At 46.1% G+C, this 282,115-nt stretch overlaps 18 protein-coding genes, 4 long non-coding RNA genes and 3 pseudogenes across 34 annotated transcripts; 11 read left to right on the top strand and 14 right to left on the bottom strand.

Annotated features, from left to right (window-relative positions):
* Nucleotides 1-11,957: 11,957 nt before the first annotated feature.
* Nucleotides 11,958-64,657, bottom strand: LOC117189609 (tyrosine-protein kinase-like otk). The gene is made up of 5 exons (XM_033394731.1): nt 63,462-64,657; nt 59,697-59,831; nt 59,463-59,624; nt 28,868-29,751; nt 11,958-11,992 (listed from the first exon to the last, which is right to left on the bottom strand). The coding sequence occupies exons 1-5, from the start codon at nt 63,514-63,516 to the stop codon at nt 11,969-11,971; spliced, it is 1,260 nt and encodes a 419-aa protein (XP_033250622.1). The 5' UTR covers nt 63,517-64,657; the 3' UTR covers nt 11,958-11,968.
* An 8,825-nt stretch (nt 64,658-73,482) lies between these two features.
* LOC108159262 (tyrosine-protein kinase-like otk) lies at nt 73,483-76,549 on the bottom strand. 2 transcript variants are annotated; one of them, XM_017292406.2, is made up of 4 exons: nt 76,382-76,549; nt 74,993-75,314; nt 74,425-74,918; nt 73,483-74,355 (listed from the first exon to the last, which is right to left on the bottom strand). In XM_017292406.2, the coding sequence occupies exons 2-4, from the start codon at nt 75,135-75,137 to the stop codon at nt 73,624-73,626; spliced, it is 1,371 nt and encodes a 456-aa protein (XP_017147895.2). In that variant the 5' UTR covers nt 75,138-75,314; nt 76,382-76,549; the 3' UTR covers nt 73,483-73,623. The 2 variants fall into 2 exon arrangements, with proteins under 2 accessions (XP_017147895.2, XP_017147896.2); XM_017292407.2 differs by having other exon boundaries at nt 76,406-76,549.
* A 238-nt stretch (nt 76,550-76,787) lies between these two features.
* Nucleotides 76,788-77,485, bottom strand: LOC117191437 (annotated as a pseudogene).
* A 1,626-nt stretch (nt 77,486-79,111) lies between these two features.
* On the bottom strand, nt 79,112-80,078 carry LOC117190730. Its single transcript, XR_004473807.1, has 2 exons — nt 79,757-80,078; nt 79,112-79,226 (listed from the first exon to the last, which is right to left on the bottom strand). It is a non-coding gene; the product is annotated as an uncharacterized LOC117190730 (long non-coding RNA).
* Nucleotides 80,079-80,349: 271 nt separating this feature from the next.
* On the bottom strand, nt 80,350-81,395 carry LOC117190729. Its single transcript, XM_033395794.1, has 3 exons — nt 81,110-81,395; nt 80,717-81,043; nt 80,350-80,606 (listed from the first exon to the last, which is right to left on the bottom strand). The coding sequence occupies exons 1-3, from the start codon at nt 81,361-81,363 to the stop codon at nt 80,594-80,596; spliced, it is 594 nt and encodes a 197-aa protein (XP_033251685.1). The 5' UTR covers nt 81,364-81,395; the 3' UTR covers nt 80,350-80,593.
* A 4,441-nt stretch (nt 81,396-85,836) lies between these two features.
* Nucleotides 85,837-87,643, bottom strand: LOC117191436 (annotated as a pseudogene).
* A 1,385-nt stretch (nt 87,644-89,028) lies between these two features.
* Nucleotides 89,029-89,770, bottom strand: LOC117192048. Its single transcript, XM_033396764.1, has 3 exons — nt 89,679-89,770; nt 89,286-89,612; nt 89,029-89,175 (listed from the first exon to the last, which is right to left on the bottom strand). The coding sequence occupies exons 1-3, from the start codon at nt 89,705-89,707 to the stop codon at nt 89,163-89,165; spliced, it is 369 nt and encodes a 122-aa protein (XP_033252655.1). The 5' UTR covers nt 89,708-89,770; the 3' UTR covers nt 89,029-89,162.
* Nucleotides 89,771-103,601: 13,831 nt separating this feature from the next.
* On the top strand, nt 103,602-173,524 carry LOC117190603 (sister chromatid cohesion protein PDS5 homolog A-like). 6 transcript variants are annotated; one of them, XM_033395654.1, is made up of 13 exons: nt 103,607-103,792; nt 104,107-104,233; nt 104,293-104,325; nt 107,385-107,737; nt 107,798-108,005; nt 108,075-108,243; nt 108,316-109,016; nt 167,375-167,415; nt 170,253-170,379; nt 170,439-170,824; nt 170,885-171,092; nt 171,162-171,330; nt 171,390-171,659. In XM_033395654.1, the coding sequence occupies exons 2-13, from the start codon at nt 104,153-104,155 to the stop codon at nt 171,575-171,577; spliced, it is 2,664 nt and encodes an 887-aa protein (XP_033251545.1). In that variant the 5' UTR covers nt 103,607-103,792; nt 104,107-104,152; the 3' UTR covers nt 171,578-171,659. The 6 variants fall into 6 exon arrangements, 5 of the variants coding, with proteins under 5 accessions (XP_033251548.1, XP_033251549.1, XP_033251547.1 ...); XM_033395655.1 differs by lacking the exon at nt 171,390-171,659 and having other exon boundaries at nt 103,606-103,792; nt 171,138-171,217; XM_033395656.1 differs by lacking the exons at nt 170,885-171,092; nt 171,162-171,330; nt 171,390-171,659 and adding an exon at nt 173,407-173,524 and having other exon boundaries at nt 103,605-103,792; nt 170,439-170,718.
* On the top strand, nt 130,397-131,137 carry LOC117190610. Its single transcript, XR_004473767.1, has 2 exons — nt 130,397-130,696; nt 130,763-131,137. It is a non-coding gene; the product is annotated as an uncharacterized LOC117190610 (long non-coding RNA).
* On the bottom strand, nt 145,974-148,492 carry LOC117190607. The gene is made up of 3 exons (XM_033395663.1): nt 147,508-148,492; nt 147,115-147,441; nt 145,974-147,004 (listed from the first exon to the last, which is right to left on the bottom strand). The coding sequence occupies exons 1-3, from the start codon at nt 147,657-147,659 to the stop codon at nt 146,992-146,994; spliced, it is 492 nt and encodes a 163-aa protein (XP_033251554.1). The 5' UTR covers nt 147,660-148,492; the 3' UTR covers nt 145,974-146,991.
* LOC117190605 (sister chromatid cohesion protein PDS5 homolog A-like) lies at nt 165,074-167,164 on the top strand. 2 transcript variants are annotated; one of them, XM_033395660.1, is made up of 6 exons: nt 165,080-165,433; nt 165,745-165,871; nt 165,931-166,316; nt 166,377-166,584; nt 166,654-166,822; nt 166,895-167,164. In XM_033395660.1, exons 2-6 carry the CDS (start codon nt 165,791-165,793, stop codon nt 167,080-167,082), a joined length of 1,032 nt encoding a protein of 343 aa, XP_033251551.1. In that variant the 5' UTR covers nt 165,080-165,433; nt 165,745-165,790; the 3' UTR covers nt 167,083-167,164. The 2 variants fall into 2 exon arrangements, with proteins under 2 accessions (XP_033251552.1, XP_033251551.1); XM_033395661.1 differs by lacking the exon at nt 166,895-167,164 and having other exon boundaries at nt 165,074-165,433; nt 166,630-166,720.
* Nucleotides 165,108-165,769, bottom strand: LOC117190609. Its single transcript, XR_004473766.1, has 2 exons — nt 165,722-165,769; nt 165,108-165,669 (listed from the first exon to the last, which is right to left on the bottom strand). It is a non-coding gene; the product is annotated as an uncharacterized LOC117190609 (long non-coding RNA).
* Nucleotides 173,525-174,207: 683 nt separating the features above from the next.
* On the top strand, nt 174,208-184,444 carry LOC117190604 (sister chromatid cohesion protein PDS5 homolog A-like). Its single transcript, XM_033395659.1, has 11 exons — nt 174,208-174,444; nt 174,754-174,880; nt 174,940-175,325; nt 175,386-175,593; nt 175,663-175,831; nt 179,924-180,245; nt 183,211-183,337; nt 183,397-183,782; nt 183,843-184,050; nt 184,120-184,292; nt 184,352-184,444. The coding sequence occupies exons 2-10, from the start codon at nt 174,800-174,802 to the stop codon at nt 184,273-184,275; spliced, it is 2,043 nt and encodes a 680-aa protein (XP_033251550.1). The 5' UTR covers nt 174,208-174,444; nt 174,754-174,799; the 3' UTR covers nt 184,276-184,292; nt 184,352-184,444.
* Nucleotides 178,118-179,714, top strand: LOC117190606 (sister chromatid cohesion protein PDS5 homolog A-like). Its single transcript, XM_033395662.1, has 5 exons — nt 178,118-178,475; nt 178,791-178,917; nt 178,977-179,362; nt 179,423-179,630; nt 179,676-179,714. The coding sequence occupies exons 2-5, from the start codon at nt 178,837-178,839 to the stop codon at nt 179,697-179,699; spliced, it is 699 nt and encodes a 232-aa protein (XP_033251553.1). The 5' UTR covers nt 178,118-178,475; nt 178,791-178,836; the 3' UTR covers nt 179,700-179,714.
* On the bottom strand, nt 182,575-183,280 carry LOC117190608. Its single transcript, XR_004473765.1, has 2 exons — nt 183,188-183,280; nt 182,575-183,135 (listed from the first exon to the last, which is right to left on the bottom strand). It is a non-coding gene; the product is annotated as an uncharacterized LOC117190608 (long non-coding RNA).
* LOC117191435 (sister chromatid cohesion protein PDS5 homolog A-like) lies at nt 184,300-189,038 on the top strand. Its single transcript, XM_033396304.1, has 6 exons — nt 184,300-184,673; nt 187,640-187,766; nt 187,826-188,211; nt 188,272-188,479; nt 188,549-188,717; nt 188,777-189,038. The coding sequence occupies exons 1-6, from the start codon at nt 184,300-184,302 to the stop codon at nt 188,962-188,964; spliced, it is 1,452 nt and encodes a 483-aa protein (XP_033252195.1). The 3' UTR covers nt 188,965-189,038.
* A 59-nt stretch (nt 189,039-189,097) lies between these two features.
* LOC117185950 (sister chromatid cohesion protein PDS5 homolog A-like) lies at nt 189,098-206,377 on the top strand. Of its 5 annotated transcripts, XM_033395652.1 has the most exons (15): nt 189,201-189,297; nt 200,937-201,026; nt 201,342-201,468; nt 201,528-201,913; nt 201,974-202,181; nt 202,251-202,419; nt 202,492-203,233; nt 203,299-203,562; nt 203,625-203,718; nt 203,779-204,618; nt 204,675-204,811; nt 204,877-204,956; nt 205,017-205,282; nt 205,358-205,648; nt 205,712-206,377. In XM_033395652.1, the coding sequence occupies exons 3-15, from the start codon at nt 201,388-201,390 to the stop codon at nt 205,802-205,804; spliced, it is 3,651 nt and encodes a 1,216-aa protein (XP_033251543.1). In that variant the 5' UTR covers nt 189,201-189,297; nt 200,937-201,026; nt 201,342-201,387; the 3' UTR covers nt 205,805-206,377. The 5 variants fall into 5 exon arrangements, with proteins under 5 accessions (XP_033251541.1, XP_033251540.1, XP_033251543.1 ...); XM_033395650.1 differs by lacking the exon at nt 200,937-201,026 and having other exon boundaries at nt 189,098-189,297; nt 201,549-201,913; XM_033395649.1 differs by lacking the exon at nt 200,937-201,026 and having other exon boundaries at nt 189,098-189,297.
* A 975-nt stretch (nt 206,378-207,352) lies between these two features.
* Nucleotides 207,353-208,846, top strand: LOC117191932. 2 transcript variants are annotated; one of them, XM_033396679.1, is made up of 3 exons: nt 207,353-207,790; nt 208,402-208,621; nt 208,688-208,845. In XM_033396679.1, the coding sequence occupies exons 1-3, from the start codon at nt 207,514-207,516 to the stop codon at nt 208,794-208,796; spliced, it is 606 nt and encodes a 201-aa protein (XP_033252570.1). In that variant the 5' UTR covers nt 207,353-207,513; the 3' UTR covers nt 208,797-208,845. The 2 variants fall into 2 exon arrangements, with proteins under 2 accessions (XP_033252570.1, XP_033252571.1); XM_033396680.1 differs by lacking the exon at nt 207,353-207,790 and adding an exon at nt 207,858-208,336 and having other exon boundaries at nt 208,688-208,846.
* Nucleotides 208,847-223,270: 14,424 nt separating this feature from the next.
* On the top strand, nt 223,271-225,657 carry LOC108159337 (serine/threonine-protein kinase hippo). The gene is made up of 2 exons (XM_017292534.2): nt 223,271-224,685; nt 224,750-225,657. The coding sequence occupies exons 1-2, from the start codon at nt 223,407-223,409 to the stop codon at nt 225,445-225,447; spliced, it is 1,977 nt and encodes a 658-aa protein (XP_017148023.2). The 5' UTR covers nt 223,271-223,406; the 3' UTR covers nt 225,448-225,657.
* Nucleotides 225,658-226,996: 1,339 nt separating this feature from the next.
* LOC117191190 lies at nt 226,997-228,941 on the bottom strand (annotated as a pseudogene).
* Nucleotides 228,942-240,728: 11,787 nt separating this feature from the next.
* Nucleotides 240,729-245,301, top strand: LOC117191036 (WD repeat-containing protein 19-like). The gene is given in 11 exon segments (XM_033396006.1): nt 240,729-241,006; nt 241,071-241,523; nt 241,593-241,927; nt 241,930-242,153; nt 242,218-242,593; nt 242,596-242,781; nt 242,849-243,113; nt 243,187-243,367; nt 243,429-244,512; nt 244,569-244,938; nt 244,994-245,301. Coding segments are annotated over 11 exon segments (3,741 nt in total). The 5' UTR covers nt 240,729-240,845; the 3' UTR covers nt 245,100-245,301.
* A 1,548-nt stretch (nt 245,302-246,849) lies between these two features.
* Nucleotides 246,850-247,605, bottom strand: LOC117191399. The gene is made up of 2 exons (XM_033396279.1): nt 247,479-247,605; nt 246,850-247,403 (listed from the first exon to the last, which is right to left on the bottom strand). Exons 1-2 carry the CDS (start codon nt 247,488-247,490, stop codon nt 247,023-247,025), a joined length of 393 nt encoding a protein of 130 aa, XP_033252170.1. The 5' UTR covers nt 247,491-247,605; the 3' UTR covers nt 246,850-247,022.
* Nucleotides 247,606-250,227: 2,622 nt separating this feature from the next.
* LOC117192010 (39S ribosomal protein L52, mitochondrial-like) lies at nt 250,228-250,903 on the bottom strand. The gene is made up of 3 exons (XM_033396733.1): nt 250,764-250,903; nt 250,552-250,700; nt 250,228-250,495 (listed from the first exon to the last, which is right to left on the bottom strand). Exons 1-3 carry the CDS (start codon nt 250,855-250,857, stop codon nt 250,307-250,309), a joined length of 432 nt encoding a protein of 143 aa, XP_033252624.1. The 5' UTR covers nt 250,858-250,903; the 3' UTR covers nt 250,228-250,306.
* Nucleotides 250,904-251,972: 1,069 nt separating this feature from the next.
* On the top strand, nt 251,973-252,652 carry LOC117191386 (uncharacterized protein RAB5IF homolog). Its single transcript, XM_033396269.1, has 3 exons — nt 251,973-252,098; nt 252,181-252,284; nt 252,349-252,652. The coding sequence occupies exons 1-3, from the start codon at nt 251,988-251,990 to the stop codon at nt 252,542-252,544; spliced, it is 411 nt and encodes a 136-aa protein (XP_033252160.1). The 5' UTR covers nt 251,973-251,987; the 3' UTR covers nt 252,545-252,652.
* On the bottom strand, nt 252,648-264,173 carry LOC117191434 (probable U2 small nuclear ribonucleoprotein A'). The gene is made up of 2 exons (XM_033396303.1): nt 263,979-264,173; nt 252,648-253,028 (listed from the first exon to the last, which is right to left on the bottom strand). Exons 1-2 carry the CDS (start codon nt 264,171-264,173, stop codon nt 252,648-252,650), a joined length of 576 nt encoding a protein of 191 aa, XP_033252194.1.
* Between the last annotated feature and the right edge of the window lie 17,942 nt (nt 264,174-282,115).

The following is a 282,115-nucleotide window of genomic DNA, read 5'->3' as shown; positions in this document are numbered from 1 at the left end:
GAGACAGAAAATCAGTCTGTGCTTGACTTCGGGTGCTGCGTAGCCAGTGCAAATTGATTTGTTCCTTTTGGCTATAAAAATGATCTGATCTGATCCAGATTCGGCAATCTGATAGATATGGTCATTATCTATGATTCTGCGTTTTTAGTTTTCTCAAATGTGCAATATTGTGGATGCAACAGATTTTCGTCCTTTGTGGGGGCGGAAAAGGGTGGGGCGAAATTCTGAGATAAACGTTTTATAGTGAGATCTAACAGAAGTGCGGATACCAAATTTGGTTACTCTAGCCTTAATAGTCTCTGAGATTTGTGGATGCCCCAGATTTTCGTCCTTTGCGGGGGCGGAAGGGGGTGTGGCGAAATTTGGACACGAAACGGTCAAGGTCTGATATCACAGGAGTGTGGATACCAAATTTGGATGCTCTGGCTCTTATAGGTTCTGAGATCCTTGAACTCATATTTTGCAATTGGCAAAGCCGACCATGAAACCTGTGTGTGAGAGAGAGACAGAGCGAGAAAGAATGAAATTGTTTTCTTGATTCTGGCTATAATAATTATACGATCTGGTTGAGATTTTACACTCTAGAAGATATAGTCATCCTCTACGAGTCTGCGTTTTTGGTTTTATCGTATCTTTAAAAATGTGGATGCCACAGATTTTCGTCCTTTGTGGGGGCGGAAGTGGGCGGGGCGAAGTTTTGAAATATTTTTGTAGCAGTGACATATCACAGAAGTCTGGATCCAAAACATCGTTGCTCTAGATCTTATAGTCTTTAAGCACTAGGCGCTGAAGGGGACGGACGGACGGACGGACAGACGGAGAGACAGACAGGGCTCAATCGACTCGGCTATTGATGCTGATCAAGAATATATATACTTTATGGGGTCGGAAACGACCCCAATACTCATTTTGAGTATCGGGTATAAAAACGAGGGGAACGTTGTGAGTTGCTGCGGACACCGCAACTCTACGGTTATACCCGATACTAAGTCAGTATGGCTCTCCTCCGGCAGACGTCGCTAATATTAAACGACACGACAAAGAGTGCGTGCGAGAGAGACAGAAAATCAGTCTGAGCGTGACGTCGGGCGCTGCGTAGCCACTGCAAATTGATTTGTTCCTATTGGCTATAAAAATGATCTGACCTGATCCAGATTCAGCAATCTGATAGATATGCTCATTATCTATGATTCTGCGTTTTTTGTTTTCTCGTATCTGCCATATTGTGGATGCAACAGATTTTCGTCCTTTTTGAGGACGGAAGGGGGTGAGTCGAAAATCTGGGAATATTCAGAAATCTCAGAGACAATTAACGCTAGAGTAACCAAATTTGGTATCCGCACTCTTGTTAGATCTTACTATAAAACGTGTCTCTCAAAATTTCGCACCACCCCCTTCCGCCTACACAAAGGACGAAAATCTGTTGCATCCACAATATTGCACATTCGAGAAAACTAAAAACGCAGAATCATAGATAATGACCATATCTATCAGATTGCTGAATCTGGATCAGATCGGATCATTTTTATAGCCAATAGGAACAAATCAATTTGCAGTGGCTACGCAGCGCCCGACGTCACGCTCAGACTGATTTTCTGTCTCTCTCGCACGCACTCTTTGTCGTGTCGTTTAATATTAGCGGCGTCTGCCGGAGGAGAGCCATACTGACTTAGTATCGGGTATAACTGTAGAGTTGCGGTCTCCGCAGCAACTCACAACGTTCCCCCTCGTTTTTATTATACCCGATACTCAAAATGAGTATTGGGGTATATTAGATTTGTGGTAAAAGTGGATGTGTGTAACGACCAGAAGGAATCGTTTCCGACCCCATAAAGTATATATATTCTTGATCAGCATCAATAGCCGAGTCGATTGAGCCATGTCTGTCTGTCCGTCCGTCCGTCTGTCCGTCTGTCCGTCCGATATTTTGATACAAACTCGTCTCGGTCCGATATATTAGGAGTGTGGATACCAAATTTAGTTGCTCTAGCTCTTGTAGTCTCTAAGATCTAGGCGCTAATGTTTTACTCTAAGCAAAGCCGCCTATGCTACGTGTGTTAGACAGAGACAGGGCTGTGTGTTGCAGCTCCACGCCTGCGCTTCGCATGAATGTTCTGAACGATCGGCTGGTGAACTGGGTCCCGTTGTCGCAGACGAATAGTTTCGGCACGCCGAAGCTGCTCAGCATTCGTTCTCTGAAGGCTCGTTCGAGGTTCGCTGTTGTCGCTTTTTTGAGGGGTACCAGTTCGACCCACTTGGAGAAAGTGTCGAAGAATACCAGTAAGATGGTGTTCCCGTGCTTGGACCGTGGTAATGGTCCGGCGAAGTCGGCACACAGGGTGGCGAAGGGTTCTTCGGCTTTACGTGTGAGCATCCTGCCCACGGTCTTGCGCTGCGTGGCTTTGAACTTCTGACAGCTTACGCAGCCCTGCACGTACCGTCGCACGTCTCGGTGTAGTCCTGGCCAGTAGTATTGTTGTGTTGTCCTCAGGATTGTTTTCCGGACGCCATGGTGTCCTGCCGTTGGTTCGTCGTGGCATTCGCGGAGTACTCTCGTCCGGCCGTTTTTGGGCACGCATAGTTTCCACGGTATGTGGTCGTCGTCGTCGGCTCCGTGTCCTAGATAGCGGTATAGCTGCCCATTTTCGTACGTGTAGTCTGGGTACTTCTGGGATTCGTCTTGGACTTGTTGGATCCTTTGTTTACGCCAGGTGTGTCGTCTTCCTCAATGCGGGAGAGGGTCTCCAGTGGTTGTCTTGACAGTGCGTCTGCGACTACGTTCTGGTTCCCGGCCCGATAGTGCACGTCGTATTGGTACTGCTGTAGTTCGAGCGCCCATCTTGCTACTTTACCGTAAGGGCTCTCGAGGGTATTCAGCCACTTTAGTGCGAGATGATCGGTTATGACGTCGAATCGGTAGCCTTCGAGATAGCATCGCAGTTTTCGGATCGCCCAGATGACGGCGAGGCTTTGCTTGTTGGTGGCCGAGTAGTTTTCTTCTGCCTTGTTGAGGCGTCGACTGACGTATGCAATGACCCGCTCTTTCCCTTCGATCTCTTGGGTGAGGACCGCGCCTACTCCAAGGTTGCTTGCGTCCGTCTGCAGGGAAAATTTGATGTTAAAGTCTGGGCAGGCGAGTACCGGTGCGGTGGTGAGCAGTGTTTTCAGCTCGTCGAAGGCGTCTTGTTGTTCTTGACCCCATGTCCATGCTTTCCCTTGTATCTCAAAATTTCGCACCACCCCCTTCCGCCTACACAAAGGACGAAAATCTGTTGCATCCACAATATTGCACATTCGAGAAAACTAAAAACGCAGAATCATAGATAATGACCATATCTATCAGATTGCTGAATCTGGATCAGATCGGATCATTTTTATAGCCAATAGGAACAAATCAATTTGCAGTGGCTACGCAGCGCCCGACGTCACGCTCAGACTGATTTTCTGTCTCTCTCGCACGCACTCTTTGTCGTGTCGTTTAATATTAGCGGCGTCTGCCGGAGGAGAGCCATACTGACTTAGTATCGGGTATAACTGTAGAGTTGCGGTCTCCGCAGCAACTCACAACGTTCCCCCTCGTTTTTATTATACCCGATACTCAAAATGAGTATTGGGGTATATTAGATTTGTGGTAAAAGTGGATGTGTGTAACGTCCAGAAGGAATCGTTTCCGACCCCATAAAGTATATATATTCTTGATCAGCATCAATAGCCGAGTCGATTGAGCCATGTCTGTCTGTCCGTCCGTCTGTCCGTCTGTCCGTCCGATATTTTGATACAAACTCGTCTCGGTCCGATATATTAGGAGTGTGGATACCAAATTTAGTTGCTCTAGCTCTTGTAGTCTCTGAGATCTAGGCGCTAATGTTTTACTCTAAGCAAAGCCGCCTATGCTACGTGTGTTAGACAGAGACAGGGCGAAAAAAAATGAAATTGTTTTCTTGATGCTGGCTCTTATAATAATACGATCCAAATCAGATTCTGTAGTCTAAAAGATATAGTCATTCTCTACGATTCTGCGTTTTTGGTTTTATCGTATTTTTAAAAACGTAGATGCCACAGATTTTCGTCCTTTGTGGGGGCGGAAGTGGGCGGGGCGAAGTTTTGAAATATACTTGTAGCAGTGACATATCACAGAAGTCTGGATCCAAAACATCGTTGCTCTAGATCTTATAGTCTTTGAGCACTAGGCGCTGAAGGGGACGGACAGACGGACGGACGGACGGACGGACAGACGGACAGACAGACAGACGGACAGACAGGGCTCAATCGACTCGGCTATTGATGCTGATCCAGAATATATATACTTTATGGGGTCGGAAACGATTCCTTCTGGACGTTACACACATCCACTTTTACCACAAATCTAATATACCCCAATACTCATTTTGAGTATCGGGTATAAAAATATCATGATGAAAGATCTTATTAGACTAGGGTCAACTAATTATAAAGAGTATATTCAGGAATAAAGGTAATTACGTTACACAAATAGAAATATATTCGAATGGTTTTCAGTTTAAATGCAAAAACAAGGGACGGATGGATGCATCTTTAAAGTGCACAGCAAACCAATCATAAGTTCGGTTGTCGATAGCTTCGGAATTGCAGAAAGTTACATGGCTTGCGAAAGAGCAGAACAAAACAAACACGTGAACACTTGGATTGGTCAGCGTTACAGTACGGCTGGGAAGTTTACGGTCGAGGCATGGAATCTTTAATGCAGCTTCGACTTGCGTAAAATTTTGAATTCACATATAGCAGACGTTCACAGGTTATCACTCACATTACGATCAAATCCAACGATGAAAGCGCTTCCATGTGGTCGATGAGGGTGGCTGAAAACTTGTAAATATCAGTGTGTCAGACTAGATAGGCGATACGCGCGAGTATTAGTTTTAGTTCCTTTCCTTCTAGCTGCACATTTCTTTATGATAAACCAAACAAACCGAATCACACGAAATTAACTTTTAATGTTAATCCTAGGGTCAGTACAATAGTGGGGTTCCAAAGTATTATTCTAATATGAAGAAATGCATGGGCATAGCCATCATGATCGAGACACCGAATGACTTCATCAGCAACGCAAACAGTATTTCGGCACCGGTAAATGTCTTCTCCTTTAGCGTTACTGTTCGTATGCGGGCGGCGTAAGCGACGTAGCAATGAAGAAAGTCACTGAAGCTGGAATAGTCAATTTCACACATATGTACATATGTATGTCACTGCACGCGTAGATAAAAGCCCATCGACCGTTTTTCACTGGGGTAGGCCGAGCAAGGCTTGTATGTGTGTGGACCCACGCCGGTACACGCTGCGGTAAATACAGTGATGCTCACATGTATGCAGACGCCACGCCGAAAGAAGATTTGGGGTCGAAGACGGCTAACCCATACTGTAGTCGATCGGGACGCTGGGTATTTATATGTGTGGTAAAGTGACGAGACTGTAGTGAGTACGGCTTACGGCACTACGACCGGCGTTTCGTACGGTATTACGTACGGCCAAACGTATGGTTAGGTTTTTAAGAAAAAAAACGAACTTTAATTTTCTGTTGGCCGGCGGCTGGGGTACAATTTTCACTCACCCGATGGGTTCGGCCTTCGCTTAATAAACGTAGGAATGGTCGGCTGATCTTTTGACTAGATCTTAGCCACGATGGACACGCGGTATTTACGGTCGAGGTTAGAATTTTTCCTTTCACTGCACTACTTGAGTATTTTCCTCAGACGTCCGTCTGTGATCGCGAGTAAAATTGGAAAGAACATGCCCAAGCCACTCTCCTTCCGCTTGAGCCCTTGGTTCTCTCATTCCCCTTTTCTCACCACACCTTGACAGTAGCCGCTGTTAGCTTATGTCATTTTTTCTTGCGCGTAATTGCCCAAAAGGTGCAAGGTGCATGTCTAAGGGAAGGGGAAACCGTGGGACGGTTATCAGATATTTTTGGTTGGACAGGCGCCACTACAGAGTCGGGGCTCTCTTCCCTGCAGGAGGAAGGCGGGGCTGAATCCGGTCGTCTCGGAGACGCTGGAGTTGATCGCCAATGTCATCTCGGGTAGGAGCTCGTCCCATGTATTCTGGTAGTCGTCGACGAACTGGGCGATCATAGTTTTCACAGTCCGATTGGCTCTCTCCGTCGGGTTTTCTTGGGGGCAATACGGGGCTGTGTGTTGCAGCTCCACGCCTGCGCTTCGCATGAATGTTCTGAACGATCGGCTGGTGAACTGGGTCCCGTTGTCGCAGACGAATAGTTTCGGCACGCCGAAGCTGCTCAGCATTCGTTCTCTGAAGGCTCGTTCGAGGTTCGCTGTTGTCGCTTTTTTGAGGGGTACCAGTTCGACCCACTTGGAGAAAGTGTCGAAGAATACCAGTAAGATGGTGTTCCCGTGCTTGGACCGTGGTAATGGTCCGGCGAAGTCGGCACACAGGGTGGCGAAGGGTTCTTCGGCTTTACGTGTGAGCATCCTGCCCACGGTCTTGCGCTGCGTGGCTTTGAACTTCTGACAGCTTACGCAGCCCTGCACGTACCGTCGCACGTCTCGGTGTAGTCCTGGCCAGTAGTATCGTTGTGTTGTCCTCAGGATTGTTTTCCGGACGCCAAGGTGTCCTGCCGTTGGTTCGTCGTGGCATTCGCTGATTTCTCTCGTCCGGCCGTTTTTGGGCACGCATAGTTTCCACGGTATGTGGTCGTCGTCGTCGGCTCCGTGTCCTAGATAGCGGTATAGCTGCCCATTTTCGTACGTGTAGTCTGGGTACTTCTGGGATTCGTCTTGGACTTGTTGGATCCTTTGTTTACGCCAGGTGTGTCGTCTTCCTCAATGCGGGAGAGGGTCTCCAGTGGTTGTCTTGACAGTGCGTCTGCGACTACGTTCTGGTTCCCGGCCCGATAGTGCACGTCGTATTGGTACTGCTGTAGTTCGAGCGCCCATCTTGCTACTTTACCGTAAGGGCTCTCGAGGGTATTCAGCCACTTTAGTGCGAGATGATCGGTTATGACGTCGAATCGGTAGCCTTCGAGATAGCATCGCAGTTTTCGGATCGCCCAGATGACGGCGAGGCATTCCTGGTTGGGGGCCGAGTAGTTTTCTTCTGCCTTGTTGAGGCGTCGACTGACGTATGCAATGACCCGCTCTTTCCCTTCGATCTCTTGGGTGAGGACCGCGCCTACTCCAAGGTTGCTTGCGTCCGTCTGCAGGGAAAATTTAACGTTAAAGTCTGGGCAGGCGAGTACCGGTGCGGTGGTGAGCAGTGTTTTCAGCTCGTCGAAGGCGTCTTGTTGTTCTTGACCCCATGTCCATGCTTTCCCTTTCTTCAGCAGCAGTGACATTGGTTGGACTACGGTGGCAAAGCTTGGGACAAATCTGCGGTACCACCCGGCCATGCCTACGCACTGTCGTAGCTCCTTCAGGTTGGTCGGCGGCCTCAGATCCTTTACGGCTGCGATTTTGTCGGGGTCCGTGTGAATACCTTCTTCGCTAATCATGTGGCCCAGGTGTTTTATCCGGCGTTAGAAGGCACACTTGTCCGTGTTGACCCGTAGGTTTGCCTTCCGCAGTCGTGCGAAAACTTCTTTCACGTTGTTCAGGTGTTCCTGGAAGCTTTTCCCGACGATGACGATGTCGTCGAGATATGCGAACGCGAATGGTTCCATGTCTGCGCCGACAAACGTGGCTCCCGCGGAGTGTAAACCGAAAGGCATTACTTTCCATTGGTATAATCCTCGGCTGGGTATCGTGAATGCCGTGGCTTCCCGGCTGTCGCAGGTCATTGGTATCTGCCAATACCCGTTTTTCAGGTGATGAAGTGGGCATTTCGGAGTCGCTCTAGTATGTAGTTGATCCTGGGTAGCGGGTACGCTTCCGGGATGGAACGCTCGTTTAGCTGCCGATAATCTACACACATGCGCCATCTCCCGTCCTTTTTGCGGACCAGGACGATTGGCGCGCTGTGGGGGCTCCGGGATGGTTCGATTAGGTCCTCGGCTATCAGTTGGTCGACCTGTTCATCGATGATCCGCCGCATGGCTGGATTTTTCGGGTAGTACCGTTGTTTTATGGGTCGGTTGTCCCTCATGACGATGGTGTGTTCCGTTAGGCCCGTCGTCCCTCGGATGCCTACGAGTGTTGGCAGTTCCTCGTCTCGGAACTTCCGTATTTTCGGCGCGATGTGGGGAGGCCATGGGTCGGAGATTCGTTCCGAATCGTCCTCGGGTGGGTCGTCGATTCCTGGTTCGCAAGTGTGGTCGGGGTTCTCGGAGAGGATTGTTGTGTCGCACGCGCTTGGTGGTTCGACTGCGCGAGTGTATTCGCTTATGCTGGCGACGATGGCGGGTGCCTCGATCATGAGTAGGGGGCTCGTGTGTGTCCTGGGGGTGCTTGCGCGACGTTGTACTCAGCGTGATGTACGAACGTGCGGGTCTCAGTGGCGATCGTAGCGTTTGACCGACGGCTAGTTTGGGCGGTGAGGTTCACCGACATGGCTCCAGGCGTGGTGCTGGGCCGCATGTCGGCGCCGTACGAGGTGTTGCCCGGGAGACGTTTCATGATGTCGGGGACGATCAATGGTGCGTCGGCTCCAGGTGCGTCGGGGTTCCGATGGGTGCCTCGCGTGGCAGTGATCGCCTTTCCCGGTTTCTGCCTGAGAGGACGCGGGAGTAGCGGGTCGGTCGGGGTCGTAGGGGGCGTTTTCGCGTCGAGGGCGGTGTCGACGCGTTCGTGGGCCAGGGTGGCGGTCGGAGGTGGTACCTCGAGCGCCTGGCTGCTGCGTGGCGGCTGTCGATGCTGGGGCCGGGTTGTCTTCTGGAGGGGCGTCCTGGGTTCTTTTCCCTTCGTTGGTGGAACCGCGTCGGTGCCCTCGGGAGACCGGCTCGCTTTCTTCGTGGCTTTGCTTAGTTTTGGTTTTCTCGGAGTGGGCCTGGGGCTAGTGTGCTTCGTCGTGGCCGTGGGTTCTGTGTTCCTTGTTCCTTGTGCTCTTGTCTCGTGTCGTGGCGGGGAATTCGTTGGCGGCGGAGGTCTCGAGTTCGTGGGTCCGGGGGCGTGTACTTGGCTGGCGGTGATAATCGGCGTGTTTGGGATGGGGCGTTTGGAGCCTTGGAGATGGAGGCGTGTGCCGCCACATTGTATTGTGGTTTCAATGGCGCACAGGAAATCCATCCCTATGATGGCTTGCTGTACCATATTGGGTAGTACCAGGAGTGGCATCTGTACCTCTTGTTCGTCTAGTTTGACGTGCGCTAGCAAGATCTGAGTTATCTCGCGAGTTGAGCCGTCGGCTAGGCGTATCGGGACGCGTGCGGCTCGCAGGTCGTTGTCGCGGCCGAGTTTGCGGGCGCGATCGGCGTTGATGAAGCTTCGGGACGCCCCGGTGTCGACCGTGGCTTCCGCGCGCCGTCCTCCGATGGTCACTCTCGCCATTATCCGGCCGTCGTGTACTTGTAGCGGGTTTCTTAGTTGGTTGTCTGAGGAAGCGTCGTGCCCGGCTGTTCCCGTGTCAGCTGGGGACGCGAGTCGTTTCCCGACTGGTGCCGGTGGCAACAGCCCACGGTGCGCGTTCCGCGCCTGCCACATTCCCAACAGAAGAGGATCGATGGGTTGAAGCAGTCGCGAGAAACATGTCCAGCTTCTCAGCAGCGTCTACAGGCTGCGCGTGGGTTGGCGATGGGGGTGGTGATCATTCTATGTGCCGTTTCCTGTGCTGGAGCGCCGGCCTGGTGCGGCTTCCTTGCGGGTTCCGAGGTGTTCCAGTGAGGTTTTCGCTGGTCGCAGGTCGCTGGTACGTTTCGTTCCTGGATACTCTCGAACTCTGTGGCCAACATTGTTAATTGCGTCAGACTTCTCAGTTCTTGCCTTCGCACGTACAGCTGGTACGCCGGGAGGGTGTTGTCATAGATCCGGCTAAGTTCCTTGGCTTCGTCGTACCCGGCGTGGTGCATGAGCAACCGGAGCTCGATGACGAAGTCCTTGAACGGTTCGCCCACCGCTTGTTTGCGGTCCCTGATCTGGTCTTCCAATTGCTCGAAGTACCGGGGAGGCAGGAAAAAGGTTATGAACTCCTGGCGGAAATCGGCCCAAGAGGCGCTCTGGAGTCGGCTGGTGCGGAACCAACGGTTGGCTCGGTCGGTGAGGAGCTCTGCCATGGCTCGCGGCACGTAGTTCATGTCTACCCCGTACGAGAGGGCACGCTCTTCCATTAGTTCGACGAACGACAGTGGGTCGTCCTGCCCGTCGAACTGGATTCCCCACTTTCGGATCCGTTCCGCCATCTGTGCGGCGTGACTGTAGTAATGACCGTCTGTGGGGCCATTTCCTCCTGCTGTTGGCAAGATTCTTCTCCGGGGGCGGGGCTTCGGTAGATCTTCGACGGTTATCGATGTCGGTGAGGTGCTGGCTTTGCCCTCCATGACTCCTGGAACTTGTAGGCTGAGTTTGGGGTCCGTCTTTCGCTTCTCTGTTAGTGCTGAGATGTCGGGCTGGGGCGATCTGGCTCGTCCTGGCGATCTGGCGTACTGCCGCTCGAGCTCTGCCAACCTGACCCAGGCATCGTGTTCGAGGGGCCCGGCGACTAGTTCGGCGAAATTTCTCCGCAAATCTTCCACGTTACCCTCGCGGCTGAATCCGAATTCCTCCGCGAAGGACTCCAGCTCCTCTCGGCGGCGTTTGTGTATCCAGCCGGGACTCACCCCTAAGTTGGCGACGAATTCTCCAGGGTAATACCCACTGGGCTGTTCCGCTGTATGGGATTCCATCGCTTCGATTGTTACTCGAGTTGGCTGTTTCCCTGGGCTAGCGCTTTTCCTTCACTAGGGAACTGTGTCGAGCTTCGCGGCTGACGCTTCGAATTTCTTCTCGGGGTGACGGCACTGTTCCCGTTTCTCTGTCGCTGTGTCGCGCTTTCGTCTGCTCGTTGCGCAACTCTTGCCGTTGGTATTGTGCGAGGTCGGGGTTTTCTTCGGGTCGTTTTCTTGTGTTCTTTTCTAGTGGCCGTGGGGTTTTATTCCACAAACCCTCGCTGACGTTCCCTTGGGTCCCTGCTCGGGCGCCACTTGTGATGGACCTATTTCAGGCTGAGGTAAGCTCACTCCCGTCCAGGGGTCAATCCACAAGAAATTTGTAGAAATGTGATGGAACCTTAAGGGCGGCGTCAGGGGGCGGCCTGTCGTAGAGAGGTGGATCGGGCTAGGATGGGCGTCGCTCGTCGTGTATACGAAACGGCTGCGTAGACTCGGGGTGGGGTGGCGTCGGTGCCTCGGCTAATTGGGGTGAACTTACGCAATCGGGGGGTTTTTACTTTGATAATTCGACACTTTATTGTAATTCTTAGCGGTTTAAATGAACTTATTTTAATTGGTCGCCGATGTCTTCTTGTGAGTTCCGGGTACCGCGTCTGTACTCCGGACCGGGTCTCTGCGTAAGTTGCTCTTTGGTTCTCGTCGCCGTCTTTTTATAGGCCCGTATTGCTGGGTCGGCGGGTTTGACAAATGCACTTCCGCGTCGGGGCGCACTTTGCCGTTCTTGGTGATCGTCGCAGATTTTGGCGGCGCCGACTTTCCTCCGTCGATGAACCCGGAAGGCCGCACTCGGCCGATGGCTTGGCTGGGCAGCCATAAAAACCAGAGCAGACCTATAAAACTCCGCACCGTACACCATACACCGGGCATGTATATGTACATATGTATGATGGCCGGAGAGATGGCTAAGCTGAGTAACAAACGAGTCTGCGATGTGCTTCAATTATGTGCCAGCTAAGCTGCCAAAGACGACCTTAGAGCTTTGGGAGCAATCCGTGACGCACAAGTCCGAAATTCCCACCTGGCACGCCATGGACAAGTTCCTGGCGGAGCGGTACCTGTCTCTCGAAGTGACCGAGGACGACCATCCAGGCATGGAGACTCAGGCCCACTCCAGGGCGAGCATACGCACTGCAGACAATTCGAGAAGCAATCCGTTTCGGTCTCAAGGAAGTCCTTATCCTAGGAGTGCCCACTCGTTCGAGACTGCATTTGGAAAGGTTCAGAAAAAGAAGATTAGTTGAACACCACAATAGTAGTTTACTTAGATCAAGTTGAAGGCGTGTGTGCAAATACCAATCAGAGTAAGAAAGACAGATTTTGACATCATCAGCATACATTAGTGTAGTAGAGTATGTTATAACTTGAGGAAGGTCATTCACAAATAAAATAAACAGAAGCGGGCCCAGATGACTTCCCTGTGGCACACCTGAAGTAACATTAACAGTATTTGACAACACGTTAGAAAACAAAACACGTTGAGTACGGTTAGAGAGATAGGACAAAATCCAATCTAGAAGATTCGTTGGGAACCCTAATAAAGAGAGCTTGTGAATAAGCAGAGCATGGTTCACAGAATCGAATGCCTTGCTGAAGTCCGTAAAAACTACTTCCGTCTGCAAACCAATTTGAAAACCACGGTGGATTAGGTTAGAAAACTCAAGAAGGGAGGTTGATGTTGAGGTTGAATTGAATTCCTCAACCTCGATGTTGAACGATGTCTGAAAAAACCGTGTTGCGACGGAGATATCAAGCTGCAACAAAGATGTTATATTTGCCGGGTGACCAGGAACTCAAGAAGCTTCGGGATGGCGGAAAGCTTTGCGATACCACGATAGTTTTCAATGTTTGATCTTGAACCTTTTTTGTGAAGCGGAATGATGTAGGACTCATTCAAAATTACTGGGAGACAAGACTGTTCCAAGTAGAGGTTGAAGAGAAAGGTCAAGGGTTTGCAAAGGGACTGGGAACAGTGTTTTAAGATGCAACTTGGTACCTTATCTGGACCCGCAGAAAACGATATGTCCATAGATGACAAACCTTCCAGAACAACGCTTTCCTCGAAAAAGGGCAGAAAAATGCTGTTAGCTTGAGGTAGCTGGTACGGATACGGATGCGTTGTAAATATGAGACGAGTACGTTGTTTGGAAAAAGTTAGCAAATAAATTTGCAATACCAACAGCAGAAGCTTCTGTTTTGTTCTGGTAATGAAGGGGCGGAGGAAAAACGTTTGACTTGCGCTTAGAGTTAACGAACGAATAGAATATTTTAGGATCACTACGAAAGTTACTACTACATTGTGTAAGGTAATGATTATAACACTGACTATTGACGGCAAGGAACAGAGAGCGAGCGGAGGAGTATAGAGCTAAGGCCAACGTGGAGCCCGACTTCTGGTACTTTTTATAGAGCAGGGATTTATAATTTTTTAAGTATGACAAATAATTGGAGAACCAGGGAGGCTTACAGGTACAGTGATATCTGGAACAAACGTATTAAGGGCGGAGTAAATAGAACTATAAAACGAGTTAACAGTTGCATCTATGTTCGGTAATGAATAAAGAAACGACCAATCAACACGCGAGAGATGTAGATCTAAATCGATAAAGTTTGTTTTGCGAAAACACTTTATGTGACAAGGAGCCATGGAACTATCAGCACCTCCAGATTGTGAACACTCCAGTGATATCAACAAAGTTGGATGGTAAGGATCTTCAGGGAGAGATATTGGGCTTGCTCTAGATACCGTAGCAAGAGAACCATCGTTAACAAAAACGAGGTCAAGAAGTCTGTCCCTAATGTTTTTAACGGCATTAATTTGGACAAGGGAAATATCCGTTAGCGCATTGATAAAGTCATTATGGCAATTGGGAAACAACAGGGTAGCGTCATCACAAGGCAGCCAAGAAAGAAATGGGAGGTTAAAGTCCCCCATGACGATAATTCGATCATTGCACCCTTATGCTGAAACAACAGTATTAATTGCTGAGAGGTGGTGTAAGTAAAGCTCAGCATCAGACCTGGGAGGAATGTAAGAGCAGGTTAAATAGAAAAATGCGGAGCCAACACGAACTTTGACTGCAACAAATTCAATTTCATGAATTTTATTGAATGGGAATAACTCAGATGAGAAAACAGATTTGACTGCAATCAGAACCCAATCTGCAAAAGATGGGCGGTCCATTCTATAAATAGTGTAACTATCAATGAAAATTTCATGATCATTGACAGAGGAGTTAAGCCAGGTTTCGGTAAACGCGATGGCATCGAAATCAAAGGGCGCGCTATTAGTATGAATTTGACGCAATTTTCCCAGCAAACTGCGAACGTTCTGATAGTGCATGGAAAACTTAAAGCCCCAATAAGCAAAGGCAACTTTACGGTTTATTGCCGTGTTTGTTTGTCAATCGTTTTTGGGGCTGGGGGGGAGCGAAAAAAAAGCCAAGTCAGAGCCGGCTCTCAATCCGGGCATTCAATAGGCGCTCATTTTTCAAATCAAGTGAAGCGAGAATGAGCCAAGGACCCCTACTCGCAGGCCCAAAGGACCCTTAACAAATTTGCCCAGTCCAAAATGAAATGCCTATGAAAGGACGCCCTGGACCCCACCCGAAGTAGATTTTTCTTTAAATAATTCAGAGAGGCTTTGCTTTTATTTCGGTTAAATTTATTTATTCGTGTTTATTTAAATGTTTTTTAAACATGCATCTAAGCTTAAAATACTAGCTGTAAGTGTGTGTGGTTGTGTGTGTTCCTTTTATAGCTATAAATACATACATATACTATATTTAAACGAGGGGGAACGTTGTGAGTTGCTGCGGACACCGCAACTCTACGGTTATACCCGATACTAAGTCAGTATGGCTCTCCTCCGGCAGACGCCGCTAATATTAAACGACACGACAAAAAGTGCGTGCGAGAGAGACAGAAAATCAGTCTGAGCGTGACGTCGGGCGCTGCGTAGCCACTGCAAATTGATTTGTTCCTATTGGCTATAAAAATGATCTGATCTGATCCAGATTCAGCAATCTGATAGATATGGTCATTATCTATGATTCTGTGTTTTTAGTTTTCTCGAATGTGCAATATTGTGGATGCAACAGATTTTCGTTCTTTGTGTGGGCGGAAAAGGGTGGGGCGAAATTTTGAGATACACGTTTTATAGTAAGATCTAACAGGAGTGCGGATACCAAATTTGGTTACTCTAGCCTTAATAGTCTCTGAGATTTTTGAATATCCCCAGATTTTCGTCCTTTGCGGGGGCGGAAGGGGGTGTGGCAAAATTTTAAAACAAACTCCTCTCGCTCCGAAAGATTAGGAGTGTGGAGACCAAATTTGGTTGCTCTAGCTTTTGTAGTCTTTGAGATCTAGGCGCTAATGTTTTACTCTAAGCAAGGCCGCCTATGCTACGTGTGTGTTAGAGAGAGACAGGGCGAGAAAAAATGAAATTGTTTTCTTGATGCTGGCTATAATAATAATACGATCCAATTCAGATTCCGCAGTCTTAAAGATATAGTCATTCTCTACTGTTCTACGTTTTTGGTTTTCTCATATCTTTAAAATTGTGGATGCCACAGATTTTCGTCCTTTGTGGGGGCGGAAGTTGGCGGGGCGAAGTTTTGAAATATTTTTGTAGCAGGGACATATCACAGAAGTCTGGGTCCAAAACATCGTTGCTCTAGCTCTTATAGTCCTTGAGCACTAGGCGCTGAAGGGGACGGACAGACGGACGGACGGACAGACGGACAGACGGGCAGACAGACATGGCTCAATCGACTTGGCTATTGATGCTGATCAAGAATATATATACTTTATGGGGTCGGAAACGATTCCTTCTGGACGTTACACACATCCACTTTTACCACAAATCTAATATACCCCAATACTCATTTGTATACCCGATACTCAAAATGAGTATTGGGGTATTGGCGCGGGGACGTGGGGCCATATCTGGGTGCGGAGAACTAAATTGAAATAAAGGCGTCGAAGACACATTAGTAACGATCTTGGAACGGGTAAGAGGCACATTTAAGACATTGGAAATTGCCGCCCGGTTACATAGTCTGGTGAGGCTATGTTGATCTAAGGACGGATTCACCTTCGAGTTCAGGCTTGAATTCGGACCGGAGCGTAGAGCTTTCATACAGTGCATATTTTGGAAATATTTCCGTCGGTCAGGAGACCGTTCGAGAACTTCTGCGGAGGGAGCTGGAAGGAAATTGCTGTCGTAAAAAGACCCCGAGTCTTCTACCAGTGTGATAGGTCGTCTGGAAATTTGACTCGAGAACGATGAGATTTGATTCATCATTCATCACTTGAGGCACTGGACCTGTGAGTACCCAGCCGAAAATGGTCTCCTGCCCGAGGAGAGAGCCACAGATGTTGGTCAGTGAGCCACTTAACTGAATGGAGGGAAGGATATCCGCTCCAATCAGGATATCTATTTGAGAACTCTCATAGAAGGTCGGATCCGCCCATGAGAGGTTCGGCAGGTCTCTCAAGAACCCTTGCGAGATCGGATGCGATGGAATATTCGCGGCCAATTCCGGAATAACGTAGGCTGTGGCATTTAGTTGTAAGCCCGGCTTAGTCGGAGAACGGATGGAAAAACTGCAGAGCTTCTTTGACTGAGCGGATACGGCATTATATTTGCCGGAGACCTGTGCCTGGATACGTTGGAATGGCAATTTGATCATGTCCACAAGTCGTTCTGTAATGAACGTTGCCTCTGAGCCAGAGTCGATCAGAGCGCGGGCGTGGAAAGTTTTTACCAGGTGGCAAATATTAACGATGGCCGTGCCTAGGAGGACAGCACTCGTACCGGAGGCGAAATATGACTGAACGTTTGGCTGGGCTTCGGACGAACTTGGATTTTGTACGCTTGGTACTCGTAGATGTAGCTCGGGCCACGCTGAGGAATTTTGTGCCGTTGTGGAAATCGCCTCGCTGGAGTTTGCTGGATTGCTACGGTGCAGAAGCGTATGGTGCCGGTCTCCACAAATTATGCAATTGTGGGCGCTTTGGCATGCTCGTATCTGGTGGCCCCTTGCAAAGCAGTTCAAACAAAGCTGCTTTTGCTTAATGTAGTCGGAGCGAGCGCCAGCGGGCATTTGAAGGAAGTAAGGGTGTTCGGAGCAGAACCCAGCCGATTAGCTGCTTGCCAAATAGCACCTAATTCTTGGCCCTCAGCCGCTTATTTTGTTTGTTACTTATGTCTATGTCACTCATTTGTTTGTTAAAGCTTTGCGCTTGCTTGCCCTGCTAAACGCTCTCTGCCAGCTCGCTCTTCGCTATCTCCGCTTTGCGTCTGCCTACCGACGTCGGCCGAGCGAAGCTGCGCTTAGCGATCGGAGCGGCAATGTAAAGGGCAGGCAAGCCACACTTGCAATTTGGATGTCACGCATTAAAGAACATATCGTAATTTTATTTCTGCGCCGAGTTTTATTTAATTCGAAATAATTAGTCGGCCGATTGGGGATAAAAAACATGATCTCCACATAAAATTTGGTGACCCCGACGTGATCTCTGAGTTGCAGTGTCAATTAATAATCATTCGCGATCGACAATCGTTAGCCCTAGCAAATTTTCGGCGGTTAAGCACAATTCGGTGCTAAAACACACTTACATACACCTACATACACGCATTGCTGGCTATTAATTTCTCTGTCGCGACAATTCGGTCAGTGCAGTGCGGTAGGCAGTGCAGCGAACTCACTAATACACACAAGCGGAGTACAAAGCGGAATCGGACAGCTCGCACAGCCGCACAGCTAAAGGCATTAGCTGTAATCCCTTTGCTTTCGGTCCCACGTTTATACGTATACAGGGTGTCTTTTTCGGTCGTGCTGAGTGACTCTTTTAAAACCTCAACATGGCGGCACCTGAGCCTACCAATGTCGCGAACGCAGCAATGCCGAGTGATGTGGATTTCTACAAGCACAAGGCCGAGTCCATCGCGCGCCAACTAAAGGCCATGGATCGCTTTCTCACCAAGGAAGAGCTTGCCGAGTTAGATGAGGCAGAACTTCAAGCTCGCTTAGAGCAGATCGAGCGAATGAATGCGGATTTCGATGCCGCTCAAACGAGCCTTGAAAGGCTGGATTTCCTGCAGTTAGCCCATGATGCCCGGCTGGACTTTTCGAATGTTTATGTCAAGGTTAGGTCCAGGCTGTCGCGGGAGTTGATGGCTGCTCGCACGGTAAATGTTGCCAATTCAACGGCTCGGCATACTCTCGAGGGGAATTCGTCGTTGTTCGCCTATAATAGTATAGGCCGTTCTCGAATGCCCGAGTTGCAGCTTCCGCGATTCGGGGGGAACTACATGGATTGGCCGGAATTCCACTCAATGTTCTCGACAATGGTGCACAAAGACCATCGTATACCAATCATCGAAAAATTCCAATATCTTCGTGGATGTCTAGATGGTGCTGCGCTGGATACGATTCATTCCTTGGAACTTTCTGAGGAGAATTACGACAAGGCGTTGACTTTGCTAATGTTGCGATTCGATAATAAACTGTTACATTTTCAGGCACACGTCAAGGCTATTTTCGGGCTGCAAGGGGTGGAGAAGGGCTCAGCTATCGGCTTGCGCGCGCTCAGCGACAAAATCAATTCGCACTTGCGTGCACTTCAGACCTTGGCGACCCCGCAGGAGATTTCGGATGGGTTGCTGATCTTCATCATAGGCACGAAACTGGACCACAAAACAAAGGAGAAATGGGAAGAGAACTTGCCGACGTCAGGATTGCCTCGGTGGTCAAGCATGGCCTCATTTTTGGAAGCGAGATGTCGGATGCTGGAGAATTTGGGATCAGCCATGGCAACAAGTCCTAGTCAACAGGTGGGAGAAGACAATCCTGTCACCCTTATCACCTCCAGTAACGACCATCCTAACCCCATATGTAACCATTGCAATTCCTCCGAGCATTACATATCTAGATGTCAGGCATTCCTGAATCTCTCTGCGTTTGAACGATACAAAGAAGCAAAGAAGAGCCGCTTGTGTTTGAACTGCCTCAACAAAGGCCATGAATTGCAGAGGTGCAGGTCAGGACTTTGCAGGCATTGCCAGGCCAAACATCACACGCTACTCCACATTCCATCGGGAACGGGTGCTTCATCTTCCTCTTCACCGGCCGAGGAATCGATCCAGCAAGAGGCCGCGACTGTGCTTCTAGCAAGCGGGTGTTCTAGCCCTCCCCCCTCGATCCAGAAATCTCAGCCTAGCCAGAACGTGTTGCTACCTACTGCCCTCGTCCATGTAACAGATCGTTATGGAGCACTTATCCCATGTCGTGCCATTTTGGATTCTGCATCACAGGCAAACTTTGTAACATCTAGACTTGCTGATCAGTTGCAGTTGGATCATTGCTCGTCTTATGTTCACATCTCTGGAATCGGAGATTCCATTCTACCTTCGAGCAAGTCTGTACATATAGTTGTACAATCCAGGACGCAAGCTATCGAGCTTCCTTCGCTGCAATTGTCACCAACTCAATTACGGAAATGCAGCCTAACTTCGGCGTAGACGCAAAGGATTGGCCAATGCCGAATAATCTAAAACTAGCTGATCCTAATTTCTCCAAGCCCCAACGTATCGATCTGTTGATAGGTTCTGGTTTGTTCTTCGATTTAATGTGCGTCGGACAGATTCGACTATCAGCCCAATTGCCAACATTGCAGGAGACTAAACTTGGTTGGATAGTATCAGGAAGCATTGATAGCTCGGAGAATAAGCGTGCAGCTTTTGAAAATTCCTCGTGCATCTCTATTGACGATTTTCGACCCACAACGCTGGAGTACCAAAACTTAGAGCAGCAATGCAGGAAGCAGCTGCTCGAGTGCCAGGTGCAAGTGGAAAAACTGCGATCGGAGAATCAGGAACTGCAGCGCGAACTTTTCCATATATTAAAAACCTACATATCCACGCCAAATGAAATTCAACTTTCAACAGTTTCTACATTGCCAAATTTCCTGCCATTCTATGCAATTACAGAGGTTCCCGATGATCAAGACGTAGTCACGACAAGCCGCCTTCGTAAAGAAGCGCCGATTGCTGCGTTCGACGATCAGCGTAGCCGCCAGCTGCGCCCAAGCAAGCATCTTCAAGAGGGCCGTTGGAAAAATAGCGGTTCTGCCCCTTCAGGATGGATCTGTTGAAAGCCTTTGCCTTCCAACGGGGGGTGAATGTTCGGAGCAGAACCCAGCCGATTAGCTGCTTGCCAAATAGCACCTAATTCTTGGCCCTCAGCCGCTTATTTTGTTTGTTACTTATGTCTATGTCACTCATGTGGTTGTTAAAGCTTTGCGCTTGCTTGCCCTGCTAAACGCTCTCTGCCAGCTCGCTCTTCGCTATCTCCGCTTTGCGTCTGCCTACCGACGTCGGCCGAGCGAAGCTGCGCTTAGCGATCGGAGCGGCAATGTAAAGGGCAGGCAAGCCACACTTGCAATTTGGATGTCACGCATTAAAGAACATATCGTTATTTTATTTCTGCGCCGAGTTTTATTTAATTCGAAATAATTAGTCGGCCGATTGGGGATAAAAAACATTATCTCCACAAAGGGCATAACCGGATTGGATGATACTCTTTGGAGCAGAGATCACACGTGCTCCTCGTTTGATTCTCTGTGGTCTCGAACGAGTGGGCACTCCTAGGATAAGGACTTCCTTGAGACCGAAACGGATTGCTTCTCGAATTGTCTGCAGTGCGTATGCTCGCCCTGGAGTGGGCCTGAGTCTCCATGCCTGGATGGTCGTCCTCGGTCACTTCGAGAGACAGGTACCGCTCCGCCAGGAACTTGTCCATGGCGTGCCAGGTGGGAATTTCGGACTTGTGCGTCACGGATTGCTCCCAAAGCTCTAAGGTCGTCTTTGGCAGCTTAGCGGAAATGAGGTACACTAAAACTCCGTCAACGAAAACGCTGTCTGTGGAGACCTCGGAATGGGTGAGTGTCGTGAGGCACTTGTGGACGGCCCTCTGGAGCTCTTTTAGCGCTGCTGCTGACTCGGTACGGATTTGGGGCAGACTGAAAAGGATCTTCAGCTGGGCCTTGAGTATCAGCCTCTTGTTTTGGAAACGCTCACGGAGGGCGTTCCATGCGGACGCGAAACCCTCGTTCGTAAGTGGAGCCTGTGCCACTATGTCGTGGGCTTCACCGCTGGTCTTTTTGTTGAGGTGGAACAGTTTTTCCACTGGAGCCAACCTTGGGTTTTCTATGTAGATGGCGGTGAACAGGTCTCGGAACGTGGGCCACTGCTGGTAGTCCCCACTGAAAACTTCAGTGTCACATGGAGGGAGGCGGCAACCGCCGGAAGTCGGCACTTGAACGGCCAGTTGCGGCGTGTGAGGGACAGTCGGGGGCTCGAGCTGATCGTTCAGTTTGGCCAGGCATTGCGCGTAGACCGCGTAGCAGTCATCGTACATCTCTTGGACATAAGCTACACCCTCTGGATCCTCTTCCGCCATCGTCACCGAACAGGCCGCGAACTCCGCGTCCACCTTTGCCCACAGGCTTCGGAGTTGTTCTCGATGGACTTGGGAGAGCGAGCGGGTTGGTGTGCTAGCATCTGGAGCGCTGAGCTTCTGGTCGAAGCGGGTCAGTCTGCTTGCAGCCAAGGCAAACTTAGACTGTGCGGAACTGGCGGCCATAGTGCTAGGAGCCGTGCGAGGGACTCCCGAGGGGAGCAACAAATCCTCGAAGGCATGTGGTGCGTGAACCCCAGACGTGGTCGGACCTCGCTCAGCTGGGGCCGGACGGGAAGATGTGGGCGTAGTGGCTGAGCCGTTGGAGCTGGGTGGATGGGGCAAACTCAGCGAACTCACCCGCTTAAACTTCTTGCGAGATTTCTTCTCAACAGTGGGCATGTTTGCTGATGGATCTGCGATAACGCGTAGTAGAGTCGCAAAGGTAGGTGAGCGGAAATGGCGACGTGGAAGTTCAGAACTACGAACCGTGGATATGTGGTTTTGGTGGAATTTATTGCGAGTATTTAAATTATGGAAATAGTACACCGTGGCCGGAATATATAGATATAAATACTACGATTTAACTACGGTTGAAGACAATATACTCTCGAAATGCAGGGTAGCGAGTCACTTGGCGTTCCGTTACGGTCAAGCGCGGCACCGAAAAATATTCTCCCAACAACTACAACGCAGGCAAACGGTGGAGAAGCGAAAGCGAAAAGAAAAACGAAAAGAATGCACCGCTGCTGCTGCTTGTATGTGTGTATGTATGGCTGTAAGTGCTATGTACCGCGGCTTGGGTTGAAGAGATGTCAAACAACGGGTAAAACGGTGGATAACCGTTTTATATACAATATGTATATTATATAGATGTGCAAGAATATGCTAATTTAAAATGCGTACGTATAGATATGTAAGATAAATACATATGTATGTAACATATTATTTAGAGTGTTGTTTATTCGTATTATTATCGCGGTGGCCTGGTATGTGTGCTTACAAAAGTTCTTAATGTTACGGCTTATTTCTGCTGATTTTCTGCTGCTGCTTGAGTCGCGTCCGTATGCTGCTGTTCTCTCCTTTTCACTGCTTCGCTCGGTTCCTCTTCTTCTCTGTCCGCTGTTGATCTGCTTCTGTTACTACTGCTGTTGCTGCTGCTGTTACTACTGCTGTTGCTGCTAATCAGCTGTTCTTCTGCTGCTGTTATTACTGCTGTTGCTTATCTCCGCTGCCCCCTCAATAGGCCAGCTGGCCCACTCCTTCTTACACTCGGTCATCCTGATTAGTCATCAGTCCCTGATGACCATGCGTCCTCGTTTTCTACAGAAAAGCTCCATAGTTTCATGTTATCATTGCTTGTGGTCGTATTGCTTGGTCCTTCGACGTCTGCTGCCTTCCGAACATTATAGCGTCCGCCTCGTTTCACGTTGGTTATTTCGTATGGTCCTAAGAATTCGCTGGCCATCTTTTTTCCGGTTACAAATTGTGTTCTACGTATGGCTATGAGATCTCCGACCTTGTATCCGTATTCGCATTTCCGCTTTTTATCGAATTGTTCCTTGTATCTGTCCTGGGCCTGCTGAATATTTTCTTTTGCCTCTTGTCGCATCATTTGCCTCTCGTCTTCAAAATTATCAACCATCTCTTTTTCTATTAGCTGAAGTATGTCGCTATCCGGTCCACAACGCATTTTTACCCCGATCATCAGCTCAAATGGACAACGCATTGTAGACACATGAACAGTGCTGTTAATAGCCCTCTGAACTCGCGGTACGAACTTATACCATCTTCCAGGTTCCTCCGACGACAATTTGGAAATGATGCTCAGAATAGATCGGTTTACGCGTTCAATTTGTCCGTTTCCTCTTGGTACCCCTGTGGTGCTCCATATGTGTTCGATGTTCTTTTCCTTGACAAACTCCTCAAAGCTTGAAGATGTAAATGCTGCTCCACGATCGCTTACTATGCGTGCCGGATTACCAAATACATCAGACCACTCCCTTAACTTCTTGAGAACTTCGTCTGCTCCTGTTGTTTTTGTGGGATACATCCATACGAACTTACTGAAGCTATCAACCATTGCGAAGATGTACTTGTACTGCTTTGAAGTAGCATCCATAGGCCCAAGGTGATCCACGTGTATAGTATACAGCGGCTGTGATCCTTTGTCAATTTGATGCAGAAATCCCTCTCTTTTGCCAAGCTTTTTGTTGTAGATTATACATTTCATACAGTTTCCTATGATCTGCATTACTTTTCCTTCCAGATGTGGAATCCAATAGCTCTGCTTTACGGTATGCATTGTTTTTTGAGCGGCAAAGTGTCCTGCGTTGTGAGCGTCGGTTCTTATTTCTTTTTCTAATGACTTCGGTATTGCCAGCAAGTCCGTGCCTTGCACCAACCTCCTCCTGCTACTGCTGTACTACTGGTACCTACTCAGGCAATCCACATGCTTCAGCCGTTCTCCTGGTCTGTGTTCCACTTCAAAGTCGTAGTCCTGCAAGTACAGGACCCATTGGGCTACCTCCCGCGGAACGTCCTTCTTGCTTAACGTTTGCTTGAAAGCAGCGCAATCCGTTACGAGCTTAAAGTTGGTTCCAAGTATGTACTGACGAAATTTTTTGCACGCTAGGAAAATTGCTTTGGCTTCCTGTATATAGCTATGCTGTCGTGCTTCAGACTCCGAGGTTTTCTTACTCCAGAATAAGATCGGATGCAATTGTCCTTCGTGCCATTGTAACAACGCCGCTGCAAACCCGTCCTTTGACGCATCAGTGTGTATCTCGGTTTTTGCATTCCTGCGATAAAGTTTCAAGACCGGCTCTTTCACCAATGCTTCCTTTAATGTAGCGAACGCCTGCTGCTCCTCCAGACTCATTTTAAATGGGACATCTTTTCGCAGCAGATTGGTCAGTGGTTTGTCGATTAGCGAATAGTTTCTTATGAATTTACGGAAAAACCCAGTTAATCCTAAAAACGACTGCACAGCCTTTATGTTTTTCGGCATCGGGAACTTGCTGACGGCTTTGGTTTTCTCCAATCCTGGCTTGATTTCCCCTCCTCCAACTTTATGACCCAAAAATGTAATGGTCGACTGCAGAAATCGGCACTTCTTCCACTTCATCTTCAGCCCGTATTCAGCTGCAGCATCAAAAACCTTCTTCAGCTTTCCCAGGCATTCGTCGGCGGTTTCAGCTTGTATAACGATATCGTCCATGTACAGGTCAAGAATGTTTTCATTTATAAGGTTTTGAAATACAAAACTTATAAAACGGATGAAAACTGCTGGCGAATTGCAAAAACCGAAAGGCGCACGGTTGAACTCAAAGAGGCCTTCCTTCGTTATGAACGCCGTATATTTTTTGCTGCTTTCTTCCACAGGAACGTGGAAAAACCCATTTTCTAAGTCCATGATGGTGAACACTTTAGCATTTTCCAGTTTTTCCAGCACCTCTTCAACGATTGGAACGGGAAAGCAATCTTTCAAGACCATCTTGTTCAACTGACGATAGTCCACGCAGACCCGGCTGCTCCCATCCTTTTTCTTGACAATTACAGTCCGACTGGCGAAATTTGATGATGAGCGTCGTATTATCCCAGCGTTGGCCCATTCATCGATCTGCTGCTTGACAACGTCGGCTTCGCTGATGGCCACTCGACTTGGCGAATGTCGAAACGGCGCTATTTTCTCGTCCGGTACGATCTTCAGCATGATCGGGCACACTGCAGTCTGCTTCTTTTCGGTAAAGTCCTGAATCATTGATTGGACGGCATCTCTGAACTGCGATGGAATGTTTATGTCAGTATTTGCTTCGACCACGTTGTAAATACTTATCTGTTTGGTGTCCTCAGTTTCCTCCCCCGGCAGGGGAGAAAACTTATATCCTCCTGGCGTTGATGTCATTGTGAACTTGGATATAAAGTCGTGTCCAAGCAACAATTCGCATCCGACGGCATGATCGGCCACCACAAGGAATTTGTGTGCCAGTCGCATTCCGTCGATCTCCACTTCTGCCGTAAACTGCCCAGCGGAGCGTGTGATGTTGTTTCCAAGTCCCCTCAAAGTTGACGAACTGGCTTGCAGATGGATACCACTCATTTTGCCGAACACTGACATCTTTAATAGGGAAACATCTGCACCGGTGTCTATGAGCCCCTTGACTTGCACGTCGTTAATTTTAAGAGACTTCAGGCGTTTTTCCTCGTATGCAACGTTTACGGCAGCAGCACTCGGGCAATACTTAGACATGTGTCCAGTCTGATTGCAGCGGAAACACTTTAATGCAGCTCGGCAATCCTTGCGTAGATGCTCCTGGGATCCACAATTGTAGCAGTGTTGATTCCTTTCATATTTGGTGAAATTGGACTTCTTTCCGAACGGCTGTGAGTCTTTTTGTTTCGGGGCCAAGCCCCCATCAACCGCGAGCGTTCTTTCGTAGATTTCGTACTTCTCTCGCAGCTGCTTGTATGAGCTGCATCCATACAAGGTTTACTTATAATCGGTTTTTAAATTCAGTCCGTCGACAATGTATCGAATCACCGACTCAGTGTCTGTTGTCCCACGTGCAGCAATGCGTTTCATATGTAGTATATATTCGTGAAAACTTTCGCCGGCAATCTTCACTCGCATAGACAATTGATTGTGAATTTGCGCACTGCATAAACGCTCACACTCAAACTCCTGTAAAAGTTGGTGACGCAATTGGCCGTACTCATACACTGCTGTGGACTCGAGAAAAAGAGCGGCTGTACCTGTCATTTTTGCTCGGGCTTGCACGTATTTTTGTTTGTCATTTATGCTTCAGCGTTTAGCTCGAAGTTAATAAACCACTGCTGTACCGACATATTTTCTCCGTTGAATTCTGGAATAATTTTGATGCTTTGCATCATTTTTCTTGTCTATTTCATCAGCATTTATTTTCATCGAGAGCAGTTGAACCAGCTGTTGGAGCGTCTGTGTGTTTTCTTCTAGGAGTGTTGACCTCATCGCTTCCTCGTTCGCGTTTTGCTGCATATTCCCGGCTGGTGGTCCACTTGTATTTTCCATTATAATTCTACTGCGCAATACTCTTGTGGGCAGCCGGCTTGAAACAACCCTTTTTTCTCGGTTCTTCTTTTCACCCACTCGCTGTCTCGCTTCCTCTGCTTGCGGCTTCTGAGAGTCTAATGCGCAGTTTTTTTTTGCACCGAATTTTTGCTTTTCCGTCTCGCTTCGTCTGCTGCCTGCTTCTGAGACATGAGACACACAATTTTTGATTTTTTCCACTTTACACAGGCAGTACGCGACTGGTTGAGCCCCCAAATGTAAGATATTATTTAGAGTGTTGTTTATTCGTATTATTATCGCGGTGGCCTGGTATGTGTGCTTACAAAAGTTCTTAATGTTACGGCTTATTTCTGCTGATTTTCTGCTGCTGCTTGAGTCGCGTCCGTATGCTGCTGTTCTCTCCTTTTCACTGCTTCGCTCGGTTCCTCTTCTTCTCTGTCCGCTGTTGATCTGCTTCTGTTACTACTGCTGTTGCTGCTGCTGTTATTACTGCTGTTGCTTATCTCCGCTGCCCCCTCAATAGGCCAGCTGGCCCACTCCTTCTTACATGTATGTGCAGTATGTATGGATCGTTATCTTGTTGGTAGTATAATTAGTTAAATAAGGAGGCGCCGTGATTTGTTATTTTATTTCCTTATAAAACCGACAAACTATGGAACGTTTAGCATGCACGGAATAAACCACAAAAATAATTGCAAGAATATGCCTTTATGTTTGTTGCCAGCCGCTTGGATTGCGCTGCGATGTGTACATACATGTATGTACGAAAGCTCAGCTGGTAGCTGGAGAGGTAAGAATATTATTTACACTGGATCGGAAGCTGAACGCAGGAGTTAGCTCGGATTAAATTAAACCTTTGGAGAAGTAGGAAGCCACAACCGTTGGCAGAACGAAGTATGGTTTAATTTGGAGCTAGAGCGAGAAATAAATACATATGTACATATGTATGTACATATGCCACGGGAACTCGGACTGGGATGGAAAACTCGCACAAAATCACTGCACTGTTGTTAGGCACAATCGAAGAGTACTTATCTTGAACTTGGAGCGATCCGCCGATGCTGGCTGGGGTGAGCTTCTCCTTATGGGGAAGGCGAAGATCCGGCTCGAAGGACCAATGTTTGTAGTGGGGCGGATCGAAGCTCAACTCTCCCACAACGCAATTGATGTAGCCGTGAAATGAAAACCGTTATGTTTCGTGGTTTATATATAATTATGTGTGTGTATTTGGTTGGACGGTCGCGCTGTAGATCGGCCGTCTGAAGCGGGGGTGAAATCGTAACTGCTTAACTCTATGCCTTATGGTGCTTTTTCTGCCGTGAGCGTGGATTGTGGATCCGAGCGCCCCTCCGAGCGCGCGGGAGCGAGTTGGGACCGGGGCGCACGGAGTTGGCACAGTGCGCGGAAATTGTTTACGGCTGGCCTGAACACACGTTTTATAGTAAGATCTAACAGGAGTGCGGATACCAAATTTGGTTACTCTAGCCTTAATAGTCTCTGAGATTTTTGAATATCCCCAGATTTTCGTCCTTTGTGGGGGCGGAAGGGGGTGTGGCGAAATTTTGAAACAAACTCTTCTCGGTCCGATATATTAGGAGTGTGGATACCAAATTTGGTTGCTCTAGCTTTTGTAGTCTCTGAGATCTAGGCGCTAATGTTTTACTCTAAGCAAAGCCGGCTATGCTACGTGTGTGTTAGAGAGAGACAGGGCGAGAAAAAATGAAATTGTTTTCTTGATGCTGGCTATAATAATAATACGATCTTATTCAAATTCTGCAGTCTAAAAGATATGGTCATTCTCTACGATTCTGCGTTTTTGGTTTTCTCGTATTTTTAAAATTATGGATGCCACAGATTTTCGTCCTTTGTGGGGGCGGAAGTGGGCGGGGCGAAGTTTTGAAATATTTTTGTAGCAGTGACATATCACAGAAGTCTGGATCCAAAACATCGTTGCTCTAGCTTTTATAGTCTTTGAGCATTAGGCGCTAATAGGGACGGACAGACGGACAGACGGACGGACGGACAGACAGACATGGCTCAATCGACTCGGCTATTGATGCTTATCAAGAATATATATACTTTATGGGGTCGGAAACGATTCCTTCTGGACGTTACACACATCCACTTTTACCACAAATCTAATATACCCCTATACTCATTTTGAGTATCGGGTATAAAAAACACACGATGGAACTCAACGCAAAGCAACGTTGGTTTAGACCAAATGAAAAAATCTCCTTTTGAAAGGGGTATCTTTCTCTCGGTCTCCCATTTCACTTTTCGCCCCACAAATAGACAAACAGTTGCCGAAATTGGTTGGCCATTGGCGACAGCTGAGAGCTGAAAGTCGACGGCAGGAGGAGGAGATAGGTGTTTAGGCCAGATGGACCCGTCGACTGGATAGAGTTTTACATATCAAATGGTTTATTCGGAGGGGAAATGTTTGCTCAGCGACGCGTTGCGCGAGTTTTTCCAATTTGTCGGATACATGACATGGACAGGGGGATAGATGTAGTGAGGATACACGTCCTGTTTGAGTGCTCTCGAAATGAAAAGCACTCTACTCACCCTCAGCCATTGCACCTGCGGCGACGGTGTGCCCTGGGCCTTGCAGTGCACCTTGGCCACGGCTGCGTCTAGCTCCAGATACTTCGATGTGGGCTGCGGCACGAACTTCAGCTGCTCGATGACCTCCAGGAGGCCGGGGGAGGAGTTGAGGGGCGCATGGCCCTCGAGCTGCAGCTGGCACTGGTACTGGCCGGCGTCGCTGGCAATGATGCTGGCAAAGCTCAGGGTGCCGTTCTGCTTGTGCAGCACCAGGCGGGCGTCTTCGCGCAGCAGCGCATCCTTGCCAGAGTCGTGAGCGTGTCCTGGTATGGGGCGCCCCCCCAGCTCCACGTGTCGCAGCAGCTTGCCATCCTTTCGCCAGCGGAGTTGAATGCGCTGGTTCTGCAGCTCGGCGGGCAGCTCGTAGAGGCAGCTGAGAGCGGCTGAGTCGCCCTCCTTGATGAGCAGCTGGCCAGCGGGTCCCTGGACAATGCGCAGATCCTCGGGGGCCGGGGAGAGGGCCTGATCCAGGCCACCAGATCCGCCCCGCTTGCCGCGGCACAGGAAGATCTGCTTGCCCCACGACTCGGGCAGCTTCTGGTTCTTCTTCAGCAGCCGGGGCAGACACTTGATGTTCGCCTGGTAGACGTAGCCCTGCTTGCTCATCACCCGCCCTGCAGCGTTCGAGGCAGTGCAGCGGTAGAGGCCATCGTCGGAGGGACTCGGCTGACGCACCAGCAGGCGATGCTGCTCCAAATGGACGTTGCCCCAGCTGGCCAGCCTGGCGCTGTTCCGGTACCACTCGATCTGCAGCGGCTCGTCCCCGGAGGCGCCCTCCACGTGGCACTTGAGCAGCAGCTCGTTCCGATTGCTGCCCAGCAGCCTCACGCTGGCCGACTCCAGATCTGGAAGAAACAGAAACAAAAACACAAACAGACGATCAATAATTGAATTTATGGTATGCGATTCGGGTTTCCCTTAGGCCTTGAATAGGCTGGCATTCCATAAATATGCATAGTACGTGTATATCCGGAAGATACATTTCGCCTTAATGAGTTTTCTGGGCTGCGAAAATTTCAGTTTCTCTTCTTTTTTTGCCTTCAGATTTTTCCCTTTTGAATTTCTCGCTGCATTAAGTGCATTTTATCGTCAGTTCTGGGCGGAACACGACGCTCCGCTCAGCCCCAGCAATCTTTGTGTTTGTTGCTGCCGCTTAAAGGGGCAGAGGAAGCATAAATTGAACTGTCAGTCAGTCAGAGGCAGGGGCAGGTGCTGGGGGGGGGACCTGGCTAGGTTCGCGTCTACCCTTGCACCTTTATGCATGTAAATGCTCATACGTGGCAGCATATTCTCCTCCTCCACTGCTTCAGCCATCCACTCAGACAGAGGAGTCAGAGCAGACGGGGCAGACTGAGGAGCGGAATGGAGCGAAACGGTACTTGCAACAATTGCTGCATGAGAAAAGAGTTTTGTGGCAAGAGCACAAAAAGCAGAAAAGAAAAGCTAAAGGCTCCATTGTGGCAATGAGAGAGCGAGATACTTTTGTATCTCAGCGTGATAATTGTCAATCGCCGCGAGATTGTTCGCCTTAAAGTTCTCATTTGAGCTCTTGGATAATTTATTCAAATGGTATTTTTTGGTTCTTCCTCGGTTTCTGCCATAATTTTCTTTTATCTACGGATGGGCAGGAGGAAGAAGAAGGAAGCCATGCCTCCGCTGTGTGTGATGTATGTTTTATGGATATTTCTCTTTTGGCCTATCTGAATGTTTGCCAGGTCTGTCGACTGCTGACTGCGGACACTGCGGTTAGAAAACACCAATTTACATATGCACATAAATCTTGTTTGGGCTCCGACTCTCTGCCTCTGTTTGCCCTGCGACGGTGGGAGTCGGTGGTCGGGGGCACACAGCAAGAAAGAATCCCTCTAAATATTTGTAGATACTTATTTGGATGGAAAGAAAAAACAACAACCTCGGCAATGGCAACACCAAAACCAACACCCCAGCCAAATACAGAGCGACAGCAACAACTCAATAAACAGGCCTGGGCCCATTTTCCTCTCCATCTCCATCTCCGTCTCCGTCGCCGTCGAGGAAGTGTCAAAAGTTTGAGATGTATGCATGTATGTGTATCTGTGTTTGTGTTTGCTCTGTATTCTATGTGTGCATGAGGTGGGGCACCACCGGCACGTCCCATCAACGACATACTGACGGAAACATTCCATTCAGTCGGCCTGTGGCATAAACTTTTGGAATACGTTACGACTAGAATGACAGTAGAGTGAACTAATTGGCACTTAGACAGGCCAACCAGAGCCCGAACCCGAACCTGAACCAGCGAAAGTATCTAATGGATGACTGAATGAATGGATGGCATGGATGAGCGGCAAAGTGGCAGGTGAAGTGTCTCACTGATAAATACAAAAGTATCTAATGGCTACGTAAGCTAGAAATCTGTGACAGATGCTCGTACGAACTTTGATGAATTATTGATACAAAACTATCGCACGGATACGAGTCGGGAAATGTCACGAAATTTTTTATTGCGGGGGAAGCACATCATCCATTACTGATAGATGAATCGGCTTAAATAGTTATGAGTATGTTTTTATCTACAAGATAATGTATCTGATGAATGTTTCTATATGAATAAAGGGGCTTTGAAGTTGTTTTTCAGTTAAAACCATTCTGAATCTGGATATCCTTGGGTTCCATTCCTATCTGTATCTTAACTACCGTCTGGGCTGGGATGGAATGGTATGGCATGCCATGGGATGGGGGTCGTAGACCCTGGCTAACTGTAACTCAAATTAGATGGCCCGTTGCACGCCGCTCGCTAATTAACGAGCGTCGTCTCATTAGACTGATGTACTGTGCAGCGTCGGTGACTCCAGCGAGCATGAGCATTGAGTTGGGGGGCAATCTTTTGACACCTACACTCATCACAGAATCGAGGGCAGGCGGAGGGAGAATCTGTCTGTCTGTCTGTCGTGAAAGCGGCCATCATTCACACGATGATCGTGCAACTCGAGGTAAACATAGAAAAACAACACTGAGAACAGAACGAAGAAAAAACGAAGAAAAGCAACGCCTTCGGGTGGTGGCTCCAAAAAAAAAATAAATTCGTTAAACTTTTTCCGCTGGCTGAGGCATAAACCACAAAAGGCTGTAAACAAATGACAGGCCACGGCTCTGGAATGTCCGGAGAAGTGGCAGAGGGACAGAGACGAGAGCGGAGACCCGAGACCCGAGACCCATAATAAACGAGGGGGAACGTTGTGAGTTGCTGCGGAGACCGCAACTCTACAGTTATACCCGATACTAAGTCAGTATGGCTCTCCTCCGGCAGACGCCGCTAATATTAAACGACACGACAAGGAGTGCGTGCGAGAGAGACAGAAAATCAGTCTGGTCGTGACGTCGGGGGCTGCGTAGCCAGTGCAAATTGATTTGTTCCTTTTGGCTATAAAAATGATCTGATCTGATCCAGATTCAGCAATCTGATAGATATGGTCATTATCTATGATTCTGCGAATGTTTTCTCGAATGTGCAATATTGTGGATGCAACAGATTTTCGTCCTTTGTGGGGGCGGAAAAAGGGGGGGCGAAAATTCTGAGAAATACGTTTTATAGTGAGATCTAACAGAAGTGCGGATACCAAATTTGGTTACTCTAGCCTTAATAGTCTCTGAGATTTGTGGATGCCCCAGATTTTCGTCCTTTGCGGGGGCGGAAGGGGGTGTGGCGAAATTTGGACATGAAACGGTCAAGGTCCGATATCACAGGAGTGTGGATACCAAATTTGGTTGCTCTGGCTCTTATAGGTTCTGAGATCCTTGAACTCATATTTTGCAATTGGCAAAGCCGACCATGAAACCTGTGTGTTAGAGAGAGACAAAGCGAGAAAGAATGAAATTGTTTTCTTGATTCTGGCTATAATAATTATACGATCTGGTTGAGATTTTACACTCTAGAACATATAGTCATCCTCTACGATTCTGCGTTTTTGGTTTTATCGTATCTTTAAAAATGTGGATGCCACAGATTTTCGTCCTTTGTGGGGGCGGAAGTGGGCGGGGCGAAGTTTTGAAATATTTTTGTATCAGTGACATATCACAGAAGTCTGGATCCAAAACATCGTTGCTCTAGATCTTATAGTCTTTGAGCACTAGGCGCTGAAGGGGACGGACGGACGGACGGACGGACAGACGGACAGACAGACAGGGCTCAATCGACTCGGCTATTGATGCTGATCAAGAATATATATACTTTATGGGGTCGGAAACGATTCCTTCTGGACGTTACACACATCCACTTTTACCACAAATCTAATATACCCCAATACTCATTTTTAGTATCGGGTATAAAAAAGAGACGCGAAATAAACGCGCGCCCGAGTAAACAGAGTGGAAGTAAATGTCGAAAGGCATGGGGCATGGTGTGTGGAGCAGGGACAGGGGCAGGGGAACTATAGATATCGAAATTGACAGTCGCCGGAGTTGGTTTTTGGGGACCAGATCGACTGTTATCGATGCCGCCTCCACGCCCCTGTACCCAACCCACCGAAGACCGTATAAGTGTGCCGACTGGGTCTTATTCCATCAAAATGTAAGCGGCGATAAGATAGGAGCTGAGAACTCTGTTCCTCCACGGAAAAGGGTTCGGTTCGCCCTGCATTCGCTGCACTTCTTTTTATCGTTGACTTTTTTATGAAAATATAATTAATTGATAATCAACGAGGTGGCACGTTGTGAGTTGCTGCGGACACCGCAACTCTACAGTTATACCCGATACTAAGTCAGTATGGCTCTCCTGCGGCAGACGCCGCTAATATTGAACCACACGACAAAGAGTGCGTGCGAGAGAGACAGAAAATCAGTCTGAGCGTGACGTCGGGCGCTGCGTAGCCACTGAAAATTGATTTCTTGCTTTTGGCTACAAAAATAATCCGATCTGATCCAGATTCAGCAATCTGATAGATATGGTCATTATCTATGATTCTGCGTTTTTAGTTTTCTCGAATGTGCAATATTGTGGATGCAACAGATTTTCGTCTTTTGCGGGAGCGGAAGGGGGTGGGGCGGAATTCTGAGATAAACGTTTTATAGTGAGATCTAACAGAAGTGCGGATACCAAATTTGGTTACTCTAGCCTTAATAGTCTCTGAGATTTGTGGATGCCCCAGATTTTCGTCCTTTGCGGGGGCGGAAGGGGGTGTGGCGAAATTTGGACACGAAACGGTCAAGGTCCGATATCACAGGAGTTTGGATACCAAATTTGGTTGCTCTGGCTCTTATAGGTTCTGAGATCCTTGAACTCATATTTTGCAATTGACAAAACCGACCATGAAACCTGTGTGTTAGAGAGAGACAGAGCGAGAAAGAATGAAATTGTTTTCTTGATTCTGGCTATAATCATTATACGATCTGGTTCATATCTTGCACTGTAGAAGATATGGTCATCCTCACCGATTCTGCGTTTTTGTTTTATCGTATCTTTAAAAATGTGGATGCCACAGATTTTCGTCCTTTGTGGGGCGGAAGTGGGCGGTGCGAAGTTTTGAAATATTTTTGTAGCAGTGACATATCACAGAAGTCTGGATCCAAAACATCGTTGCTCTAGCTCTTATAGTCTTTGAGCACTAGGCGCTGAAGGGGACGGACGGACGGACGGACGGACGGACGGACAGACGGACAGACAGACAGGGCTCAATCGACTCGGCTATTGATGCTGATCAAGAATATATATACTTTATGGGGTCGGAAACGATTCCTTCTGGACGTTACACACATCCACTTTTACCACAAATCTAATATACCCCAATACTCATTTTGAGTATCGGGTATAAAAATAGATTATTTCCCTGGGGGCAAGGGCTGGGGCTGGGGGCTGGCTAAAGCTGTTGCTCCAGCTCGAGTGGAAATGTTTTCAGCGCTGTCATAAACCAAGAGCCCATAGAAGTGGACGAGGGACTGTGAAGTGGTCGGCAGTAATTGTGGATCGTTAATGGACTTATGCACCACCACCACAAGCACCAGCAGGCAGCACTCCACTCGAATGCACTTCAATTGGTTTCGAACAAAGCGGCTTACAAGTTATTGACCCATTTCACAAATTGGCGCAGCAGTTCAATCTGAAAATTCATCCAGAAATCAACTATTTGCCATCCATTTGTGGAACTATTAGCCAGAGATACACTCGATTATTGACGAGAGCTACTGATTCATCAAATGATTCCATTTCAATATCAATGAAGTTTCATGTTTACCCGATTCCTTGTCATGGACTGTGCTTTTCCTTCGACCATTTGCTGGGGAAATTTATGGCACCATCTATACCGTCTGTGAGTGCGACTCTGAGAGCTTTGCGGGGCTTTCCTCTGGGCGTTATCATCAGATCTTTAATTAAAGTTCGCCAGTCGCTGACACAGCTTACCGCCCTGCCCGCACTCGCCCCTGCGTGGCCACCCCTAACAGTTTTCAAATTAAAACGTTAAACATTCGATTATCGCACGTTGCCTGCGTGGGGGATACATATATCCCCCTGCAGAGGCATGGCCCAAGGGGGTGCCGAATATATATCTAGAATCATAATTAATTCCATCAGCGAGATAGGAAATCCTAGATAAAGTCGAGTTAAAGATACATCTATGTCCTACCGATCCACCAAAATTCTGTGGATTGGAATGACAGGAACCGACTGTTATTGGCATTCCAAGATTGTGGTATGCATTGAGGTCCCCTAACCCTATTTCCCTCTTTAATATCTAGACTACGCTCCTGTTCCCAGCTAACCCTCTCATGCCTTTCCTCTCCTTCCTTCCCCATGAAATGGCCAAAAGTTGCTAATGATCAACTCGTGTAACAACAGAAAACAGAAAAAAAACTGAAAAACCAGAAAATTAGACAGAGATAGAGAGGGAGAGAACAGGAGAGCGCGCCAAAAAGTTGACTACAGTTTCTGCTTATATTCCAGCCCTACATCCAGTGTCTGCCAGGCCGTCATCGTCCTCGTCCATGTCCTCATCGTCCCCTTTAATGTTCTCTCCGAGCTCGGGCTCGTAAAATTTTATGCGTTTTTCCGGCATTCACAAAATGAAAACGAGGGGGAACGTTGTGAGTTGCTGCGTACGCCGCAACTCTACAGTTATACCCGATACTAAGTCAGCATGGCTCTCCTGCGGCAGACGCCGCTAATATTAAACGACACGACAAAGAGTGCGTGCGAGAGAGACAGAAAATCAGTCTGAGCGTGACGTCGGGCGCTGCGTAGCCACTGCAAATTGATTTGTTCCTTTTGGCTATAAAAATTATCTGATCTGATCCAGATTCAGCAATCTGATAGATATGGTCGTTATCTATGATTCTGCGTTTTTAGTTTTCTCGAATCTGCAATATTGTGGATGCAACAGATTTTCGTTCTTTGTGTGGGCGGAAGGGGGTGGGGCGAAATTTTGAGATACACGTTTTATAGTAATTTCTAACAGGAGTGCGGATACCAAATTTGGTTACTCTAGCCTTAACAGTCTCTGAGATTTTTGAATATCCCCAGATTTTCGTCCTTTGCGGGGGCGGAAGGGGGTGTGGCGAAATTTTGAAACAAACTCGTCTCGGTCCGATATATTAGGAGTGTGGATACCAAATTTGGTTGCTCTAGCTCTTATGGGTTCTGAGATCCTTGAACTCATATTTTGCAGTTGGAAAAAAAGACCATGAAACCTGTGTGTTAGAAAGAGACAGAGCGAGAAAGAATGAAATTGTTTTCTTGATTCTGGCTATAATAATCAAACGATCTAGTTCAGATTTTGCACTCTGGAAGATATGGTCATCCTCTAAGATTCTGCGTTTTTGGTTTTATCGTATCTTTAAAAATGTGGATGCCACAGATTTTCGTCCTTTGTGGGGGCGGAAGTGGGCGGGGCGAAGTTTTGAAATATTTTTGTAGCAGTGACATATCACAGAAGTCTGGATCCAAAACATCGTTGCTCTAGCTCTTATAGTCTTTGAGCACAAGGCGTTGATAGGGACGGACAGACGGACGGACGGACAGACGGACAGACAGACAGGGCTCAATCGACTCGGCTATTGATGCTGATCAAGAATATATATACTTTATGGGGTCGGAAACGACTCCTTCTGGACGTTACACACATTCATTTTCACCACAAATCTAATATACCCCAATACTCATTTTGAGTATCGGGTATAATTATCCGGTTCTAGCCCTCCCCCCCAGTCGCCACCCAAACTGCAGTCAACTTGAACTTGGGTCTGGCGCACAGATACTCGTGCTGTGTGCTCTATGGCCCGGCGGAGGAGGAGCAGGAGAATATCAGCCATATCCATACAAAACCTAGCGACTCTGCCTCTCGTGATAGGGGTGTTGTTCTGCTGATTCGAGGGTTGCTTTTGTCCTGTTCCACCCACCGAACACCCAGCCACAGCCACTCGCTGTGGCCCTCCTCCTGATGGTGTGTCTTTGCATTTTGTTTGGTTTTTATACCCGAAACTCAAAATCAGTATTGGGGTATATTAGATTTGTGGTAAAAGTGGATGTGTATAACGTCCAAAAGGAATCGTTTCCGACCCCATAAAGTATATATATTCTTGATCAGCATCAATAGCCGAGTCGATTGAGCCATGTCTGTCTGTCCGTCTGTCCGTCTGTCCGTCCGTCCGTCTGTCCGTCTGTCCGTCCCCTTCAGCGCCTAGTGCTCAAAGACTATAAGAGCTAGAGCAACGATGTTTTGGATCCAGACTTCTGTGATATGTCACTGCTACAAAAATATATCAAAACTTCGCCCCGCCCACTTCCGCCCCCACAAAGGACGAAAATCTGTGGCATCCACAATTTTAAAGATATGAGAAAACCAAAAACGTAGAACTGTAGAGAATGACTCTATCTTTAAGACTGCGGAATCTGAATTGGATCGTATTATTATTATAGCCAGCATCAAGAAAACAATTTCATTTTTTCTCGCCCTGTCTCTCTCTAACACACACGTAGCATAGGCGGCTTTGCTTAGAGTAAAACATTAGCGCCTAGATCTCAGAGACTACAAAAGCTAGAGCAACCAAATTTGGTATCCACACTCCTAATATATCGGACCGAGACGAGTTTGTTTCAAAATTTCGCCACACCCCCTTTCGCCCCCGCAAAGGATGAAAATCTGGGGATATTCACAAATCTCAGAGACTATTAAGGCTAGAGTAACCAAATTTGGTATCCGCACTCCTGTTAGATCTCACTATAAAACGTATATCTCAAAATTTCGCCCCACCCCCTTCCGCCCCCACAAAGAACGAAAATCTGTTGCATCCACAATATTGAGGATACAAGAAAACTAAAAACGCAGAATCATAGATAATGATCATATATATCAGATTGCTTAATCTGGATCAGATCAGATCATTTTTATAGCCAAAAGGAACAAATCAATTTGCACTGGCTACGCAGCACCCGACGTCACGCTCAGACTGATTTTCTGTCTCTCTCGCACGCACTCCTTGTCGTGTCGTTTAATATTAGCGGCGTCTGCCGGAGGAGAGCCATACTGACTTAGTATCGGGTATAACTGTAGAGTTGCGGTCTCCGCAGCAACTCACAACGTTCCCCCTCGTTATGACTTTGCTGTTGGCTGTTGGCGGTTGGTTGCCATTGTTGCTGCTGCTGGCATTTCTCATTTTTTATACCCGATACTCAAAATGAGTATTGGGGTATATTAGATTTGTGGTAAAAGTGGTTATGTGTAACGTCCAGAAGGAATCGTTTCCGACCCCATAAAGTATATATATTCTTGATCAGCATCAATAGCCGAGTCGATTGAGCCCTGTCTGTCTGTCCGTCCGTCCGTCTGTCCGTCTGTCCGTCCCCTTCAGCGCCTAGTGCTCAAAGACTATAAGAGCTAGAGCAACGATGTTTTGGATCCAGACTTCTGTGATATGTCACTGCTACAAAAATATTTCAAAGCTTCGCCCCGCCCACTTCCGCCCCCACAAAGGACGAAAATCTGTGGCATCCACAATTTTAAAGATATGAGAAAACCAAAAACGTAGAATTGTAGAAGATGACTATATCTTCCAGAGTGCAAAATATCGTACAATTATGAACAATATCGTATAATTATTAAAGCCAGAATCAAGAAAACAATTTCATTCTTTCTCGCTCTGTCTCTTTCTAACACACAGGTTTCATGGTCTTTTTTCCAACTGCAAAATATGAGTTCAAGGATCTAAGAACCCATAAGAGCTAGAGCAACCAAATTTGGTATCCGCACTCCTAATATATCGGACCGAGACGAGTTTGTTTCAAAATTTCGCCACACCCCCTTCCGCCCCCGCAAAGGACGAAAATCTGGGGATATTCAAAAATCTCAGAGACTATTAAGGCTAGAGTAACCAAATTTGGTATCCGCACTCCTGTTGGATCTCACTATAAAACGTGTATCTCAAAATTTCGCCCCACCCCCTTCCGCCCACACAAAGAACGAAAATCTGTTGCATCCACAATATTGCACATTCGAGAAAACTAAAAACGCAGAATCATAGATAATGACCATATCTATCAGATTGCTGAATCTGGATCAGATCAGATCATTTTTATAGCCAATAGGAACAAATCAATTTGCAGTGGCTACGCAGCGCCCGACGTCACGCTCAGACTGATTTTCTGTCTCTTTGTCGTGCCGTTTAATATTAGCGGCGTCGGGTATAACCGTAGAGTTGCTGTGTCCGCAGCAACTCACAACGTTCCCCCTCGTTATACTCTATGATTGTGCGTTTTTAGTTTTCTCGTATCTGCAATATTGTGGATGCAACAGATTTTCGTCCTTTTTGGGGGCGGAAGGAGGTGGGGCGAAATTTTGAGATAACCGTTTTATAGTGAGATCTAACAAGAGTGCGGATACCAAATTTGGTTACTCTAGCGTTAATAGGCTCTGAGATTTGTGGATGCCTCAGATTTTCGTCCTTTGCGGGGGCGGAAGGGGGTGTGTCGAAATTTTGACACAAAACGGTCAAGGTCCGATATCACAGGAGTGTGGATACCAAATTTGGTTGCTTTGGCTCTTATAGGTTCTGAGATCCTTGAACTCATATTTTGCAGTTGGAAAAAAAGACCATGAAACCTGTGTGTTAGAAAGAGACAGAGCGAGAAAGAATGAAATTGTTTTCTTGATTCTGGCTATAATAATCAAACGATCTAGTTCAGATTTTGCACTCTGGAAGATATGGTCATCCTCTAAGATTCTGCGTTTTCGGTTTTATCGTATCTTTAAAAATGTGGATGCCACAGATTTTCGTCCTTTGTGGGGGCGGAAGTGGGCGGGGCGAAGTTTTGAAATATTTTTGTAGCAGTGACATATCACAGAAGTCTGGATCCAAAACATCGTTGCTCTAGCTCTTATAGTCTTTGAGCACAAGGCGTTGATAGGGACGGACAGACGGACGGACGGACAGACGGACAGACAGACAGGGCTCAATCGACTCGGCTATTGATGCTGATCAAGAATATATATACTTTATGGGGTCGGAAACGACTCCTTCTGGACGTTACACACATTCATTTTCACCACAAATCTAATATACCCCAATACTCATTTTGAGTATCGGGTATAATTATCCGGTTCTAGCACGGCTCGTCCCTCCCCTCCCCCCCAGTCGCCACCCAAACTGCAGTCAACTTGAACTTGGGTCTGGCGCACAGATACTCGTGCTGTGTGCTCTATGGCCCGGCGGAGGAGGAGCAGGAGAATATCAGCCATATCCATACAAAACCTGTTCTGCTAATTCGAGGGTTGCTTTTGTCCTGTTCCACCCACCGAACACCCAGCCACAGCCACTCGCTGTGGCCCTCCTCCTGATGGTGTGTCTTTGCATTTTGTTTGGTTTTTATACCCGAAACTCAAAATCAGTATTGGGGTATATTAGATTTGTGGTAAAAGTGGATGTGTATAACGTCCAAAAAGAATCGTTTCCGACCCCTTAAAGTATATATATTCTTGATCAGCATCAATAGCCGAGTCGATTGAGCCATGTCTGTCTGTCCGTCTGTCCGTCCGTCCGTCTGTCCGTCTGTCCGTCCCTTCAGCGCCTAGTGCTCAAAGACTATAAGAGCGAGAGCAACGATGTTTTGGATCCAGACTTCTGTGATATGTCCTGCTACAAAAATATTTCAAAACTTTGCCCCGCCCACTTCCGCCCCCACAAAGGGCGAAAATCTGTGGCATCCACAATTTCGACGATACGAGAAAACTAAAAACGCAGAATCGTAGAAGATGATTATATCTTTAAGACTGCGGAATCTGAATTGGATCGTATTATTATTATAGCCAGCATCAAGAAAACAATTTCATTTTTTCTCGCCCTGTCTCTCTCTAACACACACGTAGCATAGGCGGCTTTGCTTAGAGTAAAACATTAGCGCCTAGATCTCAGAGACTACAAAAGCTAGAGCAACCAAATTTGGTATCCACACTCCTAATATATCGGACCGAGACGAGTTTGTTTCAAAATTTCGCCACACCCCCTTTCGCCCCCGCAAAGGATGAAAATCTGGGGATATTCACAAATCTCAGAGACTATTAAGGCTAGAGTAACCAAATTTGGTATCCGCACTCCTGTTAGATCTCACTATAAAACGTATATCTCAAAATTTCGCCCCACCCCCTTCCGCCCCCACAAAGGACGAAAATCTGTTGCATCCACAATATTGAGGATACAAGAAAACTAAAAACTAAAACGCAGAATCATAGATAATGATCATATATATCAGATTGCTTAATCTGGATCAGATCAGATCATTTTTATAGCCAAAAGGAACAAATCAATTTGCACTGGCTACGCAGCACCCGACGTCACGCTCAGACTGATTTTCTGTCTCTCTCGCACGCACTCCTTGTCGTGTCGTTTAATATTAGCGGCGTCTGCCGGAGGAGAGCCATACTGACTTAGTATCGGGTATAACTGTAGAGTTGCGGTCTCCGCAGCAACTCACAACGTTCCCCCTCGTTATGACTTTGCTGTTGGCTGTTGGCGGTTGGTTGCCATTGTTGCTGCTGCTTTTACTCCGTGCTGCTGCTGCTGCTGCCATTTCTCATTTTTTATACCCGATACTCAAAATGAGTATTGGGGTATATTAGATTTGTGGTAAAAGTGGATGTGTGTAACGTCCAGAAGGAATCGTTTCCGACCCCATAAAGTATATATATTCTTGATCAGCATCAATAGCCGAGTCGATTGAGCCCTGTCTGTCTTTCCGTCTGTCCGTCCGTCCGTCTGTACGTCTGTCCGTCTGTCCGTCCCCTTCAGCGCCTAGTGCTCAAAGACTATAAGAGCTAGAGCACCGATGTTTTGGATCCAGACTTCTGTGATATGTCACTGCTACAAAAATATTTCAAAACTTCGCCCCGCCCACTTCCGCCCCCACAAAGAACGAAAATCTGTGGCATTTACAATTTTAAAGATATGAGAAAACCAAAAACGTAGAACTGTAGAGAATGACCATATCTTTAAGACTGCGGAATCTGAATTGGATCGTATTATTATTATAGCCAGCATCAAGAAAACAATTTCATTTTTTCTCGCCCTGTCTCTCTCTAACACACTCGTAGCATAGGCGGCTTTGCTTAGAGTACAACATTAGCGCCTAGATCTCAGAGACTACAAAAGCTAGAGCAACCAAATTTGGTATCCACACTCCTAATATATCGGACCGAGACGAGTTTGTTTCAAAATTTCGCCACACCCCCTTCCGCCCCCGCAAAGGACGAAAATCTGGGTATATTTAAAAATCTCAGAGACTATTAAGGCTAGAGTAACCAAATTTGGTATCCGCACTCCTGTTAAGTCTTACTATAAAACGTGTATCTCAAAATTTCGCCCCACCCGCTTCCGCCCCCACAAAGGACGAAAATCTGTTGCATCCGCAATATTGAGGATACGAGAAAACTAAAAACGCAGAATCATAGATAATGATCATATATATCAGATTGCTGAATCTGGATCAGATCAGATCATTTTTATAGCCAAAAGGAACAAATCAATTTGCACTGGCTACGCAGCACCCGACGTCACGCTCAGACTGATTTTCTGTCTCTCTCGCACGCATTCTTTGTCGTGTCGTTTAATATTAGCGGCGTCTGCCGGAGGAGAGCCATACTGACTTAGTATCGGGTATAACCGTAGAGTTGCGGTGTCCGCAGCAACTCACAACGTTCCCCCTCGTTTTATGTTTATGTTTCGTGTTAATGTTGCATTTCATTTCCATGTACATTACAGCCTTTCTCCGCTCAGCTGTTCAATGGCCAGCCCGTGCTGACTACACTTTATCCTGGCTGTATCCTGGCTGCAGAGTCCAACAACCCCTTTTGGCTGTGCAAATGTTTGGAATGTCTCCCCACCCGCCCCCCTTGGCAGTTGTCTGGCTGGGGTCTGGCCGAGCTCTGTCTCTGGCTCTGGCTCTTGGTCTGGCTACTGTTTCTGACTTGATTCTGGCTCTGACTTGTTTTTCGGGTTCGCTGCTGCCGCTGCTTTGCTGTCTGTTTAATTCCTTTCAGTCATCAGTTAGTTCCGTGGCTCTGTCAGGCATTGGTCTTGGACTTTTTACGACCCCTGCATTGAGGGAGACTTTACTTCCATTAAGACCAAATCTATATCTTAATAATACCCTTCTAGAGTATCAGTTATTCGTTCGATTTCGATTTTCCCCCGGAATTATCATCTCCGTTTCTCTGTTTGTTCTCGAATCTGTTAAATGTTGCCAGCGAAAATGTCACTTTTCTTGCGCTTAATTGAACATTTATTTCCAGCGGATAGATGGCACCAACGGATGGCTAAGACAGCCAGACAAAAGCAGCCGGGGGCAGCCTCCCTGACAGGAAGAGGAGAAGCATAGCCAGGACCAGGACCAGGAGCAAAGGCAGAGGCAGAGGCACCAACATCATTCAATGCATATTTTAGTAGTTTTTGTCTGCTCCTTGAAAATGATGAGATTGATAGAGGAAGAGGGAGGGGATAATCACCTTACCCACTTAGTTTCAGCTGGCGCCAGCTACCAGCCACCATCCACCGGCAAGACATCCTCTACAGCCCTCGCCCAAGATAAGCATCCCCAGACCCCGCTGCAGCCAACAGCCAACAGCAGATAGAGCCAGAGGCTGCAGCAGCAGCAGCAGCCGGCATACAGCAGCAGCAATTAAAATCAACTCCCAAAACTACAAATTAATTAGTTAATTAATTAGCTAAAAGCACTTGAGATGAGGGCTATAAATAGATGGATGAGTGGATGGAGATGCAGATCCACTTCGGCATCTGCTGGGTGGTTGGTGGCTTTGATCACCGCTCGAATGCCGTGCCAGTGCTGACAGGAGAACTCTCCCAGATACGATCTACCATTCACCATCCACCAGCCACCATCTATACGATCTCACAGATCTCCTCAGTGCCAGAACACATGCAGTCCAGATTGTGCATAAAAACTTTCGTTTTGTTTACACGGACGGTGCAGCGAGGCTATAGATACTCCTCGTACAGGGTCGGAGCGCGGAGTTGTTTGTTAAATTTATACATTTTTCTGCTTAAAGGCAAATGCAACTAAATGAACATCAATTACATGAGGCCGCCACGCCACCAGTACTGCGGCTGCCTGCTTCTCCGCCAGTTCTTCTTCTCTGGGAGCGGTGCCAGTAGCATGCTCCACTGCCTCGCACTGCATTCTGCTCACTGCAGTGCACTTCCTGTGGCCGCGAGGGCCCCCTGACGCCTGACGCATATACATCAAAACTTTCGCTGTTCGGTTTTTATCTTTCATCAGCAGCCCGAGAACGGGTTTCTTCGGTTGCGTTTCTTTGCCTCTTTACCTTTGTCTGTCTTGTGGTTAGCTCAGATCTAAAGAGTGGATGGAATGGGATGGGATGGGACGGAATGGGTTGTCAGTGGAGTGGTGGACGGACTATAAGAGACTATAAGAGCGAGAGCAACGATGTTTTGGATACAGACTTCTGTGATATGTCACTGTTACAAAAATATTTCAAAACTTTGCCCCGCCCACTTCCGCCCCCACAAAGGGCGAAAATCTGTGGCATCCACAATTTCGACGATACGAGAAAACTAAAAACGCAGAATCGTAGAAGATGACTATATCTTTAAGACTGCGGAATCTGAATTGGATCGTATTATTATTATAGCCAGCATCAAGAAAACAATTTCATTTTTTCTCGCCCTGTCTCTCTCTAACACACACGTAGCATAGGCGGCTTTGCTTAGAGTAAAACATTAGCGACTAGATCTCAGAGACTACAAAAGCTAGAGCAACCAAATTTGGTATCCACACTCCTAATATATCGGACCGAGACGAGTTTGTTTCAAAATTTCGCCACACCCCCTTTCGCCCCCGCAAAGGATGAAAATCTGGGGATATTCACAAATCTCAGAGACTATTAAGGCTAGAGTAACCAAATTTGGTATCCGCACTCCTGTTAGATCTCACTATAAAACGTATATCTCAAAATTTCGCACCACCCCCTTCCGCCCCCACAAAGGACGAAAATCTGTTGCATCCACAATATTGAGGATACAAGAAAACTAAAAACTAAAACGCAGAATCATAGATAATGATCATATATATCAGATTGCTTAATCTGGATCAGATCAGATCATTTTTATAGCCAAAAGGAACAAATCAATTTGCACTGGCTACGCAGCACCCGACGTCACGCTCAGACTGATTTTCTGTCTCTCTCGCACGCACTCCTTGTCGTGTCGTTTAATATTAGCGGCGTCTGCCGGAGGAGAGCCATACTGACTTAGTATCGGGTATAACTGTAGAGTTGCGGTCTCCGCAGCAACTCACAACGTTCCCCCTCGTTATGACTTTGCTGTTGGCTGTTGGCGGTTGGTTGCCATTGTTGCTGCTGCTTTTACTCCGTGCTGCTGCTGCTGCTGCCATTTCTCATTTTTTATACCCGATACTCAAAATGAGTATTGGGGTATATTAGATTTGTGGTAAAAGTGGATGTGTGTAACGTCCAGAAGGAATCGTTTCCGACCCCATAAAGTATATATATTCTTGATCAGCATCAATAGCCGAGTCGATTGAGCCCTGTCTGTCTGTCCGTCTGTCCGTCCGTCCGTCTGTACGTCTGTCCGTCTGTCCGTCCCCTTCAGCGCCTAGTGCTCAAAGACTATAAGAGCTAGAGCACCGATGTTTTGGATCCAGACTTCTGTGATATGTCACTGCTACAAAAATATTTCAAAACTTCGCCCCGCCCACTTCCGCCCCCACAAAGAACGAAAATCTGTGGCATCCACAATTTTAAAGATATGAGAAAACCAAAAACGTAGAATTGTAGAGAATGACCATATCTTTAAGACTGCGGAATCTGAATTGGATCGTATTATTATTATAGCCAGCATCAAGAAAACAATTTCATTTTTTCTCGCCCTGTCTCTCTCTAACACACTCGTAGCATAGGCGGCTTTGCTTAGAGTACAACATTAGCGCCTAGATCTCAGAGACTACAAAAGCTAGAGCAACCAAATTTGGTATCCACACTCCTAATATATCGGACCGAGACGAGTTTGTTTCAAAATTTCGCCACACCCCCTTCCGCCCCCGCAAAGGACGAAAATCTGGGGATATTCAAAAATCTCAGAGACTATTAAGGCTAGAGTAACCAAATTTGGTATCCGCACTCCTGTTAGATCTTACTATAAAACGTGTATCTCAAAATTTCGCCCCACCCCCTTCCGCCCACACAAAGGACGAAAATCTGTTGCATCCACATAATTGCACATTCGAGAAAACTAAAAACGCAGAATCATAGATAATGACCATATCTATCAGATTGCTGAATCTGGATCAGATCAGATCATTTTTATAGCCAAAAGGAACAAATCAATTTGCACTGGCTACGCAGCACCCGACGTCACGCTCAGACTGATTTTCTGTCTCTTTGTCGTGCCGTTTAATATTAGCGGCGTCTGCCGGAGGAGAGCCATACTGACTTAGTATCGGGTATAACCGTAGAGTTGCTGTGTCCGCAGCAACTCACAACGTTCCCCCTCGTTATACTCTATGATTGTGCGTTTTTAGTTTTCTCGTATCTGCAATATTGTGGATGCAAAAGATTTTCGTCCTTTTTGGGGGCGGAAGGAGGTGGGGCGAAATTTTGAGATAACCGTTTGATAGTGAGAACTAACAAGAGTGCGGATACCAAATTTGGTTACTCTAGCGTTAATAGGCTCTGAGATTTGTGGATGCCTCAGATTTTCGTCCTTTGCGGGGGCGGAAGGGGGTGTGTCGAAATTTTGACACAAAACGGTCAAGGTCCGATATCACAGGAGTGTGGATACCAAATTTGGTTGCTTTGGCTCTTATAGGTTCTGAGATCCTTGAACTCATATTTTGCAGTTGGAAAAAAAGACCATGAAACCTGTGTGTTAGAAAGAGACAGAGCGAGAAAGAATGAAATTGTTTTCTTGATTCTGGCTATAATAATCAAACGATCTAGTTCAGATTTTGCACTCTGGAAGATATGGTCATCCTCTAAGATTCTGCGTTTTTGGTTTTATCGTATCTTTAAAAATGTGGATGCCACAGATTTTCGTCCTTTGTGGGGGCGGAAGTGGGCGGGGCGAAGTTTTGAAATATTTTTGTAGCAGTGACATATCACAGAAGTCTGGATCCAAAACATCGTTGCTCTAGCTCTTATAGTCTTTGAGCAAAAGGCGTTGATAGGGACGGACAGACGGACGGACGGACAGACGGACAGACAGACAGGGCTCAATCGACTCGGCTATTGATGCTGATCAAGAATATATATACTTTATGGGGTCGGAAACGACTCCTTCTGGACGTTACACACATTCATTTTCACCACAAATCTAATATACCCCAATACTCATTTTGAGTATCGGGTATAATTATCCGGTTCTAGCCCTCCCCCCCAGTCGCCACCCAAACTGCAGTCAACTTGAACTTGGGTCTGGCGCACAGATACTCGTGCTGTGTGCTCTATGGCCCGGCGGAGGAGGAGCAGGAGAATATCAGCCATATCCATACAAAACCTAGCGACTCTGCCTCTCGTGATAGGGGTGTTGTTCTGCTGATTCGAGGGTTGCTTTTGTCCTGTTCCACCCACCGAACACCCAGCCACAGCCACTCGCTGTGGCCCTCCTCCTGATGGTGTGTCTTTGCATTTTGTTTGGTTTTTATACCCGAAACTCAAAATCAGTATTGGGGTATATTAGATTTGTGGTAAAAGTGGATGTGTATAACGTCCAAAAGGAATCGTTTCCGACCCCATAAAGTATATATATTCTTGATCAGCATCAATAGCCGAGTCGATTGAGCCATGTCTGTCTGTCCGTCTGTCCGTCTGTCCGTCCGTCCGTCTGTCCGTCTGTCCGTCCCCTTCAGCGCCTAGTGCTCAAAGACTATAAGAGCTAGAGCAACGATGTTTTGGATCCAGACTTCTGTGATATGTCACTGCTACAAAAATATATCAAAACTTCGCCCCGCCCACTTCCGCCCCCACAAAGGACGAAAATCTGTGGCATCCACAATTTTAAAGATATGAGAAAACCAAAAACGTAGAACTGTAGAGAATGACTATATCTTTAAGACTGCGGAATCTGAATTGGATCGTATTATTATTATAGCCAGCATCAAGAAAACAATTTCATTTTTTCTCGCCCTGTCTCTCTCTAACACACACGTAGCATAGGCGGCTTTGCTTAGAGTAAAACATTAGCGCCTAGATCTCAGAGACTACAAAAGCTAGAGCAACCAAATTTGGTATCCACACTCCTAATATATCGGACCGAGACGAGTTTGTTTCAAAATTTCGCCACACCCCCTTTCGCCCCCGCAAAGGATGAAAATCTGGGGATATTCACAAATCTCAGAGACTATTAAGGCTAGAGTAACCAAATTTGGTATCCGCACTCCTGTTAGATCTCACTATAAAACGTATATCTCAAAATTTCGCCCCACCCCCTTCCGCCCCCACAAAGAACGAAAATCTGTTGCATCCACAATATTGAGGATACAAGAAAACTAAAAACGCAGAATCATAGATAATGATCATATATATCAGATTGCTTAATCTGGATCAGATCAGATCATTTTTATAGCCAAAAGGAACAAATCAATTTGCACTGGCTACGCAGCACCCGACGTCACGCTCAGACTGATTTTCTGTCTCTCTCGCACGCACTCCTTGTCGTGTCGTTTAATATTAGCGGCGTCTGCCGGAGGAGAGCCATACTGACTTAGTATCGGGTATAACTGTAGAGTTGCGGTCTCCGCAGCAACTCACAACGTTCCCCCTCGTTATGACTTTGCTGTTGGCTGTTGGCGGTTGGTTGCCATTGTTGCTGCTGCTGGCATTTCTCATTTTTTATACCCGATACTCAAAATGAGTATTGGGGTATATTAGATTTGTGGTAAAAGTGGTTATGTGTAACGTCCAGAAGGAATCGTTTCCGACCCCATAAAGTATATATATTCTTGATCAGCATCAATAGCCGAGTCGATTGAGCCCTGTCTGTCTGTCCGTCCGTCCGTCTGTCCGTCTGTCCGTCCCCTTCAGCGCCTAGTGCTCAAAGACTATAAGAGCTAGAGCAACGATGTTTTGGATCCAGACTTCTGTGATATGTCACTGCTACAAAAATATTTCAAAGCTTCGCCCCGCCCACTTCCGCCCCCACAAAGGACGAAAATCTGTGGCATCCACAATTTTAAAGATATGAGAAAACCAAAAACGTAGAATTGTAGAAGATGACTATATCTTCCAGAGTGCAAAATATCGTACAATTATGAACAATATCGTATAATTATTAAAGCCAGAATCAAGAAAACAATTTCATTCTTTCTCGCTCTGTCTCTTTCTAACACACAGGTTTCATGGTCTTTTTTCCAACTGCAAAATATGAGTTCAAGGATCTAAGAACCCATAAGAGCTAGAGCAACCAAATTTGGTATCCGCACTCCTAATATATCGGACCGAGACGAGTTTGTTTCAAAATTTCGCCACACCCCCTTCCGCCCCCGCAAAGGACGAAAATCTGGGGATATTCAAAAATCTCAGAGACTATTAAGGCTAGAGTAACCAAATTTGGTATCCGCACTCCTGTTGGATCTCACTATAAAACGTGTATCTCAAAATTTCGCCCCACCCCCTTCCGCCCACACAAAGAACGAAAATCTGTTGCATCCACAATATTGCACATTCGAGAAAACTAAAAACTCAGAACCATAGATAATGACCATATCTATCAGATTGCTGAATCTGGATCAGATCAGATCATTTTTATAGCCAATAGGAACAAATCAATTTGCAGTGGCTACGCAGCGCCCGACGTCACGCTCAGACTGATTTTCTGTCTCTTTGTCGTGCCGTTTAATATTAGCGGCGTCGGGTATAACCGTAGAGTTGCTGTGTCCGCAGCAACTCACAACGTTCCCCCTCGTTATACTCTATGATTGTGCGTTTTTAGTTTTCTCGTATCTGCAATATTGTGGATGCAACAGATTTTCGTCCTTTTTGGGGGCGGAAGGAGGTGGGGCGAAATTTTGAGATAACCGTTTTATAGTGAGATCTAACAAGAGTGCGGATACCAAATTTGGTTACTCTAGCGTTAATAGGCTCTGAGATTTGTGGATGCCTCAGATTTTCGTCCTTTGCGGGGGCGGAAGGGGGTGTGTCGAAATTTTGACACAAAACGGTCAAGGTCCGATATCACAGGAGTGTGGATACCAAATTTGGTTGCTTTGGCTCTTATAGGTTCTGAGATCCTTGAACTCATATTTTGCAGTTGGAAAAAAAGACCATGAAACCTGTGTGTTAGAAAGAGACAGAGCGAGAAAGAATGAAATTGTTTTCTTGATTCTGGCTATAATAATCAAACGATCTAGTTCAGATTTTGCAATCTGGAAGATATGGTCATCCTCTAAGATTCTGCGTTTTCGGTTTTATCGTATCTTTAAAAATGTGGATGCCACAGATTTTCGTCCTTTGTGGGGGCGGAAGTGGGCGGGGCGAAGTTTTGAAATATTTTTGTAGCAGTGACATATCACAGAAGTCTGGATCCAAAACATCGTTGCTCTAGCTCTTATAGTCTTTGAGCACAAGGCGTTGATAGGGACGGACAGACGGACGGACGGACAGACGGACAGACGGACAGACAGACAGGGCTCAATCGACTCGGCTATTGATGCTGATCAAGAATATATATACTTTATGGGGTCGGAAACGACTCCTTCTGGACGTTACACACATTCATTTTCACCACAAATCTAATATACCCCAATACTCATTTTGAGTATCGGGTATAATTATCCGGTTCTAGCACGGCTCGTCCCTCCCCTCCCCCCAGTCGCCACCCAAACTGCAGTCAACTTGAACTTGGGTCTGGCGCACAGATACTCGTGCTGTGTGCTCTATGGCCCGGCGGAGGAGGAGCAGGAGAATATCAGCCATATCCATACAAAACCTGTTCTGCTAATTCGAGGGTTGCTTTTGTCCTGTTCCACCCACCGAACACCCAGCCACAGCCACTCGCTGTGGTCCTCCTCCTGATGGTGTGTCTTTGCATTTTGTTTGGTTTTTATACCCGAAACTCAAAATCAGTATTGGGGTATATTAGATTTGTGGTAAAAGTGGATGTGTCTAACCTCCAAAAAGAATCGTTTCCGACCCCATAAAGTATATATATTCTTGATCAGCATCAATAGCCGAGTCGATTGAGCCATGTCTGTCTGTCCGTCTGTCCGTCCGTCCGTCTGTCCGTCTGTCCGTCCCCTTCAGCGCCTAGTGCTCAAAGACTATAAGAGCGAGAGCAACGATGTTTTGGATCCAGACTTCTGTGATATGTCCTGCTACAAAAATATTTCAAAACTTTGCCCCGCCCACTTCCGCCCCCACAAAGGGCGAAAATCTGTGGCATCCACAATTTCGACGATACGAGAAAACTAAAAACGCAGAATCGTAGAAGATGACTATATCTTTAAGACTGCGGAATCTGAATTGGATCGTATTATTATTATAGCCAGCATCAAGAAAACAATTTCATTTTTTCTCGCCCTGTCTCTCTCTAACACACACGTAGCATAGGCGGCTTTGCTTAGAGTAAAACATTAGCGCCTAGATCTCAGAGACTACAAAAGCTAGAGCAACCAAATTTGGTATCCACACTCCTAATATATCGGACCGAGACGAGTTTGTTTCAAAATTTCGCCACACCCCCTTTCGCCCCCGCAAAGGATGAAAATCTGGGGATATTCACAAATCTCAGAGACTATTAAGGCTAGAGTAACCAAATTTGGTATCCGCACTCCTGTTAGATCTCACTATAAAACGTATATCTCAAAATTTCGCCCCACCCCCTTCCGCCCCCACAAAGGACGAAAATCTGTTGCATCCACAATATTGAGGATACAAGAAAACTAAAAACGCAGAATCATAGATAATGATCATATATATCAGATTGCTTAATCTGGATCAGATCAGATCATTTTTATAGCCAAAAGGAACAAATCAATTTGCACTGGCTACGCAGCACCCGACGTCACGCTCAGACTGATTTTCTGTCTCTCTCGCACGCACTCCTTGTCGTGTCGTTTAATATTAGCGGCGTCTGCCGGAGGAGAGCCATACTGACTTAGTATCGGGTATAACTGTAGAGTTGCGGTCTCCGCAGCAACTCACAACGTTCCCCCTCGTTATGACTTTGCTGTTGGCTGTTGGCGGTTGGTTGCCATTGTTGCTGCTGCTTTTACTCCGTGCTGCTGCTGCTGCTGCCATTTCTCATTTTTTATACCCGATACTCAAAATGAGTATTGGGGTATATTAGATTTGTGGTAAAAGTGGATGTGTGTAACGTCCAGAAGGAATCGTTTCCGACCCCATAAAGTATATATATTCTTGATCAGCATCAATAGCCGAGTCGATTGAGCCCTGTCTGTCTTTCCGTCTGTCCGTCCGTCCGTCTGTACGTCTGTCCGTCTGTCCGTCCCCTTCAGCGCCTAGTGCTCAAAGACTATAAGAGCTAGAGCACCGATGTTTTGGATCCAGACTTCTGTGATATGTCACTGCTACAAAAATATTTCAAAACTTCGCCCCGCCCACTTCCGCCCCCACAAAGAACGAAAATCTGTGGCATCCACAATTTTAAAGATATGAGAAAACCAAAAACGTAGAACTGTAGAGAATGACCATATCTTTAAGACTGCGGAATCTGAATTGGATCGTATTATTATTATAGCCAGCATCAAGAAAACAATTTCATTTTTTCTCGCCCTGTCTCTCTCTAACACACTCGTAGCATAGGCGGCTTTGCTTAGAGTACAACATTAGCGCCTAGATCTCAGAGACTACAAAAGCTAGAGCAACCAAATTTGGTATCCACACTCCTAATATATCGGACCGAGACGAGTTTGTTTCAAAATTTCGCCACACCCCCTTCCGCCCCCGCAAAGGACGAAAATCTGGGTATATTTAAAAATCTCAGAGACTATTAAGGCTAGAGTAACCAAATTTGGTATCCGCACTCCTGTTAAGTCTTACTATAAAACGTGTATCTCAAAATTTCGCCCCACCCGCTTCCGCCCCCACAAAGGACGAAAATCTGTTGCATCCGCAATATTGAGGATACGAGAAAACTAAAAACGCAGAATCATAGATAATGATCATATATATCAGATTGCTGAATCTGGATCAGATCAGATCATTTTTATAGCCAAAAGGAACAAATCAATTTGCACTGGCTACGCAGCACCCGACGTCACGCTCAGACTGATTTTCTGTCTCTCTCGCACGCATTCTTTGTCGTGTCGTTTAATATTAGCGGCGTCTGCCGGAGGAGAGCCATACTGACTTAGTATCGGGTATAACCGTAGAGTTGCGGTGTCCGCAGCAACTCACAACGTTCCCCCTCGTTTTATGTTTATGTTTCGTGTTAATGTTGCATTTCATTTCCATGTACATTACAGCCTTTCTCCGCTCAGCTGTTCAATGGCCAGCCCGTGCTGACTACACTTTATCCTGGCTGTATCCTGGCTGCAGAGTCCAACAACCCCTTTTGGCTGTGCAAATGTTTGGAATGTCTCCCCACCCGCCCCCTTGGCAGTTGTCTGGCTGGGGTCTGGCCGAGCTCTGTCTCTGGCTCTGGCTCTTGGTCTGGCTACTGTTTCTGACTTGATTCTGGCTCTGACTTGTTTTTCGGGTTCGCTGCTGCCGCTGCTTTGCTGTCTGTTTAATTCCTTTCAGTCATCAGTTAGTTCCGTGGCTCTGTCAGGCATTGGTCTTGGACTTTTTACGACCCCTGCATTGAGGGAGACTTTACTTCCATTAAGACCAAATCTATATCTTAATAATACCCTTCTAGAGTATCAGTTATTCGTTCGATTTCGATTTTCCCCCGGAATTATCATCTCCGTTTCTCTGTTTGTTCTCGAATCTGTTAAATGTTGCCAGCGAAAATGTCACTTTTCTTGCGCTTAATTGAACATTTATTTCCAGCGGATAGATGGCACCAACGGATGGCTAAGACAGCCAGACAAAAGCAGCCGGGGGCAGCCTCCCTGACAGGAAGAGGAGAAGCATAGCCAGGACCAGGACCAGGAGCAAAGGCAGAGGCAGAGGCACCAACATCATTCAATGCATATTTTAGTAGTTTTTGTCTGCTCCTTGAAAATGATGAGATTGATAGAGGAAGAGGGAGGGGATAATCACCTTACCCACTTAGTTTCAGCTGGCGCCAGCTACCAGCCACCATCCACCGGCAAGACATCCTCTACAGCCCTCGCCCAAGATAAGCATCCCCAGACCCCGCTGCAGCCAACAGCCAACAGCAGATAGAGCCAGAGGCTGCAGCAGCAGCAGCAGCCGGCAGACAGCAGCAGCAATTAAAATCAACTCCCAAAACTACAAATTAATTAGTTAATTAATTAGCTAAAAGCACTTGAGCTGAGGGCTATAAATAGATGGATGAATGGATGGAGATGCAGATCCACTTCTGCATCTGCTGGGTGGTTGGTGGCTTTGATCACCGCTCGAATGCCGTGCCAGTGCTGACAGGAGGACTCTCCCAGATACGATCTACCATTCACCATCCACCAGCCACCATCTATACGATCTCACAGATCTCCTCAGTGCCAGAACACATGCAGTCCAGATTGTGCATAAAAACTTTCGTTTTGTTTACACGGACGGTGCAGCGAGGCTATAGATACTCCTCGTACAGGGTCGGAGCGCGGAGTTGTTTGTTAAATTTATACATTTTTCTGCTTAAAGGCAAATGCAACTAAATGAACATCAATTACATGAGGCCGCCACGCCACCAGTACTGCGGCTGCCTGCTTCTCCGCCAGTTCTTCTTCTCTGGGAGCGGTGCCAGTAGCATGCTCCACTGCCTCGCACTGCATTCTGCTCACTGCAGTGCACTTCCTGTGGCCGCGAGGGCCCCCTGACGCCTGACGCATATACATCAAAACTTTCGCTGTTCGGTTTTTATCTTTCATCAGCAGCCCGAGAACGGGTTGCTTCGGTTGCGTTTCTATGCCTCTTTACCTTTGTCTGTCTTGTGGTTAGCTCAGATCTAAAGAGTGGATGGAATGGGATGGGATGGGACGGAATGGGTTGTCAGTGGAGTGGTGGACGGACTATAAGAGACTATAAGAGCGAGAGCAACGATGTTTTGGATCCAGACTTCTGTGATATGTCACTGTTACAAAAATATTTCAAAACTTTGCCCCGCCCACTTCCGCCCCCACAAAGGGCGAAAATCTGTGGCATCCACAATTTCGACGATACGAGAAAACTAAAAACGCAGAATCGTAGAAGATGACTATATCTTTAAGACTGCGGAATCTGAATTGGATCGTATTATTATTATAGCCAGCATCAAGAAAACAATTTCATTTTTTCTCGCCCTGTCTCTCTCTAACACACACGTAGCATAGGCGGCTTTGCTTAGAGTAAAACATTAGCGACTAGATCTCAGAGACTACAAAAGCTAGAGCAACCAAATTTGGTATCCACACTCCTAATATATCGGACCGAGACGAGTTTGTTTCAAAATTTCGCCACACCCCCTTTCGCCCCCGCAAAGGATGAAAATCTGGGGATATTCACAAATCTCAGAGACTATTAAGGCTAGAGTAACCAAATTTGGTATCCGCACTCCTGTTAGATCTCACTATAAAACGTATATCTCAAAATTTCGCACCACCCCCTTCCGCCCCCACAAAGGACGAAAATCTGTTGCATCCACAATATTGAGGATACAAGAAAACTAAAAACTAAAACGCAGAATCATAGATAATGATCATATATATCAGATTGCTTAATCTGGATCAGATCAGATCATTTTTATAGCCAAAAGGAACAAATCAATTTGCACTGGCTACGCAGCACCCGACGTCACGCTCAGACTGATTTTCTGTCTCTCTCGCACGCACTCCTTGTCGTGTCGTTTAATATTAGCGGCGTCTGCCGGAGGAGAGCCATACTGACTTAGTATCGGGTATAACTGTAGAGTTGCGGTCTCCGCAGCAACTCACAACGTTCCCCCTCGTTATGACTTTGCTGTTGGCTGTTGGCGGTTGGTTGCCATTGTTGCTGCTGCTTTTACTCCGTGCTGCTGCTGCTGCTGCCATTTTTCATTTTTTATACCCGATACTCAAAATGAGTATTGGGGTATATTAGATTTGTGGTAAAAGTGGATGTGTGTAACGTCCAGAAGGAATCGTTTCCGACCCCATAAAGTATATATATTCTTGATCAGCATCAATAGCCGAGTCGATTGAGCCCTGTCTGTCTGTCCGTCTGTCCGTCCGTCCGTCTGTACGTCTGTCCGTCTGTCCGTCCCCTTCAGCGCCTAGTGCTCAAAGACTATAAGAGCTAGAGCACCGATGTTTTGGATCCAGACTTCTGTGATATGTCACTGCTACAAAAATATTTCAAAACTTCGCCCCGCCCACTTCCGCCCCCACAAAGAACGAAAATCTGTGGCATCCACAATTTTAAAGATATGAGAAAACCAAAAACGTAGAATTGTAGAGAATGACCATATCTTTAAGACTGCGGAATCTGAATTGGATCGTATTATTATTATAGCCAGCATCAAGAAAACAATTTCATTTTTTCTCGCCCTGTCTCTCTCTAACACACACGAAGCATAGGCGGCTTTGCTTAGAGTCAACCATTAGCGACTAGATCTCAGAGACTACAAAAGCTAGAGCAACCAAATTTGGTATCCACACTCCTGTGATATCGGACCTTGACCGTTTTGTGTCAAAATTTCGACACACCACCTTCCGCCCCGCAAAGGACGAAAATCTGGGTATATTTAAAAATCTCAGAGACTATTAAGGCTAGAGTAACCAAATTTGCTATCCGCACTCCTGTTAGATCTTACTATAAAACGTGTATCTCAAAATTTCGCCCCACCCGCTTCCGCCCCCACAAAGGACGAAAATCTGTTGCATCCGCAATATTGAGGATACGAGAAAACTAAAAACGCAGAATCATAGATAATGATCATATATATCAGATTGCTTAATCTGGATCAGATCAGATCATTTTTATAGCCAAAAGGAACAAATCAATTTGCACTGGCTACGCAGCACCCGACGTCACGCTCAGACTGATTTTCTGTCTCTCTCGCACGCACTCCTTGTCGTGTCGTTGAATATTAGCGGCGTCTGCCGGAGGAGAGCCATACTGACTTAGTATCGGGTATAACCGTAGAGTTGCGGTGTCCGCAGCAACTCACAACGTTCCCCCTCGTTTTATGTTTATGTTTCGTGTTAATGTTGCATTTCATTTCCATGTACATTACAGCCTTTCTCCGCTCAGCTGTTCAATGGCCAGCCCGTGCTGACTACACTTTATCCTGGCTGTATCCTGGCTGCAGAGTCCAACAACCCCTTTTGGCTGTGCAAATGTTTGGAATGTCTCCCCACCCGCCCCCCTTGGCAGTTGTCTGGCTGGGGTCTGGCCGAGCACTGTCTCTGGCTCTGGCTCTTGGTCTGGCTACTGTTTCTGACTTGATTCTGGCTCTGACTTGTTTTTCGGGTTCGCTGCTGCCGCTGCTTTGCTGTCTGTTTAATTCCTTTCAGTCATCAGTTAGTTCCGTGGCTCTGTCAGGCATTGGTCTTGGACTTTTTACGACCCCTGCATTGAGGGAGACTTTACTTCCACTAAGACCAAATCTATATCTTAATAATACCCTTCTAGAGTATCAGTTATTCGTTCGATTTCGATTTTCCCCCGGAATTATCATCTCCGTTTCTCTGTTTGTTCTCGAATCTGTTAAATGTTGCCAGCGAAAATGTCACTTTTCTTGCGCTTAATTGAACATTTATTTCCAGCGGATAGATGGCACCAACGGATGGCTAAGACAGCCAGACAAAAGCAGCCGGGGGCAGCCTCCCTGACAGGAAGAGGAGAAGCATAGCCAGGACCAGGACCAGGAGCAAAGGCAGAGGCAGAGGCACCAACATCATTCAATGCATATTTTAGTAGTTTTTGTCTGCTCCTTGAAAATGATGAGATTGATAGAGGAAGAGGGAGGGGATAATCACATTACCCACTTAGTTTCAGCTGGCGCCAGCTACCAGCCACCATCCACCGGCAAGACATCCTCTACAGCCCTCGCCCAAGATAAGCATCCCCAGACCCCGCTGCAGCCAACAGCCAACAGCAGATAGAGCCAGAGGCTGCAGCAGCAGCAGCAGCCGGCAGACAGCAGCAGCAATTAAAATCAACTCCCAAAACTACAAATTAATTAGTTAATTAATTAGCTAAAAGCACTTGAGATGAGGGCTATAAATAGATGGATGAATGGATGGAGATGCAGATCCACTTCTTCATCTGCTGGGTGGTTGGTGGCTTTGATCACCGCTCGAATGCCGTGCCAGTGCTGACAGGAGAACTCTCCCAGATACGATCTACCATTCACCATCCACCAGCCACCATCTATACGATCTCACAGATCTCCTCAGTGCCAGAACACATGCAGTCCAGATTGTGCATAAAAACTTTCGTTTTGTTTACACGGACGGTGCAGCGAGGCTATAGATACTCCTCGTACAGGGTCGGAGCGCGGAGTTGTTTGTTAAATTTATACATTTTTCTGCTTAAAGGCAAATGCAACTAAATGAACATCAATTACATGAGGCCGCCACGCCACCAGTACTGCGGCTGCCTGCTTCTCCGCCAGTTCTTCTTCTCTGGGAGCGGTGCCAGTAGCATGCTCCACTGCCTCGCACTGCATTCTGCTCACTGCAGTGCACTTCCTGTGGCCGCGAGGGCCCCCTGACGCCTGACGCATATACATCAAAACTTTCGCTGTTCGGTTTTTATCTTTCATCAGCAGCCCGAGAACGGGTTGCTTCGGTTGCGTTTTTATGCCTCTTTACCTTTGTCTGTCTTGTGGTTAGCCCAGATCTAAAGAGTGGATGGAATGGGATGGGATGGGATGGGACGGAATGGGTTGTCAGTGGAGTGGTGGACGGAATGCCATTAAAGACCCAGCATTAATCAAATTAATTTGATAGTTTCTTTGATAGGATGTTCTTGTTCTTGCAATCAGGACAATGAGGACTACTCACATATCACGCTCAATTTGGCCGGAGGCGAGGCCTCTCTGGCGCCGCTGGCCAAACTGGTGGCAATGCACACATAATCGCCCACATCCTCCTCCCGCTGCACGGCCTCGATATGCAAATGGGAACCGACTCGATAGATTCGCTTGTCATACGCAATCTCGCGACCTGAAACGGGCATAGGAATCAAATTAGTACAGCCGAATGGATGGGTTTGGACTGCTTGTGGTATGGCCTCACCATTGTGCAGCCATTCGTAGTGCAAATAGCTGGCGGGATCCGTGGCCTCGCAGCCAAAGTCGTCGGCCTCGTTCTCCACAATCGACTGGCTCTGGGGCACGCGCAGGAAGCGCGATGTGCTGGCCCAGCCGGGAGCTGCAATTGGATTACAAAGTGGATTAGAATTAGTTAAAAGTTAAGCCCATTTACATAATATTTATGATTAAAGAGTGTTGCCAAAAAAATGCACTAAGCATAATTGCATTTAATTGCTACATTTAATTGGTTTAACAAATTAAATGCGCTTAAGCTGCACAAATTACGGTGTTTAGGTTAAATGTAATTATGTTGAGCAAAAAAAAAACACTGAAAGGGGAAAAGAAATTTCACATCAAACCTCCGAAGGATACAATACAATACTACCAATTTATTTATCATCTATCAGACTATCATTCGACAAGAAGGTAGGATAATCACGAGCTCTCGAGGCTTGTAAGCCACCATATTTAAATAGCTTTGGAAAGTCCTCAAAAAGTATACCAAAGGGTACCTAAAAGTCTTCCAACAACTGACAAGAAGCCAGCCATTCCTTTGAAATCCTTGATCCTATACTCTTTAGAGCAAGAGCTAGATTGTATCATGCGTCTGGTGCTAGCCAGGATACCCCTTTGGAAACAGGGCATTTCATATCCTACACCATATAGCAAAAGTCCCTGCATCGTTGCGTGCTCTCTACTAAAATTACAATGTATAAATGGGGGAAAATAAAATAAGCAAAAACGTTTTCAGAGCCAACATAATTAAAAACCGGGCGAGAGGCTCTTTTCAACAAAAAATCGTGCTATGAATGCACAAAGGGAAAATATGTTTTTATTCATTTTATTATTTGTATTTTTTTATATTTTAATTTGTTTTTGTATAGAATATTCTTTCTCTCTGGGTGAATGCAATTTACTCGTTGTTTATTCGTATATTGAATCAACATCTGCGACTGCAGTTTATGGGAATTATCCTGCGGTGCTACGGGGCCAGAAAACACGTTTAAATGTTAATGGGATTACTTAATGAGCCAGAAATGAAATGCAGCAAAGTATTATATATATTCATACGAGTATGTGCATAAAAGTTGGGCTTATGCGGCCACAACTTTTGGGGAGGCACCACCACATCGCCTGAAGCCGGAGGGGAGTTTCAGTTTATTTTGAACCGCATCGCATCCATCGAGTAAAAGCCATGCAATTCGAAAGTAATTATTCTTGATTACACCACGAGGAGAACTACAAAACGGAAACCATTATATTTGGCCACTAATTGGAGCAATTTGAGGCAACACCTCAGATTGTGGGGGCCACGAACCAGACCCAGACCGAGAGCGAGGCCCAGAACGAGACTGAGGACCACGACCACGACAAGGAATCAATAAGCAGACACAGAACCACACCAGCAACAACATCATTAAAGGCAAGGCAAGGCAGTCGAGTCGAGTTTCTGTTGCTGTTTGGGGCACAGTCGCAGCGCAGTGGTATTCAGATGCCAGTCACATAGCCGGGCGACGTGCTATGATACAAGCGAGCGAGAGCCCCACCGTAAAGGCAGTTGGACAGGCAGGAGCTTGGATGGGAGTCTGGCCCTGCCCCTGGTCTGCTGGTCTCCTGGTCTTCTGGTCCTTCTGTGCGTGCGAGTCGCATCGATTTAATTTGCTGTGCAGAAAACAAGTTGGCAAGCTTCCCCACTCCTGCCCCCCAGTCGCAGGCTGCCCCATCTCGGGCCAGTTACTGGGCGTCGATTAAAGAAATATGCGCCCCGTTTGGCTCCGGCGTTGATTGCGCTGACGTGGGCCCGATGCGTGAGGGGGAAAGGGAGCTGGAAGCTGCCAGAAAAAAGTGTTGATGCTGCAAACAGAGACCAAGAGGCTACACTGAGAGGAAAAGTGAGGCTAGAAGTAAGAGATAAATCTTAAAAACTAGTGGTTTTTGAAGATAATGGCAACCAATCCCCTGTTTTATGGCATAGAAGGGCTTTTACCTGCCAGTAAACTCCCAAAAGGCTTAGGCTCAATCCTTTTTTCTCCCAGTGCACAAGGACAGGCAATGCCAGAGCAGCGGGCAGTCCATCTGCCCAGCGACTGCCCATCTTGATCTGTCTATATAGTAGCAGCCTTTCTCCGTCTCCGTCGCCGTCTCCTCGCCCTTCCGTCCCCCTCTGTGTGTGTGATAATTAGTTCGTTTGTTTGGCTCAAATGACCGAAATCAGCAAGTCAGCAGCATTCCCAGACCCACTGCTGAGGCCTGCTGCTCGTCAGTATCAACATCTTCTGCCTCGAATTCGTATTCAGATTCAGATTCAGTTTCCGAATCAGTTCGAGATACACACATTCAACTGCCACAAATTGTGCGGCAACATTTGTCGATTAAGCACAATGAATGCGAAATATTGTTGTAATAATCTGGAGTCCCACTGTGGCATCCACTTGAACTTGCCCCAGCATCAGACATCAGCCAACAGGCACTCCGCACTCCCCATGGGCGGCGTTTTGATTTGATTTCATTGGGGGAATCGATTAAGGCTAGAGATAGATGGAGAAAAGAGACTGAACTGTCACTCTGTTGTCTGGAATCTGTGGCATTTTGTCTGGAAAAACCTTTATCCAGGGAAGGAACTGCAAGTCAACATGGGATTGAAAACGGGCAGGAGGAAATGACTGCGACTGACAATTACCCGTCAAAAGTTTGTGATCTGGGGCTCTGGCTTTGAGGGTGAAAGAATGTTCGTTTTGATGGGGTCTTGTCTCTGGTAAAAAGTCAGGTCTCGGAGGTTCCACAAATGATAATCATTCTCGGGCTTGCCGCGGGATTCCTCCCTGAAATCCGTCAACATTCGTCTGAATCTGAATGAAAGTCTAATTTCTTGCAATTCTGAGAGCGCTTTCGAGTGAACTTTCAACTTGAAGGCTTTAAGGTTGCTCAGGATGAAGCAGACAGGCCGCAGTGGGAGTGGGGTGGAGTGTCATAGAGAGGCAGGAAAGCTGAGTTGTAGTGGCTCACAGCTGCTCTGTCCTGCCCTGCCGTGGTGCGGCCCGTCTGGGCATGTTGCATGCAGCATTTTGCATGCTTGAATAACAAATTATGACTGCCACACAAAAGGAACTCACACACACACACACACACACAGGCGCACGGAGCAGACGGAGAGACAGGACAGCCATGGCATATTATTTGCCATGAAATTAGCTGAAATTTCGGCATCGCCTGTCCCACTTCAAGTGGCCATGCACAGATCCTTGTCCGACTGCCTGTACCTGCCTGTAATGACATGTCCTTTGCTTCAAATGAGCTGCTGTTCGGGTTTCTCACCCGGGGCTGCCGTCCTGCTTGCCTAAGGACTTCATTTTGGGTCTCATAATCATTCCATCATTCCTACCTCTCCCGCTGCCTTGAACATGAAAGACTCCTGCTCCTGTCCGGCTTCTAATTGAGTCATTTTGCACGCTACTTCTACTATTCAGAACTCAATTGTATGCAGATACAAAGGACCGACAGGGACCATGGTTACCCAGGCACCCAGGCGGCCACCCACCCAGACGACGGCAGATGAGGATGTGCCCAACTACGTAGCAAGATTTGAATGGATATGAATCCTCTGAAGTTCTTTGAAGTCAGTTAAAGCAATTTCCCAAGTTCCGAACATCGAAACAACATTGATAAGAACTTCAATTTCAATTAAATATTGATTAGGTTTCTCACGGATCACCCATGAATCTATCCCATTCAATGATTGATTCCTTACCCATCAAGGTGCTCGCCAGGATGCACATCGAGATCATCATCACATCCATATCCATAGTTTGTACTCCTTTATCGCTCTCTCTCTCTCTTTCTCTGTCTATCCTTTGGTCTTTCTCTGGCCAATTAGCGGGGATAAAGCCTCGCAATCACACACACACGCGCACGCACACACTCGAATCACGCGGGAGGACACTCACGAATAGGATTGAAGGGTATTATGTGCTGACAATCCGTTGATATATTCAGGCGACTATCCATCGGCTCAGAGCCGGGTCGGGGAGAGCTGCTGCCAAGTAAGTGCCAGGCACTCGAAAACCACTCAACGCATCTGTAAATATTCAATATTTGGCTGCCAGACGACTGCAGACGACGAGTCCAATTGCTGAATGGCCTTTTCGACGGGCTCCTTGGTCCCTGGGTCCCGGAATCGGAGGAGCTGTGTATGTGTCGGGTCGGTTTTTCGATATTTACTGTGGACACTCAAATTAAATTGCTATTTACATAGCTGGAACGCATGAAATGCATTTATCAACGAGCACACGGAGACAACTCGGGGGCCTCAAAGAGATACGGGACACTTGCTGTCTGTAGTCTGTAGCGTAGCGTTGTTGGTTTATGTTTCGTGGTTACTGCTTTTTTATCAGTGCCTAGATTGACAAGCTACAAGGGACAAGCGACCGGGGCAAAGCGACAGTAAGAGGTGCAGTAACAGTTTACGGATACGCCGATACGCCGACAAAGGTATCTAGCTACACAAAATGCACTGCAAGACGACCAAGAGTAGTAGATACGGACCGGGGCCGGGACTGGGCGCTGAGGTGACCCAAAGAACCGATGATGATGCGAACCGATCCGAACAGAGCGCAACGAATCAACTTAATTTGTATCCCAAAGATACTACTGGAGGAATACTGTCCATCTGCTGCATCCTTGGCATTGGGCTCGAAACTCGAAATGAACAGGCTTTTGGTGGGTGATTTTGCCTGCTTCCCGCTCCCCGAAATAGGGGGAGTTTTCGAGATATCTGGACGCAAGGGAACACGGAACAACCGAACGAACTGCTTGCGTCGACTGTCGTGGAAATGGAAAAACTGGTTGCCGTGTGAGATACATTCGGGCAGCAAGGCCATTCTTTCAAATCCGCCCGCTTTCAAATGTTGCTGGTGGTTACAAATGTTGCTCGGCAACAAAAAACGCGTGCTGCGGAGAAGAAAAAAGGTGTGGACAACACGCAAAACGGCCCACAAAATTCAACGCATGCAAGTAAAATTCACCCCCTTTGCTTAACATACCCTGGAGACCAAGACCCGAGAGAAGAGAGAGAAAGTTCCTGTGGAATACTGGGTGCAGTCTGCATGTATGCGTGCGAGCCAGTATTTTTGGCTTGTACTGGGCAGTATTGCCGTGCAGCAGACGCTGCGCGCCAAAATAAATGAATTTGAACGGATATCCTGCAGTTTTATATTCGGTTATTATTACTTAAGAAGTAAGAGAGTGTAAGAGCAGAAAATCACACAAATTAATTGAGATCTGTTCGCTATGCGATTTGAATAGCGGTATTACAACTCGGCTAGCATTGATTTAAAGCTCTGTAATACAATTTTTACTCTTCATTTAAATTCTATATCCATGACAGGTTGATTTATTGCACAAGCTAGTAGATAAATGTCTCCTTTCATGTTTCTTCAAAGTAGAAAATGCTAATCCGATGCAATGCATTCATACATTTCAAAGCCATCAGCTGCCAGGAATCAGCCAAGAGTCGCTAGGCAATCATTGCTGGCTTTTCCACCTCCCCCTGCTGTGGTTTTTCCCTCATTTTAAATCCAAACAATAATGCGTCTTAATGACCCAAACCAGAGGCAGCAAAAAGGGGGAGGAAGGAGGGTTGGGGTGTTTGGGAATATCCATTGGCGGCTTGCTGTTTTTACGAGCAGACGCACACGCTTGGGGAAACTGCAAGAGGCTTCCGCCCGAGACACCCAGGAGCTACTGTGCGTGGCCCGATTATGAGCCTGGGTGCCTGTCTCTGTCTCTCTGTCTGTGTGTTTTCTATTTTATAGTTTTCCGCTTGTTTTTTTACAAACAACCCCCCTCTTCTTTCTCTCCCCCCGAAAATGGAAAACAAAACCCAAAAACCCACACAAAAACAATTGCAGCAGATCCTTTTGGACGAGCAGCGGCGCTGACTGACATCCAACACATTCGTAAAATGCCGCTGCCATTTGTATAAACTATACATCCAGTCCCCGTCCGAGGGTGGTGGTGCTGGTGCCCGCCTCTTGCCCCTTTCCCACCCCTGATTAACAGCCCTTTGTGATTATATCTGGGTACAATGTTCGTGCGTGTGTGTGTGTGTGTGTGCGGTTATCGAGTGAAAGCAGAGAGAGAGAGAGAGAGCACTGCGCTTTTCTATTTTCCATTTCCCCGGACGCACGACAGTTATTGATGTCATAAAGTTGGAGATTTATGCCATGCTCTGCTCTGCCAGAATGTTGTGCTTATGTTTTATTATTTTTGCCTCCCCTATATCCCATATCGTGGGGTGGAGAAGATCTGATCAGTCGACTCAAAGCGGGCCAAATGTTGTGTTAATAATTAGATATTAAAGTAAATTTCTTAAATGGTTAACAATGGGTAGAAAGCAAGTTGCCGCTTAGATGATCCTTAGATGTTCCCTGAGATGTATTTTGTATTTCCACACAAGTACTTTCTCTTTAATCAACGCCTCGTGCTCGTATAATTTTATGGAGCGAGCAAAACCCCCAGGTAATACGGAATCGAGTGCATATCGAATCCTCTACGCTGGCAAACATCAAACATTTGGAGGCATTTCAATAAATTTTAGTAACGCAACGCGGCCTTTGCGTAGACTAAGCAAAATAAACATTTAAACAGCTTCCTCTCCCACCCGCCCACCACCGCTCTCCCATATACAACTTCTGAAGGTGTTTCGCGGGAGGATGGGGCATCCACTATAAACAAATGAGGCGAAAAAGTACCAAAAACGAAAAGAAGGCACACATCACATCGGCGGAAGGGCCCGCAACAGCAAGTTTTTAATGCATGTCGATTTCGATGTCGTCGTCGTCGTCGTCGTCGCCGCCGCCGCAGATCAAAGGCGAATGGCATCAGGCACGGAGGATCGGCGGAGGAGGCAGTGGATGGGATAGCACTGGAACGGAATGGGCTGTACAGGGTAGGGGCAGGGGCAAGGGTAGGGTAGGGGTGGTCGTTTAATTGCACTTGCCGCTTACTTTTTTATATCTGCCCCATGCCTCATGCCTGCGCATGTGTAGTTGCTTTTGATGTGCGGTGGGCGCATAATGTTTATGCTAGCGCTATAAAAAACCATAAAATATGCATAAAACGCATAGCATTTTCCTAGGGAAGGTATTGGGGCGGGCCGATTGGGGCCGTACAGAAATGGAAATGGAAATGGAAATGTAAATGAAGCGATTAAGTGCAGACGCTGGCAATTGGAATGGAATTGTCGCTGGCAATGCAGAGGAATTCATATTGACAACCGATGACATTAGGGGGAATCACATATCCAGATGGGAGGGAACCCTTTCCTTCCATATTAATTGGAAAGAAACTGTTTCTCTGGAACTGTTTCTGGAAGGGTACAAAAAATATGAATATTTCCAAGGAATATCTCATATTTTCTGATCTCTCTCAGACGACGGCAGATGAGGATGTGCCCAACTAAGTAGCAAGATTTGAATGGATATGAATCCTCTGAAGTTCTTTGAAGTCAGTTAAAGCAATTTCCCAAGCTCCGAACATCGAAACAACATTGATAAGAACTTCAATTTCAATTAAATATTGATTAGATTTCTCACGGATCACCCATGAATCTATCCCATTCAATGATTGATTCCTTACCCATCAAGGTGCTCGCCAGGATGCACATCGAGATCATCATCACATCCATATCCATAGTTTGTACTCCTTTATCGCTCTCTCTCTCTCTTTCTCTGTCTATCTTTTGGTCTTTCTCTGGCCAATTAGCGGGGATAAAGCCTCGCAATCACACACACACGCGCACGCACACACTCGAATCACGCGGGAGGACACTCACGAATCGGATTGAAGGGTATTATGTGCTGACAATCCGTTGATATATTCAGGCGACTATCCATCGGCTCAGAGCCGGGTCGGGGAGAGCTGCTGCCAAGTAAGTGCCAGGCACTCGAAAACCACTCAACGCATCTGTAAATATTCAATATTTGGCTGCCAGACGACTGCAGACGACGAGTACAATTGCTGAATGGCCTTTTCGACGGGCTCCTTGGTCCCTGGGTCCCGGAATCGGAGGAGCTGTGTATGTGTCGGGTCGGTTTTTCGATATTTACTGTGGACACTCAAATTAAATTGCTATTTACATAGCTGGAACGCATGAAATGCATTTATCAACGAGCACACGGAGACAACTCGGGGGCCTCAAAGAGATACGGGACACTTGCTGTCTGTAGTCTGTAGCGTAGCGTTGTTGGTTTATGTTTCGTGGTTACTGCTTTTTTATCAGTGCCTAGATTGACAAGCTACAAGGGACAAGCGACCGGGGCAAAGCGACAGTAAGAGGTGCAGTAACAGTTTACGGATACGCCGATACGCCGACAAAGGTATCTAGCTACACAAAATGCACTGCAAGACGACCAAGAGTAGTAGATACGGACCGGGGCCGGGACTGGGCGCTGAGGTGACCCAAAGAACCGATGATGATGCGAACCGATCCGAACAGAGCGCAACGAATCAACTTAATTTGTATCCCAAAGATACTACTGGAGGAATACTGTCCATCTGCTGCATCCTTGGCATTGGGCTCGAAACTCGAAATGAACAGGCTTTTGGTGGGTGATTTTGCCTGCTTCCCGCTCCCCGAAATAGGGGGAGTTTTCGAGATATCTGGACGCAAGGGAACACGGAACAACCGAACGAACTGCTTGCGTCGACTGTCGTGGAAATGGAAAAACTGGTTGCCGTGTGAGATACATTCGGGCAGCAAGGCCATTCTTTCAAATCCGCCCGCTTTCAAATGTTGCTGGTGGTTACAAATGTTGCTCGGCAACAAAAAACGCGTGTTGCGGAGAAGAAAAAAGGTGTGGACAACACGCAAAACGGCCCACAAAATTCAACGCATGCAAGTAAAATTCACCCCCTTTGCTTAACATACCCTGGAGACCAAGACCCGAGAGAAGAGAGAGAAAGTTCCTGTGGAATACTGGGTGCAGTCTGCATGTATGCGTGCGAGCCAGTATTTTTGGCTTGTACTGGGCAGTATTGCCGTGCAGCAGACGATGCGCGCCAAAATAATTTGAATTTGAACGGATTTCCTGCAGTTTTATATTCGGTTATTATTACTTAAGAAGTAAGAGAGTGTAAGAGCAGAAAATCACACAAATTAATTGAGATCTGTTCGCTATGCGATTTGAATAGCGGTATTACAACTCGGCTAGCATTGATTTAAAGCTCTGTAATACAATTTTTACTCTTCATTTAAATTCTATATCCATGACAGGTTGATTTATTGCACAAGCTAGTAGATAAATGTCTCCTTTCATGTTTCTTCAAAGTAGAAAATGCTAATCCGATGCAATGCATTCATACATTTCAAAGCCATCAGCTGCCAGTAATCAGCCAAGAGTCGCTAGGCAATCATTGCTGGCTTTTCCACCTCCCCCTGCGGTGGTTTTTCCCTCATTTTAAATCCAAACAATAATGCGTCTTAATGACCCAAACCAGAGGCAGCAAAAAGGGGGAGGAAGGAGGGTTGGGGTGTTTGGGAATATCCATTGGCGGCTTGCTGTTTTTACGAGCAGACGCACACGCTTGGGGAAACTGCAAGAGGCTTCCGCCCGGGACACCCAGGAGCAACTGTGCGTGGCCCGATTATGAGCCTGGGTGCCTGTCTCTGTCTCTCTGTCTGTGTGTTTTCCATTTTATAGTTTTCCGCTTGTTTTTTTACGAGGTCTTTCAACCCCCCTCTTCTTTCTCTCCCCCCGAAAATGGAAAACAAAACCCAAAAACCCACACAAAAACAATTGCAGCAGATCCTTTTGGACGAGCAGCGGCGCTGACTGACATCCAACACATTCGTAAAATGCCGCTGCCATTTGTATAAACTATACATCCAGTCCCCGTCCGAGGGGTGGTGGTGCCGGTGCCCTGCCTCTTGCCCCTTTCCCACCCCTGATTAACAGCCCTTTGTGATTATATTTGGGTACAATGTGCGTGCGTGTGTGTGTGTGTGTGTGCGGTTATCGAGTGAAAGCAGAGAGAGAGAGAGAGAGCACTGCGCTTTTCTATTTTCCATTTCCCCGGACGCACGACAGTTATTGATGTCATAAAGTTGGAGATTTATGCCATGCTCTGCTCTGCCAGAATGTTGTGCTTATGTTTTATTATTTTTGCCTCCCCTATATCCCATATCGTGGGGTGGAGAAGATCAGATCAGTCGACTCAAAGCGGGCCAAATGTTGTGTTAATAATTAGATATTAAAGTAAATTTCTTAAATGGTTAACAATGGGTAGAAAGCAAGTTGCCGCTTAGATGATCCTCTCCCATTTATCATGCATGCATATTTCTTCTCTAAACATTATAATTAATTGTTGAGTACAATTTTTCACACATTAAAAAAGTCACACAAAATCGTCAAAGCAATCATCAAGTCTCTAATTCTGTGAACAAAATAATTTTAAAGGTTTTTCTAAACTGTCTAAACATTTCAAATTGTTGCTAATTGATTTGTTATGTTGGGATGGCATTAACAAATATGATGGATGTTCTAAGAAACCAAAAATCGATCGAAACACAAATTCCAATTAGGTCGAAATGTTTTTGGGATGCCGGATCATGTTCCTCCTCCTTGGGAAACAACAGGCGAACATTAACATAATTACTTTTTTCACACACTACGTGATATGGAAAACTTTTTGGGCAAACTATTTCTTTGTGCCGTAAACATCATTAGCGCAGAAAAATAAAAGGAAATGCAAAAGCAAATGGCATGGAACGGAGTGGGGGGGAGGACTATGCAAATTTAAATATTATTTCCATTATCCTTGTTTGCATAGATCTTTGGGAAAATGAGTACTTCTTTTGGGAGTTAGCTTCCAGTAATTAATGCAAGTCCCTGGTTCGAGGTAAGCCTTTTCCTGATCAGAAATCGGGTCTCATTTGATCTACCTATCATTTTGAAAAATTAGTCAGCAATCAGGAGACATTTTCTTTTATGGGTTATTGAACATGAACTTGACTGCCGGGCCCAAGAATTTGAAATCCCCAGCTAAACGGCCAATTTATGGCCTTAGACTGGGGCTTAATTATGCAAATACGTTGTTTACAGGGAATTTTGAAAGATAGACTTGATAGAACTGTTCCCTGAGATGTATTTTGTATTTCCACACAAGTACTTTCTCTTTAATCAACGCCTCGTGCTCGTATAATTTTATGGAGCGAGCAAAACCCCCAGGTAATACGGAATCGAGTGCATATCGAATCCTCTACGCTGGCAAACATCAAACATTTGGAGGCATTTCAATAAATTTTAGTAACGCAACGCGGCCTTTGCGTAGACTAAGCAAAATAAACATTTAAACAGTTTCCTCTCCCACCCGCCCACCACCGCTCTCCCATATACAACTTCTGAAGGTGTTTCGCGGGAGGATGGGGCATCCACTATAAACAAATGAGGCGAAAAAGTACCAAAAACGAAAAGAAGGCACACATCACATCGGCGGAAGGGCCCGCAACAACAAGTTTTTAATGCATGTCGATTTCGATGTCGTCGTCGTCGTCGTCGTCGCCGCCGCCGCAGATCAAAGGCGAATGGCATCAGGCACGGAGGATCGGCGGAGGAGGCAGTGGATGGGATAGCACTGGAACGGAATGGGCTGTACAGGGTAGGGGCAGGGGCAAGGGTAGGGTAGGGGTGGTCGTTTAATTGCACTTGCCGCTTACTTTTTTTATATCTGCCCCATGCCTCATGCCTGCGCATGTGTAGTTGCCTTTGATGTGCGGTGGGCGCATAATGTTTATGCTAGAGCTATAAAAAACCATAAAATATGCATAAAACGCATAGCATTTTCCTAGGGAAGGTATTGGGGCGGGCCGATTGGGGCCGTACAGAAATGGAAATGGAAATGGAAATGTAAATGAAGCGATTAAGTGCAGACGCTGGCAATTGGAATGGAATTGTCGCTGGCAATGCAGAGGAATTCATATTGACAACCGATGACATTAGGGGGAATCACATATCCAGATGGGAGGGAACCCTTTCCTTCCATATTAATTGGAAAGAAACTGTTTCTCTGGAACTGTTTCTGGAAGGGTACAAAAAATATGAATATTTCCAAGGAATATCTCATATTTTCTGATCTCTCCTTTAGATTATTGTACTTCTGTCGTGCACGCACCCCCATGATTTCATATTCATTTAACGCAAGATTTCATAGCCCTCCAAAGTATTGAGCTAGGGGAAACTTTACGACTTACTATTGTAGGGGGGGTTTGGGTTGGGTAGACGGCTGCTTTCGCTATAAAAAGCGCATAAAAAACTGTTGAGCATTTTGTGAGGTTTACGGCCGTGCCAAGTGGGCAACGCAACGAATTTATGATGGTAAAGAGAGGAGACTTTTATGAGGCAAACTCCACCCCAATCCCAATCCCAGTACCAGCCCGCACCCCCACTCTGAAGTCCGTTCCGAGTGGAGCCGCAGGAAAAAAGATATGGAAACGATTGCGCTATAAAATGGGGCTCTATGAGAGCTATAAAATATTTATTCTACTAAAAAACGAGGGGGAACGTTGTGAGTTGCTGCGGACACCGCAACTCTACAGTTATACCCGATACTTAGTCAGTATGGCTCTCCTCCGGCAGACGCCGCTAATAATAAACGACACGACAAAGAGTGCGGGCGAGAGAGACAGAAAATCAGTCTGAGCGTGACGTCGGGCGCTGCATAGCCAGTGCAAATTGATTTGTTCCTTTTGGCTATAAAAATGATCTGATCTGATCCAGATTTAGCAATCTGATATATATGATCATTATCTATGATTCTGCGTTTTTAGTTTCCTCGAATGTGCAATATTGTGGATGGAACAGATTTTCGTCCTTTGTGGGGGCGGAAGGGGGCGGGGCGAAATTCTGAGACATACGTTTTATAGTGAGATCTAACAGAAGTGCGGATACCAAATTTGGTTACTCTAGCCTTAATAGTCTCTGAGATTTGTGGATGCCCCAGGTTTTCGTCCTTTGCGGGGGCGGAAGGGGGTGTGGCGAAATTTGGACACGAAACGGTCAAGGTCCGATATCACAGGAGTGTGGATACCAAATTTGGTTGCTCTGGCTCTTATAGGTTCTGAGATCCTTGAACTCATATTTTGCAATTGCCAAAACCGACCATGCAACCTGTGTGTTAGAGAGAGACAGAGCGAGAAAGAATGAAATTGTTTTCTTGATTCTGGCTATAATAATTATACGATCTGGTTCAGATTTTGCACTCTAGAAGATATAGTCATCCTCTACGATTCTGCGTTTTTGGTTTTATCGTATCTTTAAAAATGTGGATGCCACAGATTTTCGTCCTTTGTGGGGGCGGAAGTGGGCGGGTCGAAGTTTTGAAATATTTTTGTAGCAGTGACATATCACAGAAGTCTGGATCCAAAACATCGTTGCTCTAGCTTTTATAGTCTTTGAGCACTAGGCGCTGAAGGGGACGGACAGACGGACGGACGGACGGACGGACGGACAGACGGACAGACAGACAGGGCTCAATCGACTCGGCTATTGATGCTGATCAGGAATATGTATACTGTATGGGGTCGGAAACGATTCCTTCTGGACGTTACACACATCCACTTTTACCACAAATCTAATATACCCCAATACTCATTTTGAGTATCGGGTATAATAACTGTACATGGATATATACACAGAGACATACATACATACACGCATAAAGATATATATATATATATATATATATATATGTAAATATAAATACAAATAGATTTATAGGGGATTTTTTTCGATTTTTCCTTTTTAGATTTTTGTTTTTTTACACTCAACAACAAAATGGAGTAACATTTTTAGGGGAGGATGGGTGGGGACGAGATCATTGAAAGAAGCAAAAGGAGCAAAAGGGAGGCATCGCACTCAGACAATGTCATCGGCCACCTGCGACTCCTGCTCCAGGATGGTGCTCTCCCGTAGCTTGCTCTTCAGGTTCTTGCTGGAGTTGTTGGCCTCCGTCAGGCAGGGCTCATGCTCGGCATGCTCGTGTCCGTCGCAGGTGGGCGCATGGGTGGCATCCTCTAGCTGCACCTTGCCCAGGTGGCGGCGATAGCGGTACCAGACCTTCAGGCCCAGCACCAGAACGAAGTAGAGGAAGGCCAAGCAAATGATCACAATGATGATGCGGCTGACAATTGAATTGGAGGCCGATTTGGCTGACTTGACCACCAGCAGGACATCCGCACGCTTCAGGCCAGCACTGCTGCCGATGGTGCAACCATAGCGTCCCTCGTCCTCGGCCTGGACATTCCGTATCTCCAGGGTGCCGTTCTCCAGCAGAGTGAAGCGATCCCCGTCCGTGTTGTTCTCATTGAGATAGGCCAAGTCCTTGTCCCACTGAATCGTGGGCTTCGGCTCCCCAATCGCCTTGCAGTGGATGACGGCCGTTCCCGATTCGGCCACCTCAATGGGCCCCTCTGGTGGCACACTGAACTTGGGCGCCACCACCACACTGATGGACACTGTGGCACTGATCTGGCCCTGGCTGTTCGAGGCAAGGCAGGTGTACTGTCCGCGCTGGTCGTTGCTGACCTGGCTGAAGATCAGCGTGCCATTCAGATCGGTCACGTTCGCCGGCAGCGGCAGTTGGGTCTCCTGAAACGAGTATCCCATAATTAATCCATGGAATGGCCGCAGAGGTACCCGACCACGAGCCCGACTTACCCTCATCCATTTTACTTGCGGCGGCGGCGTTCCCTGAGCCTTGCAGTGCACTTTGCTCAGCGAGCCCAGCTCCAGATTCTTCGACGTCGGTTGCGGCACGAACTTCAGCTGCTCGATGACCTCCAGGATGCCTCTGCTAGAGCTGGCAGCCATCTCTCCCTCGACCAGCAACTGGCACTGGTATTTGCCCGCATCGCTGGCCAGAACGCTGGCAAACTGCAGGACTCCGGTCTCCTTGTTCAGCGTGAGTCTCGCATCCTCGCGCAGCATGCTCTCCAGCTGGGGCTCGCTGGTGGTGCTGCTTGTCTGGCCCAGCTCCGCCTGACGCAGGGTCTTGTTGTCCTTGCGCCAGCGCAGGATGACGCTGCTGCTCTGGCGATACCCGTCAGGTAGCTGATATTGGCAGGGCATCTGTAGCCCGCTCTGCTCTTTGACGGTCACCGCGGCTTGGGGACCCTTTGAGATGCTCACATCGACCAAAGACACTGGGGAGGCTGTGTGGGGCAGGGGATGGCGATGAGAATGATGCTCGGATGAGTCAGCGGTGGCATTGTGTGTGTGAACTCACCGCAACAACAGAAGATCAGGCTCAGAGCCAGGCAGCAGCCCAACAATCGCCTTCCGTTCATCTCGCGAGGGGAAGAATTCCTTTGGGGCTTAGTATTTTTTGCTTTTATGATTCGTCTTGGCCCTTGTCTTTTTTTCTCTCGCATAAAACCGGTGTGCGTGCTCTTCTTTTATTTGTTCCTCGATTTTTAAAAGGAATTTCGAATTTTTGGTTTTAGTTAACCTTCGTTTCGTCTTTCGTTTCCTTTGTGTTCGACTCGGATACGGATACACTTCACTTCACTTCTCACTGGACACGAGGGCTGTGCTGGCCGACTGGATGGCTGACATTTGGTTTATGGTTATTATACCCGATACTCAAAATGAGTATTGGGGTATATTAGATTTGTGGTAAAAGTGGATGTGTGTAACGTCCAGAAGGAATCGTTTCCGACCCCATAAAGTATATACATATATTCTTGATCAGCATCAATAGCCGAGTCGATTGAGCCCTGTCTGTCTGTCCGTCTGTCCGTATGTCCGTCTGTCCGTCCGTCCGTCCGTCCGTCCGTCCGTCTGTCCGTCCCCTTCAGCGCCTAGTGCTCAAAGACTATAAAAGCTAGAGCAACGATGTTTTGGATACAGACTTCTGTGATATGTCACTGCTACAAAAATATTTCAAAACTTCGCCCCGCCCACTTCCGCCCCCACAAAGGACGAAAATCTGTGGCATCCACATTTTTAACGATACGATAAAACCAAAAACGCAGAATCGTAGAGGATGACTGTATGTTCTAGAGTGTAAAATCTCAACCAGATCGTATAATTATTATAGCCAGAATCAAGAAAACAATTTCATTCTTTCTCGCTCTGTCTCTCTCTAACACACAGGTTGCATGGTCGGTTTTGGCAATTGCAAAATATGAGTTCAAGGATCTCAGAACCTATAAGAGCCAGAGCAACCAAATTTGGTATCCACACTCCTGTGATATCGGACCTTGACCGTTTCGTGTCCAAATTTCACCACACCCCCTTCCGCCCCCGCATAGGACGAAAATCTGGGGCATCCACAAATCTCAGAGACTATTAAGGCTAGAGTAACCAAATTTGGTATCCGCACTTCTGTTAGATCTCACTATAAAACGTATGTCTCAGAATTTCGCCCCACCCCCTTCCGCCCCCACAAAGGACGAAAATCTGTTGCATCCACAATATTGCACATTCGATAAAACTAAAAACGCAGAATCATAGATAATGACCATATCTATCAGATTGCTGGATCTGGATCAGATCGGATCATTTTTGTAGCCAAAAGCAAGAAATCAATTTGCAGTGGCTACGCAGCGCCCGACGTCATGCTCAGACTGATTTTCTGTCTCTCTCGCACGCACTCTTTTTTTATGTTACGCACCCGCGTCACGCTTAATTATCCTACCGCAGACGCAGAGAGCCCCGGGATCTCGTTCGCGTTTCGCTGCTGACCGACCGACCGACCTCTCGGTTCGACTTTAAAAATTAAAATGACGCGGCATCGGGGCTAATTTTCAGCTGGAAGCGGATGGTAGCAGGCATCGGAAGGTTTGCGCATGCGCACTCGACTGCACCCAGTATTTCCCGCTATTTTCTGGGCGAATGCAACCCTGTAGGTGCCTACTACACTTTCTACTCCCAAATCGAAAGAGCAGAAAATCGGAGGACAGCGATACCTTTTATTTTCTAAGTTAATAAACATAAAAAAACCATCACTTTTGCTAACAATTTATAAGTAACTATTGGAATATTCTACTTAGCATTATATATCATTGCAATCTCTTTAATTAATCGAGCTACTTTCGTTGAGAATCTCCAGTTTGTTGGCCTCAAGGGGCGGGAGGGGGTGGGAGAGACAGTCTAAAATTGAGGTATGTTGGAGACGCGGCTATAGTGCGTCTGTCGTTTGGCCACGCGGAAGGGACAGCGGGTCATCATTTTGTAGACAATCGTAGGTGAATCGTAGACGTAGGTGAAGAGCAGACTAAAACGGTTGGGTTGCCACAGAACCGTGTAGCTTAGATTCTAGTTCTCTAAAAGGGAAATTCATATACTTAGAAAATAACCTAAAACAGACCAGTCCAGCTTTGTACTCACCCAGCACAGCATAGCCCATGCCAATCTTGGACTTTCCCATGCGATACGAGGGTGTGGGCACCATAATCTCCAAATAGCTGTGCTCCTGCTCCTTCAGCGCCTTCAAATCAAAATGGCGCACTGCATTCTCATAGAAGTTGATCACCTTCGTGGAGGGGTAAATAAATATCCTGGACTCGTGCCAATGGCCAGAGAATATGATATGTGGATCCAAGTCGCTGATGACGGCCCGCAGCAGCGGTCCACCGCCAATAAGCAGAGGAGCGTGCGAGACCCCAATACGGAGCCGGTCGGCATTATGGTCCCTGTCGGGATTTGTAAAGTCCAACAGCATGCGGTTGATCTTAAAGAAGCGGATGCGATGGCCATGCGTGGGCGCTGCCTGCCTTTACCTGAGGAATTTCGCTGGCCCTGGCGATTCCAAACACAGATCCGGATCTAGTAAAGCCTGTTGTCGCAAGAAAGCTGCCCAATGACAGCTTCTTTAACTTTTTATTTAATAGAATATTAATTATTTAATTTAAATTTAAATACAAATATTTTATCTCAAGTGTTTGTTGCTGTTTTGCAGTGTGGCCGTGTTTTTAAAATGTGGTATTTTTGGGCTCTTAATCGATAGCCGTTTTTATTTAGCAACATTCTGCACACATACCCTTGGGAAACGGACGTTATAGAATTGAGGCAATGTTTGCAATCTCAGGCTCCAATGAATACAGAAACCAGTCGGTCTCTGTTTTAAAGCTATCACAACTAGTATCGGGAACAGGATATATACAGGAAACTAATCAATGCATGAATACGTCTAAAAAACATAAATTTAAAAAAATGTTGTTGCATGCGAAGATATCGATAGGTGATATCCCATAGAAGCGGTGAGGAGGAAAGAAGTTCGAACATAGTTGCAAGGCCAAAATTTAAGGGGAAAGAGTTAGCAAGAGTGGCGCCACCTGGTCCTGGAGAGTGAGAGTTCCGCGCGCTCTCCGGAGCCGTTATGAGAGAGGATTTCCGATCTCATCCCATAACGGAGTCCCGAAGCCAACTCACCCATACCCCAAAGAAAAGAGAGCCGCCAGCAGCCCGAATCAGGCCATGCCCTTGAACCTAGTTCAAGGGCGATAGAAGAGAGTGCGATGGGGAGCAGCGGCCCGGGAGCATTAAACAGAGCAGCAAAGCCAAGAGGGGGTTCAGAGAAAGAAATTCCCGCAACGGAGGAGCATGCGCGCCGGACATAGTGATCTAGTGATTTTTTTAGTTTTGAAAGAAAAAGTGAGTGGGATGAGGATGGAGTAGTGGCCATCACCCGATAAAAGATAAATAAATCTGTGATTCCAGGGGATCAAGATCAGTGAAACACCAGGAACTTTAGAGCTGACCAGCGGGACGGAAAGTAGACCCAAAAAGCACCAGAGTGAGTCCGCTTCAAAGGGGGAGTAAAGGAACCCAAAATTTATTCTTTTTGTTGGCAAATCCATAGGGAATAGGCCACAGCTCCGCCATCCTGGCTTGGTTTTGCTGGTCTCGAAGAAACTATCCTGGCCACGTAGTGCGGGTCCCTCGCCCATTTAGGGAGAGAAAAAAAATCATCAATTAACTTATTTACTCCCATTATTTATTTTTGTTAGACGACTCCATTTATATGTATATGTTAATCCCCTAATTTAAGTCCGTCCATATTATATCTATATGTAACTTATTTATATTTATTATGTTAATTATTTCTATTTATCTATTTATTTATTAACCGCCCGTAGTGATAAGATGAGGGGGGTATGAATAGGCAGGCTTAGTGTAGCGATGATACCGTGTAAAATTAGGAAATTGAAGTGAAAATTATAACGAAGAAAATGAATTGCTAAGCGTTTCATATGGGGGGAAGAGGAGCCACAGCAACGAGAGGGTAAGGCTGCTGCACATGGCAGGGAGATCCAAAACGTTGTTATTCAGATCTCAGGTAGGGAGGGTACGTCAGGGGTAAAAACATCCACACCTCGACCTGGTCCACGTCTGTGTTGAAGGAAGTTACTGTAATGTTGTTTGTCGAGTAGAGTCCGTTTGCAGTTTTTTTTTGTCGGTTACTTTTGTTGTTTCAATTTGTTCGAGATGTCCAATTAGTTGGTATATTGTGCGACCTGAGGGCTTGGGAAGTACCCAGCCCTGGGATGACTGGCTAGCCATTTATATGTATATGTTAATCCCCTAATTTAAGTCCGTCCATATTATATCTATATTTAACTTATTTACATTTATTATGTTAATTATTTCTATTTATCTATTTATTTATTAACCGCCCGTAGTGATAAGATGAGGGGGGTATGAATAGGCAGGCTTAGTGTAGCGATGATACCGTGTAAAATTAGGAAATTGAAGTGAAAATTATAACGAAGAAAATGAATTGCTAAGCGTTTCATATGGGGGGAAGAGGAGCCACAGCAGCGAGAGGGTAAGGCTGCTGCACATGGCAGGGATATTCAAAACGTTGTTATTCAGATCTCAGGTAGGGAGGGTACGTCAGGGGTAAAAACATCGACACCTCGACCTGGTCCACGTATGTGTTGAAGGAAGTTACTGTAATGTTGTTTGTCGAGTAGAGTCCGTTTGCAGTTTTTTTTTGTCGGTTACTTTTGTTGTTTCAATTTGTTCGAGATGTATATTGTGCGACCTGAGGGCTTGGGAAGTACCCAGCCCTGGGATGACTGGCTAGCCGGCCTTGCCCCAAAGAAAACAAAGGTTCGTAACAATAATGGCGCCCAATCTGAGACAGGGAAGTGGACTCGCAGTCCTGGCTCTACCATCAAAGATGGTACGGATGCGAATCACACAGACGTCGAAGAAAGTATAAATATCCAGCAGAGAAGATAGATCTCGAGTGGTATTTTGCAATCTGGGGTCCATCGGTGTTCCGGTGGCCTGTGAGGGACCCGATGAGTTGGCTCACAGAAGCACGGCGCTGAGGGATCTGAGGATGCAAAGAAAATCCACAAAGTAAAAAGTTTTTTTTTGGTGTTTGATGATTCGGCACTTATCTGACAACGGGAAGCAGGAAATCTCAAGAGGGGATTTGGTTTGGCACTGGCAGAGGAGAATCCACAAGCCAGTTAGCAACCGGCCCGGTTCCTGGTGTGCAAAATGAGAACCTGAAGAAGAAAAAAGAAATACCCGAAGTTAGGATATGGACAGAAAGATTTCTGTTTTTCGCTTCCCCTGCTTACCGCTGGATGCAGTCGGGAGGGTGGATTCTCAATGACATTTTTGTTCTGAGTGGCATTCAGTAGGGAAGTAGGCGGAAACAGCGACTGTAGGGAAGTGAGCGCCCTTGACTCTTAATCTTCCAAGGAATATAAGATTAGTCAACAGCGCTCGCAAAGTTCTAGACGTTGGACAGGAATGTGCGGAGTTGGCCCTAGTAGTAGTTGTGGTTCCTTTCCCCCTTATTATTGTTTTGCCGTATTAAGTGTTTTTGTGCTGAAGATCAGTGAGTTAGCGTTATAGGTAGTGTTTAGGCGATTGTTCTGAAAGAAGAATAGATAGAGTGTATGAGTGTAATAGAGTGTAGTGAATAAAAAGATAAATAGGATAGTTAGAGGTAGGGAAATATAGGGCTAAGTTGATGAGCGCGTACAACTTGCGGTCTAAACAGAAAATGACCCGCAGGACTCCTCCACCAGGTAACCTCCAAGGACAGATGCAAGGCGGTGACACACAGGGCGCTGAGGGGCGTGGAGACGACAGCTGGAATTTGCCAGGCCAATCCAACGCACTGCCCTCCGAGATTCTCTCAGGAGTAAATGTCGCCATAGCGCAAGCACAAGAGACGTGGAGAGGCAGCATGGCAGATACCCTGAGTAAGACGCTGCAGGAGGAGATCCGTCGCGGCTTTATGGAGCTGATGGGGGCCATAACAGAGGTGATGGCGCCTCTGCGCCAGAACGTGGAATTGATCCAAGACCTGAGATTGGAAAGAGACCAGAATGAAATCAAGGATAATAATGGCGATCAGCAGCCTCTAGCTCACCTCAGGCAGAAGCCGAACACAGGGACCATTCCAAAAAGGTCCAAGGACGATGACGCATGGAATTCCCAGTCGCCTCCAAGGAAGCCGGCGAGGTTGAGCCAGAACTGGCGCCGAGGAATAGGCGATGCGGACCTGGATCCAGGTGCTGGAAGGCAGAGACGGGAGACATCAGGAGACGGCGGAGGTCCAACAGATCTGCCACCATTTGAAAGGAGAGATGATTGGAGAGGAGCGAGATGGGGACGTGTCGACATATGGGAAATCCACCTCGACGGAGATGGAGACCCAAATAAGATGACTGTGCAGGACTTCGTGTTCAGGGTCGAGTTCCTCCGTAGGCAGAACCGACGGTCGTGGGACGAGGTCTGTTCGGAGCAGAACCCAGCCGATTAGCTGCTTGCCAAATAGCACCTAATTCTTGGCCCTCAGCCGCTTATTTTGTTTGTTACTTATGTCTATGTCACTCATTTGTTTGTTAAAGCTCTGCGCTTGCTTGCCCTGCTAAACGCTCTCTGCCAGCTCGCTCTTCGCTATCTCCGCTTTGCGTCTGCCTACCGACGTCGGCCGAGCGAAGCTGCGCTTAGCGATCGGAGCGGCAATGTAAAGGGCAGGCAAGCCACACTTGCAATTTGGATGTCACGCATTAAAGAACATATCGTAATTTTATTTCTGCGCCGAGTTTTATTTAATTCGAAATAATTAGTCGGCCGATTGGGGATAAAAAACATTATCTCCACATAAAATTTGGTGACCCCGACGTGATCTCTGAGTTGCAGTGTCAATTAATAATCATTCGCGATCGACAATCGTTAGCCCTAGCAAATTTTCGGCGGTTAAGCACAATTCGGTGCTAAAACACACTTACATACACCTACATACACGCATTGCTGGCTATTAATTTCTCTGTCGCGACAATTCGGTCAGTGCAGTGCGGTAGGCAGTGCAGCGAACTCACTAATACACACAAGCGGAGTACAAAGCGGAATCGGACAGCTCGCACAGCTAAAGGCATTAGCTGTAATCCCTTTGCTTTCGGTTCCCACGTTTATACGTATACAGGGTGTCTTTTTCGGTCGTGCTGAGTGACTCTTTTAAAACCTCAACATGGCAGCACCTGAGCCTACCAATGTCGCGAACGCAGCAATGCGGAGTGATGTAGATTTCTACAAGCACAAGGCCGAGTCCATCGCGCGCCAACTAAAGGCCATGGATCGCTTTCTCACCAAGGAAGAGCTTGCCGAGTTAGATGAGGCAGAACTTCAAGCTCGCTTAGAGCAGATCGAGCGAATGAATGCGGATTTCGATGCCGCTCAAACGAGCCTTGAAAGGCTGGATTTCCTGCAGTTAGCCCATGATGCCCGGCTGGACTTTTCGAATGTTTATGTCAAGGTTAGGTCCAGGCTGTCGCGGGAGTTGATGGCTGCTCGCACGGTAAATGTTGCCAATTCAACGGCTCGGCATACTCTCGAGGGGAATTCGTCGTTGTTCGCCTATAATAGTATGGGCCGTTCTCGAATGCCCGAGTTGCAGCTTCCGCGATTCGGGGGGAACTACATGGATTGGCCAGAATTCCACTCGATGTTCTCGACAATGGTGCACAAAGACCATCGTATACCAATCATCGAAAAATTCCAATATCTTCGTGGATGTCTAGATGGTGCCGCGCTGGATACGATTCGTTCCTTGGAACTTTCTGAGGAGAATTACGACAAGGCGTTGAATTTGCTAATGTTGCGATTCGATAATAAACTGTTACATTTTCAGGCACACGTCAAGGCTATTTTCGGGCTGCAAGGGGTGGAGAAGGGCTCAGCTATCGGCTTGCGCGCGCTCAGCGACAAAATCAATTCGCACTTGCGTGCACTTCAGACCTTGGCGACCCCGCAGGAGATTTCCGATGGGTTGCTGATCTTCATCATAGGCACGAAATTGGACCACAAGACCAAGGAGAAATGGGAAGAGAACTTGCCGACGTCAGGATTGCCTCGGTGGTCAAGCATGGCCTCATTCAAGGAAGCAAGATGTCGGATGCTGGAAAATTTGGGATCGGCTATGGTAACAATTCCTAGCCAGCAGGTGGGAGAAAGTAAACCTAGCACCCTAATCACCTCCATTAACGATCATAATAGCTTAACTTACAAGTATTGCAAATCCTCCGATCACTACATATCCCGATGCCAGGCATTTATAGATCTCCCTGTTTGTTCTCGATACAAAGAGGTGAAGAAGCGCCATTTATGTCTAAACTGCCTCAACAAAGGCCATTCATTGCAACGCTGCAAGTCAGGGGCATGTAGAAATTGCCAAGCCAAGCATCACACACTGCTCCACATGCAGTCGGGCGCTGACGCAGCATGATCCTGCAAGTGCCCTAGTAGCAAGCAAATATATTAGCCCTCCCCCCTCGAGTCAAAAATCTCTGCCTAGCCAAAACGTGCTGCTAGCTACTGCAATCGTATATGTCAGGGGCCGTTTTGGATCGCTTATTCCATGTCGTGCCATTTTAGATTCCGCTTCTTAGGTTAACTTTATAACATCGAGACTCGCCAATCAGCTGCAGTTAGATCCTCACCCGTCTCACGTTCAAATCGCCGGTATTGGAGAGTCAATTCTACCATCCAGCAAGGCTGTGGACATCGTCCTGCAATCTCAAGACGAAAGCTTTTTTTTTTTTTTTTTTTTTTTTTTTTATTAAGCAATTGGCAATTGCAAAATATGAGTTCAAGGATCTCAGAACCTATAAGAGCCAGAGCAACCAAATTTGGTATCCACTTTCCTGTGATATCGGACCTTGACCGTTTTGTGTCAAAAGTTCGCCACACCCCCTTCCGCCCCCGCAAAGGACGAAAATCTGGGGCATCCACAAATCTCAGAGACTATTAAGGCTAGAGTAACCAAATTTGGTATCCGCACTTCTGTTAGATCTCACTATAAAACGTATATCTCAGAATTTCGCCCCACCCCCTTCCGCCCCCACAAAGGACGAAAATCTGTTGCATCCACAATATTGCACATTCGATAAAACTAAAAACGCAGAATCATAGATAATGACCATATCTATCAGATTGCTGAATCTGAATCAGATCGGATCATTTTTGTAGCCAAAAGCAAGAAATCAATTTGCAGTGGCTACGCAGCGCCCGACGTCACGCTCAGACTGATTTTCTGTCTCTCTCGCACGCACTCTTTGTCGTGTCGTTTAATATTAGCGGCGTCTGCCGGAGGAGAGCCATACTGACTTAGTATCGGGTATAACTGTAGAGTTGCGGTGTCCGCAGCAACTCACAACGTTCCCCCTCGTTATACCCGATACTCAAAATGAGTATTGGGGTATATTAGATTTGTGGTAAAAGTGGATGTGTGTAACGTCCAGAAGGAATCGTTTCCGACCCCATAAAGTATATATATTCCTGATCAGCATCAATAGCCGAGTCGATTGAGCCCTGTCTGTCTGTCCGTCCGTCCGTCCGTCCGTCTGTCCGTCTGTCCGTCCCCTTCAGCGCCTAGTGCTCAAAGACTATAAGAGCTAGAGCAACGATGTTTCGTATCCAGATTTCTGTGATATGTCACTGCTACAAAAATATTTCAAAACTTCGCCCCGCCCACTTCCGCCCCCACAAAAGACGAAAATCTGTGGCATCCACATTTTTAAAGATACGATAAAACCAAAAACGCAGAATCGTAGAGGATGACTTTATCTTCTAGAACGCAAAATCTGAACCAGATCGTATAATTATTATAGCCAGAATCAAGAAAACCATTTCGTTATTTCTCGCTCTGTCTCTCTCTAACACACAGGTTTCATGGTCGGTTTTGGCAATTGCAAAATATGAGTTCAAGGATCTCAGAACCTATAAGAGCCAGAGCAACCAAATTTGGTATCCACTTTCCTGTGATATCGGACCTTGACCGTTTTGTGTCAAAAGTTCGCCACACCCCCTTCCGCCCCCGCAAAGGACGAAAATCTGGGGCATCCACAAATCTCAGAGACTATTAAGGCTAGAGTAACCAAATTTGGTATCCGCACTTCTGTTAGATCTCACTATAAAACGTATATCTCAGAATTTCGCCCCACCCCTTCCGCCCCCACAAAGGACGAAAATCTGTTGCATCCACAATATTGCACATTCGATAAAACTAAAAACGCAGAATCATAGATAATGACCATATCTATCAGATTGCTGGATCTGGATCAGATCGGATCATTTTTGTAGCCAAAAGCAAGAAATCAATTTGCAGTGGCTACGCAGCGCCCGACGTCATGCTCAGACTGATTTTCTGTCTCTCTCGCACGCACTCTTTTTTTATGTTACGCACCCGCGTCACGCTTAATTATCCTACTGCAGACGCAGAGAGCCCCGGGATCTCGTTCGCGTTTCGCTGCTGACCGACCGACCGACCGACCTCTCGGTTCGACTTTAAAAATTAAAATGACGCGGCATCGGGGCTAATTTTCAGCTGGAAGCGGATGGTAGCAGGCATCGGAAGGTTTGCGCATGCGCACTCGACTGCACCCAGTATTTCCCGCTATTTTCTGGGCGAATGCAACCCTGTAGGTGCCTACTACACTTTCTACTCCCAAATCGAAAGAGCAGAAAATCGGAGGACAGCGATACCTTTTATTTTCTAAGTTAATAAACATAAAAAAACCATCACTTTTGCTAACAATTTATAAGTAACTATTGGAATATTCTACTTAGCATTATATATCATTGCAATCTCTTTAATTAATCGAGCTACTTTCGTTGAGAATCTCCAGTTTGTTGGCCTCAAGGGGCGGGAGGGAGTGGAAGATACAGTCTAAAATTGAGGTATGTTGGAGACGCGGCTATAGTGCGTCTGTCGTTTGGCCACGCGGAAGGGACAGCGGGTCATCATTTTGTAGACAATCGTAGGTGAATCGTAGACGTAGGTGAAGAGCAGAATAAAACGGTTGGGTTGCCACAGAACCGTGTAGCTTAGATTCTAGTTCTCTAAAAGGGAAATTCATATACTTAGAAAATAACCTAAAACAGACCAGTCCAGCTTTGTACTCACCCAGCACAGCATAGCCCATGCCAATCTTGGACTTTCCCATGCGATACGAGGATGTGGGCACCATAATCTCCAAATAGCTGTGCTCCTGCTCCTTCAGCGCCTTCAAATCAAAATGGCGCACTGCATTCTCATAGAAGTTGATCACCTTCGTGGAGGGGTAAATAAATATCCTGGACTCGTGCCAATGGCCAGAGAATATGATATGTGGATCCAAGTCGCTGATGACGGCCCGCAGCAGCGGTCCACCGCCAATAAGCAGAGGAGCGTGCGAGACCCCAATACGGAGCCGGTCGGCATTATGGTCCCTGTCGGGATTTGTAAAGTCCAACAGCATGCGGTTGATCTTAAAGAAGCGGATGCATTGGCCATGCGTGGGCACTGCCAGCCTTTACCTGAGGAATTTCGCTGGCCCTGGCGATTCCAAACACAGATCCGGATCTAGTAAAGCCTGTTGTCGCAAGAAAGCTGCCCAATGACAGCTTCTTTAACTTTTTATTTAATAGAATATTAATTATTTAATTTAAATTTAAATACAAATATTTTATCTCAAGTGTTTGTTGCTGTTTTGCAGTGTGGCCGTGTTTTTAAAATGTGGTATTTTTGGGCTCTTAATCGATAGCCGTTTTTATTTAGCAACATTCTGCACACATACCCTTGGGAAACGGACGTTATAGAATTGAGGCAATGTTTGCAATCTCAGGCTCCAATGAATACAGGAACCAGTCGGTCTCTGTTTTAAAGCTATCACAACTAGTATCGGGAACAGGATATATACAGGAAACTAATCAATGCATGAATACGTCTAAAAAACATAAATTTAAAAAAATGTTGTTGCATGCGAAGATATCGATAGGTGATATCCCATAGAAGCGGTGAGGAGGAAAGAAGTTCGAACATAGTTGCAAGGCCAAAATTTAAGGGGAAAGAGTTAGCAAGAGTGGCGCCACCTCGTCCTGGAGAGTGAGAGTTCCGCGCGCTCTCCGGAGCCGTTATGAGAGAGGATTTCCGATCTCATCCCATAACGGAGTCCCGAAGCCAACTCACCCATACCCCAAAGAAAAGAGAGCCGCCAGCAGCCCGAATCAGGCCATGCCCTTGAACCTAGTTCAAGGGCGATAGAAGAAAGAGCGATGGGGATCAGCGGCCCGGGAGCATTAAACAGAGCAGCTAAGCCAAGAGGGGGTTCAGAGAAAGAAATTCCCGCAACGGAGGAGCATGCGCGCCGGACATAGTGATCTAGTGATTTTTTTAGTTTTGAAAGAAACATTGAGTGGGATGAGGATGGAGTAGTGGCCATCACCCGATAAAAGATAAATAAATCTGTGATTCCAGGGGATCAAGATCAGTGAAACACCAGGAACTTTAGAGCTGACCAGCGGGACGGAAAGTAGACCCAAAAAGCACCAGAGTGAGTCCGCTTCAAAGGGGGAGTAAAGAAACCCAAAATTTATTCTTTTTGTTGGCAAATCCATAGGCAATAGGCCACAGCTCCGCCATCCTGGCTTGGTTTTGCTGGTCTCGAAGAAACTATCCTGGCCACGTAGTGCGGGTCCCTCGCCCATTTAGGGAGAGAAAAAAAATCATCAATTAACTTATTTACTCCCATTATTTATTTTTGTTAGACGACTCCATTTATATGTATATGTTAATCCCCTAATTTAAGTCCGTCCATATTATATCTATATGTAACTTATTTATATTTATTATGTTACTTATTTCTATTTATCTATTTATTTATTAACCGCCCGTAGTGATAAGATGAGGGGGGTATGAATAGGCAGGCTTAGTGTAGCGATGATACCGTGTAAAATTAGGAAATTGAAGTGAAAATTATAACGAAGAAAATGAATTGCTAAGCGTTTCATATGGGGGGAAGAGGAGCCACAGCAGCGAGAGGGTAAGGCTGCTGCACATGGCAGGGATATTCAAAACGTTGTTATTCAGATCTCAGGTAGGGAGGGTACGTCAGGGGTAAAAACATCGACACCTCGACCTGGTCCACGTATGTGTTGAAGGAAGTTACTGTAATGTTGTTTGTCGAGTAGAGTCCGTTTGCAGTTTTTTTTTTGTCGGTTACTTTTGTTGTTTCAATTTGTTCGAGATGTATATTGTGCGACCTGAGGGCTTGGGAAGTACCCAGCCCTGGGATGACTGGCTAGCCGGCCTTGCCCCAAAGAAAACAAAGGTTCGTAACAATAATGGCGCCCAATCTGAGACAGGGAAGTGGACTCGCAGTCCTGGCTCTACCATCAAAGATGGTACGGATGCGAATCACACAGACGTCGAAGAAAGTATAAATATCCAGCAGAGAAGATAGATCTCGAGTGGTATTTTGCAATCTGGGGTCCATCGGTGTTCCGGTGGCCTGTGAGGGACCCGATGAGTTGGCTCACAGAAGCACGGCGCTGAGGGATCTGAGGATGCAAAGAAAATCCACAAAGTAAAAAGTTTTTTTTTGGTGTTTGATGATTCGGCACTTATCTGACAACGGGAAGCAGGAAATCTCATGAGGGGATTTGGTTTGGCACTGGCAGAGGAGAATCCACAAGCCAGTTAGCAACCGGCCCGGTTCCTGGTGTGCAAAATGAGAACCTGAAGAAGAAAAAAGAAATACCCGAAGTTAGGATATGGACAGAAAGATTTCTGTTTTTCGCTTCCCCTGCTTACCGCTGGATGCAGTCGGGAGGGTGGATTCTCAATGACATTTTTGTTCTGAGTGGCCCGTGGGGACAGAAGTCGGCCACGCGTTGCACTCGGAGCAGCTACAACATCCCGCAACGGGCATTCAGTAGGGAAGTAGGCGGAAACAGCGACTGTAGGGAAGTGAGCGCCCTTGACTCTTAATCTTCCAAGGAATATAGGATTAGTCAACAGCGCTCGCAAAGTTCTAGACGTTGGACAGGAATGTGCGGAGTTGGCCCTAGTAGTAGTTGTGGTTCCTTTCCCCCTTATTATTGTTTTGCCGTATTAAGTGTTTTTGTGCTGAAGATCAGTGAGTTAGCGTTATAGGTAGTGTTTAGGCGATTGTTCTGAAAGAAGAATAGATAGAGTGTATGAGTGTAATAGAGTGTAGTGAATAAAAAGATAAATAGGATAGTTAGAGGTAGGGAAATATAGGGCTAAGTTGATGAGCGCGTACAACTTGCGGTCTAAACAGAAAATGACCCGCAGGACTCCTCCACCAGGTAACCTCCAAGGACAGATGCAAGGCGGTGACACACAGGGCGCTGAGGGGCGTGGAGACGACAGCTGGAATTTGCCAGGCCAATCCAACGCACTGCCCTCCGAGATTCTCTCAGGAGTAAATGTCGCCATAGCGCAAGCACAAGAGACGTGGAGAGGCAGCATGGCAGATACCCTGAGTAAGACGCTGCAGGAGGAGATCCGTCGCGGCTTTATGGAGCTGATGGGGGCCATAACAGAGGAGATGGCGCCTCTGCGCCAGAACGTGGAATTGATCCAAGACCTGAGATTGGAAAGAGACCAGAATGAAATCAAGGATAATAATGGCGATCAGCAGCCTCTAGCTCACCTCAGGCAGAAGCCGAACACAGGGACCATTCCAAAAAGGTCCAAGGACGATGACGCATGGAATTCCCAGTCGCCTCCAAGGAAGCCGGCGAATTTGAGCCAGAACTGGCGCCGAGGAATAGGCGATGCGGACCTGGATCCAGGTGCTGGAAGGCAGAGATCTGCCACCATTTGAAAGGAGAGATGATTGGAGAGGAGACGGAGATGGAGACCCAAATAAGATGACTGTGCAGGACTTCGTGTTCAGGGTCGAGTTCCTCCGTAGGCAGAACCGACGGTCGTGGGACGAGGTCTGTTCGGAGCAGAACCCAGCCGATTAGCTGCTTGCCAAATAGCACCTAATTCTTGGCCCTCAGCCGCTTATTTTGTTTGTTACTTATGTCTATGTCACTCATTTGTTTGTTAAAGCTCTGCGCTTGCTTGCCCTGCTAAACGCTCTCTGCCAGCTCGCTCTTCGCTATCTCCGCTTTGCGTCTGCCTACCGACGTCGGCCGAGCGAAGCTGCGCTTAGCGATCGGAGCGGCAATGTAAAGGGCAGGCAAGCCACACTTGCAATTTGGATGTCACGCATTAAAGAACATATCGTAATTTTATTTCTGGGCCGAGTTTTATTTAATTCGAAATAATTAGTCGGCCGATTGGGGATAAAAAACATTATCTCCACATAAAATTTGGTGACCCCGACGTGATCTCTGAGTTGCAGTATCAATTAATAATCATTCGCGATCGACATTCGTTAGCCCTAGCAAATTTTCGGCGGTTAAGCACAATTCGGTGCTAAACACACTTACATACACCTACATACACGCATTGCTGGCTATTAATTTCTCTGTCGCGACAATTCGGTCAGTGCAGTGCGGTAGGCAGTGCAGCGAACTCACTAATACACACAAGCGGAGTACAAAGCGGAATCGGACAGCTCGCACAGCTCGCACAGCTAAAGGCATTAGCTGTAATCCCTTTGCTTTCGGTTCCCACGTTTATACGTATACAAGGTGTCTTTTGCGGTCGTGCTGAGTGACTCTTTTAAAACCTCAACATGGCAGCACCTGAGCCTACCAATGTCGCGAACGCAGCAATGCGGAGTGATGTAGATTTCTACAAGCACAAGGCCGAGTCCATCGCGCGCCAACTAAAGGCCATGGATCGCTTTCTCACCAAGGAAGAGCTTGCCGAGTTAGATGAGGCAGAACTTCAAGCTCGCTTAGAGCAGATCGAGCGAATGAATGCGGATTTTGATGCCGCTCAAACGAGCCTTGAAAGGCTGGATTTCCTGCAGTTAGCCCATGATGCCCGGCTGGACTTTTCGAATGTTTATGTCAAGGTTAGGTCCAGGCTGTCGCGGGAGTTGATGGCTGCTCGCACGGTAAATGTTGCCAATTCAACGGCTCGGCATACTCTCGAGGGGAATTCGTCGTTGTTTGCCTATAATAGTATAGGCCGTTCTCGAATGCCCGAGTTGCAGCTTCCGCGATTCGGGGGGAACTACATGGATTGGCCAGAATTCCACTCGATGTTCTCGACAATGGTGCACAAAGACCATCGTATACCAATCATCGAAATCATTCGACAAAATCAATTCGCACTTGCGTGCACTTCAGACCTTGGCGACCCCGCAGGAGATTTTCGATGGGTTGCTGATCTTCATCATAGGCACGAAATTGGACCACAAGACCAAGGAGAAATGGGAAGAGAACTTGCCGACGTCAGGATTGCCTCGGTGGTCAAGCATGGCCTCATTCTTGGAAGCAAGATGTCGCAATTCCTAGCCAGCAGGTGGGAGAAAGTAAACCTAGCACCCTAATCACCTCCATTAACGATCATAATAGCTTAACTTACAAGTATTGCAAATCCTCCGATCACTACATATCCCGATGCCAGGCATTTATAGATCTCCCTGTTTGTTCTCGATACAAAGAGGTGAAGAAGCGCCATTTATGTCTAAACTGCCTCAACAAAGGCCATTCATTGCAACGCTGCAAGTCAGGGGCATGTAGAAATTGCCAAGCCAAGCATCACACACTGCTCCACATGCAGTCGGGCGCTGACGCTGAGTTGCCGTCGCCGAGCACGGAATCGACCCAGCATGATCCTGCAAGTGCCCTAGTAGCAAGCAAATATATTAGCCCTCCCCCTCGAGTCAAAAATCTCTGCCTAGCCAAAACGTGCTGCTAGCTACTGCAATCGTATATGTCAGGGGCCGTTTTGGATCGCTTATTCCATGTCGTGCCATTTTAGATTCCGCTTCTCAGGTTAACTTTATAACATCGAGACTCGCCAATCAGCTGCAGTTAGATCCTCACCCGTCTCACGTTCAAATCGCCGGTATTGGAGAGTCAATTCTACCATCCAGCAAGGCTGTGGACATCCTCCTTCAATCTCAAGACGAAAGCTTTTTTTTTTTTTTTTTTTTTTTTTTTTTATTAAGCGTTGAATCCGTACATTGCATATAACGTATCTTAACATCACTGGTAAATAATATTGGGGTAGCCAAACCTAATGCTAAATGCGAGAGGACTTACAAAAAATATAATATTATAATATTGGGAGGGAAACTTAGAGTTGGCCAATAGTTTTGGCAAAACCCAATCTCTTCAACCGCCTCAAAGGCCTGGCAGGTAGTAATCGTCTGGCGAGCATACTATGGTGTCTAATTAGCCTGTCACTGTATCTGCTGGTGTGCCTTCCAACCTGCTCCTCTACTGTATGCAGATTTAAATCCCGATGTAGGGTGGAGCCGCGCACGTACCAAGGGCAGTTCGTTATTTGCCTCATGGCGCGATTCTGCAAGACCTGTATCCGTTTATAGTTCGATTTGGCAGCTATACCCCAAATCTGCACACCGTAGAGCCAGATCGGGGCTACACAGTGTACATAAACTGCTCTTTTGGCTCTCAGTGACATGGTGCTTCTTCTGTTAATCAGCCACCGCAATTGCTGCATTCTTTGCCCACATTTACGAGCCGTAGCTTTCAAGTGTGGACCAAAAGTAAGACGCTTATCAGACGCTTATAAGACGCTTGCTCTGGTTGGTCCAAAGTTACGCCTTCATACTTTATGGGTGGGGTGTGGTCTATGAGCGCTTTCAGGGTGAAGCATGGATTGGTGGTCTTCAGTGGGTTGACTTTTAAATTCCATCTTTTGCACCAAGCTGCCAAAGAGTAGAGGTACTCTTGGATACCATCTGCTGCCTCAAGGCGGCACTTGGAGCTGTAGAGCAGTGCTATATCGTCCGCTTAGGTAGCAAGCAGAGCCTTACGGGGGGCCTCCATATGTTGCTCGCTTGGGGAGGGTAGATCTGCAGTATAGATAGAGTAAAGCAGCGGGCCAAGGACGCTGCCCTGTGGAACTCCAGCTCTCATTTGGCAAGGTGTTGAATGTGTGTTCCTGAACCTGACCATAAACGTCCTTCCAAGTATGATCGTAGGACACCGTAGTATGGTGCTGGGAACAGTTTTTTAATTTTGCTCAGTAGGCCGATATGCCAAACTCTATCGAAGGCTTGCTGCATATCAATGAAGACTGCATTGCAGTATTCTAAATCATCATAGGCCTGTAGGATGTGTCCTGCCAATCTGTGGACTTGCTCCACTGTGCCGTGTCCCTCCCGAAAGCCAAACTGGTGATCCGGCAAGATACGGCATTCCTTGATTATACTACCAAGACGATTGGCAAGAAGCCTCTCCCATACCTTAGATAAGGAAGACAAAAGACTTATTGGCCGATACGACTCAGGGTCGTCCTCCGGTTTTCCAGGCTTATGGATCATCAGGATTGTTGCTATCTTCCACTGCTTAGGGAAAAACTGCATCCTTAACATGGCGTTAAAAATGATCACTATGTAGAGTATCGCCCGAGTAAGCAATGCTTTCAGTGTGGAATTGCACACTCTGTCAATGCCAGGAGCCTTCTTCCTCGGTAGGGACTTGATGACTTCAACAATCTCCTCAGCCCTGGCTGGTTTAATGGGTAAGGCCATTTGTAGAGGTGTTTGCAGACTATCTTTTGTCTCTTTGTACTGCGCCTCCGTGGCGAATTGGTAATGGGTGAACCTGTCCCCTAAATGATGTGCAAACGAATTGGCCTGCTCTTCTTCGTTTCTAGCAAGTTCACCGTTGGGACACCGGATGGGAATCTGTCTGAACGGTTGTCTCTTAAGAGACTTAGTGGTCTTCCAAGGCGAATATCCAGCATCCACGGTGTAATCCATGGAAGCAAGCTTTTGTTCAAAGAAGTTGCTTCGAAGTTCTCTCAGGGTGTTTCGAAGTTGCTTGGCAGCCCGGTTCCATAGAATTCGGTCCCATGGGTCTTGAGATCGGATAGCGCGCCTGCGAAGTCTCCTTTTTTGTGACAAAAGCTCTCTGGCCTCTCTTGTAAGAACTATTCCATAGGCGGCGCTTGTCGGAGGATGCGAGGGCGTTGAGGCAGCAGCAGCCATGTGTATACTCTCTGTGATGTTATCTACAGCCATCTCGATATCTTCCTCAGAGTTTAGCGTGACGTTCAGTTGAATCGACCTCTCCAAATGTTGCCTAAATGCGAGCAGATCAGTGTGCTTGGTGACTAGATGAGGGCTTTGATTTTCTATAATGCCATCTGTTTTAATGCTGATGACTAAGGCCAGATGGTCGGAGTCCAGATCCCAGCTCTGACTTATTGTTGCTCGAGAATCCGGAGTACCATGATGTACTGCGAAGTCTATGCAGGACGGCGTGTGATTGAGTACATATGGGTACCTGGTTGGTGATCCAGTTGCAAGGATCTTAGCGCCAGTAGCCGAGATGGCTTCCGCTAGCTCTCGCCCCCTAGGGGAATTGTAAGTGTCTCCCCACAGCCAGTGTCGGGCATTCCAGTCACCACCAACCAAATACCTTTGCCCGCAAGCACGGAGTGCGATGTAATGTCTTTCCTCAATCCTGACTCTGGGAGGGCAGTAAATGGCGCTGAACTCCACATCGCCCAGTCCTGTGGCTCCTTTTACTGCTGACATTTGCATGCTGCGTGTCTCAATGACCCTTTGTGGAAAATGACGAAGCGAAGTCTTAACTAAAACCGCAACTCCACCAACGCTATTATTATTCCGCGATGGCTTGAAGGCTGGATAGAAGGCATATCCATTTATTTTTATAGCTGCCCCTCTTTTAATTCTGATCTCCGTCAAAAGAAGAATGTCAACGCTATTCTTGTGCGCGAAGAGCTCAACTTCTTTTGCTTTCCCTGAAATGCCGTTAGCATTCCAGATGAGAACCTTTAGTGGGTTCATTGAGATGCTGAAACGTTGTTCTGGAGCTGAAGATTAGATCCAGCCCATTGCTTAATCGTGTTGGCCAATTCAAAAACCATTTTTTCAAGTTTTTCAAGGCGTTGATTGGCTTGACTATTATGCTGCTGCTTTTCTTGCTGCTGTTGCTTTAGCCACATAAGAAACTGCTGCTGCTGCTGCTGTTGGAGCTGTTGTTGCCATTGTTGAAATTTTGTCTGCTGTTGTTGTAGCAGTGCATGAACTTTATATGAATTCTGTTGCTGGTTATTCAATCCTTGTGGCTGATGCGCTTGTAGACTATGAAAACGACGCTGAGCAGGTGTAGCAGGTATTGCATTTGAATTACCATTTGCTACGGCAGCATAGGAGGCTCCTGTATTACTTCTAGTGCCTACCAAAGGTTGGTGCTGAACAATATTTCGCTGGTGCTGCTGCATTGTTGGTCTATTAGCCCCCTTTTTGTGACTAGACTGCAAGGTAGGAAACTGTTGTGTGGTAGAGTAAGCATATGCCACTTGATTATTTAAGGGGACATGACCCGTCCTGTTCGTATTAATTGCCTTCTTTGCGGAGCCCATTGATCGGCGTAGAAACTCCTGATACCATTGGCATCCTTTGTAACTGGCCATATGGCTTCCAGAGCAGTGAATGCAGGTTGGCTGTGCATCTAGGGGGCGTGTGCATTGTGAGGTTTGGGGATTTTCACCGCATCTGGCACAGTTGTGATGTCGGCGGCGGTATTTGGCTGTGTGGCCGAAATCCTGGCATCGACGACATTGAACAATCTCTGTGGATTTTCGCATCCTTTCAATCCTTATTTTTTGGCGGCAAAGGGTCTTGACTTGGTAAATTTCGTTAATTTTTGCACAAGGCTTAATATTAATGAAAAAATATTAAGTTTTTCGTCCTTGTTAGTCCTTGAGCTTGGATTATGGATGTGAAGGACCTCGAAGCCCAACATTTTAAAATCGGCGGTAATATCATTGTTTAGGGTGCTATGATGTAGGTCTCTTACAACAATTCTATGAGGCTTTTCAGTCTGCAATTGGTATGTGTGGAATTCTATTCCAATGGCATCGAAACAATCCACAATTGCTCTATAGGTATCACTGTCTTTGGGGAGGATTCTGACCGTTTCCCCCTGGTTAGCTTTGACGACAACGTTATTCAAATTTGCAACGTCCTTTATGACATCAAATAAGTCATTTAAGTTGCTAATATTGACAACTATTTGCGGTGGTTTTGGAGGGCCTTTAAGCTGATTACCAGAGCTCGTTAATTCTCCTTGAAGACACTGGTCTGTATTAACTGCTTCATAAAGGTGTTCATCCAGTTGGTCATTTCCAGCGTCTGCATCTACATTCATCCGAACTTCCTCATTATTACTATCACTTGGGATGTTCGTGTCAAGAATGGAAAATCTGTTGTTGGTGTTTGCCTGTTGGCTTGTAGTGGGGGCAAGCCCAGGTCCCGGCCGCCGCTCCCTCGTTTAGATTTAGATGACAAAGTCTGATCGTTTTTTCTTTTGCCCGTTCTCCGTTTTTGAGCATCCAGAAGTCGTTCGGCAGCAGTGCGAAGTGTTTTTGCCTCAGTGTCGTCGGGGCATGTGGATATGGAGTTTTCTTGGCTATCAAAGCTTAGTGCAGGGCAGATACTGCTTATTGTAGCAGTTGCCATGGTGTAGGTGGTGTTGTTGGTGGCACTAGTGAATGTTACTGTTGTTGTGGTTTCTGTGCATTTGGGCGTTCAGCCTCTGAACGGTACTCAGAACGAATCTCAGAAGGTAATTTGCCTGATATTAGAAGCATTCTCTCATGATCAGTCCGCTTATTTCTAAGGCGAGAGTCAGATGAACTATTCGAATTCATTATACCGTAGCTGATAAGCGAAGTTTTTATTGCCCCTCTTGTGCGGCTGTGCGCAGACTGAGGGGAATGTCTTGCCCGAAGGGCAGTGAATACAGTTGTAAAAACGTTCACAAATGTGTTTTTTGTTTTTGTCCAATTGCCGACACCGCACAAAGCAGGACCCGAATTTACGATGTATGCTATTTTTAGCACACAAGAGAATGCTCCGCTAAAGCAGAATAAAGAAAACAACTTTGCACAAGCGCGACACAACCGATCTCTGTGAAAGTTGATTCGAGACAAGGAAAAAAGTAAAATCAAGACGAAAGGTTTCCTCTCTGCAATTATCACTGCCTCAATCACAGGAATGCAGCCTAACTTCGGCCTAGACGCAAAGGATTGGCCAATGCCAAATAATCTAAAACTGGCTGATCCTAATTTCGCCAAGCCCCAGCGTGTCGATCTGTTGCTGGTGCTGGTTTGTTTTTCGAATTAATGTGCGTTGGACAGATTCGACTGTCAGACCAATTGCCAACATTGCAGAAGACGAAACTTGACTGGATAGTGTCAGGAAGTATTAAAAACTCTGAGAAAGCCCGTGCGGCGCTAACAGCCGTTGAAGATCCCCCTGTCATCTCCGCTTGCGAGACTAATTTGTGCGATATTGTAAGGCGGTTTTGGGAAGTCGATGGAGATTATTCGCCCTCATCAATTTCGGAGGAATCTGCTCATTGGGAACAGCATTTCGTCACAAACTGCATTCGCCTAGAGTCCGGAGCTTACTCCGTGCGTTTTCCAACCAAATTCAGTCTAGAGGAATTAGGAGAATCGTATCAGCAGGCGCTACGTAGATTTCTAAATTTGGAGAGGAAGCTAGCAAAAAATGCACAGCTTAAGGCAAAATATATGGAGTTTCTTCAGGAGTATCGTGATTTAGGACACATGTCGCCAGCTTCGCGGCAGTCAGACCTCCCGCAGTACTTCTTGCCTCACCATTGCGTCCACAAGCAGGATAGTACAACCACCAAATTACGCGTAGTGTTCGATGGATCTGCCAAAACAGCGTCTGGAGTATCACTGAATGATGCGCTTATGGCTGGACCCACCATCCAACCTAAAATTCTGATAACTCTGCTTCGTTTCCGCTTTTTTAAAGTCGCCTTGTGTGGCGATATCTGCAAAATGTACCGCTGTGTACGCGTTTCCCATCCCGATACGCACGTGCAGTGCATCCTATGGCGCAATGACCCGAAGGAGGAGATTCAGGTGTTCAAGTTGGAGACTGTTACTTACGGAACCAAACCTGCCGCTTTCTTAGCAATTCGTGCTATGCATTCATCAAATGATGAAGAGTTGCGTTTTCCGCTTGGCGCTGATGTTGTTCGAAGAGATTTCTATGTCGATGATCTCATATCTGGAGGGGACAGCATTGATTCTGTCATCAAGATTCGTCAGCAGGTAAAGGAGATACTTTCGAAAGGATGTTTTCCCATACGTAAATGGTGTTCCAATGAACCCGCTGCTTTGGAAGGCGTATCGGAGGCGGATCGCGAAAAGTTCCTTACCTTTCATGACGGGACTGAAGTAACCAAGGCGCTTGGTCTAGTTTGGGATCCCACCACGGACAATCTTCTGTTTAGCTTCGCTCACGTCGGAACCGCTGCAGGCCCAATATCGAAGCGTCCGGTCCTGTCTACACTAGCTAGGTTCTACGATCCTCTAGGGCTCATCTCTCCCATCATCACAAAAGCTAAAATATTTATGCAGTCGCTATGGAACGAAAGCCTGCCCCAGGATCTACATACGACTTGGATTGAGCTGACTTCGCAGTTGTAGATGGTTAAAAACTTTAAGTTTCCACGTTACGTGCTTCGGCAGCAAGCCAGATTAGAAATGCACGCGTTTTGTGATGCGAGCCAAGCAGCATTGTGCAAAGTCATCTCTTATGCTCTAAATCCAGAGTCGCGCCCTTGAAAAGTATGACTATCCCCAAGCTTGAGCTGTCCGCTGCCCTCGTATTAGCCGAACTAGTGTCCACCATAGTTAAGGGATTATCAGCTCCATGCCAAATACATTGCTGGTTGGATTCGTCCATAGCCCTTGCCTGGATTCGAGAATCACCATCGAATTTTAATATATTTGTTTCTAATCGAGTTCAGCGGATTCAGGAGCTCACCGCTGGAATGACTTGGCATCACGTGCCCACAAAGTTGAATCCTGCCGACATCATATCACGTGGATCCACGCCCGCTGAATTAATGGAGCAGCCTTTGGATCTCTGGACCACCATTCTTGCGTCTTGAGAGCTCAGAGTGGCCTGCAGGCTTGCAATTGCCGACCGATGTACCAGAACGTCGTCATGCAGCATTGGTTATTTCAAACGAAAGGGATGTATCGTACGATTGCAAATTTCAAAACTCATTCGGATCCATGCAGCGCGTCTTTGCTTACATATATCGATTCTACATTCTCAAGGACAAAGGCATAGCGCGGTCGAAAGGTCAACATACCGTAATCGACATCAAAAATGGTACGCATTTGCTCATAAGGGCAATACAGCAGCAACAATTTTCGGAAGAGATAAGGGCCCTCGCCAGCATACAGGCCCTACCCCCAAAAAGCACGATGGCCTCACTGAATCCATTTCTGGATAGCTTTGGATTGCTGCGTGTTGGAGGCCGCCTCCAAAATGCCGAATTGGACTACGACGCGAAGCACCCGATCCTGCTTCCTAAGGGACATCCTGTCACTGTCTCTATTATTATCTTCTTTCACGAAAGGTTTCTCCACGCAGGAGCTCAAGGATTGCTCGGACTGCTTCGGCAAAAATTCTGGCCTATTGGTGGACGCAAATATGTTGCGGGAATCATTCGCAAATGTGTTAGATGCTTTCGTTTGAAGCCAGTGCTGAGGCAACATATCATGGGAAACTTGCCTGCGGATCGCGTAAGGACTAATCCAGCATTCCACACAACGGGCGTTGATTTTTGCGGACCCTTTTATCACAAGTCGGAAGTCAGAAGCAGGCCTCCTATCAAATGTTACATCGCTGTCTTCGTATGCTTTAGCACCAAAGCAACTCATTTGGAAGTCGTTCGGGATCTATTAAGGCATTAAGGCGTTTTATAAGTCTACATCCCAAACCTCGAATCATCTGGTCAGACAACGCTACAAATTTTGTAGGAGCAAAAAATGAGCTTTTGGAGCTTCGGCAAATGTTCCTCAGCGATCCTCATACGTCGGCTGTGTCACATCTCTGCGTTTCTAGTGGAATCGACTGGAAATTCATCCCCCTCGCTCACCTCATTTTGGGGGTTTGTGGGAGGCGGCTGTTAAAGCAGCTAAATATCATTTTCATCGCATCGTCGGGACCTACATTTTTACTCTTGATGAAATTCAGACCTTGGCTTGTGAAATCTCTGCTTTGTTAAATTCCCGTCCGCTTTATGCAATTACAGAAAGTCCCGATGATCTAGATGTGCTCACGCCAAACCACTTTCTCAATGGAGCCCCGAAAGCTGCATTCGACGAGCCAGATGTGGCGCATCTCCGGGTCAACCTACTTAGTCGATGGCAGCGGCTGTGTCAAATGAAGCAGGCGTTTTGGAGAAAATGGAGCACGGCGTATCTTTCGATTCTTCAGGAGCGGAGCAAGTGGCGGTCATCGTCTCCAAACATCAAGCTAGGAGCGCTCGTCATGATCAAGGAGGAAACGCTGCCACCATTAAGGTGGCCGCTTGGCCGCATTGAGAGCGTCATCCCAGGAAAAGATGGAACCATCAGAGTAGCCGTCATCCGCACTCAAAAAGGCATTTTCAAGAGGGCCGTTGGAAAAATAGCGGTTCTGCCCCTTCAGGATGGATCTGTTGAAAGCCTTTGCCTTCCAACGGGGGGTGAATGTTCGGAGCAGAACCCAGCCGATTAGCTGCTTGCCAAATAGCACCTAATTCTTGGCCCTCAGCCGCTTATTTTGTTTGTTACTTATGTCTATGTCACTCATTTGTTTGTTAAAGCTCTGCGCTTGCTTGCCCTGCTAAACGCTCTCTGCCAGCTCGCTCTTCGCTATCTCCGCTTTGCGTCTGCCTACCGACGTCGGCCGAGCGAAGCTGCGCTTAGCGATCGGAGCGGCAATGTAAAGGGCAGGCAAGCCACACTTGCAATTTGGATGTCACGCATTAAAGAACATATCGTAATTTTATTTCTGCGCCGAGTTTTATTTAATTCGAAATAATTAGTCGGCCGATTGGGGATAAAAAACATTATCTCCACAAGGTCCTTGACAACTTTCACCATCTCGTCAAAGGACAAGCGGCGGAGTGGTATTGGCAATTTGTCCGAGAACGGCCTCCGGAAGTATGGGAGGATTTGAAGGACGAGGATTTGGTGTCCCGGTTCCGAGCAGTGTGTGGCGAGTTCGAGCGGCTACGCACCTTGCATGAGCGACGACAACAATCTGGCGAATCTGTGGAAGAGTACTTTAGAGCGATGCGCAGGCTGGCGGCAAGACTCACCACACCTTTGGATGAGCCCGAAATGGTGCGAGTCTTGAAGACGGGACTCGATGACGAGATCGCCCGCTACTTTTACGCGATCCGAGTCCGGAACGGGGAGCAGCTGAGAGAATATCCGATCAGTGGGTGTAAGCCTACGTTGGGCGCTGCAAGATCCTAGGCACCGTAATGTCCGGGAAGGCCAGCAGTTTTAGTGAAACGTGTAACTCTTCGATGTTTGCGAATAATTCTCCGCGGCCATGGTCGCTCGAATTTTCGCTAGGTGTTGCATGCGAAGATATCGATAGGTGATGTCCCATAGAAGCGGTGAGGAGGAAAGAAGTTCGAACATAGTGGCAAGGCCAAAATTTAAGGGGAAAGGGTTAGCAAGAGTGCCGCCACCTGGTCCTGGAGAGTGAGAGTTCCGCGCGCTCTCCGGAGCCGTTATGAGAGAGGATTTCCGATCTCATCCCATAACGGAGTCCCGAAGCCAACTCACCCATACCCCAAAGAAAAGAGAGCCGCCAGCAGCCCGAATCAGGCCATGCCCTTGAACCTAGTTCAAGGGCGATAGAAGAGAGAGCGATGGGGATCAGCGGCCCGGGAGCATTAAACAGAGCAGCTAAGCCAAGAGGGGGTTCAGAGAAAGAAATTCCCGCAACGGAGGAGCATGCGCGCCGGACATAGTGATCTAGTGATTTTTTTAGTTTTGAAAGAAAAAGTGAGTGGGATGAGGATGGAGTAGTGGCCATCACCCGATAAAAGATAAATAAATCTGTGATTCCAGGGGATCAAGATCAGTGAAACCCCAGGAACTTTAGAGCTGACCAGCGCGACGGAAAGTAGACCCAAAAAGCACCAGAGTGAGTCCGCTTCAAAGGGGGAGTAAAGAAACCCCAAATTTATTCTTTTTGTTGGCAAATCCATAGGGAATAGGCCACAGCTCCGCCATCCTGGCTTGGTTTTGCTGGTCTCGAAGAAACTATCCTGGCCACGTAGTGCGGGTCCCTCGCCCATTTAGGGAGAGAAAAAAATCATCAATTAACTTATTTACTCCCATTATTTATTTTTGTTAGACGTCTCCATTTATATGTATATGTTAATACCCTAATTTAAGTCCGTCCATATTATATCTATATGTAACTTATTTATATTTATTATGTTAATTATTTCTATTTATCTATTTATTTATTAACCGCCCGTAGTGATAAGATGAGGGGGGTATGAATAGGCAGGCTTAGTGTAACGATGATACCGTGTAAAATTAGGAAATTGAAGTGAAAATTATAACGAAGAAAATGAATTGCTAAGCGTTTCATATGGGAGGAAGAGGAGCCACAGCAACGAGAGGGTAAGGCTGCTGCACATGGCAGGGAGATCCAAAACGTTGTTATTCAGATCTCAGGTAGGGAGGGTACGTCAGGGGTAAAAACATCGACACCTCGACCTGGTCCACGTCTGTGTTGAAGGAAGTTACTGTAATGTTGTTTGTCGAGTAGAGTCCGTTTGCAGTTTTTTTTTTGTCGGTTACTTTTGTTGTTTCAATTTGTTCGAGATGTCCAATTAGTTGGTATATTGTGCGACCTGAGGGCTTGGGAAGTACCCAGCCCTGGGATGACTGGCTAGCCGGCCTTGCCCGAAGAAAACAAAGGTTCGTAACAATTTCTGTGTTAATTACGTTTTAAAAATAGTTTGGATAGGGTATACAATGACCCATACTCCGTTTGATAAGCAACAAGTCTTCAAATACCAGCAACATTGCAATTTTGTTTTTGTTTAACGTTTTTGTTCAAACCATGTTTTAGTCAAAATACAATAACTGGGAGTACTTAAAAGTAGTTAATCTTGCAGAAAATGTATTCATCAATGGGATAAAACTCTGTAGGTAGAGCTAAAACCTTTTTTTTAGACAAAATCGAATAAAAGCAAGTATCTAAAATAAACCAGTCATGTAGAAAATAGGTGTATTAAGTGGATTAAATTATGTGGGCAGGGCTGCGCGATCCATCTAGCTTGTAATATTCCACGGAATATCAAAATCAAAAAATATTGTTTCCAATACTTGACGGATAATGATTAGCCCATTGTAGACCAAGGGGGTATTTTAATATGCCACCAAAATATATGAAGAAAATGTAATCATTTTAGCGCAATTCAGGTGAAAGATATCGTAGTTTTTTTAAGTTCAGAGAAAAGTTGGCATGGATCTACAAAAAGAACTTACCATATTTTTCGCCATTTACCTCAAGTCGTTAAACTGTTTAAATAGAGGGGGTTAAGTGGGTTAAGTTCGTAAATCCGCGGTCATGATGGCGTGCGACTCTGCATAAATGCCCTGCAAAAGTTCTTCTTTTTTAACAACATACGCGCCGCTCAAAAATAACCAAGACGTTGGAACATGTGTAAATAAACGTCCATTCCAAAGTTATTTGCAGTGATTTCGTTTGTGTGCACCAAAAAGAAGCGGCTGAAAATTGGCAAAGAATTGTACCGCCGCTGCCCGTTGTGAAGAAAAGTAAGATTGCACATCAGAAATTTTCCTCTGCCATTTTGCCCGTCCCCGATTAGTACAAAAAGCATTATGAAAACACAGAATTTAAATATTTTTTGTTTTGTTTGTCGAAACGAGGAAAACACTGCAAACGTGCGAGTGTGAGTGGAGTACGTGTACGTGTACGCGAGAGCGTATGCGGAAGTGTGGCTGTGGCAATGGCACCCTCCGATTTGGCACTCCAATTTTACATTGAGGGTCGCCTAAAATTGTTGTTGGAAAATGTGGTTTTGATGTGGAAATTCTACTACATACGAGTACACGCTTTTGGGTTTCAGATCAGCGCCTGCCGATTTCCGTCCTGTCCGGCTTCAGTGGGTGAGGATGACGGACATTGTTTATCCGAACGGCTGTCGGCCATTGGTGGAAGACCTGGGCACAGACGAGCTCATACGCCGCCTTAAGGTAAGTTTTACTGGAAATCAATTAACAACGAATGAAAGTCACATTATCCTCATTGACAGACACTCGCCAATGTCCTGCAGACCATGGACCAGGATGACAAGGTTAGGTTAGGTTAAAGCGGCAGCCGGGAGGGGGGGATAAGAGCCTCCCGCCCCAAGCTCACTTGGACCTATAAAAGGTCCGTTGTGTTGCCGCATGGGCATGTGCCCCTTCGCATTGCCCGAACCGTGAGAGCATACTACTGCAGGTTAAGGGCAGTCCCATCCGGTGGCTTGGATGTATTTGGACAAGGTCCCTGGTTTGATTACGGACAGGTCCGAAATGTCCGTGAGGAAAGCGGCCCCGAGAATACGAAGACGACGATTTCCAAGGGCTGGGCAGTGGCAGAAGAAGTGGGGGACCGATTCCTCCTCCTCATCGTCGCGACAACTCCTGCAGAAGTCGTTATGAGGGATTGACAGTCTAGAGGCGTGAGTGCCGATCTGCCAGTGTCCCGTAATGGCTCTAGTAACTGCAGAGCACTGTGCTCTGCTGAGTTTATACAGCTCTGCTGAGCGCTTCTTCGATCGATATGGCCATATCAATCTTGAGACTTTACAGGAAACGGTTTGCTGCCATCTCCTATTGGCATTTTGCTCGAACAATTCGTGCGTTAGGAGCCTGCACGTAGCCAAGGGCATCGTTACTTCCTCCCTCTCCGATAGGAGAGGAATCGTAGTACCCTGCCTGGCTAGCTCGTCGGCGGCGTCATTCCCCTCGATGTCCCTGTGGCCGGGGACCCATATAAGGAAGAGATCTAACTGCTCTGCGATCTCGTGCAGAGACCTGCGGCAGTCATTTACAGTCGCTGAGTTCGACGATATTGAGCCTAGAGCCTTGATAGCTGCTTGGCTGTCCGAGAAGACGCACACTAAGTGCGTATCTAGAAGTAATTTGGAGACGATCGAAATGGCCTCCTTGATGGCTACAACCTCCGCTTGGAACACACTACAGTGATCCGGGAGCCTGAAGCAATGACTGATGTTCAGTTCGCTGCAGTAGACTCCGCCTCCCACGCGGCCGTCTAGCTTTGAGCCATCAGTGTAGAAGTGGACCGCATTTGCAGGTCCTGGTTCGCCCATCTCCCAGTCCTCCCTAGATGGGATTGATACCTGGAAGGGCGTCGAGAGGTGATCACTGGGGATACAGTAATCTGTCCTCTCTGGTAATTGCGGGAGTCTCATCAGGATTCCCGAGTGCCCAACCGCGGATGCTTTCCACAGTCTGGCTTCTCTCATTCTGAGGGCGGAAAGTGTTGCCACCTTCTTTCCCATGAGATCCACAGGGAGGAGGTCCAGCACAGTATCCAGGGCTTCCCCTGGAGTAGTGCGTAGCCCGCCAGTTATGCATAGCTCTGCCATGCGTCCTTCTGTCCAATGCTGGCCACCATACCACCACTCTATAGAGCATGATTGGTCGTATGATGGCGGTGTGGAGCCACCGAACTATATAGGGGGTCATTCCCCATTTTAGTCCGATGGCTTTCCTGCAAGTATAGAGGGCCACTGTGGCCTTCTTTACTCTATCCTCTATGCTCAATTTCCAATCGAGCTTTCTATCGAGGATTAGGCCAAGATACTTGGCGTTGTTGCTGAAGACTAGCGTTTCCCCACATAGTCTTGGGGGAATCAGTACCGGAACTTTGTACTTCCTAGTGAAAAGCACCAGTTCCGTTTTAGACGGGTTGACGCCTAACCCGCATTTGTCTGTCCATTTCGACATTTTCGTGAGAGTACTTGTCATGCACTCACACAATGTCTGCGGAAATTTTCCGGAGAATGCTATGGCAACATCGTCATGCATTGTAGCATCTGATCGATCAGGCTCACCGTCCTGGAGTCAACGCCCAGATCCGTCAGTGCGCCCGTGATGGCGGTCGGAAGGATGTTGTTAAAGGCGCCTTCTATGTCGAGGAAGGCTACTAGGGTGTACTCCTTAAAATTAAGGGATGCTTCGATGATCGATGTGATCGAGTGTAGGGCCGTTTCGGTGGATCTTCCCTTCCGATAGGCATGCTGGGAGTCTGAGATCAGACTGGACGGAATGCCCGCCGTTAGATGCAGCCCCAGGAGCCGCTCCATCGCCTTTAGAAGAAAAGACGATAGACTTATGGGTCTGAAATCTTTTGGGGCAGTGTGCGAGGGCTTGCCTGCCTTGGGTATGAATACGACTTTGGTCTGAAGCCAGGTGTCAGGAATGCACCCGTGGGAGAAGATTCCCTCGTAAATTATTTTGAGCCAGTTAATGGCTTTATGTCCCGCGTGAATCAGTTGGGCAGGGAAAATGCCGTCTGGCCCTTAGCCGTCCTGGCTTAGCAGTCTCAAGATGGCATTTGAGGCGACAGAAGGAGGCGCGAAGTAGTTGGGTCTGTTTTCATCGCAGCCAGGGAAGTGGGTATTTAGGAGAAGATTTAGCGACTCCTCGCTGGACGTAGTCCACGACTGGTCGGTGTTCTTCAAGTAGCCCAGGGTAGGTGTTGTCTTCGAGAGAACTCTGCGCAAGCGTGAGGCTTCTGAGTTACTCTCGATTTCGCTGCAGAACTTACGCCAGGAGGCGCGTTTGGCTTTTCTAAGTTCTTTGTTGTAGGTTGACAGACTGGCCTTGTATTCGGCCCAGTTTTGCTCAACGTTTTCAGCCTTAGCTTTATTGAAGAGTCTCCGGGAGGCTTTCCGGAGTTCACCCAGTTTCGGATTCCACCATTCAGGTTTCTTCCGGCCTCTGTTCTTGCCAGAGGGGCATGCTTTGTCGAGCGCCTTATTGCAGGCGTCGGTAAAGATCTTAAGAAGACGAGTCGTGGCCTCCGTGGAGAACTCCTCCTCAGATGGGGGCTCAGGGAGAACACGACAGAGGTAATCAGAGTACCGAGTCCAGTTTGTCCGCCTGATGTTCCGGAATCGGACTGGCTTCGGTACTGAGAAGGAGAAGACAGTTTCCACGTACCTGTGGTCCGAGAAGGAGTGCTCTTCCAGGACCCTCCAGGATACAATGTTACGCTGTATCTCATGAGAGGCAAGCGTGAGGTCCAGGACCTCCTTGCGGTTTTTAATGATAAAGGTGGGATCACTACCCCGGTTTAGTAAGATCATCTGAGTGGTCAGTGCCAGCGGACCAGGATGACAATCTCTATCAACAATATATACCATTGGCACTCCACCTGCTGGACGACTTCTTTATGCAGCATACATCCCGCGATGTCCAACTGCTGATAGCGTGCTGCATAGCGGATGTAATGCGCGTATATGCGCCTGAGGCCCCCTACAAAGAGCAAGATCAAATCAAAAGCATTTTCAAGTTTTTTATCAAACAATTGCACGGTCTAAAGGATCCCCGCGATCCGTCCTTCAAGCGTTACTTTTATCTATTGGAGAACTTAGCCTTTGTCAAGTCTTTCAACATGTGCTTCGAGCTCGAGGACTGCCAGGAAATCTTCCACGACCTGTTTAGTACCATTTTTAAAATTGTGAAGTGAGTCTCAGGCGATTGGTTTATAACCAAGCAATTAATTTGACTACCATTTCCTTGCAGCGATCAGCACAGTGCCAAGATCACAAACTTTTTCCTGGACGTGCTAAGTGCCCTGATAACCGAGGCTGACAATTTGTCCGTGGATCTTCTGGACCTCTTACTGATTAACATAGTGAAACCAAATAAATCAAGCAACAGATGTGCTGCACATATAACCGATCAACTGCTCGCCAAGACCGGTGACGCATTGGAGTCCCCAATCAAAATGGTATGAATGAATAGTGATGTTCAGTTTATATACCAACTGAAGAAGCTCTATTTCTTCATGCCCTCCTAGTTCTTTAACCGTGCATTGGTCATGGATAAGCCGAACAACAAACTGTCTATTACAAACAAAATCTATGATATCATCTATGAGCTTAATCGCATCAATCCCGATCTTCTGTACTCCGTGCTGCCCCAATTGGAGAACAAACTACTGTCCACTGATGATGCAGAAAGGCTGAGTAAGTGATGTCACGATGCACTCTTAATATACTCGTCTACACATGTGGATAACCTTATTCCTGACCCAACAGAAGCCACCACGTTGCTGTCGCGCATGTTCTCCGAGAAGGACTCGCAGCTGTCGCAGAAATATCAAAACCTGTTACGCACCTTCTTGGGCCGCTTCTGCGATATCTCGGAGGCAGTGCGTGTCAAGTGCGTACAATCGTCCATGCATTTTCTTCTAAATCACCCACATCTGGAACCTGATATAACGGAAAAGTTGCGCCTGCGTAATCACGATTTGGACGAAAATGTGCGCCACGAAGTGGTCATGGCCATTGTGGCGACGGCCAAGAGGGAATTCAGCGTAGTAATAGAGGCGCCCGAACTACTCGAGATTGTGCGCGAGCGGACGCTGGACAAAAAATACAAGATTCGACGAGACGCCATGAATGGCCTGGCCTACATCTACAAAGTGGCCATCTGCGAACCAAATGACTTGAGTGCTGATGCCAAGCAGAGAGTGGACTGGATCAAGAACAAGATACTGCACGGCTACTACAAGGTGGGTCTGGAGGATCGCCTGCTAGTAGAGCGTTTGCTTATCACCTCATTGGTTCCCTACAAACTGGCGCCCGAGGAGCGCATGAAGAAACTGTACCATCTGCTGGGCGATCTTGATGCGAATGCAACCAAGGCCTTTGTTGAACTGCAAAAGAATCAAATGAAGACACGCAACACGGTTAGCGATTGGATCAAGCTGCATCACTCCAAGGAGTTTACTCCCCGGGTGCTCGGTCAACAGACCACCATTGCCAAGTGATTGAAAGAATAATATAAATTATTAACTGATGACCATAGCTCGCAAATAACTGTTGACACTTTCGGCGTGTCTGATAAAAACCTCTCATTGACGGACACATTGAGAAAATGGACTGAAAAGACCCGATCAAATCTGTTTTTGCTCAACTCGCTCTTCGCTCAAGCAAAGACCGATTTTTTCACTTCTCTTTTGTTCCTGTTTTTCACTGAGCATCTTGTCGCGAGTGAACGAACAAAGTGTCTTTTGCGTATGTATGCATGCTTGTACGTGTGATGCTTAGGCAACTATCAATTGTTGTGAATTCTATACGGTTTGACTATTGGAGCTTAAAATGAATCGTGAAAAGCAAAACGAAAATGTTCGTTTGCCAATTTTGCAAATAAATATACATATTACAATACAATAGCCCAAAAGATGCGGAAAACATGAATAAATAAACATATACACGAAAAAAAAACTAAAAACACTTTACTCAGACACTTTTTTGGTTCTGCTCATCTAAAGACACTTTTGCTGTGAGCGCTTGACCAAAGCATAATGCAATTATATAAGGAGGTCTCGTCGGGAGCCGAAGTTCGTTCGTGTTGTCCCTTATCTTCAGTGCATGCTTGCTTGTTGATGATGAAGGTTGTTCACGGACGAATTTTTTGATATATTCTTAACCCTTATGTCCCGACAACAACAAAATTATAAAAAGCATATAAAAAAAATACCACAGAATTAGAAGTAATCTTTATATATTATGTAAAAGAACATTTTAATATAACTAAAAATGTTGAAGAAAAATTATTAATGGCTGCATAAAATTTAAATATTAATATATCAGTAAAATCATTGTTCGGGCCAGCCGCTGAAGAATAACCGTAACTTTAACATTATTATTGTATGAGCAGAGAGAGCCGCCTATGTTGTAAAACTTTGACGTTCTGCAGAGCTGCTGCGCTCTCCCGCTAAAGGGGCTCTCTGCCGCCGCCACTTCGGCAACTACTTTGATCTGCTGCCGCCACTTCGGCAATCACTTTGATCTAACGCCGTCGTCTATAGTTTAGTTCTATGCTAACCCCTCTGCGCATTGGTTGCATATCGATCTCGCATAAGGTTTATCTGACAATAGCAAGTAATCGGCTTCCGCTAAGCCACCAAGATTAAATACGAATTATAAGGTTTAACCCGAAATCTCTTTTCATTTTTGAAACACATAGGTGCCAAAAAAGCTTGGCATCTCAAACATTGGTGACCCCGACGTGATATAAAACCATTGCTTAATCGCGTTCCGTTAAAACACTTATTATTTATACAATATTTTGTTGTTGGGTAGTTTAACTACCAACAAATACATTTGGGTGCACGTTGAAAAACAGTTTAAATTGCAAATTCAGTGAGAGTGCGGCTGCAATATCTATAGACAAATTCCGGTCCTTTAAGCGTAGAATCTCTCATTCTCTGCGCAGCTGCAGCCGCGGTTCTTGACTTTTCGTGTCTTGCATTCTCGCTCTCGCGTCTATACATCGTCGCTTAAGCGGTATTTCATTTTCCGTTGTTGTGTCGAATTGCACAACGGTTAACATGGACAACGATCCGAAAACAGGCGCGGGCGGAAATATTGTGGTGGCTGATTCCAGACTGAATCTGTATAAACGTAAAAGTCAGTCATTATATGATCGATTGCACAGGCTTGGCGAATCCTTCGCGGGGAATAAAATCGATAAGCTGACCGCCGCGGAAGTCGAGGTGCGCCTTGATATGTTGGCAGAAATTCGAGAGGAATTTAATAAGGCCCATAATGAGTTGGAGGCTCTCGATCAAAACGAGATTGGGAGTGAGCTGCGCAAAATCTTCGATACTCTTTTCATAACGTTGAAAGCATTCTACGACTCTTGCAAGCCATTCCGGACATAGTACCATCATCATGGCTCACAAGCAGCGACTTCCTGAGCTGAAGGTGCCTAAATTTTCTGGTGGATACGTCGAGTTCTCGGATTTTATGGCAATGTTCAAATCGGTGATTGAAGCGGATGCGGATCTCAGTGACATCGAGAAATTCCAGCACCTTCGCTCTTGCCTCGCTGATGCGGCTTTGGATTCGGTTCGATCGTTAGAGCTCTCCAGTGCCAATTATCGTGCGGCTCTGGATATACTTAATAAACGCTTTAATAACAAAAGACTTGTTTTCCAGGCACACATCAAGAAGATTCTTGGGCTAAAGAGGGTAGACTCGCCTTCTGCTAAAAGGCTTCGGGAGTTTTCGGATGCAGTCAATTTACAAATGCGAGCGTTGCAGACATTGGGAACTGCTGAGGAGATTTCAGGATTCATGGTCATCAACATGCTGCTGCAGAAGTTGGATTCGAAGACGCAAACCAAATGGGAGGAGCACACATCGTCGGATGCTATACCTACCGCAGAGGAATTCTTCGAATTCTTGCAGCAACGCTGCCAGAAAATCGAGCGGTTGGAATATGCTACAGCGACACACGCTAGTAGCGATCAGGTGGGAAAAAACCATTCCTATACGCAGGTTAAAAAAACGTTTGTAGCTTCCAACTCTTCCGCCGACCCGTCTGTATGCGTCTTTTGCCACTCAGCGGGCCATGGAATATACTCGTGCAAGATATTCGGAAATCTCTCACCGTTGCTGCGCCACAAAGAAGTGAAGAAGCTTTCCCTATGCTTCAATTGCCTAAAGCCGGGGCACCGGACCCGCGCATGCAATAGTGGAAAATGTCGAGTATGCGGCGGTAGGTATCATAGTTTGTTGCACTTCGATAGTATACAGCCCACAACACAAGGCTGCCCAGGTATTACTCCTCCCGATCTGGCCGTTCAACCGGACACTCTTTCCGTTGCTCAAAATTCTGCTAGCAGCTCGTCTCTACCTTCGTCTACCTCTCTTGCTGCCCAAGGTCTTCACTCTGATGTCGTGCTTCTGGCTACAGCCGTGGTTCTCGTAAAGAATTGGTCTGGCGTTTTAGTTCCTTGTCGTGCCATCTTAGATTCAGGATCGCAGCTGCATCTCGTCACATCCAGGGTCGCCCAGCAGCTTCAGCTTAGGAGAACTCAATCGTCTGCACTTGTGTCTGGGCTAGGCGATACCAGCGTTTCTACTGAGGGATCCACCATAAGCATTTGTATGCATTCTCGCACCTCTGCTTACACAACTACACTTACTGCTCTCATCGCCCCCACGATTACCGATTCTCAACCAAGTATGAAAGTAAATGTATCCGATTGGCGTATTCCATCTAACATTCAGCTCGCTGATCCTGCATTTTTCAATCCTCAACGGGTTGATCTTCTCATTGGTGCGAGCGTTTTTTATGATCTCCTCTGCGTAGGGCAAATCAAACTCACCGATGGACTGCCTCTTCTGCAGAAGACCCGGCTTGGGTGGATCGTATCTGGCGGTGGACAGAAGGCATCAAGCTCGGCGCTTTTGGCTACGCACAATTGTCCAGATTCGATAGCTGAGATGGAAGCAAGGTTGGATAAAACTCTTCGTATGTTTTGGGAAGTCGAGAATTGTGTGGAGGCTGGTTTGAATACCAAAGAAGAAGACGATTGTGAAGCACATTTCGTAAGCCACCTTTCACGGTTGCCATCCGGGGAGTATGCAGTTCGTCTGCCGCTAAATAACAATACTGATCGTTTAGGAGAATCTTATGCTCAGGCTTATCGACGGTTCATCAGTCTGGAGCGAAAACTGGAGCGTAATCCTACACTCAAGGAGCGGTATTCCGCCTTTATGAGGGAGTACATTGATTTGCATCATATGCACCAAGTCAACCCTGATTCCCGTAGTCTCTGCAAATATTTCTTGCCTCATCACTGTGTCCTAAAGGAGGACAGTACGACGACAAAACTCCGTGTCGTTTTCGACGGATCCGCAGCTACATCAACTGGATATTCTCTAAATTATGTGATGATGACAGGCCCTGTTATTCAGCCTGCATTGTTTAACATATTGATTCGCTTTCGAACATATCCAGTCGCTCTCACTGGGGACATTTGTAAAATGTACCGCTGCGTACGAGTGTCTCCACCCGAAAATTTGTATCAGTGCATCCTATGGCGAGATTCCATCGAGTCCGAGGTTCAAGTTTACACATTAGACACCGTCACATACGGGACGAGGGCTGCATCATTTTTAGCGGTCCGCGCAATGCACCAGCTGGCCATCGACGAGGGTGAGTCCTACCCTCTTGGCTCAGCTGCTCTGCGGCAGGAGTTTTACGTGGATGACCTTATTTCGGGCGGTAATTCGGTCGCACAGGTCATGGACAAGATGCACCAAACATCAGCTTTACTGTCCCGTGGTAATTTTAGACTTAGGAAATGGTGCTCCAGTCACCAGGAAGTACTTGAGGGAACCCCTGAAGATGACATAGAGAAGTTCCTAAAGTTTAATGATGGAAGCGACATTGCCAAAACTCTCGGCTTAGCGTGGGACCCTGCTTCGGATCAGCTGCTTTTTGCCTTGTCCGCACTGGACACAAACTCAAAGCCATCAAAGCGGTCGGTTTTATCTACGATTGCGCGGTTCTACGACCCTCTTGGATTGATAAATCCAGTCATTGTCCGGTGCAAAATCTTCCTTCAGCAGCTTTGGAGAGAAAATTTGGATTGGGATGAAAGCCTACCCTCAGCGTTGCATTCAACTTGGATGGACTTGAGAAATAGTTTGGCAAGCATTTCTCGGATCTCATTTCCTCGCTTGGTTCTTCGTTCTAGTGTGGCTACAGAAGTTCACGAATTCTATGATGCCAGCTTAGAAGCATATGGCGCTTGCGTGTATGTCGTGTCCAGGGAAGCCCAGTCTTTGAGCCACGTTTTGTGCTCAAAGTCGCGAGTGGCGCCGCTAAAGACTATATCGATTCCTAAGCTGGAATTAAGTGGAGCCCATTTGCTTGCGAAAATCATGCAGAATGTAAAGGACATGGAAATCTTTACAGGTCGGTTCTATTGCTGGTCGGATTCGTCAACAGCATTATCTTGGATTAGGGACGAGCCAGCTAAATTTCAAGTTTTCGTGGCAAATCGAGTGGCATCAATTCAGGAGTTGACGGCAGCCATGGAATGGCGCTATGTTCCCACATCGTTAAATCCTGCTGATATTCTCTCGAGAGGCTCGCTTCCCAACCATCTTATCCAGTCAGAGCTATGGTTTCACGGCCCATCCTTTTTGCTAGGCTCCAAGGATAAGTGGCCTGTATCTCCATCTAACAACATAGCAACTTTGGAGCTTCGCAAGAGAGGATTGCTAATCACGTCTCCACATGCCGATCTCACGTCCGGATGCAAATTTGCGAATTTATTCTTTCGCATGCAGCGCACATTCGCCTACATGCATAAATTTATACATCGTCTTAGGCATCCAGGACTCACCGTTTCTGATATTTGGCAAGGAACGCATCTTCTAATTCGACACATTCAGCTGGCAAATTTGTGGATGGACATAAAGGAGATTCGGCGCAATGGTCAAGTCATGAAATCCAGTTCTATTAGTTCGCTCAACCCGTTCATCGATCATTCTGGACTACTTAGAGTTGGAGGTCGTCTTGGCAACTCATCGCTAGGATTTGACGCTCAGCACCCGCTCATTCTGCCAAAGGGACATTCCATTACCTTTGCGCTGATAAGATATTATCATGAAAGAAACCTCCATGCCGGACCTCGCGCCTTGCTATCCAAAATTCGGCTGGAATATTGGCCCATTGGAGGTGTTAAGGCAGTTTCAAGGATCGTCAGCAGATGTGTGAGATGCTTCAGGACTAGGCCGCGCATGGTCGAACACATCATGGGAGACCTACCTAAGGAACGTTTGGAAGGATCTCGAGCTTTTGAAGTCACTGGAGTAGATTACTGTGGACCTTTTTTCTACCGATCAGAAATCCGCACGAGGCCTCCGATCAAGAGCTACATTAGCGTATTCATCTGTTTCACTTCTAAGGCTATACACATGGAGCTCGTAAAGGATTTGACCACCGCATCGTTTCTAGGCGCACTAAAGCGTTTTACTTCCACTCGAGGTAGGCCAAGTCAAATTTGGTCGGACAATGCGACAAACTTCGTTGGGGCCAAGAACGAGCTTCTGGAGCTAAAGAAGCTTTGTCTGAGCGAACCGCATATGAAGGAGGTCCACGACTCCTGCTTGGCTGACTCGATCGACTGGCGTTTCATCCCACCTCGCTCTCCGCATTTTGGCGGGTTGTGGGAAGCGGCCGTGAAGACCGCAAAATATCACCTGTACCGCTCAGTTGGACCATCTGTGCTTAGCTTCGACGAGCTGCGCACTCTGATCTGTCAGATCACTGCAATTGTTAACTCTCGCCCTTTGCTCTCGCTTTCAGAAAATCCTGATGATTTAGACGTTTTGACTCCTGCTCATCTGCCTGACCTAACGAAGCTGAACTACAATCGTCTGGATGGCTGGCAGCGGGTCACCCAACTACAGCAAATATTTTGGAGCCGTTGGCGCGAAGAGTATCTCACTCTTTTGCAAGAGCGCGCCAAGTAACGTACCCCCGCGCAAAACATCTGCAAGAACGACCTCGTTCTGGTGAAGGACGAAAATCTTCCTCCAATGCGTTGGCCACTGGCTAGAGTGGTCGATGTCGTTTTGGGCAAGGACGGAGTGTGTCGCGTCGCTGACCTGAAGACATCCTCAGGAAACATCAGGAGGGCCGTCACTCGGCTATGTTTGCTGCCCCTTAAGGAATCTGTTGAGAGACTAGCTCCCAACGGGGGAGTATGTTCGGGCCAGCCGCTGAAGAATAACCGAAACTTTAACATTATTATTGTATGAGCGGAGAGAGCCGCCTATGTTGTAAAACGTTGACGTTCTGCAGAGCTGCTGCGCTCTCCCGCTAAAGGGGCTCACTGCCGCCGCCACTTCGGCAACTACTTTGATCTGCTGCCGCCACTTCGGCAATCACTTTGATCTAACGCCGTCGTCTATAGTTTAGTTCTATGCTAACCCCTCTGCGCGTTGGTTGCATATCGATCTCGCATAAGGTTTATCTGGCAATAGCAAGCAATCGGCTTCCGCTAAGCCACCAAGATTAAATACGAATTATAAGGTTTAACCCGAAATCTCTTTTCATTTTTGAAACACATAGGTGCCAAAAAAGCTTGGCATCTCAAACAATCATTTTATTTTTAAATTAAGGGTAATTAAGGGTTAATCAACATCAACATATACCGTCTCACTCACACTCACTATACTATGTGCCCTTCACTCGCACTTATTGCTAGCATACGTTAAGGGACTAACTTTTGCCGACGAGACCACCTTGTATAATTGCATCATGGACCAAAGTGTCTTTCTAAGTTGTTATTGAGAGACACGATCGTGTGTCGGGCTCACCCGAAAACCCGAAACACATAACACAAGCGAAGAGACAAAAAGTGTTCTGCTCAGTGAGAGACCGTGTCTTCGTGGTCTTTTTCGGTTTTGTCAGTGACGCGACAGCAAAGGGAAAAAGTGTTGACCGTCGTTTGCGAGCTATGCTGATGACTGAACTGAACTGTGTGTGTCGCTTGTAGATTGCTTCCCGATCCCTTGAAAGCTTCCGAATATCTCACACAATTCAGTAACAATCTACGCAAAGATGCCCAGCTGTTGCGCTGCATCAATTAAAAAAAAATCATCAATTAACTTATTTACTCCCATTATTTATTTTTGTTAGACGTCTCCATTTATATGTATATGTTAATCCCCTAATTTAAGTCCGTCCATATTATATCTATATGTAACTTATTTATATTTATTATGTTAATTATTTCTATTTATCTATTTATTTATTAACCGCCCGTAGTGATAAGATGAGAGGGGTATGAATAGGCAGGCTTAGTGTAGCGATGATACCGTGTAAAATTAGGAAATTGAAGTGAAAATTATAACGAAGAAAATGAATTGCTAAGCGTTTCATATGGGGGAAGAGGAGCCACAGCAACGAGAGTGTAAGGCTGCTGCACATGGCAGGGTGATCCAAAACGTTGTTATTCAGATCTCAGGTAGGGAGGGTACGTCAGGGGTAAAAACATCGACACCTCGACCTGGTCCACGTCTGTGTTGAAGAAAGTTACTGTAATGTTGTTTGTCGAGTAGAGTCCGTTTGCAGTTTTTTTTTTGTCGGTTACTTTTGTTGTTTCAATTTGTTCGAGATGTCCAATTAGTTGGTATATTGTGCGACCTGAGGGCTTGGGAAGTACCCAGCCCTGGGATGACTGGCTAGCCGGCCTTGCCCCGAAGAAAACAAAGGTTCGTAACAATAATGGCGCCCAATCTGAGACAGGGAAGTGGACTCGCAGTCCTGGCTCTACCATCAAAGAGGGAGAGTACGGATGCGAATCACACAGACGTCGAAGAAAGTATAAATATCCAGCAGAGAAGATAGATCTCGAGTGGTATTTTGCAATCTGGGGTCCATCGGTGTTCCGGTGGCCTGTGAGGGACCCGACGAGTTGGCTCACAGAAGCACGGCGCTGAGGGATCTGAGGATGCAAAGAAAATCCACAAAGTAAAAAGTTTTTTTTTGTTGTTTAATGATTCGGCACTTATCTGACAACGGGAAGCAGGAAATCTCAAGAGGGGATTTGGTTTGGCACTGGCAGAGGAGAATCCACAAGCCAGTTAGCAACCGGCCCGGTGCCTGGTGTGCAAAATGAGAACCTGAAGAAGAAAAAAGAAATACCCGAAGTTAGGATATGGACAGAAAGATTTCTGTTTTTCGCTTCCCCTGGTTACCGCTGGATGCAGTCGGGAGGGTAGATTCTCAATGAGATTTTTGTTCTGAGTGGCCCGTGGGGACAGAAGTCGGCCACGCGTTGCACTCGGAGCAGCTACAACATCCCGCAACGGGCATTCAGTAGGGAAGTAGGCGGAAACAGCGACTGTAGAGAAGTGAGCGCCCTTGACTCTTAATCTTCCAAGGAAGATAAGATTAGTCAATAGCGCTCGCAAAGTTCTAGACGTTGGACAGGAATGTGCGGAGTTGGCCCTAGTAGTAGTTGTGGTTCCTTTCCCCCTTATTATTGTTTTGCCGTATTAAGTGTTTTTGTGCTGAAGATCAGTGAGTTAGCGTTATAGGTAGTGTTTAGGCGATTGTTCTGAAAGAAGAATAGATAGAGTGTATGAGTGTAATAGAGTGTAGTGAATAAAAAGATAAATAGGGTAGTTAGAGGTAGGGAAATATAGGGCTAAGTTGATGAGCGCGTACAACTTGCGGTCTAAACAGAAAATGACCCGCAGGACTCCTCCACCAGGTAACCTCCAAGGACAGATGCAAGGCGGTGACACACAGGGCGCTGAGGGGCGTGGAGACGACAGCTGGAATTTGCCAGGCCAATCCAACGCACTGCCCTCCGAGATTCTCTCAGGAGTAAATGTCGCCATAGCGCAAGCACAAGAGACGTGGAGAGGCAGCATGGCAGATACCCTGAGTAAGACGCTGCAGGAGGAGATCCGTCGCGGCTTTATGGAGCTGATGGGGGCCATAACAGAGGTGATGGCGCCTCTGCGCCAGAACGTAGAATTGATCCAAGACCTGAGATTGGAAAGAGACCAGAATGAAATCAAGGATAATAATGGCGATCAGCAGCCTCTAGCTCACCTCAGGCAGAAGCCGAACACAGGGACCATTCCAAAAAGGTCCAAGGACGATGACGCATGGAATTCCCAGTCGCCTCCAAGGAAGCCGGCGAGGTTGAGCCAGAACTGGCGCCGAGGAATAGGCGATGCGGACCTGGATCCAGGTGCTGGAAGGCAGAGACGGGAGACATCAGGAGACGGCGGAGGTCCAACAGATCTGCCACCATTTGAAAGGAGAGATGATTGGAGAGGAGCGAGATGGGGACGTGTCGACATATGGGAAATCCACCTCGACGGAGATGGAGACCCAAATAAGATGACGGTGCAGGGCTTCGTGTTCAGGGTCGAGTTCCTCCGTAGGCAGAACCGACGGTCGTGGGACGAGGTCCTTGACAACTTTCACCATCTCGTCAAAGGACAAGCGGCGGAGTGGTATTGGCAATTTGTCCGAGAACGGCGTCCGGAAGTATGGGAGGATTTGAAAGACGAGGATTTGGTGTCCCGGTTCCGAGCAGTGTGTGGCGAGTTCGAGCGGCTACGCACCTTGCATGAGCGACGACAACAATCTGGCGAATCTGTGGAAGAGTACTTTAGAGCGATGCGCAGGCTGGCGGCTAGACTCACCACACCTTTGGATGAGCCCGAAATGGTGCGAGTCTTGAAGACGGGCCTCGATGACGAGATCGCCCGCTACTTTTACGCGATCCGAGTCCGGAACGGGGAGCAGCTGAGAGAATATCCGATCAGTGGGTGTAAGCCTACGTTGGGCGCTGCAAGATCCTAGGCACCGTAATGTCCGGGAAGGCCAGCAGTTTTAGTGAAACGTGTAACTCTTCGATGTTTGCGAATAATTCTCCGCGGCTATGGTCGCTCGAATTTTCGCTAGGTGTTGCATGCGAAGATATCGATAGGTGATATCCCATAGAAGCGGTGAGGAGGAAAGAAGTTCGAACATAGTGCCAAGGCCAAAATTTAAGGGGAAAGGGTTAGCAAGAGTGGCGCCACCTGGTCCTGGAGAGTGAGAGTTCCGCGCGCTCTCCGGAGCCGTTATGAGAGAGGATTTCCGATCTCATCCCATAACGGAGTCCCGAAGCCAACTCACCCATACCCCAAAGAAAAGAGAGCCGCCAGCAGCCCGAATCAGGCCATGCCCTTGAACCTAGTTCAAGGGCGATAGAAGAGAGAGCGATGGGGATCAGCGGCCCGGGAGCATTAAACAGAGCAGCTAAGCCAAGAGGGGGTTCAGAGAAAGTGATTTTTTTAGTTTTGAAAGAAAAAGTGAGTGGGATGAGGATGGAGTAGTGGCCATCACCCGATAAAAGATAAATAAATCTGTGATTCCAGGGGATCAAGATCAGTGAAACACCAGGAACTTTAGAGCTGACCAGCGGGACGGAAAGTAGACCCAAAAAGCACCAGAGTGAGTCCGCTTCAAAGGGGGAGTAAAGAAACCCCAAATTTATTCTTTTTGTTGGCAAATCCATAGGGAATAGGCCACAGCTCCGCCATTCTGGCTTGGTTTTGCTGGTCTCGAAGAAACTATCCTGGCCACGTAGTGCGGGTCCCTCGCCCATTTAGGGAGAGAAAAAAATCATCAATTAACTTATTTACTCCCATTATTTATTTTTGTTAGACGTCTCCATTTATATGTATATGTTAATCCCCTAATTTAAGTCCGTCCATATTATATCTATATGTAACTTATTTATATTTATTATGTTAATTATTTCTATTTATCTATTTATTTATTAACCGCCCGTAGTGATAAGATGAGAGGGGTATGAATAGGCAGGCTTAGTGTAGCGATGATACCGTGTAAAATTAGGAAATTGAAGTGAAAATTATAACGAAGAAAATGAATTGCTAAGCGTTTCATATGGGGGAAGAGGAGCCACAGCAACGAGAGTGTAAGGCTGCTGCACATGGCAGGGTGATCCAAAACGTTGTTATTCAGATCTCAGGTAGGGAGGGTACGTCAGGGGTAAAAACATCGACACCTCGACCTGGTCCACGTCTGTGTTGAAGAAAGTTACTGCAATGTTGTTTGTCGAGTAGAGTCCGTTTGCAGTTTTTTTTTTGTCGGTTACTTTTGTTGTTTCAATTTGTTCGAGATGTCCAATTAGTTGGTATATTGTGCGACCTGAGGGCTTGGGAAGTACCCAGCCCTGGGATGACTGGCTAGCCGGCCTTGCCCCGAAGAAAACAAAGGTTCGTAACAATAATGGCGCCCAATCTGAGACAGGGAAGTGGACTCGCAGTCCTGGCTCTACCATCAAAGAGGGAGAGTACGGATGCGAATCACACAGACGTCGAAGAAAGTATAAATATCCAGCAGAGAAGATAGATCTCGAGTGGTATTTTGCAATCTGGGGTCCATCGGTGTTCCGGTGGCCTGTGAGGGACCCGACGAGTTGGCTCACAGAAGCACGGCGCTGAGGGATCTGAGGATGCAAAGAAAATCCACAAAGTAAAAAGTTTTTTTTTGTTGTTTAATGATTCGGCACTTATCTGACAACGGGAAGCAGGAAATCTCAAGAGGGGATTTGGTTTGGCACTGGCAGAGGAGAATCCACAAGCCAGTTAGCAACCGGCCCGGTGCCTGGTGTGCAAAATGAGAACCTGAAGAAGAAAAAAGAAATCCCCGAAGTTAGGATATGGACAGAAAGATTTCTGTTTTTCGCTTCCCCTGGTTACCGCTGGATGCAGTCGGGAGGGTAGATTCTCAATGAGATTTTTGTTCTGAGTGGCCCGTGGGACAGAAGTCGGCCACGCGTTGCACTCGGAGCAGCTACAACATCCCGCAACGGGCATTCTGTAGGGAAGTAGGCGGAAACAGCGACTGTAGAGAAGTGAGCGCCCTTGACTCTTAATCTTCCAAGGAAGATAAGATTAGTCAATAGCGCTCGCAAAGTTCTAGACGTTGGACAGGAATGTGCGGAGTTGGCCCTAGTAGTAGTTGTGGTTCCTTTCCCCCTTATTATTGTTTTGCCGTATTAAGTGTTTTTGTGCTGAAGATCAGTGAGTTAGCGTTATAGGTAGTGTTTAGGCGATTGTTCTGAAAGAAGAATAGATAGAGTGTATGAGTGTAATAGAGTGTAGTGAATAAAAAGATAAATAGGGTAGTTAGAGGTAGGGAAATATAGGGCTAAGTTGATGAGCGCGTACAACTTGCGGTCTAAACAGAAAATGACCCGCAGGACTCCTCCACCAGGTAACCTCCAAGGACAGATGCAAGGCGGTGACACACAGGGCGCTGAGGGGCGTGGAGACGACAGCTGGAATTTGCCAGGCCAATCCAACGCACTGCCCTCCGAGATTCTCTCAGGAGTAAATGTCGCCATAGCGCAAGCACAAGAGACGTGGAGAGGCAGCATGGCAGATACCCTGAGTAAGACGCTGCAGGAGGAGATCCGTCGCGGCTTTATGGAGCTGATGGGGCCATAACAGAGGTGATGGCGCCTCTGCGCCAGAACGTAGAATTGATCCAAGACCTGAGATTGGAAAGAGACCAGAATGAAATCAAGGATAATAATGGCGATCAGCAGCCTCTAGCTCACCTCAGGCAGAAGCCGAACACAGGGACCATTCCAAAAAGGTCCAAGGACGATGACGCATGGAATTCCCAGTCGCCTCCAAGGAAGCCGGCGAGGTTGAGCCAGAACTGGCGCCGAGGAATAGGCGATGCGGACCTGGATCCAGGTGCTGGAAGGCAGAGACGGGAGACATCAGGAGACGGCGGAGGTCCAACAGATCTGCCACCATTTGAAAGGAGAGATGATTGGAGAGGAGCGAGATGGGGACGTGTCGACATATGGGAAATCCACCTCGACGGAGATGGAGACCCAAATAAGATGACGGTGCAGGGCTTCGTGTTCAGGGTCGAGTTCCTCCGTAGGCAGAACCGACGGTCGTGGGACGAGGTCCTTGACAACTTTCACCATCTCGTCAAAGGACAAGCGGCGGAGTGGTATTGGCAATTTGTCCGAGAACGGCGTCCGGAAGTATGGGAGGATTTGAAAGACGAGGATTTGGTGTCCCGGTTCCGAGCAGTGTGTGGCGAGTTCGAGCGGCTACGCACCTTGCATGAGCGACGACAACAATCTGGCGAATCTGTGGAAGAGTACTTTAGAGCGATGCGCAGGCTGGCGGCTAGACTCACCACACCTTTGGATGAGCCCGAAATGGTGCGAGTCTTGAAGACGGGCCTCGATGACGAGATCGCCCGCTACTTTTACGCGATCCGAGTCCGGAACGGGGAGCAGCTGAGAGAATATCCGATCAGTGGGTGTAAGCCTACGTTGGGCGCTGCAAGATCCTAGGCACCGTAATGTCCGGGAAGGCCAGCAGTTTTAGTGAAACGTGTAACTCTTCGATGTTTGCGAATAATTCTCCGCGGCTATGGTCGCTCGAATTTTCGCTAGGTGTTGCATGCGAAGATATCGATAGGTGATATCCCATAGAAGCGGTGAGGAGGAAAGAAGTTCGAACATAGTGCCAAGGCCAAAATTTAAGGGGAAAGGGTTAGCAAGAGTGGCGCCACCTGGTCCTGGAGAGTGAGAGTTCCGCGCGCTCTCCGGAGCCGTTATGAGAGAGGATTTCCGATCTCATCCCATAACGGAGTCCCGAAGCCAACTCACCCATACCCCAAAGAAAAGAGAGCCGCCAGCAGCCCGAATCAGGCCATGCCCTTGAACCTAGTTCAAGGGCGATAGAAGAGAGAGCGATGGGATCAGCGGCCCGGGAGCATTAAACAGAGCAGCTAAGCCAAGAGGGGGTTCAGAGAAAGTGATTTTTTTAGTTTTGAAAGAAAAAGTGAGTGGGATGAGGATGGAGTAGTGGCCATCACCCGATAAAAGATAAATAAATCTGTGATTCCAGGGGATCAAGATCAGTGAAACACCAGGAACTTTAGAGCTGACCAGCGGGACGGAAAGTAGACCCAAAAAGCACCAGAGTGAGTCCGCTTCAAAGGGGAGTAAAGAAACCCCAAATTTATTCTTTTTGTTGGCAAATCCATAGGGAATAGGCCACAGCTCCGCCATTCTGGCTTGGTTTTGCTGGTCTCGAAGAAACTATCCTGGCCACGTAGTGCGGGTCCCTCGCCCATTTAGGGAGAGAAAAAAATCATCAATTAACTTATTTACTCCCATTATTTATTTTTGTTAGACGTCTCCATTTATATGTATATGTTAATCCCCTAATTTAAGTCCGTCCATATTATATCTATATGTAACTTATTTATATTTATTATGTTAATTATTTCTATTTATTTATTAACCGCCCGTAGTGATAAGATGAGGGGGTATGAATAGGCAGGCTTAGTGTAGCGATGATACCGTGTAAAATTAGGAAATTGAAGTGAAAATTATAACGAAGAAAATGAATTGCTATGCGTTTCATATGGGGGAAGAGGAGCCACAGCAACGAGAGGGTAAGGCTGCTGCACATGGCAGGGAGATCCAAAACGTTGTTATTCAGATCTCTGGTAAGGGAGGGTACGTCAGGGGTAAAAACATCGACACCTCGACCTGGTCCACGTCTGTGTTGAAGGAAGTTACTGTAATGTTGTTTGTCGAGTAGAGTCCGTTTGCAGTTTTTTTTTTGTCGGTTACTTTTGTTGTTTCAATTTGTTCGAGATGTCCAATTAGTTGGTATATTGTGCGACCTGAGGGCTTGGGAAGTACCCAGCCCTGGGATGACTGGCTAGCCGGCCTTGCCCCGAAGAAAACAAAGGTTCGTAACAATAATGGCGCCCAATCTGAGACAGGGAAGTGGACTCGCAGTCCTGGCTCTACCATCAAAGAGGGAGAGTACGGATGCGGATCACACAGACGTCGAAGAAAGTATAAATATCCAGCAGAGAAGATAGATCTCGAGTGGTATTTTGCAATCTGGGGTCCATCGGTGTTCCGGTGGCCTGTGAGGGACCCGACGAGTTGGCTCACAGAAGCACGGCGCTGAGGGATCTGAGGATGCAAAGAAAATCCACAAAGTAAAAAGTTTTTTTTTGTTGTTTAATGATTCGGCACTTATCTGACAACGGGAAGCAGGAAATCTCAAGAGGGGATTTGGTTTGGCACTGGCAGAGGAGAATCCACAAGCCAGTTAGCAACCGGCCCGGTGCCTGGTGTGCAAAATGAGAACCTGAAGAAGAAAAAAGAAATACCCGAAGTTAGGATATGGACAGAAAGATTTCTGTTTTTCGCTTCCCCTGCTTACCGCTGGATGCAGTCGGGAGGGTAGATTCTCAATGAGATTTTTGTTCTGAGTGGCCCGTGGGGACAGAAGTCGGCCACGCGTTGCACTCGGAGCAGCTACAACATCCCGCAACGGGCATTCAGTAGGGAAGTAGGCGGAAACAGCGACTGTAGGGAAGTGAGCGCCCTTGACTCTTAATCTTCCAAGGAAGATAAGATTAGTCAACAGCGCTCGCAAAGTTCTAGACGTTGGACAGGAATGTGCGGAGTTGGCCCTAGTAGTAGTTGTGGTTCCTTTCCCCCTTATTATTGTTTTGCCGTATTAAGTGTTTTTGTGCTGAAGATCAGTGAGTTAGCGTTATAGGTAGTGTTTAGGCGATTGTTCTGAAAGAAGAATAGATAGAGTGTATGAGTGTAATAGAGTGTAGTGAATAAAAAGATAAATAGGGTAGTTAGAGGTAGGGAAATATAGGGCTAAGTTGATGAGCGCGTACAACTTGCGGTCTAAACAGAAAATGACCCGCAGGTCTCCTCCACCAGGTAACCTCCAAGGACAGATGCAAGGCGGTGACACACAGGGCGCTGAGGGGCGTGGAGACGACAGCTGGAATTTGCCAGGCCAATCCAACGCACTGCCCTCCGAGATTCTCTCAGGAGTAAATGTCGCCATAGCGCAAGCACAAGAGACGTGGAGAGGAAGCATGGCAGATACCCTGAGTAAGACGCTGCAGGAGGAGATCCGTCGCGGCTTTATGGAGCTGATGGGGGCCATAACAGAGGTGATGGCGCCTCTGCGCCAGAACGTGGAATTGATCCAAGACCTGAGATTGGAAAGCTCAAATCAAGGATAATAATGGCGATCAGCAGCCTCTAGCTCACCTCAGGCAGAAGCCGAACACAGGGACCATTCCAAAAAGGTCCAAGGACGATGACGCATGGAATTCCCAGTCGCCTCCAAGGAAGCCGGCGAGGTTGAGCCAGAACTGGCGCCGAGGAATAGGCGATGCGGACCTGGATCCAGGTGCTGGAAGGCAGAGACGGGAGACATCAGGAGACGGCGGAGGTCCAACAGATCTGCCACCATTTGAAAGGAGAGATGATTGGAGAGGAGCGAGATGGGGACGTGTCGATATGTCAATATGTCAATATGGGAAATCCACCTCGACGGAGATGGAGACCCAAATAAGATGACGGTGCAGGGCTTCGTGTTCAGGGTCGAGTTCCTCCGTAGGCAGAACCGACGGTCGTGGGACGAGGTCCTTGACAACTTTCACCATCTCGTCAAAGGACAAGCGGCGGAGTGGTATTGGCAATTTGTCCGAGAACGGCGTCCGGAAGTATGGGAGGATTTGAAGGACGAGGATTTGGTGTCCCGGTTCCGAGCAGTGTGTGGCGAGTTCGAGCGGCTACGCACCTTGCATGAGCGACGACAACAATCTGGCGAATCTGTGGAAGAGTACTTTAGAGCGATGCGCAGGCTGGCGGCTAGACTCACCACACCTTTGGATGAGCCCGAAATGGTGCGAGTCTTGAAGACGGGCCTCGATGACGAGATCGCCCGCTACTTTTACGCGATCCGAGTCCGGAACGGGGAGCAGCTGAGAGAATATCCGATCAGTGGGTGTAAGCCTACGTTGGGCGCTGCAAGATCCTAGGCACCGTAATGTCCGGGAAGGCCAGCAGTTTTAGTGAAACGTGTAACTCTTCGATGTTTGCGAATAATTCTCCGCGGCTATGGTCGCTCGAATTTTCGCTAGGTGTTGCATGCGAAGATATCGATAGGTGATATCCCATAGAAGCGGTGAGGAGGAAAGAAGTTCGAACATAGTGCCAAGGCCAAAATTTAAGGGGAAAGGGTTAGCAAGAGTGGCGCCACCTGGTCCTGGAGAGTGAGAGTTCCGCGCGCTCTCCGGAGCCGTTATGAGAGAGGATTTCCGATCTCATCCCATAACGGAGTCCCGAAGCCAACTCACCCATACCCCAAAGAAAAGAGAGCCGCCAGCAGCCCGAATCAGGCCATGCCCTTGAACCTAGTTCAAGGGCGATAGAAGAGAGAGCGATGGGGATCAGCGGCCCGGGAGCATTAAACAGAGCAGCTAAGCCAAGAGGGGGTTCAGAGAAAGTGATTTTTTTAGTTTTGAAAGAAAAAGTGAGTGGGATGAGGATGGAGTAGTGGCCATCACCCGATAAAAGATAAATAAATCTGTGATTCCAGGGGATCAAGATCAGTGAAACACCAGGAACTTTAGAGCTGACCAGCGGGACGGAAAGTAGACCCAAAAAGCACCAGAGTGAGTCCGCTTCAAAGGGGAGTAAAGAAACCCCAAATTTATTCTTTTTGTTGGCAAATCCATAGGGAATAGGCCACAGCTCCGCCATTCTGGCTTGGTTTTGCTGGTCTCGAAGAAACTATCCTGGCCACGTAGTGCGGGTCCCTCGCCCATTTAGGGAGAGAAAAAAATCATCAATTAACTTATTTACTCCCATTATTTATTTTTGTTAGACGTCTCCATTTATATGTATATGTTAATCCCCTAATTTAAGTCCGTCCATATTATATCTATATGTAACTTATTTATATTTATTATGTTAATTATTTCTATTTATTTATTAACCGCCCGTAGTGATAAGATGAGGGGGTATGAATAGGCAGGCTTAGTGTAGCGATGATACCGTGTAAAATTAGGAAATTGAAGTGAAAATTATAACGAAGAAAATGAATTGCTATGCGTTTCATATGGGGGAAGAGGAGCCACAGCAACGAGAGGGTAAGGCTGCTGCACATGGCAGGGAGATCCAAAACGTTGTTATTCAGATCTCTGGTAAGGGAGGGTACGTCAGGGGTAAAAACATCGACACCTCGACCTGGTCCACGTCTGTGTTGAAGGAAGTTACTGTAATGTTGTTTGTCGAGTAGAGTCCGTTTGCAGTTTTTTTTTTGTCGGTTACTTTTGTTGTTTCAATTTGTTCGAGATGTCCAATTAGTTGGTATATTGTGCGACCTGAGGGCTTGGGAAGTACCCAGCCCTGGGATGACTGGCTAGCCGGCCTTGCCCCGAAGAAAACAAAGGTTCGTAACAATAATGGCGCCCAATCTGAGACAGGGAAGTGGACTCGCAGTCCTGGCTCTACCATCAAAGAGGGAGAGTACGGATGCGGATCACACAGACGTCGAAGAAAGTATAAATATCCAGCAGAGAAGATAGATCTCGAGTGGTATTTTGCAATCTGGGGTCCATCGGTGTTCCGGTGGCCTGTGAGGGACCCGACGAGTTGGCTCACAGAAGCACGGCGCTGAGGGATCTGAGGATGCAAAGAAAATCCACAAAGTAAAAAGTTTTTTTTTGTTGTTTAATGATTCGGCACTTATCTGACAACGGGAAGCAGGAAATCTCAAGAGGGGATTTGGTTTGGCACTGGCAGAGGAGAATCCACAAGCCAGTTAGCAACCGGCCCGGTGCCTGGTGTGCAAAATGAGAACCTGAAGAAGAAAAAAGAAATACCCGAAGTTAGGATATGGACAGAAAGATTTCTGTTTTTCGCTTCCCCTGCTTACCGCTGGATGCAGTCGGGAGGGTAGATTCTCAATGAGATTTTTGTTCTGAGTGGCCCGTGGGGACAGAAGTCGGCCACGCGTTGCACTCGGAGCAGCTACAACATCCCGCAACGGGCATTCAGTAGGGAAGTAGGCGGAAACAGCGACTGTAGGGAAGTGAGCGCCCTTGACTCTTAATCTTCCAAGGAAGATAAGATTAGTCAACAGCGCTCGCAAAGTTCTAGACGTTGGACAGGAATGTGCGGAGTTGGCCCTAGTAGTAGTTGTGGTTCCTTTCCCCCTTATTATTGTTTTGCCGTATTAAGTGTTTTTGTGCTGAAGATCAGTGAGTTAGCGTTATAGGTAGTGTTTAGGCGATTGTTCTGAAAGAAGAATAGATAGAGTGTATGAGTGTAATAGAGTGTAGTGAATAAAAAGATAAATAGGGTAGTTAGAGGTAGGGAAATATAGGGCTAAGTTGATGAGCGCGTACAACTTGCGGTCTAAACAGAAAATGACCCGCAGGTCTCCTCCACCAGGTAACCTCCAAGGACAGATGCAAGGCGGTGACACACAGGGCGCTGAGGGGCGTGGAGACGACAGCTGGAATTTGCCAGGCCAATCCAACGCACTGCCCTCCGAGATTCTCTCAGGAGTAAATGTCGCCATAGCGCAAGCACAAGAGACGTGGAGAGGAAGCATGGCAGATACCCTGAGTAAGACGCTGCAGGAGGAGATCCGTCGCGGCTTTATGGAGCTGATGGGGGCCATAACAGAGGTGATGGCGCCTCTGCGCCAGAACGTGGAATTGATCCAAGACCTGAGATTGGAAAGCTCAAATCAAGGATAATAATGGCGATCAGCAGCCTCTAGCTCACCTCAGGCAGAAGCCGAACACAGGGACCATTCCAAAAAGGTCCAAGGACGATGACGCATGGAATTCCCAGTCGCCTCCAAGGAAGCCGGCGAGGTTGAGCCAGAACTGGCGCCGAGGAATAGGCGATGCGGACCTGGATCCAGGTGCTGGAAGGCAGAGACGGGAGACATCAGGAGACGGCGGAGGTCCAACAGATCTGCCACCATTTGAAAGGAGAGATGATTGGAGAGGAGCGAGATGGGGACGTGTCGATATGTCAATATGTCAATATGGGAAATCCACCTCGACGGAGATGGAGACCCAAATAAGATGACGGTGCAGGGCTTCGTGTTCAGGGTCGAGTTCCTCCGTAGGCAGAACCGACGGTCGTGGGACGAGGTCCTTGACAACTTTCACCATCTCGTCAAAGGACAAGCGGCGGAGTGGTATTGGCAATTTGTCCGAGAACGGCGTCCGGAAGTATGGGAGGATTTGAAGGACGAGGATTTGGTGTCCCGGTTCCGAGCAGTGTGTGGCGAGTTCGAGCGGCTACGCACCTTGCATGAGCGACGACAACAATCTGGCGAATCTGTGGAAGAGTACTTTAGAGCGATGCGCAGGCTGGCGGCTAGACTCACCACACCTTTGGATGAGCCCGAAATGGTGCGAGTCTTGAAGACGGGCCTCGATGACGAGATCGCCCGCTACTTTTACGCGATCCGAGTCCGGAACGGGGAGCAGCTGAGAGAATATCCGATCAGTGGGTGTAAGCCTACGTTGGGCGCTGCAAGATCCTAGGCACCGTAATGTCCGGGAAGGCCAGCAGTTTTAGTGAAACGTGTAACTCTTCGATGTTTGCGAATAATTCTCCGCGGCTATGGTCGCTCGAATTTTCGCTAGGTGTTGCATGCGAAGATATCGATAGGTGATATCCCATAGAAGCGGTGAGGAGGAAAGAAGTTCGAACATAGTGCCAAGGCCAAAATTTAAGGGGAAAGGGTTAGCAAGAGTGGCGCCACCTGGTCCTGGAGAGTGAGAGTTCCGCGCGCTCTCCGGAGCCGTTATGAGAGAGGATTTCCGATCTCATCCCATAACGGAGTCCCGAAGCCAACTCACCCATACCCCAAAGAAAAGAGAGCCGCCAGCAGCCCGAATCAGGCCATGCCTTGAACCTAGTTCAAGGGCGATAGAAGAGAGAGCGATGGGGATCAGCGGCCCGGGAGCATTAAACAGAGCAGCTAAGCCAAGAGGGGGTTCAGAGAAAGAAATTCCCGAAACGGAGGAGCATGCGCGCCGGACATAGTGATCTAGTGATTTTTTTAGTTTTGAAAGAAAAAGTGTTGGGATGAGGATGGAGTAGTGGCCATCACCCGATAAAAGATAAATAAATCTGTGATTCCAGGGGATCAAGATCAGTGAAACACCAGGAGCTGACCAGCGGGACGGAAAGTAGACCCAAAAAGCACCAGAGTGAGTCCGCTTCAAAGGGGGAGTAAAGAAACCCCAAATTTATTCTTTTTGTTGGCAAATCCATAGGGAATAGGCCACAGCTCCGCCATCCTGGCTTGGTTTTGCTGGTCTCGAAGAAACTATCCTGGCCACGTAGTGCGGGTCCCTCGCCCATTTAGGGAGAGAAAAAAAATCATCAATTAACTTATTTACTCCCATTATTTATTTTTGTTAGACGTCTCCATTTATATGTATATGTTAATAACCTAATTTAAGTCCGTCCATATTATATCTATATGTAACTTATTTATATTTATTATGTTAATTATTTATATTTATCTATTTATTTATTAACCGCCCGTAGTGATAAGATGAGAGGGGTATGAATAGGCAGTCTTAGTGTAGCGATGATACCGTGTAAAATTAGGAAATTGAAGTGAAAATTATAACGAAGAAAATGAATTGCTAAGCGTTTCATATGGGGGGAAGAGGAGCCACAGCAACGAGAGTGTAAGGCTGCTGCACATGGCAGGGAGATCCAAAACGTTGTTATTCAGATCTCAGGTAGGGAGGGTACGTCAGGGTTAAAAACATCGACACCTCGACCTGGTCCACGTCTGTGTTGAAGAAAGTTACTGTAATGTTGTTTGTCGAGTAGAGTCCGTTTGCAGTTTTTTTTTTGTCGGTTACTTTTGTTGTTTCAATTTGTTCGAGATGTCCAATTAGTTGGTATATTGTGCGACCTGAGGGCTTGGGAAGTACCCAGCCCTGGGATGACTGTCTAGCCGGCCTTGCCCCGAAGAAAACAAAGGTTCGTAACAATAATGGCGCCCAATCTGAGACAGGGAAGTGGACTCGCAGTCCTGGCTCTACCATCAAAGAGGGAGAGTACGGATGCGGATCACACAGACGTCGAAGAAAGTATAAATATCCAGCAGAGAAGATAGATCTCGAGTGGTATTTTGCAATCTGGGGTCCATCGGTGTTCCGGTGGCCTGTGAGGGACCCGACGAGTTGGCTCACAGAAGCACGGCGCTGAGGGATCTGAGGATGCAAAGAAAATCCACAAAGTAAAAAGTTTTTTTTTGTTGTTTAATGATTCGGCACTTATCTGACAACGGGAAGCAGGAAATCTCAAGAGGGGATTTGGTTTGGCACTGGCAGAGGAGAATCCACAAGCCAGTTAGCAACCGGCCCGGTGCCTGGTGTGCAAAATGAGAACCTGAAGAAGAAAAAAGAAATACCCGAAGTTGGGATATGGACAGAAAGATTTCTGTTTTTCGCTTCCCCTGCTTACCGCTGGATGCAGTCGGGAGGGTAGATTCTCAATGAGATTTTTGTTCTGAGTGGCCCGTGGGGACAGAAGTCGGCCACGCGTTGCACTCGGAGCAGCTACAACATCCCGCAACGGGCATTCAGTAGGGAAGTAGGCGGAAACAGCGACTGTAGGGAAGTGAGCGCCCTTGACTCTTAATCTTCCAAGGAAGATAAGATTAGTCAACAGCGCTCGCAAAGTTCTAGACGTTGGACAGGAATGTGCGGAGTTGGCCCTAGTAGTAGTTGTGGTTCCTTTCCCCCTTATTATTGTTTTCCGTATTAAGTGTTTTTGTGCTGAAGATCAGTGAGTTAGCGTTATAGGTAGTGTTTAGGCGATTGTTCTGAAAGAAGAATAGATAGAGTGTATGAGTGTAATAGAGTGTAGTGAATAAAAAGATAAATAGGATAGTTAGAGGTAGGGAAATATAGTGTAACGGACCTGCTTCTTGGTTCGCTTGAGTTTGCTGGTCTCGCTCAGCGGTCGGCCGATTCGTCGCAACGTATTTTTATTGTTGCCCCCAACGACAAATGCTTAGACCTTCCTTTTCTTTAATCGAATCTCTCTTTATTCGTACTTATATTAGGACTTAGGGCTAGATGCTACAATTCAGCTTATCTATGGATCTCCACCACGCGTGGGCTCTCGTCGGGTGTGGCAGCGTTGAGGCTGTTGATTGGGGCAGTTTGACCTCCGCTATTGCTTTGGCCCGCCACGCAAATCCGCACTCTACGTCTCGCACTCCCCTCTTAGCTTCCGCCGGCAACTGTGGATCACCTCTTAACTTAGACTCACTCTGGGGGCAGGCGGGGCCTGTCTTCCTGTTGCTATTCACTTCACTGCACTTCTTCGAACCGTACCGGGTATTACTCTCACGTTTCGGCGGGGTTTCAACGTGCGCGCGCGATCACTTCTCCACGGAAAAAGAGCCCCGCTTCGTTGCCGCAGCCTCCTTTTATAGCCCCTTGACGGGCCCCGGCTCGGCGTTGGTAGTTTTCCATCGCCGTCTCCTGGTTTCCACGGCCTTCGTAACGGGGCCTGGCCGGTGGCGTGATCCCATGCCCCTATTTGGTCATGCGTCGGATCGCTGCCGGCCCGATCCCGCCGTCTCCTCTGCCTCTCGCGTTTCTCTTGCTCCGAGAGCGGGACACTTCTCCTCTCGGGGCCCTTGGCCTCTTCGCCGCATCCGGCTATCCGTGGGTATCTGGGCTGACCTTCGCCTTATCCAGCCAGCCATCAGCCTTTATCCGACCGTCCCACCGCCTTTATCCGGCTATGCTTTGGTCGAATTCGGCCTGTGGGAACCACGGTTCCTCACACCCCCCTCTTTCTTCCCGCAGCGGAATACTCCCGTTTTCCGCGACCTTGCGACGGAGTGTGCTTTCCTCATTCAAACGGCCCCATTTTACGCGCGCTCCTTACGGCATCTGGGATCACGGGCGCCCTGGCGCCCTCTGGCGCCTTAGCTCGGGCGGCGCTGCCAGCCCTTGCAATTTTCTGGCTGGGGCCGAATCCCCACCTATCGATAAGGTGTAGGGGCGTTTAGGCGATCCACTCGATATCTCTCCCCCGTAAGTATTCCACTTTTCTCTTTTTCTTCTCTCTTTATTCATTTTCTTCCCGCGTGTTTCGCCTTTGATTTTTTCTTTCTTTTTTTTTCCTTTTGCTCTTTTTTTTTCCTTTCCCCTTTTTATACCCGATACTCAAAATGAGTATTGGGGTATATTAGATTTGTGGTAAAAGTGGATGTGTGTAACGTCCAGAAGGAATCGTTTCAGACCCAATAAAGTATATATATTCTTGATCAGCATCAATAGCCGAGTCGATTGAGCCCTGTCTCTCTGTCCGTCTGTCCGTCCGTCCGTCCGTCCGTCCGTCCGTCCCCTTCAGCGCCTAGTGCTCAAAGACTATATGAGCTAGAGCAACGATGTTTTGGATCCAGACTTCTGTGATATGTCACTGCTACAAAAATATTTCAAAACTTCGCCCCGCCCACTTCCGCCCCCACAAAGGACGAAAATCTGTGGCATCCACATTTTTAAAGATACGATAAAACCAAAAACGCAGAATCGGCGAGGATGACCATATCTTCTACAGTGCAAAATCTGAACCAGATCGTATAATGATTATAGCCAGAATCAAGAAAACAATTTCATTCTTTCTCGCTCTGTCTCTCTCTAACACACAGGTTTCATGGTCGGTTTTGTCAATTGCAAAATATGAGTTCAAGGATCTCAGAACCTATAAGAGCCAGAGCAACCAAATTTGGTATCCACACTCCTGTGATATCGGACCTTGACCGTTTCGTGTCCAAATTTCGCCACACCCCCTTCCGCCCCCGCAAAGGACGAAAATCTGGGGCATCCACAAATCTCAGAGACTATAAAGGCTAGAGTAACCAAATTTGGTATCCGCACTTCTGTTAGATCTCACTATAAAACGTATATCTCAGAATTTCGCCCCACCCCCTTCCGCCCCCACAAAAGACGAAAATCTGTTGCATCCACAATATTGCACATTCGAGAAAACTAAAAACGCAGAATCATAGATAATGACCATATCTATCAGATTGCTGAATCTGGATCAGATCGGATCATTTTTGTAGCCAAAAGCAAGAAATCAATTTTCAGTGGGTACGCAGCGCCCGACGTCACGCTCAGACTGATTTTCTGTCTCTCTCGCACGCACTCTTTGTCGGGTGGTTCAATATTAGCGGCGTCTGCCGGAGGAGAGCCATACTGACTTAGTATCGGGTATAACTGTAGAGTTGCGGTGTCCGCAGCAACTCACAACGTTCCCCCTCGTTTTTCCTTACTTTTGCTCGCGGAACACCTCCGTGCGTGTGGCCGACATCGCAATGCGGTACCGGGTACCCCGCTCGCTCACCAGCTTCTTCACCCTCCTACCCACGAGGCGAATCTGGGTCTGCGCGCGGCCCCCCGCCGCCGGCCACTCCTCCCGCGGGATCGCCGTCCAGTGGACCGTGGCTGCTGGTGCCGAGCTCTGCCGTTGCAGGGCCGGTCGCTTCGGTCCTGCACAGGGCTCCGGGCAGGAGGCCTGCCGCTTCAGAGCCGGGCGCTCGGCCGCCGTCGACCTCTCCGGTGCGGGCCACACCCACGGTCCGCGCTCCCACGCCTCGAGTTCCACCTCCGTCGGTGCTGTCGCCGCCGTCGCCGTTTCCGCGGCCCGCGTCTCGGCTTCTGCCGCTGCCTCGGCCGTCGCCGTCTGGGCCGCCGTCGCCGTTTCCGCGGTCTGCGTCCCTGCTGCCGCCGTCGCCGCCTCTGCCGCTGCCTCGGCCGTCGCTGTCTGGACCGCCGTCGCCGTTTCCGCGGTATGCGTCCCTGCTGCCGTCGTCGCCTCCACTGCCGTTCGCATCGCCGCCTCCGCCGTCGCCGCGGCTGCCGCTGCTTCGGCCGTCGCCGTCGGGACCGCCGTCGCCGTCTGGGCCGCCGTCGCCATTTCCGCGGCCTGCGTCTCTGCTGACACCTTCGCCGCTTCTGCAGTCCGCATCGCTGCCTCCGCCGTCGCCATTGCTGCCGCTGAGGTCGTGGGGGCGGGTCCGGGGTCCCTCCTCCGCGGGTCCCTGTTGTTGCTGCCGCGTGGACTCTCCTCCCACACCCGGGCGCCGGTCTCTGGCTGGGCTTCGCTCGGGGCGGGCCCCGAGTCCCACGTGATGTGCAGGGTCTGGTGGTGCCACACCATCCCCTGGCGCACGGCGGTCCGCACCTCCTGCGATACATACGGACCCATTACGGCCGCCTCCGGTCCCCTCCACTGTGGTTGCTGCTGCCACTGCTCCTGCCCCTGCTGCTGGTGATGCGGCTGCTGGTGCTGCTGGTGCTGCTGCTGCTGGTGCTGCTGTTGCTGCTGCTGGTGCTGCTGTTGCTGCTGCTGCTGGTGCTGCTGCTGCTGGTGCTGCTGCTGCCGGTGCTGCTGGTGCTGCTGGTGCTGCTGCTGCTGCTGCTGGTGCTGGTGCTGCTGGTGCTGCTCCTCCTCGGCCTGCGGCTGCCGCCTCTCGGAGCCCTCGTCATCCTCGGCCGGTGGCGTAGGTTGCCACAGCTCGCCTTCCTCCTCCTCGGCCTGCTGCAGCCGCCGCTGCCACTCGGCCTCTGGGTTCGTAGCCTGCTTGCCCGGGGCCTGGGGCGGCGTTCCCTCGGTCTCCGCCTCGTCGGTCCGGGGCTGCATCGGCGGCAGCACCACCCGGAATGGTGGGGGTGGCGGCGCCTCGTCGCTCTCTTGGCCGTGCTCCTCCGTACTGGCGGCTCTTTCCGCCTGTCGCCGCCGCGCCTCCATCCGCTCGTCCCTCCGCCGCCTGATCGCCCGCGCCCTCTCCAGCACTTGGTGCATCCGGCGCTTCTCCTCCGGCGTCGCCTCCTGAAACCTCCGCCTCACCGCCTCAATTTTGTCGCGCAGGGTCAGCGGCCTTCCATTTCTCGTCTCCGGCTCCGCCCTTTGCTGCCGTCTCCATCTGGCCTTCTCCTGAGCGGTTGGCGCGCGCGGGCCGTCGGTGCATATGACCTCGTCGTCGTCCTCCTCCTCCTCATCCGATGACACCGTCGGCGACACCGAGTCGTGCCCCGATGGCGCCGGTGACACCAACGGCGAGGCCAGCAGTTGAAGGAACTCGGAGCCATCGCACCAATCCTCCTCGTCGCTACGCGAGAGCAGAGACGCCCGTCGCTGACGAGAAGTACCGGCGCGATAGCCCCCTTCTCCCACGATCGCCTGTTGCTCCTCCAGGAAGGCCCTCATATCATCCATCTTCTTCCTGCCATCCTCGTGGTTGAGCCCGCGTTTCATCTCCATTTTTTTTTCTTGCTGCTTTTCTTGCGTTCTTTCTGGTGATAACTACCTTCAAGTGTTCGCTGTTCCGTTTTCCACCCGCCTATATACACGCGTTGCATTGCCAATCGTTCCCTCTACCGGTGCCGGTGCTCCGTGTCTCGGTCTCTCCCGCCTGGTTCTAACGGTTGTTGCGTTTGTACTCATGGCCCTCAGCCTCGTCTCTCTGCCGGCCGCGCTCTCTAACGGCATCTTTCCCCTGGTTGTGTGAGTGCCGTCGCGCTCTCCGCTCTCTATCCGATTTCGCCTTATCCCTTTTTTTTTTTTTGGATACTGTTGTGTTCTCGCCGCGTTTCTCTGTTGGCTCATGGATAAAACTTTTCCATCTTTGATGGACCCACCCCTTCCCGTTCATGATTATTTTACTTTTTATTCCCCCATTTTATTTTTGCTTATTCACAACTTTTATTTAGCCCTTTATTCTTGTTTATTTTAATTGCTATTTAATGGATTGATGGATTGCTAATTATTTACTTTTAATTGTTATAAAAAAAATTGCTATTTATTCTTACATGCCACCGCCGACCTGTCTTCTTCATCCCGTGCTGCTCGGACCCTCCTTGGCCTGGGTGAGTTCTCCCGACCCGGATGACTTTTACTCCATCCTTTCTCCCTTTCCAGCTCGCCCTCTGCCCTCAATGCGGGCCGCTTGCCGCGATTCCGCTCGTGAACAATGGGTCCTCCGACCCTCCGCCCGGGCTGGAATCTTGGGCTCACATCCCAGGGCAACTCCTATGCGCCACCGGCCGGACTCTTTTGACAGGTGTCTCCCTCACACAGTGGCTCGGACCCGAGGATCATCCGACTCCTCGCCCGGTAGTCCACGCATGAGCGGCACCCGTCGTTCCGGCCCGACGCTCGTAGTTGCCCCGTGAGTCCGCGTTGAGGCGTGAACCTGGCCCCTGGGTTTTTCCTGGTCATCCGCTGTCTGAGATTACACTCCCCGACCCTGGATTCGCCTCCCAGCTTTGGGTGACGCGTTTCCTGTTCAGGTTTGCTGAGCTTTTCCTCTTCTCGTTTTATTTTCCTTTCTTTTTACTAATTTTCGCTTTTTTCAGATTTCTCCAACCACAGTCTTCCTGTTCGCCTTTTTTTTTTTTTTAATCTAAGTGCACAAGTCCATCGTGCGTGTCCTGCGCGGCACCCTTCCCCAGTGTCCTGCGTGGCACTCTACCGTTCCTGGTCCTGCGTGACCCTTTAGGGCGACCTATTACAGCCATTCTCCTTCACCCCTGTGTCTCTCGCTCCTCGGGTTGGGGTTTCAGATCTCGTATGTGTGCCGTTCTCTTCTTCCTGTCGACCTCCTTTCTTAGGTTGCAGATAACAGGGATATAAAGTCCTCTATCTGGTATGGCCCATCGTACCTTTGTGCCAGCTTCGCGGCGAATCCCCCGCTGCATTGGAAAGGTGGAGCTGTTTGGCCCACACGACCTCTCCCACTTTGGGTCTCCACGGTCTTCTTCTCAGGTTGTAATGCCTGGCCTGATCCTGGGCTGCCCTTTCCAAGTTGCGTCGAACCAACTGAAACAGCTCCTTTAATTTCTTCGCATTTTCATCCGGCGTCTCTGTGCCTTGTCCCGTGCCTACCGTCTCCTCGTCATATAGGGCCTTTGGCAGCCGGGGTTCCCTTCCTTGCACCACGAACGCCGGTGAATATCCCGTTGTATCCGACACTCCCGAATTCATGGCCAGCATCAGCTCCGGCCATTTTTCATCTCAACACCTTTGATCACCCTCGGTAAACTGAGCTATCATGGTCTTTACCGTTCTGTTCGTTCGCTCTGTCGGATTCTCTTGCTGCATGCACGGCGCCGTAAACTGGTGACGAACTCCTAGCTGCTCCAGGAATCTTGTAAATGCCCTGCTTGCAAACTGCACCCCATTGTCCGTAATGAAGACTTTGGGCGTGCCAAAACGGGCTATTATGCGCTCCCGACAGGCCTTTATTAGTGCCTCTGCTGTGGCCTTCCTCAGCGGCACCAACTCGGTCCACTTGGAGAATCGATCCACCAGCACCAACAACATCGAGTTCCCATGTTTCGACCACGGCAGAGGACCCACAAAGTCCGCGCATACCGTTGCCCATGGTTCTTCCGGCACCTGCGTCAACATTTCTCCTGCCGCTTGTAGCTGACTTGGCTTATAGCGAAGACATAGTTCGCACTTCCGCACGTAGGCCCTCACGTCCCTGTACATCCCTGGCCAGTAATATCTTGCCGCCACCCGTGCCGCGGTTCTCCTTCCGCCGGCGTGGCCTGCTTCCGGGCTATCGTGGCTTTCCTTTAAGACCCTTTCTCGGGCATATTTCGGCACACATAACTTCCACGAGGCGACTTCTTCGCTCCCTGCCCGGTGAGGAATGTGCCGGTACAAGTTTCCCCCCTTCTCCACATAGTCGGGGTACTTCGGGGATTCTTTTCTGATCTTTTCTACCATGCCCTCTAACCACTTGCAGGGCGGCTCGCCTACTGGTTGTGTTCCCTCCTCACTTCTTATCCGACGCCCTCGCTCCTCCACCGGTTGTCGGGAGAGTGCGTCGGCTACCACGTTGAGCTGTCCTTTCTTGTACGCGACTTCAAAGTCGTACTGCTGTAGCTCTAATGCCCATCTCGCCACTCTTCCCGAAGGACTTTCTATGCTATTTAGCCATTTCAGAGCCATGTGGTCCGTGACCACCTTGAAGCGATATCCTTCCAAGTATGGCCTCAACCGGCGGATGGCCCACACAATGGCCAGACATTCTTTCTCGGTCGCCGAATAGTTCCTTTCGGGTCCATTTAGCGTCCTGCTAGCATATGATATTACCCGTTCGCCCCTTTCCGTCTCCTGCGTGAGAATCGCACCCAGCCCGTAATCACTGGCGTCTGTCTGCAGAATGAACTTCTTCGAGAAGTCGGGGCACGCCAGCACGGGGTCCGCCACTAGTCGTCTTTTCAACTCCTCGAACGCTTCTTGGCTTTCTTGTGTCCAGACCCATTCCGTCTTCTTCTTGAGGAGCCCGGACAGGGGCTGCACGAGGGTGGCGAAGTCGGGCACGAACCTCCGGTACCATGAGGCCACTCCCAAGTACTGTCTCAGCTCCTTGACATTTGTCGGCGGTTTCAATTCGGCTATGGCTGCGACTTTCTCGGGGTCTGTACATATCCCCTCGCCGGTCACCTTGTGGCCTAGATACCGCAGCTCTTTCCTAAAGAACTCGCACTTGTCTGCGTTCAGCCGCAGGTTCGCCAAGCGCAGCCGTCGAAACACCTCTTTCAGGTTTCTTCGGTGTTCTTCCTCTGTTCGCCCGATGACCACTATGTCATCCTGGTATGCGAACGCGTGCGGCATCATTTCTGGCCCAATCACTTGGTCTAACGCCCGTTGAAAGGTGGCCGACGCGGAGTGTAACCCAAACGGCATCACCTTCCATTGGTATAGCCCCTTTCCGGGCACCGTGAACGCCGTGATCGGCCGGCTGCTCTCGGCCAGGGGGATCTGCCAATATCCATCCTTCAGATCTAGGCTACTTATGAATTTCGCTTCCCGCAGTTGATCGAGGATGTAATCTATCCTGGGCATTGGGTACGCGTCCTTTACTGATCTCGCGTTAACTTGACGAAAGTCCACGCACAATCTCCATTTGCCATTTTTCTTCTTTACCATCACTATAGGCGAACTGTAGGGGCTCTTTGACGGCTCTATGCATCCCATTTCTACTAGTTCGTCCACTTTCTGGTTAATCTCGGCCTGCATTTTGGGGTTCTTCGGGTAATATCTTTGCTTAATCGGTTGCGGGTCACTCATGGTGATTGTGTGCACCGCCACATTACACACCCCCTCGATCTTGGAAAATGCCTCTAACTCTCGGGCTAAGAATTCCTCCACTGACTCTTCCCTCGCCCCCTTATTCTGCCTCATGCCCGCTGACACCCCTCTGGCGGCCATTCTTAGGGTCGTGTCCATTTCGTTGTCGGACTCCGGAGCCGTGTCTCCAGCTTCGGCCTTCGCCACGGACAGTCTTTCCTCCTGGTCTCCTCGTTCCCGATCTTGGGCAGGGATCACCACCCTGTGCCCTGCACAGGTCACCACTGCCCCGACCGCGCGGAGAAAATCCCATCCCAGCACTAACTCATCAATCACACCCGGCAATACGAGTAGCACCATTGGGATCTCCTTGTTCCCAAAGCATACCTTCGTTTCAATCTGGCACGTGACCTCCTGGCTATGGCCATCCGCCAACCTCACCCTTTTCCTTGCCGCCGCCTCCCGGCCTTCACCCTTTAGTCGGTCCGCCAGCTCGCGGCTCACGAAACTGCTGGTAGCTCCTGTATCCACCGTGGCTTGCAGCTCCATGCCCGCGACCTCCACTACTGCGGATAACTGTTCCTCCTCGCTGGTCAGCCTGCCGACTAGGCTTGAGGGACCGTTTCTTGCGACCCTGGCACGGCCCTCCGCGGCGTGGGTCGCGGGGCGTTTCCCGTCTTCCTGCAGCATTGCCATGCCGAGATGCCCTCTTTTCCGCATCTCCAGCAGTAGGTGAGAGGTCGGCCGTTGCACTCCCGGCTCCAATGATCCGCGCTCCCACACCTTCGGCACGCCTGGGCCGGATTCTTGACATATCCGTTCTCGATATTGCCGTTGGTCGGTGTCGGCATAATGACACGCTCTCCCCTCTCCTCCCGTGCTGCTCCGTCCAGCGGGCCGTCCTTGCATCGCCGACATGCCGTCGTCTCGGCTGGCTTGTGGAAGGGATTCGCTGCCCGGGCTTTCACGGTTGGATTCTCCCGTTGGAACTCTAGGCGGTCCCTCTCCAACGCCTCGAACTCGTCTGCCAGTTCCATCATGGTGTCGAGGTCCTTGCACCGGTGCGGCCTCATATACGCTCTCAGATCGGGCAATCTATTCTCACGAATCAGCTCCGTCTGCTCCTCTTGGGGACATTTCAGGGGTCGCATAAGTGTCTGCATCTCTACCATATACTCTTTGAATGGCTCGCCCCATTTCTGTTTCCGCATCCTCACTTCCTGCAGCAACTTCTCAAAGTATCCCCGCGGCAGAAAGTAAGCCTGGAAGCTCGACGAGAACTCTTTCCACGTTCTCCACTGTCGATTGTTCGCCACGAACCACATCAGCGCCCGCCCTTTTAGCAGCTCCGGCATCGCCCTTGGGATCAGATCCGGATCCAGACCGTACGTCTCGGCGGACCACTCGACCTGCTCCAAGAACTCGAGAGGCTTCGTCGTCCCGTCGAACCGGAACGACCACTCTCTCACCTGTTTCGCCACTCTAGCGTAGTCCAGGTGTGCTGGCCGTATTGTGGCTGGTTCGGTTCTCCCTCTTTCGGTCTCTCGGCTTCGATCCCTTCCTTGGTGGCGGGGCCTGCTAGGCGTCCCCGTGTGCGAGCGTTCCGGTATTGGCACTGAGAGACTCGCTATCAATTCTCTCTGTATGTCGACTGGGGACCTCCACAGCGCCGCCGCGGTTGCGCCGGTTGGGGGTGCCAGGTGCTCGTACGCGGCTTGTTTGTCGTCCGCCCGGGGTGTCGGCGAGGACCTGTCCGCCCGACACTCACATACCTCAATCAGATCGGCCCACTCCGACTCATCTTCGTGTTCCCTCATCCCCTCCTTAAATGTTCTTCTCATTTAGGCCTCTGTGCCCTCCAGCCGCACGCCGAAGGCGTGGCCGCATTGGACAAGCTCCTCCTTTCTCAACCGGTGGATCCATTGTCCCTTCCCCATTCTCTCATCTATATTTCTCCTCCCTTTGTCCTACTATTTGTCGTTGTAGGCCCCACGTTGGGCGCCAGTTGTAACGGACCTGCTTCTTGGTTCGCTTGAGTTTGCTGGGCTCGCTCAGCGGTCGGCCGATTCGTCGCAACGTATTTTTATTGTTGCCCCCAACGACAAATGATTAGACCTTCCTTTTCTTTAATCGAATCTCTCTTTATTCGTACTTATATTAGGACTTAGGGCTAGATGCTACAATTCAGCTTATCTATGGATCTCCACCACGGCTCTCGTCGGGTGTGGCAGCGTTGAGGCTGTTGATTGGGGCAGTTTGACCTCCGCTATTGCTTTGGCCCGCCACGCAAATCCGCACTCTACGTCTCGCACTCCCCTCTTAGCTTCCGCCGGCAACTGTGGATCACCTCTTAACTTAGACTCACTCTGGGGGCAGGCGGGGCCTGTCTTCCTGTTGCTATTCACTTCACTGCACTTCTTCGAACCGTACCGGGTATTACTCTCACGTTTCGGCGGGGTTTCAACGTGCGCGCGCGATCACTTCTCCACGGAAAAAGAGCCCCGCTTCGTTGCCGCAGCCTCCTTTTATAGCCCCTTGAAGGGCCCCGGCTTGGCGTTGGTAGTTTTCCATCGCCGTCTCCTGGTTTCCACGGCCTTCGTAACGGGGCCTGGCCGGTGGCGTGATCCCATGCCCCTATTTGGTCATGCGTCGGATCGCTGCCGGCCCGATCCCGCCGTCTCCTCTGCCTCTCGCGTTTCTCTTGCTCCGAGAGCGGGACACTTCTCCTCTCGGGGCCCTTGGCCTCTTCGCCGCATCCGGCTATCCGTGGGTATCTGGGCTGACCTTCGCCTTATCCAGCCAGCCATCAGCCTTTATCCGACCGTCCCACCGCCTTTATCCGGCTATGCTTTGGTCGAATTCGGCCTGTGGGAACCACGGTTCCTCACAATAGGGCTAAGTTGATGAGCGCGTACAACTTGCGGTCTAAACAGAAAATGACCCGCAGGACTCCTCCACCAGGTAACCTCCAAGGACAGATGCAAGGCGGTGACACACAGGGCGCTGAGGGGCGTGGAGACGCCAGCTGGAATTTGCCAGTCCAATCCAACGCACTGCCCTCCGAGATTCTCTCAGGAGTAAATGTCGCCATAGCGCAAGCACAAGATACGTGGAGAGGCAGCATGGCAGATACCCTGAGTAAGACGCTGCAGGAGGAGATCCGTCTCGGCTTTATGGAGCTGATGGGGGCCATAACAGAGGTGATGGCGCCTCTGCGCCAGAACGTGGAATTGATCCAAGACCTGAGATTGGAAAGAGACCAGAATGAAATCAAGGATAATAATGGCGATCAGCAGCCTCTAGCTCACCTCAGGCAGAAGCCGAACACAGGGACCATTCCAAAAAGGTCCAAGGACGATGACGCATGGAATTCCCAGTCGCATCCAAGGAAGCCGGCGAGGTTGAGCCAGAACTGGCGCCGAGGAATAGGCGATGCGGACCTGGATCCAGGTGCTGGAAGGCAGAGACGGGAGACATCAGGAGACGGCGGAGGTCCAACAGATCTGCCACCATTTGAAAGGAGAGATGATTGGAGAGGAGCGAGATGGGGACGTGTCGACATATGGGAAATCCACCTCGCCCGAGATGGAGACCCAAATAAGATGACGGTGCAGGGCTTCGTGTTCAGGGTCGAGTTCCTCCGTAGGCAGAACCGACGGTCGTGGGACGAGGTCCTTGACAACTTTCACCATCTCGTCAAAGGACAAGCGGCGGAGTGGTATTGGCAATTTGTCCGAGAACGGCCTCCGGAAGTATGGGAGGATTTGAAGGACGAGGATTTGGTGTCCCGGTTCCGAGCAGTGTGTGGCGAGTTCGAGCGGCTACGCACCTTGCATGAGCGACGACAACAATCTGGCGAATCTGTGGAAGAGTACTTTAGAGCGATGCGCAGGCTGGCGGCTAGACTCACCACACCTTGGGATGAGCCCGAAATGGTGCGAGTCTTGAAGACGGGCCTCGATGACGAGATCCCCCGCTACTTTTACGCGATCCGAGTCCGGAACGGGGAGCAGCTGAGAGAATATCCGATCAGTGGGTGTAAGCCTACGTTGGGCGCTGCAAGATCCTAGGCACCGTAATGTCCGGGAAGGCCAGTAGTTTTAGGGAAACGTATAACTCTTCGATGTTTGCGAATAATTCTCCGGCCATGGTCGCTCGAATTTTCGCTAGGTGTTGCATGCGAAGATATCGATAGGTGATATCCCATAGAAGCGGTGAGGAGGAAAGAAGTTCGAACATAGTGGCAAGGCCAAAATTTAAGGGGAAAGGGTTAGCAAGAGTGCCGCCACCTGGTCCTGGAGAGTGAGAGTTCCGCGCGCTCTCCGGAGCCGTTATGAGAGAGGATTTCCGATCTCATCCCATAACGGAGTCCCGAAGCCAACTCACCCATACCCCAAAGAAAAGAGAGCCGCCAGCAGCCCGAATCAGGCCATGCCCTTGAACCTAGTTCAAGGGCGATAGAAGAGAGAGCGATGGGGATCAGCGGCCCGGGAGCATTAAACAGAGCTGCTAAGCCAAGAGGGGGTTCAGAGAAAGAAATTCCCGCAACGGAGGAGCATGCGCGCCGGACATAGTGATCTAGTGATTTTTTTAGTTTTGAAAGAAAAAGTGAGTGGGATGAGGATGGAGTAGTGGCCATCACCCGATAAAAGATAAATAAATCTGTGATTCCAGGGGATCAAGATCAGTGAAACACCAGGAACTTTAGAGCTGGCCAGCGGGACGGAAAGTAGACCCAAAAAGCACCAGAGTGAGTCCGCTTCAAAGGGGGAGTAAAGAAACCCCAAATTTATTCTTTTTGTTGGCAAATCCATAGGGAATAGGCCACAGCTCCGCCATCCTGGCTTGGTTTTGCTGGTCTCTAAGAAACTATCCTGGCCACGTAGTGCGGGTCCCTCGCCCATTTAGGGAGAGAAAAAAAATCATCAATTAACTTATTTACTCCCATTATTTATTTTTGTTAGACGTCTCCATTTATATGTATATATTAATCCCCTAATTTAAGTCCGTCCATATTATATCTATATGTAACTTATTTATATTTATTATGTTAATTATTTCTATTTATCTATTTATTTATTAACCGCCCGTAGTGATAAGATGAGGGGGTATGAATAGGCAGGCTTAGTGTAGCGATGATACCGTGTAAAATTAGGGAATTGAAGTGAAAATTATAACGAAGAAAATGAATTGCTAAGCGTTTCATATGGGGGGAAGAGGAGCCACAGCAACGAGAGGGTAAGGCTGCTGCACATGGCAGGGAGATCCAAAACGTTGTTATTCAGATCACAGGTAGGGAGGGTACGTCAGGGGTAAAAACATCGACACCTCGACCTGGTCCACGTCTGTGTTGAAGGAAGTTACTGTAATGTTGTTTGTCGAGTAGAGTCCGTTTGCAGTTTTTTTTTGTCGGTTACTTTTGTTGTTTCAATTTGTTCGAGATGTCCAATTAGTTGGTATATTGTGCGACCTGAGGGCTTGGGAAGTACCCAGCCCTGGGATGACTAGCTAGCCGGCCTTGCCCCGAAGAAAACAAAGGTTCGTAACAATAATGGCGCCCAATCTGAGACAGGGAAGTGGACTCGCAGTCCTGGCTCTACCATCAAAGAGGAAGAGTACGGATGCGAATCACACAGACGTCGAAGAAAGTATAAATATCCAGCAGAGAAGATAGATCTCGAGTGGTATTTTGCAATCTGGGGTCCATCGGTGTTCCGGTGGCCTGTGAGGGACCCGACGAGTTGGCTCACAGAAGCACGGCGCTGAGGGATCTGAGGATGCAAAGAAAATCCACAAAGTAAAAAGTTTTTTTTTGGTGTTTAATGATTCGGCACTTATCTGACAACGGGAAGCAGGAAATCTCAAGAGGGGATTTGGTTTGGCACTGGCAGAGGAGAACCCACAAGCCAGTTAGCAACCGGCCCGGTGCCTGGTGTGCAAAATGAGAACTTGAAGAAGAAAAAAGAAATACCCGAAATTAGGATATGGACAGAAAGATTTCTGTTTTTCGCTTCCTCTGCTTACCGCTGGATGCAGTCGGGAGGGTAGATTCTCAATGAGATTTTTGTTCTGAGTGGCCCGTGGGGACAGAAGTCGGCCACGCGTTGCACTCGGAGCAGCTACAACATCCCGCAACGGGCATTCAGTAGGGAAGTAGGCGGAAACAGCGACTGTAGGGAAGTGAGCGCCCTTGACTCTTAATCTTCCAAGGAAGATAAGATTAGTCAATAGCGCTCGCAAAGTTCTAGACGTTGGACAGGAATGTGCGGAGTTGGCCCTAGTAGTAGTTGTGGTTCCTTTCCCCCTTATTATTGTTTTGCCGTATTAAGTGTTTTTGTGCTGAAGATCAGTGAGTTAGCGTTATAGGTAGTGTTTAGGCGATTGTTCTGAAAGAAGAATAGATAGAGTGTATGAGTGTAATAGAGTGTAGTGAATAAAAAGATAAATAGGGTAGTTAGAGGTAGGGAAATATAGGGCTAAGTTGATGAGCGCGTACAACTTGCGGTCTAAACAGAAAATGACCCGCAGGACTCCTCCACCAGGTAACCTCCAAGGACAGATGCAAGGCGGTGACACACAGGGCGCTGAGGGGCGTGGAGACGACAGCTGGAATTTGCCAGGCCAATCCAACGCACTGCCCTCCGAGATTCTCTCAGGAGTAAATGTCGCCATAGCGCAAGCACAAGAGACGTGGAGAGGCAGCATGGCAGATACCCTGAGTAAGACGCTGCAGGAGGAGATCCGTCGCGGCTTTATGGAGCTGATGGGGGCCATAACAGAGGTGATGGCGCCTCTGCGCCAGAACGTGGAATTGATCCAAGACCTGAGATTGGAAAGAGACCAGAATGAAATCAAGGATAATAATGGCGATCAGCAGCCTCTAGCTCACCTCAGGCAGAAGCCGAACACAGGGACCATTCCAAAAAGGTCCAAGGACGATGACGCATGGAATTCCCAGTCGCATCCAAGGAAGCCGGCGAGGTTGAGCCAGAACTGGCGCCGAGGAATAGGCGATGCGGACCTGGATCCAGGTGCCACCATTTGAAAGGAGAGATGATTGGAGAGGAGCGAGATGGGGACGTGTCGACATATGGGAAATCCACCTCGACGGAGATGGAGACCCAAATAAGATGACGGTGCAGGGCTTCGTGTTCAGGGTCGAGTTCCTCCGTAGGCAGAACCGACGGTCGTGGGACGAGGTCCTTGACAACTTTCACCATCTCGTCAAAGGACAAGCGGCGGAGTGGTATTGGCAATTTGTCCGAGAACGGCCTCCGGAAGTATGGGAGGATTTGAAGGACGAGGATTTGGTGTCCCGGTTCCGAGCAGTGTGTGGCGAGTTCGAGCGGCTACGCACCTTGCATGAGCGACGACAACAATCTGGCGAATCTGTGGAAGAGTACTTTAGAGCGATGCGCAGGCTGGCGGCTAGACTCACCACACCTTTGGATGAGCCCGAAATGGTGCGAGTCTTGAAGACGGGCCTCGATGACGAGATCGCCCGCTACTTTTACGCGATCCGAGTCCGGAACGGGGAGCAGCTGAGAGAATATCCGATCAGTGGGTGTAAGCCTACGTTGGGCGCTGCAAGATCCTAGGCACCGTAATGTCCGGGAAGGCCAGCAGTTTTACGGAAACGTATAACTCTTCGATGTTTGCGAATAATTCTCCGGCCATGGTCGCTCGAATTTTCGCTAGGTGTTGCATGCGAAGATATCGATAGGTGATATCCCATAGAAGCGGTGAGGAGGAAAGAAGTTCGAACATAGTGGCAAGGCCAAAATTTAAGGGGAAAGGGTTAGCAAGAGTGGCGCCACCTGGTCCTGGAGAGTGAGAGTTCCGCGCGCTCTCCGGAGCCGTTATGAGAGAGGATTTCCGATCTCACCCCATAACGGAGTCCCGAAGCCAACTCACCCATACCCCAAAGAAAAGAGAGCCGCCACCAGCCCGAATCAGGCCATGCCCTTGAACCTAGTTCAAGGGCGATAGAAGAGAGAGCGATGGGGATCAGCGGCCCGGGAGCATTAAACAGAGCAGCTAAGCCAAGAGGGGGTTCAGAGAAAGTGATTTTTTTAGTTTTGAAAGAAAAAGTGAGTGGGATGAGGATGGAGTAGTGGCCATCACCCGATAAAAGATAAATAAATCTGTGATTCCAGGGGATCAAGATCAGTGAAACACCAGGAACTTTAGAGCTGACCAGCGGGACGGAAAGAAGACCCAAAAAGCACCAGAGTGAGTCCGCTTCAAAGGGGGAGTAAAGAAACCCCAAATTTATTCTTTTTGTTGGCAAATCCATAGGGAATAGGCCACAGCTCCGCCATCCTGGCTTGGTTTTGCTGGTCTCGAAGAAACTATCCTGGCCACGTAGTGCGGGTCCCTCGCCCATTTAGGGAGAGAAAAAAAATCATCAATTAACTTATTTACTCCCATTATTTATTTTTGTTAGACGTCTCCATTTATATGTATATGTTAATCCCCTAATTTAAGTCCGTCCATATTATATCTATATGTAACTTATTTATATTTATTATGTTAATTATTTCTATTTATCTATTTATTTATTAACCGCCCGTAGTGATAAGATGAGGGGGTATGAATAGGCAGGCTTAGTGTAGCGATGATACCGTGTAAAATTAGGGAATTGAAGTGAAAATTATAACGAAGAAAATGAATTGCTAAGCGTTTCATATGGGGGGAAGAGGAGCCACAGCAACGAGAGGGTAAGGCTGCTGCACATGGCAGGGAGATCCAAAACGTTGTTATTCAGATCTCAGGTAGGGAAGGTACGTCAGGGGTAAAAACATCGACACCTCGACCTGGTCCACGTCTGTGTTGAAGGAAGTTACTGTAATGTTGTTTGTCGAGTAGAGTCCGTTTGCAGTTTTTTTTTGTCGGTTACTTTTGTTGTTTCAATTTGTTCGAGATGTCCAATTAGTTGGTATATTGTGCGACCTGAGGGCTTGGGAAGTACCCAGCCCTGGGATGACTAGCTAGCCGGCCTTGCCCCGAAGAAAACAAAGGTTCGTAACAATTTCTGTGTTAATTACGTTTTAAAAATAGTTTGGATAGGGTATACAATGACCCATACTCCGTTTGATAAGCAACAAGTCTTCAAATACCAGCAACATTGCCGTGACAACATTGCAATTTTGTTTTTGCTTAACGTTTTTGTTCAAACCATGTTTTATGTTCCAGTCCCACCTGAACGATAGGTGGCCAGTGCTGAGGGCGACGCGCCATCTAGCGGAAGTCCAGGGAGGCTCGATGGTGTAAGGTTACATCGGGGGGAGCTGGAGCCGTTACTGGGGATAAAAGGAAGAGAATAGGATTAGTTATATGTATTAGTAAGGGAAAAAGGGATAAATAGGAGTGAAAATATTAGAAAACGTGGATTGGATTATGGAAATCGTGGAGCGTGGACGGAGTAACGTCGAAATTTGAAATTTTGTGCTTAAAACAGAAAGTTTGAAGTGAGTACAGAAAAGGCGGGCGATAAAATAGGTTGTAATGCAGAAAATTTTACTAACAGCCGGCAAGGAATATAGCCACCAGAACCGGGCCAGAAGGTTTCCTGGAGAGGGACACTGGAGTTCGAAAAAGTCGACTGCAGAGAAGAAGACTGCCCAACGGAACCTGAGTGAGTTCGTTCCAGTTGCGCGTGTGTGAGCCAAGTAGCGCGGGACGTGTGAAGGGGGAGGGTGAAAGAGGACGATTTAGCTGCCAGGGCGATTCTAGCCACACCGCATGATCGTTGCATCGCCTTCCAGTGCGTGCCACACGTTTGGTCTCATTCAACAAGTAAAAACCCCGAAACCCTATTCACACACACACACACGCGCACACGTATACACGGACCTATATAAATTTAGGGCTGACCGGCCACGACCAGCGATCGCCCACGTCGTTTGAACTTAAAGAAAAAAAACATAATCCGCACTCCAAATACCGTTCCACATTAAATGTTATTTTGTTCCGTGTGTTGTCGTTTATTTAGTAATTAGTATTAGCTTAAACCGTTTAACGTAAAATCTTGGCCATTGAAAAAAAATATGTAAAAACACCAACACCTTTCACGAACCTAAATCTGCGATCAGCTGTTCAGTGCCAGAAGATTAACCCTTAGTGGTTGACGCGGGGGTCCCATCAGTCCACCGTATTTGGTCGAGCGATTTGTGGAAAAATATTTTTTATTGTTTATGTCCCGGGGACCCTTAACAAGAGCTCTTGGTAGGTTAAGTCTCCGTAGGGGCCCGAGTTAAATTAACTCCCGTAAAACTGGATCCACTCATCTACACATATTCCATTACGTATGGGTGAGGGTATCCCTGTTGGTTGAACGAAATTTCAGCAGTTATTTCCTTGTTTGCCTTTGTGTCGAACGTTTTGGTGTTTCTTAGTGGTTAGTGATAATTTTGAGTATAGAAAGATGAAATTGTCAATTTACGATTATTAATGCTTGGATATATATTGAAGCATGATGCATTAAATTTAAAATAGAGGGAGGACGCGTGGCGTAGCCATGGATTAGGCCAGCCGTTACCGTTCCAGCAGAGGGTGGCCAAAATGAACGTTGTGTTTGGTCACAGGTAGGGCGGGCGCGCGAAGTGATAACACCCAAGCTTCACCCACTTGATAGCCGTCTGTTTATGATTTTCTTTGTTGTTGTTAGGTTGTTGTTAGTTTTGATGTCCCGAGAAGTAGTATGTCTCCTTTTTTGTCTACATTTGGCGGGCAAGGGGAACTACCCAGCCCTGGGGTCGACAGCTAGCCGGCATTGCCCTCTGGGAAACAAGCCAAGTGTAACAAATGGCGCCCAATATTATTTTCGAATTCGCATGCATCTGGACTGACGCAGGTTCGGGTGGTATTACAAGAAATGTCACTCGGGCTGGTAAAGGCAGATGAGGGGAATGAAAAAAAATAATAAATGTAGTGGAGAAGACGACAGCTCGCGAAGTGCTGTCCCGGCAGAAGTCGCTGCTGCAGGCTTAAGGTGAGCGTAAAGCTGGTCCTTAATGGCGCGGGGTGATTGATGCTAGGGATGGATAGACAGAGGCAGTTAACGGATATATAAAATATGTGATAGGGACTTACGAATTACAGTTGAACATTTTGTCGCTATTCGATGTCGCAAGTGAACGTAAGTCACTGCCGTTCAACAAAAAAATGGACAGGGATTGCGACGGACACATTGCCTGGTGGACTGTGATATCGAATAAATCTGGGATGGAATGTGATATTGGAATAAGTTAGAGTAAGTCATGTAGGTAAATGTTCATTGTAGTTTCGCACCTGTTTGTTTAAAACAAAGCAGCTTTCGTGCTTTTGAACCTGTTGTCTGTCTGCCGAGAGGTGGTGAGGAGTAGGTGGCCCGGGAGTCGTAAAGACAACCCGCGATGCATCTGTTGTCATGGCAGATCGGTATGATGGATGACAGGAACAAATCACAAGCAAAGTGAGCTCATGCACCGTGAGGCTTCTCGTTTATCGGCCATCGCTTAGAGCGATGACTAGAGTAGATGACAGGCCACACAAAGGTGGTGTTCGTAATTGTAGGATATCCGTAGGGCGACTGTCAAGTGGAGCGCAGAAACTGGAGCGGTTGCTGGTCCCGGCTAGTCACGTGTCCCCCTCTTAATGAATCTTGTAAGAAGAAGAAGAACTGTTAGGAATTTTTGTTGTTAGGTTTTGTGTTGTGTTGAATGTGTTTGAAGTGTGAGTGTCTTAGGTGTCGATCGAATATACATGTATGTTATTATTTATTTATTCAAATATTTAATTGCATATATCTCGTTAACGGCGCTGGTTGGCGCAATATTTATATCGGTATTTATTTTTTTATTTATCGGAGTATTTATTGGTCCGAAGCGTGGTGTTATTTATTCTTAATAGTTATTTCTTTGGGTATTTATTTCTTTATTTATATATATTATCTTAGTTTAGGAGTTTCCCTTTTTTTTTGTAATATTGGTGTTGCTCGGTGCAGATGCCACAAGAAGGGGGTAGTCGACAGTATCATACGCGATCACGCGTAAACAAAACAGTGGACCAGATAGGAGAAGTGTCAGGGGCGATGTTTGATCTAGATCGGGAGGAACTTGGAGCTGTGGGTGGGTTGCCAAGAACACCGGTCCAGGCCAGGTCAGAAGAATGGCCAATGTCCGATCCTACACCCACGCTTGCTTCCGAACTGGCATCAGCAGTCAACGTATCGTTGGCTCAGGCTCATGCGACACACAGGGCAGCGAACACTGACTCGATTAGTCGGGTGTTGCAGGAGGAATTGCGTAAGGGGTTTATCGAGATGATGCACCAACTCAACGAGGTACTCCAGCCGGTTAGACAGCTGCAGCAGCAGAAGGAACCGCAGCGGGAGGAGGTTCACCACGAGCAGGAGTATCGAGGAGCAATCCCGAAAAGGAAGCCGTCTAGCACGACTGATGCGCCGATTCCGCCACCAAAACCATTTTTGGCTCGCTCGGGGCGAGGTGGTATTGGTCCGGAACCGTCTTCAGGAGTAGGACCGACCGCATCCAGTGAGCAGCATCAACGGGGTGGGCATCAAGCGCGAAATTGGCGAAACCCAATAGCACTCAGACACTCGGGTCAGGGTCGTGGCGAGGGTAGGAGAGCTGGTGGGATTCCTCGAGAAGATCCGCATCCAAATCCCCCGGGTTATAGACCTTGGCCACGGTGGGGCCGAGTCGAAAAATGGGACGTGACGTTCGACGGAGACAGCAACAAAATGACAGTCGAGGATTTTGTGTTCCGAATTGAATTCCTACAAGCCCAATGCCGCTGTCCGTGGGATGAAGTTCTAAAGGGATTTCATCACCTGGTTACAGGAAACGCGCGGGAATGGTAATGGGGACGACTTAATTGCTCGTTTCCGAGGCACGGCGTCCGAGTTCGACCGCATGAGAGAACTGCGAGAAAGAATGCAGCGGTCAAACGAGAGTGTGGAAGACTTTTTCCATGTCATGAGAAAGCTCGCGTCGAGGTTGGAGATGCCACCATCTGAAAAGGAGATGGTAAAAATCGTCAAAAAGGCACTCACAGATGAGATAGCGAGTTTCGTCTACGGCTTACGGGTTTATTCCTTAGACCAACTGCGGGATGAGTGCGTGGAAATAGAGGCACATCTGAAGAGGAAGGCTCGATCTTCGTGGCGAGGAGCACCCAAAGCCACAAACTATGGTCGCGGGCCGAATGCGAACGTCAGCGAGGTCGCGCAGGATCAGTCGATTGGCGATGAAGAGGCAGAGGTCATTGAGGAAGCGCAAGTGACACAGCGTGTTCCACAGAAGTTGATTTGCTGGAACTGCGGGCAGACCGATCATGGCTTTAGGGACTGTATGGCATCGGAGAGGCGAATTTCTGCTACCGGTGTGGAAAGCCCGATGCATATTGTCCAACCTGTCCGAATTGAGCGGGAAACGTGAAGAGGGGTGCGATCCAAGCAGGCGAATCACGCTCACAGAAGGGGCCTGCGCAGAGAAAGTAGAATAAAATAAAAATGAATTAGATAGACGTAAATTGCATGCTAGGTTAAGGAACTTATCATATGAAGAGCGCTTAAGAAATTATTTAGAAACCAGAAATAGAATATTTTCTGAGCTACGAGTGGATGGTATGCGAGCACTGTCGGTGCGGGTGAGAAAGGCGAGATTCCGTTTTAAGCAAAGGCGAGCTATGAGGAGGCAGGTGATTGCTTCAGTAAAGCGTTGGTACAAGAAAGACCCGAGAGTTTTCGCAGAAATCTCTATAATGGGCGAGTCCGTGCGAGGCCTGTTGGATTCAGGCGCTACACACAGCATGCTAGGGTGTAATGGTCAGGAATTCCTGGAGAAGCTGGGCGTGGAGGCTCGTCGATATTCTTCTATAGTGAAGGTAGCGAATGGGGAAGATCGCGCAATCGTTGGCCGAGTGGAATTACCGGTGAAATACAAGGGAGAGGTAAAAAGATTAACGTTTTTCGTATGCCCTTTCTTGGAACAGGAAATTTACTTGGGGTAGACTTTTGGCGGGTATTCTCATTGGCTCCTGAGGTGATGGGAGAAGGTCCAGTAGGGGCATCTCACAGATTAGTGGAAGAAGTGCTGGCTGATCAAGTCGCTCACTATGTGGAAGGCCCGGAGAAGGAGATAGTGCAGGAAGAATGGGAGTTGTCAGAAGAGCAAAGGGCAGCCTTTGATCAGGTGAAGGCAGAGTTTCTGACTTTCGAAGCCGTAGGCCTGGGGAGGACGTCGAGAGAGACTCACAAAATTCAGTTGGTGGAGAAGGCCGAGCCTGTGAAGGATCGACATTACCCGCTGTCGCCAGCGATGCAGGAAGTGGTGTGTGGTGAGGTGGACAAAATGTTGGCTTTGGGAGTCATCGAGTACAGTGATAGTCCGTGGAGCAACCGAACCACCGTGGTGCGAAGGCCGGGCAAAAATCGTTTCTGCCTCGATGCCCGAAAGCTCAACAAAGTAACCATCAAGGACGCTTACCCACTTCCTGGCATCGAGGGGATTTTGTCGCGTCTCGATCAGACGATATATATCTCCAGCGTCGACTTAAAATTCGCTTTTTGGCAAATCGAGCTGGACGAGCAGAGTCGACCATATACGGCGTTCACGGTGCCGGGACGGCCTCTGTACCAGTTCCGTATGATGCCCTTTGGCCTCTGCAACGCCGCACAACGCCTATGTAGACTGGTCGATAAGGTGATTCCGGTTGAGATGCGTTCAAACGTCTATGCGTATCTCGACGACTTGCTGATTATAGCTGAGGACTTCCAAAGGCACGTGAAGATTCTGCGACAGGTTGCCGAGCGTCTACGAGAAGAAAATTTAACGATAGGGCTGAGCAAATCTCATTTTTGCTATAAAAACATTAAATACCTGGGATTTATAGTGGGAGGAGGAGCGCTGAAGATGGATCCGGATCGTGTGTCGGCCATTTTGCGCATTCCCGAGCCACGATCTGTTCGAGAATTGCGTAGTTTCCTGGGAACTGCGGGCTGGTACCGGCGCTTTATGAAAAACTATGCTGAGATGGCCGGTCCGCTCACAGACGCCCTGAAAAAGTCGGGAAATGGAAAGTTTAAATTGACGGAGGAGGCAAAACGAGCCATGGGGGAGCTAAAAGCTGCACTCACCTCGGCACCAGTCCTGGTACACGCGGATTTCAAGCGGCACTTCTACATACAGTGCGACGCCTCACATTATGGAGTAGGAGCCGTACTCTTCCAAAGGGATGACGAGCAGAACGAGAGGCCCATAGCGTTTTTCTCTGCCAAACTGAATTGCCACCAAAAAAACTACTCGGTGACAGAGAAGGAGTGTCTGGCGATCCTTAAGTTCCGTCCGTACGTAGAGCTTATGCCGTTTACAGTCATAACTGAGCACGCCAGTCTCAAATGGCTCATGACCATGAAGAACCTGGATGGTCGCTTAGCTCGTTGGTCCCTTAAACTGCAGGCCTTCGATTTCGGCATAGAACACCGGAAAGGAGCGGACAATGTAGTGGCAGATACATTGTCACGCAGTATTGAAGAGCTGGAAGTGGATCCGAGTAGTATCCTGGGTTTTGAAACGGTGGAGTTTGAATCTGGAGAATATCAGGAGTTAAGGAAGGAAATAACAGAGAACCAAGACCGCTTACCTGATCTCCAGATTGTTGACGGCATGATATTCAAGCGCATGCGCTTTGAACGATTGGATGATCAACTGGAGGGCGCCGTCTGGAAATTGTGGGTTCCGAGTTCGCTGACGGCCGCGTTGATAGACAAAGCACATTCGGAAGAGAAGACAGCGCACGGAGGAATCGCGAAAACCTTACACTTATTGCGTAGGCAGTTTTACTGGCCGAACATGGCGATAGAGGTGCGGGATTATATCCGACGGTGCACCGTGTGCAAGGAGTCGAAAGCGCCGAATTATCGGATGCAGGTCGGAATGGGGCAAGAAGTGGTCACTGAGCGCCCGTTCCAAAAACTTTATATTGATTTTTTGGGCAAATATCCGCGGTCATTGAACGGTCAGGCGTGGATATTTATTGTAGTTGACCAGTTCTCTAAGTTCACATTCCTAAAGACCATGACCAAGGCCACAGCAAAGGAAGTTGTAAGATTCCTCGTTCGCGAGGTGTTTTACAAGTTTGGAGTGCCGGAGATGATTCACTCGGACAATGGGGCTCAGTTCGTCTTGAAAACTTTTAAGGAGATGACCGATGCATTCGGAGTCACTCATATGAGGACGCCAGTGTATTCTCCCCAGAGTAACGCAGCCGAACTCTGGTCTGATGAGCTCGTGAGGTGGCTCAAAGGGGGCCTAGCTGAGGCCACCGGACGGGTCGCAGGTTGCGGATAGCGAACGACCTACCTATATTCAGGTCATATAGGTGGGTCAGCTGCGAATAATCGGACATCCCTAGGGAGAGTACCGAAAATAAGCAGCCCCGGACAGCCAGCGGGTGTTCGCGAAGTAGCAACACTGACGATGCGCTTGTGGTGCCGCCTCGTATCACATACTCCCCTATCCCTACACACTACCTACCCACATCCCAACCCCCCACATTCAGCTCACACCGGGCCGGACTAAGAGTGTTATTCGACCCGTGCCGAGAGTCAGCCTGGCTGGGGGCCCGGTATATAAAACTAGCCCAGTCGTTAACGGAGAGCTCAGGGACTTGGCAGCCCCCTGTTCTAAGTATGCCTTATCCGGGCAACGTGGATCTCTGCCCGGACGGACCGTACCCCTTCTCTGCAGCTCGTGGGAAAAGAATGGAAGAATTTAAAAACAAAAAAAATGAGTCTGGCACTCCCCAAATGCCAACAGGGAGCAATCCCAAACAGGGGAAGGCAGCGGCCCAAAGGCCTGGCCCGACCCGCAAATCAGCAGGGAAAACCTGCGCGGCGGAAGATGCTAGGGAGAGCCCAAAGGGGTCCCATCCCGGTGTCGGGGTGGGTGGTGAATTGGCTCCCAAAACCGATACCTTGGCAGAGTGGCTATGCAATCCTGCGGCTGCTCTGCCTGCTGGTAAAGTGGCGGGTGATGAGTCACCATCTACTAGTGTCCAAGCCAAATCTTTTACATATGCCGATAGAAGGAGTGCTGGCAATATACTCCGTCGGCAGAACGCAAGCCAGATGTCCAGCCCGACGGACAAATGGATAAAGAAGGTTGAGTAAGCCTAATAGGTGCTGCCGAACTTTGGCAAGGAAGCACCGAAGAAGGAAGCCCCTCAGCCAAAAAGGCAGCGCTCACAAGAGACTCCGGGCCGACACCGAAGTGCTGCCTAACACATCATTCGCGCAGATTGCCAGAGAAAGAACGCTGATTGGCGTCCTGGACAAAGGCAGCGCGGACTCCCGGATACCTAGAAACCAGTGGAAGTGGGTGGAAGCGGCACTGGCCGACCGCTGCTTCGAGCTGCTGGAAAAGCAGCCTGGACCCCCCACCCGTCTGCAAAGACATGGGCTGGTACCAGGGCTGCATAAAAATCGTAGCCTGTGAAGACGAGCGCTCCGTACAGCTGTACAAAGCAGCGGTAGCGCAAGTCGGGGAAGTCTACCCAGGGGCGAAGTGCCCAGTAGACCAAGGGCGAGAGTCTGGGTGCCCGCCTCCATGAAGGAGCCGGAGCGCATCCTAAAAATGTTGCAAAGATGCAACCCCCACCTCCCAACAGCGGATTGGAAGGTGGTCAAAGTTGAGACGACACAGGGCCCCACAAACCAGGCGGTGGTCGTCCTCAACAAAGAGTCGCTGGCCCCGATTGAGGCTGCCAAAGGCGAGCTCAATTTTGGGTTCAGCTCTGTGACCGTAAAGGTCTACAAGTCGGATGCGGCGGCCGAGGCACGTCCTGTCGACAAGCCAGTTGAGCAGGACGCTGCCTCGGAGATCGAAGCACCCGACGATCACACAGAGATAGACCCAGAGGGCTACTCCACCGATGGCACGCTGAGATGCGACTTCGAGGCGATGTGTTGCCACGAGGAAGTCGAGGACGATCCGGATGCCGACATTACAGTGGTGGAGAACACTAAGGATGTCCTTGAGGCTCCTTCAGATCAATCTCCACCACTGTAAAGCAGCATCCGCTGCTCTTATACTCCGCCTCGAAGAGAGCGGAGCAGACGTAGCCCTGATCCAGGAACCTTGGATAGTGGGAGACAAGGTTTGTGGACTAGGGTCGAAGGAGTACAAGATAATTGTAGCTCAACATGAAGGTAAAACCCGCACCTGCATTCTCGCCAGAAAGCACCTTAATATCTTTCTGCTCCATAACTATAGCGATAGCGACAACACGGCGGCAAGCCTAGAGCTGAGGGACACATCTAAGGCTGATGTCGTCCTACATGGCCCATGAGGGAAACGATCCTCCCAACGACCTGGTTCGCAAACTAGCCAGCGACAGCGAGAGGTCGGACATAGACCTATTAATAGGTTGCGATGCCAACGCTCACCACACTCAATGGGGGAGCTCGAACACAAATGTAAGGGGTGAGTCATTTTTCAGCTTCATCCTCAACTCAAATCTATTTATTTGTAATCGGGGCAACGACCCCACTTTTATAATTAAAAATCGACAGGAGGTTATTGACATCACCCTAGTGTCTTCCAACCTGTTAGACATAGTCAAGAGTTGGCAAGTCCTTGATGACCACTCTTTCTCTGACCACAGATACATCGAGACCACACTATCCCTCGAGTGTCCGAAACCTAAGGACTATATTAATCCCAGGAAAGCCAACTGGGAAAAATATAGCTCAGCCCTGGAGGACTTACTCCCCTCCAAAGCATCATCATGCCCTGACACAAAAGACGACCTAGATCGCCTAGTGAACAGGTTCACAGAGGCATGCAACATAGCCTTCGCGGCAGCGTGCCCCTCTAGCAAACCTAGGGGGAAAAAGAAACCCCCTGGTGGTCAAAACAAATAGACATCCTACGTAAAAGCTGCAGGACCCTCTTCAACAGGGCCAAAAGCGCGAACGAGGAGAGCCACTGGGCAGACTACAAAATCAGTCTGTCACTATATAAAAAGGAAACAAGGAAAGCAAAAAGGGCCTCTTGGCAAAAATTTTGCTCGGAAATTGAGGAAACGTCAGAGGCCGCAAGGCTTCGCAAGATTCTCTCAAAAACTAACCCCTCGGTAGGGTATCTTAAAAGGAATGACGGCACGTGGACTAACTCCAGTGAGGAGTCCCTGCAGATTCTACTAGACACACATTTTCCAGGGTGCACAACCATCGAGACGGCACATCTTCCAGGAGAGGGACCGGTAACCTCGATGGATCACATCCTCACAAAACGTAACATAAGCTGGGCAATAAACAGCTTCAACCCGTTCAAATCGCCAGGCCCAGACCAGGTAATCCCGGCCCAACTTCAGAAGGCCGGCGTTACGGCCATCAACTGGCTACAAGGTATCTTCAGGAAGATACTGGCTGTGGGTACAATCCCGCGAACATGGCTTAAGGCAAAGATAGTCTTCATTCCCAAAGCTGGGAAAGCCTCGCACTCAGCTGCAAAAGACTTTAGACCAATCAGCCTATCGTCCTTCCTCCTCAAAACCTTTGAGAGACTCGTCGGGCTGCAACTGAGGACAACTATACACCCTCAGTTGCTGTCAGTCGCACAGCATGCCTACCGGAAAGGAAAATCCACGGAAACGGCTCTTCATGAAGTGATCTCAGCGGTAGAGAAATCTCTGCATCACAAAGAGTACTCACTCATAGCTTTCTCGATATTGAGGGAGCTTTCAACAACGTTGTACCGGGCGCCATTACAGAAGCCCTGACTGACCTGGGGGTGGACCGTCACTTGGTGATGCTCATTGATCAATTGCTCACATGCAGGACGGTGACATCATCGATGGGATCGTCCGCCCAGTCAAGGTATGTCAACAGAGGCACCCCGCAAGGTGGTGTCCTGTCTCCTCTTCTGTGGAACATAGCAGTCAACAAGATTCTATGTGACCTAGAAGGGGGGGGGTGCAATGTCGTGGCCTATGCGGACGACGTTGCGATTATCTTCTCGGGGAAATACCCCCAAACACTGTGCGACTTAATGTCCACAAAGCTAGCGCAACTGTCGGATTGGACAGAATCACGCGGTCTGGGAGTAAATCCCTCAAAAACGGATCTCGTACTATTCACAAATAAATACAAGGTCCCGCCCCTCAACCCTCCAATACTACAAGGATGCAGGCTCTCCTAGTGCCAGTGCCAGTTACTTAGGGTTGGTAATTGACAAGAAGCTTAGCTGGAACCTCAATGTCAAAGACAGAGTGAAGAAGGCAATGACTGCACTCTAGACATGCAAAAAAGCTATTGGGCTAAGATGGGGTATGATCTCAAGCATAGTCCAATGGATATATCAAGCTATAGTTAGACCAATACTACTCTACGGAGTTACGGTGTGGTGGCCGGCCCTATCAAAAAGGGCGATCACCAAGCAACTGGGCAAAGTCCAGCGGACTGCCGCCCTATGCATCAGCGGAGCTCTTCGCATCACCCCAAATGATGCGCTAAATGCCATCCTATGCCTACAGAGCCTTGACCTCGCAGGAAAGGAACGGGCAGAAGCAGCAGCAATACGTCTAAGAGACTCAGATCAATGGGTGACACAGTGCATAGGTCACTCAGCCATATTAAATAATAGCAGTACCGTCCCCTCAAAAACAGACTACCAAGTTCCAAGAGAGTACACAGACACTCCCTTCGACACAATCATCCCTCACAGAGACGAATGGCTCGAGGGACTCCCAGGCCCAGATGGGGCCATAAACATCTTCACAGATGGATCAAAGCTGGACGACAGAGTCGGAGGGGGAATCTACTCTGAACAGGTAAGCATAAGGCATTCCTTCAGACTCCCAGATCATTGCAGTGTCTTTCAAGCGGAAGTCATAGCAATCAGGGAGGCTCTAGACTGCCTACAAGCGGCTGCCGTCACGGCAACCAAGCTAAACATTTATAGCGACAGCCAGGCTGCGATCAAATCGCTAAGCGCGATTTCCTCGAACTCGGCCACCGTGGCAGACTGCCGCAAATCTCTGCACGAGATGGCTCAGCAATTTGCTATAAGCCTGATTTGGGTCCCGGGCCACCGGGACATCGAGGGCAACTGTATAGCGGACGAGCTGGCCAGATCTGGCACTACAATCCCCCTTCTCCAAGACAAGGAGGATATCTGTATGCCAATGGCCACCTGTAAGCTCATTATAAGGGAGCAATACAAGCGACTAAACAACGATATGTGGCAAACAGTGCCACGATGTCGCACAACTCGGCAAACATGGCCGACCATGGACATGAAGCGCACCTCCGAGCTCCTCAAGTTAAGCAGGAAAAGGTGCAGCGTAGTCACACGTTCCCTCACGGGACACTGGCTAATAGGCACCCACGCTAACAGGCTGGGGGCCCCACATAACGATTTTTGTCGCAGCTGTAGAGACGAGGAAGAGGAGGAGACAGTGGAACATCTGTTCTGCTCCTTCCCAGCTCTCAGCAGAAGAAGGCTACAGCACCTGGGCTCAGCCTTCCTACACGACATCTCAGAGATGTCCAAACTATGTCCCAGGAGGATAGCGAACTTTGTGAGAGCATCTGGATGGGATAATTGCTGACAGGAAGTCTCACAACGCAGGAAGGTATGCGGTATCACAACGGGCCGAAACCGGCCTAAGTGTGACGGGTTCCGAGCGAGCCTGGCAGCCGCCTCAACCTAACCTAACTTAACGCAGCCGAACGCGTGAATCGCACAGTACTCAGCGCGATTCGGGCGTATCTGGAAGACGATCACCGGGACTGGGATGTGCATCTGCCGGAGATAGAACTGGCTATTAGGAACTCGGTTCACGAGGCAACAGGCGTAACACCATTCTTTGCAGTCTTCGGGCAGCAAATGTATTTGCATGGGTCATGCTACAAGCTGGCAAAGCGACTGCGGTCAATCGGCGAGCATGACATATCGCTGCTGGAGGGTCAGGACAAGCGACAACTCATCCAAGAGAGGATTCGTGCTAGTTTACATCAGGCATACGAGCGTAGTAGGGTAAGATACAACCAGCGAGCTCGGGTGTTTTACGCGAGGCCGGGACAAGAGGTATTCCGCCGAAATTTTGTCCTTAGTGACTTCGGAAAAGGCTTTAATGCCGGGTAGTGAAGCCAGTAGGAGAGAACGCGTATGCTCTGGAGGATCTTAACGGCCGTCCCATAGGAGTGTACCACGCCAAAGACCTGAGAATGTAGTGAGGTGTGGGTGTGGCCTACGTTGGGCGCGGCAGAAGAATGCAGGGCACGCCGGCGTGTGCTCAATAGTGTTCCGGAATCCGGTGGGCATGCCCACGCGTATTTTGTCCCTCCTGGGACTGACGACATACTCGTGGTGGTGTTCCAGACCCACCTGAACGATAGGTGGCCAGGGCTGAGGGCGACGCGCCATCTAGCGGAAGTCCAGGGAGGCTCGATGGTGTATGGGGACATCGGGGGGAGCTGGAGCCGTTACTGGGGATATAAGGAAGAGAATAGGATTAGTTATATGTATTAGTAAGGGAAAAAGGGATAAATAGGAGTGAAAATATTAGAAAACGTGGATTGGATTATGGAAATCGTGGAGCGTGGACGGAGTAACGTCGAAATTTGAAATTTTGTGCTTAAAACAGAAAGTTTGAAGTGAGTACAGAAAAGGCGGGCGATAAAATAGGTTGTAATGCAGACAATTTTACTAACAGCCGGCAAGGAATATAGCAACCAGAACCGGGCCAGAAGGTTTCCTGGAGAGGGACACTGGAGTTCGAGAAAGTCGACTGCAGAGAAGAAGACTGCCCAACGGAACCTGAGTGAGTTCGTTCCAGTTGCGCGTGTGTGAGCCAAGTAGCGCGGGACGTGTGAAGGGGGAGGGTGAAAGAGGACGATTTAGCTGCCAGGGCGATTCTAGCCACACCGCACGATCGTTGCATCGCCTTCCAGAGCGTGCCACACGTTTGGTCTCATTCAACAAGTAAAAACCCCGAAACCCTATTCACACACACACACACGCGCACACGTATACACGGACCTATATAAATTTAGGGCTGACCGGCCACGGCCAGCGGTCGCCCGCGTCGTTTGAACTTAAAGAAAAAAAACATAATCCGCACTCCAAATACCGTTCCACATTAAATGTTATTTTGTTCCGTGTGTTGTCGTTTATTTAGTAATTAGTATTAGCTTTAACCGTTTAACGTAAAATCTTGGCCATTGAAAAAAAATATGTAAAAACACCAACACCTTTCACGAACCTAAATCTGCGATCAGCTGTTCAGTGCCAGAAGATTAACCCTTAGTGGGTGACGCGGGGGTCCCATCAGTCCACCGTATTTGGTCGAGCGATTTGTGGAAAAATATTGTTTATTGTTTATGTCCCGGGGACCCTTAACAAGAGCTCTTGGTAGGTTAAGTCTCCGTAGGGGCCCGAGTTTAATTAACTCCCGTAAAACTGGATCCACTCATCTACACATATTCCATTACGTATGGGTGAGGGTATCCCTGTTGGTTGAACGAAATTTCAGCAGTTATTTCCTTGTTTGCCTTTGTGTCGAACGTTTTGGTGTTTCTTAGTGGTTAGTGATAATTTTGAGTATAGAAAGATGAAATTGTCAATTTACGATTATTAAAGCTTGGATATATATTGAAGCATGATGCATTAAAATTAAAATAGAGGGAGGACGCGTGGCGTAGCCATGGATTAGGCCAGCCGTTACCGTTCCAGCAGAGGGTGGCCAAAATAAACGTTGTGTTTGGTCACAGGTAGGGCGGGCGCTCGAAGTGATAACACCCAAGCTTCACCCACTTGATAGCCGTCTGTTTATGATTTTCTTTGTTGTTGTTAGGTTGTTGTTAGCTTTGATGTCCCGAGAAGTGGTATGTCTCATTTTTTGTCTACATTTGGCGGGCAAGGGGAACTACCCAGCCCTGGGGTCGAAAGCTAGCCGGCATTGCACTCTGGGAAACAAGCCAAGTGGAACACTTAGTCAAAATACAATAACTGGGAGTACTTAAAAGTAGTTAATCTTGCAGAAAATGTATTCATCAACGAGATAAAACTATGTGGGTAAAGCTAAAAATTTTAATTAGCCAGGCATTATTCAACGGAATATCAAAATCGAGCAATAGGAACGATTACTCCCTTACGTGCTATTTGCTTGACCTTTTTCGCTAAAACCTTTTTTTTAGACAAAATCCAATAAAAGCAAGTATCTAAAATAAACCAGTCATGTAGAAAATAGGTTCATTAAGTGGATTAAATTATGTGGGCAGGGCTGCGCGATCCATCTAGCTTGTAATATTCCACGGAATATCAAAATCAAAAAATATTGTTTCCAATACTTGACGGATAATGATTAGCCCATTGTAGACCAAGGGGGTATTTTAATATGCCACCAAAATATATGAAGAAAATGTAATCATTTTAGCGCAATTCAGGTGAAAGATATCGTAGTTTTTTTAAGTTCAGAGAAAAGTTGGCATGGATCTACAAAAAGAACTTACCATATTTTTCGCCATTTACCTCAAGTCGTTAAACTGTTTAAATAGAGGGGGGTTAAGTGGGTTAAGTTCGTAAATCCGCGGTCATGATGGCGTGCGACTCTGCATAAATGCCCTGCAAAAGTTTTTCTTTTTTAACAACATACGCGCCGCTCAAAAATAACCAAGACGTTGGAACATGTGTAAATAAACGTCCATTCCAAAGTTATTTGCAGTGATTTCGTTTGTGTGCACCAAAAAGAAGCGGCTGAAAATTGGCAAAGAATTGTACCGCCGCTGCCCGTTGTGAAGAAAAGTAAGATTGCACATCAGAAATTTTCCTCTGCCATTTTGCCCGTCCCCCATTAGTACAAAAAGCATTATGAAAACACAGAATTTAAATATTTTTTGTTTTGTTTGTCGAAACGAGGAAAACACTGCAAACGTGCGAGTGTGAGTGGAGTACGTGTACGTGTACGCGAGAGCGTATGAGTGTGGCTGTGGCAATGGCACCCTCCGATTTGGCACTGCTATTTGTACATTGAGGGTCGCCTAAAATTGTTGTTGGAAAATGTGGTTTTGATGTGGAAATTCTACTAAATACGAGTACACGCTTTTGGGTTTCAGATCAGCGCCTGCCGATTTCCGTCCTCTCCGGCTTCAGTGGGTGAGGATGACGGACATTGTTTATCCGAACGGCTGTCGGCCATTGGTGGAAGACCTGGGCACAGACGAGCTCATACGCCGCCTTAAGGTAAGTTTTACTGGAAATCAATTAACAACGAATGAAAGTCACATTATCCTCATTGACAGACACTCGCCAATGTCCTGCAGACCATGGACCAGGATGACAATCTCTATCAACAATATATACCATTGGCACTCCACCTGCTGGACGACTTCTTTATGCAGCATACATCACGCGATGTCCAACTGCTGATAGCGTGCTGCATAGCGGATGTATTGCGCGTATATGCGCCTGAGGCCCCCTACAAAGAGCAAGATCAAATCAAATGCATTTTCAAGTTTTTTATCAAACAATTGCACGGTCTAAAGGATCCCCGCGATCCGTCCTTCAAGCGTTACTTTTATCTATTGGAGAACTTAGCCCTTGTCAAGTCTTTCAACATGTGCTTCGAGCTCGAGGACTGCCAGGAAATCTTCCACGACCTGTTTAGTACCATTTTTAAAATTGTGAAGTGAGTCTCAGGCGATTGGTTTATAACCAAGCAATTAATTTGACTACCATTTCCTTGCAGCGATCAGCACAGTGCCAAGATCACAAACTTTTTCCTGGACGTGCTGAGTGCCCTGATAACCGAGGCTGACAATTTGTCCGTGGATCTTCTGGACCTCTTACTGATTAACATAGTGGAACCAAATAAATCAAGCAACAGATGTGCTGCACATATAACCGAGCAACTGCTCGCCAAGACCGGTGACGCATTGGAGTCCCCAATCAAAATGGTATGAATGAATAGTGATGTTCAGTTTATATACCAACTGAAGAAGCTCTATTTCTTCATGCCCTCCTAGTTCTTTAACCGTGCATTGGTCATGGATAAGCCGAACAACAAACTGTCTATTACAAACAAAATCTATGATATCATCTATGAGCTTAATCGCATCAATCCCGATCTTCTGTACTCCGTGCTGCCCCAATTGGAGAACAAACTTCTTTCCACTGATGATGCAGAAAGGCTGAGTAAGTGATGTCACGATGCACTCCTAATATACTCGTCTACACATGTGGATAACCTTATTCCTGACCCAACAGAAGCCACCACGTTGCTGTCGCGCATGTTCTCCGAGAAGGACTCGCAGCTGTCGCAGAAATATCAAAACCTGTTACGCACCTTCTTGGGCCGCTTCTGCGATATCTCGGAGGCAGTGCGTGTCAAGTGCGTACAATCGCATGAATGGCCTGGCCTACATCTACAAAGTGGCCATCTGCGAACCAAATGACTTGAGTGCTGATGCCAAGCAGAGAGTGGACTGGAACAAGAACAAGATACTGCACGGCTACTACAAGGTGGGTCTGGAGGATCGCCTGCTAGTAGAGCGTTTGCTTATCACCTCATTGGTTCCCTACAAACTGGCGCCCGAGGAGCGCATGAAGAAACTGTACCATCTGCTGGGCGATCTTGATGCGAATGCAACCAAGGCCTTTGTTGAACTGCAAAAGAATCAAATGAAGACACGCAACACGGTTAGCGATTGGATCAAGCTGCATCACTCCAAGGAGTTTACTCCCCGGGTGCTCGGTCAACTGGCTGTTAAACAGACCACCATTGCCAAGTGAGTGAAAGAATAATATAAATGATTAACTGATGACCATAGCTCGCAAATAACTGTTGACACTTTCGGCGTGTCTGATAAAAACCTCTCATTGACGGACACATTGAGAAAATGGACTGAAAAGACCCGATCAAATCTGTTTTTGCTCAACTCGCTCTTCGCTCAAGCAAAGACCGATTTTTTCACTTCTCTTTTGTTCCTGTTTTTCACTGAGCACCTTGTCGCGAGTGAACGAACAAAGTGTCTTTTGCGTATGTATTCGTGCTTGTACGTGTGATGCTTAGGCAACTATCAATTGTTGTGAATTCTATACGGTTTGACTATTGGAGCTTAAAATGAATCGTGAAAAGCAAAACGAAAATGTTCGTTTGCCAATTTTGCAAATAAATATACATATTACAATACAATAGCCCAAAAGATGCGGAAAACATGAATAAGTAAACATATACACGAAAAAAAAACTAAAAACACTTTTTTGGTTCTGCTCATCTAAAGACACTTTTGCTGTGAGCGCTTGACCAAAGCATGATGCAATTATACAAGGTGGTCTCGTCGGGAGCCGAAGTTCGTTCGTGTTGTCCCTTATCTTCAGTGCATGCTTGCTTGTTGATGATGAAGGTTGTTCACGGACGAATTTTTTTATATATTCTTAGCCCTTATGTCCCGACAACAACAAAATTATAAAAAGCATATAAAAAAATACCACAGAATTAGAAGTAATCTTTATATATTATGTAAAAGAACATTTTAATATAACTAAAAATGTTGAAGAAAAATTGTTAATGGCTGCATAAAATTTAAATATTAATATATCAGTAAAATCATTTTATTTTAAAATTTTAAAACCCAACCGGGCCTGTTAAGGGTTAATCAACATCAACATATACCGTCTCACTCACACTCACTATACTATGTGCCCTTCACTCGCACTTATTGCTAGCATACGTTAAGGGACTAACTTTTGCCGACGAGACCACCTTGTATAATTGCATCATGGACCAAAGTGTCTTTCTAAGTTGTTATTGTGAGACACGATCGTGTGTCGGGCTCACCCGAAAACCCCAAACACATAACACAAGCGAAGAGACAAAAAGTGTTCTGCTCAGTGAGAGACCGTGTCTTCGTGGTCTTTTTCGGTTTTGTCAGTGACGCGACAGCAAAGGGAAAAAGTGTTGACCGTTGTTTGCGAGCTATGCTGATGACTGAACTGAACTGTGTGTGTCGCTTGTAGATTGCTTCCCGATCCCTTGAAAGCTTCCGAATATCTCACACAATTCAGTAACAATCTACGCAAAGATGCCCAGCTGTTGCGCTGCATCAATTAAAAAAAAATCATCAATTAACTTATTTACTCCCATTATTTATTTTTGTTAGACGTCTCCATTTATATGTATATGTTAATCCCCTAATTTAAGTCCGTCCATATTATATCTATATGTAACTTATTTATATTTATTATGTTAATTATTTCTATTTATCTATTTATTTATTAACCGCCCGTAGTGATAAGATGAGGGGGGTATGAATAGGCAGGCTTAGTGTAGCGATGATACCGTGTAAAATTAGGAAATTGAAGTGAAAATTATAACGAAGAAAATGAATTGCTAAGCGTTTCATATGGGGGGAAGAGGAGCCACAGCAACGAGAGGGTAAGGCTGCTGCACATGGCAGGGAGATCCAAAACGTTGTTATTCAGATCTCAGGTAGGGAGGGTAAGTCAGGGGTAAAAACATCGACACCTCGACCTGGTCCACGTCTGTGTTGAAGGAAGTTACTGTAATGTTGTTTGTCGAGTAGAGTCCGTTTGCAGTTTTTTTTTTGTCGGTTACTTTTGTTGTTTCAATTTGTTCGAGATGTCCAATTAGTTGGTATATTGTGCGACCTGAGGGCTTGGGAAGTACCCAGCCCTGGGATGACTGGCTAGCCGGCCTTGCCCCGAAGAAAACAAAGGTTCGTAACAATTTCTGTGTTAATTACGTTTTAAAAATAGTTTGGATAGGGTATACAATGACCCATACTCCGTTTGATAAGCAACAAGTCTTCAAATACCAGCAACATTGCCGTGACAACATTGCAATTTTGTTTTTGTTTAACGTTTTTGTTCAAACCATGTTTTAGTCAAAATACAATAACTGGGAGTACTTAAAAGTAGTTAATCTTGCAGAAAATGTATTCATCAATGGGATAAAACTATGTGGGTAGAGCTAAAAATTTTAGTTAGCCAGGCATTATTCAACGGAATATTAAAATCGAGCAATAGGAACGAGCATAATAGAGGGGGGTTAAGTGGGTTAAGTTCGTAAATCCGCGGTCATGATGGCGTGCGACTCTGCATAAATGCCCTGCAAAAGTTTTTCTTTTTTAACAACATACGCGCCGCTCAAAAATAACCAAGACGTTGGAACATGTGTAAATAAACGTCCATTCCAAAGTTATTTGCAGTGATTTCGTTTGTGTGCACCAAAAAGAAGCGGCTGAAAATTGGCAAAGAATTGTACCGCCGCTGCCCGTTGTGAAGAAAAGTAAGATTGCACATCAGAAATTTTCCTCTGCCATTTTGCCCGTCCCCGATTAGTACAAAAAGCATTATGAAAACACAGAATTTAAATATTTTTTGTTTTGTTTGTCGAAACGAGGAAAACACTGCAAACGTGCGAGTGTGAGTGGAGTACGTGTACGTGTACGCGAGAGCGTATGCGTGAGTGTGGCTGTGGCAATGGCACCCTCCGATTTGGCACTGCTATTTGTACATTGAGGGTCGCCTAAAATTGTTGTTGGAAAATGTGGTTTTGATGTGGAAATTCTACTAAATACGAGTACACGCTTTTGGGTTTCAGATCAGCGCCTGCCGATTTCCGTCCTGTCCGGCTTCAGTGGGTGAGGATGACGGACATTGTTTATCCGAACGGCTGTCGGCCATTGGTGGAAGACCTGGGCACAGACGAGCTCATACGCCGCCTTAAGGTAAGTTTTACTGGAAATCAATTAACAACGAATGAAAGTCACATTATCCTCATTGACAGACACTCGCCAATGTCCTGCAGACCATGGACCAGGATGACAATCTCTATCAACAATATATACCATTGGCACTCCACCTGCTGGACGACTTCTTTATGCAGCATACATCCCGCGATGTCCAACTGCTGATAGCGTGCTGCATAGCGGATGTATTGCGCGTATATGCGCCTGAGGCCCCCTACAAAGAGCAAGATCAAATCAAATGCATTTTCAAGTTTTTTATCAAACAATTGCACGGTCTAAAGGATCCCCGCGATCCGTCCTTCAAGCGTTACTTTTATCTATTGGAGAACTTAGCCCTTGTCAAGTCTTTCAACATGTGCTTCGAGCTCGAGGACTGCCAGGAAATCTTCCACGACCTGTTTAGTACCATTTTTAAAATTGTGAAGTGAGTCTCAGGCGATTGGTTTATAACCAAGCAATTAATTTGACTACCATTTCCTTGCAGCGATCAGCACAGTGCCAAGATCACAAACTTTTTCCTGGACGTGCTGAGTGCCCTGATAACCGAGGCTGACAATTTGTCCGTGGATCTTCTGGACCTCTTACTGATTAACATAGTGGAACCAAATAAATCAAGCAACAGATGTGCTGCACATATAACCGAGCAACTGCTCGCCAAGACCGGTGACGCATTGGAGTCCCCAATCAAAATGGTATGAATGAATAGTGATGTTCAGTTTATATACCAACTGAAGAAGCTCTATTTCTTCATGCCCTCCTAGTTCTTTAACCGTGCATTGGTCATGGATAAGCCGAACAACAAACTGTCTATTACAAACAAAATATATGATATCATCTATGAGCTTAATCGCATCAATCCCGATCTTCTGTACTCCGTGCTGCCCCAATTGGAGAACAAACTACTGTCCACTGATGATGCAGAAAGGCTGAGTAAGTGATGTTAATATACTCGTCTATACATGTGGATAACCTTATTCCTGACCCAACAGAAGCCACCACGTTGCTGTCGCGCATGTTCTCCGAGAAGGACTCGCAGCTGTCGCAGAAATATCAAAACCTGTTACGCACCTTCTTGGGCCGCTTCTGCGATATCTCGGAGGCAGTGCGTGTCAAGTGCGTACAATCGCATGAATGGCCTGGCCTACATCTACAAAGTGGCCATCTGCGAACCAAATGACTTGAGTGCTGATGCCAAGCAGAGAGTGGACTGGAACAAGAACAAGATACTGCACGGCTACTACAAGGTGGGTCTGGAGGATCGCCTGCTAGTAGAGCGTTTGCTTATCACCTCATTGGTTCCCTACAAACTGGCGCCCGAGGAGCGCATGAAGAAACTGTACCATCTGCTGGGCGATCTTGATGCGAATGCAACCAAGGCCTTTGTTGAACTGCAAAAGAATCAAATGAAGACACGCAACACGGTTAGCGATTGGATCAAGCTGCATCACTCCAAGGAGTTTACTCCCCGGGTGCTCGGTCAACTGGCTGTTAAACAGACCACCATTGCCAAGTGAGTGAAAGAATAATATAAATGATTAACTGATGACCATAGCTCGCAAATAACTGTTGACACTTTCGGCGTGTCTGATAAAAACCTCTCATTGACGGACACATTGAGAAAATGGACTGAAAAGACCCGATCAAATCTGTTTTTGCTCAACTCGCTCTTCGCTCAAGCAAAGACCGATTTTTTCACTTCTCTTTTGTTCCTGTTTTTCACTGAGCACCTTGTCGCGAGTGAACGAACAAAGTGTCTTTTGCGTATGTATGCGTGCTTGTACGTGTGATGCTTAGGCAACTATCAATTGTTGTGAATTCTATACGGTTTGACTATTGGAGCTTAAAATGAATCGTGAAAAGCAAAACGAAAATGTTCGTTTGCCAATTTTGCAAATAAATATACATATTACAATACAATAGCCCAAAAGATGCGGAAAACATGAATAAATAAACATATACACGAAAAAAAAACTAAAAACACTTTACTCAGACACTTTTTTGGTTCTGCTCATCTAAAGACACTTTTGCTGTGAGCGCTTGACCAAAGCATGATGCAATTATACAAGGTGGTCTCGTCGGGAGCCGAAGTTCGTTCGTGTTGTCCCTTATCTTCAGTGCATGCTTGCTTGTTGATGATGAAGGTTGTTCACGGACGAATTTTTTGATATATTCTTAACCCTTATGTCCCGACAACAACAAAATTATAAAAAGCATATAAAAAAAAATACCACAGAATTAGAAGTAATCTTTATATATTATGTAAAAGAACATTTTAATATAACTAAAAATGTTGAAGAAAAATTGTTAATGGCTGCATAAAATTTAAATATTAATATATCAGTAAAATCATTTTATTTTAAAATTTTAAAACCCACGGGCCTGTTAAGGGTTAATCAACATCAACATATACCGTCTCACTCACACTCACTATACTATGTGCCCTTCACTCGCACTTATTGCTAGCATACGTTAAGGGACTAACTTTTGCCGACGAGACCACCTTGTATAATTGCATCATGGACCAAAGTGTCTTTCTAAGTTGTTATTGTGAGACACGATCGTGTGTCGGGCTCACCCGAAAACCCGAAACACATAACACAAGCGAAGAGACAAAAAGTGTTCTGCTCAGTGAGAGACCGTGTCTTCGTGGTCTTTTTCGGTTTTGTCAGTGACGCGACAGCAAAGGGAAAAAGTGTTGACCGTCGTTTGCGAGCTATGCTGATGACTGAACTGAACTGTGTGTGTCGCTTGTAGATTGCTTCCCGATCCCTTGAAAGCTTCCGAATATCTCACACAATTCAGTAACAATCTACGCAAAGATGCCCAGCTGTTGCGCTGCATCAATTAAAAAAAAATCATCAATTAACTTATTTACTCCCATTATTTATTTTTGTTAGACGTCTCCATTTATATGTATATGTTAATCCCCTAATTTAAGTCCGTCCATATTATATCTATATGTAACTTATTTATATTTATTATGTTAATTATTTCTATTTATCTATTTATTTATTAACCGCCCGTAGTGATAAGATGAGGGGGGTATGAATAGGCAGGCTTAGTGTAGCGATGATACCGTGTAAAATTAGGAAATTGAAGTGAAAATTATAACGAAGAAAATGAATTGCTAAGCGTTTCATATGGGGGGAAGAGGAGCCACAGCAACGAGAGGGTAAGGCTGCTGCACATGGCAGGGAGATCCAAAACGTTGTTATTCAGATCTCAGGTAGGGAGGGTACGTCAGGGGTAAAAACATCGACACCTCGACCTGGTCCACGTCTGTGTTGAAGGAAGTTACTGTAATGTTGTTTGTCGAGTAGAGTCCGTTTGCAGTTTTTTTTTGTCGGTTACTTTTGTTGTTTCAATTTGTTCGAGATGTCCAATTAGTTGGTATATTGTGCGACCTGAGGGCTTGGGAAGTACCCAGCCCTGGGATGACTGGCTAGCCGGCCTTGCCCCGAAGAAAACAAAGGTTCGTAACAATTTCTGTGTTAATTACGTTTTAAAAATAGTTTGGATAGGGTATACAATGACCCATACTCCGTTTGATAAGCAACAAGTCTTCAAATACCAGCAACATTGCCGTGACAACATTGCAATTTTGTTTTTGTTTAACGTTTTTGTTCAAACCATGTTTTTAGTGCAAAATACAATAACTGGAGTACTTAAAAGTAGTTAATCTTGCAGAAAATGTATTCATCAATGGGATAAAACTATGTGGGTAGAGCTAAAAATTTTAGTTAGCCAGGCATTATTCAACGGAATATCAAAATCGAGCAATAGGAACGAGCATAATAGAGGGGGGTTAAGTGGGTTAAGTTCGTAAATCCGCGGTCATGATGGCGTGCGACTCTGCATAAATGCCCTGCAAAAGTTTTTCTTTTTTAACAACATACGCGCCGCTCAAAATAACCAAGACGTTGGAACATGTGTAAATAAACGTCCATTCCAAAGTTATTTGCAGTGATTTCGTTTGTGTGCACCAAAAAGAAGCGGCTGAAAATTGGCAAAGAATTGTACCGCCGCTGCCCGTTGTGAAGAAAAGTAAGATTGCACATCAGAAATTTTCCTCTGCCATTTTGCCCGTCCCCGATTAGTACAAAAAGCATTATGAAAACACAGAATTTAAATATTTTTTGTTTTGTTTGTCGAAACGAGGAAAACACTGCAAACGTGCGAGTGTGAGTGGAGTACGTGTACGCGAGAGCGTATGCGTGAGTGTGGCTGTGGCAATGGCACCCTCCGATTTGGCACTGCTATTTGTACATTGAGGGTCGCCTAAAATTGTTGTTGGAAAATGTGGTTTTGATGTGGAAATTCTACTACATACGAGTACACGCTTTTGGGTTTCAGATCAGCGCCTGCCGATTTCCGTCCTGTCCGGCTTCAGTGGGTGAGGATGACGGACATTGTTTATCCGAACGGCTGTCGGCCATTGGTGGAAGACCTGGGCACAGACGAGCTCATACGCCGCCTTAAGGTAAGTTTTACTGGAAATCAATTAACAACGAATGAAAGTCACATTATCCTCATTGACAGACACTCGCCAATGTCCTGCAGACCATGGACCAGGATGACAATCTCTATCAACAATATATACCATTGGCACTCCACCTGCTGGACGACTTCTTTATGCAGCATACATCCCGCGATGTCCAACTGCTGATAGCGTGCTGCATAGCGGATGTATTGCGCGTATATGCGCCTGAGGCCCCCTACAAAGAGCAAGATCAAATCAAATGCATTTTCAAGTTTTTTATCAAACAATTGCACGGTCTAAAGGATCCCCGCGATCCGTCCTTCAAGCGTTACTTTTATCTATTGGAGAACTTAGCCCTTGTCAAGTCTTTCAACATGTGCTTCGAGCTCGAGGACTGCCAGGAAATCTTCCACGACCTGTTTAGTACCATTTTTAAAATTGTGAAGTGAGTCTCAGGCGATTGGTTTATAACCAAGCAATTAATTTGACTACCATTTCCTTGCAGCGATCAGCACAGTGCCAAGATCACAAACTTTTTCCTGGACGTGCTGAGTGCCCTGATAACCGAGGCTGACAATTTGTCCGTGGATCTTCTGGACCTCTTACTGATTAACATAGTGGAACCAAATAAATCAAGCAACAGATGTGCTGCACATATAACCGAGCAACTGCTCGCCAAGACCGGTGACGCATTGGAGTCCCCAATCAAAATGGTATGAATGAATAGTGATGTTCAGTTTATATACCAACTGAAGAAGCTCTATTTCTTCATGCCCTCCTAGTTCTTTAACCGTGCATTGGTCATGGATAAGCCGAACAACAAACTGTCTATTACAAACAAAATCTATGATATCATCTATGAGCTTAATCGCATCAATCCCGATCTTCTGTACTCCGTGCTGCCCCAATTGGAGAACAAACTACTGTCCACTGATGATGCAGAAAGGCTGAGTACAGACCACCACAACAGACCACCATTGCCAAGTGAGTGAAAGAATAATATAAATGATTAACTGATGACCATAGCTCGCAAATAACTGTTGACACTTTCGGCGTGTCTGATAAAAACCTCTCATTGACGGACACATTGAGAAAATGGACTGAAAAGACCCGATCAAATCTGTTTTTGCTCAACTCGCTCTTCGCTCAAGCAAAGACCGATTTTTTCACTTCTCTTTTGTTCCTGTTTTTCACTGAGCATCTTGTCGCGAGTGAACGAACAAAGTGTCTTTTGCGTATGTATGCGTGCTTGTACGTGTGATGCTTAGGCAACTATCAATTGTTGTGAATTCTATACGGTTTGACTATTGGAGCTTAAAATGAATCGTGAAAAGCAAAACGAAAATGTTCGTTTGCCAATTTTGCAAATAAATATACATATTACAATACAATAGCCCAAAAGATGCGGAAAACATGAATAAGTAAACATATACACGAAAAAAAAACTAAAAACACTTTTTTGGTTCTGCTCATCTAAAGACACTTTTGCTGTGAGCGCTTGACCAAAGCATGATGCAATTATACAAGGTGGTCTCGTCGGGAGCCGAAGTTCGTTCGTGTTGTCCCTTATCTTCAGTGCATGCTTGCTTGTTGATGATATATTCTTAACCCTTATGTCCCGACAACAACAAAATTATAAAAAGCATATAAAAAAAATACCACAGAATTAGAAGTAATCTTTATATATTATGTAAAAGAACATTTTAATATAACTAAAAATGTTGAAGAAAAATTATTAATGGCTGCATAAAATTTAAATATTAATATATCAGTAAAATCATTTTATTTTAAAATTTTAAAACCCACGGGCCTGTTAAGGGTTAATCAACATCAACATATACCGTCTCACTCACACTCACTATACTATGTGCCCTTCACTCGCACTTATTGCTAGCATACGTTAAGGGACTAACTTTTGCCGACGAGACCACCTTGTATAATTGCATCATGGACCAAAGTGTCTTTCTAAGTTGTTATTGTGAGACACGATCGTGTGTCGGGCTCACCCGAAAACCCGAAACACAACACAAGCGAAGAGACAAAAAGTGTTCTGCTCAGTGAGAGACCGTGTCTTCGTGGTCTTTTTCGGTTTTGTCAGTGACGCGACAGCAAAGGGAAAAGTGTTGACCGTTGTTTGCGAGCTATGCTGATGACTGAACTGAACTGTGTGTGTCGCTTGTAGATTGCTTCCCGATCCCTTGAAAGCTTCCGAATATCTCACACAATTCAGTAACAATCTACGCAAAGATGCCCAGCTGTTGCGCTGCATCAATTAAAAAAAAATCATCAATTAACTTATTTACTCCCATTATTTATTTTTGTTAGACGTCTCCATTTATATGTATATGTTAATCCCCTAATTTAAGTCCGTCCATATTATATCTATATGTAACTTATTTATATTTATTATGTTAATTATTTCTATTTATCTATTTATTTATTAACCGCCCGTAGTGATAAGATGAGGGGGGTATGAATAGGCAGGCTTAGTGTAGCGATGATACCGTGTAAAATTAGGAAATTGAAGTGAAAATTATAACGAAGAAAATGAATTGCTAAGCGTTTCATATGGGGGGAAGAGGAGCCACAGCAACGAGAGGGTAAGGCTGCTGCACATGGCAGGGAGATCCAAAACGTTGTTATTCAGATCTCAGGTAGGGAGGGTAAGTCAGGGGTAAAAACATCGACACCTCGACCTGGTCCACGTCTGTGTTGAAGGAAGTTACTGTAATGTTGTTTGTCGAGTAGAGTCCGTTTGCAGTTTTTTTTTGTCGGTTACTTTTGTTGTTTCAATTTGTTCGAGATGTCCAATTAGTTGGTATATTGTGCGACCTGAGGGCTTGGGAAGTACCCAGCCCTGGGATGACTGGCTAGCCGGCCTTGCCCCGAAGAAAACAAAGGTTCGTAACAATTTCTGTGTTAATTACGTTTTAAAAATAGTTTGGATAGGGTATACAATGACCCATACTCCGTTTGATAAGCAACAAGTCTTCAAATACCAGCAACATTGCCGTGACAACATTGCAATTTTGTTTTTGTTTAACGTTTTTGTTCAAACCATGTTTTAGTTTTTAGCTGCGCGATCCATCTAGCTTGTAATATTCCACGGAATATCAAAATCAAAAAATATTGTTTCCAATACTTGACGGATAATGATTAGCACATTGTAGACCAAGGGGGTATTTTAATATGCCACCAAAATATATGAAGAAAATGTAATCATTTTAGCGCAATTCAGGTGAAAGATATCGTAGTTTTTTTAAGTTCAGAGAAAAGTTGGCATGGATCTACAAAAAGAACTTACCATATTTTTCGCCATTTACCTCAAGTCGTTAAACTGTTTAAATAGAGGGGGGTTAAGTGGGTTAAGTTCGTAAATCCGCGGTCATGATGGCGTGCGACTCTGCATAAATGCCCTGCAAAAGTTTTTCTTTTTTAACAACATACGCGCCGCTCAAAATAACCAAGACGTTGGAACATGTGTAAATAAACGTCCATTCCAAAGTTATTTGCAGTGATTTCGTTTGTGTGCACCAAAAAGAAGCGGCTGAAAATTGGCAAAGAATTGTACCGCCGCTGCCCGTTGTGAAGAAAAGTAAGATTGCACATCAGAAATTTTCCTCTGCCATTTTGCCCGTCCCCGATTAGTACAAAAAGCATTATGAAAACACAGAATTTAAATATTTTTTGTTTTGTTTGTCGAAACGAGGAAAACACTGCAAACGTGCGAGTGTGAGTGGAGTACGTGTACGTGTACGCGAGAGCGTATGCGTGAGTGTGGCTGTGGCAATGGCACCCTCCGATTTGGCACTGCTATTTGTACATTGAGGGTCGCCTAAAATTGTTGTTGGAAAATGTGGTTTTGATGTGGAAATTCTACTACATACGAGTACACGCTTTTGGGTTTCAGATCAGCGCCTGCCGATTTCCGTCCTGTCCGGCTTCAGTGGGTGAGGATGACGGACATTGTTTATCCGAACGGCTGTCGGCCATTGGTGGAAGACCTGGGCACAGACGAGCTCATACGCCGCCTTAAGGTAAGTTTTACTGGAAATCAATTAACAACGAATGAAAGTCACATTATCCTCATTGACAGACACTCGCCAATGTCCTGCAGACCATGGACCAGGATGACAATCTCTATCAACAATATATACCATTGGCACTCCACTTGCTGGACGACTTCTTTATGCAGCATACATCCCGCGATGTCCAACTGCTGATAGCGTGCTGCATAGCGGATGTATTGCGCGTATATGCGCCTGAGGCCCCCTACAAAGAGCAAGATCAAATCAAAAGCATTTTCAAGTTTTTTATCAAACAATTGCACGGTCTAAAGGATCCCCGCGATCCGTCCTTCAAGCGTTACTTTTATCTATTGGAGAACTTAGCCTTTGTCAAGTCTTTCAACATGTGCTTCGAGCTCGAGGACTGCCAGGAAATCTTCCACGACCTGTTTAGTACCATTTTTAAAATTGTGAAGTGAGTCTCAGGCGATTGGTTTATAACCAAGCAATTAATTTGACTACCATTTCCTTGCAGCGATCAGCACAGTGCCAAGATCACAAACTTTTTCCTGGACGTGCTAAGTGCCCTGATAACCGAGGCTGACAATTTGTCCGTGGATCTTCTGGACCTCTTACTGATTAACATAGTGGAACCAAATAAATCAAGCAACAGATGTGCTGCACATATAACCGAGCAACTGCTCGCCAAGACCGGTGACGCATTGGAGTCCCCAATCAAAATGGTATGAATGAATAGTGATGTTCAGTTTATATACCAACTGAAGAAGCTCTATTTCTTCATGCCCTCCTAGTTCTTTAACCGTGCATTGGTCATGGATAAGCCGAACAACAAACTGTCTATTCCAAACAAAATATATGATATCATCTATGAGCTTAATCGCATCCCGATCTTCTGTACTCCGTGCTGCCCCAATTGGAGAACAAACTACTGTCCACTGATGATGCAGAAAGGCTGAGTAAGTGATGTTAATATACTCGTCTATACATGTGGATAACCTTATTCCTGACCCAACAGAAGCCAAGCAGAGAGTGGACTGGATCAAGAACAAGATACTGCACGGCTACTACAAGGTGGGTCTGGAGGATCGCCTGCTAGTAGAGCGTTTGCTTATCACCTCATTGGTTCCCTACAAACTGGCGCCCGAGGAGCGCATGAAGAAACTGTACCATCTGCTGGGCGATCTTGATGCGAATGCAACCAAGGCCTTTGTTGAACTGCAAAAGAATCAAATGAAGACACGCAACACGGTTAGCGATTGGATCAAGCTGCATCACTCCAAGGAGTTTACTCCCCGGGTGCTCGGTCAACTGGCTGTTAAACAGACCACCATTGCCAAGTGAGTGAAAGAATAATATAAATGATTAACTGATGACCATAGCTCGCAAATAACTGTTGACACTTTCGGCGTGTCTGATAAAAACCTCTCATTGACGGACACATTGAGAAAATGGACTGAAAAGACCCGATCAAATCTGTTTTTGCTCAACTCGCTCTTCGCTCAAGCAAAGACCGATTTTTTCACTTCTCTTTTGTTCCTGTTTTTCACTGAGCACCTTGTCGCGAGTGAACGAACAAAGTGTCTTTTGCGTATGTATGCGTGCTTGTACGTGTGATGCTTAGGCAACTATCAATTGTTGTGAATTCTATACGGTTTGACTATTGGAGCTTAAAATGAATCGTGAAAAGCAAAACGAAAATGTTCGTTTGCCAATTTTGCAAATAAATATACATATTACAATACAATAGCCCAAAAGATGCGGAAAACATGAATAAATAAACATATACACGAAAAAAAAACTAAAAACACTTTACTCAGACACTTTTTTGGTTCTGCTCATCTAAAGACACTTTTGCTGTGAGCGCTTGACCAAAGCATGATGCAATTATACAAGGTGGTCTCGTCGGGAGCCGAAGTTCGTTCGTGTTGTCCCTTATCTTCAGTGCATGCTTGCTTGTTGATGATGAAGGTTGTTCACGGACGAATTTTTTGATATATTCTTAACCCTTATGTCCCGACAACAACAAAATTATAAAAAGCATATAAAAAAAATACCACAGAATTAGAAGTAATCTTTATATATTATGTAAAAGAACATTTTAATATAACTAAAAATGTTGAAGAAAAATTGTTAATGGCTGCATAAAATTTAAATATTAATATATCAGTAAAATCATTTTATTTTAAAATTTTAAAACCCACGGGCCTGTTAAGGGTTAATCAATATCAACATATACCGTCTCACTCACACTCACTATACTATGTGCCCTTCACTCGCACTTATTGCTAGCATACGTTAAGGGACTAACTTTTGCCGACGAGACCACCTTGTATAATTGCATCATGGACCAAAGTGTCTTTCTAAGTTGTTATTGTGAGACACGATCGTGTGTCGGGCTCACCCGAAAACCCGAAACACATAACACAAGCGAAGAGACAAAAAGTGTTCTGCTCAGTGAGAGACCGTGTCTTCGTGGTCTTTTTCGGTTTTGTCAGTGACGCGACAGCAAAGGGAAAAAGTGTTGACCGTCGTTTGCGAGCTATGCTGATGACTGAACTGAACTGTGTGTGTCGCTTGTAGATTGCTTCCCGATCCCTTGAAAGCTTCCGAATATCTCACACAATTCAGTAACAATCTACGCAAAGATGCCCAGCTGTTGCGCTGCATCAATTAAAAAAAAATCATCAATTAACTTATTTACTCCCATTATTTATTTTTGTTAGACGTCTCCATTTATATGTATATGTTAATCCCCTAATTTAAGTCCGTCCATATTATATCTATATGTAACTTATTTATATTTATTATGTTAATTATTTCTATTTATCTATTTATTTATTAACCGCCCGTAGTGATAAGATGAGGGGGGTATGAATAGGCAGGCTTAGTGTAGCGATGATACCGTGTAAAATTAGGAAATTGAAGTGAAAATTATAACGAAGAAAATGAATTGCTAAGCGTTTCATATGGGGGAAGAGGAGCCACAGCAACGAGAGGGTAAGGCTGCTGCACATGGCAGGGAGATCCAAAACGTTGTTATTCAGATCTCAGGTAGGGAGGGTACGTCAGGGGTAAAAACATCGACACCTCGACCTGGTCCACGTCTGTGTTGAAGGAAGTTACTGTAATGTTGTTTGTCGAGTAGAGTCCGTTTGCAGTTTTTTTTTGTCGGTTACTTTTGTTGTTTCAATTTGTTCGAGATGTCCAATTAGTTGGTATATTGTGCGACCTGAGGGCTTGGGAAGTACCCAGCCCTGGGATGACTGGCTAGCCGGCCTTGCCCCGAAGAAAACAAAGGTTCGTAACAATTTCTGTGTTAATTACGTTTTAAAAATAGTTTGGATAGGGTATACAATGACCCATACTCCGTTTGATAAGCAACAAGTCTTCAAATACCAGCAACATTGCCGTGACAACATTGCAATTTTGTTTTTGTTTAACGTTTTTGTTCAAACCATGTTTTAGTTTTTAGCTGCGCGATCCATCTAGCTTGTAATATTCCACGGAATATCAAAATCAAAAAATATTGTTTCCAATACTTGACGGATAATGATTAGCACATTGTAGACCAAGGGGTATTTTAATATGCCACCAAAATATATGAAGAAAATGTAATCATTTTAGCGCAATTCAGGTGAAAGATATCGTAGTTTTTTTAAGTTCAGAGAAAAGTTGGCATGGATCTACAAAAAGAACTTACCATATTTTTCGCCATTTACCTCAAGTCGTTAAACTGTTTAAATAGAGGGGGGTTAAGTGGGTTAAGTTCGTAAATCCGCGGTCATGATGGCGTGCGACTCTGCATAAATGCCCTGCAAAAGTTTTTCTTTTTTAACAACATACGCGCCGCTCAAAATAACCAAGACGTTGGAACATGTGTAAATAAACGTCCATTCCAAAGTTATTTGCAGTGATTTCGTTTGTGTGCACCAAAAAGAAGCGGCTGAAAATTGGCAAAGAATTGTACCGCCGCTGCCCGTTGTGAAGAAAAGTAAGATTGCACATCAGAAATTTTCCTCTGCCATTTTGCCCGTCCCCGATTAGTACAAAAAGCATTATGAAAACACAGAATTTAAATATTTTTTGTTTTGTTTGTCGAAACGAGGAAAACACTGCAAACGTGCGAGTGTGAGTGGAGTACGTGTACGTGTACGCGAGAGCGTATGAGTGTGGCTGTGGCAATGGCACCCTCCGATTTGGCACTGCTATTTGTACATTGAGGGTCGCCTAAAATTGTTGTTGGAAAATGTGGTTTTGATGTGGAAATTCTACTACATACGAGTACACGCTTTTGGGTTTCAGATCAGCGCCTGCCGATTTCCGTCCTGTCCGGCTTCAGTGGGTGAGGATGACGGACATTGTTTATCCGAACGGCTGTCGGCCATTGGTGGAAGACCTGGGCACAGACGAGCTCATACGCCGCCTTAAGGTAAGTTTTACTGGAAATCAATTAACAACGAATGAAAGTCACATTATCCTCATTGACAGACACTCGCCAATGTCCTGCAGACCATGGACCAGGATGACAATCTCTATCAACAATATATACCATTGGCACTCCACTTGCTGGACGACTTCTTTATGCAGCATACATCCCGCGATGTCCAACTGCTGATAGCGTGCTGCATAGCGGATGTATTGCGCGTATATGCGCCTGAGGCCCCCTACAAAGAGCAAGATCAAATCAAAAGCATTTTCAAGTTTTTTATCAAACAATTGCACGGTCTAAAGGATCCCCGCGATCCGTCCTTCAAGCGTTACTTTTATCTATTGGAGAACTTAGCCTTTGTCAAGTCTTTCAACATGTGCTTCGAGCTCGAGGACTGCCAGGAAATCTTCCACGACCTGTTTAGTACCATTTTTAAAATTGTGAAGTGAGTCTCAGGCGATTGGTTTATAACCAAGCAATTAATTTGACTACCATTTCCTTGCAGCGATCAGCACAGTGCCAAGATCACAAACTTTTTCCTGGACGTGCTAAGTGCCCTGATAACCGAGGCTGACAATTTGTCCGTGGATCTTCTGGACCTCTTACTGATTAACATAGTGGAACCAAATAAATCAAGCAACAGATGTGCTGCACATATAACCGAGCAACTGCTCGCCAAGACCGGTGACGCATTGGAGTCCCCAATCAAAATGGTATGAATGAATAGTGATGTTCAGTTTATATACCAACTGAAGAAGCTCTATTTCTTCATGCCCTCCTAGTTCTTTAACCGTGCATTGGTCATGGATAAGCCGAACAACAAACTGTCTATTCCAAACAAAATATATGATATCATCTATGAGCTTAATCGCTTAATCGCATCCCGATCTTCTGTACTCCGTGCTGCCCCAATTGGAGAACAAACTACTGTCCACTGATGATGCAGAAAGGCTGAGTAAGTGATGTTAATATACTCGTCTATACATGTGGATAACCTTATTCCTGACCCAACAGAAGCCAAGCAGAGAGTGGACTGGATCAAGAACAAGATACTGCACGGCTACTACAAGGTGGGTCTGGAGGATCGCCTGCTAGTAGAGCGTTTGCTTATCACCTCATTGGTTCCCTACAAACTGGCGCCCGAGGAGCGCATGAAGAAACTGTACCATCTGCTGGGCGATCTTGATGCGAATGCAACCAAGGCCTTTGTTGAACTGCAAAAGAATCAAATGAAGACACGCAACACGGTTAGCGATTGGATCAAGCTGCATCACTCCAAGGAGTTTACTCCCCGGGTGCTCGGTCAACTGGCTGTTAAACAGACCACCATTGCCAAGTGAGTGAAAGAATAATATAAATGATTAACTGATGACCATAGCTCGCAAATAACTGTTGACACTTTCGGCGTGTCTGATAAAAACCTCTCATTGACGGACACATTGAGAAAATGGACTGAAAAGACCCGATCAAATCTGTTTTTGCTCAACTCGCTCTTCGCTCAAGCAAAGACCGATTTTTTCACTTCTCTTTTGTTCCTGTTTTTCACTGAGCACCTTGTCGCGAGTGAACGAACAAAGTGTCTTTTGCGTATGTATGCGTGCTTGTACGTGTGATGCTTAGGCAACTATCAATTGTTGTGAATTCTATACGGTTTGACTATTGGAGCTTAAAATGAATCGTGAAAAGCAAAACGAAAATGTTCGTTTGCCAATTTTGCAAATAAATATACATATTACAATACAATAGCCCAAAAGATGCGGAAAACATGAATAAATAAACATATACACGAAAAAAAAACTAAAAACACTTTACTCAGACACTTTTTTGGTTCTGCTCATCTAAAGACACTTTTGCTGTGAGCGCTTGACCAAAGCATGATGCAATTATACAAGGTGGTCTCGTCGGGAGCCGAAGTTCGTTCGTGTTGTCCCTTATCTTCAGTGCATGCTTGCTTGTTGATGATGAAGGTTGTTCACGGACGAATTTTTTGATATATTCTTAACCCTTATGTCCCGACAACAACAAAATTATAAAAAGCATATAAAAAAAAATACCACAGAATTAGAAGTAATCTTTATATATTATGTAAAAGAACATTTTAATATAACTAAAAATGTTGAAGAAAAATTGTTAATGGCTGCATAAAATTTAAATATTAATATATCAGTAAAATCATTTTATTTTAAAATTTTAAAACCCACGGGCCTGTTAAGGGTTAATCAACATCAACATATACCGTCTCACTCACACTCACTATACTATGTGCCCTTCACTCGCACTTATTGCTAGCATACGTTAAGGGACTAACTTTTGCCGACGAGACCACCTTGTATAATTGCATCATGGACCAAAGTGTCTTTCTAAGTTGTTATTGTGAGACACGATCGTGTGTCGGGCTCACCCGAAAACCCGAAACACATAACACAAGCGAAGAGACAAAAAGTGTTCTGCTCAGTGAGAGACCGTGTCTTCGTGGTCTTTTTCGGTTTTGTCAGTGACGCGACAGCAAAGGGAATAAGTGTTGACCGTCGTTTGCGAGCTATGCTGATGACTGAACTGAACTGTGTGTGTCGCTTGTAGATTGCTTCCCGATCCCTTGAAAGCTTCCGAATATCTCACACAATTCAGTAACAATCTACGCAAAGATGCCCAGCTGTTGCGCTGCATCAATTAAAAAAAAATCATCAATTAACTTATTTACTCCCATTATTTATTTTTGTTAGACGTCTCCATTTATATGTATATGTTAATCCCCTAATTTAAGTCCGTCCATATTATATCTATATGTAACTTATTTATATTTATTATGTTAATTATTTCTATTTATCTATTTATTTATTAACCGCCCGTAGTGATAAGATGAGGGGGGTATGAATAGGCAGGCTTAGTGTAGCGATGATACCGTGTAAAATTAGGAAATTGAAGTGAAAATTATAACGAAGAAAATGAATTGCTAAGCGTTTCATATGGGGGGAAGAGGAGCCACAGCAACGAGAGGGTAAGGCTGCTGCACATGGCAGGGAGATCCAAAACGTTGTTATTCAGATCTCAGGTAGGGAGGGTACGTCAGGGGTAAAAACATCGACACCTCGACCTGGTCCACGTCTGTGTTGAAGGAAGTTACTGTAATGTTGTTTGTCGAGTAGAGTCCGTTTGCAGTTTTTTTTTGTCGGTTACTTTTGTTGTTTCAATTTGTTCGAGATGTCCAAGTAGTTGGTATATTGTGCGACCTGAGGGCTTGGGAAGTACCCAGCCCTGGGATGACTGGCTAGCCGGCCTTGCCCCGAAGAAAACAAAGGTTCGTAACAATTTCTGTGTTAATTACGTTTTAAAAATAGTTTGGATAGGGTATACAATGACCCATACTCCGTTTGATAAGCAACAAGTCTTCAAATACCAGCAACATTGCCGTGACAACATTGCAATTTTGTTTTTGTTTAACGTTTTTGTTCAAACCATGTTTTAGTTTTTAGCTGCGCGATCCATCTAGCTTGTAATATTCCACGGAATATCAAAATCAAAAAATATTGTTTCCAATACTTGACGGATAATGATTAGCCCATTGTAGACCAAGGGGGTATTTTAATATGCCACCAAAATATATGAAGAAAATGTAATCATTTTAGCGCAATTCAGGTGAAAGATATCGTAGTTTTTTTAAGTTCAGAGAAAAGTTGGCATGGATCTACAAAAAGAACTTACCATATTTTTCGCCATTTACCTCAAGTCGTTAAACTGTTTAAATAGAGGGGGTTAAGTGGGTTAAGTTCGTAAATCCGCGGTCATGATGGCGTGCGACTCTGCATAAATGCCCTGCAAAAGTTTTTCTTTTTTAACAACATACGCGCCGCTCAAAATAACCAAGACGTTGGAACATGTGTAAATAAACGTCCATTCCAAAGTTATTTGCAGTGATTTCGTTTGTGTGCACCAAAAAGAAGCGGCTGAAAATTGGCAAAGAATTGTACCGCCGCTGCCCGTTGTGAAGAAAAGTAAGATTGCACATCAGAAATTTTCCTCTGCCATTTTGCCCGTCCCCGATTAGTACAAAAAGCATTATGAAAACACAGAATTTAAATATTTTTGTTTTGTTTGTCGAAACGAGGAAAACACTGCAAACGTGCGAGTGTGAGTGGAGTACGTGTACGTGTACGCGAGAGAGTATGAGTGTGGCTGTGGCAATGGCTCCCTCCGATTTGGCACTGCTATTTGTACATTGAGGGTCGCCTAAAATTGTTGTTGGAAAATGTGGTTTTGATGTGGAAATTCTACTACATACGAGTACACGCTTTTGGGTTTCAGATCAGCGCCTGCCGATTTCCGTCCTGTCCGGCTTCAGTGGGTGAGGATGACGGACATTGTTTATCCGAACGGCTGTCGGCCATTGGTGGAAGACCTGGGCACAGACGAGCTCATACGCCGCCTTAAGGTAAGTTTTACTGGAAATCAATTAACAACGAATGAAAGTCAGATTATCCTCATTGGCAGACACTCGCCAATGTCCTGCAGACCATGGACCAAGATGACAATCTCTATCAACAATATATACCATTGGCACTCCACTTGCTGGACGACTTCTTTATGCAGCATACATCCCGCGATGTCCAACTGCTGATAGCGTGCTGCATAGCGGATGTATTGCGCGTATATGCGCCTGAGGCCCCCTACAAAGAGCAAGATCAAATCAAAAGCATTTTCAAGTTTTTTATCAAACAATTGCACGGTCTAAAGGATCCCCGCGATCCGTCCTTCAAGCGTTACTTTTATCTATTGGAGAACTTAGCCTTTGTCAAGTCTTTCAACATGTGCTTCGAGCTCGAGGACTGCCAGGAAATCTTCCACGACCTGTTTAGTACCATTTTTAAAATTGTGAAGTGAGTCTCAGGCGATTGGTTTATAACCAAGCAATTAATTTGACTACCATTTCCTTGCAGCGATCAGCACAGTGCCAAGATCACAAACTTTTTCCTGGACGTGCTAAGTGCCCTGATAACCGAGGCTGACAATTTGTCCGTGGATCTTCTGGACCTCTTACTGATTAACATAGTGGAACCAAATAAATCAAGCAACAGATGTGCTGCACATATAACCGAGCAACTGCTCGCCAAGACCGGTGACGCATTGGAGTCCCCAATCAAAATGGTATGAATGAATAGTGATGTTCAGTTTATATACCAACTGAAGAAGCTCTATTTCTTCATGCCCTCCTAGTTCTTTAACCGTGCATTGGTCATGGATAAGCCGAACAACAAACTGTCTATTACAAACAAAAAATATGATATCATCTATGAGCTTAATCGCATCAATCCCGATCTTCTGTACTCCGTGCTGCCCCAATTGGAGAACAAACTACTGTCCACTGATGATGCAGAAAGGCTGAGTAAGTGATGTTAATATACTCGTCTATACATGTGGATAACCTTATTCCTGACCCAACAGAAGCCACCACGTTGCTGTCGCGCATGTTCTCCGAGAAGGACTCGCAGCTGTCGCAGAAATATCAAAACCTGTTACGCACCTTCTTGGGCCGCTTCTGCGATATCTCGGAGGCAGTGCGTGTCAAGTGCGTACAATCGCATGAATGGCCTGGCCTACATCTACAAAGTGGCCATCTGCGAACCAAATGACTTGAGTGCTGATGCCAAGCAGAGAGTGGACTGGATCATGAACAAGATACTGCACGGCTACTACAAGGTGGGTCTGGAGGATCGCCTGCTAGGAGAGGGGTTGCTTATCACCTCATTGGTTCCCTACAACCTGGCGCCCGAGGAGCGCATGAAGAAACTGTACCTTCTGCTGGGCGATCTTGATGCGAATGCAACCAAGGCCTTTGTTGAACTGCAAAAGAATCAAATGAAGACACGCAACACGGTTAGCGATTGGATCAAGCTGCATCACTCCAAGGAGTTTACTCCCCGGGTGCTCGGTCAACTGGCTGTTAAACAGACCACCATTGCCAAGTGAGTGAAAGAATAATATAAATTGTAGTGTATTGACACTCAGACTTAAGCACGCGTTGTCTTCAAGATTCTTTTTTATTCTATCTGCCTTGGATGGTGTGACCGTATATAGATATTAATATAATACCTAACACGCCTCTCCTTAGATGTTTAATATACATGTCATTTACAAATCTATTTTCTTATAACAATTTGATTTGTGTACTTAATCTAATTAGCGTATATAAAACTTATGTGATTTCGTATTTTTCTTTCTTCTTAATCTGTTTAGTATTTGTTTCAGTGTTTAATTTGTACATAATTTGATTTCATAATTCCTTTCTTTATATTATTTTATTGTTAAATACGCTTTACTACCTTCCCTGCCCCACGTGGTCTCAACTCTCTCCTGGTGGGTGTTGGTTGAGAAACTATTTGTTCATTGTTGGTTTTGGAATTGTCATCTACTGAACAATTACTTTCGACATCAGGTGTTTTCGCATTAGGCGATGTATGATTGTTAGTGCTTTGGTTTCTAATTTGATCCAGGTGACGTTTTATTTCTCTGTTATTGTTCGCCAAAATACAACAATACGAACGCGGGCCCAGTTGTTGTTTTACAGTTGCCTGAGTCCAGCTTGCTTTGTTAGGATTTTTGTAGTCCCTAACCATAACTTTTTGACCCTTTAAAAATTCTGTGCTTCGTCTACCTTTGTGATTTACAACACACTCAGTCTGTTTTTTATTTATTATGCTTTCGACCGTAGGTGGTTTTAACAACGAAAATCTTGTTTTTAGTGTACGACCAAAAAATAATTTAGCAGGAGATTCGCCCGTAGTACAATGAATCGTATTTCGGTAATCGATCAAAAATCTATTTAAAATTGTATTAAAATCTTGTCTTTCATTAGCCTTTATGTTTGCATATAGTGATTTCTTAACAGTCTTTACAAAATTTTCTGCTTGACCATTAGTCGCTGGATGTCCTGGAGCAGTAAAAATGTGATTAACACCATTGTTTTTCATAAACGTTTTAAAATCATCAGAAGTAAACTGTCGTCCATTGTCACTAACTAACACGTCTGGTAAACCATATCGACAAAATACTTCTCTAAGCTTGTTGATAGTAAACAATGAAGTTATTTCCTTCGTTTTGAATACTTCTGCCCATTTTGTATAAGAATCTATAATAACCAATAAATGAAAACCTCTAATTGGTCCTGCAAAGTCTATGTGTACTCGACTCCAAGCCTTTCCTGTGGATTTCCACGGTATTAACAGACTCTTTTCTTGACTTGATTGTAGTTCCTGACAAGGAATACAATCTCGAATTAATTTCTCAATTTCAGAATCCATGCAAGGCCACAACACATAAGAACGTGCTAACATTTTGGTTTTTACTATTCCCAAATGCGATGCATGAAATTCTGCTAAAATAGCTTGTCTCAGTTTGGTTGGAATTACTACTCTGTGTCCCCATAAGATACAATCATATTCCACTGAAAGTTCATTTGTTTTAGAGATGTAGGCAGAAAACTCGCTGCCTTTTAATCTTGTCTACGAACCAGTGTTAATTGCCTCACAAACTTTTGATAATATTGGGTCACGTCGTGTTTCACGAGCTATTTCTTTGAAGCTAATTTTGAACACCTTTTCGGACTGTATAAAATGTATGTAATTATAGTCTTCGTTTGGTACAGCCGTTTCCCATTGAGGCATTCTTGAGAGTCCATCTGCTATATTTAAGGTCCCCTTTATGTGTTCAACTGTATATTGAAAACCTGACAAAGTCAGTGCCCATCTTTGCATTCGTGCAGAGGCCATCAATGGAAGTCCTTTCAGGTCTCCAAATATGCTTAGTAATGGTTTGTGATCTGTTCGAAGGATGAACTTGTTTCCTAAAAGATACTGTCTTAATTTACTCACACAGAACACTATAGCCAGGGCCTCTTTCTCGATTGTACTGTAATTATGCTCGCTTTTGGATAATGCTCTTGATACAAATGCTATTGGTTTGATATCTTCATTGCATTTATGTGATAAAACACCTGAAACTGCATGACTGCTAGCATCAGTCGTTAATACTAACGGTTGATCTGGGTTGTAGTGAACTAAAACTTGTTCAGAAGTTACTTCTTTCTTTACCTCTTCATATGCACTCTGACATTCGCGTGTCCAATTAAATTTTGTATTTTTCTTTAATAATGCATATAAAGGACTCATTATCTGAGCGAAATTATTGATAAACTTTGAATAATAATTTACCATGCCTATGAAAGCTCTAAGCTGTGATACGTTTTCCGGAGCCGGTGCAAACAATACACTCGCAACTCTATCATTGTTTTTGCTCAGTCCTATCCTGTCAATTGAAAATCCTAGGTAACAAATTTTGGATTTAAAGAACTCACATTTCTTGTCATTTAATTTAAGTCCAACTGATTTCAGTTTTCTAAGTACAGCTTTTAGGTTTGAAATATGTTCTTGAAGATCTCGTCCTGTAACTGTTATGTCATCTTGATAAACCACAACTCCTCGCATACCCTGAAACAACCCTTCCATTGTTTTTTGAAAAATAGCTGCTGCAGTTTTTATACCAAATGGTAAGCGTTTAACTTTCAATAGTCCAATATGTGTGCTCCAAGTACACAAATTTTGAGATTGCTCATCTAAATTTAGCTGATTGTAAGCATTTGACAGGTCAAGTTTTGAATACAGTGTACCCCCTTCAAGCGCTGCAAAAATGTCGTCTATTCGAGGTAGTGGATACTTTACGTCGACTAAAGACCGGTTTAATGTAACCTTATAGTCACCACAAATTCGTATGTCACCGTTTGGTTTTAAAATCGGTACCAAAGGTGTTGCCCATTCAGAACTAACAACTTGCTCTAAAATTCCATCATCTATGAATTTTCGTAACTGCACTTCAATCTTTTCTTTCCATGCTAATGGTACTGACCTAGGCTTGAAAAATATTGGTTTTGCATCTTCTTTTAATAGTAACGATATCGTATTCGTAGTATATGAACCTAAACGAGGCTCAAAAACTTCAGCAAACTCCGATTTAATCTGTTCTGTAATTACAGAATTTGGTTCATTTACGTACACATTGTTCACCTGCATTAACTCAAAATTAAAAGCTCTCAAAAATGTTCTACCTAGCAAAGGTGGACTCACTGCATTGGTTACAACAACAACAATTTGTTTTTTTAGACCTCGATATTCGATCGTTGCATCGTACTCACCAATAACTTTGATTGAATCTCCATTGTAATCTACATATGGAACTAGACATTTTCTAAGTGGTCTGCTGGTATTTAAGCTTTCGTAAAATGTTTTTGGAACCAATGTGCACGGTGCACCAGTGTCGCAAGCAATTTTCGTTATGTTTCCATCAATTTTTACAGGTAAATAATATACTCCATTAGTTGAGGTTGTATCAACGCTATAGATAGAAAAGTTATAATTATCATTATCAAAATTATTATCAGAATAGGTGTCATGTTTTGTTTGAGATACATAATTTACGGATTTTTTTGATTTATTTTTACAAATGCTCGCCAAGTGACCTATTTTTCCACAGCTGTGACATTTGCATGCCTTATACTTGCAATTGTTTGAGTTATGATTTCGCCAGCCACAGTGTGTGCATGGCTGCTGCTTCTTTTCTCTGCCAGCGTCGCAGTCGTTTTCGCCGTCGCCGTCACCGTCGCTTCTGCCGCCCCTGTAACTCACGTTTCGGTTGCCCTTGAAATGACTTCTGCCGTTGCTCTTTGCTTGATCTCTGTTCTCGCCTCTTTGCCTCTGCCATTGACTAGTCCCGTTCTTTTGATGCATGTAGTTGACGTTGTGTTCTGTCTTCCTTGTGCTGATCTTCGTCTCCATGATCATCGCCTTCTTGAGTGCATCAGCCAGAGTTAGATTTTCGTCTTCTTCACATATTCTTTCATATATAGGGTTGGGAAGGCTCATCACAAATTGGTTTAATACAAACGCTTCCAGATTTGAGCCAAATTTGCATTCCAATGCCAATTGTTTAACTCGAGCATACCACTCCGCTACAGTCTCATCTTCACTTTTTGTGGACATGTGAAATTTTTTTCTTTCTCTGAATATGAGTGTAGGTGGTGTGTAGTGTGTTTTTAAAATTTCACATAATTCTTTGTATGCTTTTGATACGGGTGATACCGGATTGCACAAACTATGTAGTACAGTGTAAGCCGCTGTACCGATCGACTTCAACAAAACTGCCTTTTTTGTGTTTTCCTCTTTCACATTCAATTCGCACAAATGTATGTCGAATTTTTCCTTCCAAATGCAGAACGTTTCTTGGTGTGGCGAGAACTCAGCAATAGTTGCCATTTGATAGAATGTTGGTGCTTCATTTTTCGTCATGTTGCTATTCATATATTATATGCACTTTTAACATGTGAATGTATATTAATACATTTTATTTTATCCTCGTCGCCAATTATGTAGTGTATTGACACTCAGACTTAAGCACGCGTTGTCTTCAAGATTCTTTTTTATTCTATCTGCCTTGGATGGTGTGACCGTATATAGATATTAATATAATACCTAACATAAATGATTAACTGATGACCATAGCTCGCAAATAACTGTTGTTAAACCTCTCATTGACGGACACATTGAGAATATGGACTGAAAAGACCCGATCAAATCTGTTTTTGCTCAACTCGCTCTTCGCTCAAGCAAAGACCGATTTTTTCACTTCTCTTTTGTTCCTGTTTTTCACTGAGCACCTTGTCGCGAGTGAACGAACAAAGTGTCTTTTGCGTATGTATGCGTGCTTGTACGTGTGATGCTTAGGCAACTATCAATTGTTGTGAATTCTATACGGTTTGACTATTGGAGCTTAAAATGAATCGTGAAAAGCAAAACGAAAATGTTCGTTTGCCAATTTTGCAAATAAATATACATATTACAATACAATAGCCCAAAAGATGCGGAAAACATGAATAAATAAACATATACACGAAAAAAAAACTAAAAACACTACTCAGACACTTTTTTGGTTCTGCTCATCTAAAGACACTTTTGCTGTGAGCGCTTGACCAAAGCATGATGCAATTATACAAGGTGGTCTCGTCGGGAGCCGAAGTTCGTTCGTGTTGTCCCTTATCTTCAGTGCATGCTTGCTTGTTGATGATGAAGGTTGTTAAGGTTGTTGTTTTTTGATATATTCTTAACCCTTATGTCCCGACAACAACAAAATTATAAAAAGCATATAAAAAAATACCACAGAATTAGAAGTAATCTTTATATATTATGTAAAAGAACATTTTAATATTTTATTTTTATTTATTTATTAAATTAACAAATTATCTGTTAATAATGGTACTTCGTTACTAAAGGCGGAAAAGGATAAGTTAAAAGTTAGCTAAATTTAAATGATTATAAATATTGCATGCAATTAGTTTAAGAGACAGTTCAGGGGATAGGGTTTTACAGAGGGAGTTATAATTATGGCATAAAACCCTAAAAGGTTCATGATCAGCATAATTAGACCTACATATGGGTAGACGGATAGGCCTAAAAGTACGGGTAGGTCTGGATGGAACGGCCAAGTCAATCTGACCCAAGAGAGTTTGGGAGTCAACAGTCCCAAGAAGGAGCTTGTGCACGAACATTACGCCATTGCATATTCTGCGATGGTGCAACGACGGCAGGTCAATAAGATTTAGCCTAGACCGGTAGGGTGGCAAGATTCTACCCGAGTCCCAGTTAAAGTTCCGAAGGGCAAAAATTAAAAATTGCTTTTGCACGGATTCAATAACAGCCTGCTGCTCTTTATACTGCGGGCTCCACACACAAGAACAATACTCCAATATAGGACGTACTAACGAGATGTACAGTTGTTTCGTAACGTACGGGTCGTCAAACTCCTTGGACCAACGCTTGATGAACGCTAAAACACCCTTAGCTTTATTTACAGTTGCAGCTATATGGGTGTTGAAACACATCTTATGATCAAAAAGGACTCCGAGGTCATTTGAACTCGAAATTCGCTCAAGGACATGATTTCCTAGAACATATGAGACAAAATGAGGAGCGCGACGGTAAAATGTCATAAGTTTGCATTTGGAAAGGTTCAGAAAAAGAAGATTAGTTGAACACCACAATAGTAGTTCACTTAGATCAAGTTGAAGGCGTGTGTGCAAATACCAATCAGAGTAAGAAAGACAGATTTTGACATCATCAGCATACATTAGTGTAGTAGAGTATGTTATAACTTGAGGAAGGTCGTTCACAAATAAAATAAACAGAAGCGGGCCCAGATGACTTCCCTGTGGCACACCTGAAGTAACATTAACAGTATTTGACAACACGTTAGAAAACAAAACACATTGAGTACGGTTAGAGAGATAGGACAAAATCCAATCTAGAAGATTCGTTGGGAACCCTAATAAAGAGAGCTTTTGAATAAGCAGAGCATGGTTCACAGAATCGAATGCCTTGCTGAAGTCCGTAAAAACTACATCCGTCTGCAAACCAATTTGAAAACCACGGTGGATTAGGTTAGAAAACTCAAGAAGGTTAGTCGATGTTGAACGATGTCTGAAAAAACCGTGTTGCGACGGAGATATCAAGCTGCAACAAAGATGTTGCAGTTGCCGGGTGACCAGGAACTCAAGAAGCTTCGGGATGGCGGAAAGCTTTGCGATACCACGATAGTTTTCAATGTTTGATCTTGAACCTTTTTTGTGAAGCGGAATGATGTAGGACTCATTCCAAATTACTGGGAGACAAGACTGTTCCAAGGAGAGGTTGAAGAGAAAGGTCAAGGGTTTGCAAAGGGACTGGGCACAGTGTTTTAAGATGCAACTTGGTACTTTATCTGGACCCGCAGAAAACGATATGTCCATAGATGACAAACCTTCCAGAACAACGCTTTCCTCGAAAAAGGGCAGAAAAATGCTGTTAGCTTGAGGTAGCTGGTACGGATACGGAGTGGATGCGTTGTAAATATGAGACGAGTACGTTGTTTGGAAAAAGTTAGCGAATAAATTTGCAATACCAACAGCAGAAGCTTCTGTTTTGTTCTGGTAACGAAGGGACGGAGGAAAAACGTTTGACTTGCGCTTAGAATTAACGAACGAATAGAATTTTTTAGGATCACTACGAAAGTTACTACTACATTGTGAAAGGTAATGATTATAACACTGACTATTGACGGCAAGGAACAGAGAGCGAGCGGAGGAGTATAGAGCTAAGGCCAACGTGGAGCCCGACTTCTGGTACTTTTTATAGAGCCGGGATTTATTATTTTTTAAGTATGACAAATACTTGGAGAACCAGGGAGGCTTGGACGATACAGGTACAGTGATATCTGGAACAAACGTATTAAGGGCGGAGTAAATAGAACTATAAAACGAGTTAACAGTTGCATCTATGTTCGGTAATGAATAAAGAAACGACCAATCAACACGCGAGAGATGTAGATCTAAATCAATAAAGTTTGTTTTGCGAAAACACTTTATGTGACAAGGAGCCATGGAACTGTCAGCACCTCCAGATTGTGTACACTCCAGTGATATCAACAAAGTTGGATGGTAAGGATCTTCAGGGAGAGATATTGGGCTTGCTCTAGATACAGTAGCAAGAGAACCATCGTTAACAAAAACGAGGTCAAGAAGTCTGTCCCTAATGTTTTTAACGGCATTAATTTGGACAAGGGAAATATCCGTTAGCCCATTGATAAAGTCATTATGGCAATTGGGAAACAACAGGTTAGCGTCATTACAAGGCAGCCAAGAAAGAAATGGGAGGTTAAAGTCCCCCATGACAATAATTCGATCATTGCACCCTAATGTAGAAACAACATTATTAATTGCTGAAAGGTGGTGTAAGTAAAGCTCAGCATCAGACCTGGGAGGAATGTAAGAGCAGGTTAAATAGAAAAATGCGGAGCCAACACGAACTTTGACTGCAACAAATTCAAATCCATGAATGTTATTGAATGGGAATAACTCAGATGAGTAAACAGATTTAACTGCAATCAGAACCCCACCTGCAAAAGATGGGCGGTCCATTCTATAAATAGTGTAACTATCAATGAAAATTTCGTGATCATTGACAGAGGAGTTAAGCCAGGTTTCGGTAAACGCGATGGCATCGAAATCAAAGGACGCGCTATTAGTATGAATTTGACGCAACATTCCCAGCAAACTGCGAACGTTCTGATAGTGCATGGAAAAATAGTACATCAGTTTTTTGGAGCACGTTCGGTAATTCTTGGAATCGAGTTCGAATCTTTGAGAAGGAACTCATGCACAATTGTATGCTCAGGCCATATTGACGGTTCTAGAGAACAGGATAGTAAAGAATCAGGGAGAAGAATTTTAAAGGATGATATGTTGCGCTTATGTTTAAATGTAAATTTAGTCACAACTATATCAACAGGCGAAGTGTTAATTTTAGCGGCAAGATGTTGTTTAACATCCTCCGTTGTAGCCTCAGGAATAAGACGAGAAACAAATATTGCTTTCCGAGGGACCACTGCTTTAAGTTGAAGTCCCGAGCGAGATCGAGATGGTGGAGCCACTCCTAAAAGAGATCTCGGTACAAGGGCAGAGGAATTGGCAGCAATGGCTGTAGCAGGAATTGGAGTAGGAATTGTAGCAGGAATTGGAGCAGGAATTGGAGCAGGAATTGGAGCAGGAATTGGCAAGACGTCGTCAGCAACCAGCACACCCGCACTAGGAGCACTCACCGCGTCAGAAGTGACGGCCACAGAAACTGCAGGGATGGGATTGATGCTGTTGGGGAGTTGGGTGCTCGAAGGAAGCACATTGCTCGGTGTAAAGAACTCCGGAGCCACCGTTGGCGGATTTACAGACAACGGCGTGGCATGCCGATGGATGCTTCCGATGGATGAAGGTGGGAGGCAGGCGTGCCAATCGGATTAGGTTGCAAGAGATTGGTATCATTATGCGGAATTTTCCGTCTAGGCGATTCGCTCAAGAGTTTGAGCCCAAGAAACTGTGATTCAAGGGCAAGAAATTTCTCGTTGAGAGCCACAAATTGTTTCCGGACATCCAGAAACCCAGTTCGAGTCTGTCTCATAAATGTGCGCATTTCGGCCTCAATCTCCCGACAAGCCAGACATGACCAAGACAGGCCCATGCGTTTCGAGATCAGATCATTCAGCCGGCCAAAATTTCCACCACCAGCACATTTTATGTGGGCAAAATTGTCGCACAGCCAGCAGCTAAGAAATGAATCACCAATGATAACACCACCGAATTCACATTTCTTTGCACTACAAACGATTGCCATTATTGACAGCAGTAGAATCACTGTGCACGAATAATAAGAGAACGGAGTGAGATCGCAGGTAAAGTAGGAGAGCAGACAGCAGAGCGAGCCAGACAATCAGCTGCAGCGGCAATAATTCAAAGCAGATGATCCAACGAAGTGCAGAAAACGAGCAGTAAACTCACCAAAGCAGAGACACAAAAGAAAAGTCCACAGAGAGGGAGAGTATAGGCAATCCAGAGAGAGTGAGAGCAACAATGCGAGAAGCCCGCGTATGCTCACGAGAGAGTGTGGGCGATGCAAACGCTGATGCGCGAGAACAGTGCACACCGAAGAAGCGATAACGAAAAGCAGACTGGGCAAAAAACAATAACAAATTGCCTGCACGAGTCCGATGTGTTACGTTGCAATATTGAATTTATATTTAACACTTGTTTACAAACAAAACACTGGTGGTTAACACAAAGTAGAATCAAATTAAAGAGATGCGATAATAAATCAAAACAAAGACACAACAATGTTGTATGATATTTAGGCAAAGGGCGGAGAATGCGGGAGCAAGAAAAAAAAACGCAACCGGCTTAAGCAAGAGCTAGAAGCGAAAATGTTGAAGAAAAATTATTAATGGCTGCATAAAATTTAAATATTAATATATCAGTAAAATCATTTTATTTTAAAATTTTAAAACCCACGGGCCTGTTAAGGGTTAATCAATATCAACATATACCGTCTCAGGTACTATGTGCCCTTCACTCGCACTTATTGCTAGCATACGTTAAGGGACTAACTTTTGCCGACGAGACCACCTTGTATAATTGCATCATGGACCAAAGTGTCTTTCTAAGTTGTTATTGTGAGACACGATCGTGTGTCGGGCTCACCCGAAAACCCGAAACACATAACACAAGCGAAGAGACAAAAAGTGTTCTGCTCAGTGAGAGACCGTGTCTTCGTGGTCTTTTTCGGTTTTGTCAGTGACGCGACAGCAAAGGGAAAAAGTGTTGACCGTCGTTTGCGAGCTATGCTGATGACTGAACTGAACTGTGTGTGTCGCTTGTAGATTGCTTCCCGATCCCTTGAAAGCTTCCGAATATCTCACACAATTCAGTAACAATCTACGCAAAGATGCCCAGCTGTTGCGCTGCATCAATTAAAAAAAAATCATCAATTAACTTATTTACTCCCATTATTTATTTTTGTTAGACGTCTCCATTTATATGTATATGTTAATCCCCTAATTTAAGTCCGTCCATATTATATCTATATGTAACTTATTTATATTTATTATGTTAATTATTTCTATTTATCTATTTATTTATTAACCGCCCGTAGTGATAAGATGAAGGGGGTATGAATAGGCAGGCTTAGTGTAGCGATGATACCGTGTAAAATTAGGAAATTGAAGTGAAAATTATAACGAAGAAAATGAATTGCTAAGCGTTTCATATGGGGGGAAGAGGAGCCACAGCAACGAGAGGGTAAGGCTGCTGCACATGGCAGGGAGATCCAAAACGTTGTTATTCAGATCTCAGGTAGGGAGGGTACGTCAGGGGTAAAAACATCGACACCTCGACCTGGTCCACGTCTGTGTTGAAGGAAGTTACTGTAATGTTGTTTGTCGAGTAGAGTCCGTTTGCAGTTTTTTTTTGTCGGTTACTTTTGTTGTTTCAATTTGTTCGAGATGTCCAATTAGTTGGTATATTGTGCGACCTGAGGGCTTGGGAAGTACCCAGCCCTGGGATGACTGGCTAGCCGGCCTTGCCCCGAAGAAAACAAAGGTTCGTAACAATTTCTGTGTTAATTACGTTTTAAAAATAGTTTGGATAGGGTATACAATGACCCATACTCCGTTTGATAAGCAACAAGTCTTCAAATACCAGCAACATTGCCGTGACAACATTGCAATTTTGTTTTTGTTTAACGTTTTTGTTCAAACCATGTTTTAGTTTTTAGCTGCGCGATCCATCTAGCTTGTAATATTCCACGGAATATCAAAATCAAAAAATATTGTTTCCAATACTTGACGGATAATGATTAGCACATTGTAGACCAAGGGGCTATTTTAATATGCCACCAAAATATATGAAGAAAATGTAATCATTTTAGCGCAATTCAGGTGAAAGATATCGTAGTTTTTTTAAGTTCAGAGAAAAGTTGGCATGGATCTACAAAAAGAACTTACCATATTTTTCGCCATTTACCTCAAGTCGTTAAACTGTTTAAATAGAGGGGGTTTAAGTGGGTTAAGTTCGTAAATCCGCGGTCATGATGGCGTGCGACTCTGCATAAATGCCCTGCAAAAGTTTTTCTTTTTTAACAACATACGCGCCGCTCAAAAATAACCAAGACGTTGGAACATGTGTAAATAAACGTCCATTCCAAAGTTATTTGCAGTGATTTCGTTTGTGTGCACCAAAAAGAAGCGGCTGAAAATTGGCAAAGAATTGTACCGCCGCTGCCCGTTGTGAAGAAAAGTAAGATTGCACATCAGAAATTTTCCTCTGCCATTTTGCCCGTCCCCGATTAGTACAAAAAGCATTATGAAAACACAGAATTTAAATATTTTTTGTTTTGTTTGTCGAAACGAGGAAAACACTGCAAACGTGCGAGTGTGAGTGGAGTACGTGTACGTGTACGCGAGAGCGTATGCGTGAGTGGGGCTGTGGCAATGGCACCCTCCGATTTGGCACTGCTATTTGTTCATTGAGGGTCGCCTAAAATTGTTGTTGGAAAATGTGGTTTTGATGTGGAAATTCTACTACATACAAGTACACGCTTTTGGGTTTCAGATCAGCGCCTGCCGATTTCCGTCCTGTCCGGCTTCAGTGGGTGAGGATGACGGACATTGTTTATCCGAACGGCTGTCGGCCATTGGTGGAAGACCTGGGCACAGACGAGCTCATACGCCGCCTTAAGGTCAGTTTTTCCGGAAATCAATTAACAACGAATGAAAGTCAGATTATCCTCATTGGCAGACACTCGCCAATGTCCTGCAGACCATGGACCAGGATGACAATCTCTATCAACAATATATACCATTGGCACTCCACTTGCTGGACGACTTCTTTATGCAGCATACATCCCGCGATGTCCAACTGCTGGTAGCGTGCTGCATAGCGGATGTATTGCGCGTATATGCGCCTGAGGCCCCCTACAAAGAGCAAGATCAAATCAAAAGCATTTTCAAGTTTTTTATCAAACAATTGCACGGTCTAAAGGATCCCCGCGATCCGTCCTTCAAGCGTTACTTTTATCTATTGGAGAACTTAGCCTTTGTCAAGTCTTTCAACATGTGCTCCGAGCTCGAGGACTGCCAGGAAATCTTCCACGACCTGTTTAGTACCATTTTTAAAATTGTGAAGTGAGTCTCAGGCGATTGGTTTATAACCAAGCAATTAATTTGACTACCATTTCCTTGCAGCGATCAGCACAGTGCCAAGATCACAAACTTTTTCCTGGACGTGCTAAGTGCCCTGATAACCGAGGCTGACAATTTGTCCGTGGATCTTCTGGACCTCTTACTGATTAACATAGTGGAACCAAATAAATCAAGCAACAGATGTGCTGCACATATAACCGAGCAACTGCTCGCCAAGACCGGTGACGCATTGGAGTCCCCAATCAAAATGGTATGAATGAATAGTGATGTTCAGTTTATATACCAACTGAAGAAGCTCTATTTCTTCATGCCCTCCTAGTTCTTTAACCGTGCATTGGTCATGGATAAGCCGAACAACAAACTGTCTATTACAAACAAAATATATGATATCATCTATGAGCTTAATCGCATCAATCCCGATCTTCTGTACTCCGTGCTGCCCCAATTGGAGAACAAACTACTGTCCACTGATGATGCAGAAAGGCTGAGTAAGTGATGTCACGATGCACTCTTAATATACTCGTCTATAAATGTGGATAATCTTATTCCTGACCCAACAGAAGCCACCACGTTGCTGTCGCGCATGTTCTCCGAGAAGGACTCGCAGCTGTCGCAGAAATATCAAAACCTGTTACGCACCTTCTTGGGCCGCTTCTGCGATATCTCGGAGGCAGTGCGTGTCAAGTGCGTACAATCGTCCACGCATTTTCTTCTAAATCACCCACATCTGGAACCTGATATAACGGAAAAGTTGCGCCTGCGTAATCACGATTTGGACGAAAATGTGCGCCACGAAGTGGTCATGGCCATTGTGGCGACGGCCAAGAGGGAATTCAGCGTAGTAATAGAGGCGCCCGAACTACTCGAGATTGTGCGCGAGCGGACGCTGGACAAAAAATACAAGATTCGACGAAACGCCATGAATGGCCTGGCCTACATCTACAAAGTGGCCATCTGCGAACCAAATGACTTGAGTGCTGATGCCAAGCAGAGAGTGGACTGGATCAAGAACAAGATACTGCACGGCTACTACAAGGTGGGTCTGGAGGATCGCCTGCTAGTAGAGCGTTTGCTTATCACCTCATTGGTGCCCTACAAACTGGCGCCCGAGGAGCGCATGAAGAAACTGTACCATCTGCTGGGCGATCTTGATGCGAATGCAACCAAGGCCTTTGTTGAACTGCAAAAGAATCAAATGAAGACACGCAACACGGTTAGCGATTGGATCAAGCTGCATCACTCCAAGGAGTTTACTCCCCGGGTGCTCGGTCAACTGGCTGTTAAACAGACCACCATTGCCAAGTGAGTGAAAGAATAATATAAATTATTAACTGATGACTGAACTGAACTGTGTGTGTCGCTTGTAGATTGCTTCCCGATCCCTTGAAAGCTTCCGAATATCTCACACAATTCAGTAACAATCTACGCAAAGATGCCCAGCTGTTGCGCTGCATCAACATTGTCCTGAAGCGCGATGTCAGTTGTCGTGAGTGTGCCGACACTATGGGCACCCTTCTGAAAAAGCTGGGCTCCCACGTCCAATCAAATCTGTACTACAATACGGTCAAGATGCTGATTGAGCGCGTGGCCTCCGTGATGGTGGATAAGGAGTCCACTGGTGTGCTGATAGGGTAAGCCAAAGTCAAGATTGAGTCTTTCATGTTACACCTAATCCTTCCCTATTCTCCGGCAGCCTGATTGACCAATGCATTCAGGGTGGTTCTATATGCGAAGAGATTGGCATATCATCCGAAGAGGCAGGCGAGCGCGGACTCAAGCTTCTGAGTGTAAGCTAAAGTATGACGCCAGGCAGCATGCACAACTGTAACCTCTTGTCTGCTTTTCAGATGCTCTCATATGTTTTCTCGGCTCACTTTTTCACCGATACCTCTTTGCGTCATTTGATCGCCTTGCTCAGCTATGAGCACGATTATGTGGCGCCACTGGTGCTGAAGACCCTCACGCATTTGGGACGCTATCAACCGTTGATTGACGCCACGCCGGCGATTCTCAATGAGTTGGCTCCAATCTGCCGAGCCTTTGCCTTAATTGGAACTCCCAAGCAGGCCAAGCACGCGGTACGCTGTATTTTCGTCAACAGTCAATCGTCGGCGCCCACCGATGGAGCTGGAGGTGGCGGAAGTGCATCGACCACGACACAGACGGTGCATCCCATTTTCAACGAAATCATTGAGTCACTGCGTCTGAAGCTGACAGCAAACTGCGCACATCAGCGCACGAAAATAGTGGCCCTGGGCCACATTGCCTATAACATGCCTCAGGCGTTCCTCACACCCATCAAGAACATGATTGCCCGCCGTATTGTCAAGGAGCTGCTCATTCAGGAGGTGCCAGTGCAGCGGGACTACGATCTGCCCGACGATGCTGATTGGTGTGCCGAAGAAGATCTCCCGCCAGACACGCTGTGCAAGCTGGATGCCCTAAAGGCCATGGCCCGCTGGCTGCTCGGCCTGCGCACGGATGAACACGCTGCCCAGAAGACATTCCGGATGTTGGCCGCCTTTGTCAATCAACGTGGCGATCTTCTCGCCCAGAATCGTCTCTGTGGAGCTGAGAAGTCCTGGTTACGCTTGGGCGCTGCTTGTGCGATGCTCAAGGTTTGTGAACAGAAGGGCGTAGGCGATCAGTACAGTGCCGAGCAGTATTTGCAGCTCTCTCAGCTTATGGTGAGTGGTCCTTCGTATTATCAGAGAACTCTCGCTAACTATTTGTTGTTGCTCAGACTGATCCGGTGCCCCAGGTGCGGGAAATCTTTGCACGCAAGCTGCACAAGGGCCTAGGCAGGAGCCTGCCAAGGAATTGCTTACCCTTGGACTTTATGGGCTTGTACGTGCTTGCTGGCCTGGAAACTGACAGAAAGTGAGAAATCTAATAATTCAAGTTTCTCCAGTTTCCATTATTTTCAATTCAATATTTTGCAACAGATTGCAAGACCTGGTGCGTCACTATGTGGACACGGATGTGAACAAACGTCGGGAATATCTCGAGACTGTTGCTATGACCTGTAAGTGTGCGATTTAAATGGTTTATATTTGCATAGGATACGACCATTTCCATTTAATAGCCCCCGACAGCTCAACGGAATCACAATCGCTGCACATTCTACCTGACTACATGCTGGCTTTTGCCATTCCCGTGCTGGTCCACGATCCAGGCTATACGAATCACGAGGACTATGTTCAGCTGCGAAAAATGGAGAAATGTCTGCGCTTCATACTGGAACCGCTGATGGCCAAGCGGGAATCCTTCGTCTATGGTTTCTACAAGCAACTCCTTCAGCTGATAAAGCACCGCGAATTCAGTCAAGGTTCCGACAAGCGCAATAACTATGTATGCAAAACTGCCTTAAAAAGGTTTTTGGGTCCCGTTTCTCTTTTAAAACCATGCACTCTTTTAAATTATCAGAAAATGTGGGCACTCTGCGATCTCGCCATGTACATAATCGACTCGAAGATGGGACACATCAGTGAAAGCAACTCGAACACATTCTCCATGCCACTGGCATTGCCAGAAATGTATTATAAGCAGCCTGCCGCTGCAAACTTCCAGAACAACGAGGTCTATATACCGCTGGACGTGTATACGTTGGGCGCCAAAGTGAATAAAGCCACCACGACAGCAATGGCAACATCTCGAGCGGTTGCTGCACCGAAAAGGCACGCAGAGCCGTCCCTCTCAGATGATGAGGATCCACAGGTTAGAATAAAAAGAAATAAGCTTGTGGAATGTGAATATTAACTGAAATTTTTTGTTTTACAGGAGAACAATCTTTTTGATAACATCCGAGCAGCAGACACAACAGAGCCTACTGCCAAGCGAACGCGTGGAGGAGCCGGCGTAGCCAAATCGTAGAGAACGGAGAAAAGAACAAGCGCGTACTTGTTAGTTTAGTTACTGTTAGACTAGGCGCCTAAGTTAACTAAATATGTAAGACGTCATGTAGGATGGGAACTACGATAGTTGTTAAACCGACACTACCTACAAAACACAACACCAACAAAGAACACGCGCACTCAAACCAAACCCAACCCAACTCATACATACAGAGAATGGCCCCGCCTCTCCTGGCCTCTCCTTCCTCATATGATTATGTTTTAAACCATGCTGCTCCGCTGCTGTAAAATATTCAATTTGTGGAAGAGACCAGACCCAGACCAATGCAAAACCCAAAATTTACAATTATCTGTCGCCTATTCTGTTAACGTTATCCTTAACTGTTTATGATATTTTATGATTTAACATTTTTAAACTGTTCCGTGTTTTGTATTGCAAATCATCTTTGTTTCATTTAACCTTTAGTCGTAGGCCCCTGTCGAATAAATGACGAAGAGTGTATTGAAAATTAGAGTGGAGTGCGAAAGTAAAGTAATGAAAACGTAAAATGAGCCTTATTAAGAAATTAAAATTAACTTTTCTATGATCGCAGTTAAAGTTTAGTTATAAATACATACAGTTTCATAACTTTATCAGACGAGAATGCATTAAAAATGCATAAAACAATAATGAGACGAATATGTTGTAAGGATATTGAAAGCATAACAAAGATACAAAACAAATCATGTAACTTAAAGAATGTAAATTTATCTATTAACTGTTTTTCAAACGAATTAAACATACAAATTAAATATTATTTAAATAATAAAATTGCACACATCGTTTTCTTTGCTATCAACGCAAAAATATGTTGGGAGAGCGTAAAAACGGTTTGAACGAACTGCTGGATTTGGAAAGGTGTGTACAACAGGCAAAAACCTCACCTAGCCGCGTTTACACTTATAATATGCTATGAGGCCGAAGATCGTCCTTATTGTTATGCAAAAGGTGGATTTTACCTTGCATGCGTGGCATTTTCAGAGCCGTTTTGCCGGTTGTTTATACCCTCCTTTTGGTCAGCAAACCATGGAAGGGCATTATGGGATTGATCAAATGTTTGTCCGTCCAGGCTCCAACGAATGCCATGACGGATTTTATTAATTTTTTTGTATGTTGAGTAGCTATGCAATAATAGCCTCTAAATTGTAAAGCTATCTTAACGAAATTTGGCAGTTTATGGTCATTTTACTGATTCCAAAAATATGTATCGGGATTGAGATATATTTACAGGAATCTAATTAAATGCATGAATAGGTCAAAAACATGTCAATATGAGAAAGTCACTTCAAAGCAGCTTGGAAAACAAAATTTTAACATCAATTAAAGGAAATACCCGGAAATAGGTATGCAAGGGTAAATACTCTATAAATACGTCTGTAGTTTATATGTAGAACATTTGTAGTTGCCGTGTAGTTACCATGTAAAAACTTTATATTTTTGTTGACCGTTTTTGTTTGAGCAATTCATCTTTAAAAAGGCTAGATCTAGCCTGAAATATGCTAAAATGGCAGCACTGAAATGCATTCGTACTGGAAAAACGGGGGATGGACGTGTTTAGTTCTTGTTGTAATATTCGTTGTGTTTGTTTTGGAATAATATATCAATTGTGCTTTCGTGTTTGCAAGCTCCCCCACGCATACACACATACTTAGATATTGTTGAAGCTGCCCCGGTAAACAAAAAGCAAAATGAAAACAAACGTCGCCGCTGCGGCCGTCATTCAAAAATCAAATGCGCAACAGAGCACAACACGGATATTCACATCCACCCCAAATAATAGTCGTCAGCCCACAGAAATTACATCGCCACTTTTGGCCACACAGTTACGTGTAGGTGCAGTCGAAGCGGCTGACAAGGGCGGCGTAGGCGTGGGCGTGACACTGACAACCTTCGACCCGCGGCTCAAGAAAGCAGCGCTTTTTCTGGGTATACTCATCATTGGATACAAGAGCGTCATTCTAAGCAGTAAGTGTGTCAAGTTGATGTAGAAGCAGGATGGGGAGGGGGAGAAGCGTTCACAAGGCTGCAATTGTCGGTGATGTCGTTGCCTAAGTTTATTTGTTTGTGTTTGCCTTATAAATAGCCAAGAAATGTGTGTGTTTGTGTGATCTCATAGCCATTTTCATTCCGTTTGCTTTGGACTCCGCGCCCCTTCCTCCTGCAATACTCCAAGCATCTAAATAAAGACAGCAAATTGTGTGTTGCGCATTTTGCCTTTTGGCCGTAGATTCTCATTTGCATAAATAAGCCAGCCAGGCGGAGTGATTAGTTTTCTTAATTGTTTGCCTTCTTCGGCCTTTGTTGTTGGCTTACTTTGATGGGTGACTCCTAACGGTGTTTTGCACTCAGGTCGTCACGCGACACACACACATGTATTCAAACTTGTGTAAAAAGTGCTGCCCATGTCACGTCCCGCCAGAAACTTCTTTAATTTCGCTCAGAATCCGCCAACAACTTCGTCTGTTGAGGTATTTTTGATTTTCTATGAAAACTTGAACTTTAATTGCGGTAGTATGTTATCATGATGGCACTGATAACACCGAAATCAATTTATTGACACTTTTAACGAATTTCAGTGCCGTACATCAACACAGACAGCGTTCAACAGTTGACCGGCTATGTACAGGGTCAATGGAGCGAGGTCTTGGAATGGTCTGAGAGGCACCAACTGGTCTCCAAGTTGAGCCCACTGATGTGTGGCCTCATCGTGGCCACATTCGCCTGCGCTGTATACTTGGACAGCGCAGTGCCAGGTGTGACGCCACCCTCGCCCTTTTCGCCCCGTTCGAAACAGCTGTAAGTGGGGGAGACACGACCTTTTGAGGGGTATTAACATTGAAAATTCGTGTCTTTATATTGCAGTTTCCGTCAGCAGAAGAGTGCGTCGCTTCACTTGGGATATCTGTGCGCTCTGTTCTCCGGATTGCTGGTTACGATCTTTATGTATTGGGGTATATTAGATTTGTGGTAAATATGGATGTGTGTAACGTCCAGAAGGAATCGTTTCCGACCCCATACAGCATATATATGCCTGATCAGCATCAATAGCCGAGTCGATTGAGCCCTGTCTGTCTGTCCGTCTGTCTGTCCGTCTGTCCGTCCGTCCGTCCGTCCGTCCGTCCGTCCGTCCGTCCGTCCGTCTGTCCGTCCCTTCAGCGCCCAGTGCTCAAAGACTATAAGAGCTAGAGCAACGATGTTTTGGATCCAGACTTCTGTGATATGTCACTGCTACAGGCTACTGGAGAGCCAAAGTCAAAGGAATAACTGGAAACATTGCGGCATTTTGGAGCCAACTTAGTTCCTAGGTAAATTAAATCTAGTATATTTACATGCTAACTTATATGTTATTTATACCATTACATAGTACAAAATGAAAATATCCAGTAAGGACCGTAGACCAGAACAGGCGATTCCAGGAATGGTTTCAATTATAGAACTGCTCTCTGGTCTTAGAGTCTTGGGAGAAAACCCGTAGTATTAACACTCTAAAAATACATTATAAACATTTTGTTGCACTAAAATATACATACATATGTAATACAATTCCTAATGGCATTTCTATATCGTGGCTGATCTTGAACGTCTGCTAATCGCAGATGCAGTAACCTATATACATATGTAACTGTTCTATGTACATATGTATGTACTACTAGCTTATTTTCGAAGTGAAACTGAATCATTGGCAATAAATATTACTATGCAACTCACCTTAATCAAATGCGTTTTCGATTGTCTCTTATCTTTGAAATTGTGGATGCCACAGATTTTCCGCCTTTGAGTATCAGGTATTATTAATGGGATGCAATAAATGCAAAAATTTGCAGCTGAAATAGGTTATAAGCTAATAATATTCCACCGAATTTTAAATCAAGGAATATGATTTCCGATCATAGACAGGGATCGAGAACCAGTGGGTTTAGGTGAAAAATATCGTGGTGTTTTTATACCCGATACTCAAAATGAGTATTGGGGTATATTAGATTTGTGGTAAAAGTGGATGTGTGTAACGTCCAGAAGGAATCATTTCCGACCCCATAAAGTATATATATTCTTGATCAGCATCAATAGCCGAGTCGATTGAGCCCTGTCTGTCTGTCCGTCTGTCCGTCCGTCCGTCCGTCTGTCCGTCCCCTTCAGCGCCTAGTGCTCAAAGACTATAAGAGCTAGAGCAACGATGTTTTGGATCCAGACTTCTGTGATATGTCACTGCTACAAAAATATTTCAAAACTTCGCCCCGCCCACTTCCGCCCCCACAAAGGACGAAAATCTGTGGCATCCACATTTTTAACGATACGATAAAACCAAAAACGCAGAATCGTAGAGGATGACTATATGTTCTAGAGTGTAAAATCTCAATCAGATCGTATAATTATTATAGCCAGAATCAAGAAAACAATTTCATTCTTTCTCGCTCTGTCTCTCTCTAACACACAGGTTGCATGGTAGGTTTTGCCAATTGCAAAATATGAGTTCAAGAATCTCAGAACCTATAAGAGCCAGAGCAACCAAATTTGGTATCCACACTCCTGTGATATCGGACCTTGACCGTTTCGTGTCCAAATTTCACCACACCCCCTTCCGCCCCCGCAAAGGACGAAAATCTGGGGCATCCACAAATCTCAGAGACTAGACTAGTGGCTACGCAGCGCCCGACGTCACGCTCAGACTGATTTTCTGTCTCTCTCGCACGCACTCTTTGTCGTGTCGTTTAATATTAGCGGCGTCTGCCGGAGGAGAGCCATACTGACTTAGTATCGGGTATAACTGTAGAGTTGCGGTGTCCGCAGCAACTCACAACGTTCCCCCTCGTTTGTAACTAAAAAGGTAGGATAGGATGGATCTACAGGAAGTATTTAAAAAAGTACCTTTTTCGCGGTTTAACTCATGTTGCACATCTGTTTGTAAACTTTTAATAGCACGGTTTTATTATATGTTCTTCTTTCTTGATCGGCGTATTCGAATGAATGTGTGTTGGCATATCGATACTTGTCGAGGACAAGTATCGATATATCGAGTACATTGGTATTTCTTATAATACTATCGATGAGAAAATCTTAAACTAATATTCAAATCTTATAAACTAATATTCATATCTTACATTCGGGCAACCTGACTACAGATCGCCCACGATCTACACACTAAGGCATACAGTTGGTTAAACATTTCTTATTCGGTATTGTCTTACTTAACATACTATTTCATCGATTAACAACATGAGACCATGGTTTTATCCTTGCACTCTACCCAGGGTTTAAGCCTTTGCTGGTTCTAATATACTTCGGAATGGCATTTGCGTCAACTGACAGTCCTCAATGTCGACAACCTCATAACGATCATTATCCAATACTCTATTGATCCTGTACGGTCCTCGATACTTTGGTGCGAACTTCTTATTGATCCCCGGTGTTGTGTCCACATGCCGGACTGCTACATAGTCACCAGGTTCATACTTTAATGGGGCTCTATGTTTATGGGCATACATCTTCTCATTTCTTTTCTGCGACAACCGTATGTACTCACTTGCTATTTCTCTTATAGTTTCCAACTCTCTAAGTTCTGACGCTAACTTCTTTCTGTCCTTTCCTTTCTGTCCTTTCTGGGGTATTCCAAATAACAATGTGCTAGGTGTCTTTTTCGTACTGCTGTTAACGCAGTTATTAATGGCGTGCTCTACCTTGCTCATCAACCTATACCAATCGGCTTGCTCAAGGGGCTCTGACAGTTTTCCTAACATAGGAGTAAGAACACGATTCACCCGCTCCACTTGGCCATTCGCCTGCGGTGCACCTGTAGCTACCTTAATGTGCTCTATCCCTCTCTCCTGCAGAAAACTAGAGAACTCTAACGAGGTGAAACAGGTCCCACGATCTGATATTATCCTAGTAGGGCGACTACAGAAATCAAAATATTTACTTAAGGCATCCTTCGCTTCCCGCGTGCTGGTACTATTAACCGGGAACAATTTGACAAACTTAGTGAATGAATCTATTACCACAAGGAGGTGTTTTCGCTTAGATCTAATACTCGGCAACGGACCCAAATGATCAACATGTAGGGTATGAAAAGGAACACACGACTTTGGGATACTATGGAGCGTTCTGTTATGGATTGTTTTAGGCATCCAGTGTAGTATACACGGTAGACAGTTTCTGATGAAACTTGCCACTTTACTTCTCATTGACGGAAACCAGTTGGTCCTCAAAAGGTCACTCACGCACTTCTCTGCGGCCAGATGTCCTAGTTTTTCGTGTGACCGCCTTATCAACTGCTCTTCCATACACATTGGTACATAGAAACATAGTTTGTTTTCACAACTCCTCTTGTAAACAATACCATCTATCATTTCAAAATCTACTTCAATTCCATCCTCTAGCATTTTTCGAATCCTAACTACTTCCTTGTCTCGCATCTGTTCTGTTTGCAATATCAAATCAACATCTTCTGGCGTTGCACCTACTACCCCAACTATCAATGATTTAAGTAATCTTTCCTCCTGAAACTCTAACTTGTCCCTCTCTACTGTATCCTCAACACATTTTTTCTCTTTATCTGAATTCCTACTACTAATGTACTTTACTCCCCCCACCACATCGTTAACGCTTCCTCTACATTGGCTCAAATCTCTAATTTCAATCTTCCATCCATCCTTTTCCCTATATTCACTATTCTCTATGTTATCTCTACAATCACCACCAAGGTTCTCTCTATCATCAGACTTCCACCTATTTCCAAATCTACTTCCTACTGCACTTGATTCTCCACACTCAATCGCAGGGTTCTGTACGGTACTACTACGCTCTCTATTGATATTTAATTCTCTACACTTAATCACAGGGTTCTCTACGGTATGCTATGCTCTATGCTCACTACCAGGGTTGTCTCTACTTACACTATTCCTTGTATTATGCTTTCTACTCTCATCTTTTTCTAAATTAGACTTTTCTAAACCGTATTTGACTCTATAACCATCCTCTAACATATTCGTCACTTGATCTTGTCTGCTCAGCGCATCAACGTGCGCCATACTGGCTCCAGGTCTGTGCATAATGGAGTAATCATAGTTCTCTAACTCTAGGGACCACCGTGCTATCTTAGGACTAATTGACTTTCTGGTTAACGTCTGTACTAACGAATTACAATCCGTGATTATTTTGAAGGACCTATGCTCCAAATATGCTCTAAAACGCCTCAATGCATAAATTATAGCCAATGTCTCTAGTTCGAAACTATGATAACGTGATTCTCTTTCTGTTGTTTTGCCGGAATAATAGGTGGACGGTTTTCTAAGGGTTAAACTACAAAGAGAGTGAGAGCGCTCTAACTGCGATTGCCCACTCGGAGAACGGCGTCGTTTCATGCTAGGGCGGCGTAACCTCGTTTCCGATCACCATGAAGAGTCTTCGTTTGCGTTTCGACGAAATCACAACGACAATTAGCAGTTGCAGCCGGCCGCGCTTAAACCCGTATTACCCATTACATTGTACTCTATACGCGATTAAGATTAAAGTTTAAGTTGATTGAAGTCCAAATGAATAAATCTCGAATTGTCTATATCGTGTAGTACATTATTAAACGCAAAGATTCCCCAGAGCATTTCTGCTCAACATTGAAATCTCGTATCGAGGATTTCACAACATTTTTGGTGGCCCATGGGGGGAACCGCGTTTAATTCGTACTATACGCATATGATTCTACCTCGTTCCGCGTTCAGTTAAATGTACAAATAAAATCATATTTTACCGGCTGCAACTGTAAACGGCAAACACAACGCAAACCAACGGTTTATCCAACAGCCGCTATCTCTCGCACGAAGCAGGGACAAAGAAGACCAGACGATAGCTCTGTGCCTGGACAGTAGCACACAACAACAACACAAGCCGACGGTTAGACAGCAGCCTCTCTCTCGTGCAAAGCAGAGACCAAGAGACCAACGAGCGTTCTGTTGCTGCACATCATCTCTAGACACAAGGCCTCAACTCAACGCTCACAGTAGCACAGTTTCTGCTCTCCGCTCGGACAACACCAACAACAACGACTCGCAAGTTCTCTTAAGCTACGCTTTAAGCAAAGAGAAGCACTCCCGATACCAGAGTAAGTGTTTCGTTGTGGGTATTTTGTACAAGGTCAAAGAGAGTGCAACTAAGGGTGAGAAAGGTACATACACATATAACAGCAACATGTCAACAGCCGAGTCCCACGACCTCGAAGCCGATCCTCAGGTGGAGATCGACAATCTCAGTGTTATTCAGACAAATCTCATTGCGAGGGTTAATCAAACGGTTCGTAATTTCAGAAAGGATGGCGCAGATCGGAAAACAAAAGCTTATTTTCAAACGCGCTTACAAACTTTGCAACGGTTCTTAGGTGAATTTGAGCAAAATCATCAACGTTTACTAATACTTCGATGTCCAAGTACGCATAGTTATGTGTCCAGCGAAGTGGCCTTTCGCTTTGATGAAGACTATACAACGGCATTCAGCATCATATCAGAGGCCTACGAAAATGTATGTCCAAGAGCACCACCGGTACAGCAGAATCCGGAGCCAGCAAATCCATCCGTATCATCAGTGCAATTGCCCAAGCTACCTGTACCGACATTTACAGGCAAGTTTGTGGATTGGCCGGCATTTCACGATGCATTTGTTCAACTCATCCATAACAACCAGAAACTGTCCGACGTCCAAAGGTTTCATTTCCTGAAGCAAGCTCTTCCCTCGGATCGCGACGAGGATATTCAGCAGATGGCGCTTGCGGGAAATAACTATGCAACAGCTTGGAGTCTCGTTCTCAAGCGATACGACAACAAACGGCTGCAGTTTATGTACCATATGAACGGTTTGTATGACTTGCCACAGTTGACAAAGAAGTCTACTGATATAAAACATATGCTTAATGTTGCGACGGTTTGTCTCAATGCTTTCAAGAATCTAGATGTTCAGCATTGGATGGCTCATCATCTCACTTCCAGACTGCCAAGCACGACACTGCAAGCTTGGGAGCTCCATCTCGGTAGCTCTGCCGAACTTGCCACCTTTTCTCAGCTACAATCATTTCTCAACGACCGTCTCGTCAGCATCGCTGTGTTCGAAAACCGAGGCCACTCCACGACGCGGACACCTGTGCCGCAGCCTGTCAATCAAAGGCACCCGAAGAAGTCAGTTGGCAACGTAACATACAAGGGCAACAGTTTCCACGCCAAGACTGCGGTTGCCGAACACACTCGCTGCCCTCACTGTAGCGACAGTCACAATCTTCGGCATTGCCCGGACCTTTTGTCCAAGGACTGCTTTTCAAGGAAAGCCATCGTCGATCATGCAAAGGCATGCCTCAACTGTCTGAGCCGTTCCCATGCACTTTCAAAATGTACCAGTAAAAGGAACTGCACGCAGTGTGGTCAAAGACACCATACACTGCTGCACTTCCCAACTCATGCTCAGGTGGCAACACAGCCTCACGCAGCCTCCCATAGCGCTCGTTCCGGTAACTCCTGGCAGTATACAACGAGCGACTCATCTGGCAGGGCTACACCTACGCAACTCTACGCTAGGACCCCACTTCCTACTCAGAGCACTGCACAGCCTCTCCCAGTTGTTCCCAACACTAGTTCCGGGGGTCATCCACAGTCTGCAGCGACCGACTCGTCTGTGAGAACACACTCTGCGCAACTAGTCTCCGCTACGGCAACGCATCACGGACCCAGCACTGTCCTTCTGGCCCCTGCCCTGGTCACAATCCACAACCCCCACACTGGTCAATCAGCGGTGGTACGTGCGTTAGTGGATTCAGGCTCGGAAGGAACCCTCATTACAGAGCACACAGTGCAGGCTCTCAACCTCAAGCGGCATCCAATTTCGGCAGAAATTGCTGGAGTTGGGACCACCTCCAAGAACAGGTGTACCTACACTACCGAATTGGCATTAAGTTCTTGTACTTCGCAGTTTTGTACTACCATTGATACTGCGTTTATACTTAAAACGCTTACATCGCAATTACCTTCAAAATCCATCAAATTGCAGCAATGTCCTCATTTGAACGGAATAGAACTCGCCGATCCCAGGTTCTACAAATCACAACGGATTGATCTTCTGCTGGGAGCGGACGTAATCCCACAGATCCTGCTTTCAGATATCCGCAGAGGAACGGAGAACCAACCAATTGCACAGCACACCCAGCTGGGCTGGATAATCTTTGGTCGAGCCACTTCCACACGCTCACACGCTGTCACCATTAGATGTCACCACAACAGGCTAGAGAATCTCGTCCAGAAATTCTTCGAAATGGAGCATCTCGGTTCTGCAAAACAGCTCACACCAGAAGAGCGATGGTGCGAGGAGCATTTTAAACGAACTCACATCCGTCAACGAAACGGCAAGTATTTGGTACGGTTACCACTTAAGCGTTTGTTTGACCCTTCGCAGGTGCTAGGCAAATCACGTCAAATCGCGATTAATCGATTCCAAATGCTTCAACGAAGATTCCAAAGGCAGCCGGAGCTGCAAGCCAAATATTCGGAAGTCATGAAGGAGTACTTTCAACTAGGCCAGGGGACCAAAGTAACAACCAAGGAGCAGCAGCATTGCATCATTAGCAAGGAGAATGGAATCGAGTCCACATGTTGCACCTTGCCTCATCACGCAGTATTTAAAGAGGAAAGTGTCACTACTAAGGTTAGAGTAGTATATGACGCCTCCTGTAAAACGTCAAACGGAAAATCGCTCAATGACGTCCTATGCACCGGACCAGCGCTCCAAAACGATCTAGCCGGCGTGGTCCTGAATTGGCGTTTCCATCGTTTTGTTTTTGTTGCCGACATTCAGAAGATGTATCCTTACACAGCCATTCGCGTCATACATCAACTGGCGCAGGATGAACGAGACCGATACCCACTCGCGGAAAGGGTCCTTCGACACGAAATATACGTGGACGACGTACAAAGCGGAGCTTCCACTCGCGAAGGAGCATTAGAAATTCAAAATCAATTGATCGGAGCCTTACGATCAGCAGGAATGGAGCTTCGAAAGTGGTCTGCGAATGACGCTTCTCTGCTACAAGAAATACCTCCAGACCATTTATCTCATAAGACATTATTAGAGTTTGAGTACCAAGATCCCGTTAAAACCTTAGGCCTCTATTGGCATCCACATCAAGACTATTTTGGGTTCAAGATAAATTTTGAAATCAGTCACGCACATACTAAACGTTCTTTACTTTCCCCAGTCGCCCGACTGTACGACCCATTAGGTTTCATCACGCCCTGTGTCATGACCGCGAAGGCGATACTCAAGGACTCATGGATGGCCCGCATCAAACGCAACGATGGCAGCCTAGCACAACTGGACTGGGATGAACCGCTGCCAACCGAACTGCTTGATAGATGGCAGGGATTCATACAGAACTTGCCATATGTCGAGCAAATTCAAGTACCACGATGGCTGCGCTTCAACATCCACGAGCTTGCGTCATTACAGCTACATGTTTTCTGCGATGGATCATCACTGGCGTATGCAGCATGTGCATATATTCGTGCAGAGCTACCAAACGGAATGATTCAGACTCATTTGCTAGCTGCACGCAGTCGAGTCACACCCACGAAACCGATCACAATTCCACGAGTCGAACTTTCGGGTGCGCTGCTGGCAGTTAAACTGGCAAAATGGATCCGGGACCAACTTCGCACTGCAGGACCACCTATGGCAACCTTCTATTGGTCAGATGCTACTATCGTTTTGTTTTGGATAAATGGAGATCCCCACCGATGGCAAACCTTTGTGTCAAATCGCGTTGGACAGATTTTGGAGCATAGTACATCAACCCAGTGGAGACATGTACCTACTGCGGTAAACCCAGCGGACTGCGCAACTCGTGGCTTAACACCACAAGAGTTAGCAGTACATCCATTATGGTGGTCTGGACCATCATGGCTACAGCAGCCGGAAAGCCAATGGCCGGCAAACGGAGTTCCCAGTCAGGACATCGACAGGACTATAATCGAGGAGAAACCGTCAGTTTTGTTCCAAAATGCTGTGCAAGTCTCGGAGGCTCCAGAAGCCTTCATCCAAAACTCGTCCTCATACGACAGGTTAATATCAGTCATGGCATATGTTCTACGGTTTATACATAACATTCAAGCCAAAGGGGACAAACTGTCTGGACCACTGAGTGTGCAGGAGCTCGACAACGCTTTAATTCATCTCGTTCGCAGCATTCAACAGGAGGTCTACGCGACAGAGATATTGAGGTTGAAGGGAAACAAGGCACTATCGGGCACACACAAGCTGTGTCAATTATCCCCATTTCTAGATGACCAACAAATTCTACGAGTCAGAGGTCGACTGCGAAATGCAATGCACCTTCCGATAAGCCAGCGACAACCAATGATCATTCCCAATCATCATCATTTTACCGATCTCGTCGTGCGTAATGCCCACCGTCTCGCACTCCACGGCGGCACCGAATTAACGCTGGCCACTATTCGACACAAATTCTAGATAGTCAACGGAAAACAAACTGTCAAACGCATTCTTCGACAATGCGTCCGATGTTTTCGTCACCGACCGAAACCAGCAGCACAATTGATGGCCGATCTTCCCCTACATAGAGTCAATCCGCCAACTCGTGCATTCATCGCCACCGGAGTGGACTATACAGGCGCGTTCGAAATTCAAGCATCCAGATTCCGTGGACACACAAACTACAAGGCGTATATCGCAGTTTTCATCTGTTTGGCTACAAAGGCAATTCATCTTGAAGCGGTCACGGGCTTAACCACCGAACACTTTCTCATGGCCCTACAACGTTTCATCGCGCGTCGGTGCTACTGTCAACACATGTATAGCGACTGCGGCACGAACTTCATTGGTGCCGACCGGGCTCTTCAAACCTGGCAAATACATTTGAAACGAGAGCTACCCACAAGTGTAATACCTGCTTTAGCGGCCCGAAACGTCCAATGGCATTTTAATCCACCGCATAGTCCTAATTTCGGAGGCCTTTGGGAGGCAAATGTAAAGTCTGTCTATCGAGCCTTTTCAGGATATAAAATGACCTACGAACAACTTGCTACCGTGCTAACACAAATTGAAGCCTGTTTAAATTCCAGGCCATTATGTCCACTAAGCGCGGAGCCGGAGGACCTAGCTGTCCTCACCCCGGCACATTTTCTTATTGGAGATTCATTATTAGCACCGCCGGATGTAACGACAAGGGATGTTCCACTCACAGTCCAATTTCTGGAAGGACAGAAAATGATCCGGCAATTTTGGAAACGTTGGAGTTCGGATTGGCTATCACATCTTCAAGCCCGTCCAAAGTGGCGACATGAAACCGACAATCTACAAGTCAGCGATCTAGTAATTGTCAAGGATGACCGACTGCCACCCAACGAGTGGAAACTGTGAAGGATAATAGAAGTTCACCCTGGAGCTGACAGTTTAGTCAGAGTCGCAACTGTTAAAACAGCATCAGGCGTATACAAACGATCGGTCTCTAAACTATGTCGGCTACCGTTGCCACAGACCTCAGAATAATCCTACCACCGTTGCTAGCTCTATTCGACCATACATGTACCATAACGAACACTTTATTTATTCACAGAGCATTCACATGTGACATCCTTTGGTTTCTAATACTGGTCCCAGTATTGGGGGCGGCATGGACGGTTTTCTAAGGGTTAAACTACAAAGAGAGTGAGAGCGCTCTAACTGCGATTGCCCACTCGGAGAACGGCGTCGTTTCATGCTAGGGCGGCGTAACCTCGGTTTCGATAACCATGAAGAGTCTTCGTTTGCGTTTCGACGAAATCACAACGACAATTAGCAGTTGCAGCCGGCCGCGCTTAAACCCGTATTACCCATTACATTGTACTCTATACGCGATTAAGATTAAAGTTTAAGTTGATTGAAGTCCAAATGAATAAATCTCGAATTGTCTATATCGTGTAGTACATTATTAAACGCAAAGATTCCCCAGAGCATTTCTGCTCAACATTGAAATCTCGTATCGAGGATTTCACAACAATAGGACACAGGGTGCATCTTCCCATCATCTTGTCTTTGCATCAGTATTGCGCCATAACCGTATGAACTTGCGTCTGTATGTAATTCCGTTTCTCTATTTGGGCTAAAAATGGCTAATACCGGAGGATTTGCCAACGCATTCTTAAGAGTTTCAAACGTCTTCACCTGTTCTCTATTCATGGGAAACGGACCACCTTCTTTTAACAACTGCACCAAGGGCTTAGCTGTCGTCGCAAATGACAACATAAAACGTCGAAAATACGAAAAGAATCCAAAGCATGAGTGCAGTGCTTTTACATTTTGAGGGACTGGGTATTTTTTCAAGGCCTCAATATGGGAATCACTAGGAACTATTCCGTTTTGATTAACTTTATACCCCAGGAAATCGATGTTTCGATTGACAAACCTACACTTTTTTAGATTTATCTCTAAATTTTGCTCGCTAAACCGAATGCATAGTCTTTTTAATATATCCATGTGTTCTTCAACTGTTTTAGTCGCTACTAATATATCATCCATGTACACTACAATGCTTTTGTTCCTAATAAAGTCTCTCAAGAGCTCCGAAATAAATCTCTGAAAAATAGCGGATCCTTTTTTTAACCCAAAGGGCATTCTCAAGTACTCATACTGTCCTTGCGGTGTCACAAACGATGTATACGGAACTGATTTTTCTTCTACGCCTATTTGATGATACCCACTTTTCAAATCTATAATGGAAAAACAGCACTTGTTTTCTAAAAACTCAAGACAGTCCTCAATAAGGGGCAATGGGAAATTATCTTTAACAATTCGTTTGTTCAGACCACGGTAATCGACACACATTCGAAGTTCTCCTGATTTTTTTTTTACTAGGACCAACGGGGAAGCATAAGGAGACTCACTATGACGGATTACTTTCTTTTCTAACAGATCATCTACTATTTCAGCTACTTTCTCTCTCTCATGGTAGGATAAACGACGCGGAGTACAATGAAATGGTGTTGTTTCTGTTACACGAATCTGCATCTGATACTTTGGTGGTGCTTTAAAGTCAAATTCTTTGTGTAAATAGTATGTCTTAATAACTTCCCTACACTTTTCTGCAAGAGTGAGGCCAAATTCGAAACCTACGTTAATATGTTCCTCTTCATCAATCTCTACCGACGCACAAAAGTTACTGAATTCGTCGCCTTGATTCATATTCTCGATGGCCATTTTGTCATTCCTTGAGTTTTCTTGTGTCTGATTTTTAAATGGATTAGAACGTTTGATTAGCTCGCTTCTTTCTGATTGCTTACCATCTAACTTATCATATAGTCTTATGTTAATATTATTTTTACGTTCGGTGAATAAAGACGCGCAGGTTAAACTAATAGCTTTTTGCTTTAACGAACTTAATGATGTGTGTTGCTTCGCATTGATATTTTTCTTATGAACTAATTTTACTTCAATAACTTTAAGGGCATCGCGTCCCAACAATACCGGCAAAGGCAGCATGTTATCATCTACGATGTTTAATAAAACGATATATTTCTTTGTGCAAAATTCAATATGGCACTTAAATTTTCCCCATATGGGAATTGGTTGTCCCCCTAGTCCATAGTATTTCCTAACTTCATTATAGGCTTCAACTATAGCCGACTTCGGTATCAAAGACTTATGAATAAAACTTACAGGGCTTCCTGTATCAAATAGACTAAAAATACTGACGCCTCTTTGTTCACCAAACGGAAGTCATAAAGTGATTAACTGGACAGCCGCTAAATCGTCGTTGTTTTTTTCTCCTGGTCGCTCCTCATCTTGAACTGCAGCTACCCTAGTGGACATCTTTCGTTTCGGGCACTGCGAATATAGGTGGCTGGTACTCCAACAGTTAAAACATGCCCCATCCGGTCTCTTTGGCTGACTGCATTCCTTCATAACGTGCCCAAATTGCCGACAGTTGTAGCAACGCATTGCGCCACCACCTTGCTGCTGCCCAACTGCCATACTCACATTTAGTTTTCCCTTTGTCATACCTTCGCTACGAATTGCTACGACGCCAGGAGCTCTTCTGACCTTATCATAGGTGACCATCTTGGATGCATGGATGCTGCCATGCCCGTCTTGTCCTGCAGTCCCTCTACGATGAATTTGACCACATCGCTCGTGGCCATGTCTGCTTGCGACGCTATGCTGCACATTGCGACGAAATATTGCAATGCGCTTTCATTATTTGCAATTTTCCGTGCCTCCAGTCGCTTTCCAATGTCCCACGCTGTCACTTTCTGCTCAAAGACGTTGAGCAATTCTGCTCGCATCAATTGCCAAGTCAAAGGCGCCACATGGTCGATGTACGCCTTCGCCGATCCGCCTAGCAGCCGCTTCGCTAATATCCAGCATTTGGACTCGGATACACCATGGAAATTCATAATGTCCTCAAAGTTACTTATCCAACTGGTTACAGCCTGGTCGTCATCTCCAGAAAATGGACGCATCAACGCCTCAATGTGTGTCAAGTCGATGCAATCTCTCGGCGTTTCCAACTCCATAGCCTCTTTCTCCGTTTTCAATATGCTTAATTTGAGATCAGCTAAGCGCTTACGAGAAACGTACAAATGTTCCAACTGCTGCAAACGGCGCGATTCTTCTTCGTATTCATCTTATCGCATGGTCAATTTCGAACAAGCGTTGTCTTGTCGCGGCATGAATGCTTCTCGAGCCTTCTGCACATTTTCACCATATTCTTCTGGCGCCGCTTTTACTGCGTGTTGTGCACTACTGTTGTCTCTATCTATCTCGCGCTCAACCGGGACTGCAAAAATGTCTGCCTGCATAGTCTCGTCTGCGCTTGGCGCCGTATTTCCTAGCTCATGCGTGTCTTCCATGATTTTTTTCACTGCTGTACGTAATTATGTGTATGTTGGCATCTTGATCAAAATATACGTTATGTCGCTACGCAATATGTCGCTAAGTTCACTTTTGGTTTTCGCTCTTATGTCTGCATTGTTCATCGCAGTTTTTTTTTTTTTTTGGGCAAACCCCACACCTGATATGTAAACTTTTAATAGCACGGTTTTATTATATGTTCTTCTTTCTTGATCGGCTTATTCGAATGAATGTGTGTTGGCATATCGATACTTGTCGAGGACAAGTATCGATATATCGAGTACATTGGTATTTCTTATAATACTATCGATGAGTAAATCTTAAACTAATATTCAAATCTTATAAACTAATATTCATATCTTACAAGTTTAACTAAAAGAGGGTGAATCATTCCGAACACACTTACGTTTTATTCCGTGAACACTTACGTTTTTTGCTTTATATTGTTGTTGAACTTTTTGCTTTTGGACACAATTTCGATACAAATTATGTGGGCATGGCTGTAATATTCCACGGAATATAAAAATCGAGGAATATAGAAATTTTTAAAATGAGACGGTATATTTTGGTATTTTTCTGAGGCCGATAAATTCGATAAGGGCACAAAGGAACAAATGTGAAAAATTGTCGCTTTAAATTGGCAATTATATATTTAAGTGAAATAGATATATACGCGCAGATATATGTGCTTGTGTGGCTGAGACTGAAGATAACAATGGCCGGTAAAATGTCTTCCAGTTCGAATGGGGAGTTAAAGAAACTTTCTGAGGAAAGTTTACTACAGCCCCCGGAAAAGGTTTTCGATATTATGTACAAACTGGGCGAGGGAAGTTACGGGTCCGTCTATAAGGCGCTCCACAAAGAGAGCTGCTCCATTGTGGCCATTAAGCTGGTGCCGGTGGAGTCCGACCTGCACGAGATCATAAAGGAGATATCAATTATGCAACAGTGCGATTCTCCGTACGTGGTTCGCTACTACGGGTCTTACTTTAAGCAGTGCGATTTGTGGATATGCATGGAATACTGCGGGGCGGGCAGCGTTTCCGACATAATGCGCCTCCGCAAGAAAACGCTGACAGAGGACGAGATAGCCACCATAATGTCGGACACGCTCAAAGGCCTGGTCTATCTGCATCTGCGCCGGAAAATACATCGAGATATCAAGGCTGCCAACATACTGCTCAACACGGAAGGCTATGCCAAGCTGGCCGACTTTGGTGTGGCTGGCCAGCTAACAGACACGATGGCCAAGCGGAACACGGTCATAGGAACTCCCTTCTGGATGGCTCCAGAGGTTATTGAGGAGATTGGCTACGATTGTGTAGCGGATATTTGGTCCCTTGGCATCACAGCCCTTGAAATGGCTGAGGGAAAGCCCCCCTACGGTGATATACATCCCATGCGGGCTATTTTTATGATACCTCAGAAGCCACCGCCCTCGTTTCGGGAACCAGACAGATGGAGCACTGAATTTATTGACTTTGTAAGCAAATGCCTGGTGAAGGCTCCCGATGAACGTGCCACAGCTACAGAGTTACTGGAGCATGAATTCATCCGGAATGCCAAGCACCGTACCATATTGAAGACCATGCTGGAGGAGACCTGTGCCATTCGAGAACAACAGCGGGCCAATCGGGCTGCTGGCGGAGTGTTGGCCTCTAGTCAGGCCAAGAGTCTTGCCACACAGGAGAACAGTATGCTACACAACATGCAAGAGGAAGAAACGGAGTTCAACGGCACGGGCAAGACCTTCATTGATGATCCTGGCACTCTGGTACCTGAAAAATTCGGTGAATATCAGCAAAGCTCCGCTTCAGATGCAACCATGATATCGCATCCGGAGCCAGACTTTGACGAAGGCACCTTGGGACCGGGTGGAGTACGAGGTTTGAGCAGGGCAACGGCAACCGGCGCGACTGCTGCGTCTGCATCATCACCTCTGGATGTACCAGCAGTCGATAGTGGTACGATGGTGGAGCTGGAGTCAAACTTGGGTAAGGAAAAACCTAAGACTAATAACAAAAACACAAAGTCTAAAAAAATTTAATTGCTTTTCAGGCACAATGGTGATTAACTCTGACTCGGACGATTCGACAACGGCTAAGCGCAATGACGATCAGAAACCTCGCAACCGGTATCGTCCTCAGTTCCTGGAGCATTTCGAACGTAAAAATGGGGGCGATGGACGGGGCGACGACAAGTCGGCGGCTACAGAGTATTCCCCAGCGGCAGCCGAGCAGCAGCAGCAGCAACAACAGGAGGAGCAGCATCTGGCCAGTGGAGCCAACGATTTAAACAACTGGGAGCACAACATGGAAATGCAGTTCCAGCAGATATCCGCAATCAATCAGTACGGGATACAGCAACACCAGCAGCAGCATGTACTTATGGCCTATCCACTGATGAATGATCAGCTCATTGCCATCAACAATCAACAGAATCTTCTGCGCAACAATGCCACGCCCCTCGCTCAGCAGGGACACCCGGCTGTGGCTGCAGCTCAACCGCCGCCCGCATATCAGAATCAACACATGCACTCGCAATCGCACGCATATGTGGAGGGTGAATTTGAGTTCCTTAAGTTTCTTACCTTCGACGATCTAAATCAGCGTCTTAGCAACATTGACCACGAAATGGAGCTGGAGATTGAGCAGTTGAATAAGAAATACAATGCCAAGCGGCAGCCCATTGTGGATGCCATGAATGCAAAGCGCAAACGCCAGCAGAATATCAATAATAATCTGATTAAGATATAGAAAAATCGACTCACAACTTTGCAAGGCAAATGAAAATAGAATTTCAACTCACAAGACCCTTTGCATTGGGTGCATTCTTCCATATTGATCATTCAATACATTGTAGAGGGCTCGAAACAAAACGCAAGATATAAAAACAAAAGCTTTATTGTAAAATGCAGTGAAAACAGGAAAGAAATGTGGTTATAAACGTCGTCGGCAAAACATACATACATACATATATTAAATAACACACGAACATTTATTTCCTCCTTTTTATACCCGATACTCAAAATGAGTATTGGGGTATATTAGATCTGTGGTAAAAGTGGATGTGTGTAACGTCCAAAAGGAATGGTTTCCGACCCCATAAAGTATATATATTCTTGATCAGCATCAATAGCCGAGTCGATTGAGCCATGTCTGTCTGTCCGTCTGTCCGTCCCCTTCAGCGCCTAGTGCTCAAAGACTATAAGAGCGAGAGCAACGATGTTTTGGATCCAGACTTCTGTGATATGTCACTGCTACAAGAATATTTTAAAACTTTGCAGAATCGTAGAAGATGACTATATCTTCTAGAGTGCAAAATCTGAACCAGATCGTATAATTATTATAGCCAGAATCAAGAAAACAATTTCATTTTTTCTCGCCCTGTCTCTAACACACACGTAGCATAGCCGGCTTTGCTTAGAGTACAACATTAGCGCCTAGATCTCAGAGACTATAAAAGCTAGAGCAACCAAATTTGGTATCCACACTCCTAATATATCGGACCGAGACGAGGTTGTTTCAAAATTTCGCCACCCCCCCTTCCGCCCCCGCAAAGGATGAAAATCTGGGGATATTCACAAATCTCAGAGACTATTAAGGCTAGAGTAACCAAATTTGGTATCCGCACTCCTGTTAGATCTCACTATAAAACGTATATCTGAAAATTTCCACAATATTGAGGATACGAGAAAACTAAAAACGCAGAATCATAGATAATGATCATATATATCAGATTGCTGAATCTGGATCAGATCAGATCATTTTCATAGCCAAAAGGAACAAATCAATTTGCACTGGCTACGCAGCGCCCGACGTCACGCTCAGACTGATTTTCTGTCTCTCTCGCACGCACTCCTTGTCGTGTCGTTTAATATTAGCGGCGTCTGCCGGAGGAGAGCCATACTGACTTAGTATCGGGTATAACTGTAGAGTTGCGGTCTCCGCAGCAACTCACAACGTTCCCCCTCGTTCCGTATTGATTTTGTTCAAAATTTTAGTTTTTGTTTCGTTTCATAATTTATATGATTTCGGACTTCATCTATCTTCCAACGAAGACATTCTCGAATTAACAAGATATTTTTGCATCTCGCAGCTGCCTGCATTATCTACTGCCTAAGTCCACTCCAAATTGATAAGACTCCATAAAATGTTCTTCCCGGTTAACTACTATTAACCTTAATCTTATCCTATATACTTTTATACTTTTACTTGTGTCATCACACACACAGAAACCCGTCAAGCAATAAATATAAATAAATACGTTTTTACAACGCATAAAAATGAATATTTTTCGAAGGTATACATATTTATCAAAGCAAAATGCACTGAAGCACTCACATTTATATATATACTAGTACTTTTAGATCTTATAACTAATTTACCTAATAAATATATAGTAATATATGCAAAAAAGCTTATCAATACAAATACCTTTGTATAATATACCTATTCTTTCTTTCTTATTAACGTTAAAACCTTACAGTCCACATTCAAGTCGTTGTGCTTTGATAATGTTTTGATGAAGGTAGATTTAACTATGGTTAAAGCGCAGCTGTCATTCAAATATATACTTTGTCTAGTCTTGTATATCCATTTCTTCAGTCGCCTGTTGCATGTCCTGCAGCTGTGCACGCAAATCGTCCGGCAAACTATGCTCGTTCAAGGCACTTGGATCCTCGCCATAGACGACAATCTCTTCAACATCTGGGGCACGTGGTAAAAATTCCACATCCGTGTAGAGCTTGCCAAAGATGTGACGGGCATTGGCAATGGCATCATAATAGTCCATCTCGTAGCTAGGCGCGTCTGTATAGTAAACGATATCATCCGCGCCACCTTTATCCGGTTGTGATTGCACAGTAAGCGTAAAGTATGAACTGAATATGATTTCTGGATCGGCGTACTGGAAAAGCTGGAATGTAAATATCCTTAGATCGGCCTCAGGATCATCCGAAATAGCGGGCGTAGTCAGAAGGAAGAGGTCTGCAATTGATTTGAGTATAAGAATTAGTTATACTTTTAGTTAGGTTTGCGATTGGTTCTTACACAATCCCTTCGGGCAAGCTCCAGAATAGTGCGAGAGCTGGATGAAGATGGCTTCCCGCGCTCCTTCATTGTCCATCAGACGGAGGATATTAACACCACCGCCACCTTTATTCAGCGCGTCGTTGCCCAAAGGAGTGGAGGATAGAAAAAAGCCGCGAGATAGATGAGGTCGCATCACGTAGTCGCGCGATGCTGGCAGATTTCTAGGAGCAAAAGTTCTTCAAGTTGGCGTCCACGCTACAGTCATCCACAGATCGTTTCAAGCAATAAATGCCCCCGTATACAGCACACTGACGACAGAAGCTTTGAGGAAATTCCCCACACCCGTACATGGGATAAAGAAAGGGCGTGTTGCCATAACGACCGAGGCTGCGTAGAAATCGTTGAGTGCGCAGCATTCCCTCCTCAAAGCTAGTGTCAGGACCACACATGGCAATGGCCTGCATCACGCATGAGGCAATCTTCTCGGTCACACGATGCGCCTTCAGATAGTCGAAAAACGTTCTGCCCCGGAAGGCCAGAGTATCCTCATTGCACGCGTTCATAAATTTTATCAGCAATCACTTCTCCACTATAGTCAACGACTTCGTATTAAAGATATCACTGCGCGAACAGGGTACCGAAACAATCGTTCCGTTCTGATGCATACACACATTATCCACGGCACGGAATTCCGTATAACGACAAATGTTGGACTTGATAAGCAGCTGCACCAGCTCTCCAGCGGAGTAGAGAACACGTGGGCAGAGATCAATGCAGAATCGACGCGACATGGCCAGCACTGTCTCCCGGGTCCATAGCTGCCCAGTCTCTACTTTCATCTCTTCCGTTTCTGACGTGGGAGCAGTGGCAGCAGATTGCCCGTGCCAGTGGTAGCTTCCATTGCGTAGCGTCGAGTGCGGTGCAGCTTCCCTGGCCAACAGACTTATCAGGTCTTTAACGCCTAATGAACCCCAGACATTACCGTAGTAGTCATTGATGTCTAAATGGAGCACGGACTTGCCCACCCGACTGGCCGCCGCGGCAATGCAAGATTCAGTGAAGCCTGAAAAGGGCGTCCAGACTTGTATGACTCATACGAACTTGAAGCTACAATTGATATCCAGCTTACTTGTGCCTATGACTATTAGGTCAAACTGCTCCGGCAAGTCATCCGCCATTACAAGGGAGAGCTTGTCGAGGATCAAATTATTTTTTTTTTTTTTTGGTTTTAAATCATCTCAAGGTTGATCGGAATTTTGATCGTAGCACTGTAGCCGCATTGATCAGATACTGTTGATGTAGTTTGGCGAGTTTGGCAGGTCGGTATATAAAAAAAAGAGAAAAAATTACTTAACTGTTTTAGAAAATAAACTGAAATTACTTTATAACATGATGAAGAAAAAAGGGGTCAAAAGTTTAAGTCAGAAGTTTTGATGAAGATTGCCAGCTCTCTGAGATGTAGCGGCTCTTTTTTTGATTAATAATTGATGTAAATTGTTATAATATTTAAAGATTTTGAATTTCCTTCTGAGCCCGGCAAATATTTGGCAATCGAAGATCAGGTGTTCGGCATATTCAGTTACATTGCACGTTTCGCAGATATTTGAGTCAATTGCTTTGATTCTGTGTAGGAAGACTTTTGTCGTTTGTGTATCCCGTCATAAGTCTGTTAATGGTCTTGATGCTTTTAGCATTCCATTTAAGAGAAAAATGCCAGGGTTTACTGGGTATGTCTGGAAATATGTCTATGAGGCTGGATCCCTTCGTCCTACACTTCGTCCTGTAGTCCTAATTCCATTTGTATACTAAAAAGTTCATAATTTCTCTTTGAGCCTCCTTGTAGCTGTATTTTATATTTATTGTAAACCCCTCACTTGTAGCAGCCTTTGCTGCTATGTCAGTCTTTTCGTTGATGGCCACACCCTTGTGACCAGGGACCCATAGAATGTCAAGTTTCTGAATGTCTGATTGGTTAATTATGTTGTGAATATCATTCACTAGGTACGAGTCTGTATTCTTATTTTTAATTAAATTAATAGCTCCTAATCCATCACTTAAAATCACAGCCTTTTTATACTCGATACTCAAAATGAGTATTGGGGTATATTAGATTTGTGGTAAAGTGGATGTGTGTAACGTCCAGAAGGAATCGTTTCCGACCCCATAAAGTATATATATTCTTGATCAGCATCAATAGCCGAGTCGATTGAGCCATGTCTGTCTGTCCGTCTGTCCGTCCGTCCGTCTGTCCGTCTGTCCGTTCGTCCGTCCGTCCGTCCGTCTGTCCGTCCCCTTCAGCGCCTAGTGCTCAAAGACTATAAGAGCGAGAGTAACGATGTTTTGGATCCAGACTTCTGTGATATGTCACTGCTACAAGAATATTTCAAAACTTTGCCCACTTCCGCCCCCACAAAGGGCGAAAATCTGTGGCATCCACAATTTCGACGATACGAGAAAACTAAAAACGCAGAAGCGTAGAAGATGACTATATCTTCTAGAGTGCAAAATCTGAACCAGATCGTATAATTATTATAGCCAGAATCAAGAAAACAATTTCATTTTTTCTCGCCCTGTCTCTAACACACACGTAGCATAGCCGGCTTTGCTTAGAGTAAAACATTAGCGCCTAGATCTCAGAGACTATAAAAGCTAGAGCAACCAAATTTGATATCCACACTCCTAATATATCGGACCGAGACGAGTTTGTTTCAAAATTTCGCCACACCCCCTTCCGCCCCCGCAAAGGATGAAAATCTGGGGATATTCACAAATCTCAGAGACTATTAAGGCTAGAGTAACCAAATTTGGTATCCGCACTCCTGTTAGATCTCACTATAAAACGTATATCTGAAAATTTCGCCCCACCCCCTTCTGCCCCCACAAAGGACGAAAATCTGTTGAATCCACAATATTGCAGATTCGAGAAAACTAAAATCGCAGAATCATAGATAATGACCATATCTATCAGATTGCTGAATCTGGATCAGATCAGATAATGTAGCCAATAGGAACAAATCAATTTGCAGTGGCTACGCAGCGCCCGACGTCACGCTCAGACTGATTTTCTGTCTCTCTCGCACGCACTCTTTGTCGTGTCGTTTAATATTAGCGGCGTCTGCCGGAGGAGAGCCATACTGACTTAGTATCGGGTATAACTGTAGAGTTGCGGTCTCCGCAGCAACTCACAACGTTCCCCCTCGTTGTAATTATATTTAAGACATAGGTTAGGTTAGGTTAACCCGGACGGCCCTCAGCGGGGCCACGCATAGGCCAATATGGGCCCTAGTTATCCGGATGGGGGGGTGTATGAACCTTCGCGGGAGCGTTAATGTGGTTTTAAAAGTCCCCGAGAATCGAGGTGTTTTTAGCATAGGCCAGCAGTTCCTGTGGCGTCCTTTTGGAGGCATCTTCCAGTGATGCCAACACTGGGGCGCCCAGGTATCTCCTCCTTGCCCTTGAGAGAGCCGGACAGTTGCAGATGAGATGTTCCAGGGTTTCGATAGCCCCAGGTTCCTCACATTTCCTACAACTGTCACTGTTGGTGATGCCTAGCTTTGCTGCATGTGCAGCAGCCAGACAGTGACCTGTTAGTATTCCCACTAGCAATCTACAGTCCTTTCGTGGTAGGTGCAGTAGGTAGTGGCTAAGTTTCTCGTTGCGCTCCTTGCACATTATCTTCGAGGTTCTGCAGGTGGTGGTACTCCTCCACCTGCTATCAGTCTATGCTCTAGCCTGCTTCTCTAGATCGCCTTACAGCGTTCTGAGGGAGACAGGCACGTTCTCGGTTCTCCTATTCTCCAGCCCGACGCCTTCCTTAGCTAGTACGTCCGCCGCTTCGTTTCCTTCGATGCCCTGGTGGCTGGGAACCCAATAGATCCGCACTGTCTTTGTCGTGCTTAGGATGTCTAATGCCTCCCTGCTCGCCAAGACACTTCTGGAACTGACCGCGGACGACTGCATGGATCTTATCGCCGCTTGGCTGTCGACGAATAGGTGGACCGCATCGTGTGCTCGTTCTGTGAGGAGAGCGACCTCCGCTGCTTTCCCGATGGCAAAAACTTCTGCCTGGAATATGCTGCATTGGTCCGGTATCTTATACGACAGCCTTATCTCAGGGTCTGTACAGTATAGGCCCGCTCCTACTCCTCCGTCCATCTTGGAGCCGTCTGTGTATATATTGAGGTGCTCAATTTGGTCCCTTCCAATTTTCCAGTCTTCAGGTCCCAAAGATGTGGTTGTTTTGACGTCAAGGCAAGTTTGGGGGGTGCCTTTCCCGCAATCAGGCGAGCGTGAATGTCCAGGGGGTCGATTCCGAGTACAGTTTCGAGTGCTTTTGTTGGGGTGGCCCTCATCGCCCCTGTAATACAGAGCAGAGCCTGTCGCTGAGTCTTTTCCATAAGCTTATGGTATGTCTTCTTTTCAGTAGCCTGCCACCACACTAAGGCTCCATACAGCAGAGTTGGTCGCACCACCGAGATGTAGATCCAGTGCATTAGAGCAGGTGACAGGCCCCATGTGCTGCTGAGCATCTTCTTGGATGCATAAAGCGCAATGGTAGCCTTCTTCACCCTTTCCACTACATTGGGCCTCCATGCCAGCTTGCTGTCCAGTACTGTGCCTAGGTATTTCACCTGTGATTTTGGAGTCAGCCTAGTTTGGTCAATTTTCGGGGGGGTCCATATCGGTACCTTGTACCTCTTGGTAAAGAGGATGAGGTCCGTCTTGTCCGCGTTGATACTGAGTCCTACCTCTTCCGCCCTCTCACGTATCTCCCTGAGTGTACGTTCCATTAAGGAGCTGAGGGTCGATGGACATACACCCGTAATAAGTATGCTTATGTCGTCTGCATAAGCTGTTATCTTTGGGGCCTTCCTTTAAAATCTCTTGATGAGGTCGTCGACCACCAGATTCCACAGTAGTGGCGACAGGACTCCACCCTGAGGTGTGCCTCTGTGTGCCCCCTTTACCATGGAAGCAGTGCCCCACTCCGATTGCACCCGTCTACAACTTAGGAGGTTTTTGATCCAGACGTTGATTGCAGGGTGTATGTTATTCGCTTCTAGGCGACTTGTTATTGCGGTTGTGGCCACGTTGTTGAATGCTCCTGAGATGTCCACAAATGCTCCCAAAGCATACTTTTTGTTGTGAAGGGCGCTCTCGATGGTGGCTACTAGCGAGTGTAGTGCCGTCTCCACTGATTTCCCTTTAGTGTAGGCGTGTTGGTTTGTTGACATCAGTCCCTCTACCTCATTCCTGATGTGCAAACAGCTTTTCTAGTGTTTTTAGTATAAAGGAGGTAAGGCTTATCGGTCTGTAATCCTTGGGACTCACATGGCTGCACTTTCCTGCCTTAGGGAGGAAGACAACTCTCGAGGTTCTCCATTGGATGGGGATATAGCCCGTACTTAGGCATGCTGAGTATATTGCGAGGAGCCATGGGGTAATAACCTCTTTGGTCAACTGCATCATGGCTGGGAATATCCCGTCCTGTCCTGGTGCTTTTATGCCCGCGAAGGAGTCTATGGCCCAGTGGATTCTCTTAGTGGTTAACAGACCTATTGGAGGGTGCTGTTCCTCGGTTGCTAGGTCCTGATGCTCCTTGGCGTCAGTGACCTCGGTGCATCCAGGGAAGTGCGCCTCCATTAGTGCTGTTAGGGCTTCTTTACTGCCCTCTGTCCACTGTCCGTTGTCTAGTTTTAGTTGGCTCTGTACTGTGGGCTGCTTTGAAAGCAGCTTCCGAAGCCTAGCGGTTTCGGGCACTTTCTCGATGTTGGAGCAGAAGTTTCTCCACGAGTTCCTTTGTGCCTTACGTATTTCCTTCTTGTAGCTCCTAAGTAGGATTTTATATTCCTCATTGACAATCTCTTCGTTCGCTTGTTTGGCGATCTTGAAGAATTCCTTGAGGTTGTTCCTTTGGAGAGAGAGATCTCGGTTCCACCAGAGTGGCTTGGACCTCCTCTTCGTTCTCGAGGGTTTTCACGATGCATGGTAGGCGTTCAGTAACTCGTTGGATAGGGTCTTTAGGGACTTCTCTATATCCTCCGCGGATTTCACTGAGCCCGGATTCGCGAGCTTCGAAGTAACTGTCTTTTTAAACTTTGCCCAGTTTGTGTTCCGGGGGTTTCTATAGACTGTTGTCTTCGAAGGGTGTTTGAATTCGCACTTGAACTGAATGTACTTATGGTCTGAGAAGGATGGTCTTTCGAGGACCCTCCAGCTAGATACCGTAGTACTGTTTCCCGTTGCAAGTGTTAGGTCTAGCACGTTGGATGAGGTCGGACCTACGAAGGTGTGCTCCTCCCCAACGTTTGCTATATATAGATTAGTTGCTAGAATAAAGTCTAAGAGTGACTCACCTCTGTCATTGATGTCGGTGCTTCCCCACACATTGTGGTGGGCATTGGCGTCCGTTCCGATGACGAGTTGATAGTTTTTGGTGCCGGCTTCTGTCACCAGGCTCCTGAGTTCGTCGGGTGGTGCGGGTCTGTCGTGAGCCATGTAGCAGGAAGCCACCAGAAGGCGCTTTTCCTCACTTTCCAGCATCACAACCGTCAGGTCATCCGTGCTGTAATGAGACATAAGGTAAGCATGGATTCCCTTTCGTACGAGTACGACGGTTCTGTTCCTGCTTACCGATGTTGAGTAGAACAGGTTATGATTTGAGGACTTTAGTCCGGCCACTGAATTGCCTGTCGCAATCCAGGGCTCCTGGACTAGAGCTATGTCGGCGAGCCCTTGCTCCATGGCGATGAGGAGCTCCGCCGACGCTACCTTGCTTTTATGCAAGTTGAGCTGCAGCACACTCAGCATGGGTGGCTGGCTCACTTGCACCTGACGGGTTGACTACCAGCGTCAGGTCACCGTCTTCCTCTTCTTCGTCTTCAAGCGCAAGACCCTGGGCGGCCTCCACGATGGACTCGAGACCTAAGTCCTTTTCCACCTCGCCTGCCTGCAGGGTATGCGCGTCCTTGTCCTCAGGGTGGCGCTTTTTGAGGCGCAGGTAGACGCTACCCATGCCCCACGCCATCTTCCCGAACTTGGGGTATAGCAGATCCTCTGCTTCCTTGTTTATTTGGAGGATCACACATTGGCCCCCCTCGTTGGGTAGTGGGCTACCAATGTGTAGGATCCTCCAATCGGCCGTTGGCACGTCCGCGTTTTGCCGCTGAAGGAGCTTCAGCGCTCGGTCCCCCTGGATTGTGATGGGGAAGAGTACCTTCGCCTTAGGCTTGGACGGGATAAGCTCCCGGTCCACAACCTCCAGCTTTGCCCCCTCCCACATCGCCTCCAGTTGGCAGACCGTACTCGGCAGCCACCTTAGGGTTGGATCATCATTGCACTTCAGGATCTTAACCCCATTTAGCCACCCAGCACCATCGAACGTGGGCATTGGGGCCGCGGGATCTTCCTCCATCTGTGCAAAAAGTGCGGCGACGAGACGCGCGTGCACCAGCTTCCACTGTGCCGCTGACATCTTGCCGTTTTCCTCGCTGTGGTCGATGAGTGCCACGATCCGATGTCGTTTGGTCACATCGCTCACCTTCACTTTCGGCTTCGTTGGCTTCTTGGCCGCTTTCGGTGGAGGGGCTGCACTCTTGGGCCCGCGTTGCCGCTTGCTCGCTGGAGTGTCCTTAATGGCACTCTCAGTGGAGCGTTGCCTCTTGGTGGCCATCATCTCCTCCACCTTATTGGCATATTCGCCATTCGACGCCCTCATCTGTGGCATCTGAGCATAATGTAGCCGACCCTCCTCTACTCTCTGCTCGGCCCAGGCTAGCTTGACCTTCTCCTCCTGGGAGATGTCTGCTTTACCTTGCAGCCGGCTTTTGATGCTGAGGGCCGCTTTGTATTGCGCCTTGGCCTTCATCCCCTCCTTGGAACGCTTCGGCCCTTCCCTACGCAGGGAGCTGGTGCCTGGTTCCGGCGGGGGCGGGAAGGCTCTCTTCATCCGTCCTGCTTAGAGAGAGCACGCTCTCCAGATCCGTGTCTGTATCGACTACGGCATCTGTGCGGCTCAACTTGCAGGCTACGGAGTGAGTTGTTTTTGTTGTTGTTGTTGTGGCAGTAGCATTACAACTGACCTGGCCTGCTCCCGCCAAGTCTGAGGTGTGACCGCTGGCGACACGCAGAGAGGACTGCTCCTCCCCGTGCCCGCCGGTGGTAGCAGTCACGCTTTCCACCGACGTTTGGGTTGACATCCCAACCCGTGCTTGCTCCTTCTTCGTCTCCATAGTTGGCCCGAGGGTCCATACTGGTTAATATTTTTCGGGGGGACCACCCCCTAGCGTTTTAGGCCTGACCGCCAGGCACCTCTAGCCATGTCCCTGGTTCGGTTCCCCCGACTTTGAATCGGGAAGACGCCGGACCATAGCCTTAGCTAGACACTGCATTACCCCGGACAGAGCAAGCGACAGTGCATTACCCTTGTCCGGGGTAATGCAGTGTCCATTGCCCAGCCGGCACCCTCGTGGAGGGTTCAGCTAGAGGATTTTCGCCAGCCATTTAAGACATAGTTCGCAGGCCTTTTTAAGGCCTACGAGTTCGGCACCTACTGAGGATAATCTGTTTTCTATTTTGTACTTGTGGATATTTCCACTAGGCCATTCTACTATTCCTATGCCACATGTACTTTCTGTAACTGAGGCATCTGTTGATAGAATGTTCCAGTCGTCCTTTCTGTACTTGTTCAGAATCTCATAAAATATAGTTTTTATTTCTTCATTCGAGTATTCTTCTTTACCCTTAGTTAAAAATTTATCTAATACATGGATTTTGTTACATGTGTTAACACTATCACAGTCTTGAGTGTTTACAAAGATGGAATTAAATTCTCTTAAAGTACGTGTGTAACTCGTATCCGCTTTAGAGCGTATTAGCTCGTCAAACATTGTTGGATTGAACCTTTTAATTTAAAATCAGTTCTTTGGCTGTAAGCCATATTGCCCTGAAAACAGGTGGCATTACACCAGCGAGGACAAAAATTTCGTGTTTGCTTGTGTCAGGTGGCACCCCAACACACCTTCTGAGTGATTTAGCTTGCGCTATTTCTATATCTTTGCTTGCTCCAGATCCCATGTCTGAAAAACTTGTGATAGCATATTCTTGTTTTGTTCCAATAAAAGCTTTGAAGATGTTGGTACTTGTTTTAGGTTTTAAACCTGATTTGATAGTAGTCGCAAGCTGGAGGAGTCTGTTGCCTTTTTATACCCGATACTCAAAATGAGTATTGGGGTATATCAGATTTGTGGTAAAAGTGTATGTATGTAACGTCCGGAAGGAATCGTTTCCGACCCCATAAAGTATATATATTCTTGATCAGCATCAATAGCCGAGTCGATTGAGCCATGTCTGTCTGTCCGTCTGTCCGTCCCTATTAGCGCCTAGTGCTCAAAGACTATAAGAGCTAGAGCAACGATGTTTTGTATCCAGACTTCTGTGATATGTCATTGCTACAAAAATATTTCAAAACTTCGCCCCGCCCACTTCGGCCCCCACAAAGAACGAAAATCTGTGGCATCCACATTTTTAAAGATACGATAAAGCCAAAAACGCAGAATCGTAGAGGATGACTATATCTTCTAGAGTGCAAAATCTGAACCAGATCGTATAATTATTATAGCCAGAATCAAGAAAACAATTTCATTCTTTCTCGCTCTGTCTCTCTCTAACACACAGGTTTCATGATCGTTTTTGCCAATTGCAAAATATGAGTTCAAGGATCTCAGAACCTATAAGAGCCAGAGCAACCAAATTTGGTATCCACACTCCTGTGATATCGGACCTTGACCGTTTCGTGTCCAAATTTCGCCACACCCCCTTCCGCCCCCGCAAAGGACGAAAATCTGGGGCATCCACAAATCTCAGAGACTATTAAGGCTAGAGTAACCAAATTTGGTATCCGCACTTCTGTTAGATCTCACTATAAAACGTATATCTCAGAATTTTGCCCCACCCCCTTCCGCCCCCACAAAAGACGAAAAGCTCTTGCATCCACAATATTGCAGATTCGAGAAAACTAAAAACGCAGAATCATAGATAATGACCATATCTATCATACTGCTTAATCTGGATCAGATCGGATCATTTTTATACCCAAAAGGAACAAATCAATTTGCACTGGCTACGCAGCGCCCGACGTCACGCTCAGACTGATTTTCTGTCTCTCTCGCACGCACTCTTTGTCGTGTCGTTTAATATTAGCGGCGTCTGCCGGAGGAGAGCCATACTGACTAAGTATCGGGTATAACTGTAGAGTTGCGGTGTCCGCTGCAACTCACAACGTTCCCCTCGTTTTTGATTTCATAAGTAGCTGCTTTTATTTCCTGTTGGATGTTCTTCGCTAAATTATCCATATCTTTGTCGGCCTCAAACTGGCTTAGCTTTTTCAGTAGCCTGTTTTTGGCAAGGAAAGTTTTGAGTTTGTGTTGATATCCTGCTGTTTCAAAGGTTATTGGGTGATGGTGGCTGCCTCCTAGGTAAAACTTTTCACATTTCCAATTCTCTATATGAATACCCTTTGTGAAAGTTAAATCGAGTACAGACCCTGTGTTGAGTCGATGTGTCTTCTGAATGTGAGACTTTGATCATTAGCTAGACTGTAGCCAGCATTTGACATAGCTTGCATGAGAAAAGTTCCCTTTCCACTGTTGGTTCTGTCTCCAGAAAAGGTATGTCTTGCGTTAAAATCTCCTGCAATTATGACTTTTCCGAATGCATCTAAATATTCAAGGAGATTGTTAATCGCTTGCTTGAAGGATGCAAGAGACAACAAAGGTTCAAAATATACTGAGGTGATAAAAAATGTATCTTTGTTGTTGATGGTCCTTGCTATAATTATATCTTGCTCTGTCTCATATATCAGTCTTTTAACTCTTAGGTCTTTTTTGTAGGCAATCGCCACTCCTCCATAACCGTCCTCTCTATGTTTTTCTAACATATTGAAGTTGGCTAGTTTCCTAAAACGGAGATCGTGAGAGAAAACTTCAGCCAGAATGGCAAAGTCGAAGTTTTCATTGTTTAAGTAGAATACTAGGTCGTTTTTATTGGCTTTAATAGATTGAATGTTATGTTGTAAAAATTTCGTATTTATTTAGATGTTTTAAAAAGGTTCGTTTCTCTCTGTTTGTTCATTTTTCTGTCTGCATTATGTTCCATATTGTAATCATTTGTACTGGTCACTTTTTTTGATGGATGTGACACATCATTTGAGTCGACTAAACGAGACAACATGTCAACCATCTGTTGAATGGTAAATTTGTTTTCTTTTAGTTCTTTGTTTTCAAAAAATGGTACGTGATTACTAGAATCGCTGGTATATGATTCTAAGCGATAGTGGGGTTTTTGTGCAGGAACCAAAGGTCTCTGCACTAACCTGCTCGCATAACTGTGTTTTTTTAAAACTTCATTTGCTTTAACGTTTTTGTTTTGAACATTTTCTTCATTTATGTCTAGTTTTGTATAGTTTTTTTCATAATTATCTAACAGCGAAAAGTTTTGATGGATTGAGTAAGTGCTAAGCACTTCCTTACGCGCGATTTTTTTTATTGTCACTATTTTGTTAATGTCCATCTCCTTTTCCCATACTGGGCACATCAGTCTGTCCCTAGCTGAGTGATTTTTCCCATTGCAAAGGATACACTTGAGACCAGTGCACGACCCATTGCACTCCTCGACTCCGCATTTATAGCACCTCCTAGCTGATTTGCATCTGGTCGAAGTGTAACCAAGTCTGCCACAATTATAACATTGCCTTACTCTGGGAACATATATGCTTACTTTCATCCCACATATCCCAAAAAGAGATACCTTTTCTGGGATGTCTGAACCCTCAAAACCAATTTTGACTGTTTCTAATGGTATGAGCTTTCGTTTCGTTGTTGTCATCGGTTGTAATTTTCTGCCTTCTTGCTAATCTTTCAATTAACTTAATTTTTATGTTAGAAGTAATATTATCCATAATTTCATTCTCAGAATTCACTAAATTCATTTTTTTTAACTCCTCATTTAAAACTAAATCATTTGTATAGTGTAGGCGCAAGAGATACGATTTCTTTAATTCCTTTGATTTTAAGGTGTCTTATTTTTTCAAAAAAGAATAAGCCATTTTTGGTGTTTTTGTTTTCGAAGATGGTACTGTTCTTAGTCGATACTAGTACAGCCGCATCACCGATGTGGCACTCACTATACAACACTGTTTCTCTTTCGATACCTACATTTGATGGGTTTATAATAGGATTAGTATTTTTATTCAGTGTTTTAGTCATGATGTTTCTTGCGCATCTTTTTTGCTGGGTACTTTTCGTTAGTCAAGCTGTCGAATATGTCCTCTTTCACACTTGAACACAAAGCACTGAAGTTTTTTGCTACTGTTTTTTGGGTTTGAATTTTGCTGCTTTTTGCCACCTGATCAGGGGGTTTCAATTTGGCAGAAACCGAGCGACCGGCGTCCGCCATACTTGCTGGTTTAACCAGATTGCCAAAGACTTACCTCTCCTTTGGGAAATGAAAAGAGGAAAAATTTATATATTGATGAAGATTTGTATGAAATAAACAATGATCCAATTTTTACAATCACTTTTAATTAAGCCTTTGTTGCTTGGAAAAAGTCACTTTTCAGACTGTTAAGAAAAAACACGACCGCTGATGAAAAGGAAGTGGAGGATCAAATTAACCGCAAGGATACGAAAAACACGAAATATCAAAATTTTTGTCGTTGGTAATTCCAAACATCTGCTTAGAGATGGACAAAATTTCGATATCCGTCGAGGCAGTGCTGGCTAATCCGGCATAGAACAGCTTTTTATATTTAAAGTTTAATTTGCACAGTTTTTTGGCACTAACACTTACAATTTGAAGCATTTAAAAAAATAAAATAAACTTAAGGCAGACTATCATAATGATGCGGGTCTCGCAATTAATATTTCATGCAAAACCTGTACCTGTGAAATCAACAGGTGCACGAAAATGCCAGGTAGCGCAGATACACATACGCACACGCACTTGTAGTGGTGACTGTGTTGGTATCATAGCAACGGGAAAACCGTAAACAAAAGCCGGAAAATTTTAGATCACAGAATGAGTGCTTCTTCGGTATAGAAAATACGCTGTCTTTAAGTGAGGTAATGTCGTTCGAGAAGATACTCTACAAGTACGAGGAACCGCACGGAATCGGCGACGTCTACTTCATTTGGCAAAAGGCTTTGCTTGCGACTACTGGTACAGATGGATCTGTGGCGCTGTACAATCGCCAGGGACAACTGGTGCAGCGCATTATCCTCGCAGGGTAAGACCAGCCCACATAAGTTGTACTCAAAATATATTTATCTGCCTCAAAATTGTTCCATCAGGCTCTGTTCAGGATTTGCATGGGACAATGAGGGGGATCTGCTGGGAATCATCACAAGCGGCTCCCTGAACATTACTCTCTGGGACTATGGCACGCAGGAAAAGATCAGCGTTGAAACTGGACTGCGGGATCCTCTCACGTGCATTTTGTGGTCAAAACAGCAACAGTTGCTTGCCGTAGGCACGTGGCGAGGAAACTTGGCGATCTACTTATCACACCCGGAAAATCCCACAGAACTAGGATTTCAGAGTCGCTACGGCTCACTGCTTCAGCACAAATGGTTCGGAGACGGCTATATATTGCTGGGGTTCTCCAACGGACATGTGGTGGCCATTTCCACGCACCCCAAAGACGTGGGACAGGAGCTTTGGCAGGTTAAGAATCATAAGGACACGTTGACTGGTTTGGCATATTGCCCCACTTTAGATATCGTGGCCTCTTGTGGAGATGACAGGTAAGTAAATGACTGATGTAAATGGCCAAATGTTGATATTAATTCCATCCTACGATCGTCTGCCAGAAGCATAAAAATACACTCGATTACAAACCTGCAAGAAACCGAGCGCATCATCACTGTACCAGATCATGCTGGCGTCCAAATGATCGCCTGGTCACCGGATGGTCAACTGCTGGCAGTAACAACGAATAGTGGTACCGTCTATATCTATGTAACCAAGCTCCCTCAAATATTTGCCGTCTCCGCACCCCGGATCGTTATGCTCAGCAGTCTGGCAGAGGTTTCCATTTATGTATATGCGCCGGATAAGTCCAAGCCACTGCCCTTTCGATTGCCCCTGGAGGGAGCACCTACTTTTATAGCTGTTGGCCCGTATAACTTTGCTGCTGGCATCGACAAGCATGTGAGCGAGACTTCCCACGGAATGTGTCAAGTATGATGATGAATGCTGAGTACTGTGCAGCCCTCTGTCCGCCTCAGTTGATCCTGCAGGCTATTACTGCAGACAATCCCAATTGCAAGGACAAGCTACAGGCCACTTTTCCCAGCGCCCTCCCGAACATGTCCAACGATGCAGTGATCACGTGCTTTGCTTTGAGTCAGGAAGTGTTGGTATTTGCAACCGATGTGAGTTTTTATCCTGGTTAGGTACTCGTATTACTTTACAGCCGTATTGTATTGTCTCTTTTAGATAGGCCACCTAGTATTCTACTCTCTTGAAAAATGGGACAGTTGTACAATCTACCGTCATATCATGGGTATTCGCCAGATGTTTATGGACATTGAAGGAACTAAGATCATTTTCATTGACGATCATGCTCAAGGACATCTGTTTCTACCCGCGCTGGATGAAGCCTTGCTCATACCGGACATTCCAAAGCAGTGCCTCGGCTGCCTTTGAGATCTCACGCAGCCGAATATTTTCATTAGCTACGATGCAAAAATTGTGAACACCCACGTATTTGTTCGCCATTCCGTGCAGGGCACACACACCCTCAAGGTGGGCGAGTCCAAGCTTAATCCTGGGCAATGGCCGCTGCTACTCTGCGGCGGCGAAATGGCTCTCCACAGTATGCCACGCAATCCCTCAGCACCCATGTGGTGAATCCCAGCAACAGCCAGACTGCGAACCTCCAACTGCTTCTACGCCTCAGGAACTATGACGAGGCGTACAAGCTGTGCGAGCAGATGAACTTGAGTAGTGCATGGCGAGAGTTTGGCGAACAGGCCACTTCCGAACTAGAGCCGGATATTGGTAATATTACAACTTCTCATCATTCCCATAACATCCTGTTGTTGATCGACATCCGATTATTCATTAGCTATTCGGGCCTATCGACAATTGGGTGACGCTGCTCTGGTAAATGCGTTGGCTGAGCTCCGATATGTGGAGGACATGGACATGCTGATCGGGTGCTGCTGCACGATTTTGGCCCAGTACGAGCAGGCCAAGGAACATATGCTCAAGGGTGTTTATACTAGGGCAGCCTTGGAACAATGGGATCAGGCTCTTCTTCTGGCGCACAAGCATGACCCGCAAGAAGTTCCCTACATAGCGAGAGAATACGCCCAGCAGCTGGAATTCACGTATGATATATATCCGTATAAGAACAATCATGATCAAAGGTCATGATTTTCATGTTTAAACTTTGCTTTAAAGTGGTAACTATGCGGATGCCCTATACCACTACGAGAAGGGTTACAAGGAGGATTTAATCAACGACAAGGATGCTGAGCAGTCCGCTACGATGGAAAGCACACCTGAGTTCCAGGATCATGTACGCCTCTGCAAGATGGGCATTGCCCGAACTTCAATACGTGCCTGGGATTTTCGACGAGGCGTAAGACATTTTATTTATCTGAGCATCTCGACAAAAAGTGTATTTACATCTCCTTCAATAGATTCAATATGCCGAAGAGCTCATGGATAAGCAGCTCCTCTTCGACTGTGCGGAGTTATTGGCTACGGTCGGACATCTGACAGAGGCTGCGGGACTTTATGAACGTGGAGGGTTTTATGATGAGGCCTGTGGCCACTACATAGCCCTGAAGATGTGGCATAAGGCCAACAGTGTACTTTCCAAGGTGAAGAGTAGCAAATTACATGCATCCTATGCCAGGGCCAAAGAGAGTGACGGCCATTTCGAAGAAGCAATACGGTGTTATCGCATTGCCGGAGACTTGGATGCTTGCGTTAGGATATACCTTGATCATTTGTGTGATCCTCATGCAGCCTCAGAAATTGTTTTAGAATCACGATCAATGGACGCGGCAAAAGTGCTGGCCAAGTTCTATCAGAAGATTGGAGATATTGAACAGGCTCTTCAGTTTCTCGTTATCTGCGGCTGTGTGGAGGAAGCCTTTGCTCTTGCCCAGCGCCACAACAAGCTGCGCCGGAATGGCGAACTCCTGGAACGATATGAAAATGCGAAATCCTCCGACTATCTGGCCTTGGCTCACTACTTTGAAAGTGAGAAATATACATTGCAGGCTGGAAAGTATTACTTCTTGGCACGTGAGTTTACCAAGTCCTTGAGACTTCTGCTGAAAGCCTCTGCGTTCAACAATGAGGAGCAGCTGGCTCTGTCCCTGGCAATTGACTGTGTGGCTACATCGAACAACGAGCAGCTGGCCTCGCAACTCATCGAGTTTCTCTTGGGTGAGTTGGATGGTGTTCCCAAGGATCCACGCTACCTGTTCCGCTTGTATATGGCTCGAAAGCACTATAAAGATGCGGCCAAGACGGCCGTGATAATTGCCAATCAAGAACAGATAGCCGGAAACTACAAATCCGCTAGGGACCTCCTTTATTCGATGTACCAGGAACTTCGCCGCAACAACCTATCTGTATCGGCCGAAATGCGGCACAATTTGATCCTGCTCCACCGTTACACGCTGGTCCGTATACATGTGAAGCTGGGTAATCATCTCCTGGCTGCCAAGCTTCTCGTTCAAGTGGCTTCTTGCATATCCCAGTTTCCAGAGCGTAAGAATGGAGTCAATTGTATTGGGATTTGATTGCAATTTTCATTGGCTTTCCAGACATTATCCCTATTCTCACCTCCACGGTCATTGAGTGTCAGCGGGCAGGTCTCAAGAAGTCTGCGTTCACCTATGCCTCCACGTTGATGCGTCCGGACTACCGCAATCAACTGGATACTCGCTATGCAAAGAAGATTAAATCTGTCGTCCGGAAGGCTCCCAAGGGCATTAAGCAGTTGCGGGATGAGATAGACGATGAGACCATGGAGTGTCCCATATGCGACTCCAACTTGGCCAATATGAAAGTGACGTGCTACAGCTGCAAGACTACGCTACCCATCTGCATAGCTACGGGTCAGCACATCATCAAAACGCTCATGAACTCCTGCCCGCAATGCGATTTTCTCTGCTTTCGTGCCGAGATGGAAAAGTGAGTATAAACTGTTGAAAAGGTCAAGTGTGGATTATTATACTTCTTCTTTCAGAATACTCTCAGAGAATGGCGAGTGCCACATGTGCGGGGAGCAAGTGGCCCCCGAGCAACTGCTGGATGTGGAAGACATACGCCCATACATCCTGGCCGCATCTTAAGACCGAAAGACTATATATAGGACTTGAAAAAACGAATAGACTGCACAACACCACAGAACACCAAATAATAGATATAAGTTTCAAGCACAAATCCCACTTTATAAATCACAAGACTAATCGTTTGCACATAAATAAACAGCCTTGCTGCAAGAAAATATTTCGCTGTTGAACTACAGCCAAGGCAATTAACAAGTTTTTATCCATTTTCATAAAAGAAAGAAAAAATCTTCCGCACAAAAACTTTGACTCAAAAACTCAACAATGGGAGGGACACTGGCGGACAGAAATCAGCTTTAGAATGAAAAATGCGTTGCATACTTTTGGGCGCACACACGATAATTTAAGAAACAACATTTTTTTAAGCCAGCGACTGTCCTTTTTCTGTTCGCCTGGTATCCCAGATCTGAAAATCGAAAAAATCTCTGTTTTGAGTGCCACCCAATTGAAAGTGGTAGTTATTTGTGTGATTGAAATAACATCCTTAATCAGATGAAGACTTTATTAGGGACCAACGATCAAGGATATTTTCTGTTTTCGAAAAATAATCTTGATCCTTTGGTAAGGACTGAAACAAGCCCAGCCATTCATATTTCCCCGATTCTGGGCAACAATGACTTTTTAAAACTTAGCATAATAAAATAAATAAACAAGTGGAAAATATTTGAACATATCTTAAACATAACAACAACGAGATCTATCTAGAGTCTAGTAACCTGCGAAGCATCTCCCTTGGTGGCCATAGTCAAAGTCCTTGTTGTCGATGGCCTGGTCGAAGGATGACGATCGGATCTTGCAAGGGTTGCGATTCTGTCCTGCTGGAATACTATTCTGTCTGGCTGGGACAGTGCTCGGTCTGTCGCGGACACGCCTCAGTAGTGCTTGGATAGGACTCCGGTTGGCGGGATACGACTCGGTTTGTGGCAAGGCTTAGGGTGCATAAGTCATCTGGGAAGGAATATATATCTTATAATATATCCGCTGAAGTCAAGCGTTTGAGTCGGACAGCCGTATTAAGTATCGTTCCGGCCGCCTGAAGGCGCGCGGGCTATTTTCCTCAGAAGGAATACAACTTTCGTAATCACTATCGGGAGGGGCTCCCAGGGTCTTCGGCTCTGGCGTTCAGCTACCGCTAGCCAGCCCAGCTTTCTCATACTTGCGCATCAAATTTGAAATCATTACAGACACGCAGGCCAGCGCAGGCGAGCTAGTCTCGGGGGAACGGTGCCATTTTTTGACAGATGTGAAACACCATCCATCAAAGATTTAAGATTTGTCAATTGTCTTGGCTGTGGTTCAACAGCAAAATATTTTTTTTGAACCAAGATTTATTGAAGCGCCTAAGTGGTCAATTAGCACCAGACTGCCAAATTGGCTAGACATTTGATGTATCATAGAATTATTTCAATAAAAGGAGATCATCTCGATCATCAAAATCATTTCCCCATATGAAATACACACCTGGGAGTACAAAAAGAGAGCTACACACTCAACTACTCAGCAACTACTTGAAACGTTGGATCATCTAAGAAATCCAAGGAGGCCCCTTTTTTTCCATTTTCTTAGACCATTATGGTCGCCCTGTAAATTACAAGCCAGGTGCACAGGTGCCAATTTCATTCTATATATAAATGCAATTATTTGAGATTTCACGATTCCAGTTCGTGTTTTCGATATTTTTGGTGGCAACATTATTTATATTCAATTTGGTGAACCACTTATTGATGGAGACTTGGGTATTTTAGATATAAATATAATTTGGTTTGGGTATATATTTAGATAGGTAAATGTATAATATTTAACATTATAAGGTACTTTTTGGTGAGGAAGCCACTCGACTATACAATAATTATCCCCTAGTCTAATGCATAACGATCATCATCTTAAGTCTGTACTCTCACATCCGGTTTGGAGCAGGACCATCGTTTAGCCAAAGAAGTTGGGGACGAACAGCTTCTTGCGCTTGGTGCGGATCTCTCTGACGCGAACGAGCGGAGTGAACCTCACATTGGAGGGTAGATCACCAACCTGTTGGTTGGCATCTTGGCGACGGGTGTAGGGTCTTGTCCCGGTGGAGACGGGCGCAATGTAACCGTCATCCACATAGTAGTAGCCTGGATTGAGCTTCTTCAGGCGGTTCTCTGTCAGGGGCTTGCCATAGGAGAGGACGTAGGAGTTGCCCGTGTCATAGCGATCGGTGTCATAGTTCTCGTAGCTATCCAGGTCATAGTATGTGGGCTTGGCGCTGCACTGTGACAGTTTGCAGGCGATGATGCTGAGCAGGAGACAGGCCCATGTATACAGTTGCTATAGAGATATGGGGAGAGTTTGGAGTTAGTCGGGTTGGCTGGAGATGGCTGTGGCGCGGTAGCGGATGCTTACCTTAAGATCCATTGTGTGGTTTGAACTGGTATAATCTTTTGAAATCCAAAATTGATTGTGGTATCCTTTAGGTGTTGTGTGATTGTGTTGCTTGTGGTTGCTTTGCTGTGAGTGCTTTGAACGTCTGTAGAGTTCTGTAGTCTTAGCAATGAAGAACCCTTCCTTTATATACGAATATGCTGCCCTGTTCGCACCCAAATGTGAAAATTTTGCCTTCGGGCAGAGCCGATGCTCCAGCTATGACGCAAGTCCGGAGGAAACGCTTGGCGGCTGCGACAAATCGACCATCGACAAACGACACTCGACTTCTCAACTCTCTTTCATTGACGCCATACCGCCGTCGTCGGGCTTTTGCGCATGCGCCGGCGCTGTGACTTCAATTCGATACGAATCGTTGGGATCATTGGGATGGGCTGTTGTCTTATCACTATGTGATTGATTTGGTCGAAAGGCCGGTTGCAATGTTTCGGTTAGCAGGGAACGGGTCCAGTTTGATTCGGAAAACTTTTTACAATGCGGAAAGCTACGACACCCAAAATTCCCCCACTGTCTGGCTTTGTCTTTCAAACAAACATATTAATTAAATGCTTTCCAAATGTCTATCGGATTCGAGGTCGGAAAGATAACTGAGATCTGACGGAGTTTCTTAATATATTATATTAATATATTAATTATTTGTTTTCAATACTTTGACGTCAAACCAAAGTCGAGAGTGTGCGACCGAGTGTGCGGAAAGATACCTACAGATCAAATAAAATTCCTATGTTGTGTATATATCTTGACTTAGTTTTATTAATTTATTGTTTTTTTTTGGTTACTTATTTCGGCATCAAGCTAATGTCTAGGGTGAACGAGGCCCAGACGAACTTAACTAGGTAGTTTCAGCAGGTTTTTGATGGTTTTGCGGAACACATGGCGTATGAGTAACACATATGGCTCTGTACCAGGCGCTGTGGTCGGGAGTGGTAATTTTCGTGTGGTCACATAAAATCCCTATGTTGTGTATATTGCTTGAATTAGTTTTATTAATTTTTCGTTTATTTGGTTACTTATTTTGGCATCAAGCTAGTGTCTAGGGTGAACGAGGCCCAGACGAAAATAACTAGGTAGTTTTAGCTGGTTTTTGATGGTTTTGCGGGACACACGGCGTATGAGTAACATATATGGGTGTGTACCAGGCGCTGTGATCGGGAGTGATAATTGTGTGGTCAGGTCACACGCTAAATCTAAATCGAGACTCCCTAATATCGTTGTAATATTGCGACGTTCAGAGCTTTTATTATAAATCAGCACAGAGACGCAAATGGAGTTGGCGCCTTCCGAAAATACTCCACTGACTTAAAAATATCCAACCGCAATGCTTCATGCCGCCGCGGCGTGAAAATGTTGCTGACTCAAGTGAGAAATCCAAAATTTTCTGAAAAAATATGAACATTCAAACGCGGACCGGACTCTAAAAAAATTTGCAAATTTTGTCAGTCTGTGGAAGGGGCCTGAGTCTGAGTCGCAGCTACCAAAAAGGGGGCATGATTTCATAGCTGGGGTACTCATAAATTAATCACGAACACCAAGGAATTGGTCTTCTGTAAACCGTCGTTAAGTAGATTAAATTAGTTCCGGAAAAGACTAATGCTTGGACATAAATTAATTCGCACTTAATTATCTTTAGATGCTTAGAAGATTTGCTCGAGTCGGTAAATATAAACGTGCTAATTCAATAAATTTATAAACAATTTATATAAATATAATTCCCAAGACGCCTGTCTCAGAGTCATAACAACATTTTCGTTGTTTTCCACAACAATTCGTCGTTTCCCCCTCGCAAAATACCGCGCTGAGTAAATATTTTTGCCAACTCCAACATCAGCAACAGCAGAAAGGTGTGAAAATCGGCAGAGAAAAAGGAAAACATCAGCAATGAAATCGAGTTCAGTTTGCATTACGTATACGCACGATTGGCTGCACTGGCAGTAAGTCGATATGGAGTCGATCAGATTGACTGCTCTGGGAGCACGTTTTTTCCAGCACCCTTTTGTGTCACACCCCCACAGATGCTTGGAAGTTGGTGCAAAATATCAGACGCCCTGCCTAATTTATGCCCGACGCCCGCAAACATTTTGTAGTCAGGTCCGATCATCCACCCTCAAGCTGCTTGGTAAATTTCCTTAGACTTGACTTCTTTGTTAGATTTCAGTTGTTGAGTGCAGTCCATGTGGCAATGTAAATATCTAAATTTGCCGCCTTCCAGTACTTTAATATTGATTTTAGCACGATTTTCGCATATTCAATCACTGGTGTGAATTTGTATTACAATGATTTATGGAAAATTTCATGTCTGCCACCTTAGGATCTGGGCGGATCAGGGATTGAAACTATGAAGTAACCTACAGTTCACAAGTCACGTATAGTCTATTCCCGGCGCAAGGGTTCGGTTGGTTTGGCCACGCTTGTATTACCAGCATGCCATTCGGAAAACCCAGCATCTCTTTCATCTCAACTAAATGCCAGGACACGTTGCCGCAACTGCGTCACTGGCGTTTTAACACTTCATTATCGAGATATTCCCATCATGCTAACGCCGGGCCAGTGTATTCCACAATATAGAGATGCGCCTCTGCTATTAGTTGCAATTAAATCACGATTAGCAGTGTGTCTAATGAACTGGCGACTGCGCCACGCTTAATACAGTTTGAGGAACGTTTTATAAACGTGTTTTCGGCAAACATGTGTCCCCACATCACAAGACCAATCAATCGTATAGTTTTGATTTCATTCACTAGGCAACTTAGTATAGCTTATAACAAGTAAGATGCGGAAACAAAATGATGCTACTTTTTCTGCTTCAGCATCAGATTGCCCTTGGGCTTCAATTTGTTCTGGATGATGCGCTGCTTCTCTGTGGCGGCTGCAACTCTCTGGCGTTCGTACCGCTGCTTGGCAAACTCCAGCTCGACGCTCAGCTCGACGATTTTGGTGGCGATCTCTTGTTGCCTCACAAGGCGTTTTTTCTGGTTGGACTAAAACAATAACCATATTAGTTGGCAGTTCGGATTTCGCAATATCTTATACATACACCCAGTGGCGTCGGTCGTCCGTCAAGGAACATGTAGTCCGGCACATTGGTGAGTGGCCCAAATGCATTCGGATTCTCTGGGAGCCCCTTGTCCTCTCTCCACTTCTGATCAATGGCACGAGCGGTGGTGACAGCGACATAACGCTGGGCTATTGGAACATAGTTCATGAATTAATGTGCAACGAGAGTCTGTTTTCTGATAGGCAACTCACCAGTGATTCTACCTGAAGTGGCAAGACACAGCTTGGTGACTTGTAGCATTATGTTATTTGTGGAGCAGCCGCAAAACCCGAAAATACGTAACATAACCAAACACTGCAATGTCCCAGGCAATTGAGATGGCAGTGCTTCGATAAATCACACTGGCGCTTCTATGAAAAAAAAACGGCCAAACTTGTCAACAAATGTAGTTAATATGTAGCAATCAGGGTGTCAAAATTGAACCGACCGTATATTTACGGTATATCGGTATATAGTGGTATATTTCGTCAATTTCATCAATCCATTAAATTTCATTTTCAACGTTATATAAAAATCCAATAAAAGCAAGTATTTAAATCAAGTCATTCAAGTAGAAAATTGATTCATCAATCGTATAAAATTGAGTGGGCATGGCTTTATTTTCTATATAGATAGTATTATCATATATATACTGTATGGTTCAATTCCTCACTTTCTTTCTTCCGTTGAATAATACCACTAACCATACAGTATATACTGTATGAGGAATTGGATGTTTTTTTGTATCGGAATGGCCCGATTGACAACATGAGTCCCATTCCATACACAAACATGTTGATGATGGATGATATAGAATTGCGGAAATGTGTGTCATTCCAGGCTCTAATTAATGCAGAAACTAGTCAGTATCTATTTTAAACGATATTTTGCCATTAGTGGTCTTCTTACAGAGACCAAAAACTGGTACTGGGATCAGGATTTATTTACAAACACTTTATCAAATGCATGAATAGACCAAAAAAATGCAATCTAAGACAAGGTCTTTACTAATTACGTTTGAAAGCAGGTTGGAAAAGAGTATCTTTATATAATATTCACGAAATAGGGTATACAAACGCCCATACCCTGGTTGACAATAAATGAGTCCGCAAAAACCAGCAACATTGACGTCACAACCTGCAACTATTGAACTTTTTTGTTGAAATCGTGTTTTTGTCAAAACAAAAAACATGCAAGTACTTGAAAGTAGTTAATCCTGATCAAAATTGATTCAGCAATCATATAAAATTATCTGGGCAAAACTGAGAGATCTATTAAGCTGGGAATATTCGACGGAAGAAAGAATAACCAGGAATTTGTATATTTCTGAGGGTTGATAAGTCGATAAGTCCGCGGTCACACTGTTCCGCTCACACTGATAGTGATAAAAAAAATTAATTAACAATAATTTAAGTGGGTCATAACTGAAATTTATAATGTCAACCAAAACGAATACTATAGAGCGCCATGGAAACGGTAGCGCTAAATCATCCACACTGAAAGAAATATGCGCGCGCGCCATCACAAAATCCGAATGGGAGGACAAGGTAAAAAACGTCCGGAGCACCGACCTGTGCACCAAAGACCGCTTGCACGCCAGGGCCAGGGTTCATTCTTCGACTTTTGCAGGAGGAATTCCTAGATGTCATCTATTGGTCGCGACAGGTGTTCGGCATTATCCTTGGTGTCATCTGGGGCATTGTGCCGCTCAAAGGCTTCCTGGGTCTTGTGCTGTAAGTGGGCCGAACTATAAATAGACTATTCATATTCACATCGAATGCATAAACTTGTCCACAGTTTCGCCGGCATCAGCTGTGGCATTGTCTACCTGTACGCCATCAACTTTCAGAACGTGGACGAGGAAGCGTACGGCGGTGTTTGGGAATTGGTGAAGGAGGGATTCATGACATCGTTTGCCGGATTCTTGGTGACGTGGATCATTTTCTACACGGGACTGCACTACGACTCGATAATGGCAGCAAAGTCCTCATAATGCATTTCCCAGACACTCGTCGCCGCACTAGAGCAGTAACCAATTCCAGAGTCCTATATCAATACAACTATTCCCGCAGATCCACTTGTGAAGCCAAAATAAGCTAAACCGGGTTAGCAAATCGACCACCATCAGATCCCAGCCCTTTGCCGCTACTCGCCTCGGCTGCCAGTGCTGCGGCAGCGCTCAGCTTTGACTTTTTGGAAACCTCCCTGAGAATGTCCTTGCCCTGCTTTGTGCGGAAGAACTCCTGAGCCCCTTGCCTGTCTTTCTGCTTTATCTTCCGGAAATCAAGCAGGCGCATATGCGGAAACTTGTAGGCCATGTACTCGCGATAGTTGGTCTTTGTGGAGACCGGGTTGATGAGCAGGCATATGGTTTCCAGCTTGGTGAACGAACCGAGTGGCTCCAAGTCGCTGAGCTCCTGCAAGTTATTGCCCGTCAGAATGATGGAGCTCAGATTGGGAACGACGGCCTCCAGGCCCTTCTTTTATTGTATATTTAGATACATCATTGTTTTAGTTATAATAAACAAAAAAGTCGAGAACCGACGCCGTTTGCATAATTTGTATAATTTATAATCAACCTGCTTAAGATAAGGAAATAAATGTGCAATTATGTATATTATTGTATATAGTCGAGAACCGACGGCGTTTGCATAATTTTTATAATTTATAATCAACCTGTTTAAAATAAGGAAATAAATGTGTAATTATATTATTGTAATATTTTATATTTTGTGGTATAAATCAAACAAATAACAGCTTTTATTTAATTTCCCGCGCCCTAGTGTACCATACCCCCACCCCCTGCCCATTCTTCATTTATTTTGTGGCGGTAGGTCAGTCCATCAAAAGACCCAAAATAAGAACCAAACTCAAATTTCAGTTCTAGCGGCCAGCAATACTAAACACACACACGCAAAGTACGTGAGAATGCATGTGCACCCATACACTAAAACATGCTGGTGGCAAAACAGAACCAGACCTGAGAGAGTTCAAAAAATCTGAAAAAGCATACAATCACATATTTTTGTCGAAACATCCCAGCAAACAAACAAACGTGCCTTTTGCGAGAGTCCCGCAAAATGCTCGCAAATGAGCTCGCAAGCGAGCTTGTGTACGAGCGATATGGTTTTGTGTCGCAACACGCTCGCCAACGATATCGCAAAAGGCTCGCAAACGACTCCTTTGCGAGCTATCATAAATGATACTTTCACTGCCACAAACTGAACGACACAGGTATCATATTTCTATCATATGCGGGTCCGAATGCGAGCGTTTTATCGGGTTAAGTCTCGCATTTGACTCGTATGCGATATCATTTGTGAGCGTTTGGGTTTCTGGGATATTGCGTGTGTACTAACACATGCAAAGATGTTCTCGCTGCGCTCTCTCTCATGATGACGTCACTCTGGGGTACGGAACGCGCTAGCCAGTGTGTGACGCTTTCGTTGTATGAACTGGCACATCTATATACTGTATGGTTAGTGATAGAACCCTCTGCCCTGAAAAAAATTTTACCAGATTAATGAATCAAAAATTCTACTTAGCTGTATTATTCTAAATACTTGCATTTATTGGATTTTGTCTAAATAAAGGTTTTACTGAAAAAGGTGAAACAAATAAACGTAAGGGAAAAATCGTTCCTATTGCTCAATTTTGTTATTCTGTTGAATAATGCTGGCTAACTAGGACCTTCAGCTCTTTTCAAATAGTTTTATGTCATTGATGAATACATTTTCCGCAAGATTTGCTACTCTAAGTACTATCTTTTATTACATTTTTCTTAAATAAGGTTTAAAAAAATAAAGTGAAAGAACAAAAACGTAAGTGTGCAAGGAATGAAACGTAAGTGTGTCTGGAATGTTACGTCATTGTTGCTAGTCAAAGGTATCCGCTACGAGTATTTATACCCTATTTCACACTAAAATTCTTTTTCCAAGCTAATTTGAATATCGCTCCCGATACCTAATCTTGGTCTCTGTAAGAAGGCCACTAATAACATTAAAACAGAGACTGACTATTTCTGTATTCATTAGAGCATCGGATGACAAACATTTTCGCAATTCTATAATATCCTTTCCCTAGGGTGTGCAGAATCGCGCGCCCTTTTTGCGGGACATGTTCTCGGCACATGGCCTGAAAAATTAGAAGAGTTTTTCTAATCAATTACCGAAAACTTTGGGTGGCTGTAATTTAAATTATTTATTTGGCGGGGCGAAAAACTTGATACGCTCGATCTAATTCAAGGTTGGCGAACAACTATATTTTCTTCACAATTCAAAAATCTTACTCTAGCTAACCTACGGTGGCAAAGCGGGGCGAATTCGCCAAAAGCGAGAGAGCGAGCTTTTATTGCGCTCCCGCTTTGCCCTAGCCTAACTTACACTAGACTTCATAATTTAGATCAATAACTAATAATTGTGGCCATGGATGGAAGGTCACGCAACACCGGCCCCGTTGAACGCCTGCATCGGCTTCAACACGTTGGGAGCGGCGCTAATTTGTGTATGGGCCGCCGAAAAACCGCTCCAGTGCTAGTCCTTATTTCGACGACCCTGACCATGCCGTCCTCTCCTGCGTGCGTGGCGATGACGTTCCCTACGAGCCACTCCTGAGGCGGCAGATTGTCCTCGGCCACGATGACGAGGTCTCCTTCCTCGAGGTTCGGTTGCTGCTGGTGCCATTTGCCCCGAATTTGCAGCCCCAGGACATATTCGCGGGACCATCGCTGCCAAAACGCTTGCCTGGCTGACGAGACAAGTCGCCATCGCCGCAAGCAACTGAGATTCTCCTGGTCCGGAGTCCGCAGTGCTGGGGGGGCGATGAGCGACCCGCCTGTCAGCAGGTGGCCGGGTGTTAGGGCCTCGCCGTCGCTTGGATCTTGGCTGATGGCTCTCAGCGGCCTCGAGTTCATTATGGCCTCGATGCCGACGAGGACTGTGGCGAGCTCTTCGGCGGTTAGGAGCGCGCTGCCTACCGCCCGTAGGAGTAGGCTCTTGGCAGTTTTTACACCTGCCTCCCATAGCCCTCCCATGTGAGGAGCTCGCGGCGGTATGAACGCAAATTCGCATCCGTTCTTTGACGCGAAGTCGCGAAATGCGTCTCCTTGCTCCTTGAGCCTGATCCGCAGAGCGCTGAGATGGCGGCTCGCTCCGACGAAGTTCGTCCCGTTGTCGCAATGAACGACTTGGGGATATCCTCGGCGCCCGACGAACCTTTGAAAAGCCAACAAAAACAATCAGTGGTTAGATCGGAAACTATTTCTAGGTGAACCGCCTTGGACGCAAAACAAACAAAAAGCGCAATGTATGACTTGTATGGGGGCCTTCCGCGAATTTTCAATGTCGTGTGCACTGGTCCACAAAAATCAACGCCGCAAATTGAAAATGGGCGGAGAGCACGGAGTCGATCTGCGGGTAAATTCCCCATGAGTTGCGTCAGCAATCGAGGCTTGCATTTAAAACAGCGCATACACGATCGAACTGTCTGACGGCAGACCTCCTGAGCGTTCACTATCCACACGCTCTGTCGAAGGATGATCACAAGTGCTCGTGGGCCGACATGAAAATTCGAATGGTGCAGATGACGAATATAGCTTCGCACGAATTGCGAGCGCTTAGTCAAAAGCAGAGGAAACTTGGCATCGTATGATATAGGAGCTTTGGCTAGTCGGCCCCCACTCGCAACAACGAAAAGTTGCACCAAGTCCCTGTGTCTTCATGGATGAATGGGTTCAACCGCTGAAGACTAGGACCAATTGTTGATCCTTTCCTAACCTTTTCAATTTCTCCTTGATACTCGTGATGCTGGATGATTTCGACAATTTTATAAAAAGCTTCATTGTATTCGGTCGGTGAGATAGTTTTTTCGAAATTTAGGCTTGGGTCTTTACATTTTCTTATAAAGCGGAACACATACACGAACACACTAAGCAGTTTGAGGTGTGACGAGAATCCCTCGATGACATCTAACAGCTCCGAACTTCGCACAGCCGCGGTCAACCCGACCGCAGTCTTCCTCTTTTCCAGCTGAAGATCATCGGAGTGTTCGAAATGAGCGTTTTTGGGCCAGTTTTCTTCTTCCTCTTTCAGAAATGATGGTCCTTCGAACCAAATTGACTGAACGATTTCGTCGACGTCACAACCTCTTGAGACAATATCTGCTGGGTTCTGTTTCGTGGGTACATGCCGCCACGTAGCATCATCTGACCACTCTTAAATCTCAGCCACTCTATTTGAAACGAAAGTCGACAACGACGATGGATGAGACCGGATCCAATGGAGAGTTACCTCTGAATCCGACCAATAAACGACTCGTTCAATGGGCACGTTTAATAGGGGCTTGATTCTGTGACAGAGATCTGCGAGAAGGTGAGCGGCACATAACTCAAGCCTTGGGAGCGTTTTGGTCTTGAGCGGCGCTACTTTGGATTTCGAAGTCAACAATGATATTTTTAAACCTTCTGCAGTTCTGCTACGTATGTAGACGCACGCTCCATACGCTCTCATGGAGGCGTCAGCAAAGGCATGTATTTGAACCGGTGACATCGGATCGGAATACACAAACCGAGATATGGATATGTCTTCCAATTGAGATAGTGTATTTTTCAACTTATTCCACGCTGTTTCCAAATGCAGCGGGATCGACTCATCCCAATCTAGTTTGTTAAGCCAAAGCTCCTGCAATAGGATCTTGCCTTTTATAACGATAGGACTTAATAAACCAAGGGGGTCAAACAACTTTGATGTCACCGATAGTATGTTCCGTTTTGTCGCTCGGAGACCCATAACTGAATTGTCAATTTTGAACTTAAAGGCATCGTCAGTAGGTAACCATGAGATTCCTAACGCCTTTGTCGACTCTGAATCCGAGATTGTTATGGGTTTGGCTGTGCTCTCAGATGCGGTGATCTCGGGTGAGTTTGAAAACCACTTAGTCAACTCAAACCCTGCGGTCTGAAGAACCTGAGACACTTCGGACTTAATTGCCCTTAGCTCCTCTACGCATGCAGCACCAGTCAACAAGTCATCGACGTAAAAGTCGGACCCAATAACGTTAGCAGCTCTAGGGAATGAGTGCTTCGCAGACTCACTCAACCTTTTCAAACACCGGATAGCTAAGAATGGGGCTGGTCCAGTCCCATAGGTTACAGTGTTGAGCTTGTATAATCTAAAGGATTCAGAAGGGTCTCTTCTCCACACTATGAGCTGAAACTGCCGATCCGCTTCGTTCACCATCACTTGGCGATACATCTTTTTAACATCAGCAGTCAGGGCAAACCTGTGCAGACGGAAACGGAGCAGTGTCGAGTATAATTCCTCTTGAATGGTAGGTCCCACCATCAGAATGTCATTTAAGGCCACCTGTGAGGACGTCTTGGACGAAGCATCGAACACGACTCGGAGCTTGGTAGACGTACTTTGGGGCCTCAGAACACACTGATGAGGGATTACGTAGTGTGGAGTAGAAGGAATCGTATTGTCAGTAGGAGACATATGACCTAAGGAGAGGTACTCTTCCATGAATTCCAAGTACATTTTCTTCAACTCAGGGTCACGATGCAATCGTCTTTCAAGCGACAAAAACCGCCGTTCGCAACCTCAAAGGAGTTGCCTAAACAATTTGGATCTGATTTAAACGGGAGCCTTACTTCGAACCGACCTGATGATAGTACCTGAGTCGTCTTACGATAGTGTTCTTCACATAGCTTGTGCTCAGGTGTGGCAATTTTCTTGGTAGATGGCATTTCTTCCAGTGACTAAAACTTTTTCAAGGTCCTATCGATGGATACTAGCAACTCTTCACTGCAACTCAAACTGTTTGTAATTTGAGGAGCAGAACTCTTGGAAACATATTTTCCCGACACAACCCAACCAAGAAGGGTTTTCTGAAGAGTTGGAAAGTCAGGACCTTGTTTAATTTGACCAACAGCTAATAATTCAAAGAACGATTCTGCTCCAATTAACATATCTATTCTTTGTGGCTTTTAGAAAAAAGGGTCTGCCAGTGGTAGGTTCTCTGGGATTCGCCAGTCAGTCACATTCACTGACTGGTCAGGGTGATAACCTGAAATTGATTTCAGGATCCAAAAATCAAAGGAGAACTCACTACCATTTATTCGCGACTTCACCACTGTGTGTATTTTATCCTTTACTTGAGAATTAGATTCACCAATTCCAAGCAAGTTAATACAGGACCCCTCTCTACGGATCTGTAAGCGATTAGCGTGGTCCTCGGTAATAAAATTTGTTTGTGATCCAGATCCAATAATGTATGATGTGAGCGGCTGCACACTCGACATTTATTGGCTTTGCATTTTACAACAGCGTGGCCTTTTCGCAGACAATTAATGCATAGGGAAGCCGACTTAGCAAACTCAAACCTTTGCATCACCGAGAGACGCGAAAATGAAGGGCAATTTGACACTACATGGTCTCCTGAATTGCAGTAGCTACAAGTTTGCTGAGTTCTACTGTTGGTGGAAGTGGAAGAACAAGCAAATGAACTGCGATTATGTTGCTTGCTTGGCATGACTTTGTCTTGCCTTGGCTTGGTCGATTCTTCAGCAGACAGGTGCTGGTATCGACGATTCAAGACTTTCTCAAAGTCGGACCAAAGCGGCAACTTCTCATAAGTAAGCTGTTCATCCCACTTTTGTTTCGTCACTGCGTCGACTCTGTTTAAAACGAGATGAATGAGCATTGCATTCGAAATTTTTGTATCATCTCCGATCGACAGTAACGATCCGTAAATGGGCGAAACAGTATCGATTAGAGTTCTTAGAGATGATGCAGATTGATGCGACATTCTCGGCAGATTGAACAATGTGGAAATATTATTCGTGAAAATCAAATAATCGTTGTCATATACTCGTTTTAGGCCAGCCATGGCCGTTTCATAATTTGCCACGGTGACTTGGAACGCCTTTATTGTTCCTAATGCTTCATCAGAGAGGCACGAAATCAAATGATTAAATTTTTCGATCACCGGTATGGTATGCTGTTGTCGCTATGGACTAGTCTCTCAAAAAGGCTAATGAAATTTTTGAATTCCGAGTGTTTACCACTAAATTAAATTACCACTACCGCATCATTCTGGGAATGCTTTGCAAATGTCCAATCTAACTCATATCAAACGGTATTGCATGACAGTTTGATTAGTACATTAATGTTTAATTTCACAAAGTTGGCTGCTTTTCTGTGGAAATGTTATTATAGGGGCTCGTCAATGAAAAGGTAATGATAATTATGCTTCTCTGAAGCGCTTATTGGTAGTTCTTGCTCATAGATTAAACGTAAATACATCCACAAAAGAGTGACCTTCTCTTTCTCAATGGTTCTTCAACCTTCCTGCGGTCGCTCAAGCAGCAATTTCCATTAGTTTTCATCAGATGCCGAGATTTTATCGCCTCTGCGATACTCCAGGCGTTTTATTCCTCATGTATTCCCCGGAAGCTGTGAACTTTTGAACATAGGCAAACTCCGTCTTCCACCGAGATTCAGCTGAAGTTTGTGTTTTAATTTAAAAAGTTAAATTAGTTGATTGCAAATCTTGTTAACTCGCCAGCTGCTACCCTGCTGGCCTTGCCCAATTAAACGATTTAACAATTTCCCGAGAATTGTAATTTATTTTTTCCTTTTCCTTAATCAAATTTCGGTTGCACTCGGCGATGCAATTAAACGCGAATGATGGACGCAGATGGAGTTAATTTCATTTTCCACAAGCTTTAACTAACCGATTTAATAACATAAACCACTCTAATCCCATTATGATGCCACTGCTACATAAATCGCGAAGCACAACAGAAGGCAGCGGTTTCTGGTTCTCCACATTCCATTTGTATAACCTGTAAGGCACCGAAGAGAGGATCTTCCACCTTATAATCAATGCGGGAGCTTTGCTGAAACATCATTGGTTAATTTGCATGACTATCCCGACTATCATATCCCGAATATTGTTTTACCCATTACTTGCTGGATCTTCTTTAAATATATATTTTATTAGTCATGGAATGGTGATGGAACAGTATTTTAGGATCGGCAAGGTTACTGTTTTATGCAATTTTGTTTATTTTAATTTACGTTTTAATTTCTTCCTTTATTTCCATTTTGCTGCTCCGCTGCCGCTTAACGGTGTGGCTTGCGCCCCCCGGGGAATGTTACGCACCTTACTCAACGCATATCGCACCTTGACACCTGCTCGCACGAGGACTCCCCACAGCCACAGCCACAGCCACAGCCACAGCCACAGCCACAGCTTCTTCCTCGTGCTTGCATTCCCGCGTTGCATACTTTACAGCATGCTACCTTCCACCGACCAGTGTGTGGGCGTGTGTGCTGGGTGCCACTATAAAATTAGCATTAAAGTGAGTCTCATATAAAATTAATAAACCAGAAGAAACCACTAAGACCCGTACGTAATTGCTCTCGAAAATCGTATGTATATACAAATTTTAGGTTCTCGTCTCGAGCATGCAAGCCCTCGACCGAGTTTTTGTTGCTTTGATGATTATACCCGATACTCAAAATGAGTATTGGGGTATATTAGATTTGTGGTAAAAGTGGATGTGTGTAACGTCCAGAAGGAATCGTTTCCGACCCCATAAAGTATATATATTCTTGATTAGCATCAATAGACGAGTCGATTGAGCCCTGTCTGTCTGTCCGTCCGTCCGTCTGTCCGTCTGTCCGTCCCCTTCAGCGCCTAGTGCTCAAAGACTATAAGAGCTAGAGCAACGATGTTTTGGATCCAGACTTCTGTGATATGTCACTGCTACAAAAATATTTCAAAACTTCGCCTCGCCCACTTCCGCCCCCACAAAGGACGAAAATCTGTGGCATCCACAATTTTAAAGATATGAGAAAACCAAAAACGTAGAGTTGTAGAGAATGACCATATCTTTAAGACTGCGGAATCTCAATTGGATCGTATTATTATTATAGCCAGCATCAAGAAAACAATTTCATTTTTTCTCGCCCTGTCTCTCTCTAACACACACGTAGCATAGGCGGCTTTGCTTAGAGTAAAACATTAGCGCCTAGATCTCAGAGACTACAAAAGCTAGAGCAACCAAATTTGGTATCCACACTCCTAATATATTGGACCGAGACGAGTTTGTTTCAAAATTTCGCCACACCCCCTTCCGCCCCCGCAAAGGACGAAAATCTGGGGATATTCAAAAATCTCAGAGACTATTAAGGCTAGAGTAACCAAATTTGGTATCCGCACTCCGTTAGATCTTACTATAAAACGTGAATCTCAAAATTTCGCCCCACCCCCTTCCGCCCACACAAAGGACGAAAATCTGTTGCATCCACAATATTGCACATTCGAGAAAACTAAAAACGCAGAATCACAGATAATGACCATATCTATCAGATTGCTGAATCTGGATCAGATCAGATCATTTTTATAGCCAAAAGGAACAAATCAATTTGCACTGGCTACGCAGCGCCCGACGTCACGCTCAGACTGATTTTCTGTCTCTCTCGCACGCACTCTTTGTCGTGTCGTTTAATATTAGCGGCGTCTGCCGGAGGAGAGCCATACTGACTTAGTATCGGGTATAACCGTAGAGTTGCGGTGTCCGCAGCAACTCACAACGTTCCCCCTCGTTTCTCCTATTCTTGTTGCACCCTTGATAAACAGGGGTATATTACTTATATGCGTAAGAGAATGTCACAGGAAGATGTAAGCGTTTCCGTTTCCTCAACCGACAAGCATATTTTGAAATCGTAATTTCTCCGTGTCATCATTTGGCATCCTATCCATACAGCGGGTATCCCATAGTCCGAGTTTCCTACTTTACGAGTTTCTCCTAGTTATACCCGATACTCAAAATGAGTATTGGGGTATATTAGATTTGTGGTAAAAGTGGATGTGTGTAACGTCCAGAAGAAATCGTTTCCGACCCCATAATGTATATATATTCTTGATCAGCATCAATAGCCGAGTCGATTGAGCCCTGTGTCTGTCTGTCCGTCCGTCCGTCTGTCCGTCTGTCCGTCCCCTTCAGCGCCTAGTGCTCAAAGACTATAAGAGCTAGAGCAACGATGTTTTGGATCCAGACTTCTGTGATATGTCACTGCTACAAAAATATTTCAAAACTTCGCCCCGCCCACTTCCGCCCCCACAAAGGACGAAAATCTGTGGCATCCACAATTTTAAAGATATGAGAAAACCAAAAACGTAGAGTTGTAGAGAATGACCATATCTTTAAGACTGCAGAATCTGAATTGGATCGTATTATTATTATAGCCAGCATCAAGAAAACAATTTCATTTTTTCTCCCCCTGTCTCTCTCTAACACACACGTAGCATAGGCGGCTTTGCTTAGAGTAAAACATTAGCGCCTAGATCTCAGAGACTACAAAAGCTAGAGCAACCAAATTTGGTATCCACACTCCTAATATATCGGACCGAGACGAGTTTGTTTCAAAATTTCGCCACACCGCCTTCCGCCCCCGCAAAGGACGAAAATCTGGGGATATTCAAAAATCTCAGAGACTATTAAGGCTAGAGTAACCAAATTTGTTATCCGCACTCCTGTTAGATCTTACTATAAAACGTGTATCTCAAAATTTCGCCCCACCCCCTTCCGCCCACACAAAGGACGAAAATCTGTTGCATCCACAATATTGCACATTCGAGAAAACTAAAAACGCAGAATTATAGATAATGACCATATCTATCAGATTGCTGAATCTGGATCAGATCAGATTATTTTTATAGCCAATAGGAACAAATCAATTTGCAGTGGCTACGCAGCGCCCGACGTCACGCTCAGAGTGATTTTCTGTCTCTCTCGCACGCACTCTTTGTCGTGTCGTTTAATATTAGCGGCGTCTGCCGGAGGAGAGCCATACTGACTTAGTATCGGGTATAACCGTAGAGTTGCGGTGTCCGCAGCAACTCACAGCGTTCCCCCTCGTTTTATATATATATTTTTCAAGATTTTTTTTGTTGCTGTTGCACTTGTGTTGCGTATGGTGGAGAGGGCGCGAAAGAGGAGGCATGCGGATGAGAACGCACTGCGCTTAGGTTCAGTCTGGTTTTGTTGCTGCGGCATTGACATTTATGCAGATGGACTGGACATTTTGTGGAAATGCATGCAGGGAAACAGTTTTCCCGAGCCAATCATTTGAATAAACTTTATATGCCATGAGTGTGCACGAGTAGTTTAAGGGTCGTATAAAGTCAAGTGAATGAACTCTTTACACCGTGTAATCGTAGGCAGTTCATTTTCTCAAGAACACTTGGGATTTCACGGCTAAGAGCAAGACCTCGGTGGAAATACAAAAAAGGTTAAAACACACTTTATTCGAATAATACTACAAAGAATAAATGGATACACTTGCTCGGGCCTTGGTCCAACCAAATGGAAAGCTTGAACGTAAGATCGCTATCAAGTTGGGTCAATGATTTGATACATTTTTGGTTTTAGCCTGAAGCTTGTCGTCGACAATGCGATCGCAGTGGGCAAGGATCTCCAGGCACAGCTCCAGCTGTGTGCGCATATGCCGCAGACTCCTGTCAGAATGACTCTTGGAGGGTGCCGGGCGGCCCATCTGCCGGTAGTACATCTGGAGCTCCTCGCGCTGCCTGCGCTGCTTCATCTTGATCATATAGGGCTCATCTGGCTCTAGCTGACTTTCTATCTGGCACAGAACACAGATAGAGTACCCCGTTTGGCAGCCAACCTCATGCCTCCGCCGTTTTTCCTTTCCATGCTGCTGAGAATCTGTCGCTGGACGGTAGCAGGGAATCGAGTATCTCCCGTCGCTGTTGCATGAGTCGCATTGGTTGCCAGAGTCGGCTGAGGACGACGGTTCTGTCTGGCAACCTACAGCTTTTCTCATATTCATCCGGATACGCTTGGCCAGTCGATGATCCCCTTCTGAGCGAGGTTTGGCTTTCATGGGTTTCATTTTCTCTGGTCTGATTATCTCTGGTTCAGTCATGGGCCATATCCTGGGCATGGTGTTCTTAAAGTTTCGCTCCAGTGAATACAAGGACAGGAAATCATCTGTGTGTTTCATTATATCGATAGGCAAATAATCGGCCTGATATGTACTGGGAGTTATGAAGAATATCTAAGAGATCGCTTTCGATTCACAAGTATGGCAAGATTCATCGTTGACCATCTCAGGATCATCTATGCTGGATAAATCGGGCGGCTTCGCTGCCGAGTCAGTGTCAATTTGTATAGAATCCTTTTAAGTTGGACGTTTCGACAGTTTCTTTAAGCATTTCCACAGATCAACACTTTTTAAAGTTTTTGGGCAATTATTGAGGACTTGTCGTCTTGGTTTTGTCGACTTTGAGGCCTTCGACTGAGGAGAAGTCCCCTCTATTCTTTGCCGGGCTAGAATGCCTTCTAAAAGCGTTTTCGAATTGGTTCCGGCAGGAATAGAATACTTGTGTTGAAGTGCAGCAGGAAATAACCTTTCTCTGTCTATAGAAGCGGGTTCTTGAGGAATCGGCTTGGTTGATTTTGCAAAAGATCGTCTGGGAGAAGAGGTTCGTTCACTCGAGCAAGGGTATTCCTTATGCTTGCCCTCCATCTGCTTGCAAAAATTTCCATAGCTCGGGGATAGATCTACTTTTTTCGGTTCCACCAGCAGCTGTCGAAAGGGCTCACGCCCTTTGGCGTTAGCAAAGTTCTTCACATTGTTGTTCTTGTGGGCATCGGCTGCACTTGCAGCATCATTTGCGCGGTTGCAGCAGAGAGACGGGTTGAGCAGGGCTTTTGATTTTCAGGGTTTGACCGACTGCAACGGCTATACTGCGCCTGAGATTCCACATGGTTTATCGAGGAGAGACAGGGCGATACACACTGAACATTTTTGTTGACTTTTAATTTAAGTGCGGCTTGAGCTGGTAGCTTTAATGCTTTGACCATATGCTCCCAGAAGATTTGATTCCAGAGCTTTGGAGGCCTCATAGACCTACTCGTAGGGATTTTTATCCGGATGTATGATATTTCGGCGTGCGTGTTGATGGCTGTCCGGACAATCGTCGCAGATTTCCAAACACTGGCAACTGGGAAAGTGAGAATCACTCTTGGGCCGCACTTGCGAAGGATCGACCTCACGCCAGAAGCTGGACGGCTTGGCCTGCTTAGCGAAGGATCGATCGATCCTGCTCACTAGACTTCTCATTTTGGACTCGCTTATCGGTTCATTAGCAGGAGGCGGAGTAATGTCACGAGGCGGGATGAGCTTTCGTCGTTGCGTCAGCCGCTTCCTAAGCTGCTGGATTTTTATATGCAGTTTGAGAGCCGATACAAAGCTATCTTGAGCGCTCATCTTCGCTGCAAAATAGTTTCAAATGAGAAATAAGAAATAAAAAATTTAAAATTAAAAAAAGACGTTAAGATTTGGCAACCATGTGAACTTTTTAGAGTGTTTCAAATTTGTACATTTGTTTTTGTGTTTAACAATTTTTAAAAAGGTAACTACGTCGAGAAAAGGATCAGTCTGTAGAAATAACTTTGGCTAAGGTTGAATCTATCCTTTGAGTTCAGTAAAAGACTTTAGATTAAACGAGTTTAATCTTTTGTAGTGCGCTTGTTATAAGAAAAAAAAATTTTTGCATCGACGTCTTAATTTTCCCTAAAATTATGCTACGCGAATAGGCTAAGTCTTTTGTTGGGTCCAAGAAAGCTAAGCTTTTAACACACCATCTACTGGGTGCGCTTCGTCACCGTGGGCTGCCCATATTATTTTGTTTGGCTGACGTTTTAATCGGCCTCTTCCTCGCACTGTCATTTTGACAAATCGAAAAGAAAAAGGGAAGAACGAGGGGATGAGGCCTTGATTTCCGGGAGAAGCAGCTCTCTCTCTCCTCGTGGTATCCGAACAGTACGGACGTACTTATCCAGCTCAAAAAAAAAAAAATTAATAAAAGTTAAAAATCAAATAAAAGTTCTTGGGAGATCAGCACGATCCGCCGGCCTTTCGAAAGCAAGACCCCATCCACCCAGACGAGAAACCAATCCCCGATCCACTGTGCAGAGGATGGTGCGAATTTTCTGACGATCGCCCCAAGGCGGGCCACCGTAGAGTTGGGAAGCTCCACCCAACGCCCCAACGCCCTCCGCCAACGCGGGCCACCGTAGAGTTGGGAAGCTCCACCTAAAGCCCCAACGCTATCCACCACAGCGAGCCCTTCAGCAGTTCCCGAGCTTCAGCGCCGACAGAGAGCGGCCCCTCAGCCGTTTCCGAGCTTTAGCGCCGGCAGCAGCGAGCTCTTCGCCGCCCCAACGCGAGCCGTCGCGACCGAGAGTGGGCCATCCAGCCACCGGGCCAAGAGCCTTAAACAAAAAGTGCCAAGTGATCTTCCTTGCTAATGACAAGGAATAACCAGACACGTCCAAGGAAAAAGAGACCCTGACCCGAATTTTTTTTGTCACCGTGCTTCGCCCTAACCTAAAAGTCAGATCATGACATGTGAAGGTTAAATGTATTAAATAAACCCCAACGGAACGGGCAGAACTCGTATGAACCTCTTGTGGCCCATTGTGCGTTTATTCCCAAAGAACTTATGTGCGCTTGTTGACCGTTGGCCGTTGACCCCTTTGTGCCCGTGAAACGAAACCAGCTGCTTGGAGCTTTTTCCGTGCGCCCACACCTTGGTCTATGTATCAAGACCTACCCCAACGAATCTGAATAAACGAATAAATATTGAATAAAGTATAATATATAGAAGTTAAAGATGGAATAATTTGATTTATGAACTATATATGCTCAAAAAAAAAAGGCCCTAAACAAAAAGAACGAGGGGGAACGTTGTGAGTTGCTGCGGACACCGCAACTCTACGGTTATACCCGATACTAAGTCAGTATGGCTCTCCTCCGGCAGACGCCGCTAATATTAAACGACACGACAAAGAGTGCGTGCGAAAGAGACAGAAAATCAGTCTGAGCGTGACGTCGGGCGCTGCGTAGCCTCTGCAAATTGATTTGTTCCTCTTGGCTATAAAAATGATCTGATCTGATCCAGATTCAGCAATCTGATAGATATGGTCATTATCTATGATTCTGCGTTTTTAGTTTTCTCAAATGTGCAATATTGTGGATGCAACAGATTTTCGTCCTTTGTGTACCCGGAAGGGGGTGGGGCGAAATTTTGAGATACACGTTTTATAGTAAGATCTAACAGGAGTGCGGATACCAAATTTGGTTACTCTAGCTTAATAGTCTCTGCGATTTTTGAATATCCCCAGATTTTCGTTCTTTGCGGGGGCGGAAGGGGGTGGGCGAAATTTTGAAACAAACTCGTCTAGGTCAGAAATATTAGGAGTGTGGATACCAAATTTGGTTGCTCTAGCTTTTGTAGTCTCTGAGATCTAGGCGCTAATGTTTTACTCTAAGCAAAGCCGCCTATGCTACGTGTGTGTTAGAGAGAGACAGGGCGAGAAAAAATGAAATTGTTTTCTTGATGCTGGCTATAATAATAATACGATCCAATTCAGATTCCGCAGTCTTAAAGATATAGTCATTCTCTACAACTCTACGTTTTTGGTTTTCTCATATCTTTAAAATTGTGGATGCCACAGATTTTCGTCCTTTGTGGGGGCGGAAGTGGGCGAGGCGAAGTTTTGAAATATTTTTGTAGCAGTGACATATCACAGAAGTCTGGATCCAAAACATCGTTGCTCTAGCTCTTATAGTCTTTGAGCACTAGGCGCTGAAGGGGACGGACAGACGGACAGACGGACGGACGGACAGACGGACAGACAGACATGGCTCAATCGACTCGGCTATTGATGCTGATCAAGAATATATATACTTTATGGGGTCGGAAACGATTCCTTTTGGACGTTACACACATCCACTTTTACCACAAATCTAATATACCCCAATACTCATTTTGAGTATCGGGTATAAAAAGAAAAGAAGATCAAGATAATCTGGTGTTAGCCGTGGTCATGCCTGTCCATGTGTGTGTGCTCTCTCTCTAAAACTTACAGGTATTCCCCTCGCCGAAAGATCTTTTGGACGTGGCCGGAACATGAAAGTACGTAAGTGAACGAACTCCCAGTTAACGTTTATAAACTTTTACCATAAAGAGACAAAAAACGAGGGGGAACGTTGTGAGTTGCTGCGGACACCGCAACTCTACGGTTATACCCGATACTAAGTCAGTATGGCTCTCCTCCGGCAGACGCCGCTAATATTAAACGACACGACAAAGAGTGCGTGCGAGAGAGACAGAAAATCAGTCTGAGCGTGACGTCGGGCGCTGCGTAGCCACTGCAAATTGATTTGTTCCTATTGGCTATAAAAATGATCTGATCTGATCCAGATTCAGCAATCTGATAGATATGGTCATTATCTATGATTCTGCGTTTTTAGTTTTCTCGAATGTGCAATATTGTGGATGCAACAGATTTTCGTCTTTTGTGTGGGCGGAATGGGGTGGGGCGAAATTTTGAGATACACGTTTTATAGTAAGATCTAACAGGAGTGCGGATAACAAATTTGGTTACTCTAGCCTTAATAGTCTCTGAGATTTTTGAATATCCCCAGATTTTCGTCCTTTGCGGGGGCGGAAGGGGGTGTGGCGAAATTTTGAAACAAACTCGTCTCGGTCCGATATATTAGGAGTGTGGATACCAAGTTTGGTTGCTCTAGCTTTTGTAGTCTCTGAGATCTAGGCGCTAATGTTTTACTCTAAGCAAAGCCGCCTATGCTACGTGTGTGTTAGAGAGAGACAGGGCGAGAAAAAATGAAATTGTTTTCTTGATGCTGGCTATAATAATAATACGATCCAATTCAGATTCCGCAGTCTTAAAGATATGGTCATTCTCTACAATTCTACGTTTTTGGTTTTCTCATATCTTTAAAATTGTGGATGCCACAGATTTTCGTCCTTTGTGGGGGCGGAAGTGGGCGGGGCGAAGTTTTAAAATATTTTTGTAGCAGTGACATATCACAGAAGTCTGGATCCAAAACATCGTTGCTCTAGCTCATATAGTCTTTGAGCACTAGGCGCTGAAGGGGACGGACAGACGGACAGACGGACAGACGGACGGACGGACAGACGGACAGACAGACATGGCTCAATCGACTCGGCTATTGATGCTGATCAAGAATATATATCCTTTATGGGGTCGGAAACGATTCCTTTTGGACGTTTCACACATCCACTTTTACCACAAATCTAATATACCCCAATACTCATTTTGAGTATCGGGTATAACGTGGAGGGGGGGGGGGGGGGGGGGGTGGGAACGTTGTGAGTTGCTGCGGACACCGCAACTCTACGGTTATACCCGATACTAAGTCAGTATGGCTCTCCTCCGGCAGACGCCGCTAATATTAAACGACACGACAAAGAGTGCGTGCGAGAGAGACAGAAAATCAGTCTGAGCGTGACGTCGGGCGCTGCGTAGCCACTGCAAATTGATTTGTTCCTATTGGCTATAAAAATGATCTGATCTGATCCAGATTCAGCAATCTGATAGATATGGTCATTATCTATGATTCTACGTTTTTGGTTTTCTCATATCTATAATTGTGGATGCCACAGATTTTCGTCCTTTGTGTGGGCGGAAGGGGGTGGGGCGAAATTTTGAGATACACGTTTTATAGTAAGATCTAACAGGAGTGCGGATACCAAATTTGGTTACTCTAGCCTTAATAGTCTATGAGATTTTTGAATATCCCCAGATTTTCGTCCTTTGCGGGGGCGGAAGGGGGTGTGGCGAAATTTTAAAACAAACTCGTCTCGGTCCGAAATATTAGGAAATATTTGTAGTCTCTGAGCACTAGGCGCTGAAGGGGACGGACAGACGAACAGACGGACGGACGGACAGACGGACAGACAGACATGGCTCAATCGACTCGGCTATTGATGCTGATCAAGAATATATATACTTTATGGGGTCGGAAACGATTCCTTTTGGACGTTACACACATCCACTTTTACCACAAATCTAATATACCCCAATACTCATTTTGAGTATCGGGTATAAAAAGAAAAGAAGATCAAGATAATCTGGTGTTAGATAATCTGGCATGTATTCATGCCTGTCCATGTGTGTGTGCTCTCTCTCTAAAACTTACAGGTATTCCCCTCGCCGAAAGATCTTTTGGACGTGGCCGGAACATGAAAGTGTTGGACAGAATTTCGCTGCCGTTGCAAGGGAAGTTCTTGTACCGAAAAGTAAAAACGCAACCATTCATATGTAAGGTTTATTTGTGACTAATAAATGCTCTGCTCGCAGGCAGATAGAGAACGAACGAAAGGGAGAACAAAAAGGGAGATAAGAGAACGTCGCTTTGTTACGTCCCTCACTCATACATACGTCTACATACTCATATGTCTGTCAATACATGCGTGCATTGCTAGAGATGGTCATTCTTCAACACCCTTCCTCAATGCGTTCATGCTTCCATTTAACTCAATTTAAACTTAATAATTTTGTAAATTCGACATGCTTTCTCTTAGGGAGATTCTTGGTCAAGATATCTGCAATCATATCTGTTGTACTAGCATACTTTAACTTACCTTGACCTTCTTCTACAATCTGTCGTACAAAGTGATATCTAATATCAATATGCTTGGTCCTTGAGTGATGCACTGGGTTCCTAGCCAGCTCTTGTGCGCTCAGATTATCGCCATATAAGGTAGTTGAGGTAGCTTCATCTCCACAGCCAATTTCAATGATTAAGCGACGTAAGAATATGGACTCCTTACACGCAGCCGACAGTGCCATGTATTCTGCCTCCGTGCTGCTAAGTGCCACGCTGCGTTGTTTCTCAGATCGCCAAGAAATTGGGCCACCTGCCAAAAAATAAACATAGCCCGTATACGACTTCCGGTTAGTTCGATCGCCGCCCCAATCCGAATCCACATATCCAGTAAGTGGCTGGTGACACCCTTTGTAGTGTAGTTTGAAGTTCATCGTCGCTGCCAAGTACCTCAGAACGTGCTTCACACCAGCCAGATGCTCTGCGTGCGGATCTTTGTTCCTCTGGGCCAACTTTGCAACTGAATGCAAAATGTCCGGTCTGGTTGTGAGTGCCAGCCACATCAGCTCACCAATCATGGATTGATACATGACAGGATCAACCTTTTGACACTGCTCATTAGTACAATCCACCTGGAACCCCGCATCCAACGGAGTAGCCACTGGTCTACATTTGTCCATGTCGTGAGCTTGCAATAGTTCCTTGATGTATTGCGAGTGGCCTATGGTGATAGGCCCAAGCTCACCTTCACGGTGCACCTCCATGCTTAAAAACAGCTCTGGAACACCTTTGTCGATACATTCGAACGCATTTGAAATAGCCGATTTGATACCGAGCATGTCCTCTTTGGACTGACATGCTATAAGTAAATCGTCAACATATACCAAGATTAACGATAAGTTACCTTTCCCTCTCTGCTGGTAGAGGCACGGCTCGTTGTCACAGGAAACAAAACCCAGATTAGTCAGGACGCCATTCAGCTTCGAATTCCATTCCCTTCCTGACTGCTTCAATCCATATATTGACTTTTAAGCAGCATAGCCTTCGCTGGATAAGCTCGATCAATGTACCCTTGTGGTTGCTTCATGTACACCGTATCGCTCAGGTCACTGTTGAGGTATGCCGTACGTATGTACATCCATTTGGTTGACATATAATTTCAATTCTGCTGCTAGCGCAAGAATAAATCGCACGCTCTCCAGTCTGCAGACTGGAGAAAAGGTTTCCGCATAGTTTATGCCGTACTGCTGGGAGCAACCTTTTGCCACCAGCCGCGCCTTGAAACGTTCGATTTGACCATCTTTGTCGCGTTTCAGGCTATATACCCATTTGCATCCAACTGCTCGTCGTCCTGCCGGTAAGTCTGCCAACTGCCATGTCTCGTTTGCCATTAATGCCTCATATTCGCGTTGCATCGCTTCGGACCAATGTGATGCATGAATACTGATCAACGCCTCCTCGTAGGATACTGGAATCTTTACGTCGCTGGCAACCAGAGCACCAAGAATGTTGTACTCCTTTCTCGGACGGCCAGGTTTGCCGGTCCGAATCAGCCTTGGTCTGCCAGGTCCAACGCGAGAAGCTGGCTCATCTGACTCAACCTTTTCTGTTGCGCTCTCGTACCCATCAGTACCGCTGCTACTGGGATAATCCCCGTCAACGCTAGCACCATGGCTGCTGTCTCCACCGCTGCTGTCAATGTCATCAGTATCGCCGCCTGACTGCATGCTAACTTCTGCCTTCGGAAGTTCGAATGTGACTGTATCCTTGTCGTCTTGGATCTCGTCAAAGAGAACATCTCGCCTCTCAATCACCTGATGAGACACAGGGTCATACAGTCGATAGCCCTTAGCCGCTACTGAATATCCAATCATGCGATATTCTTTGCCTTTTGGTTGAAGTTTACTCTTCCTTGGACCCTTGTCCAAAGCTACTGCAACGGAGCCAAAAACCTTTAGATGACCAACAAAAGGTTTCTTACCAGTCCACGCTTCCATAGGCGTCATACTGGTCAGCGCCTTGGTCGGTGATCGATTCCGTACATACACAGCTGCGTTGACTGCCTCAGCCCACAAGGATTCGCCTAATCCTGACTGGACCAGCATACATCTTGACATTTCCACCAGAGTGCGGTTTGCCCTCTCAGCAACGCCGTTTTGCCACTGTCAGCTGCCTCTCAATCCCATTAGTTTTCAGAAATTCATCAAACGATTTGTTGACAAATTCACCGCCATTGTCGCTCCGGATACATTTGAGACTTTTTCCCGTTTGCCGTTCAACCAGGGTTTTAAACTCGACGAACTTCTGGAAGACTTCATCCTTTGTCCGCAGGAAATACACAAATATACGCCTTGATTTGTCATCGATGAAGGTTAGAAAATACTTTGATCCAGCAAGCGACTGTGTGCCAAAGGGCCCGCACACATCTGCATGAACTAGTTCCAATATATCTTGAGCTCTACTGGTGGTTGCAACAGGAAATGGTTGCGCATGAATCTTGCTGACCATACATATTTTGCAATTCATATTCGCCGGGAAAACCATATTTTCAATGCCGCGCACCATTCCTTTGCTGATCAAATCTTTCATACTGCTGATGTTCAAGTGGCCGTACCGTTTATGCCACAGGGCACCATCAGCCTTAACCGCCGCAAAACAGTTGTTTTGTTTTCCTCGAAACATATACAAGTTTCCAACTCTGTTCGCCTTTACAATGCATTCGCCATTTTGGATAACTCGTGCATATTCTTGTCCAAAAGTGACGACACATTTATTCTGTACAGCGCTGCTCACCGAGAAATAATTTCCATTCATTTCGGGCACATAGAGAACATTCTTTAACAGCAGCGTGCATATCTCTGTCTTCAGCTCTACTTCCCCTTTTCCTTCAGCTTTTAGGAAACCGGAGTCAGACAGACCAATCATTTCTGTGTGTTTCTCGAACTTTGTGAATAACTGTTTCTCACAACACATGTGGCTTGTGGCACCACTATCCAAACACCACATACTCTTTTTAAAATTATCTGCGTCCAACGCATTTAATAGACTGCACTGCTTGTTCTCCACTCTTGCTGCCCTTTCCACATTTGCGCTCTCCTTCTTACACTGAGCCTTCATATGCCCGCGCTCACCACACTTGAAACATATCATTGTATTGTTTCTCTTCTTTAGCGCTCTGTGCGCGGCCGGCTTATGTACTGCGGTATATGCCTTTGCGTAATATCTTTAAAATTGTGGATGCCACAGATTTTCGTCCTTTGTGGGGGCGGAAGTGGGCGGGGCGAAGTTTTAAAATATTTTTGTAGCAGTGACATATCACAGAAGTCTGGATCCAAAACATCGTTGCTCTAGCTCTTATAGTCTTTGAGCACTAGGCGCTGAAGGGGACGGACAGACGGACAGACGGACAGACGGACAGACAGACATGGCTCAATCGACTCGGCTATTGATGCTGATCAAGAATATATATACTTTATGGGGTCGGAAACGATTCCTTTTGGACGTTACACACATCCACTTTTACCACAAATCTAATATACCCCAATACTCATTTTGAGTATCGGGTATAACGAGCGGGAACGTTGTGAGTTGCTGCGGACACCGCAACTCTACGGTTATACCCGATACTAAGTCAGTATGGCTCTCCTCCGGCAGACGCCGCTAATATTAAGCGACACGACAAAGAGTGCGTGCGAGAGAGACAGAAAATCAGTCTGAGCGTGACGTCGGGCGCTGCGTAGCCACTGCAAATTGATTTGTTCTTATTGGCTATAAAAATGATCTGATCTGATCCAGATTCAGCAATCTGATAGATATGGTCATTATCTATGATTCTGCGTTTTTAGTTTTCTCGAATGTGCAATATTGTGGATGCAACAGATTTTCGTCCTTTGTGTGGGCGGAAGGGGGTGGGGCGAAATTTTGAGATTCACGTTTTATAGTAAGATCTAACAGGAGTGCGGATACCAAATTTGGTTACTCTAGCCTTAATAGTCTCTGAGATTTTTGAATATCCCCAGATTTTCGTCCTTTGCGGGGGCGGAAGGAGGTGTGGCGAAATTTTGAAATAAACTCGTCTCGGTCCGATATATTAGGAGTGTGGATACCAAATTTGGTTGCTCTAGCTTTTGTAGTCTCTGAGATCTAGGCGCTAATGTTTTACTCTAAGCAAAGCCGCCTATGCTACGTGTGTGTTAGAGAGAGACAGGGCGAGAAAAAATGAAATTGTTTTCTTGATGCTGGCTATAATAATAATACGATCCAATTCAGATTCCGCAGTCTTAAAGATATGGTCAATTTCTACAATTCTACGTTTTTGGTTTTCTCATATCTTTAAAATTGTGGATTCCACAGATTTTCGTCCTTTGTGGGGGCGGAAGTGAGCGAGGCGAAGTTTTGAAATATTTTTGTAGCAGTGACATATCACAGAAGTCTGGATCCAAAACATCGTTGCTCTAGCTCTTATAGTCTTTGAGCACTAGGCGCTGAAGGGGACGGACAGACGGACGGACAGACGGACAGACAGACATGGCTCAATCGACTCGGCTATTGATGCTGATCAAGAATATATATACTTTATGGGGTCGGAAACGATTTCTTTTGGACGTTACACACATCCACTTTTACCACAAATCTAATATACCCCAATACTCATTTTGAGTATCGGGTATAAAAAGAAAAGAAGATCAAGATAATCTGGTGTTAGCCGTGGTCATGCCTGTCCATGTGTGTGTGCTTTCTCTCTAAAACTTACAGGTATTCCCCTCGCCGAAAGATCTTTTGGACGTGGCCGGAACATGAAAGAAAAGAAGATCAAGATAATCTGGTGTTAGCCGTGGTCATGCCTGTCCATGTGTGTGTGCTCTCTCTCTAAAAATAACAGGTATTCCCCTCGCCGAAAGATCTTTTGGACGTGGCCGGAACATGAAAGTACGAAAGTGAACGAACTCCCAGTTAACGTTTATAAACTTTTACCATAAAGAGACAAAAAACGAGGGGGAACGTTGTGAGTTGCTGCGGACACCGCAACTCTACGGTTATACCCGATACTAAGTCAGTATGGCTCTCCTCCGGCAGACGCCGCTAATATTAAACGACACGACAAAGAGTGCGTGCGAGAGAGACAGAAAATCAGTCTGAGCGTGACGTCGGGCGCTGCGTAGCCACTGCAAATTGATTTGTTCCTATTGGCTATAAAAATGATCTGATCTGATCCAGATTCAGCAATCTGATAGATATGGTCATTATCTATGATTCTGCGTTTTTAGTTTTCTCGAATGTGCAATATTGTGGATGCAACAGATTTTCGTCCTTTGTGTGGGCGGAAGGGGGTGGGGCGAAATTTTGAGATACACGTTTTATAGTAAGATCTAACAGGAGTGCGGATACCAAATTTGGTTACTCTAGCCTTAATAGTCTCTGAGATTTTTGAATATCCCCAGATTTTCGTCCTTTGCGGGGGCGGAAGGGGGTGTGGCGAAATTTTGAAACAAACTCGTCTCGGTCCGATATATTAGGAGTGTGGATACCAAATTTGGTTGCTCTAGCTTTTGTAGTCTCTGAGATCTAGGCGCTAATGTTTTACTCTAAGCAAAGCCGCCTATGCTACGTGTGTGTTAGAGAGAGACAGGGCGAGAAAAAATGAAATTGTTTTCTTGATGCTGGCTATAATAATAATACGATACAATTCAGATTCCGCAGTCTTAAAGATATGGTCATTCTCTACAATTCTACGTTTTTGGTTTTCTCATATCTTTAAAATTGTGGATGCCACAGATTTTCGTGCTTTGTGGGGGCGGAAGTGGGCGAGGCGAAGTTTTGAAATATTTTTGTAGCAGTGACATATCACAGAAATCTGGATCCAAAACATCGTTGCTCTAGCTCTTATAGTCTTTGAGCACTAGGCGCTGAAGGGGACGGACAGACGGACAGACAGACATGGCTCAATCGACTCGGCTATTGATGCTGATCAAGAATATATATACCTTATGGGGTCGGAAACGATTCCTTTTGGACGTTACACACATCCACTTTTACCACAAATCTAATATACCCCAATACTCATTTTGAGTATCGGGTATAAAAAGAAAAGAAGATCAAGATAATCTGGTGTTAGCCGTGGTCATGCCTGTCCATGTGTGTGTGCTCTCTCTCTAAAACTTACAGGTATTCCCCTCGCCGAAAGATCTTTTGGACGTGGCCGGAACATGAAAGTACGTAAGTGAACGAACTCCCAGTTAACGTTTATAAACTTTTACCATTAAGAGACAAAAAACGAGGGGGAACGTTGTGAGTTGCTGCGGACACCGCAACTCTACAGTTATACCCGATACTAAGTCAGTATGGCTCTCCTCCGGCAGACGCCGCTAACATTAAGCGACACGCCAAAGAGTGCGTGCGAGAGAGACAGAAAATCAGTCTGAGCGTGACGTCGGGCGCTGCGTAGCCACTGCAAATTGATTTGTTCCTATTGGCTATAAAAATGATCTGATCTGATCCAGATTCAGCAATCTGATAGATATGGTCATTATCTATGATTCTGCGTTTTTAGTTTTCTCGAATGTGCAATATTGTGGATGCAACAGATTTTCGTCTTTTGTGTGGGCGGAAGGGGGTGAGGTTAAATTTTGAGATACACGTTTTACAGTAAGATCTAACAGGAGTGCGGATACCAAATTTGGTTACTCTAGCCTTAATAGTCTTTGAGATTTTTGAATATCCCAGATTTTTGTCCTTTGCGGGGGCGCAAGGGGGTGTGGCGAAAGTTTGAAACAAACTCGTCTCGGTCCGATATATTAGGAGTGTGGATACCAAATTTGGTTGCTCTAGCTTTTGTAGTCTCTGAGATCTAGGCGCTAATGTTTTACTCTAAGCAAAGCCGCCTGTGCTACGTGTGTGTTAGAGAGAGACAGGGCGAGAAAAAATGAAATTGTTTTCTTGATGCTGGCTATAATAATAATACGATCCAATTCAGATTCCGCAGTCTTAAAGATATGGTCATTCTCTACAATTCTACGTTTTTGGTTTTCTCATATCTTTAAAATTGTGGATGCCACAGATTTTCGTCGTTTGTGGGGGCGGAAGTGGGCGAGGCGAAGTTTTGAAATATTTTTGTAGCAGTGACATATCACAGAAGTCTGGATCCAAAACATCGTTGCTTTAGCTCTTATAGTCTTTGAGCACTAGGCGCTGAAGGGGACGGACAGACGGACAGACGGACGGACGGACAGACGGACAGACAGACATGGCTCAATCGACTCGGCTATTGATGCTGATCAAGAATATATATACTTTATGGGGTCGGAAACGATTCCTTTTGGACGTTACACACATCCACTTTTACCACAAATCTAATATACCCCAATACTCATTTTGAGTATCGGGTATAAAAAGAAAAGAAGATCAAGATAATTTGGTGTTAGCCGTGGTCATGCCTGTCCATGTGTGTGTGCTCTCTCTCTAAAACTTACAGGTATTCCCCTCGCCGAAAGATCTTTTGGACGTGGCCGGAACATGAAAGTACGTAAGTGAACGAACTCCCAGTTAACGTTTATAAACTTTTACCATTAAGAGACAAAAAACGAGGGGGAACGTTGGGAGTTGCTGCGGACACCGCAAACTCTACAGTTATACCCGATACTAAGTCAGTATGGCTCTCCTCCGGCAGACGCCGCTAACATTAAGCGACACGACAAAGAGTGCGTGCGAGAGAGACAGAAAATCAGTCTGAGCGTGACGTCGGGCGCTGCGTAGCCACTGCAAATTGATTTGTTCCTATTGGCTATAAAAATGATCTGATCTGATCCAGATTCAGCAATCTGATAGATATGGTCATTATCTATGATTCTGCGTTTTTAGTTTTCTCGAATGTGCAATATTGTGGATGCAACAGATTTTCGTCTTTTGTGTGGGCGGAAGGGGGTGAGGTTAAATTTTGAGATACACGTTTTACAGTAAGATCTAACAGGAGTGCGGATACCAAATTTGGTTACTCTAGCCTTAATAGTCTTTGAGAATTTTGAATATCCCCAGATTTTTGTCCTTTGCGGGGGCGCAAGGGGGTGTGGCGAAAGTTTGAAACAAACTCGTCTCGGTCCGATATATTAGGAGTGTGGATACCAAATTTGGTTGCTCTAGCTTTTGTAGTCTCTGAGATCTAGGCGCTAATGTTTTACTCTAAGCAAAGCCGCCTGTGCTACGTGTGTGTTAGAGAGAGACAGGGCGAGAAAAAATGAAATTGTTTTCTTGATGCTGGCTATAATAATAATACGATCCAATTCAGATTCCGCAGTCTTAAAGATATGGTCATTCTCTACAATTCTACGTTTTTGGTTTTCTCATATCTTTAAAATTGTGGATGCCACAGATTTTCGTCGTTTGTGGGGGCGGAAGTGGGCGAGGCGAAGTTTTGAAATATTTTTGTAGCAGTGACATATCACAGAAGTCTGGATCCAAAACATCGTTGCTTTAGCTCTTATAGTCTTTGAGCACTAGGCGCTGAAGGGGACGGACAGACGGACAGACGGACGGACGGACAGACGGACAGACAGACATGGCTCAATCGACTCGGCTATTGATGCTGATCAAGAATATATATACTTTATGGGGTCGGAAACGATTCCTTTTGGACGTTACACACATCCACTTTTACCACAAATCTAATATACCCCAATACTCATTTTGAGTATCGGGTATAAAAAGAAAAGAAGATCAAGATAATCTGGTGTTAGCCGTGGTCATGCCTGTCCATGTGTGTGTGCTCTCTCTCTAAAACTTACAGGTATTCCCCTCGCCGAAAGATCTTTTGGACGTGGCCGGAACATGAAAGTACGTAAGTGAACGAACTCCCAGTTAACGTTTATAAACTTTTACCATTAAGAGACAAAAAACGAGGGGGAACGTTGGGAGTTGCTGCGGACACCGCAACTCTACAGTTATACCCGATACTAAGTCAGTATGGCTCTCCTCCGGCAGACGCCGCTAACATTAAGCGACACGACAAAGAGTGCGTGCGAGAGAGACAGAAAATCAGTCTGAGCGTGACGTCGGGCGCTGCGTAGCCACTGCAAATTGATTTGTTCCTATTGGCTATAAAAATGATCTGATCTGATCCAGATTCAGCAATCTGATAGATATGGTCATTATCTATGATTCTGCGTTTTTAGTTTTCTCGAATGTGCAATATTGTGGATGCAACAGATTTTCGTCTTTTGTGTGGGCGGAAGGGGGTGAGGTTAAATTTTGAGATACACGTTTTACAGTAAGATCTAACAGGAGTGCGGATACCAAATTTGGTTACTCTAGCCTTAATAGTCTTTGAGATTTTTGAATATCCCCAGATTTTTGTCCTTTGCGGGGGCGCAAGGGGGTGTGGCGAAAGTTTGAAACAAACTCGTCTCGGTCCGATATATTAGGAGTGTGGATACCAAATTTGGTTGCTCTAGCTTTTGTAGTCTCTGAGATCTAGGCGCTAATGTTTTACTTTTAGCAAAGCCGCCTATGCTACGTGTGTGTTAGAGAGAGACAGGGCGAGAAAAAATGAAATTGTTTTCTTGATGCTGGCTATAATAATAATACGATCCAATTCAGATTCCGCAGTCTTAAAGATATGGTCATTCTCTACAATTCTACGTTTTTGGTTTTCTCATATCTTTAAAATTGTGGATGCCACAGATTTTCGTCCTTTGTGGGGGCGAAAGTGGGCGGGGCGAAGTTTTGAAATACGGGGACGGACAGACGGACGGACGGACAGACAGACATGGCTCAATCGTCTCGGCTATTGATGCTGATCAAGAATATATATACTTTATGGGGTCGGAAACGATTCCTTCTGGACGTTACACACATCCATTTTCACCACAAATCTAATATACCCCAATACTCATTTTGAGTATCGGGTATAATAAGGCATCGACGCGAGCACGTATAGGAAAGGACCAGTATAGGAACCCCCCCCATACTACCGATCATACAGCCGGTGCCAGCGCGTGCACCAGTCCTGCCCGATACACCCCCGACCAGCTCGAGTGGCACCGCCACACACAACAATCGTTGTATGTGATATGCTACATTTATCTTATTTTGGCGCCCAACGTGGGGCCCGATCCGGCTTGCCCCATTTAAAGAAATAACTTGGTCAAAAGTAACACCTGACTTTTATCCTTGCTAGACCGTTTTTTTTTGCAACTTATCCAGTGGTTACTGTGGATCCGTGTAAGCTCATCATGGCCTACAGGGCCTAGTATCGTGCAGGGTATATTGGCGTGCAGTAGGTCCGATACACTGGAAGTGTTATAACTTATATTGGGTATAACTCCGTGGGTCGAGCTTAGCCTATCAACTAGTCGAAGATTGTAATAGGAGCTAAGCGAGAACACTACTGCAGGAAAGGAGAGCGCATTCCAAATCGTTTAGGATGAAATTCTACGAAGATTGCCCCTAATTAACTGGGTTTTGGCTGTCCCGAGGAACCCCTGAGAAGATTACTGAGGTTGCAAGCCTCGGTAAGCCTAGGTGACATCGGACTCCCATACTACCTGATGATTAGTGGAACTAATCCAGCACCTTTCTCAGCCCCAATACTTCTGATCTGACCTTTTAGATTTCGCTGGATGAGGGATTATTTATCCTGCCACGGACCTAACTTGTGAGGCAGATTTCAGTTATAAGTAGATTACCCTATTCCTGTCCCTTCCCTACCCGAAAACAATGCAATCCGCTTTACTCTATTCCTACCCAAAAAACGATTGCATGGCTCCTAAACTGTTTTGATATCTACATATATCTATATCTATTGACTGTGACTTTTTTATACCCGATACTCAAAATGAGTGTTGGGGTATATTAGATTTGTGGTAAAAGTGGATGTGTGTAACGTCCAGAAGGAATCGTTTCCGACCCCATAAAGTATATATATTCTTGATCTGTCTGTCCGTCCGTCCGTCTGTCCGTCTGTCCGTCCCCTTCAGCGCCTAGTGCTCAAAGACTATAAGAGCTAGAGCAACGATGTTTTGGATCCAAAACAAAGACTTCTGTGATATGTCACTGCTACAAAAATATTTCAAAACTTCGCCCCGCCCACTTCCGCC

This window comes from Drosophila miranda (genome assembly GCF_003369915.1).
Source record: "Drosophila miranda strain MSH22 chromosome Y unlocalized genomic scaffold, D.miranda_PacBio2.1 Contig_Y1_pilon, whole genome shotgun sequence".
NCBI classification, from domain to species: Eukaryota; Metazoa; Arthropoda; class Insecta; order Diptera; family Drosophilidae; genus Drosophila; species Drosophila miranda.
Note: the sequence above shows the minus strand (reverse complement) of the source record. Positions and strands in the feature narration are given on the sequence as shown.

What these genes read in the sequence shown, in the direction of transcription:
- LOC117192048 (XM_033396764.1), bottom strand. Translation starts at nt 89,707, where the DNA reads ATGGTCCCTGTGTTCGGCTTCTGCCTGAG. An exon ending in GTGTTCGGCTTCTGCCTGAG is followed by an intron (nt 89,613 to 89,678) that starts GTGAGCTAGAGG and finishes TTCCAATCTCAG; the next exon opens with GTCTTGGATCAATTCCACGT.
- LOC117191932 (XM_033396679.1), top strand. Translation starts at nt 207,514, where the DNA reads ATGAAAACAAACGTCGCCGCTGCGGCCGTCATTCAAAAATCAAATGCG. An exon ending in CAAGAGCGTCATTCTAAGCA is followed by an intron (nt 207,791 to 208,401) that starts GTAAGTGTGTCA and finishes AACGAATTTCAG; the next exon opens with TGCCGTACATCAACACAGAC. An exon ending in TCGCCCCGTTCGAAACAGCT is followed by an intron (nt 208,622 to 208,687) that starts GTAAGTGGGGGA and finishes TTTATATTGCAG; the next exon opens with TTTCCGTCAGCAGAAGAGTG.
- LOC117191434 (XM_033396303.1), bottom strand. Translation starts at nt 264,173, where the DNA reads ATGATCAAGATGAAGCAGCGCAGGCAGCGCGAGGAGCTCCAGATGTAC. An exon ending in TTCAGGCTAAAACCAAAAAT is followed by an intron (nt 253,029 to 263,978) that starts GTATCAAATCAT and finishes CAATAAAAGAAG; the next exon opens with GGCCTGGAGGCCGTCGTTCC.
- LOC117190604 (XM_033395659.1), top strand. Translation starts at nt 174,800, where the DNA reads ATGACGGACATTGTTTATCCGAACGGCTGTCGGCCATTGGTGGAAGAC. An exon ending in ACCATTTTTAAAATTGTGAA is followed by an intron (nt 183,783 to 183,842) that starts GTGAGTCTCAGG and finishes ATTTCCTTGCAG; the next exon opens with CGATCAGCACAGTGCCAAGA. An exon ending in TGGAGTCCCCAATCAAAATG is followed by an intron (nt 184,051 to 184,119) that starts GTATGAATGAAT and finishes ATGCCCTCCTAG; the next exon opens with TTCTTTAACCGTGCATTGGT.
- LOC117191386 (XM_033396269.1), top strand. Translation starts at nt 251,988, where the DNA reads ATGTCAACCAAAACGAATACTATAGAGCGCCATGGAAACGGTAGCGCT. An exon ending in AATCCGAATGGGAGGACAAG is followed by an intron (nt 252,099 to 252,180) that starts GTAAAAAACGTC and finishes CGACTTTTGCAG; the next exon opens with GAGGAATTCCTAGATGTCAT. An exon ending in GGCTTCCTGGGTCTTGTGCT is followed by an intron (nt 252,285 to 252,348) that starts GTAAGTGGGCCG and finishes ACTTGTCCACAG; the next exon opens with TTTCGCCGGCATCAGCTGTG.
- LOC117185950 (XM_033395649.1), top strand. Translation starts at nt 189,113, where the DNA reads ATGAAGAAACTGTACCTTCTGCTGGGCGATCTTGATGCGAATGCAACC. An exon ending in AAACAGACCACCATTGCCAA is followed by an intron (nt 189,298 to 201,341) that starts GTGAGTGAAAGA and finishes TTTGGGTTTCAG; the next exon opens with ATCAGCGCCTGCCGATTTCC. An exon ending in AGCTCATACGCCGCCTTAAG is followed by an intron (nt 201,469 to 201,527) that starts GTCAGTTTTTCC and finishes CCTCATTGGCAG; the next exon opens with ACACTCGCCAATGTCCTGCA.
- LOC117192010 (XM_033396733.1), bottom strand. Translation starts at nt 250,857, where the DNA reads ATGTTACGTATTTTCGGGTTTTGCGGCTGCTCCACAAATAACATAATG. An exon ending in CACTTCAGGTAGAATCACTG is followed by an intron (nt 250,701 to 250,763) that starts GTGAGTTGCCTA and finishes ATGTTCCAATAG; the next exon opens with CCCAGCGTTATGTCGCTGTC. An exon ending in GACGACCGACGCCACTGGGT is followed by an intron (nt 250,496 to 250,551) that starts GTATGTATAAGA and finishes TTATTGTTTTAG; the next exon opens with TCCAACCAGAAAAAACGCCT.
- LOC117190607 (XM_033395663.1), bottom strand. Translation starts at nt 147,659, where the DNA reads ATGGTGGCACCTGGATCCAGGTCCGCATCGCCTATTCCTCGGCGCCAG. An exon ending in GTGTTCGGCTTCTGCCTGAG is followed by an intron (nt 147,442 to 147,507) that starts GTGAGCTAGAGG and finishes TTCCAATCTCAG; the next exon opens with GTCTTGGATCAATTCCACGT.
- LOC108159262 (XM_017292406.2), bottom strand. Translation starts at nt 75,137, where the DNA reads ATGCGAGAGAAAAAAAGACAAGGGCCAAGACGAATCATAAAAGCAAAA. An exon ending in CCTGATCTTCTGTTGTTGCG is followed by an intron (nt 74,919 to 74,992) that starts GTGAGTTCACAC and finishes TGCCCCACACAG; the next exon opens with CCTCCCCAGTGTCTTTGGTC. An exon ending in CGCAAGTAAAATGGATGAGG is followed by an intron (nt 74,356 to 74,424) that starts GTAAGTCGGGCT and finishes TACTCGTTTCAG; the next exon opens with GAGACCCAACTGCCGCTGCC.
- LOC117190729 (XM_033395794.1), bottom strand. Translation starts at nt 81,363, where the DNA reads ATGTCGACACGTCCCCATCTCGCTCCTCTCCAATCATCTCTCCTTTCA. An exon ending in GTGTTCGGCTTCTGCCTGAG is followed by an intron (nt 81,044 to 81,109) that starts GTGAGCTAGAGG and finishes TTCCAATCTCAG; the next exon opens with GTCTTGGATCAATTCCACGT.
- LOC117190605 (XM_033395660.1), top strand. Translation starts at nt 165,791, where the DNA reads ATGACGGACATTGTTTATCCGAACGGCTGTCGGCCATTGGTGGAAGAC. An exon ending in AGCTCATACGCCGCCTTAAG is followed by an intron (nt 165,872 to 165,930) that starts GTAAGTTTTACT and finishes CCTCATTGACAG; the next exon opens with ACACTCGCCAATGTCCTGCA. An exon ending in ACCATTTTTAAAATTGTGAA is followed by an intron (nt 166,317 to 166,376) that starts GTGAGTCTCAGG and finishes ATTTCCTTGCAG; the next exon opens with CGATCAGCACAGTGCCAAGA.
- LOC117191435 (XM_033396304.1), top strand. Translation starts at nt 184,300, where the DNA reads ATGTTAATATACTCGTCTATACATGTGGATAACCTTATTCCTGACCCA. An exon ending in AAACAGACCACCATTGCCAA is followed by an intron (nt 184,674 to 187,639) that starts GTGAGTGAAAGA and finishes TTTGGGTTTCAG; the next exon opens with ATCAGCGCCTGCCGATTTCC. An exon ending in TGATGATGCAGAAAGGCTGA is followed by an intron (nt 188,718 to 188,776) that starts GTAAGTGATGTT and finishes CTGACCCAACAG; the next exon opens with AAGCCACCACGTTGCTGTCG.
- LOC108159337 (XM_017292534.2), top strand. Translation starts at nt 223,407, where the DNA reads ATGGCCGGTAAAATGTCTTCCAGTTCGAATGGGGAGTTAAAGAAACTT. An exon ending in GGAGCTGGAGTCAAACTTGG is followed by an intron (nt 224,686 to 224,749) that starts GTAAGGAAAAAC and finishes ATTGCTTTTCAG; the next exon opens with GCACAATGGTGATTAACTCT.
- LOC117190603 (XM_033395654.1), top strand. Translation starts at nt 104,153, where the DNA reads ATGACGGACATTGTTTATCCGAACGGCTGTCGGCCATTGGTGGAAGAC. An exon ending in TCCTGCAGACCATGGACCAG is followed by an intron (nt 104,326 to 107,384) that starts GATGACAAGGTT and finishes CCAGCGGACCAG; the next exon opens with GATGACAATCTCTATCAACA. An exon ending in ACCATTTTTAAAATTGTGAA is followed by an intron (nt 170,825 to 170,884) that starts GTGAGTCTCAGG and finishes ATTTCCTTGCAG; the next exon opens with CGATCAGCACAGTGCCAAGA.
- LOC117189609 (XM_033394731.1), bottom strand. Translation starts at nt 63,516, where the DNA reads ATGGATATGGATGTGATGATGATCTCGATGTGCATCCTGGCGAGCACC. An exon ending in CTACGAATGGCTGCACAATG is followed by an intron (nt 59,625 to 59,696) that starts GTGAGGCCATAC and finishes TGCCCGTTTCAG; the next exon opens with GTCGCGAGATTGCGTATGAC. An exon ending in CGCAGGTGCAATGGCTGAGG is followed by an intron (nt 11,993 to 28,867) that starts GTGAGTAGAGTG and finishes TTCCAAATGCAG; the next exon opens with TCTCGAACGAGTGGGCACTC.
- LOC117190606 (XM_033395662.1), top strand. Translation starts at nt 178,837, where the DNA reads ATGACGGACATTGTTTATCCGAACGGCTGTCGGCCATTGGTGGAAGAC. An exon ending in AGCTCATACGCCGCCTTAAG is followed by an intron (nt 178,918 to 178,976) that starts GTAAGTTTTACT and finishes CCTCATTGACAG; the next exon opens with ACACTCGCCAATGTCCTGCA. An exon ending in ACCATTTTTAAAATTGTGAA is followed by an intron (nt 179,363 to 179,422) that starts GTGAGTCTCAGG and finishes ATTTCCTTGCAG; the next exon opens with CGATCAGCACAGTGCCAAGA.